Source organism: Trachurus trachurus, assembly GCF_905171665.1.
Source record: "Trachurus trachurus genome assembly, chromosome: 1".
Classification (NCBI taxonomy): Eukaryota; Metazoa; Chordata; class Actinopteri; order Carangiformes; family Carangidae; genus Trachurus; species Trachurus trachurus.
Genome location: NC_139891.1, coordinates 8,018,188 through 8,306,545, shown reverse-complemented (window position 1 = coordinate 8,306,545; position 288,358 = coordinate 8,018,188). Strand labels below are relative to the sequence as shown.

General features: G+C 43.3%; 9 protein-coding genes across 18 annotated transcripts; 5 read left to right on the top strand and 4 right to left on the bottom strand.

The window, feature by feature from the left end:
* Nucleotides 1-11,152: 11,152 nt before the first annotated feature.
* Nucleotides 11,153-24,021, top strand: lrpap1 (low density lipoprotein receptor-related protein associated protein 1). The gene is made up of 8 exons (XM_083978640.1): nt 11,153-11,422; nt 12,599-12,743; nt 15,874-16,004; nt 17,367-17,487; nt 19,932-20,087; nt 20,937-21,019; nt 22,036-22,212; nt 23,795-24,021. The coding sequence occupies exons 1-8, from the start codon at nt 11,261-11,263 to the stop codon at nt 23,861-23,863; spliced, it is 1,044 nt and encodes a 347-aa protein (XP_083834766.1). The 5' UTR covers nt 11,153-11,260; the 3' UTR covers nt 23,864-24,021.
* Nucleotides 24,022-25,711: 1,690 nt separating this feature from the next.
* On the bottom strand, nt 25,712-61,652 carry LOC310991023 (uncharacterized protein). Of its 2 annotated transcripts, none has more exons than XM_083978592.1 (13): nt 61,552-61,652; nt 61,390-61,435; nt 60,395-60,483; nt 58,974-59,124; nt 55,965-56,165; nt 49,007-49,126; nt 44,184-44,294; nt 42,668-43,608; nt 31,298-31,369; nt 29,683-29,731; nt 28,840-28,992; nt 27,389-27,586; nt 25,712-25,953 (listed from the first exon to the last, which is right to left on the bottom strand). In XM_083978592.1, exons 1-13 carry the CDS (start codon nt 61,603-61,605, stop codon nt 25,817-25,819), a joined length of 2,322 nt encoding a protein of 773 aa, XP_083834718.1. In that variant the 5' UTR covers nt 61,606-61,652; the 3' UTR covers nt 25,712-25,816. The 2 variants fall into 2 exon arrangements, with proteins under 2 accessions (XP_083834718.1, XP_083834717.1); XM_083978591.1 differs by having other exon boundaries at nt 25,797-25,953; nt 27,362-27,586.
* A 6,205-nt stretch (nt 61,653-67,857) lies between these two features.
* On the bottom strand, nt 67,858-122,343 carry rgs12b (regulator of G protein signaling 12b). 5 transcript variants are annotated; one of them, XM_083973665.1, is made up of 19 exons: nt 122,212-122,343; nt 119,664-121,002; nt 119,070-119,309; nt 117,382-118,422; nt 112,323-112,442; nt 88,750-88,771; nt 80,535-80,704; nt 78,122-78,214; nt 77,829-77,972; nt 75,382-75,564; nt 74,869-75,019; nt 74,526-74,620; nt 74,154-74,366; nt 72,958-73,031; nt 72,730-72,856; nt 71,936-72,032; nt 71,747-71,817; nt 70,100-70,271; nt 67,858-69,720 (listed from the first exon to the last, which is right to left on the bottom strand). In XM_083973665.1, exons 2-19 carry the CDS (start codon nt 120,741-120,743, stop codon nt 69,110-69,112), a joined length of 4,704 nt encoding a protein of 1,567 aa, XP_083829791.1. In that variant the 5' UTR covers nt 120,744-121,002; nt 122,212-122,343; the 3' UTR covers nt 67,858-69,109. The 5 variants fall into 5 exon arrangements, with proteins under 5 accessions (XP_083829791.1, XP_083829792.1, XP_083829793.1 ...); XM_083973666.1 differs by having other exon boundaries at nt 71,747-71,814; XM_083973667.1 differs by having other exon boundaries at nt 70,100-70,148; nt 71,747-71,814.
* A 2,269-nt stretch (nt 122,344-124,612) lies between these two features.
* htt (huntingtin) lies at nt 124,613-168,083 on the bottom strand. Of its 4 annotated transcripts, none has more exons than XM_083997275.1 (66): nt 167,731-168,083; nt 165,217-165,300; nt 164,680-164,800; nt 164,430-164,489; nt 164,211-164,290; nt 163,922-164,060; nt 163,030-163,171; nt 162,715-162,893; nt 162,419-162,623; nt 161,491-161,568; nt 160,963-161,372; nt 157,903-158,029; nt 157,701-157,816; nt 156,857-156,968; nt 156,051-156,188; nt 153,577-153,735; nt 153,386-153,483; nt 153,156-153,295; nt 152,885-152,948; nt 152,655-152,755; nt 151,227-151,373; nt 150,752-150,872; nt 150,507-150,652; nt 150,171-150,355; nt 149,656-149,879; nt 149,384-149,510; nt 148,964-149,088; nt 148,760-148,870; nt 148,497-148,574; nt 147,170-147,393; nt 146,851-146,929; nt 146,535-146,696; nt 146,392-146,447; nt 145,689-145,837; nt 145,439-145,575; nt 145,233-145,349; nt 143,158-143,280; nt 142,773-143,032; nt 142,526-142,668; nt 141,318-141,546; nt 140,979-141,120; nt 140,648-140,827; nt 140,319-140,495; nt 140,079-140,155; nt 139,669-139,804; nt 139,245-139,367; nt 138,951-139,158; nt 137,858-138,003; nt 137,490-137,667; nt 137,295-137,393; nt 136,996-137,180; nt 136,765-136,891; nt 136,545-136,648; nt 134,884-135,038; nt 134,657-134,796; nt 134,459-134,544; nt 133,798-133,928; nt 133,556-133,688; nt 132,340-132,495; nt 132,028-132,218; nt 130,988-131,102; nt 130,677-130,890; nt 128,499-128,718; nt 128,115-128,277; nt 127,376-127,536; nt 124,613-126,895 (listed from the first exon to the last, which is right to left on the bottom strand). In XM_083997275.1, exons 1-66 carry the CDS (start codon nt 167,826-167,828, stop codon nt 126,682-126,684), a joined length of 9,555 nt encoding a protein of 3,184 aa, XP_083853401.1. In that variant the 5' UTR covers nt 167,829-168,083; the 3' UTR covers nt 124,613-126,681. The 4 variants fall into 4 exon arrangements, with proteins under 4 accessions (XP_083853401.1, XP_083853403.1, XP_083853402.1 ...); XM_083997277.1 differs by having other exon boundaries at nt 128,499-128,607; XM_083997276.1 differs by having other exon boundaries at nt 134,459-134,541.
* Nucleotides 168,084-170,607: 2,524 nt separating this feature from the next.
* Nucleotides 170,608-219,801, bottom strand: grk4 (G protein-coupled receptor kinase 4). The gene is made up of 16 exons (XM_083978652.1): nt 219,490-219,801; nt 204,310-204,405; nt 195,756-195,868; nt 194,560-194,637; nt 193,081-193,181; nt 186,836-186,928; nt 186,214-186,277; nt 185,185-185,325; nt 180,830-181,020; nt 179,340-179,377; nt 178,504-178,593; nt 178,067-178,275; nt 175,618-175,755; nt 174,703-174,840; nt 174,320-174,451; nt 170,608-172,834 (listed from the first exon to the last, which is right to left on the bottom strand). Exons 1-16 carry the CDS (start codon nt 219,539-219,541, stop codon nt 172,778-172,780), a joined length of 1,731 nt encoding a protein of 576 aa, XP_083834778.1. The 5' UTR covers nt 219,542-219,801; the 3' UTR covers nt 170,608-172,777.
* A 3,985-nt stretch (nt 219,802-223,786) lies between these two features.
* Nucleotides 223,787-238,894, top strand: LOC310991040 (target of Myb1 membrane trafficking protein). 2 transcript variants are annotated; one of them, XM_083978610.1, is made up of 15 exons: nt 223,787-223,965; nt 230,289-230,373; nt 230,864-230,942; nt 231,101-231,250; nt 231,804-231,938; nt 232,036-232,194; nt 233,867-233,983; nt 235,355-235,488; nt 235,601-235,643; nt 235,791-235,923; nt 236,949-237,015; nt 237,831-237,906; nt 238,021-238,080; nt 238,186-238,225; nt 238,350-238,894. In XM_083978610.1, exons 1-15 carry the CDS (start codon nt 223,893-223,895, stop codon nt 238,493-238,495), a joined length of 1,497 nt encoding a protein of 498 aa, XP_083834736.1. In that variant the 5' UTR covers nt 223,787-223,892; the 3' UTR covers nt 238,496-238,894. The 2 variants fall into 2 exon arrangements, with proteins under 2 accessions (XP_083834736.1, XP_083834735.1); XM_083978609.1 differs by having other exon boundaries at nt 235,788-235,923.
* Nucleotides 238,895-240,509: 1,615 nt separating this feature from the next.
* On the top strand, nt 240,510-241,289 carry LOC310993669 (noggin-2-like; the record flags this gene model as incomplete). The annotated part of the gene is made up of 1 exon (XM_083982095.1): nt 240,510-241,289. The coding sequence occupies one exon, from the start codon at nt 240,510-240,512 to the stop codon at nt 241,287-241,289; it is 780 nt and encodes a 259-aa protein (XP_083838221.1).
* Nucleotides 241,290-241,807: 518 nt separating this feature from the next.
* get3 (guided entry of tail-anchored proteins factor 3, ATPase) lies at nt 241,808-248,811 on the top strand. Its single transcript, XM_083979767.1, has 7 exons — nt 241,808-242,165; nt 244,518-244,665; nt 245,231-245,379; nt 246,266-246,416; nt 246,593-246,700; nt 246,908-247,105; nt 247,253-248,811. Exons 1-7 carry the CDS (start codon nt 242,023-242,025, stop codon nt 247,379-247,381), a joined length of 1,026 nt encoding a protein of 341 aa, XP_083835893.1. The 5' UTR covers nt 241,808-242,022; the 3' UTR covers nt 247,382-248,811.
* Nucleotides 248,812-250,252: 1,441 nt separating this feature from the next.
* On the top strand, nt 250,253-256,985 carry LOC310987147 (bestrophin-2a-like; the record flags this gene model as incomplete). The annotated part of the gene is made up of 9 exons (XM_083973328.1): nt 250,253-250,404; nt 250,508-250,602; nt 251,068-251,301; nt 252,066-252,220; nt 252,340-252,417; nt 254,418-254,570; nt 254,658-254,738; nt 254,972-255,126; nt 256,202-256,985. The coding sequence occupies 9 exons, from the start codon at nt 250,253-250,255 to the stop codon at nt 256,983-256,985; spliced, it is 1,887 nt and encodes a 628-aa protein (XP_083829454.1).
* Between the last annotated feature and the right edge of the window lie 31,373 nt (nt 256,986-288,358).

Here is a 288,358-nt window from a genome sequence, read left to right as displayed (position 1 = left end):
AAACCAATCATTTCCTGTTGCTGTCTCTATGTATTGAAAGCATTGAATGTAGGAGCTCTATTTTGAAGCAGTGAAAGGATGTATTTTGCCAAAAGCTATAAACACTGTATACACATAAATGGTGTTGAAAGAAGGTGTTCAGGTGTTTGTTATTCCAAGACATTTTGGAACTTACAGTAAGTAGGTACCACTGGTGTCCACCATGACTGAACTCTTTAACTTAAAAACTATGGTTCTAGCGGTTTCACACAGAAGTCAACACAAGCAGCGGGTTCTGCGAGGTAACAAGAGAAACCAGATTTTCTCTGCTGCGTCTGTGAAGCCAGCCCCGGGCTTCAGCTGGCCTTTGAGAAATAGATTTCCGTGGATGAAGATGCTCTTTTGGAGGAACGGTCACGCTGTGTTTGTCTGATCCTGCTTCCTTTGTTGTGTCAGCGCTGAATACAGCCCTTTACCCACAGTGGTCAAGACATTTGGCTCCGGTCGGTTCTCGGCCTTTCTACACAAGTACACACACACATACACACAACCCAAAGGCCAGTATTCTCCCTCTGACTTTAAAACTCACACAGGACACAAAAGCTAAATGCTCAAAAAAAAAACCCTGTCTTACTCAGTTTGTACAATTTTACCCTTAAAGGTATCCCAGGCACAGGAATGTTTGAATGCCTCAACTTGCAATTTTCTTCTTGAGGCATTTTATGAAAAATTGTTTGATGCATGAGTGAACTGAAGTCTCTATGGACACATGGACGACGAACACTGGAAACATCTACTTTGACATTAACCTGTCAACACAGCATACAAATCACTGTCAACAGTAAAATCCAGTCTGACAGCTGTTGTTACTCATTTATTTTGTAATCTCAGTGAATTCCAATCATATATCACACAGTTTTCCAGTGTTTTCTTTCTAGTTTTGATATATATATGAGCAGTGATTTTTGCGATTTACATGGCAGGACAGTGAGACCAGTGACAGTTGTTTGAGTTATCTGATAAAGACATAGCAGATTTCAAGTTCACACTCTGAGAAACCGAATCCTCTGAGGTTGTTACAGAAGTCCAGACAGCTTGATTTAAGGCTCAGTTTCTGAGTACTGAGCCTTAAAGTAGGCTGTGGAGGGAGCACGTTGACATTTAACAGTACTAATAAAGAACTGGGACCTGCTTTGTAATAAAAGAAAAAGACATGGAAATTTCATTTTATACAATATGGGACCTTTAAAATTATGAGGTCTCAGTCAAATAGCTGTATAATAACCTTCATCAATATTTGAAGACATTCTTTACATCTTTGCTTCTTTTCTGCCGTGCTTGGTAAAAATCTGCTTTAGTGCATTGGAAAATTAAATCAGGCAATCAAGAATCATAGAGTAAAAGATCATGTCAGAGAATAAAATATAGATATTTTTCTTTCACCCACTCTCAAAATTACAGGCTTAAGAGTCCGACTTCAGAGTACTGGCTATTTACCCACCCCTTTTGTCTTTTCTCCCCATTCCTCTGTCATCTGTCTCCTCCCAGCTGATCTATATTGTCCTTTCCTCTCCTCTGTGTACACAAAGCAATACCTCCAGGGAATAAATCTGTAAGTGAAGGTTTGCTTTGAAAATTAAAGTCTCTTATTGAATCAAATGAAGCATGGACTCAGGGAGGGAGGAAAGAAAAGGTCAACAGACTGAGAACATTTAATGAATATTGAATTCCCCACTACCACCTCACCCTTTCTTTCACACGAGCACACATACACCTGTGAGACAGGAAATATATCAATCAGAAGAATTTCTTATGTGTTTCTGTAGAAATACACAAAAGCAATAATGATATCAAATGATGTACTTGAGAGCCTGCAAATCCTAAAAGTGAAATATTTACTTACTCCAACTGTCTTTTCCAACTGAAAGTGGAGACCATAAAGAGAGTAATTGCTGTTTTTATTTTCTGCTCAGGGCTGCAATCCCTCTGAGCTGAATGCAAATCTGCAAGTGATTTTGTTTATGTCCATTCCAAGAAAATAATTTTTCCAGGCCGTGACCAGACTCTGAGATAGATGTGACAGACCAGGAGGGTTATGAACCTGCTTTGATATTATTTTGTCTCACATCTTAACACTGTTTAATTATTTTTTTTATGGTAGCAGTGTATCAGTGTTTCGCTCATAGGGACAAAACCATAGGTAGCCTAATTATAGTATCTCTCACCTCTGCAGTGCGTTTTAAACACATTTTGGTTGAATCTGTGTAGTCTTGAGCTTTGTGTTTATGAAGTCTTATTTCACTACCTACCTTGTGTCCCTACCTGCTCTTCACCTACGTTTCCTCTCTTGTGATTTGATTATTTTGTGTACTAAAATCTCTTTCCCCGCCTCTTGTCCCAGAGTTTTGTCTTTCCTGCCTGAACTACAGTTTTTCACCAGTTCCTTCTTTTGTACCAACTCTTATATTGTCTGTGTTATCCAGGTACTTTTGAGCCTTGACAATTGTTTCTTTTATCAGGCCGGCCTTTTCTATTTGTTGCTTGCTTTCACTGCTCTCATCACTTTGTTTCCTGGTGCAACAAATAGCTGTCTCTAGTAAAAACCTCTAAAAACACTACTTGTGCTATACACAGCACCAGATAGTGACTACCTGATGAATGCAGTGGAACATTTAGCAGCTAAATAGCCAGACATTTCCCTCAGGATGTGGTGGAGACTAAAGCAGAGCTAAAAAAAAAAAAAAAACACAAAAAAAAGTGAAAATGAAATGTGGCTCAGACTAGTGTCTGCAGGATGTGTTTTCTAAACTGTTCACTTTAAGGGGTAAAACATAACGTTTGTGTGCTCAGTGCTCTGCTGCCAGTTACCCCAAAAATCTATTATTGCACGTAAAATTAATTAACCACTGATTTGCTATATGAATGGGCCTGATGGGTTGTTTCCTATTTGATCTTTTTTAAATCAAAACTGAGCAGATTGAAAGACACAATATGACAAAAGTTTTGTGTGTGTGTGTGTGATCAAATTTTTATTTTCATTTTCATTAGGTCAAAAATATATTAGGGGATACAATATGGATTCTCAGAGAAAGACAATTAGCCCAGTACATAAGAACATAGTGAGAGTATTGTTGATAATAATAATTATGATGCAAATATGACAAAAGTTTTGTTTTAAGCACATACATTTTCCAATCTCAGCACCACTGTGACTTCCTTTGCTTTCTATCCTCAAGAAAAACATTGAGTATCTCTGAGGCCAGTGGCTCCATTTAACTCTGTTTAATGGCTACTCACCTTTTCGAGGGTAACCAGACTTTCTATGTCCTCATAAAATGTAGTAATGAAATTATCATAGAGTCCATAAATGTCAATGAGTGGTCTGTTCACTTTGAAGACAGTCAGTGTACAAAATATTACAAAACTTCGACCACATTAGCCTCAAGAGGGAGAGGAAGACTAGACGCAGGCTACGTTGACATTTAAATAGCCCAATGAAACATAAGGCAGGTTGACCCTTTAGATGCCAGCCATCCATGTCCATTTCACTTCAAATATTTTACCTATTTACCTTGATGAAAACGCTATGACCTTTACTAAATGATATTTATCCACTGTTCAAGTTGTCCTTGCTTAAATCTCCCTCTTCAACAGCAACCTCTGACTGCTAAGTTTTCACAAACAACTGATGTGTTACAGTCATGAAATCCATTCATGAGAAAATAATTGTCACATTATCTCTGGCCACATAGATTTGATTGTGGTGAGTAAATGCCAGCAAATCTTAATTTGTGATACTATAAACCTTCCTTCCATTTTTTTTACTTCTCCCATTTCTATGATTCGTTTCACATTTATTTTTAATGAATCCATAATTGTATTGCATATAGTGTGTAGCACTCACAGACACTGGTAACAGAAATATGTAGAAATGAAGTACTGAAAAAAAACAACATCTGGTGTTCCAGACAAAGGATATCAATGACAGAAAGATATTGTTTATATAGCAAATAAGCACAAGGTGCATTTATCTCCAGCCTGCATGCACGCTGCACCCTCCAGGTTTATTGCAAACAAGGGCCAGTATAACAGCTTAAGCACAGTTTAGGGAGTTGGGGGCAGCTCTCTCTTATTAATTAATTCTAATTAAATAGAAGCAAGATGTCCTTTATGCACAGATAATGGACTCCAGGGTTTTAAAGGACCCCAGTGCAGTGGTACCTTTAAGTTAAAGCAGAAGTGAGTGATCCGGTCGTTTTCGCTAATGCTGCGTTCCAGGCAGGCTTTTGAAATCGTAAATTACAGCTTCAAGTCACAACTTACGACTTTGTAGCGTTCCAGGCAACCCACTCGTGTTTTTCCGACCTGTTTTACCGGCGAAAGTCACTATAACGGCCACTCGTAACTTCCGACCGGTGAACTCGTACCAGATCGAACTGGTACCACTTCACGGTCGGAAAAATACGAGTTTCCTTGAACGCACCATAACAGTCCTCGTCGCTACGTCACCACATTCACGGCGTTCCTTGGCTGCACACACAGCCCTGCATGCCGTTCTCTCTCCTCATTGGATAAAAACTGTAGGATACGATAAATGTTTTCTCTTCGGCTCAGAGCAGAGCAGAGGGACTGAGAGACCCGTGTTTCAGTCCAAACACTCTATGTAAGTGATTGCTGTCGGAAGATATAACTATTTAAGACTTATATTAACACAAATATATCACTCACTTCTGCTTTAAATAACAACCAGTTACACCATCTGTGAGTGCCTGAACATATGCAGCCATATGTTATTTATTTTTTTTGGAATAAGTTTTATTTTAACTTTCTAGTCTTTGCCTTTACAGGACAGGTCTATTATCACAGCCCGGGGGTAGATTTTGATTACTGCACTAAAAAGGAAATGGAACCAATGAGCCTCTGGATGGTAGGAAAAACTTTCTTTTAAGAAGTTACAGTTCCCAGTAATTTAACCTGTAAGCAGTCTAAAGATTTAACTAAAAGACAGAAGTTGCAGCCAAATCTGTTAGAGTGCTTTAAAGTACAGCTACAGTTAATGTGGCCCTGATCGATTCTATTCACCTCCAGTGAAGCTGACTATACAGTACAGGTTACACTGCTGGCAACACAGTACATGGTATTAAACAGGCTACTGGGTGTACATCAACCATGTCTGTTTCTTAAAAATGCAATGCATTGACTTTTCATGCCAAAAGTTTTAAAATGGAGATCTCTAGCTGAAAGGGAGTCAGGGTCACCAACTTTAAAGAACAGGACCACTTCCATTGTTACATAAAAAGGTTTGGAGTTATAACATTAACATGCCATGGTTCATAATGAATTGATATATGCCACTAATTTGACTAATATCATGTAAGATATTTTAATTGCTGAGGTTTGTCAATATCATCAAGATGATGTTACTTGTCTCTTGGATAATATTTAATGAAATAACTCAATTTCACATTGGCATGTCAGGCTGGAAAACACATCAAAGTCCCCACTGCTGAAAGACTGAAAAAAGATTTATAATGCTCAAAATGAGGACAAGTGAACCTGCACACTGTGGGGATCAAGAAAAACTCCAGGCTGCAGGTAACCAAAAATAGATGCTCCTTTATTCTACAGCCATGCTCTAAAATTAGCACACACATATTAATTACTGGATATTTCTTTATGCAGCTCTTGCATACATTTGTTATGCTTTTATGCATCAACATAAACATACAGAATTGTTAGGAAGTTCATTATATTGGCAAAAAAAGGCTCTGAACAGAAGATGCACAGCTAATGGCAAACTATTTGATAAATTCAGGCAAAAGAGGGTCGAAGAGAAGGTGACGAATGAAACACTGACAAATGTGATAAACAAAAGTTAAAGTTGGACAAATAATTGTGCCCCGAAATATATAGTGTTATATCATTTTCTTGGCACTGACACTCCATCAAATCAGTAGCAGCTCTGTCTCCTACTGAGCCACACTGATGAAGCAGGGGTTGTCAGACCTGGGTCCGTCCTATACCTGGATATCTGGCACATTTGGACAGAATGTAGCAATGAAGAGACTAGCTGCAGCAAATTTCCCTCACTCTCTCTCTCTCTCTCTCTCTCTCTCTCTCTCTCTCTCTCTCTCTCTCTCTCTCTCTCTCTCTCTCTCTCTCTCTCTCTCTCTCTCTCTCTCTCTCCCCCTTTCATTCTCTTGAGATGTCTGGTATATCTTCCTCATCTTTATCAAAGGCCAGGTTGGACTAGTACAGACAGAATTGGATGAAAGAGGCAGGGCAGAGGCTTGGGAAATTATACAACAAATCTACCTCAACAGTGTTTCTAATCATTCTAAGTGACAGCAGGTCCAACACACTCTCTGAACTCTGCCAGACATCAGATGTGTATCACACTTTGGAAACAGACAACATCCAGCCATTCATTTACTTTATTATTTGCCTTGCTTAAGCTCTGTTTCTTTTGCATCTATCTTTCTCAGTCTATAGTCTGGTCCCATATTAAACCAAAATATTCAGTATATTAATTTTCTTTCTGAAAAATGAAGTGAATATGATGCTCTTGTGGTAACTCAGTTCAGAGTGACAATTAAAATACATATTAACAAGGACCTGTGAAAATAAATTCTCTTCTTTTTCTTCATCAGCTGACATGGTTGATGCATGAGCAGTCATTAAATATGCATTCAAATTTTTCAAAAACATTTTCTGCACCACCACGGTGCTCCTGCAAAATGTAGGCAGTCTGCTATTTTTTTATAACCTGCTGAAAGTATTCCCAGCTCTGCTGAAATACCATGAAGTGGCTGTTACAGGATTTTGAAAACAGTGAAACTTCTGTTAGACAGGATCTAATTCAAGCCCAGACGTTAAGTTAATGTGATGTCTGCTCCTGTTCTTCCCCTGCAGTTAAATTAGCACAAGTAATAAGATGATCGAAGCCTGTTTATTGCAATCACTTGGTCATAATGACTGTGTTTGTTCATGGTCAGTGATTGAATGTAAGCTTTATTTCATTACCACTCTACCTAACACAACCTGCTGAGAAAGCACCTGCTCTCTCAATCTATTTCTTTCTTTCTCCCTTTGTTTTTTTTTTCACTTTCCTGCTCTCTCGCTCACTCTGTCTCTCTCCTGCGTCTCACTGCTCTCACACTCCACTGCTGCCGGTTTCTCTCTATCCACCTAATGGAAGTCAAAGGGAGACAAAATGATCCTGTCATCAAACATGGTTTATATAACAGACGCGGTGCTGTGGGCTGTTTGCTGTGCCTTAGCCTCCCTCTGGCCTAATATCCCTCTGTCTGTCTTGACTTCCCACTCCAGAGACTCGCTGGCAGACACGTATTTGTGCAGGCTCACACACCCAGCAAACCAACGGCCACACATGAGCACTGCGATCTATGAAGCCACAATAATATGTCCTGTATTCCAGAGTAGCACAATAAGTTTAATAAAGTATTACACATCTGTATATTTTGTGTGTTTTCTGACTGGAACTTCATAGAAAATTATGATTTTATAACACTTATTATGATCAATCAACTGATTACATGGACAAAAGATCCATATTTAAATGTCACTCTGCATTATTTTATTTATATGAATATTAATTGTACACAATGATCCTTTGCAGCAAAACAAAGCCTAATAATGACACTGTTTTTTAATCAGTGTATCAAGGAATGATTAATATATTTTATTTATTTACTCATCAGGTAACTCACTCAGACATCTCCATCCCCACAATAGCACGCATGTGTGCATGGATCCTGCAGTCGTGCCAGAAGCTGAGATACAGTAGATGCGATGAGACACAGAGAACATCTCAGAACTTTTTTGCCAAGGTGGTGCTGACCTTTGCAGTGCAGCTCCGTCAACAGCAGAGCTCTTGTGGACATTTTTGCTTGTTAAAGAACAAACCTGTTGTGTGCAGGTGCAGTAACTAAAGAAGAAACACAACAAACACAGGGAGAAAAAGAGGAGTTAAGAGCCGGAAACGAGCAGGAGTCTTTTCCAGTAAGTGCAGCAGTTAGGGCTGATTCTGAGTTAATTGGGAAATGACGAAAACAGTTATCAGAGCATGTCTTCAAAATTCTCAAATTTAGAAGATGTTACACTGGGGTGACCACAGATGATAGGACTCAACAGTAGGACACAAGCCGTCTTCCCAGAGACAACCAACTTCTCTCAGATCAGATGTAAACTCAGCAAAAATCGCATCAAGAAGTCAAAGTCAAACACAAGGGGCCTAAATATACTAGGAAGGGGAAGACAAAGAGGCACAGGTGGGTGAAACCGATAAGGGCGGGGCAGACAGTTACTGTAGCAGCAGGAGACACAGTGGCAGGAAGCAAAAGATCTGAAATGAGAGGACATGTGAGATAACACAGGCAATTTACTTTTCAGCAGTGGTTGAATGATGTACTCAGACTTTGCACCCAAACAAATAGTTTCTGTTAAATGTAAGAGACCTGCATTTGAAATGTTATTCCAGAAAGAGTACACAGATTTTATCATCTAAAAATTCTTAAAGTACTGAAACTGTGCAGAACTTCCCCATTTCAGAGTGTTGGATTCATGTGGTGAAGAGACATGATTCACATACTGATCTACTTGGAGATCAATCAAATTATCAAATTCTTTATATTAAAGTGATATTTTGTATTGCAACCACAGTAATTAGTCACTAACTCAAGAAATAGATGTAGTGGATAATAAGTACAATCTTTGCATCTGAAGTACAGTGAATTAGCAGGAAATGGCTTAAGAGCATTACTTGAGTAAATATTACTTGTATTTATTTACCATCTACTTGTTTTGCGAAAGTTAAATTAGTGCTAAAATTTTGGACAAAATAAGAGCTCTTTTCTGTTATTTATTAGATAGATAGATAGATAGATAGATAGATAGATAGATAGATAGATAGATAGATAGATAGATAGATAGATAGATAGATAGATAGATAGATAGATAGATAGATAGATAGATAGATAGATAGATAGATAGATAGATAGATAGCCAATTATGTATTGCATAACAAAGACATTTGGACTAGCTTCTTGAGTGAATCACCCTCGAGATCAACTTGTGTATATTTGTTAAGTCGCCAATGTCTGAGCTCAGTGATCCCTGAGGAAGCATCAGTGAGGCAAGCAGCCAGACATCTACATCTCTTCTCAGCCCCTTTGAACAATGTGTCCCCCCTTCCTCCAAGGACATCCTGTGGCCAGTTGATAAGCACCGGATCTCCACAAGCCTCGAATCTGGATGAGTGAACAAATTCATCTTTGTCAGGAAGGTCACTTTTCGTGTATAAGCGAAAACAAGTAATACAGATATGTTAAAGTTGTTTGACTGTCGAAAATGTGCCCTATGTTTGACAATACTCAAAATAAAATCTGTTAATCTGTCAATATTGGATTTACAGTGTAGACCAATAAGTGAGAAAGATTATGCAGCTAAGTCATCTTGTTAAATCCTTTATTTCTGTGACAAATAACTGCAACAACTTTGTAGCTGTTCCACTGTGTCTCTAAATGTCAGACAAACAAAATGTCTTTTATCAGATGATTAAACTGACTTCTGCCTTGAAGAGACTGCTTGCTTTGTGACATGTTTTAAAGTCAGATCTTTTTTTCAATAATAGTTCTCATTAGATTTATATTTGCCAGGTAAGCGATGAAGGATTTCTGTGACAAATTAAGATTTGAAACTATGAAAAATTGTTGTGATGTGGTTCTGTCTTTTGTTCAGCTGTTGTGAGCTGCATGGCTCCCACCAACAAGCCCATCATTCATTCACTCCCTTTCTGTCTCTCACTTCAATTCCCTGCAATTCACTTTCACTTGAATGAGATTTATTGACTTATTACAGTTCTAAAACAATATTATGAAAGTGAGGGAGCACAAACTAATGTCTTTCTGTCTGAAGGTCCTTCTCTCTTCCTGTTCCCCTCTCTTTCTCCCAGTTTAATATAGTTTAACTGAATTCAGTCCAGTGATTGTGCTGTATTGGCATGAATGCTGTATAAACATTTTTTTTCAAGGCGACCACTTCAGCTGATCAATAATAAAAAGCTTGCTCCTATTCTGTCTCCCACTAAACCCAATTAGCTTGGCTGCAATGAATATGTGATGGATAATATAAATCGTTAATTCAAAATGCCATGTGTGTGTGTATGTACTATGTGAGTCTGTGTGCTCATTTGTTGCACTTCCATGGATTACACGGATAACTATCATAATATCTGCACAGTCGACCAAAAAGGCTTGTGATGTGTGTGGGTGTCTACATGTACATTGCATCTCCTTTGTTTTAACTCCTCCTTGGTCATGTAATGGACTAAGACTAAGAGCCACACATTACAAACAAATAACATGTAGGCTAAATGTCTAGCAGCAACATGAAAACCTTGAATATCCAATTTAAACATAGTCTGATAAGGCTGAGAGCCTGAGAGGAGGAATTTGCATAAATCTGTTCTGTGATTACCAATACTTAATTTTAGTGTATATTTCATTTAAAATCAAACAAATTGCATGATAAGGAATAAACAAATAGAGGCTGGCAATAGTTTGAATCTTCTATCAAAAATATGAAACCTACAAAGCCTTAAACAGTATTTGGTTTTCATTGCATATTTGAGGTATATTGATAATAAATAGGCTATTTATTTTCCTAAAGGGAAAAATATTCATTTTGAAAGACATGCTGAAAAATAAATCAAGTAGCCTATTTTATAAACAAATTAGATAACCATCGTTTTCTTCTTTTCTCTGAGAATATAAGCTAGTCTGATATCGTATCAAAGATATTGATCGTATTAAAACCCCATATGTGTTCCCCTGCAGCCACACAGCCCATCCCGGTGTGGATGTATCCAAGGTTGTATCGGACTGTCAGAATAGATCCATGCGTACCGTACGTGAGGATGTGAGCAGCATCCAGTCACGTAAACGCGTGGAGCGTTTCTATTTGTTCAGAGCTTTTGGAGCACCCGTTGCCAGGTAACGACGCAGAACTGCATTCCAAGAATTGTAGTTCAAAGAAGACAAGCCCTGTTTGCGCTACTATCAAAAGGGTTAGGACAGACAACTACATATCCCATAATGCAATTCTTACGGAAGTGCCCGCCCCTTTAGAGCACATGACTTGTGGTGCTCCGGTGAGCCACAATAACATACAGCCTCCACAGTGTTCTCAAGCTAGTTTTGTCGCCTAACCAGTGTTTTTTTCGTCTCCGTTGTGTCGTGGGTTGTGTAGCGTTGTTCCTACAATGAAACTGCTGTGTGTAGCCGTCGCTCTGTGCCTCGGTGTGGTTGCCAGAGCTGGGAAATACTCCCGGGATGTGAACGAGCCCAAAGCGGGCGGCAGTGATGGACAGACGGTGGAGTTTAGGATAGCCAAGCTGAACCAGGTGTGGGAGAAGGCTACGCGGGTACGTACACACGGAGGTAGTCTGCAACGGCGGCTACTGTAACAACTGCTAATAGGCTAGTAACTGCTAAGTAACGACTGTCGGTAATCAATGGAGCCAACCAAATACACCCTCTCTATGCACAGTTCATTGACAGCTATCAACCTGCATCATGAAGCATGGTACTACTACTGTAGTTAATTGGGAATACATAATAATCTATGGCTGAAGGCCTTTGAGGAGGTCACCCAGATGGTCCAGCAGGACATCTCTCTGGTGGAGATGTGTCCACTATTAGGGTGAAACTAGAGTTACAATAGGCTGCTTGACAGATGTATCTTCAGCTGTGTAAAGAAATGTTAAATGAGACAAAGGTTGCATAACTCCTCTCCAGTATACCAGAATGAATTCTTTACTCACATTGTTTTCATATATCCTGGGGTTTATTGATGGCTCAGTCTCATCTGCCCACACTGACTTGGGGCCAGATTACAGTCAATCCCTAATTTAGATGTTTGGTAGCAGTGGTAATCAGCCACCACAGATGAATAGTTCTTAAACAAGTAAAAACACCTCTCCAGTTCCTACCATACGTAATGAAAAGTGTCTTGCACAAGCCTCCAAACTTGTCCAAACTTTCACTTTTCCACCACTTAGCTGACTTGCTCTCATCCATATGGCAGAGGTCATTCATTGAGAAGAATATTATTTCATTGTTTTTGTCAATTTCCTAAAAGAACATGTATGAATTTTCCCCAAGATGTCAACAGCACTTTTAACTCATCCGTCTTAAAGTTAAGAACCATCATTGTTTCAGTTCATTTTCTGTGGTTGACCATGACAAATCCAGTTGGTTAGAAAAAACCCCAATGAGATTAGATGAGAGAAGTAACGCTGACATGAAAGTTGAGAAGCGATGCTGGGTTGAGTATTAACAGTTTCCTAACTTGAAGCAAAACAAGTCAGGATTTCCTCCTGTGATACCAAAGTAGGAAAAACTGTGTCTTATACTCCTGATCAAGGTCCTACCAGTCATTTGCAACTGTCACAGTGTTTTTGCTGTGTCAGTGTTTCAGCTTCCCTTTATAATCCGTTGTTTCATCACTCCTTATCCTGCTGTGTCCTCATACTTTCCCTCTCTGCTGGTCTTACTGGTCTTACATTGTCTTACATTGTCTCTTGTTCCGGTTCTGACAGATGCAGCTGTCCCCTGTTCGGCAGGCTGAGCTGCACAGTGACCTGAAGATCCAGGAAAAAGACGAGATGCAGTGGAAAAAGTTGAAGGCAGAGGGTCTGGATGAAAATGGGGAGAGAGAGGCCCAGCTCCGACGTAACTTCAATGGTGAGACAGTCTCTCCTCAGCAATGTCTTGTGTCCTCTCTTGGATCTAAACTCACTATGGAGTCAGTTTGTATACATACATATATACATACATAAACTCTCCCAAGCAGCCAGTTGATTCCCAGAAGAAATCTCTCATCCCTGTCAAGGTTGGACTGCTGCTAAAGTCAGAATCTCCATTTGAAATGAAGACTGCAGCTGATTCCGTATTCATGCAGTTTAATTATGTGTAGTGTGAGCAGAATTATTCCTCCGATTTTAAAGAGAGTCTCCTATTCACAGACATGTGGAGCGTGACGTGAATATTGCATTTCTGATGCTAAATGGCATACACTGAACACAGATACACACCTGATCTGTGAAGGATGTATCGACAAATGAGATGCAGCTCCTGTCCCTGGAGTTTCCTCAGATGGAGAAAGGTCAGGAACAGGCACACTGAGACAATCAAATCTTTAATCAAATCATGATTAGGCCTCCTACACCCTGGAGCTGCTGGTGTACAAGGGTCTGTCTGAAGGGATCTTCACCTCAGCAGCTGCAGACAAACACTTTGTATTCTGCCACCAACGGCCCATGGAAGCAGCAGTCCACCCCCCCCCTGGACTCCTCTTTTTCTTAACTCCCCAGTGGTGGAGTGACCTTCCAGCTCCTGGATGGATGGATGGATGGATGGATGGATGGATGGATGGATGGATGGATGGATGGATGGATGGATGGATAATAAGAACAAGAATAAATAAGAAAATATATTAAAAAATATATATATCTTTGCACACATACCCATACATACACGCACTCACGTGCAGAAGAGTCACTTCCTGCTCCTCTGTAGGCTAAATATAAATCAAATCCCCTTCTGTCCTCTGTGCCACGCCTTTCTGCCTGAGTTACTCTAATTGGGTTGAAAAATCAGTCGTCTGTCTCCTTTTTTTTATTTCTTCATGTATCTCTCAGTCTGAGGTGAGACAAATCCTGACACCTTCTTTGTTGTAAATTGGTTGTTCTGGGAGTGCGAGCTTATTTTACAGTCGGCGCTCATTGTAGATGAAAAGGGTCAAGAGTCTCAGTCGAAACCATAAAATGTGTATTGTGCAAGCCCGGTGCTGCCTCAACTTCTTCCAGCCTGTTTATGAGGATTTTTTAACTAGGCCCTTGCATGTGGACCCACTCCTAATGAAGTATCAGTAGTTAATCAGTGACAGTGATTGGTTACTACGGTGTTGAGATGATGCTGAATCAGCTCCTGCAGTAACGTTTACTGGAGCAGAATAATGAGGGCAGATCCTCTTCAGAGCAACGTCCAAAGTGTTAGGACAGCACCGGACTGATGAGGCTGTATATTGTGCTGCTCAATATTTTTTTGCACACAGCTGACAAACAGCGAACAGATTAGTTCCAGAAATGTGAAATACAGGGTCACTTTATCAGTTATCTGTCCCAGAAAATGTATTCCAGACAGTTTTTGGATCCATTTCTTTTTAATCTTCGGGCTTCTTTTGTTTTTGTAAGTGCCGGCACACTGCCAGGTTCTGAGTTATGGAAAGTGTTCTGTTAGGGGACTGAGTGGAAGTGTGAATAAGCATTTTCTTTTTCCTCTCTTGCTCTCACCTTTAAATATCAAGTTTTGGATGACAGAAAACCGCATGACAAAGAGCACATCTATCACCTACTGTGTTCCACTTATGTCACTTAGTTTGTTTTAAGGAGCTCTTGTCTGCATCCTCAAATCTAAACTTGTTTTTTTTTTTTTTTTTGGCCTGCTTGGCTTATTTTCAGCTGCCGATTCATAAGAGATGTATAGGGATGTATTTTCTGTTCTCTTTAACCTGTTTGGCCCACTGGAGCCTGCACAGCGTAGCGGATACCTGTATGAAAAAGCTCATAAAATGCTGTGGGGGTATTTTTTTCCTAATGTTTCTAAAGCAAGACGCCCTGACCGCACTAAAACAACACTTCAAGTACATTTTGTCAAAACAGTATATGTTCCAAGGGGCCAAATAGAGAGTCCGCCTGGTACTTTCCTCACTGAAACCTTTATAAAATCTATATGCTCTGTGATATTCTTGTCTACTTTGATACAGTTAAAGGGATAGTTCAACATTTTGGCAAATTGGTCCATTTACATAATCCCTATAATTTTAGGAGTAGGTTTGTTACCTTTAATTGTAGGTGTAAGCTGTTTTTAGAACGGCAGAGCAGAGCTGTGAGCTGCTCAGAGCTACTAATGGTATTTCTTGGTTTCCCTCATCAAACTCATCAAATACACAATCCAACAACTCCAAAATGCTCTCATGGACAAGTTGTGACCTGCACATTCACCACACTATGAGATAGTAACATTACAAGACACATCAGCGGTTTTGCATGAATTTACCTCGAAAACAACTCCGTCTTGTAACGTTCCGTTATTATCTCATAGTGTGGTGAATGTGTGAATGTGCAGGTCACAACTTGTCCATCAGAGCGTTTTGGAGTTGTTGGATTGTGTATTTGATGAGTTTGATGAGGGAAACCAAGAAATCCCATTAGCCTCCGTAGCGTAGCTCTGAGCAGCTCGCAGCTCTGCTCTGCCGTTCTAAAAACAATTAAAGGTAAGGAACCTGCTACTGCTTAGACTATGGGGATTATGGCAATGGGCCAATTTGCCAAAATGTTGAACTATCCCTTTAAGGAGTTGCTGATGCATTCAGGGGCATCTCTATACAGAGTCATTGCTATCATGGTGTTTTCCACTGTGTAAAGGAGAGGATAATAACAGTTTGCTCAGACAGAGGAACAGTCACAATGTTACTGACACTGGAGTTATATTCTCTAAAGGTCATCACTGAGACCAAGATTATGCATATTAACCTGATAATTGTTGAGCTATTCTTCGTTTATTTCAGGGTAGGTCTGTCTATGAACCTCACCTCCAAAAACCCTCCTGCTTAACAGTTTTTTAAAGATGTGGTGACTCACTGAGTTGCTGTCAGTGGTTGTTGTTCGCCTCTGGGTTATTTTTGATGTGAAAGTTTTGTTCAATTGATGAATATGTATGTCACTTTAGATGTGTATGTATGTTCCTCCTTACTCACTCATGTCAGCATCGTTTATGGCAGTGATAGCTAAACGTCTGCTCTGTTACACAGTGATCCTGGCCAAGTATGGGATGGATGGGAAAAGGGACACACGGCCACTGGAGAGCAACTCTCTGAAGGACCACGACACCAAAGAGGGAGACTTGTTTGAAGATCCCAGGCTGGACAAACTTTGGAACAAGGTGCGTTTGAATTTGTGTGCAAAGGAGGGAGGAAGAAGATTAATAGAAAGTATTTTGGGAATGATTTCATGCCCTCTTTTTCACAGTTTAGTGAGACACACTGTTGCTGGAGGAAAATCTGCCATAACAGCCACAAACCTTAAATGGGCCAAATCCAGTTCAGTTCAAATAAAAAAACATAGGCTCTAAGTTGATTCAAAGGGTTAAAAGCGGTCGTCCTCTGTGTCAGAATGCAGCTGTAACATGCAGCAGAGAAACATATTATCTCTTGTTTTTCAGCACAGCCAATTATTTTCCAAAGCGTGCGCATTGGTAACTATGAGAGAAGTTTTATTCCACCTCCATTATAATTACCCACATTGCACCTAGAGCAGAAAAGTGACAAGTGTTCTGTGATATTTTTTGGATGGCTAGGAAAATTTCATATTTGCAAGTTCCATGTGCCAGTCCAAAGGGCTCCATTCAAACCTTCCAGATGGAGCTGAAGTGTTGTGTTGTGTTTGGTGTCTTTTTTGCTGTTTTATTCAGGGGGGAAAAAACGGTTGTTATGACAGGTATATAATTCAAAGAGGAGGTATTTAATCTCTTGCTTTTTCACAGGAGAGTTTTGGGCTGTACATCCATAAATCAATCGCAGTGCCATCTCACAGTAGTTATGTGTTGCTGTGCTGCTGGCACAGTGTTTCAGACAGGATTGGATTCTATTTGTAATAAGTCAATCACCGACACAGACTCCTGACCCATCTGAGGGGCTGAGAGGGTCTGGGTAACCAACAGGACAAAGCCTGAAATATTTGATGTCATATGATGAGAAGTTTGAATAAATCTGTGGTTTGAAACTCTTTTGACAAATCTAGGCGATGAACAGCAACTCTGGATTTACCAGGTTGTGAGAGAGACTCTCCTGTGCAAGAGACATGGTGACACATGACGAGGTTATACAACATGTCCCAAAGAGGCTCCGACCTTCTGAGGCTGTGCTGTGTCCTTTAATCTGACCTCCGCCAGAGTGGAACACTGACAGCACAGTGTGGAGCTGCCTGTGTTGCACCTTATTCTCTTGACAATACACCCTTAAAATAAGATGTGCCACTTACTTGATGATGCTGTCACTTTCCATTTCATCATGTCAACAGTGCACCTGAACACAGCTCATTTTCAGACCAACCTGCCCATGGGCACACAGAGAAGTCCAAGTGTGTTTGTTATTTAAACAATGTGGGCACCCAAAGGGAAAATAAAATTTAGTTTTTAGTCAAACCTATTTCACACCACTGTCCTTGTCCAGACCTAGATAATACCTCTCACTCTGCTGCTTTGGACACTAACTCCTTCTGTCTCCCATGACTCCACCTCCACCAGGCCCAGAGCTCAGGGAAGTTCTCCAACGAGGAGTTGCTGAGCCTTAAGAGGGAGTTCCAGCACCACAAAGACAAGATCCAGGAGTACACCATCCTCATGGACACCGTCAGCAGGACTGAGGGTGAGCTGCATGAATCACTCCCTCTGCTCCCATGCCAGGCTGATGTGTCACGCCACCTCTGCTTAGTTCACGTTGGTATTTTCTGAAGCCAAGTTTACTTTAAGCCCTGTTGTCCTCTTTGGGGTTTTGTCTCAGTTGTATGAAATTTCTAACGGCAATGTGAGGAGGAGGAAAATGACTAGGGGTTTAACAGTGGCTAAGCAACTCTTACATTCTGAAACGTACTCCATTTTGAAATCACAGTTGGATATGTTTTTTGATACAGTGAAAAGAAAAAATGTGTGTAATTGTAAATCTGTACATGTATAACCTCGTGGCTGTAATATCAAATTGCATGATTTGCAGTTTCTTGAACACAAGAAATGCACACAAAGGCACATATTTCTTAAAAAAAAAAAAAAAGAACTGGGGCGGTGCGTGGTTCAGTGGTTAAAGCGGCCGCCCCATGTTGAGGCTACAGTCCTCAGCGCAGGCGTCCCCGGTTCAGATCCCACGTCGGGCAGACCTTTCCTGCGTGTCATTCCCCCTCTCTCTGCCTCCCCCTCTCTCACTATCTCACTATGTACTATCAAATTAAAGGCAAAAAAGCCAAAAAAATATACTTAAAAAAAACAAAAAAAAACGGAATAAAGATCAAATAGGAGACAGTGCTGTGGCTGCTGCTGCAAATCCAGTCTGAAGAGAAGCATTACACTCTACTCACGTAACACACCTGCTCCTGTGAGAGGGAAGGATGATAATTACACACATTACAGTCCCAAAATGTGAGCGCAGCAGGAACACGAGAGCAGAATAAGTCACTGGGCCACAGAGGTGAAGATATCACATGGCTTATACACACTCTCTCTCTCACACACACACACACACCCACCCACCCACACACACACACAGTGAAGAGAACAGTCACGGCCACTTGCTACCAGATATTTCAACATTTTGGCAAATTCGCCTATTGCCATAATCCCTATAGTTTTAGTAGTTCGTTCACTACCTTTAATTGTCGGTGCAAGCTGTTTTTAGAACGACGGGGCAGAGACGTGAGCTCTGCATGTGCGCGGTGTTTCTGGGCTTTCCCTCATCAAACTCATAAAATACACAATCCAACAACTCCAAAACGCTCTGGTGGATGAGGGAAACATAGAAATACCATTAGCCTCCATTGCGTTAGCTGAGCAGCTCACATCTCTGCCCCGCCGATCTCAAAACAGCTTGCACCGACAATTAAAGGTAATGAACCTACTCCTAAAACTATAGGGATTATGTCAATAGACGTATTTACAGTACCACAATGTTGAAATATCCCTTTAAGTTAGGTTTGCCTGTATGAAAAGAACCTAAGTGAGCTCTGTGAGCAGACTATTATTACTGTAAACCAGTGATGCTCAAACCTTTTCATATAAAGAACCTTGAAAGTGACACTAATTAAACAGTGGTCCCCATCTGATAAGACTTTTACATAGATGTTTCATTACAGAAAGAGTTTGAAACCCATTCATTGTGTCACTGTTAAACAGCATTTGTATAGAAATGACTCAGCTGTTTTTGCCTCTATCTGCTTTTGTTTACTGTCATAGTTATGGTTCTTTGAGCAGAATAATTTGTCATTTACATAGACAAAATTTGTACCACAATTATATTTTCTAGCCACCGGGGGAGCTTCCAAAACAAACAAATGTAAATTTATGTTCAGTCTAATGGTTATGTATGTATAAAGGGTGCAGATATCACACCGCAGGTTGCCACCCACTGATCAGCACTTGTCAAACCCCATCAGAGCTGTGAGTTTTGAGCCGAGCCGACTGCCACGTCTCTCCAGGACCCGACTGACACTCTGCAGCTGTTTCGTGCCAGAACTCTTCCGTTAGCGCTGCACACCGCTGTGTTGCTTGCCGCACAAAGCCCGAGGTGTTTTTCTGCCTGTCTGATGCATTTAAACATTGAGCCAATCACATGTTGTCTGGAGGGGAGTTTTCATGCATCTCCGCAGCACCACCACCACCACCACCTCCACCCCCTTCCTTTCAGAGTTCCCAAGTCTTTTCTTTTTTTTTCTCCCTTTTATCCAAATGTCAGCCGTCATCATTGAATTAGTGAGTCACTGTCTGCTTGGCCCTTGTTCAGTATTTAGCCCTCTCACCTTTTCCAGGGGTGAGACAGACAGGAGTCTCACAAGGCTTCACGAGCTGCTTAAAGCTCTTATGAAAGAATACATGGAGAAAAAGTCATCCCTGTGGAATGTAAAATGTACAGATTACTTTACAGCTGCTGCTAAACTCTATATTTAAAACGCTTCTCTTTCTCTCTTGTATTGCTTGACGTTCCTCTGCTCTTCTCGCTCCTCTTCATCCACCCACTCAACCCCGCTGGCTCTTGACTCCGTACCTGACTTGTCACCCTCCTCTGCTCCCCTTTTCTCCCCTTCTCCCCCACCTCCGTCTCAACAGAAATCCACAAGAACGTGATCTCCCCCTTGGACGGCGACACCAAGGAGCACGTGCTGCACCAGAAACACACGGAGCTGAAGGTGAAAATGAGAGACCTCAACCAGGGCTTCGAGCGCCTCCGTAAGCTCAGCCACGAGGGCTTCACTGAAGACAGCGGTGAGGGAGACACAACACACACACACACGGCTCGCTCGTGTGTTTCTGCATCTCATTCTCACTCTGCGTTTATCGCATCAGCTTAATGACTGGGATTGGTATTCATAATAACAGACTGTGCCGGATCACAGCATGTTTTGTGCTCTTAGTTTCAAATCGAGTTCCTAGAACGAAAGATGAGAAAAGGACTTATTTTAAGAGGAGTTATTTAAAGCTGCACTCTTCCAGCTTGTCCTTGCGCCGTGTAACTCTTGAGAAGTCGTCATCACTGTTGTTATGATTCAAATTTCCCTGCAGTTTCTGCTCTCTCATCTCTTGTTGCTGCGCTGCCGTCGGTCGAGTTGCGCTGCAGGTTCGGGAGCCGTGCGAGGTCTCAGCGGTGCAGGTTTCAGAGGGAGTTTGTCAAGAGTTTAGACGAAGATGCTCTTAGTGGTGATTCATCCTGACTCCCATACTCGTTCTCCACTCATTCCCCCTGCGGGTTGTTTCTCACTCAACCACGTCTTACAAAGTTACTAAACGCTCCAAATCTCCTTGTGTTTGCTTCGTCTGGTTTCGTAATCCGTGCAGTTTTGCGGTACATATGTAGTGGCAGCAACTCAGGCTGAGATGTGAATACAAGCAGTTTTTTTCCCTCTCTATCATACTGTGTGTGTATATACTAAATGACTGCACAACCGTGGTGGCTCGCTGTTGTGAAATCTATCTTATAAAACGGCCGCTGCGCTGTGGCTGCTCCTCTTCAAAGCCCCCCTTCCTCTAGAGAGTACGGGTATTGGTGAGGCTCCAAACTGTCTCCTCGGACTGTTTATCTCTTCATCTTTCCCTCTTTCTGTTCTTCCTCTGTAGAGTTTCGGGAACCCCGTGTGATTGAACTGTGGGAGGCTGCCAAGAGAGCAAACCTCAGTGAAGACGAGCTGGACTCTCTCAAGGTAACTCTTAAATCTCTTACGACAGCTCCCTGGACACCTCTGCTCTCAGCTGTTTGTAGATAACGGCTTTTTATTTTATCAGAGCACTGCAACTTTGCTGCAACTTTCTAATCAAGTGTCCTTTTGGTAACAGTATTACCTTTTGCAGTGTACTTTTTTTTTTTTTTTTTTTTTTTATTGTGCGATACCAGTGACAAACATTAAAGGTGTTCAGAAATGGCCGTTTGTCCTGTTTGTCGCGCCTCCTTCCACAAGTTTCCACGAGTTGCCGCACAAGTTTACCCGAGTAAGGAAATCTAATTTGATTGGTCGTTATCAAGCGGGCAGGATATTCAATGTTTGGGGCGAGACCGAGCTCGGTGTGTGTACTGTATGTGTATGTGTGTGCGGCTTGCTACGTTATAGCTTGCTTAGCTAGCGAGGCTAAGTGATGGACCGCAGGGATCCGGAGGAGGAGAGTGGAGTAGGGACGGAGGAGAGTTTGTGTCGGCGGTGGTGGACTAGTCTCCTCGTTTTTCTCAGACGTTTGATTGACAGATGACTGATCCAATATTATTGGCTGATGAATCATGAGCAACGTGACGCATAATTTGTGCGCCTGCATTATCCAATGCGGAAAAAAAACTACCCCACTTTCACCCCGGATTTTTATATATTAGGTGACTTTTGTAGTGTACCTGGTAGCTAAGTGCATGGTGAATCATTAAGCACAGACAGGATTGTATTTTATGCATGACACATTTCAAATGTACAGGAATTTTACCCTCCTATCTCTGCTCCCGTCACCCTTTGTCCCTGGAGCAGACGAATGCAGCGAACAACTCAATTTAGATTTTAAATTTTTGAACACATCCGGCTCTGAGATCACATACATCACAGGGAAACGCTCAGCTCCTATTTTCTCTGTGACATTTCCGCTCCAGTCACCTTTTGAGATGCCTATCAGCTCCCCTGCGCCGCTGCCATGTAATTGTAAGCGAACTGAACCCATGCCCTCTTTCCCTTCAAATATTTAGGAGGAGCTGCGTCACTTTGAGACCAAGGTGGAGAAGCACACCCATTACCAGGAGCAGCTGGAGCTGTCCCACCAGAAGCTGCAACACGTGGAGTCTCTGGGAGACAAAGAGCACATCAAAAGGAACCAGGAGAAGTACAACACCCTCGCCGAGAAGACGAGGGAGATGAGCTACAAGGTAAGGAAGGATGACAACGGCGTCTGTTAGCTCCCAACTCCTCACTCTGCCAGTGAACGCCACACAGCTGTAGTGTAAAGGCTCACTCCCTGCCAGCTGTCCACACTAATATGGCTGCAAAATGGGGACAGAATGAAAACCGCTACGGTGCTGGAAAAAAAACACAGTTCCAAAGAAATAGGGGACAAAGGTTAACAACAGCTCATATTGTTCCTCTGGAGTGACACTACAACATGAGGAAAGATGAAGAGCTCTGGAAGGAAAGCTTTGTTCAAACCTCATACCAAGAAAAGCTGTTTTTACCCTGCTGTAAAACACTGTAGTAAAGTTTACAGGTATCTACAGAAACAAATGAAATATGTGTGTGTTCATATTAGTACTTAAGCAAAATTTGGGCTGTAGCCGGTGAAGAGTCCACATTTGTTTTCAAAGCTGGAATTTCAAATATGCCCTACAGTACATTGCCAGTGGTGCATTGACTATTCTCCTCAAAAAAAGTTTGAAAAGGTTATTCAGTCAATCATTTCTCCCCTTTAAAGGAGACATATTCTGCCCCTCTTCCACAAATTAAAATAGTTCCCAGGTGTCTTAAAGACATGTCTGTGACATGCTTTGGTCAAAATACCCCAAAGATCAAACATCACAGCTCTTCTCATCCTCTCAAAACAGCCCTGTTCAGAGCAGCTGGTTTCAGTGCCTGTCCCTTTAAATGCAAATGAACCACTGCTTCCCAGGTGGGGTGGTATTATGCAAATTCGAAAACTAGTTACATCATTGCTAGACAACAGCTCATAAAAACACGTGGATTTCAACCTAGGGAGCCTGAACATTACAGATTTTTTTGTCAATTCTCACATTTTGGGGGCTGAAAGGCAAGACAAACACCCAAATATATGTTAAAGTGAAAAGTGAAATTTCCATAATATGTCCCCTTTAATAATGCCAATTGGTGTTGTATTTTATATTGTTGGAAAGCCCGATTAGTCGCCTTTACTGTACAACAAGGTACAACTTGTAAGGATTGTGCATTGGTGGAATGATCAACACAGCTAAAGGTGTGGGAACCCCCCCAAAAATGTGCCAAAATCTCCTGTAATATTCCCTTGTTGGTGTTCAGCTGATTTTCCTGTAGTATCACTGTATTTCTAGAGTGTGCTAATATTTCAGCTTTTTTATGTGACCAGTAGTCAGTGCAGAATAAATATCAGCACTATCAGTCATTTTTATATCAAGACTTACAAACAGCTTTATTAGTTCAGCATAGTATTCTGTGAACTTGTGTTTTACTGCATGTCAGACTGACATCAAATCAACGAGCATTACAAAAAAACGTTCTACAATGCCAGGGATGAAATGCCAGTTGCAGTATTGCTTACAGTAGCACAGGTTTCACTTGTTGCCAGTCAGAATTTATTCTTTTGATACTTGGTGTCTCACTGTCGAGTGTGTTTCACACATTTAACTGTAACATTCAAATTCTTCTGCCGAGGTAGAACGAGTTTGGTTATTGTAAGCTCTTATATTTAGACATAAAGAGACAAAGAAGGGCAAAAGTGTTGACACTTCTTTGTCTTGATTTCAGATGAAGAAACACATGCAGGATTTGTCCAACAAGATCTCTCGTCAAGGACTCGAGCACAACGAGCTGTGAGAGGTTCGGCCTCGCCGTCGTCTCGTCAGTGAAGGTTGAATGAACTGAAATAATTCCTTCTCCACACACGCATCATACGCTGCATCACCGTCCATTCCTGTAAAAAGAATCAGTCCCTTTCCATTGAACCTTTTTCTACTTTTCTAGTTGCTGATTGTCCAAATTGCTGTGTGAATGCACTGTAGGTTGTTTGTACAGATTTTTTTTATATATAAATCAGATGGACTTACTGAGAGAATGACCTGCTCAGATTATTAGGTACAGATCAAAAAGTAATGAATAGTTTACATACTCGTCTGGTACTCTGTAGCTCCATTTATTCGTACAGCTAATGACAGACCAGTGTGGGAGAAATGTCTGGTTATGGTTCAAAAACTGGAAGCGTATAGCTTCACTCCAACAATGCCAAATTCTGTGGAGGTGGTTGTTGACGGATGGACAGCAGCAGCTGACTCAGCCATAACCAGATGATGAAGCTCAGCTGAAGACTGATGGTGGTTTGGATCATGGAGCGCCGCCAACCAACTGCACACTGTACTTCATCTCGTCAGAATATTGGCTCGTTGGCATTCAGACCATTTGTCCACAGCCCTCTGTCGTTAGCGGTGAGAAAAATAAAGGCTACGTCACACGGGCTGTTACTACTGTAGAGACTCAAACCTCAGTCTGCTCAAGTATTATAATGTTACCACTTTAGTGCGATCGATATAAAATGAACAACGTTTTGCAGATTCGGGTAAGAAGCACTGAAACCATGAAACCTGAAAATGTAACAGCAATCTTTATTATTCAGTGAGATACAAATGCCAAGAACGTACAAACAGTGGTATTTTAAAAATATAGTTTCATATCATTCACGTTGTCCTGGCGTAAATAAAAGCAGTGACTATTTACACATCCTGTAGACAAAAGCAGTCTGTCCCTGTGGAGACATCAGCAGGCTGTTCTGGGAGTTCCTCACGTTCTGTCTTAATCCTCGTCTCCTCCTCAGACAGCGATGGGGAACTGCCACCATAAAAACAGATTACCGTCAAATATTGGACGATTTGTCCTGATATCAAGAGGGAGGTGAGACATTGGAACACACTGCGCTTTTCCATTCATCAATTCTTGCCCTCTCACGGACCAGAAGCAAGAGACATTGATTGCTGTGATGAATAATGTTAGTGTCTAGCTGATTACTCAGTCATGTCCTGCTTGGGCCACATGGGCCTAGATTAATGTAATTTGCACCCGAGATATATCTCTAAGCTGCTTATTTCAGTCGAATGCTTTTAAGCTCTTATGTGGAATGATTGCCAAGCAAGCTGGGACTCTTAGCAGTTGATTGTAAGGTGACAGTGCGATGAGAAGAGCTTTATCTCATTATGTGATCATACTATGAACCATACCTGTGATAAATAATAGTAATTTAAACAATGGGAGTTGAAATCTCAGAGGTAACAACAAACAGAGCCATACCCAAACAGTCTGAAGAGACAGCTGCTGTTTATCTGTCTCTCATCTGTAAAAATCAGTCATTTTGGTGCAGTTCCTTCATATTTCAGGACATTTAATACCAATATTCAATAGAATCTGAAGAGGCACATAGAAAAAAAGTTCCTCCATCAACAGTTGGCTTTGCGTACTGAAGTGCCATGCAACAAAAACAACAACATTTCTAGAGTAAAAGCGCAACACTATATCTAAGTATATGCAAAATTACAACATAGAAACAAAATATCCATAAACATCCATGATGGCAGCTGCATAAGAGACTTCCTAGACATTTTCTGTTTTCTTCTTCTCAGTGGAATGGATTGTTGGCGGGAATTTCTGTACACTGACACAACTGTGTGTGTTTGTGTGTTTTTAAGTGTGATGATCAACTGCATTTGAGCATTTTAGCTTATTCAGAGAGATGGAGAGAGTGAGAACTATCCTACAGTGTCATCGGTGTTGAGTGTTGCAGAGTCAGGTCGGAGGCTCTCGCCGCCTGTTCTCCAGCTGACTCAGTCTGTCCTCCCTGCCCTCAACGTGCTCCGCCCCCACTCTGTGAGCCGTTTCCATGGCACTGATGTCGAGGTGGGCGTACCTGACGGAGCCCTCTTCTGGTTTAAGGAATCAGTGGGAAAGGGGGAAGAAGAGGGAGAACGTTAATGTTTCTAGAGTTTGAAACATTTACTTTAAGTTGTCACATACAGGAAACATGCTGTGTAAAGAAATGTTCAGTGTCTTTGACCCTTTAGTAACTCAACCTTACACCATTTTCGAAAGGATTACTCTAAGTGAGGGCTGTTGATTTATCTGTAAAGCGTCTCATTTTGTCTGTGATTTAAAAACCCATGAAATTACTTTTACCTTTTAATTTGCCAATTCAAGCCTGATAATTTGAATACATTTAAACAGTTTGTAATTACTTTGTGTCACTGTATAATTGCTTCATTTTCACCATGCAGAAATATGTGATTATGCCCCATAAATTAGGCTCTCGAGTAGCAATAAAAAAAAAAATCATGTGTGTTTGTCATGAATAAATTGTCTGTACTGGAACCTAGCTGCTGCAAAAACACATTTTTATCTTTTTTTTTATTTTTAAGTTGATAGAGACAGATGCAGGTAAGAATAAATACACCCTGCCAGTAAGCAGCAAGTGCAGAACAGATGCAGACAGATGCTGTTTAAAGGGATATTTCAACATTTTGGCAAATTCACCTATTGCCATAATCACTATAGTTTTAGCAGTAGGTTCATTACCTTTAATTGTTGGCGCAAGCTGTTTTTAGATCGGCAGGGCAGAGACGTGAGCTGCTCAGCTAACACAATGGAGAATCATGGTATTTCATCAAACTAAATACACAATCCAACAACTCCAAAACACTCTCGTGGACAAGTTGTGACCTGCACATTCGCCATAATTATGTAACATTACGACACATGAAGCAAAGTATTTACCTCGAAAACAACTCCCTTTTGTAACGTTCCATTATTTTTTCATAGCGTGGTGAATGTGCAGGTCACAATTTGTCCACAAGAGCGTTTTGTAGTTGTTGGATTGTGTATTTGATGAGTTTGATGAGGGAAACCAAGAAATACCGCATGCCATGCAGAGCTCACATCTGCCCTGCGGATGTAAAAACAGCTTGCATTAAAGGTAATGAACCTACCCCTATGATTGTAGGGATTATGGCAGTTGGCGAATTTGCCAATATGTTGAATTATCCCTTTAAGCAAATTAGACATACCTTGCTGGCAAAGCATCAGAAAACATTCTTTTAACTTTGAGGTGTCTCTGTTTAATAACTTCCATTAGTGTGCAGTGTCTCCTTACTTCTACCACACATAGAGATGCTGATAATCATTAAATCTGCTGATAATGCATTAAGCCTATGTGTGGTAGAAAGATGGGATGAGAACGCTGACATTAAGCAGTTATCAGAGAGGTCACAGATGGAAGAAAGTGCCAGGAAAAAGACAGACAGAGATCCAAGATGGCCGTTTACGGCTTGGTGTTCTTACTGAGTCTGCAGAGTTGCAAAGTGTTACCTCTGACAGCACTGTGTGGACTGGAGGCCGGGGCTGAGCCAGGCTCCTGCAGGTCCAGCTCCGTGTACAGGAGCTCCTTGTTGGTTTTAGCCAGCAGGGGGCTAATGGGGATGTTGACATAATTAATAGTGCTGTCACTGTGGAGCCCAGCGTCCAGGAACACAGACAGAGAGGCGTCATGTGGAGACTGGATCGCACCTGAGGGGAAAAACCAAAAGCAGAGGCATTAAAGAGGTTGCACAGAGCAATGAAGTGTCAATATGTCATCAGAAAGTCACCCCTGATCACAGTTTCTCACAGATACTCAACCACACCTGAAAATCTAAATGTTTTCAGATCATACACAAGCCAATCAAAGTTAAAAACAGTACTGGTGTATATAGACAATATACTCACATACAGGTATAGCATTTTACATTATACATATTATGTATATGTAAAATGCAAAAGTTTGGGCACCCCTAGTCAAATGTCCGTTAATGTGAACAGTTCAGCAAGTGATCTCCATAAGGCTGATAAGCATAAAGTTACTCTTTTTCAATAGTTTAAGCAATATCAGTGTATTAATTTTGTTTTCTACAATTTTAGAGTGAAAAAGGGAACCAAAGCAGCAGCCTGCAAAAGAATGAGAAACCCAGAAGACTTGAGCTCTCAGATAACTTTGTCAGACAAGATATTTACTATTTACACACTGTGATATAGTTTCCAAAGGGGGGGGGGGGGGGGCTACTAGGTATTAACTATGCAGGGTGGCCAAACCTTTGCTGTGGGCCCTTTTCCTTTTCTGTCATTTTAAAAATGTAAAAGATGAAAATAAAAATTATAATTAAATGTTTAAAATGTAAAGGGAATGTGTCATCTGCAACTTTTGGAGATCATTTCATCTTCCACCTGCTGAACTGTTCACATTAACAGAAAATTTGACCAGGGGTGCCCAAACCATTGCCTGCCAATGCCTATGCATATGTACAGCAGTTCTGCTCTCTGGTTACCACACAGTGCTGTCATCCCTCACTGTCTTTTCATCAACAAAAACACATGGTCTCAAACTGTTGGTCTGAAATGACAATTCCTCCTCTTGTTCCTCCCCCTCTTCCATTTCTCAGATTTTCTTTCCTCCATTGTTTCTTTCAAACTTCAGCCTTCATCAACCTGGTGTCATCACATTAGCAGTAGTTAACAGTTGCAACTGCGTCAAACTTCTGCAATGTGTTCATCACCATTATGCACCACTAGCACAAGTGTATCAGAGCTCAGTGTGTTTCAGTGCAATTTTGTTTAAACTAAATTAGTTCTGTGAAATGAAAACTGTTTTAGTCAGAGTGATTTACACATTCAAGTTCAGACAATAGATTTCAATGTTTTAGCAATTTAGAATAACTGTAAAAAGAAAAAAACACCTGTAAACCATTGGTAATAATTGATCAGAAGTGAATTATTAATCATCTTACCAGCGGCTGACGCTGGCCTGTACATGCTGAGTGTGGTGGGTGGAGGAGGAGGGGCAGATGGAGGCCGAGAGGGCAACGACTTCTTCAGACCTGCCAGCTTGTTGCCACCGTCCACACAGTCCTCGTGTTCCTCCCTCACGCTCAGAGGAGAATCTGAGAAGCACAGGAGGTTCAGACACGTTTCAAACTCACAGTCGCACAGCAAAAGACCAGCAATGGCTTGACTTCAGAGTAGTGACTCAACAATGTGTGAACACTGCAAAGCAAGAAAGTTCTTCATTATAAATTGCACTTCAGTTAAAAAAACAAAACAATATGTAAATATTCAGAGCAAGGAGGAGTGAGGTTAGAGGCTTTGTTCCAGTCTCGAGCTTTCAGCTTTTCTTAAAACCCGTCATCAGGAAACCACAGCGACGGTTACATCACAGAAAGCCGACAGTGGGTTTAAGTAAAAGACCGTTGAAAAACCAAGAAAACTGGAGACTAGAACAAAGCCTGAGACATTTAGTTCTCCTGGTTCATTATTAGCTAAATGTAAATTTTGAATCTCAGAAATAAATGACTCATCATGAAGCATAATGGCCCTTGTCAGTGTTTGACGTTATCTGACAGTTACTCATACATAAACACGTACGCAGCACAGATCCAACTGTCTTTTATGTCGTCTGACGGTTTCATCTTTAACACTGCATCATTTTATTAAATTCTACTGTTAAATTACCTACAGCTGCCAAATAAATGCAGCGGATGCTATAAAGTGGCATGAAGGGGAAATGTTCAGGTACTCGGGTATGTCACAGTTTGACTAATCATATAAGCACAACGTTGCATTAACAAACACACCTTGTGTATCAGCAGAAGGTGAAAGGCCGGCTGGTGGTGAGTTGACAACCTAGGGAAGTGAAGCACAGCTACATTATTTCAAAGATTTTATATTGAAACACTTAAAAATTTACTAAAATTATGTAGGTGTTTTATTCCAAAACCTGCAATGTAGCTGACATGGCAACACTTCATATTTTAAAGGGATAGTTCCACATTTTGGCAAATTGGCCCATTGCCATAATTCCTATAGTTTTAGCAGTAGGTTCATTACCTTTAATTGTCGGTGCAAGCTATTTTTAGAACGGCGGAGCAGAGCTGTGAGCTGCTCAGAGCTACGCTACGGAGACTAATTAAGCGTAGCGTTAGTTCTGGCAGGCCATGACGTCAAGCTCTTAATCAGCACAGCATAGCTGTCGTCACAGGTGCAGATCAGCTGATGGCTCAGCTGACTCTCTGTGGCTGCTTCCTATTGGGGAACTGCATTCAGAGCACGCTATTTAAACTGCTCTAGCCCGACGTCACCTCCCTTGCTGCTGCTGCTTCCTCTGCCGGCTTTTTTGCAACCCACCTCCACCCCAGCTCCTCCTGTCATTGTATTCATGTTGGTTGCTCTGCTCTGTCTGGGTTTTCTTTGCTGCTGCACTCCCTGCTTATGCCGTTCATGATGGCTCGTGAAGGGCAGGGAGGTGCTCTTCCTGCCTCAGGCTTTCCACGCAAGCACGTGGAAGAGCAGTGGGTCCCAGAACAGTACCATACCGCCAAATTAAACTTGTGCAAGTAAATAAATATTATTTTGACATAGTGGTCCTGACAGAATTGGAATTTCTTGGTTTCCCTCATCAAACTCATCAAATACACAATCCAACAACTCCAAAATGCTCTCATGGACAAGTTGTGACCTGCACATTCACCGCACTATGAGATAGTAACGTTACAAGACGCATCAGCGGTTTTGCATGAATTTACCTCGAAAACAACTCTGTCTTGTAACGTTCCATTATTATCTCATAGCGTGGTGAATGTGCAGGTCACAACTTGTCCACCAGAGCGTTTTGGAGTTGTTGGATTGTGTATTTGATGAGTTTGATGAGGGAAATCAAGAAATCCCATTAGCCTCCGTAGCGTCGCTCTGAGCAGCTCGCGGCTCTGCTCCGCCATTCTAAAAATAGCTTGCACCGACAATTAAAGGTAACGAACCTATTCCTAAAACTACAGGGATTATGGCAATGGGCACATTTGCCAAAATGTGGAACTATCCCTTTAACACATGCCTGATGTGCACAACATGGCATCAATTTTGCATGGACAGTCTTAATTCAATTTGATTATACAGCATGTATCCCCATACTGCACATAGGTCAGGTGTATTAGATCTGCATCTTGGAATGTGGGTTGCCATGAATAAGTAGCATTTGGAGGGTTTGGAAGTTGTGATTTAGTTGGTGAATGGACTGTTTATTGCATCTTTAATGCGTCTTGTACAGGACTCTTTTACTTTTAGTTTTAAACAGTGTGTTTGTACATCAATTGATCTATTTCTTATGAGTTCAGGATTTCATTTGCAGGAGGAAGAGTGTGCTCTGTCTCCTCTCTGGTGTCTCCTGGTCGTAAAACAGGCTGATAAAAATCTCACCTGAGTGAAGCATCTGTTCCTCGCTGACCGCCACTGCTCTGGTGTGATGTAGTTGTCTGAACCATGATTGCGCTTGGGTGGGGAGACAGGAGAGGTTATTGTCGAGGTAGGGTTAATTGGTTTTCACTGCAACATTCAGGGATTATTACAGGTTAAGAGTGAAAACAGCAACTTTTCAGACTGGTGGAAGAGGAAGAAATCCGGAGCAGCGGTGGGCAGAGAGGTCTCATAAGAGAAAGAAAGGGCAGTGGGCGAGGGCATGAGAGAGAGAAAACAGGGTGATGAAGAGCCGAGAGGACAGAGCTGGCGTCTTAAGAGGTGGCAGACAGGAGACAAAGGGGCGGCCGGCTCAGACATGACAAATCTCTGATGTGTCCCAGTTTTACATTTTCTCCTGCCCACAGCAGCTATTACCACGACAGGAACATTATCCGTCACACTGTCTTTTCCAGTGGACATAATACAACGTGTGATATCGGACGGTGTCTCATTATCCAACGTGAAAGGTACGTCTCCTTTGCCACATTGAACTGCTGACACTTCACAGCTGAGGAATGATGAATAAAGGAATCTCATTTGTGCTACATACCACAGGATTCTCCCCTCGCAGGGTTTCTGTGGGTTTCATCACTACTCGTTAACTTTCTCTGTCCCCTTTTGCTCTCCCTCTTGCCAGCACACACATATAATGAGTTCGCACATGCGCACACACACACGCACACACTCCTACACAAGCTGTCAGAAATCACAAGACATGCTGCTCCCTCTCCAGCTCTGATGATACTCTCCTCGCTACAAGGGGGAAGCACTTTTCACAACCCATCAGAAAATTAATTAGACACAATGTGGAGCAGTCTCCTCTGAGAGCTTTTCAGACCAAATTATCAAAGGGAAAACAACACCGGCTCCAGACAGGTTTCTGATGGAAACCCACAACTGCTTTATTTTTTTTTTACAATTGCTGTTTTCCTATATTTGTGGTTAAGGGCACTCAGCGGGGGGCTCTGTCACCTCACACTCAGAAAAACCTGGCCTTGATTCAATGTGTTTGTTTGAATCTTATCTCGCTGTGTCTCCACGCCCTCTGGGTTTCAAACCAAAGACGTCCAAAGTCAGTTGGACCAGAGACTAAACTGGTCTGACTGTGGAGGCATGCTGTGATTGCAGGAGGGCGGCCAACGCAGTAGGGGACAGTTGCAACAAATCCAAAACATACTGCAGTGGCTTGCGCTGCACAGGCTCAGTTACTTTCATGATGCTCTCATGTCTCATACAGAGCTACACAACACAACAGACCACAACAGTATGTTTCAACATCTTTTGTTCTTCTATCTGATCAGATGCACTCAGGGTTCCATACTTTTTCCAGAACCTAATTTCCAGATTTCTTGGTAAAAAAAAAAAAAATTCAAATAATTTGTGACATTTGAGTAATTACTGTAAATCATGTAATATATTGTGTAATTTAATTTGATTTTATTAATTTATTTTCATTATTCAGAATTTGTATGACATTAAGTCATCAAATTGTAGCTAGGTACAATATAGCGCATACAAAATAATAAACCCAAATTACTTAAAGGGGAATTGCCGTTTTTTACAATCTGGACCTTATTTCTAGCATAAAATACGATCATTTACTCACCCAGATAACTTTGGTGTCATTACAAGTCATTGCGACAAAATTAGCTCCTAACCCTAACCCAAGAGCCGCATATCCATATAATGTAAGTCTGTAGGGCACCAGAATGCAGCCTCTAAATAACACATTATCTGCCGTGAAACTCGTTCTTTTCACCAATATTTTGTTATGATACGCTAGTGCTATTCCCCTCTGAGTCCGGGGTTAATTGTTATCAACATCCGGGGTCTGTAGGTTGACCTACTGACCTCTGACCTGGATGATGTCATCTCTGAGCGCGGCGCGGCGTGGCTTTTTTACCTGAAAGTTGCTACTGCTAATACTATGGTTCGTTTCTGCGTATTTCCGAATTGTCAGAACAAAATGAGCAGCTGGACGAGGTTCAGTTTCCACAGGCTTCCTCTCCACAACCTGGACTCACTAAAACTAAAATGAACCTGAATGCCGAAGCGGAATGATTATTATCAGAATGAGCCGGGCAGCGCTCAGAGATGACAGAGGGGAATAGCACTAGCGTATCATAACGAAATATTGGTGAAATGAACGAGTTTCACGGCAGATAATGTGTTATTTAGAGGCTGCATTCCGCTGCCCTGTAGACTCACATTATACGGATATACACGGCTCTTGGCTGGATCTAATTTAATCGGAACGACTTGTAATGACACCAAAGTTTCTGGGTGAGTAAATGATCGTATTTTATGCTAGAAATAAGGTCCAGATTGTAAAAAACGGCAATTCCCCTTAAGATAAGACCAAACCCAGGTAAGTATTAAGATAAATATGTTTCCATACAATAATAATTCCATACTTTCCATACTTGTGTAGGAACCCTGTGCACTACACATCAAAACACATATTACATAAATTAATATCACTACGATATTGTGAAAGCATTTTCCCAAAATATTATGCTTACTCTGACAAAGATGATTTGTAAAATTTAATCTATCTATGTTTAGAAAATGAGCAGATTGGTTAAGTTTTAATATATAAAAGTTTAGTCTCTGTGTAATTGAGTAAATTGCAAAAAAAAAAGCCTGTGTTGTAGCCCTCTGCAGTCTGCCCAGCACTGTTGTACAGTGTGGGCTTAAAAAGTAAAACAAATGTTAAGAAAATATTTTTCTCATGAAACTATTATGGTGTACTTGTAATGATGTACAATGCTGATGATCGCTGGTTTGAATCACAGTCTGTTTTATAGAGAAATTATAACATTGCTGCTGTTCTGCCCCTGTGCTGAGCCCTGCTCAGCATTTTGCAGTGTTATCATCCTTTACACGAGCCTTTAAGGCATCGACTACTGTAAATCACAATTACAAAGCTAGCCACCCAAGTGACTCATTAGGCTGAATAGCAAGTAGCAGTGTGTGTATGTGTGTGCGTGTGTGAAAAGGGCAGATAATTGCTGCTTGAACTACTGGTGCATCAGTAGCAAACACTGCAGAATTGTACAAAGAGGGCAAAAGTTAAAATGACTTCAAAGGGCAAACAGAAGAAAAGTGCATTAGAAAAGTATGACTTTAAACACACCACGCAAATGTAGTACAATTTACACTCAGGCCCACAGACCACCAAGGTAAACCCACATCTCTGGCATTAGCGACAAAAAACAAACAAGCTTCACTGAACCAACATTTGCAGAGCGATTATGTTCCTGTCATTGTGTTTATACTAAGACACTGAGCTGCAGCAGGTTCTCTTTCAACATTCGTTTCGGTATCTCACTATGGGACACGCCCCCTGCGCTTGTCCCCAGAAGCAATTTTCCACTACGCCAGTCCTGACTGGCAGAGAGACGTGACGTCACCTCCCTGGGAGGGTCTTCCTCCTCCCTATAAGACCGTGGCGTCACGTCGGTACTTCAGTCTAAAACCTCTTCTCGCTCCTGGAAGCACCTCTCAGACGGCAGGTTCAGCTAACATTAGCACACTGGCCAAAGAGCGAGCTAGCACCTCGGTCGCCGGCCGCTAACGCATTAGCTCCCTGCTCTAGCTGAAAAGCTACGAGAGCCAGCTAGTCTGTCCCTAACAGTAGCTGTTTTCCTGTACGAAGCGAAGCTAGTCTGTACCCAAACAGTGGCCACCTAACTTAGCTAGTCTGTTCCCAAACAGTAGCCCCACGCTAGTCTGTTCCCAACCAGTAGCCCAAGCTAGTCTGTTCCCAACCAGTAGCCGCTCGCCTTTTAAGAGCTGAAAAAACCCCGTTTCCTCACCATGGACGGGTCCGTACCGGCAGCCAAGCCCTGCGCGTGCGGAAAGAAGATCTCCGGGGCGGATACCCACTCCACCTGCTCGGCGTGCCTCGGGCTGAAACATGCTCAGGATGCCATGGCAACCCCGGTGTCGTGTGAGCACTGCGCGCGGTTCTCAAACAAAACCCGCCGCCGCAGGCTGACACGGCTGGCCAGCTTGTCAGCGACCGACCCTATGATGGGGGTATCCAACCCCCCACCACAGGAGTCGGAGGCGGGGCCCTCCGGGGGAAACACCATCCCCACGGACGCAGATTGGGCGGATCAGCTCGACGCCATGGCCCCGCTGATAGACGGCGCCCCAGGTGAAGACCTGTTCGCAGAACAGGAGGACATCTTGGACGTCGTGTTTAATTCCGACTCTGGGGACGAGTCCATCAGCCTCGGCTCTGACGAGGACGACTCGGACCTGGACGACTCCTTCACTCCCTCGTCGGCTGCAAAGTCGACCACCGGGGAGCAGGCAAGTGGCGGCTCCCCAAACCCGCCCGCCGGCACCGACCTGCACGATGTCTGCAAGAGAGCGGCTGCAAAGCTGGGCATTGAGTGGCCAGAAGCCCCCGCCGAGACCTCCACGTCCCGGTACGAGGGTAGACGGCTCCCCAAGGCCAAACCCTCCACCAGACAGCTCCTGCCGGTGTTCCCGGAGTGCCTGGAGGAAGCGACCCGAACGTGGAGCAATCCACTGACGGCCAAGAACGCCGCACAGGGAGGCTCAGCGCTGGACTGGGCGGGCATGGAGGAGAAAGGCTTCTCCCACCTTCCCCCGGTTGAACCCCTCCTGGCGTCGCACCTCCACCCCGGCCAGAAGCCCACCATGACGGCGGCGGGCCCCGCCCTGCCGTCCAAGGCGGAATGCTTCCAGTCCTCCCTGACTGAAAAAGGCTACAAGTCCGTAGCCATGTCTGTGAGGGCTCTCAACGCGTCATCGCTCCTGCTGGCCTACCAAGCCGACTTGCAAGATGAGATGACAACCTCACCCTCCGCTGCTGTGTGGGAAGAAGTTTGCGTGGTGACTGACCTCTGCTTACGCCTACACAGGTGCGCTGTCCAGGCCTCCGGCAGAGCCATGGCCCTGATGGTCGCACAGGAGAGAGCTAGGTGGCTCAATCTTTCCAGCCTGTCCCAGAAGGAAAAAGCCCACCTCCTCGACGTCCCGGTGGACCCGAGAGGCCTCTTTGGACCAGCTGTAGCCACCATGCAAAGAAAGTGTGAGGAGAAGAAGAAGGAGGGTGAAGCACTCAAACTCTGTCTACCCAGAAAGATGCCACCTCCTCCCCCAGCAGCTCCGCGGCAGACGTTCGCCCAGGTTGCAGCCCGGCCGGGTTACCGCATCCCGAGACGTCAGCCCCAAGCTCAGGCGGCCGCCCAGAGCAAACCACCGGAGCTGAAAGGCGCATGGGCCAAGAAGCCGTTCGCCGCAAATGTGACGCAGGGGAGCCAGCCGGCCCCAGGAGTCACTCACGGGGGAAAGAAGAAGCGACGCGCCACCTAGGACGCTGTCCACGGAGGGGGATGCCGGGTCCAGCCAGACGCCCGTCTCCCCCCCCTTGAAGATGTTTCTGTTCCGGCCCAGTTCAGAGAGGCCGTGTTCCGGGTCCCTGAAGAGACACGCAGCAGCCGCCCCGGCACTCGTGGTCCACAGCCGCCCGAAGAGGAGGAAGGTCCGTCCTGCAGAGAGCCTTGCAGAGAGCCATGCAGAGACTTTGTGTTACACAAGCACACACCAGTGCAGAAAAACACACACACCCCCCTCATTGTTATTAATAAAGTTGTTATCAACTGTGCATCCAGGTCCAGAACCAAGGGCGCAGTCAAACTTATTAATGAAAACAAAAATAAAACAGAAACATATCATGGCTGTAAAGCCTCACATAACGCCACGAGGGGGAGCCATAACCCCACTCGTGACGCAGCGGGCCAGTCTCCCTGCTGTGCAGCAGCAGCACAGACTGAGCATCGCAGCGGCACCACCCGCTGTGCGGCCCAGCACGGCGGCGAGACCACCGTTAGGTCCGCTGTCGGAGCGAGCCCAGCAGTGGCGTGCATGCGTGACATCGGACTGGGTGCTGAAAACCGTAACCAGAGGTTACAGGCTCCAGTTCGCGTCCACTCCGCCCAGGTTCAACAAAGTTTTGCAATCACAGGCGCTAGGGGACAAAGCTCGCATATTGCAGGAGGAAATCAACTCCCTGCTAAACAAAGGAGCTGTCCAGATAGTACCTTCAGAAGAGAGACAGAGCGGTTTCTATTCAAGGTATTTTCTGGTCCCCAAGAAAGACGGGGGTCTGCGGCCCATATTAGACCTGCGCGCCCTGAACAGATACATGAGACAGTACAAGTTCAGAATGTTAACGCACACGGCTCTGATACGATTTGTGCGTCCAGGCGATTGGTTCATATCCATAGACCTGAAGGACGCATACTTTCACATCCCTATTTACCCCCCGCACAGAAAATACCTCCGATTTGCTTTTCAAGGCATAACGTACGAGTATTTGGTGCTCCCATTCGGCCTTTCATTAAGTCCGAGGGTGTTTGTAAAATGTACCGAGGCAGCCATCGCACCTCTGAGAGAGGTGGGAATGCGCTTGGCAATGTACATAGACGACTGGCTTCTCGCAGCTCAGTCCCCACACCAAACCCAGGCTCACGCCACACTGCTCATGTCACATCTGGCCGCTTTGGGTTTCACGGTGAACCGGGAAAAGAGCGTTCTGATCCCGACTCAGAACATCAAATTCATCGGTCTATCTCTGGACTCGGTCGCGTTCAGAGCACGTCTGTCAGCGGAGAGAGTGGAGGCCTTTCAGGCCTGTCTGGCACTTTTTCGCAGGGGGACGAAGTTAAAGTTCAGAGTGTGTCTCAGGCTGTTGGGTCTTATGGCATCGGCCCTGGCGGTCATTCCGCTCGGTCGCCTGCACATGAGACCTTTTCAGCGGTGGGTGGCATCACTGAAGCTGAACCCGTCGCGCCACAGACACCGTCAGGTTTCAATCTCCGTGGCGTGCGTCATGGCGCTGCGCCCTTGGAGACGCACAACTTCTCTGACCACAGGGGTTACCATGGGAACCATCCTGGCCAGAAAAGTTATTACTACGGATGCTTCTCGTTCAGGCTGGGGAGCCACTTACGAGGGCAGGATAGTAAATGGCACGTGGAACTCACAAATGCAGTTACTTCACATAAACTGCCTGGAGCTTCAGGCTGTGTATCTGGCTTTGAAACACTTTCTGCCTCTTCTCAGAGGACAGCATGTTCTGGTCAGGACCGACAACACCACAGTTATAGCATATATCAACAGACAGGGCGGGCTGCGCTCGCGCCGTCTGCACATGCTGGCACACAGACTGATAACGTGGAGCTACTCCCACCTGTTATCGCTGAGGGCCACTCATGTGCCGGGCATACTGAACCTGGGAGCAGACCTACTCTCCAGGGGCGACCCTCGCTACAAGGATTGGAAACTCCACAGCGAGGTGATTGCCCAGGTTTGGAAGAGATACGGCAAGGCGAGAGTGGATCTCTTTGCATCAGAGGAGAACGCTCAGTGCCCCCTGTTCTACTCCCTCACCGGCCAGAGCGCTCCGATGGGGCTGGATGCTTTGGCGCACGAGTGGCCCCGTGTCCTCCTGTACGCTTTTCCCCCGTTAGAGCTGATCACTCCTACTCTCGCCAGAGTGCGAGAGAGGAATCTGTCTCTAATCTTGATAGCCCCCCGCTGGCAAGGGAAGAACTGGCTAGCGGAGATATTTCAACTCCTGTGCGGTCAGCCGTGGCGTTTGCCACTGCGCAGAGACCTCTTGACGCAGGCGCGCGGGGAGATTTTTCATCCTTATCCGGAGCGCATGGCTCTATGGGCCTGGCCCGTGAAAGGCTGAATTTGTCCACCGCTGGGCTCCCGCAGAGCGTCATCGCCACTATTCAGGGGGCAAGGGCTCCTTCTACGCGCGCCGCATATGATGGCAAATGGAGCGCGTTTGAAGAGTGGTGCGTAAAAGCGGGGATTTTGGCTTTTCAGAGCCCCGTGCCGGTTATCCTGACGTTCCTACAGGAGCTGTTGGATAGGGGCTTGGCTTTCTCTACAGTCAAGGTGTATTTAGCCGCCATATCGGCATGTCACATTGGCTTTGGAGACAAAACAGCGGGTCAGCACCCCCTGGTTTGTCAGTTCATGAAAGGCGCACGGCGCCTTCGACCTGTGTCCAAGAACTTGGCCGCTCCGTGGGATCTGTCCATGGTTCTGGATGTGTTGTCGGGCCCGCCTTTTGAGCCGCTGCTTCAGGTGGAGCTCAGAGAGCTCTCCCTTAAGACGGCTCTGTTACTCGCGTTGGCCTCGGCCAAGCGCGTGAGTGACATCCATGCATTATCGGTGAACCCGGCTTGTATGCAGTTTTTAGCAGGGGATTCTAAGGTTCTACTGAAGCCTAACCCTGCGTTTGTGCCGAAGGTTTTTAACCCGGCAATACCATATCGCCCTATTGAGCTGACGGCGTTCTATCCTCCTCCTTTTTCATCGCAGGAGCATGGGCGCATGAATACGCTCTGCCCGGTGCGCGCGTTGCGCGCCTATGTGGACAGAACAGCTGGATTCAGGAAATCAGAACAGTTGTTTGTGTCATGGGCTGCACCAACCTTGGGGAAGCCTCTCACGAAGCAGAGGTTGTCACGCTGGATTGTGGAGGCTATTGCCTTGGCCTATGAGAGTAAGGGTCTAGGGCCCCCCTCAGGGCTGCGCGCTCATTCCACTCGTGGGATGGCTGCGTCATGGGCATTGTTTCAGGGCGTTTCTATGGAGGAGGTGTGTGCGGCTGCCAGCTGGACTACGCCTCATACCTTCTCCAGATTTTACAGATTGGATGTTACTGTACCCACGATGGCTCACACTGTGCTGCAAGTGGGTTCAGCGACGGATGGAGGGCTGTCTATGTGATTTATGTCACGTTAATATCTGGTCCTCGAGATATGCTTGTCTGAGGCAATACGGGAGTCTCTATATCCCATAGTGAGATACCGAAACGAATGTTGAAAGAGAACTTTAGGTTAAGAAATTAACCCCCGTTCTCTGAAACATGAGTGAGGTATCTCACCAGATCACCCTCCTTGCCTGGAGCGAGGAAGAGGTGTTTTTTGCTCAGACTGAAGTACCGACGTGACGCCACGGTCTTATAGGGAGGAGGAAGACCCTCCCAGGGAGGTGACGTCACGTCTCTCTGCCAGTCAGGACTGGCGTAGTGGAAAATTGCTTCTGGGGACAAGCGCAGGGGGCGTGTCCCATAGTGAGATACCTCACTCATGTTTCAGAGAACGGGGGTTAATTTCTTAACCTAAAGTTCTCAGCTGCTCAGTGTACATCCATCCCCTGTTTCTATCTATGTTCTGCCTCCTTTGAACGTGGACCTTGTGACTACTGTGAAGAGCATGTGAAGTGCTGCCTGAGTGCTCTATTCAGTATCATTTCTTTTAATCAAACATTTTCCTTGATAAAAGTCAAATGGTGTAAAACTAACAAAGTCCTCCTCAAGGATCAGTTCTGGGACTTCTGCTCTTTGCCATAAACACCACCTCCCTCGGCCCAAGTATCTGCTCACATGTCCTCTCATGTCACTGCTATGCAGACACACCTCGCTAGCTATCGTTTCTCACCAGATGACCCCACTGTCTGTGAGTGAGTGTGGGTGTGGGTGTGAGTGGATCTCTCTGATATGTCCACATGTATAAAGGAACGCCACCTTCAGCTCAACCTCTAAGACTGAACTCCCTGTCAGCCCAGTCAGTCAGTCTTCATTGCTTTATCTCTGACCCCAACAAAGGTCAAAGGAACCTGGGTGTCATGTTTAATGACCAGCTCTCCTCCGACGACAACAGTGCATCTGTCTCTCCATCGTGCTGCTTTGTTCTTTACTGCATAGAAACTTAAAGGGATAGTTCAAAATTTTGGCAAATTGACCCATTGCCATAATCCCTATAGTTTTAGGAGTAGGTTCGTTACCTTTAATTGCTGGTGCAAGCTATTTTTAGAGTGGCGGAGCAGAGCCGCGAGCTGCTCAGAGCTACGCTACGGAGACTCTCATCGAACTCATCGTGCATCAGCGGTTTTGCATGAATTTACCTCAAAAACAACTCCGTCTCGTAACGTTCCGTTATTATCTCATAGTGTGATGAATATGCAGGTCACAATTTATCTACAAGAACGTTTTGGAAGTGTTGGATTGTGTATTTGATGAGTTTGATGAGGGAAACCAAGAAATCCCATTAGCCGTAGCGTAGCTCTGAGCAGCTCGTGGTTCTGCTCCGCCGTTCTAAAAATAGCTTGCACCGACAATTAAAGGTAACGAACCCACTCCTAAAACTTCAGGGATTGTGGCAATGGGCCAATTTGCCAAAATGTCAAGCTCAGTCCAGGCTGTTCTGGTCTGTGCTTTGCTACCTTGTCCTATCAGAGCTGGAGCCCCACTCCTCCAAGAGCAAACCCTTTCCTAAACCCCTACATGCCTAACCTGCACTTAAATGCACTTTTGGTACACTTCTTGTACAGTCTCCTTGCTTTTGTCGTCCTCAGTTACACTAAAATTCCGACTGCGCTGACATTTCACTGAAGTCCTTCATTTGTGACTCACTCATCAGACAAATGTAAATGTAAATGTCTGACTGTGGTTTCTTGACTCTAATTCAGCAAAGCGTCTGTGACAGCAGGCTCTAACTCAGTAACATCAGCGATATCACTTGTAGCAGCTCCGGCTCTTTTTCTCATCCTTCATAACCAAACCACAGCTCCACCAAGGAGTTCGTCCTTGTTATGAGCACAAGGGATCGTTACATAAAATCCCCCTTTTTATTAGTACAAGAATGAAAAAAATACGACCGTGGGCTTAATAGATTCCAACAGACGCATTAAAGAGAGATTAGCATCCGTGGGAGCAAACCCAAGAGTTTGAATAAGTGATTAGCATAATCATCTGCAAACATTTTGTTTCATTTCATTATTCAATGCAAATGTTGGTATGAAAACAAAACTCCTAGAGAACTTGAAGATTTCTCTATAGTGTTGAGCTTCGATGACATATTCATTAATCACTGTTTATATTTTCTTGGATTTTACTGTAATATAATGTAATTAACCAAGTATCCTCAGGGCAATTAGACTGCAGAATTATAAATACTAGAAGAAGATTTTCTCTGCTCCTTTTAATAGAGGCCAAGGGAAATACACTACTCACAAAAAGTTAGGGATATTTGACAAGAATATCCCTATAAAAAGTTCATGCTACAGTGATATTCTATCATTAAGTAGAAGGGTGCAATGGTCATGTCTTTATCTCAAACAAAAGCTAACAACAGTGTTGGCTGTAGCACAACAAAAATCTCAATGTCTCAGTAACTTGATCAACATTCAACTCCACCGGAAGAGCAAACCTGGCTTACTTTTTTGACGTTCGGAAAAAGGTGGATATGGTGTGAGTAGTGCCGGTACCTGTGTTTCCTCACAAACCAGGCCTTCAGGTACCATCAGGGGTCTAGGCGTGGACCTCCCCTCGCTGTCCACAGAGGGCGCCCTCTCACTGCCCCAGGAATGCGCCCGCTGCATCATGGCCTGGCGCTGAGGCCGGGGCAGCGTGGGGCTGCTCCCTCCGTCCACGCTGCTCCTGCTGACTCGGCCCGGCTCGGGGGGAGCTCCCTGGGCCGATGTTCTCCTAAAAGACAGGCTCTGGAGGAGACTTCTGGGGGTGTCGTACCACAGTCTGAGCAGGCTGGGCATCTGGTACTCCTCACTGTGCCCGTGATGAGATGCACTAGAGCTCGACCTGGAGGCACACGAGCCAGAGGAGGCAGCAGAAGTGTACTCTGGGGTAGGTGTGGATGGAAAAGGAGAAGGAGAAGCAGGAGGAGGAGGAGAGGAGGGGGGGAGAGCAGAGGGAGGTGAAGAAGGAGGAGGAGGAGGAGGAGGAGAGGAGGGGGGGAGAGCAGAGGGAGGTGAAGAAGGAGGAGGAGCAGGCAGGCTAGCCACAGAGCCAAACTCTTCTCCTCCTCCCTGGCTGGCCGTGTCCAGACTTCCCGTACACGAGGAGCAGCTCCCGGAGTAAGACGACTGGCTGCCTGCTGCTATCCCGATCCCGCTGTCTAAGGAGCTCTGCCGCCCGCTGTCGTGGAGACCGCGGTGATGGGGCTGGGCGGAGGAGGGTCGGGGCCCGGGGCCTCCCATCACGGCAGCGTAGAGCCGGTCATCCGAGCTGGTCAGGGCCTTCAGCGTGGAGGAGCTGGACGCCGTCTCGTTGGAGAGGTGCGGCCTCGCTAGTGGCTCCATCCTAAACGTAAGTCTGCTTCCGTAGCTCGTGTCCGATTGGCTGGAGGAAGAGCTGGAGATGCTGCTGCGGTCGTCCCCAGCAACGGACGTGCTGCAGCTGTAAGTGGAGGCTAAAGAAGAAAGAAACAGAGCTTCAAACATTTTAAATTTATTCATCCTTTAACACCAACCAGAAAGTTCAACTGTCATTTCAGAACGTTTAATTTATTATGAATAAATCATGTTTTTAATTTGGCTCTGGGTACAAAACTCCATGTCGACTGTTCTCATTTCAGGTCGCCCACAGGTGTTTCTATAAAGTGAGGACTGAAATGAAGTTTTACTTTCCCTCACTGAGCTTTAGAGTTAATCAGCTAACAGTGAATCATGACCCTCTGACTACACTGAGTTTCACACCTCTGAATAATATATTCACATAATTGAAAATAAGTGACAAAAACTTGCCCTGAATGTCTTCATAAACACAGACCAGTGATTAAGCCTTTACGCGGACAGAATGTCCACAAGCCCGAGCATACAGATGAGCGTAATGATGAGTCAGAAATTCATGATTTCTAGCAAAGTGCTGAGGGGCCCTGAGATAAAGCGTTCCCTGGCTCAGATACATTACAGAGTGCTCATGAGCTGCTTGCTCATACATACTCAGTCATGTGTACCCAGAGGTGAGGTGTACAGAATCATCTACCTGTGCTGCTCGCCAGGCTGCAGTGAGACAACATGCTCAGCCTTTTCTCCAGCTCTGACGCCTCTTGACTGATTCGTTCCTCTGCTGACGCGGGGTCAGCGCTGGGATCCGCTGTGTACACACATGACACACAGTACAGAGACATTACACAAACAGTAGAAATGATCTTCCTTGAGTTGTTACACTGTAGGCAGAGTTTAATACTAAAAGCTCTGAAGGTTAACATACTGTTACTGTTTAATATCAACATTTCACACCACACTGTCCCCTGGACATGTGTTTAATACATGATTCATATGCTGAAGATGTAATAAGTTTAAGCATGCAGTAGCAAATACCAAAATCCCCATTTGAGATATAATACATTGTTTTTCCTGGGGGCTGTTTAACACAGCTGTTGAATTCTGTGGAAGTTGTTTATAAAATCGGAAAATATTAAATCTCTGAAATGGGGGAATTATGGGAACTGGATTGCACTTAAATAGCACGTTTCCAGTCTCCTCTCAGCATTTCACTATACTTTCCACATTTACCCACTCACACATGAACGGGATGCCTTAACCCCTGATCTATTGATTACTGTAGAAGGCAGTCAAAGAAAAGCAGGCCATCCCATCATCAATAATATACACTCGCATACAAACTTTAAAGTTATTAACTAAATGTCCCTGATGAAAGACGCGGCATAAAAAAATATTGCACTACAATCAACTGAAATGGTCTTTAAAATTTGAATGAATCCCCTGCAGATATGGTGAAAAGCACACATACTTTGGTATACTACAATGTAATTTAGAAATACACATCTCACAAAACCAAGCCAGGAAACTGTGTCTGTGTTCAAACATCAAAGCAGAAGATTTAACAGTGCTACTATATGCATCATCTGTCTGACATATGTGTTTCCAACTGGCAGAGCAGCTTGTAAATTTAACATCTCCCAAAGGAGGTTATAGGCGCCTGCACTATCTGTTGAAACATCAATTTACTGCAAAATCCTGCCAATTACACACTTAATGCCTGCTATATATACATGCTGTAGAGGCGGTTGAGTGTAGGAGGTCTGACGGTTTGCATTTGCCGGTGTGCACACACTGCAGTGGGTCAGGGTGTTTGTGTGTATAGGTGTCAACAACCTAACCCTTGGATCACTGCCTCTGGACTGCAGCAGCTAATGCTAATGTGCAGATGCCAAGTTTCTTCACTACGCTATGTGAAGTGTCAGGTAACATTTGCTAACGTTGCTAGTCTGCACTAATTATAGGTGCTTCACAGCACAGAATGTCGCGGGGTTACAGTGGGCCCCAGAGCGGGCTGACATGAGTTGGCTCACAGTGGAATCAACTCTGATCATTTTTTAACCCATATGCTGCTTTTTTTTCCCCACCAACTCTCCTCACCCACACAACTGTTTGGCCATGTTGTTCTCTGTCTAATTCAGCACAATGGCCCCTTTACATATTAATGCTGCAACATACAAGACATAAACCATACATTGGTATGTTGTTTTTGTTATATTTTAACATATATTCAACCATTGCATTGTATGAACAAATACAAAGCATTTTTATACAAGATCGCTATAGGTTGATAGTAAATACTAATGCCATTAAAGGGATAGTTAAACATTTTGGCAAATTGGCCCATATTGCCATAATCCCTATAGTCTTAGCAGTAGGTTGGTTACCTTTAATTGTTGGTGCAAACTATTTTTATAACGGCGGAGCAGAGCTGCGAGCTGCTCAGAGCTACACTACAGAGGCTAATGGAGTTTCCCTCATCAAACTCATCAAATACACAATCCAACAACTCCAAAACGCTCTGGTGGACAAGTTGTGACCTGCACATTCACCACACTATGAGATAATAAACGGAACGTTACGAGACAGAGTTGTTTTTTAGGTAAGTTCATGCAAAAACGCTGCTGTACGCTCCCGTCAGGGGGAGTTTTTCGGCAAGCAGTCTCTGCATTTGCCTCGAAAACAACTCTGTCTCGTAACGTTCCGTTATTATCTCATGTGTGGTGAATGTGCAGGTCACAACTTGTCAACGAGAGCATTTTGGAGTTGTTGGATTGTGTATTTGATGAGTTTGACGAGAGAAACCAAGAAATCCCATGAGCCTCCGTAGTGTAGTTTTGAGCAGCTCGCGGCTCTGCTCCGCCGTTCAGCTTGCACTGACAATTAAAGGTAACAAACCTACTCCTAAAGCCTGGTTTATGCTTCTGCGACCCCTACGCAGACCCTACGCCGTAGCCTGACGCGCACCTCCAAAAAATCCTGACTACGACGCAAACCGCAAGGACTGTGATTGGTCCGCTCAGAACGTCAGTGTGGTAAATTCACCCGTTCAGCCTCGACTGGTCGGACGGACCACCTCTGCAAACGTCTTCTTCGTTGCCTGCGGCCTGCGCTTCAACATCTGGAATAAAAGCGTTTGTTTTTCAGTTGCCATTGTTTACTGTGACCGGAAGCAACGCGTTCCCTCGACGCAGAACTTCGAATGCTCAACGACGGCGTCGGGTCTACGCCGTACAGTAGCTACGCCGTCGACGCGACGCAGAAGCATAAACTACGCTTACGACTATAGGGATTATGGCAATAGGCCAATTTGCCAAAATGTTAAATTATCCCTTTAAAGTAGAACCTATAGCTGTGTGGTGGAGTAAAAAGCACAATTATGTTTTTTGTACATGTAGCAGGAAAAAGGAAAAACTTCAGTGCTCAGGTACGCTTGTGGACTTTTTGACTTTTTGACCTTACCAAACCTGTTGTGTTTGTCTCGTGCATTCGCACAAGGACGCAAGCACAGACACACATGCCTCTTAATGGTTTTACATGCAACAGCACAGAGCACAATGGAGGAGAAGAGCACTTGCACAAAACAGAAAAACAACTTTTCAAAATGTGAAAAATATTGGATTTCAGATGTTTTATATGGAAGGAAATGTATTGAGTATGTTTGTTGGACATCAAGGAAACACACAATGTGTTTCAGTGAAATATACAGAACATAAAAGAGAAAACCTCACAGTGCACCTGTGGAGTTTTTGACCACCTGAAATGGCACTGTGGAGCTTTTTATTTCTGATTGGGTGCCCATTTTGTTTGCAGATGTACAAGGATGCATGCTGGTGACACAACATACATTCCCGCCAACGGTATGGCTGTAATGTACTATGAAATACAGCAACATGTCAGGGAAGTAACACTTTACTTGACACCTATCTCTATAATAATAATAATTAGGACTGACCCAAAAAAATCGAAGCTTCGAAGCTTCGTTCGTTGCCATGGAAAATCGATCTTTAAGTCCATGACCAGCCGTCGAAGCTTCGATTAAAATTAATTTTATGTCCAGGAAGCTTCGATTATCAAAATATGATAATCGGGTCAGCCCTAATGCAGTTACAGTATAGCACTGTAGTTTTAAACACTCAAAAGTGTTTATAATGATAGTTATACACCTTTATAAGCCAATTATATCATATTATAACTATATTTATAATGCATTATCGATGTGGGCAATGTCAGCGAGTTACTAACAGTTATTACCTATTATAATACATGACCATATAAGTCATGATAAAATGCTTTATAGTGTGTTATGATTATTGTTATAAAGCATTATGATCATTTATGAGTGTTTATAACTATAGTTATAAAGTGCTATAACTGCATTATAACTCATTATAAGTATGTATAATGTGTTATAGAGATAGGTGTCAAGTAAAGTGTTACCAAAAAAGGTTCAAATAAGTCAATGTTGCCAGAGCATTTAGCACTTTTCTACAATCTACACAAGGTGCACGAGTGTGAAAGTTAATGTGACTTTGGAAAACTCCACAGGTCACCTTGAGGTTAAGGGCTTGAGTTCTACTGCACAACTACACACTCGCTGTTTAGATACACGCAGCGAGCCCACACAGTGTGTTTAAGAAGACAGGCATTTGAGATGAGTTTCTGGAGTCCCTCTGCACCAGAGAACTCCCTGAGAAGCAATAAATAAATAATGTTATAGACATTTGACTTGACAGGAAAGTCAAAATCTAATGGAGGGGAAAACTAGGCGCAGGTCAAAATAGTCAGATGCTGTTATATTCAAGAGATAACAGACTATGAGAAAGTGTGAGGTGTAACTCAACACTGGCAGTAAGTGATGCTGAAACGTCTCTCTCCTATAGTCAGCTGTTGAAGTATTAAAACATATACAAGCTGGAGGAAGGTGTAGGTTTCCCTCCATGTTGGCATCCACCTTTATGTTTAGCAGTTTCACTTAAGTGCATATGTCAAAACCCAAAAACAGACCCTGAGGCATGTGAGTGTGCACAGTATGAGCACATTCCCCCAGCAGAGAGTGTTTATCTCCATGTCTCCTCAAAGGTATCATAGAGTTGTCACATCCTCTGCATGTGTCGTGTTCAACTCTTTCTGACTGTCATGAACCCGTCTGTCTCCACATTCATGGTCTCAGAAATGCCTGTGAAATTAGCAGTGTGTTACAACGGCACACAAGTCACACACAAAGGCGTGACCCCTAAATCCACGTGGTGACCCTCAGGGTTTTAAGCATGTGCTGTTTCCGTTAGCATGACACCGGCACAAATGCTAAACATGCACACTAAACAGGCAGTAAACCTTTCTCTTGGAAGTCACAGAGCCGCATACCAACACGGCTGATCACTTCAGATCACAACAATGGATGTCCTTCGCAAATACTACGGTGGATACATCCCAGGTAGAATACCACAATTTCTGAATACATTGCACTTTGATTCTTTCGTGCACTCATGATTCTGTTTGAAGTTTTGTGAGTGTGTTCACCTGGCAGGGAAGGTCGCAGGCCATGTGGGGCCCTGCTGGGGTTGATGCCCCTGACGATGCAGTCGAACAGATAACTGATCTGCTCTCCTTCTGAACAGGACAAGAAGAAAACACCAGCCCCTGGGAGAAAAGATGGGGAAGAAGCAAACAGCAAATGTCATCAGATATAAAGTAGCAAAATTTAAAAAATGGTAAGTCGCGTGGCAAAATAAAATGTGTAATATTGAGTAAAAACTACATTTTGAGGAAGGCCAAACAATATTGGGCGAGGTTGAGAAGGCTGCTGTAGAGCCACGGCTGTTCTTTGAGCCAGCCACAACCTTTTCTTCTAAAGGTTACATAAAAGGTCTATCAATTCATCCGCCTCTCTCCTATCAAGCCTACACAAAGGTGGGAGTCTGCAAAAACATGAGACAAGCTAACAAAAAAAGAAAGAAAGAAACATCAAAAGATAGTGGAGATACTGCAACGACAGCCCTTACTCAGTTCAAAACAAAAAAAAATCATCTTTGTTCGCACAACATTGCACTACTAAACTTAACATTTTACTTAGTCTACTCTATTTTATTAAGTGTCCATCAACTACATTTAAAGTGGAGCATTATTTAGCTCCCCAAGCTGAAAAACTGTTCTTTTTATGGCCTGATTCATCACTGCACATTAAATCTAATTGAGGCCTATTAGCCCCATTAGCCTTCATATATTTTATAGTATTTTTTTGAGTCGGTGGAAAAGCTTGGACTACTTATTGACTCATCAGCCCAGTCAGTTTCACATTGAGCAAAGTATGAAAATAACAGATAATAATCGCCATTAGCTGAAAACCAGGAGTTCATACAGTGAATATTTTACACCAACGGTATAAAACATGACTGAAAGAAGACGACTGGCCTGAACCGAAAAGACTTAAGAGACTTTTGAGACGGAGACAAAGACATGGACAGAGTAACAGTGGTTTCCAGTCTCTGAACTCAGCTCAGTCACACATTTCCAGGGATTGGATAAAATAATAGAGATGCTTTACAAAGTGTTGTCTTTCACAGTAGCACTTCAATAAAGATGATTTTCTATGAATGCACATCTCATAGCCTGAGGTGATTACTCGACTGTGGCCTGAATGATCTGCTTATTTCCCATTTTCTTCACATTTAGCTGTGTGGATATTTCTATGGATTTCACACCAGAGAGTGTAATGGGGTCTTATATTTTATCCTCACCATTTACATCACTACACTGATGGTAAGCAGCCTCTCACTTCAGCCTCCAAATGACCATTGGTTCATTACATTGACTGTATAACTCCCTAATGTATCCTACACTTTGCACAGAGATGCTTATGTTCAATTTGCTTCTAACAGATTGAACGTAGAAACATTTGTACACAGAGAAGTGAAATGAGAACTGCAGCTCGTTCTGCTCTTTCCTTTTTATCTGGTGTGAAGAAAAAACATTACCAGAGGCCTTGAGAGGCTTTTTCCTTCAATTTTGGAACATTTTTAGCCTTTATGGGGCAATGTCATCATTCCAGCATTATAAAAATAATGCGAGGATCTGTTGGGATGAAATAAGCTGCATTTCTCAATTTTCTGTAATTTTCTCAGAAGGCATTTTTTGGCAGTCATACCTGCATTTATTTTTGATTTGTTATGAACACCAAGGGGCCTGGTGGAACTGGACCTCATTTATTCCTCACAGATATGGAGGGTTCAGCTGCGTGTCTTAAAGGAGACAGATCCTATTTTCTTATTGTACTGTCAAAGTAGCGATGAATTGTATTAATTAAATACACCGCAAAAACAAATCTTACCAAGAATTATATTTAGATTATATATATACTGTATATATATTATTATATTTCTAGTCAAAACAAATCTCATTATACTTAAAAATAAGAAAAAGTAACTTGTTTTTAGACACTTTTTACTTATTTCAAACATGTTTTCACTTGAAATAGTGGAAAAATCTGATAGTGGAGCAAGTTTTTCTTCCTTATTACAAGCACAAAAAACTTGGCAGATTTTCCTACTTATTTCATGTGAAAATATGTTTGAAACAAGTGAAAATGATCTAAAAAAAAAACAAAAAACAAGTTAATTTGTAGGTGATGATTATTATTTTAAGTGGAAAGCCATTAGTTTTGACTAGAAATTAGACATTTTGACAAGAAAAAAGACAAATATTCTTGGAAAGATTTTGAGTTTTTGCAGTGTATGGAGAAGAAGCAGCTTTTCTGTCGGATTACACCGCGAAAACAAAACGTCCGACAGTTGGGGACTGACATTCATCCAACTGGTTCACACAGGCAATCTGTAATAGATCGAAGGCAGCTGGATCTTGATCTTCAAGATGTTACACCCCGTAACCAAGACGATTCAATGCTGTGTGTCTGACAACAGGTGGAGAGTCAGAGACACTTTAACCTCTGTGTGTTATTCACACCTAAATGTCACACCAAAGTTGCTGAGTTTGTCTTTTACTTTACACTTGTAGAGACTCAGGGATCAGGACCAATAAAACGCTGCACGACATAATGTGTGGTAGTGTCACAGAAAACACAAAGAACAAACAACCCCACACGTGCAGTGGCATACTATTGCACTACGACATGAAATGTGTGACTGTGTATGTCTTTATGTCCACTGTGGGATATGGAAAGATCGCTGACATAGTCTGTCAGCTTAAAATTGTTTTTATCTAGATCACAAGCTCTGACAGCCATCCAAACCCCACAGAGGATCATCTATTACTGTGTCTGCATGTACACCCTGAGATGTGTGTGTGTGTGTGTGTGCGTTGCTGCAGGGTTGCCATGAACACGTGAGGATGATAAGCAAGAAAATAAATATCTGTCCAGCTAAGACACAGGCTCTGCTCCAAACATCATCCATTACAGAACATGGTGACCTCATTATCAGATCTCACGGAGCACTGATATGACTTTATACTGATTCACTGCTGTGAAGTGTGTGTGTGTGTGTGTGTGTGTGTGTGTGTGTGTGTGTGTGTGTGTGTGTGTGTGTGTGTGTGTGTGTGTGTGTGTGTGTGTGTGTGTGTGTGTGTGTGTGTGTGTGTGTGTGTGTGTGTGTGTGTGTGACGCTACAACCAACAGCACCCGCTCCAACACACATCCATGTATCCTCCAGCTCAACTGATCACTGCCTGGTAGAAGGGTCTGCACAGCAGGACGACCCACCACCGTCCCAGAGGACCAACTGGTTGTCTGTTAGGGAATGTGTGTGAGTGTGTGTGTCCATGGCGGTTAAAAGGCTTGTTGTGTCACTGTGGTGAACATCCTCAACTCTGCAGCTAGAAACTGTATCGTCTGAGGCGCAGCTGCAGCAGACAGCACTGCGGCAGTCAAGGGTAAAATATTTTTATACAGCAGCATTAGATGACCGAGAGGCCCACTTACCGATCTGCTCCTGCAAAAAGGCCTCGAGGGAAATTATGGAGCTGAGAGGGTAAAAGAGTTACTTTATAAAACATTGGTTCAAAGCACTTCTTCTGTAATTATTCTGCACCGTGCATTTACACATCTCAGCTTTAACGGTGGTCATGGCCGGGCCGTCCGTTGTACACATGCTCTGCCACTTTCCTTCTTTTCAAGTATGTAAAACATGAGTGTAATTAAAGAATGTGTCTTTGCAGGGGTTTGTCATGTAGAAGCACATCAGTATGTGGGTTTCTATGTATTCTCATCTTTTTGCATTAATCATCTCGGCCCTCTCAGCTTCAAGACGCCAGCAGCAGCTTCATTAGGAGACATGCAGATTTGTGATCACATATCGAAAAATATATGATTGAGTTGAACTGATTAGATGATTTTAAATGAAATTAAAGAAATAAAAAAAACAATCAGAAACATGTTTTATAATTGATTAATCATTTCATAGGTTCATTGTCACAGTAATCCAAATATCTCTAGGTTTTGGACATCTGCTCCTTGTTGCAGCCCCTTAATATAATCAGGATTTAAAGTATTGTATAAATTAGCATCTATTAGCTTTGTGTGCAGTTTAGCTGATTTATCTGCAGGTGGTTAATAGAAAAGTTGTACTGCATTATTTAACACAGGTAGGCACTGACCACAACAGGAATGAATCAGCAGCACCTCTCTGGGCACAACAGGCGTGTGGACTGGTGATGGCTGGAAAAGCACCAGAGGATCTAATGACATGAATAACAAGCCTGTTGAGTTTAGTTAGGTGGGACAGCGAGTCCAGATGCATAATACAGGAGCCTTCCTGCCGGGTCTGTGAGAAAAGTCACATTTTAAATAGACTGGCATGACGAGAAGCAGTCAAACTGTGGAGAGGTAAAAGCCTGAATAATTTTGACTCTGGAAATGTTTTGGTTGTTGGTTTTCTCTGACAGTTTCTGTAAACAGTGGGACAGACGGCTGGTGATTGAGAAAACAGGGTGCATTGTGTTTGTGATAAAGAAAAAATAAAATCAGAGAGAGTGTGTGTGACTGGGAGTGTACTTTTTGGTGTAATGGATGAAATGTGACTTTAAGTAGAGAAATTGGTTTGTAAATGCCAAATAGAAAATCTGCCCTGAGTGAAACCAGACAACACTGTGATGTGTCACCAAATACAAATAAACAAGTAAAATGTAAACTAACACCCTGTTTTACCTCACACTCATGCCAGGAATGTCACTTGCCGATTGGACTCTCACATCACACTCTGTTTCTGCAGCCATGCCAAGATGGCCTCTCTCTGCTGCCCCTGTGACTGCTGGGTAATAATATGCAGATGAGGTGAGGGAGAAGTCTGTGATTGGCTGTACAGGCAACAGCAATTTTATGATTGGTGTGTGAGCATGTCAGGGAAGGCAGGTATTTATAGATGTGGCTCATGAGAAGCCTGAAATCAGAGCCTCTGGACCTCATGGTTATTCCTGTAGGGGCCATGAGTCTGTTTGCACACACACACACACACACACACGGAGGTAAATGTACCATAATTGCATATGGCAACTCAAAAACACCAACTTCAAAACAAAAAACCTCTGTGAATAGAGTTTGCACTATGTAGCAGAACTGACAAAAAGCGTATTGGCCTTTCACATACATACAATCATGAAAACAGCAGCTGTTTGCACGTTAGTCATTAAATCCGACATAATGTAAATTACAACAGTGTCCCATTCAACATTTTTTTTGCTGCCAATGTCTCTATGTCTCTGTTTAACACTTTACAATAAGGGTCCCTTAATTAACGTTAGTTAGTACATTATAAAGCGTTAATGAACTGTTTACAGATATATACAATCATTATTATGTATTACTGTACTTAGGATTAGGAAACACATGAATTAATGTAGCCTATTAGGAAGCAGTTAATTAATGTTTACTACTCAAAGTTAGTTAATAAATTTAAAAGTTGAATAATGTAATGAGTTATCATTATGTATGCATTACTCAGCATTAATTAACACATAAGTTCGTGCTTAATAATGTACTAACTAACGTTAATTAAGGGACCCATTGTAAAGTGTTACCCTGTGTCTCTGTGTCACACACACCTCCCCACCCTAAAACACTCACTCCTCTCATTCCTCACATTCATGTCCACATCAGCTGGACATTCAGAGGATACCTCAACCCTGGCAGCCAGACACACACACACACACACACACACACACACACACACACACACACACACACACACACACACACACACACACACACACACACACAGCATTATTTGGTAGGCAGGCGTACTGTACAGTGTGGTTGGTTCATACATAGAAAGTCATTTCTATCACGGATAGAGTTACTCTATAAACACCTGCAATACATCACTGATTTTCATATGAGCTACAGTGACTGTGCAGCATGGACAATGTTATCGGTCTCACATATGTCCATGACAAAAATTAAATTAAAGGGAATTTTTTTTTTGCATGAATTTACCTCGAAAACAACTCTGTCTCGTAACGTTCTGTTATTATCTCATAGTGTGGTGAATGTGCAGGTCACAACTTAATAATAATAATAATAATTCATTTAATTTATATAGCGCTTTTCAATAACCCAAAGACGCTTACAAGGACACCAGTTTTTTTTTGGAGTTGTTGGATTGTGTATTTGATGAGTTTGATGGGGGAAACCAAGAAATCCCATCGGCCTCCGTAGCGTAGCTCTGAGTAGCTCGCGGCTCTGCTCCGCCGTTCTAAAAACAGCTTGCACCGACAATTAAAGGTAACAAACTGGCCCATTATGGCAATGGGCCAATTTGCCAATATGTTGAACTATTCCTTTAATGTTTTTCTTTTACCAATGTCCTGTCCTTAATGGCTTTAAAATCACTTCATAAATACACAGCATTTATATACAACTTGTAGCCTAATCATGTGGCAGGAAACAGTCTCCATTTAGTCACCTGCAGCATTTCATCAGATCACATCTTGAACCATGATTCTCGAAAATCATATGATATGATCAAAGACAGAACAACAACAACTAGACCTGCTGCTCACTACACTGAACCTACACCTACACTTAAACTTCAGCTCTGACTCCAATTTATATGGGAAAACGGGCATCTAATATCTGGACATTGACCAAGTGAGAAAATATTTTTCCCCACTCTGAAACCAGTATATTCCTCTGTCAGACATCAGTAATCTTTACTTGCAAAATGCACACAACAGTATTTACACATGTGAAGAGAGCAACAGTGTTAGCCGTGACAGATTTCTTCCTGTTTGTTGAACACTGAGAACATTTAAAGTGGTGCTTTTATTCTGAAGGACTCACATCACTGAAGTCCCCGGTTTCTCTGATCTTGCATCATTTTCAAGCGCAAAACAACAACACAACACAGTCAGGAATGTGAGCGTAGCTCATCAACTATAGCCGCTTTTCGACTGGTAATGCTAAATCGATGTTGTTTATGGCCGCAGGCTGTTTGTGTAACTTCACAGGGCAAAAAGTCCATCAGTTACTTACAGTATCCACAGCGAGTCCCCCCCTCAAACACGAAGCCATTTGGCACAGCACCATATCGACGCAACGCCGACAACTTCCAGTGGCCAATGACGACAGGGGGGAGACCTCTAGTGAGGACCAACAGGTTGTTGCACAGGTGGAGAGACGCGGGGCCACTTTCCAGCTTGGTGCCCGGTTCCACATTGACACTGAACCTATGAACTGAAGCACATAGAGACAGACAGATGAGAATAGGATAGATAGATAGATAGATAGATAGATAGATAGATAGATAGATAGATAGATAGATAGATAGATAGATAGATAGATAGATAGATAGATAGATAGATAGATAGATAGATAGATAGATAGATAGATAGATAGATAGATAGATAGATAGATAGATAGATAGATAGATAGATAGATAGTTTCATATACTTCACCAGAATGGCTTCAAGAAAATTGAAGATTAATTTATCATAAAACACATTCATCACACAACAGATGAGGTGCAACACACACACACACACACATGGCTGCAGAATGTAAATGATGGCTGTGATAATGATGATTAAGCAGTTCTTTAAGCTCTGCTGGCTGCACTTTGTCATCACTCAGTTTGTGCAGATGGTCGTTACTCAGTGCCAGGTCTGCCTCACTCTCTCACAGTCACACACACTGTACAGTGTCATATATGGTGTAAGTCAGTGTCTACACAGTATGTAAGATGTAAGATGTAGTGACATTATAGTTAAGATGCATGACATGATGTGATTATCATGAAGTGCAGGGAGAAAATATGAAAAAATATAGTAAGAAATTCAAGTCATAGAATAATGAGAAAACCAACTCTTGCAGGCAGGAAATGGGTGCTTTGAAAAACGTTAAGAGAAAATGCAGAATATGCTATCTGTAATTGGCATGAAACTGTTTTTTACATTTGGGGTGAAGAGGCCATGCAGCAGTGCTGTAGCCAAACCAGAGGAATGAAGACTTTTGTTTGGTAAATAAAGCTGCAGTGATCAGCAAGAGGAAAGAACTGTCTGAATGACTGATTCTCATTTAGCTAACAGTGATAGAGCAATCATTTAAAACAATTTTCTGCTTCAGAAACCGTAACTATAAAACTTGTGGTTCAATACTTAACAGTGGGTGGCTTTTTACATATAAAATAAATATAACTGAATATACTGTAGGTATTCCGTGTGGAGTGGAATGGACCAAAAAGAACAAAGCTATTGTTATTAAATGTTCTCCAACATCAGCTCTCCATAGAAAACTTCATAACTAAGTGTAGCTCATTATTTCTGGGCTGAGATAAAACTGTGAGAGATTCACACAGTGACAAAGGGATGGAATATTTGTGGATACTGTGATTAAGGGATGGAGCCACCAAACTGTCCTGCAGGTGACACTTTGAGAGCAAGAGGAAGAATTACTTGTTTTGAAATATGAGTTCTGACAGTACTGGGTCTGCCCACAGTAACTCACAGCCCGGGTGTGAAGTGCAGTTAGAAATCAGTCAGGGCTTATTTAAATATGTTATTAAAATTCATGAAGGCTGAAAGGGCATTTATCAATAAGACTGATAAAAGAAATCAGAACAGGTAAAAAGTTATTTTACAAGTTTCAGTTTTTAACTGCTGCAAACCTCTAACTGAAGAGTAATAGCCACATTTTTAACAATACAATTCTTAACTGAAACAGTAGGTAAAAGAGCACTTAATTAATTTATAACTGATTGCACACCAGAAAATGTGCAATCATAAATTAATCTATAAGAATATGATAGGCTAGATAATTCAAACTAAAAATGGGTTTCATTAAAGCAGCAATGAGTGCATCATCTAAAAAATACATGAATGTAATCATAAATAAATAAATACTAGAATTTTAAAATCTATTTGAAAATGCTGTTTAAAAAGAGACATAAATAAGTCTTCCCCGTGACATTTTGGGTCTTGTGTTGGTAAATCAATGTAAATTAGGCACAGGACGTAAGAGAGCCTCATAGCTTCTAATTGTAGGAGCGACTCCACAATTCAACAATATAAAGTGGGATTGAGTTTCTGCTGGCACACGTGGGTCTTACCCACCCCTCTCTCCCCTTTGCCTCAGAGAACCACTTTTCACTGAAAAGAAGTGTGTGAAGTCGAGACAGCAGAGAGATGAAAGACAGATTGTATCCGTGTGTGTAATTCCCCCTGTCATTCCTCTGATCCTCACCAGCATATGACCTCCACTGGCTTCTCCTCAACCTTTACCAGTGATTGTGGGCTGAGCTTCACTGCTGCACATCCTCACCCAAATCCAGCCAATCAGAGGGCAGGGTCATTTATGTGGTGATCTTGTTCGGTATTTAACTGTCAGCCAATGAAGAACTGACAAAATTATGGTTTGAATGCACATAGCAGGCCAAGTAATCATATTTTATACTATAATAACAACAACAAGGAGCAGGGCGCTGATTTGCTGACTCACAGTCAGTCAGTCAAACTGGCCTGCAGCAGCTGCTGTGATCCGTGTCCCTCAGACTCATCCTCTGCTTTCACTTTAATTCAGAACCAATGAACTGTACTGTATGATACTAAGAGTCCAATCACAGTCTGTTTCCTATTCACACTTACAACTGCTCAGTGGTGTAAACAAACTTGATAAGGCCGGGTTGGAATTGAAAAGCTCTAATTACAGACCAGCCTAAATAAGGGGACCGGTGTTGCTGAAGCTTCTGTTGAAGATCAAGTCATATTTGATGAAAAGACTTGATTAGACAATATTTCAAATATTCAATCTGATTCAACCAATGACATGGTTCCCCACCAACACATTTCTGTTGACACTGCAAAGAACTGATTGAATTAAATTCACTTAAATTAAAATTCCAATTTCAAAAGCTAATTTTTGATGTGTCATATCCAGCTGCAGCTTCATCAACCAGCTCTCCCCTTCAGATTATTACCCCTTTATAGATCACATCCTTGAGCAGCTGCTGGGCTTTGCCACATCCACACATAGGATCAAACCACTGACCTTCTCCCAGGCTGTAGCGGACACGGGCATCCCAGGCCAGCAGAGCCTCTCGGCTGTTGAAGCCAAGGACCAGCATGTGCGCGAGGCAGAGTATGGTGAGGGTGTAGGATACGCCATCATACCCTGGACCTGGCTCTACACCACAGATGCCCTGAGGGTGCAGGGGAAAAATTCATTAAAAAAACTGACTCAAAAGAGCTCCTTCTCTACTGATTGAGGTCACATGGATTTCAGCAAATTAAATTCCGATATCAGGTGTGAATACTTTTGCAGCCACCGGAAGTGGCAAACTGAAAATGAAACACAACAGTATCTCAAATATCACAGAGTGAGCTGTCTGTCCAATGACAGCTGGACTCGTGGATGTTTCAGCAGGTCCTGCGACTGGTGTCTTTGGTCTGATGCACTTTATGGACATTAGATCAGTTGATACTTACTAATAATTTATCCTTGTTGATAATTTTCACTTTATGAGCCCTTTAATCCTCTGCCAGTATAGGATTCATGTGCAGAACCATCACATCACTGAAAGTGCTGGTTTTGACTTTTTTTTTTCCTCCACAATATCTTTGAGTTTAAAGCAGCATAGCAAAAAGAAATAGTCTTTGGCATTCATGCCATACAAGCATATAACAACATGCTTCTCATGTTATTTAAACAGATGATACTGTGTATGCCAATTAATGTCCTATCGAATGATACAATGTAAAACTATGGGTGTCTGAAAAAAAACAGAAAAGAAATAAGGACAATAAAATTAAAAAATAATAAAAATAAAAGATATTAATAATCACAATCTTGGAAACTGCTATATCCACAGCAATTATAATTGATTCGATTGTCTATTATAAGTCTAAGTCCTTGTCATATTCAATGAAGGGCCTCCATATACTGTACATTCAAATATGTGCTGTTTAGCCTTCAGTATGTAAGTAACTTTGTGTTTGTTTGTTTTGCATCTATCTGTACATGGGTTGACTATTGAAAATGTAACAAATTGAAGCAGAAAACTAGTGTCTATGAAGCATGTATATCCGACGCACACAGGAGATTGTATCCATGTATGGCATTTATGCAATTGCGTCTTTTGGCTCTTTGTCAGTTTCAATTGTTTTGTTTTTCTCACTACTGTTTTTTTTTTTTTTTTTTTGAAAACTCCATAAAAAACAATTTGAAATCAATGAAAGTGCTGGTTTCAAAAACCTAATTTATACTGTGGCAACTTGCCACTCATCCCAATATGACCCAGCTGAGTTCATTGTCCATACGGTATTTACATCATCTGGTCAAGCCCAGGTGCTGGGGCCATCAGTCTCATGACAGCAGCAGAAAGCCTGAGGTGTAGTACAGTATATGATGCAACACAACCACAGAGCTATAAACGAAAAAAAACCTGCCACCCATGCAGCAGCTGAACGCACCTCCAGTGTCACATTGAGCCTCTCCTTGTGGCCGCTGCTCCTCTCCTTCCCCTTCTTCCTCTCCTTATACACCAGCAGAGACAGACAGTCTGAGAGAGACAACAGGACACACAGGCACAGAGCGGGGAACTTTATATATTAAAAAAAAACTGACAGGCTTAAAACTCCATTTTATGATTAATAGCAGAATGTGAAACAACATCAGTGTCACTTTGTTTTCTGTAATCCTTCTGTGTGCCAGCCTGTGTTTATGGCACAGCTGTCATAACACATCCTAAAACAATGAACTGATCCACTAGCACAGCTGATGATGAAAGTGAAGCCACAAATATACTCCACACACACACACACACACACACACACACACACACACACACACACACACACACACACACACACACACACACAGCCAGAGAGAGAGAGAGAGTAAGCCTACATTATTCCCACCACTCTTGCCAGTTTCTACAAAGGCATTACAGTTCCATATACATAATGTATGGTTGTATTGTGATTTCATCTTTAGTGAAACTCCAGTGAGACTTTAACACATGCAGCTTTGATATTCTGCCCAACTTGCAAAGAGGAACCTCTGTTGTGACTCTGGCAGTGTCACATTTTATGTCTATGTCTTTCAGGCTTTCAAATAATTAACTTCAAATCCAAACGGCACTTAAACCCCCTCAGGAGTTGATATCCGGACTCTTAATTTGAAGGATCCTGGCAGGACTCGGGTTTTGGCTGCGCAACGTTAAGGTGATTTTGGTCATTTATATGAAACCAACGATCAGCTGATGTATTGCGTAAATGTGGCGCGCGGCCAAGGCATTGGCGCGCGGCCAGCAGTCTAATTGACAAATTGTGATTAGTTAAACAGCAGAAAATTGGATGGGATTAATGCTGAACGGTGCTGGTCTCTGGAAAATGCGTTAAAAACCCCGGACAGCGAATATAAAGAGCAGGACATAAAAATAGAAGCCACGGCGCACATAGCCTACCTGCGACCGGAGAGGGCTTCCGAATCACGACCCACCGAGTCTTCCACTGTGGAGGAGTGAAGCAAAGAGTCAATAAGTCACCGCGTGGATCCCTGCGCTCGTGCCGGGCAGCGTGGACACGTTTACATGGCCAGAAATGTGAAGAAAATAGTTGGAACTGACCTTTTTTCCATCTCTGAACTTGACTTGTCCCTCCGCGACAACTGTATCCGTCATCTTCTGTCATGGTTCCGAGCAGCTGTGTGTGTGTGTGTGTGTGTGTGTGTGTGTGTGTGTGTGTGTGTGTGTGTGTGTGTGTGTGTGTGTGTGTGTGTGTGTGTGTGTGTGTGTGTGTGTGTGTGTGTGTGTGTGTCGCCTCCCCCAGCCCGCAACGAAAGAGAGAGAGAGAGGGGTCACTTTTCAAAATAGCCTTCACAGCGCAGGCCCCGCCGGCAGACTGCTCTCTCTCTCCCCGGCCATCAGACCACCGGAGCGGGCAGAGGCTCCGTCCTCCTCCTCCCCCCCTGCGGAGCGAGTTAGTACAGTTGTCATCCCGTGTCAAGTGCTTATTGTTTACAATGGAGCTAATTCGATTAAAAGCGCATAACTCGCGCACCTTTCACTTAACTGGTGAGTCTGGCACTCGGCCGGGTGTTAGACAGGGATTCAGGTTGCCTTAATGCTTAATCAGCGGAGCCTCGGTGCTGTCTGTGGAAAGCCAGTTAATCTGGAAACGCTGTCTGAGCAGTAATCCCAGGTTCAGATGCCAAATGAGCAAATTAACCTCAGATCCACAACAATAACATTAATGATAATAGGCTACATGATTGCTATCAAATAAACTATTTTATTTCTATTAATGTTTATGTAGGCTACTTGTCCATTGAACAGGCCTACAAACCCTGAGGGCAGAGGAGGGATGTAGGGGTTTACACTGGTGCTGGTGCATTGTGGTCTCACAGCAACAGGGTCCAGTGAAATACAGACTAAATCCTCCTGATGGTTTCCTTGACCTGTGGTTTCAGTGCAGTGGGGCTGGTATTTACTTCCACAGCCTCCACAAATCCAGAGGCAAGGACCGGCTATTCATGGAAGTGCAGGTGAATTTCATTAACCAGATGATTAGATTTAGCGCCAGGGAAAAAACAACAAAGCTTAATGTTGTTAAAAACAGTTCTTGCATCACCATTGTCCCAAAACAGATTAGTTTTATGTTGTTTTATATTTATATTTCTTCTTATTTATTATTTTGGGGGTAATAAATCTTAATTATACTCCATTACAAATACTGCTTTCTTTTTAATCTGCTATTTATGATCTGTCCTATGCATTTCTTTGCTGTTGTCTACTGCTGCAACCCTGTATATTTCCCCACTGTGGGGCCAATAAATGATTATCTTATCTTATCTTATCTTATCTTATCTCTTTCATCATTTGACTCAACTTCATGGAAGTGAAATACTAATTATCTGTAGTGTAAGGGTGTGTCACAGATGTGTGTTTATGTAGAGAACCAGATTTGCATCACATGATGTCCTGCATGATTAGCCTACTGTAAGTAGTGTAGGATGACACTGACAGGTATGACACCTGTGATGCTGGTTCATGCAAACTGTTGTGAATACTGTTTTTAGAGGACAAGAATTCAAAAATACTTTATGATGGAATACATGAGCTGCTACAAGCTTTTGTCTTGGAAAACCACTGTTCATTAAATGGATAGACATGGACTTGATAATATGTTTGTTTAGGTTTGTTTGTTGTGTTCTCTGAGGTGTCTCACTCACCAACCACAAGTTACACATGAGCAGTTTTTCCAAATCCTTTGTGATCACCTGCATTTTGTACATCAATCAAAAGTCATGCTTTGTAACACAGTAGTGGGAGGAGGAGCTACTCAGACCATGTACCTAAGCAACGGAAGCAGAACTACTATTTATTCCAACATAAGTTTATTTACTAAATAAAAATGATAATCAGCACAATATACTCTCCATACTCATTATCCCTAGGTCAGGTCAATACTGTATTCCTATTATATGATCATTAATTTGTAAATTGAGGTATTGCACTGCAGTTGGTTGAGCCACTCTGTAGAAAACAGTGCTTTATTTTAGTTTTTATTTAAAAATGCATCACCAGGAAACAAATGTCAGATACAGTCTAGAGTAGGTAGAGTAAAAAGTATGTCTGAAACTGAAACATAGATGATTAGAAGTGTGAAGTAAGTGCAGTAGAGTGAGGTAGTAGGTAATTGTACTAAGAATGAACTTGTAGTGTGAAATTGGGACACAGCATCTGATTAATCTCAGCCTGCAGTCTTCAAATAGCAGTCCTCAGTGGGGAGTCTGGGAGCAGCTGCACTGTTGTCAACACAGAGCCATTTACCTCGGCTTTAAAACCTCCACAGTGTTTCAGCTGCTGCACAGAGAGAGAGCAGCAGAAAAGCACGTCGTCAGGCCGGACCCTCTGTGAGTCAGCTCAACGCCCTGCTCCTCAGACAAACGTCGCCTTCAAATTGCTGCGGTCTGCGTGACCTTTGCCCTCACTCTGCTCCAACTGTCTCTTGGCTTTGACCATAGACGGCAAGTCTGAAGTCTGGTACACCGTCGACCTCATCCTGCCGCCACGGTAACGCAGTTCCATGGCCACGCCTTCCCACTTCCTGTCCAGCTCTGTGCCCTGGGCCCCCCGCAGGTCTCTGGACCCTCTGCGGGTTTGCCTGGTGTCTTCTGCGTCAGAGCTGGTTCCGATTTTATCCAAATCCAGAAAACGTTTTGTGGTGGTGTGGTTGGAGCGGGATGAGGGTGACTTGGACTTGCGCCGTGAGCGAACAGGCCGTGGAGGAGGAGGAGGAGGAGGAGGAGGAGGTGATAGAGAGGGAGTGATGGGGTTGGACGATGTTCTGCTGGGTGTTTTAAAACCTCCCCCTCCTCTTTCCCTCCCTCTCCATCTGTCTCTGTCTTTACCTGAGGAAGAAGAGGTCACTTTAAAAAGAGACAAATGGAGAAGACAGAAAAAAAGGAACACCACTCAGCAGCACTGCAAACAGTCGACATGCAGGGAAGACTCACTGATAACACAATATACAGAGAGGGAATGTTCTGCAGTGAGAGGCAGAAACAACATCTTCACTCCTGGTTATGTTTAAGTGTGTGAAGAGGAGAGTGGGAAATTCATCAGAATATTTACATTCTGTCAGATTCAGTAAAATGTCACACCCTGACAGCCAAGACCACCATGCAGCCAATTGTTCCAACAGCACACACAGAGAGAGAGAGAGAGAGAGAGAGAGAGAGAGAGAGAGAGAGAGATTGGATGCAGCAGGAACTAAGTGGATGTGACAGATATTCCCATGGTTCTTTCCCGTGACATCATGGGAAAGAAGGTTAGGTAGTGCTCAAATGTGTGTGTGTGTGTGTGTGTGTGTGTGTGTGTGTGTGTGTGTGTGTGTGTGTGTGTGTGTGTGTGTGTGTGTGTGTGTGTGTGTGTGTGTGTGTGTGTGTGTGTGTGTGTGTGTGTGTGTGTGTGTGGAAAGAGATTCCTGCCTTCATCTCGATACAGACTGCTGCCATCTACTGGCTCAGAGGGAAAGAGACGTCAGTGATTGGTGTGGTGATTAGCTCTCCTTCCTAAATGACCTCAAACAATCACATCAACACCATTATGTTTTTTTTTTCTAATCATTAAAATCAAGTCAAGATATGACTTTAGTGCCTGCAAATCTAATGGCATTTCCATCAGCTGCACCTATTATTGTGTATTAACCAACAAGTAAGCACAGTAGCACCCCTAAACTAATGTTAGCTCAGAGTACCTTATGCCTTAGTAGCTACAACCTCTGCTGTTGAGACTGTGATTGTTGAAACGACAACAACGCACAATACAAAGGTGTGTGTGTGTAGTGCCAGGATGCATACTGCAGTGTGTCCAGACCACTGAGCTGCTGAGTGCTGGAGACTAATCCAACTGAACTATTGTTTTTCTGAGCTTCATGAGCGTTATAAAGAAACAGAGTGGCAACCACAGTGGAACGATCACATTTGGGGGCATTAGAAACTGTTGTTGTTTTGTTTTTTTAACTCCACAGCCCTCTCTTTTTGTCACCTGCATTACCCACAATGCACCTCAGCCGTGATTATTTGCAGGGTGTGTTGCTGGTGTCTCCTCAAGCCTCTTTAGTCTCACACAGAGCCTGGGAGTGGGGGACAGAGGAGTGGTCAAATCACTTCTGTCCAACTCCACACCCCCGGAGTTTGTTCGGACCAGCTACCTCATCAGCATACAGACACAGAAATGAAGAAATAAATGAAAACAGGAATAGTATTTTCCATTTTCAGAATGAATTTCATTTGGATTTGTTTGCCAGTTAATTATTTATTTATTCATCCATTCATGTACACTAGCGTCATTTTTGGGCCAACAAAACAGACTAATGAGGATAATCAGAGTTGCCTCGTTAAGGCCTTCCACTCCCTTGATTCATCTACACAGGTGTTTTCACTTATTTCCTGATTTTTGTGCATGAAAATGTCCAGTGACTAAAGGACTTGTGGTTAGTCCTCAACTGAAATAGAGCAATGCTCTCTCCCTGTCAACCTCGGTGCACCGTGTCTTTACTTCCTCTTCTCACCAGCAGATGGAGCCATCTGAGATGACAAGCATTAGACGGAAGCAGCAGGAGGGAATTATTATGTTGGCCTGAAGAAGAGGGCAACGCTCCCAACAAGAGCTGGTGAACTGAAACACAGAGAAGTGTAGTCGTGGAGCAGCCTCTGTGAGCAGTGTTGTCCTGTACAGTTACAGCAGACAGGAGACAACCCAGTGGATCCTGGACAGACTGGATTAATGTGAAAAAATCTTAGCACTTGTTTTCAATTGTCATTATCAGCAGGATTTTACAAGATTATGTTGAACCAAATAAATAAAGATCCTGATCTAATTCATTTACAGGAGAAATCCTAATTACAGATCTGTTTTTTGGCCCATCACAGTCAAAGTGGAAATTTGGGGAATTTTTGTGGTGTCTGTGAATGTAAGAGAGAAGGATACTTTACATTTCTCTGACTGTTTTTGCACAGATTTACTTGTGTCTCATTATATAGAGCAGTTAAAAAAAAATCTGTTTCTGTTCTTGTCACATGTCGGTCCTGGAGGACACACAAGATAACCATGTGATGTAAAAGACACACATACAGTATACACACACGCATGTAGTCGCACTGTGTTTGACTATAAACCTCAGCATGTATGAGCGAGTTTGTGTGTGTGCGTGCGTATGCACATATATGTGTGTGTGGATGTGGACCAAACAGAACCTAGTTTTGTTCGTGGGCTACCAAAGAACCCAGCATGACAAAGCTTGCCTAATAAGGCATTGAGCAGAGGGGAACCCATGCATAGCTAATAGCCCAGTCCCCCAAAAAGCCTTTATGCCCCGAAACAAAAGCCCTGTCCTGCAGACAAACACACACACACACACAAACACACACAGAGAAGAGGCAATAGAGAGAGGAGAGGAATATCAAGTAAGACAAATAGGAGAGTGGTTGTACAGATGGAATGAGGTGGGCAAAGGTCAAAAACAAGAGAAAAAGTAAAGTGAAGAACCAAACACAACTCTTAGCTGCTGCTGAAAAAGCATTTCAAGCTGGGTGGTCAAATAAAGAATAAAAAAAACTGGGTCTAATAAGATGAATTAATATCAATAATATCTAGGGTAGTTCCTCCCAGTGATGAAGTGATTAGTTGATTAAAGCAGCAACAGTACACAATAGATAGATGTCTCTCAGTGTTATTCATTACATTATTATTTTCTCATTACTGAGAGTCACTAACGGCTCATTTCAACAGATAAATATTCCAATCTACTGCATGATGAAGAAAATGATAACCAACTGCTCAAATATTTACTAATCCTGGAGGCCAGAGATGAAATAAACATAAGAACCAGACAGCTTCCAGTGATATTTGGTTCATCTGACATTTGCAGTTATGATCTACGTCTGGTTGAAGAAAAATAAGTCTAATTTGTGAAAAAGGACCTTAGATTTCATGCAGCATATTTAAGTCTTAGAGTCTTTTAGGACATTTCTCCAGATTGATGAGTTTTGTTTTGTTTTCGTTTTTTTTAGTAAAGACTGGCAAATTAGTTTTTCTAAAATCAGATGCTTAATGATGTGTAACAAATGTAATGGTAAGGGGCTCGGTGATGGTGTTTTGTTTCACATGAAGAATCAAGCTGTGAGCATGTAGATAAACACTCTATCCTTCAACTCCTGCTGAACAAATGTGGACAGATCTGACATTCATACTCCTAACAGATGTATAAAGTGAGGAGAAGACAACATATTGGGAAATACTGAGAGTCTAAGAAGAGAAAGGAGGCCGCTCACATGAGGCTCTACAGAGCAAGTTCAACCTCTAAAACATTTATTTGATCTATTTACAGACAGTACAGTCAACTGAACAGAGGAGAATTTATTTCTATTGTGACACAACAGCATGGCTGCATTGCAATTTAACCATGACTACAGCAATACAGTGGTTTCACAAAGGATACTATGTACAAATTAATACTTAATAGTAAAAATGAAAAGGACGTGGGATAAATTAATATTTTGTTGAGGATATAGTAACAGTAAAACCTTTAAAAAGTGAAACGGTTTGACTTGTTAGTCCAAGTTTTCCAGCTTAAATCCTACAGAAGAGATGGAGCTAAAATCACTGTGGAGAGAGGAAAAAGAAACACATGCTGCTGTGTGATGTAGCCAAGAAAAAAAAAAAAAGGAGATGAAAAACAGAAAACTGCTCATGTAGAGTCGCTGCAGAAGGTTCTGGATGGAACGCTGTAGTCTTTTAGGTTTTCATGGGTGACACGAGAAATGCCTGAGGTGAGCGAGTGCGGTGGAGACACAGAGAGTACTGTCTCTGAGACGACGCTTTAACAGCTGAGCAAAATGAGTACGTCCACGGTGCCGGAGAATAATATGTTTGTGTTTATGGGGCTCAGGGCCCGCCGCATCGGTACGGAAGGTGAAAGGTTAGATCTTAAGAATGTGTAGAGATGTGTAAAGTCTTGATTGTAGTCGGTTAAAGTGCATTGTTAAGATTCTGTACACTGGGGAGAGGGGGAGGAGGGGAGGACGGGAAGGGAGGGAGGGAGCGGGGAGCCGGAGGAGGGAATTTGGCACTGGTCACCAGCAATTCATCCTGAGCCCGTCCTTGAGCTCACGTCTCCAAAGAAAAATCAGCACAGCAAGTCCACTCCAAAGTTCACACAGATACAAATCACACAGGAAAATCACAAGGCAGGTTGTGTCCAAACTTAATGCATCCATTTTTCCTCTCTTAATGTGCCCCATCTGTTTTATCTTAAGGCTGCTGTTGACTTACAGTAGACGCTGGCCTGAAAGTAGTGCATACATCACTATATAAACTCACTGACTCACTCCATGGTTTAACTACAGGGACATTCATCTCTATTGTATGTATTGTACTTTTTACATTAGTTGCTTGTATATTTACACTGAAAATCTGCATTGAAATGTTTCTGTCAATAGCAGTAGATTGTAGAAAGTGATGCAGATTGATAGAGGTTCTAGCAGTGAGGTGAAGGAGGGACGGGAGGAGATCTGGATGCATTCTGGGGCCGACCAAAGAAGTGGCTTATAGGAGGAGCTTCAAACCGACTGTGGTGGGTCAGTTTGAGCTCGGCGAAAGTTCAGAAGTTTTCAAGAGTTCACACGGGGGAAGTACCTGAGCTAGGCCGACCGTCCTGTGCTTGTTGTTGGGGTCGGGGTCGGGGTTTGCATGGCAGGGCTGAGGGAGTGACGTAGTTGAGGCTGGGGCTGTTGATGTCCCCCTCTCCCACTAGAGTCAGATCAGACAGGGTGTCCTCCTCCAGCATCTGGACCGATTCTCCCCTGCCAGAGTCAAGGAGGAGGCCGCGCTGGGCGCCCTGGGACGGGTGGATGGGGGAGATGGTGCCAGGAAATGGAGGGGGTGGTCTGGCCTTCCTCCCCCCTCCACTCTCAGTGCCCAGTGCAGAGTCCAAGCTCTGGGACTGATGGCTCACATTGAGCAAGTGGTTGCCACCTCCTCCTCCTCCCCTGTCGTTGCCGTTCGCCTTATTGCCCCGGCGACCGCTGCTAGGGAAGCTGCCGTTGTTGGGGTTACGGGAATTAGGGGTGGAGCAACTGGGCTCAGGGTCATAGGGAGGAGGCACAGCTTGGTTGGTTGCCGCGGGCGACAGGCGCAGAAAATCCGGGAGCTGCAGGTCGCTTTTGTTTAGCAGGCCTCGCTGGTCGTCTGCTCGGTTGCTCTGAGCTTTGGATATGAGGTCGAAGAACTCTGCGGGCACAACGCACGCACACACAAGAGAGAGTGCATACCCACATGCACATGGTTGTGCATGTGCAAAACACACACACACGCACACACAAACACAAATGAATAATCGCCCAAAACAACATCTTGAAGAAATGTACAACACATTGTCCGTAATTCAGAAAACATGCAGCAGAGGGTTTGTATTAATCAGTTAGACAAGTCAAAGCTACATTCAAGTGTGAGCAGAGGAGACTGTGCTACATGTAGCTAGCTAGCTTTGAAAGCATTTGGTGCTGCTTCTGCAATACTGCAGACAGGCAAAAGGGTTAGTGTGATCACAGCAACACAGCTACAGAAACTAGAGAGAGAGAGAGAGAGAGAGAGGTTGTTCAGTCTTTACCTTCAGCTTCGTCTATATTAATCTTTTTCTGCTTTCTTTTCTCCGGAGCCTTATGGAGAGAGACAGAGTGGTTGGGTAAGGCTTGGCCTCTTGTGTCAGGGCTGTGCACAGCCTTGCCATTTTCCCCATGGGGATGGGCTGAACCGGCTTTCCCTGACGGCCTGTCCTCCCCCTGGGTGCCACAAGGAGAGCGGAGCGGGGCATAAGAGCCCTGATGAGTCATGGTGGTGCAAGTATGGGCACAAGTAATGACAACAGATGGCGACTAGTGCTACTGGTGGTTAGGATGGGGACAAATACAAATTCTAAAATACGAATAATTTGATGGGGGGGAGGGGACACTGTTTTTGAGAGGGACAATTAAATTAAATGGTATGAAAATAATAACAAAAGTGAAATATTAAAGGGATCGTTCAACATTTTGCCCCATTGCCACAATCCCTATAGTTTTAGGAGTAGGTTTGTTACCTTTAATTGTCAGTGCAAGCTATTTTTAGAATGGCGGACCAGAGCCGCGAGCTGAGGTATTAACGAACGTTATGAGACGGAGTTGTTTTCGAGGCAAATGCAGAGACTGCTTGCTGAAAAACTGCCCCCGACAGAAACATGCATCAACGGTTTTGCATAAATTTGCCTCGAAAACGACTCCGTAGCTCCTCATAGCGTGGTGAATGTGCAGGTCACAACTTGTCCACCAGAGCGTTTTGGAGTTGTTGGATTGTGTATTTGATGAGTTTCATGAGGGAAACCAAGAAATCCCATTAGCCTCCGTAGCGTAATTCTGAGCAGCTCGTGGCTCTGCTCCGCCGTTCTAAAAACAGCTTGCACTGACAATTTAAGGTAACGAACCTACTCTTAAAGCTATAGGGATTTTATGGCAATGGGCTAATTTGGCAAAATGTTGAACTACCCCTTTAACTAATTCTAACAAAGCTATCTATTTGATCAGCTCTAACTAAAAGACAGGTGGCGTGTTTCATTCAGACAACCACAAAAATCTATGCGCCGTGTGCACAAAGCATCACCAACATGAAGGCTAACAGCACGCACAACAACACCAGAGGGACCTACTATCTACTGCTAAAAGCCACTACTGTCCCTGAGGTGGGATTCATCTAGAATCAACCAAGAAACCAGTAAATGACCAATTCAGATCGGTCATTAATCAGGAAAATCCCAGAGAGGAAGAAAATCTCAACACTAATCCAAAGTGCCACCTCCCCAGAGGGGGCTCTGAGGAGCTATAAGCCCCAGAAAATGCTCTGCAAGGCCGGGTGAGAACCACCTGGCTTGTTATGGAAGAAAGAGACCCAGGAAACCAGAGAGCAAAGTTGATGATGCATTCAGCCACAGACAAACCACACTAACGGGACACGAGGAACCCTGAGAATGTGACGAGAGTCTCTGCCCCACGGCAACAGTGCACATAACAACAGTCACACACAGCCCCCAACACTGCCAGAGACACACATTGTACATCTGCGCACATCTGGGACACGTTGCAAACAGACATGGGTGATTGAGGACGGCAAAGAGAGACACTTAGTAGCGTGACATCGTCAACCAGGAAGTAGAGACATTTTGTGGGTTACGGAACATTCCAGAGCAAGAAGAAAATGGAAATAAAAAAGTTAGAGGAGGTCTTACTGTTGCCGATGGGTTTCTGCTGGTAGAGGCCGGTACGTGGCTCTTAGAGGGAGCTACTTTCTGTTTGTCTGCTGGATCAAAGGCAGGATTTAAAGATTCTGATGCAAGGGTGATAGGTGAGACAGCAATGCAAATACAGTTTCTATGTGCTATATGTCATCTTCTAGAGAAACTGCATGTGTTTCTCACCTTTGTCAGGAGTGTTTTCTGCTATATCTAACACCACCCGCAGCCCGTCCAGGTTGGAGATAGGAAGACCCAGATCTAAAGGCTCTGACTCTCCGCTCTGCATCACACACACACACACACGATATAAGCTTAAAGGGATAGTTAAACATTTTGGCAAACTGGCCCATTGCCATAATCCCTATAGTTTTAGGAGTAGGTTTGTTACCTTTAATTGTCGGTGCAAGCTATTTTTAGAACGGTGGAGCAGAGGCGCAGGCTGCTCAGAGCTATGCTAGAGGCTAATGGGATTTCTTGGTTTCCCTCATCAAACTTATCAAATACACAATCCAATGACTCCAAAACGCTCTGGTGGACAAGTTGTGACCTGCACATTCACCACGCTATGAGATAATAACAGAACGTTACGAGACAGAGTTGTTTTCGAGGATAGTCTCTGCATTTGCCTAGAAAACAACTCCGTATCATAACGTTCCGTTATTATCTCAAAGCGTGGTGAATGTGCAGGTCACAACTTGTCCATGAGAGCGTTTTGGAGTCGTTGGTTGGATTGTGTATTTGATGAGTTTGATGAGGGAAACCAAGAAATTCCATGAGCCTCCGTAGCGTAGCTCTGAGCAGCTCACGACTCCGCCGATCCAAAAACCGACAATTAAAGGTAACAAACCTACTCCTAAACTATATATACAGGGATTATGGCAATGGGCCAATTTGCCAAAATGTTAAACTATCCCTTTAAGGTCATTACAGACAGTGGTCAGTCTATCTACAGACAGACAGCAGGTTTAGGGACTTACAATGCGTGCCACCAAGTCAGCGAGGTGGAGGCCGTATTTGGCCACCACAGGCCTGAGCACTTCAGTCACTGGCTTGGTGGGTTTGGCTTTCAGGCCCACAGACCGGTTGATAGGGACTAAATCAAGTCTAAAGAAGAGAAGAAGAAAAATTAAGTTTTCTTCCACTAAAAGTGTATGGTGATTTTATCTCTCTCTCTACATATATTAGAATACAGTAAGTTCCTGTACCTGAAGAGAGTGCGTTTTTCTAGTCGGAGGTCCCGAGAGCACAACGTCATACAGTCTTGGTCCAAAACAAGTGGCTGAAACAGAAACAGAACAAACTGATCATGAAACAAGATGACTACCTGTAAGTGTCCTTTTCCTCTGAGTTAAATGGAACAGGAGAAGATGAAATAAATGAATCACTGATAACTCGTTCTCTCAGACCCCTGGACTGATGAAATGTGTCTGATGGTTGCTGTAATAATCATTTATTAAAGCCACATTAATCATTTATACCGATACTATTTATAAGCATGATGTTGATACAGATGCTGGTTTTCAACTTGATTCATTGTCCATGTAAAAAAAATTTTTTTTATATAGCATTTTCTTAAACAGATTTACAGTAAGTAAAATGAAATGGTAAGAGAAAAGAAAACTTGAAATTCTTGTGCGTATCATGAAAGTGTAGGACATAAAAAAAACAACATCACAATCAGCACTGAGTAAAAGGTTCGGTCAGCAAGAGAACATGTAGAGATAATAATGGGGCTGAAACTAAAAGATAAAGCGTAGCGATAAAAACACCAATAAACACATTTCCAAAGGCTGAGACCAAGAAACTAATTTAAAGAGACATAAAAGCAGACAGTGAGTTACAGTGTCTGATCGGATCTGGATGGGAGAGAGTTTCAGAGAACTGGGCCTCTAACAGCAAACTGTCACCCTTTATCACAGGCCTAGACCTCTGGGTGACCAGCAGACCTGCATCCACACATCTCAGGTGTCCTTTGGGCACATAACCGTATTGATAAGTCCAGAGCTGTTTCAGGCTTTAAAAGACAGTAATATACAGGTGCATCTGAATAAATTAGAACACAACTGTCAGGTCAGCAGTCTTCTCCATAATAGAGTAGCTCCTGAACCAGACTAAGAGACCATTTAAAGGCTCAGGAAACATTTGCAGGTGTTTGGAGTTCATTAGCTGATTAGAGTGAGACATCATTAGGTTTTTGATTTACTGAATTTTGAGTTTTCATTAAATGTAAGCAATAATCATTACAATTAAAAGAAATAAAGACATGAAATAGTCCAGTCTGTGTGTAATGAATCTATATAATATATGGGTTTCACTACTTGAATTTCTACTGAAATAAACTAACTTTTACTTGATATTCTAATTTATTGAGATGCACTTGTATTATCATAATTTGGAATACCTTCTCCCCTCCAACCAGGAAGAGGTCTATAGCTGCCAGGTTGATGCAGAGCTTCTCACAGAGGCCCAGCAGCAGGTCCCTGATAGACACTCCGGCTCTTAGTGGCACAGGGCAACATGAGCCGTCCGGCAGGCTTATGTTACACTGCCTCATGGGGGCACTGCCCACTCCACGCTCTGTTGACACTGATACTGCCCCACGGGAAACATCACCCTGGATGAACACAACAGAGACAGATCCAGAGAGAGGAGGGTTACCAACAATACAACAGTTTGTGGCAAAGGAAGCAGAGCAGAATGAAAACAAAAGAGGGTGGTGATAATAATATAACACTACCGTGCCCATAACTGTACTGTATATAGAGTGTCTGACCTCATTCCTTCCCGACCCTGACGTCCCAAGCTCCAGACTGGCTCCTGATGACAGTGAACCCTGGGATTCCCGGCGACCATTACTACCAGAGAAATCTGAAAGACGATATACTCATCAGTGGTGTGTGGGAGAAAGACAACCAGGGAATTCATTCCATGTCTCTTCATCAAATACCAACTGCAGGGCTAACCCTTCAGTTTGATGCTGAACAATTTTTTTTTAAATATTCCTTGTTTACGTTGGATTCCAGAATAGTTTCCAGGAGAGCTCTGAAGGAAAATCACTTAAAGCAGAATCACTTTTCTGTGATCTGTGTCTAGAAGAAACAGGAAAAGCTACTGACTGTAGTTGAAGTCGGCCAGCTCTCGCTTCTTGGGTCCTTTGCCAAAGCTCCTGTTGCGGGACCATGAGAAGAACATGCCTTTCCTCCGGTCTCCTGAGTCATCCCTGCTGTCCTCGTTCAAAGACCGACCAGATTTACTCTTTTTGTCCTCCTATAGCACACAACCAAAATGAATTAGGGTACAGACAATTATACAAACCTGTTTAAGGGCACACACACACACACACACACACACACACACACACACACACACACACACACACACACACACACACACACACACACACACACACACACACACACACACACACACACACACACACACACACACACACACACACACACACACACACACACACACACACACACACACACACACACACACACACACACACACACACACACACACACACACACACACACACACACACACACACACACACATTTGCACACTGACAATCCAAAAAATGAATTTCCTAAAAAACTGTTCAATATCACGTGTGCCATGTTAACCTTCTTGGGCGTGGACAGGTTGGAGCGGTCGGAGCCGGTGGTGCTGTGTTTGGAGGTGGGGCTGCTGGGGATGTGGTAGGGGTCTGGCAGGGGCCGGCCCTCCACCTCCGCCAGCATGCACTCCTGGTACAGCAGAGACTTGAGGAACCGTGTGTAGCTGTCAAACTTCATCAGGTTGAAGATCTAAAGGGGTGAAAGAGAGGGAAAAGGAATGATCAGAGGGCAACAGAGAATGTAAGAAGGAATGCACACAGGAACCAAAAAAAAGAGAGGGATGAATGGGGAAACAGAAAAAAACAAAGTGATTGAGACTGGTAGAGGGGAGGCAAATATAACCACTGGTAAAAGGATTAAAGAAAGGAAGGGCAAACAACAAATTAAAAAAGTAGGGAGTTCAAAAAGATCGAAGAAAAGAGCAGATGGATAGACGAATAAAAGAAGAAAAACTAAAAGAGAAAACTAAAAAGCAACAGGGGGGGAACTAAAAATAGTGAAGATCAAAAATACTTTTACAGATCTAAAATCACACTAGCAGCTCCTTCAAGCTGTTTGTATTCTTGGGCGTCTACTGGTGATTACATCACTATGTCAAAAAAAAAAAAAAAAAAAAGAATCTATGTATTGTGTTGCAGAGATGGTGAGCATAGTAACCAGCTGGTCCTGGCCCATCCTGTGTCATGATGATACCAGTTTGTACCTGAAGAGGCGATAGCGAGTCACTGCAGCATCCAGTCTGTCCTCAGTCCAACATGGGAGGATGAAGAAGTAGTTATTGTGAGTGTGAGTAGGTTATGAACCTGTGTTACATCTTTCCTACAGCCCTGCTGCTGACGCCGCCGCTCCAGCTGCCCTCACTCTCTCTCTCACGCTCCTCCACCTCTCATGGCTCTACTCCTCTCTACTCCTGACACCACTACGTCCTCCACATGTCCCTGACTGGGCAGATTTACTGTGGTGGAGAAAACCTTTTCATTGTTTGGGTTAAAGGGATAGTTCAACATTTTGGCAAATTAGCCTATTGCCATAATCCCTATAGTTTTAGGAGTAGGTTTGTTGCCTTTAATTGTCGGTGCAAGCTATTTTTAGAAGGGCGGAGCAGAGCCGTGAGCTGCTCAGAGCTACACTACGGAGGCTAATGGGATTTCTTGGTTTCCTTCATCAAACTCATCAAATACACAATCCAACAACTCCAAAACGCTCTCGTGGACAAGTTGTGACCTGCACATTCACCACGCTATGAGATAATAACGGAACGTTACGAGACAGAGTTGTTTTAGAGGTACATTCATGCAAATTCAGACAACGGCGGGAATGCGCATCAGTGGTTTTGCATGAATTTACCTCTAAAACAACTCTGTCTCGTAACGTTCCGTTATTATCTCATAGCGTGGTGAATGTGCAGGTCACAATTTGTCCACCAGAGCGTTTTGGAGTTGTTGGATTGTGTATTTGATGAGTTTGATGAGGGAAACCAAGAAATCCCATTAGCCTCTGTAGTGTAGCTCTGAGCAGCTCGCGGCTCTGCTACGCTATTCCAAAAATAGCTTGCACAGACAATTAAAGGTAACAAACCTATTCCTAAAACTACAAGGATTATAGCAATGGGCCAATTTGCCAAAATGTTTAACTGTCCCTTTAAGTGTGTTTTTAATGTTTGCTGTGGGAATTCAATAGGTCTTACATTAATCCCCAGGGTGGCGCTACAGGACAAAGACATAGTGTCATGAAAACTAAATGTGTTTGTCCTCTGGTGAGCATGACTGTGCTTCATTGAACCACAATCTGTCTTTTAGAAATTGGTATTTCTGGTGTGAAAGTGACATGGTGTGTATAGGCTGTATGTGTATGAACATGTTAGTCTCACTCAGAATCGTAAGTTAATGTAGCCACAAGGTCTTCACAAGTTTATTTTTAGAAAAGCTAATCTCAGGCTTTGATGTGTGTGTGTGTGTGTGTGTGTGTGCATGTCATTGAGAAGATGTGTGTGAATGTTTGATGTGTAAAAATATAGAGGTTGATGGTGAGGATATCGTTCTAGCCTTGTGACTCTTATCAGAGTTTGAACATCTGAGCTCAGCTGCTGAGATCAATAGAGCTTTTCAGAGACCTTCCTCCTCCCTCTCCCTCCTCAACACACACACACACACACACACACATATAAGAAGCCATTCACATCTATTAAGCTAGATAGAGGGCCATGATGAATGTTATTTTGTATGAGCCGTGCTCTAATACTAGCACATTTTCAATAAGAGTCTGTTTTGATTCAGTTTATGAGTAATAATAAAATGCTCCTTCGGGGAACGCCTGGCTTCACTTCCTGCTCACGAGGAAGGTCAGAGGTCAGCGTCATCAAAGTACAGAAGCTTCCTGTTTGTCTGAAGTGGTTTGTGGTTCCCTTGAGTTCGGGGTTGGAGTGTGTGTGTGTGTTATTAGTGCGGTGCTACCTGCAGTTGCTGCTCCTTGAACATGTCGGGTCGGGGCGCGGTGAGGATGTCGTCGGCCAGTTGAGCCTGACTGTCGATGTTGACCGGCGTCGTAGCTTTACTGGACAGGAAGCTGTTGAAGATCTCCCTGGCACGCTGAGAGAGCTGGAGGTGGGAAGTTCAGGGATGTGGAGGGTGGAGGAGAGACAAGGATGAAGAGAGACGATTAATACATTAAAAGATCCGCTCTTTGTTGCTTGTTCAGTGTAAATGGATATGTGCTGTGACGAGACAATGGCCTCCATGACTGTTACCTGCTTCTTGTCATTCTCAGGAACGTGGCTGAAGTACTCACACGCCTGCCAAAACAGGATGTTCTCCTCACTGAACTCTTTCTTTAGAAACTCCTGTAGCACAAGAATCACATGTGGATCGAATGAGGCAAAGACAAACTAACATGGACGTGTGGTCAGAAGACAGAGGTGTCTACAAGATCACAAGTTGGTCAGCTGATTAGATCTCTTCAATGTCAGTTGTTAATTGACACCTGCTTACCACCCTGGAATTTTTAAATTTTAAATTTTTACATGAAAGCAGATTTGGTAACACTTTATAATAAGTACACACTATTAAACATTAGTTAAGCATTAAATACTGAATTCATCATTTATAACACATGAAGACTCATTAGTATGTAGTTTATAAACACAGTTATAAATGTTTTACTCATTGTTGATGAGCACTACCTATTTGTAAACTACATACTAATGAGTAATTCATGTGTTATAAATGAATAATTCAGTATTTATTAATGCTTAACTAATAACTAATGCTTAATAGTGTGTACTTAGTATAAATTGTTACCGCAGATAGCTGCTACCTACGGAAGCCGAGAACGGCCACGTCCATAATATTTTTTTTATTATCGTTTTCTCGTGATAACGACTTATTATTTCGTTATCTCGAGATAACAAAGTCCGTTTTCTCGTGATAACGACTTATTATTTCGTTATCTCGAGATAACAAAGTCCGTTTTCTCGTGATAACGAATTAATTTATTTCGTTATCTCGAGATAACAAAGACCGTTTTCTCGTGATAACGAAATAATCATAGAATGTGTCGTTGACATGGTTGCCTAGCAACATGTTTCCCCGGTGCAATCGCTTCTGCTTACGGGGAAGTAGCAGCTGGTTAGCCGCTGTATGTTCGTAGCAGGAGGCTACTAAAGCGAGTCTGTTGGAAACACTACACATCTACAGATCTAACGTAACAGAAGAGATGTTTTCGTGGGATAATTGCTCAGAACCATGTGTAGAACTCAAATCAGTGAGCTGATTAATGTGATCACATCATCCTGACTTCAGCCTTCAAGAGCTGCCACTAACGTTAGTCTGCTCTGAGGAGCTGTCAACAATGAAGTACCGGTAAGTTACACTTTAACGTTAGTTTGTTTACTGAGCTGGGTTTATTTAAGGGGCTACAGGTTAGCATAAACACATGAGAGTTGACTAACTTACGTTATGGCAGCTTCAGCTAAGGTAATGTTAGCTAGTTGCTGCTCAGATAAAGCTCATGAACACTGCTGTCTTGCCAAATTAACATTAGCCTACATGTCGGTGGTCGCAGGCAACAGGTGTCTGATGGTTCGAGATAAGGTTGTGATTTCTGACAGCAGCAGCCAGTAGCTAACGTTAGCTTAGCTGAAACAGGATAGATGGGACCACCGGCCGGTAGCCCCTTAAATAAACCCAGCACAGTGACGTTATTCAAACTAACGTTAAGTGTAACTTACTGGTAAGTTATTGTTGACAGCTGGTGTGGACAATAACCACACCAGTGAGTAGAGTAGACTGAAGCAGAGCGATAGATATCGCTCTGGACTGAAGTTAACTGCCCCGAGCTGAACAGTAGCCTCCTGTTGCTAGGCAACCATGTCAACGACACATTCTATGATTATTTCGTTATCACGAGAAAACGGTCTTTGTTATCTCGAGATAACGAAATAAATTAATTCGTTATCACGAGAAAACGGACTTTGTTATCTCGAGATAACGAAATAATAAGTCGTTATCACGAGAAAACGGTAATAAAAAAAATGTATACGGACCTGGCCGTTCTCGGCTTCCGTAGCTACCTGAGATATGACATACTAAAAACCAGAGTTGGGCACATTACTTTCAAAAATTAATTAGTTATAGTTACTAGTTACTTTCCCCAAAAAGTAACTGAGCTAGTAGCTGAGTTACTTCATTATAAAAGTAACTAATTACCAGGAAAAGTAACTATTGTGTTACTTTTTTTTTTTTAATAAAATGCTCAAATATGTCAAAATTACTTGGATTCGTCCCTCTAACCCACTAACCATAACCATAACCATAACCTCCCGTTTTTGATTACACGTTACTAAAAAAAGTAGCGACGTTACTAATGACGCTATTTTATAACGCTGTTATTCCCATCACTGCTAAAAACAGATTAAAACAAATGAATCAAATAACAACTGGTCAGCCTAACATGGTGAACAAATTGATAAAACCACATTGAACAATGTAATTCAGCTTTGAACTCGTCTGTAACTTGTCTGTCTCTTCTATTCAGAAAATACTGGATACTGGATGAATTTCTGTTCTGTCATCCGACAGTCTGAGATGCATCATGCAGCCGACACAAACTCTCTAATACTTTTGATATTGCTGTTTGATACAGTCCAGCACCAGTCATCGTACCGAGAAGTAGCGGACTCCCACGGGATCCTGCAGCAGTCTCTCGAAGCAGACAGCCCAGCTGGCCACTCTCCTCTCAGTGTGGCGCCGGTGGCTCTGGACGCTGGGCAGGCTGGCATTACTGTTCAGGCTGTTGTCGCTGCTGCAGCCCTGCAGCTCCACACTGTTCAGTTCTGTCCACACACACACACAGAGACACACACACACAAACAGTCAGTGACCTCAGTGGGGCTGGGAGTCTTAAAGTGTCTGAATTAGAATTTTTTTAACAATTGAAGCCTCTGATTATTGATTTTTGTTACTTTTTTCTTTACTTGCACATCCAAAAGAGCAGAATCATTGGATGGCTCACATTTGTTAAAATCTGGATAATGTTGGCTTCAATCCAGACAATTCAAATTGTTTTTCCAATATCATTCGTGTCTGTGTCTCTGCTTCCTCGCTGTGTGCTGCACCTCAGGGCAGCTCTATCAGCGCCAGGCCAACGATAAGACCAGAGCAGCAGCCAGACCAGTGACATGTCCTCCACCCACACTCGCTCCTTCTTAATAGTTTGGTATATGAGGCTGTCTCCTTCTCTTACCACAATAATTCAGGGCTGGGCTACAAGATACAACTCTGTACATCACAATATAGTAAATATATATAAGAGAGAAAGAAATAATCTCACTGTTAGGCATTTTATCAGAGAACATTCAGTACTACAACAATAGTGAGAGCATCATTACACAACTGCATAGAAAGTCATCAAAGAACACTGCTGAGAAATAGTACTCCTGCTATCATTTATCAGAGTAACAGAAGTGTCCAAAGCAGCTACAAGTGCAAACAAACTAGGGCTGGGCAAGTGTGGCAAAAATCAAAATCCAGATTAATTAATTAATTTTACATCAATTACGATTAATGAACCGATCAGTGACATGAAAGAGAGCAAATTATAAACAAAAAAGGACCCGTCAGCTTGTGTGCGTCTTGTGCATCTGCGCCAAATCTGAAGCAGCGGTGGCAATAATTAGCCAGTACAACCAGTGGTGTGTTTTTCAGGGGATGGTGCATTAGTAGGGAGAGAATTAAAGTGGGAAAAAGCAAGTTAATCAACACGGGCAGGATTACGCCGGTTAGAGGCTCTAAATGTCTCTTTTGATTTTTTTTTTTTCGATGAATTGCCCAGGGGCCTGTTGTTCGAAACCTAGATAAGGGATTAAGCCGGGATATGTTGGTTATCCTGGCTGAATTTAGCCTCAAGTCGGTTGTTTGAAAGCTGGATACCTTTATCCTGGTCAAGTTACTATGGTGATTTATTCTCTGCAGCTAGCCTGCTCCAGACCAGGCTAACAGCCAGGCTAAGTTGATTCTGTTGTCTTTATCTGTGAAGTCAGCAGTCACTCTGATCAGAAATCAATGTTTTATACAGTTATTCCATGTTCTTATGTACATATTGGCCTGATTTCTAAACAAACTAAATACATTTACAATAATCAAAAAACATGAAACATTTACAATATTAGCTTATTTTTCTTTTCTTTTTTTCATAATTAGGCCTATTCATGTGCTTCTCACACTGAATCTTTGCATCTGCCAGCGCTGCCTGCTTCTTCAAATGCAGGGCATAAAGATGTCTGACAGTTTGTGAAATCTGTAAAACACATTAGCACAGAATTGTGCACACTGTTCTTCAGTCAATACTCACTATTTTATTATCTGTGACCCATCTATGATATTTTCTATGACCACTAGTATTACATGGCTTCTCATAAAAAGCAATGGAGCAAAAATAGCAATAGATTTATTTTTATAAAATATGTTACAAAATACAGTATATTGACCTAAATATTGGTTGAGGGAAGAAAACAAGAATACAATTGTTTGAGCAGGCACCTTCCAAATAATTTATACACCTCATTTGAACATTGTTATTGGCAATTTATTGAAGCATCAGACTGCATAATGTTCTTATATTTAATTAATTTTCACCTGTTGCACTTTTGGCCACTTGTATTTGTGCTGTATGAACTTTAGATAATAAGAGATTTGTGCAATGTATCAACTTCCACTGCTCATCATTACGGCAAAGTGCACAGCTGTTAATTTGTGAAAGGAACTTAAATTGTGATTATAATTTTGGATTAGGCTACTTCCACATTCAATCAGTCCACAGTTGTCCGCTCTCTCTGAGCTTTACGACAGCGGTGGTGCTTTTTTTTCTTTTTTTCTAAGAGGTGTGTCACCTTACGTCAAGATCCGCTGTTGATTGGAGGAAAGCAGCCACACCTGTCCTCTCATCAGTGAATCTGTGATCAATGTCTGTGGTCTACTGACAAGAGAATAAGTTACACCTGGCTTGACAAAGCTGCTCCTCCTCAGCCTGGCTCGGCCTTCGAACAACCAATTAAGCCAGGATGAACTTGGGAGACTTTGTCCAACCTGGCTTTTCCACTTATCCTGGATATCTTTATTCTACTTTCGAACAACAGGTCCCAGCCCTAGAATAAACTATTTGTTAAGCTCTTGAATAGTGCAGTCAGTGCATGGCTGCTCAAGTCCAGGCCCCGTTTCCCACCTCCTATGTTTATGTTCCTAAAGTGCTACAGACTTAAAGATAGAGAGGCACACAGAGGAGATATGAGAATCACCAGAATAAAGCAGCTTCAGGCCCGATGAACTAGTGGGCTGCTAAGTTGAGATAAAACAAATACAAGAACAGCCAGAGGGAAGGCATCACCGGTCAGGTGCCTGGGACGACGCAAGTCCTGTAAATAGACTGAAAGAACAGGATCCTGCCCCCAGCTAAAGTCCTGAATGATTTCAAACCCGGAAACTTTGCTATTGATGGATAATTCCAGTGTGATTTCTGTTTAATGTTATCACTGAGAGTTTTCACACTGACGATATCTTTCAGCATTTTATTTCCCGTAAGTGCTCACCTCATTCACCCTCATTGAGTTTCTAACAGCATAGTAAACAACCTCTGAGACCCCTACTTTAGTCACACACCACCTTAATGAAGCACAGAGAAAAGCCAATAATACAAAATCATGGCATCACCAGGCTATGAACAACTGAACATCGTTCCATAGTTTTGTGTTGTCATGTCGCTGTTTTTGCTGATTTACACAAATCAACCACAGAGTTGTGTTCATCCAAACCAAGGAAGCTGAATACTGACAGATAATGAGATTTAAACCAAGTGAGAATGTGATTTTGACTGTAATTTAAAGCAGTACTAAAGAACTTTCAGTTTTGGTTGAGTTTGGCGGCGCCTGTGGACCAAAGCGGTAGTGTTTTGCCTGAAGGAAGACTCCATTTCCCATGAACACTAGCGTGAAGCCCTGTAAATATCCTGCATTAAAATTAACAGAAGACATCAAAACTAAGTTTCTGTTTCCAGTGGATCATTTCAAAGTGAAAACACAAACATAATCCATTGCTAAAGTGCCGTTTTGCCTGTTCCCTCCTTGTTGTGACTCGCAAAAGTGAAAGTGAAAGTAAAGTGAGAGCCGGGTTCCTACCATGCTCCTCAAAGCTGCTTAGTGCCAGAGAAAGAGATACAGACCCCCTCAGACCACGACAGAGGTGTCATTCAACTTGTTGTAAGTCGATGTATCATCACAAAAGTTATGAAAATATTTTATGAAGGTTGAAAAGTTACTTAGTGCTGGTTTAACAGTAAAAATGACAATGACATCCCACATGAACACAACATGCTGTATTGAGGACAGCTGCAATTATTTCACACGAGAGATGGTTTAAAGTTGATGGATAACGGACAAGAGGTGATGTCACTTCAGTGAACCAATCACAACACAGCAATATCTGGCACTTTAAAAATGTTCTTTTCCAGGCTGTCATGTGATACATCACAGCATACAGTGTAATGTTGTGTGCCTGTCAGTCTGTGACTGGGAAATGCAGACTTGTGTTACACCACAGGCGTACAACAAACTGTCTGAATGCAGCTTTTCACACGTGAAAAATCATAACAGGGGATATTTATCATTCCAAATGTTTAATCTCCTGCTTATTTTGACATGGAATGAAATATATCAGGCTGCTGCGCCTTGATAAGAACGTGTTCTTAGCTAACTTGCCTGGTTAAATAAAGGTTGATGATGACGATACCCTTATTAAACAGTGGTTGAAAACAACCCAGACCTGCTCTCATGGGTAACCTCTTCGTCTTTTCTACTTTGTGTATGGACTTTTAACTGTGATGTGAAGTGGGGTTTATTTTTTGTAAGATTTCTACATGTTTTATCTAATTGTCATGATGTAATGTCTGTATGTTTTTTTTAATGATACCTGCCTTAGGACAACGTATGAAATTTAGCAACTGTGCTAACTCCGGCATATTTATATTGATGCTTCTCGCTGATATGTTGATTCATGTGCATTGTCCTAATCAAATAAATAAATAAATAAAATACAAAAATTGAACCAAGTTTTCACTAAATAACTGAGTGCATCCTGACATGTAGATTTCACGACAGATACATTTCACAGTGAAAATCCAACTGAGCTCTGAGTGCACTCATTCAGATTCCATAACAGCATACAACAACCATAAAAATATTCTGAGAAGGAATGAATTATAAAACAAACTTTCCTATTATAGAAATTATTCCACAGACAACATTACTACTTTTGCATTGTTTTTAAAAGGCACAATTCAGTTCACTCTGATAAGAATACGAAGAATTACTTGATTACAGTGCAGCAAACCCTTAAAGACTAAACTTAAGATAACCGGATATTCAATAAAGAAGGTTTATTGCTCCTCCTCTGCTAAACTCTGCATTTCCTCTAGTTTAAAGCTTAAAGCTCCAGCTGTCACCTCACCTGGGTAGAGCTGGTAGGAGCCTGTGTGATGCCAGCGAGGCAGGTAGCGAATCCTGAGGGGGATCCAAGCCCCTCCATCCATACTCTCCCTACCAGGGCCCCTCACAACCTCAAGCACACCAGGTTGAACACACAGTCCAAGATAGGGCGTGTACACACACACATACTGTACACACACACTCACACTCACACACACTCAGGTGACGGCATCACAGGAGGAGAGGAGAGAAGGAGGGAAATGAGGAAGAAAAGATGAAGGGGACTGAAGGAGAGAATGAGAGAGAAGGGCCGATGGGGGTGAGCAACCAGCTGACAACCTGAGAGACCACACACACACACACACACACACACACACACACACCTCTATGAGCTCCCAGGCAGGTAAGTGATACAAGCACAAGCAGGGATGATAAATAATTCAGAGTCGAGGGCGGAGGTAGCTCACAGCACACTATCACACACACACACACACACACACACACACACACACACACACACACACACACACACACACACACACACACACACACACACACACACACACACACACACACACACACACACACACACACACACACACACACACACACACACACACACACACACACACACACACACACACACTACAGTATTGATGAGAAGCTTGTTAAAGAAAGGCCAATACTGAGGCTAATGAGGCCTGCAGCCCCCATACAGCTGCACACACTCACATGAGGACAGGAGCGATGAAGAGGGGAGTCTCTCAAAGAGCAGATCAGACTGAAATAATCCATACTGTACTAACTGTATCCAGCAGTCACATAGTCTCTGTCCTAACATCACCTCTATCTTCAGAAAATGTACATTCAAATTCAAAATAAGGCAAATGTATTTTACAGGTATTAATTCTTTTACTATCATTCACCCATCTTTACTTCAAATAAATGTTTTATTTTGAGTCAAAAGCTTTAGTCAAACCCTTGAATTAGTTCCAGTAACAAAGGGAAGCATTATGAGCTGGGACTAGAATTATATTCTTTTAACTTGTTTTATCTATCTATCTATCTATTGGGAAGTAGAATTCTGATGTGGGCAGAAGTTGTGAGTTTGTTAGAACCCACATCTCAAGTCTTCATAAAAGTGGATATTTATTTAGTTCTATTCAGTTTTCTCAGTCTTTTTGTCAGCTGATCAGTCCCATTAAAGCCTATGGACCTCATCATAGCTCATTCATTATAGAGTCCGGTGTTGCTCAGGAGTCATATAGTATACAATGACCACCCAGAGCTTAGCTTCTCACAGAATAATTAATAGCCTCTACAATGGCACTGTGTTGGTTGTTTTGAATGGATTTGGATCACCTTGTGTCTGAACAGTGTCTTAAAAATAAATGTACCTAATAGCCTAACTATATATAACTATAATATAAATGAGACTTCATCAATCCTGTTCACTTCTTTCACTCCACTTCTCAAATGTAGAGTATATCTTTCTTTCTTGTTGAGTTTGACTTTTGTGTCTCATTTCGAGGTCTCGCGGAAATGTTCGATCAGCTGCGTGGGAGTCCTTCACTAACAAAGATAACATTCATCATTTAGCCTGAACTCAAGTTAATGAGTGCCTCGACAAGCTGTGTGCAGGACGAATGAGCTGACTTCCTCTCATCCAAAGTTTTCTTAGCGTTAACTTGCTGTTATCTCAGAACGATGTCACAAAAAAAACAGGTCGATACAATCTATTAGAAACACATGATGTGTTTTTGCCAGGTTAAAACCAAAGCTCAGCTCGCAAACAGCTAAGACTGACACATCAAGTGAGTTGCTTTCAGTGCGTCGTTGCTGTAACACTCACAATTTGAACGGGAGGAACCATCACGTAATGTGCTCATTACTATGCCGACATGTTCCCTGCTTAACGTGCACATAACTGTGGAGGAAGAGCCAGCTTCCCACTTCAGTCAATCACACTCTCTCCCCCACAGACATGTGGTGTGATCATAAACACTTCTGCATTAGAGCAGCCAGTCAGTAAGCTTGTCTACCATGGGCCCTACGCCTTTTGTCTTGTTTCTCACCTCCTCCTCCTCCTCCTCCTCTCATCTCACATCCCCAGTAAATTGTCTTTCATGTGTATCTGTGAGGCGTTAAAGCCCCACTAGGAGCCTCCTTCTGTGACTGTTGCTGCATGCTAAGTACACAAACAACTCAGCAGTCTCCCTCAGATAACAACAACACAACACACAACTGCAGAACAAACAATCTATCGATCCATTTACAAAACAGTGAATGGCTGGACAACCCCCTCCTCCCTCCTCCCTCCTCCCTCCCCCTACACACCTCTCTCTCTTACGGCCTCCAAACATTTTGGTGATGACAATCTGTCCAATCCACTTCCTGCTGGGATTTGAAGCCAGGTGTGTGGAAGTGTGAAAGCACACAGGACTTCTCTTGAACGTCAATTACTTCTATCTTTTTTTTTTGTGTTGTGAGTTTTTTTTTCTGCACAATAAAAGTTCAGACAAGCGGGGCGGTGTTTAGCTCAGTTGGTAGAGCCCCATGTGTTGAAGCTACAGTCCACACTGCAGGCGGCCCTGGTTCGAATCCCGCATCGAGTGGCCCTTTCCTGCATGTCATTCCCCCCTCTCTGTCACTCTCTCGACTGTGCTTTCAATAGGCTTTATGCACAGCTCCACTACTTCCTGAACTTCAACCAGCTCCTTTATTTCCTGTCTTACATTATTGGACAAACTGATTAATCCAGGTGTGTCTGACCATTGTTGTGAGGTCAGACACACCTGGATTAATCAGTTTGTCCAATAATCTAAGACAGGAAATAAAGGAGCTGGTTGAAGTTCAGGAAGTAGTGGAGCTGTGCATAAAGCCCATTAAAGGCGAAAAAGCCCAAAAAATATACAAAAAAACAAAAACAAAAGTTCAGACAAGCGTTGTAGAAAAAAAACAAAAAACGAATCTCTGCATCACAAACATCAGCCCTCCCCATGTGCGCTTGCCAGTCACTGCAAGTCCTCGTGTGCAGCTACATTGTTGACAAATTTTGGGACTATCTTTAGTCAGCAGCAGCAGCAGCAGCAGCAGCAGCAGCAGAGGTGGGGCAGGATCTGAACCTGTCAGACCAGACCGGCTGCTTTTGATGAGAATCTAGTGAAAGCCACTAGAAAATCATGAGGAGTCCACTATGAGCTCAGCCACGGTCCAACAGCTCTCAAGTGGACAAGCAACAGTATTTACACTTACGATGAAGTACATAAAGTTGATCACACAGACTACAGGAGTGAGGTGGATGGAGACTGTCTGACTCTATGTGAACATGAAGGAGACAGATCACACAGATTCTGAAGAGTGAGGATGTCAGATGGTGGAAAGAGAAGTTGTTATCTACTCACCTCCATCGGAGACTGCAGCAGACTGTAAAAAAGCACAGAGAGACATGGATTAGGATCTTCACTCATCACCCTGATGACATTCATTCACACAGGCTCAGACAGTGCACGAGGGGCAGGCAGGCCAGCAGCTGTCCGGGCATGCACTCTGAGACACACACACACACAGACCGAGCAGACTGAGTGTGTTTCTCACAACGCCTGGCCCATAATCACACACACACAGAGACACACACACACACTTTCACATGGTGACACAGTAATACCCCTTTCCCACTGGCCAAAAAACCCGTTTAAACCCGCTAACAATCGGCTTTTGGTGGCAGTGGGAAAGGCGCAATGAGCCGCGTCGACCCGCGTCAACGCGGGTCAAACGACTCGGCAAGCGACGCGGGTTAAAATCGCCTTTAATCGGCTCGGCTCCGAACGGCTTGCAGTGGGAACGCCAGACCCGCGTCAACCCGCTAATTTACGTGATGACACTGAACGTTACGTGACGCTACGTCATCGCGCCGGTCGCGTCTCATATCACGTACCAAAACAAAGCTCTGCTCCGCTCTGCCCCTAACCCGAGACTGGGATCAAAACATCAGAGAACACTGACCAAAAACGATAGAAAAAAAGAAAAGAAAAGAAGCGACAGTTTGTTTAACTGACGTGTTGTGCCGCGGACGTCCGTCATCCGGCCGCAGCAGACTCTCTGTCCTCCGCGGTCCTGGTGCTCCAGGTCAGCCAGCCAGAGAGTCTGCCTCGGCGGACGGACACTCCGTGGCGGGCGGCTGTGGCATGACTGTGTGTGTCTCTTGCACCGCGGATGAGAGCGGGGCGACTGGTTTATGCTCTGTCTGATCACTCAGCGGGGGGTCAGACTCGGCTCATTTTGGTCAATGGGAAAGGGGCCAAATGCCGATTGTTAGCGGGTCGACCCGCGTTTAAAAAACCCGCGTCGACCCGCTAATTTTAGTGGGAAAACGGCTTAAGTTTAGTGCCCACACTCATTGTCTTGTGTGTGGGTGGAATAATCTGTGAACTGGCTGCACTCGCTCTGCAAGAAAACCACCTCCGAGGGGTGGGGTTTACTGTGTGTGTGTGTGTGTGTGTGTGTGTAGGGGGTGTGTGTGTGTGTGTGTGAGGTGGTGAAAATAGGAACCACCTCCCCCCGATATCACAGTAACGTGTGATGTCTGCTTGCATATCTCTCACAATCACTCATTATAGATAGTTAATCAATTTAAACTCACTCACTGTTTATTTCTACCAAAAGCAGCTTTGGATTCAGACCACAGTCCCCTGACACACACACACACACACACACACACAAAAGAACACATGCAGCACATACAATGCACTGATTTTGATCCCAGACGTGCTGAGCTGGGATGAGATCACTCAGCACAGACATCACTAATGTAGCGAACTCTGGAGCAGAGTTGAAACGCTCTGTGACTCAGACAGGGTGAAAGGAGAAGAGAGAGAGAGAGAGAGAGAGAGAGAGAGAGAGAGAGAGAGAGAGAGAGAGAGAGAGAGAGAGAGAGAGAGAGAGAGAGAGAGAGATTATTTTTCTTAAGTTTTATTCCATATATACTTTTGAAGTTTATTGCTGTTTTGTTTCAGTGAGTCTTTAGGCTTTGGCAACATAGTCTTTGTGACATTCATGCCAATAAAGCTAATTTGAATTGAATTGAAAGAGGGAGAGAGTGAGAGAGAGGGAGGGAGGGAGAGAGAGATGAGGCGGAGGGGGGGCGACAATTAAAGACTGAGCAGTTCACCACAGACAAGATGGAAGACAGAAGGAGGCAGAGACAAGTAAACAGCGTCAGAAAGACTGAGCTACATTGTTGATGTGTCAGAGACTTTTGACACTGATGATCAGACAGCTGATCCTGATGACTGGCTCTGTGTTCATTCATATGACAACAGTAATGCTGCTTCTGACGGTACAGCTCTACAGCACTCTGAGAAAAAGAACTATTAATGATCTCATCGTTAGTCAACACACACTTGAGAGTCTCCTGGGTGACTTGTGGTTCATAGGATAATATCGCAGTCACCAGAGAAAAATGTTTCATCTTCTTTTCTGAGAAATCGAGAAGCATCTTCCTCATTTTTGACATTAACCAGCGGTGATGCAGTTGCCACAAGTCTCACTGACCTTTACCATGTAGAAAGAGTCTGAGCGTATTTTGACGTCTTTGTCTTTACAACACTTCAACAAAAATGACATGCTGCCCACACCCTGTGTTCAGCCTCATAGTGAAAGCTTACTAATAGACAGGGAAGTGCTACTGGACTGAGTAAATCCCCTCAGTACACATGGGGAACCAGTAAACAGTCAGACTCCGGTCAAAGACCTTATACTTGAGAATGTACATGAACTTCAATGGCTCAGTTACTACCAGAGATTTCAATAGTGAGAACATTTTTATTTGTTTTACCCCTTTATTTTATTTTACCACTGTGCATTGGAGTATCCTTCATACGTTCTTTAATGTAGATAACAATATGATTAATGTAAGTTTTTGTCTTTTTCATGTTGTGATTGTAAATATATGTTTAAATGTACTGGTTTTACTGTAAATGTGGACTCCAAGAAGACTAGTGGTGGTCTAGAGCACAGCTAATGGGGATCCTAACAAATAAAACAAATAAAACAAGAAAAACGCTATAAGAAAGTAAAACAGAGAAAGGGAACGACAGACAGACAGATTTGTGCTGGAACAGACGGACATGACCCATAACAGGGTTGAAAACATGTGAACACGGACTCACACAGAGTGGTCTTTGTACTCAACAACAATGACATGACTAAAGCTGAAACAAGCACTAAATTAGAAACTGACGCCTCTTATCTTCACCTCAGGTCAGCAACAAAATAAAAAAACAAAACGAGATAAACATGAACAGTTTACAACAACCAGCTCTTATTTCTTACAGTGACTTTGTTCCTTGGTGCTCAACTAAGTCATGATGGTGTTATTGTCCACCATTAGCTCTGCTTTCGGGGTCAAACACAACCGTGTACAGACCCTGTGACATTCTGACTGAGCATCTGCTTAAGCTGACCCCCTCGGAGCAGTGCATGTCCTGGTCTGACCTATGTGCGTATTGACCATTTCCTCTGTAGAGCCAGACAGCCGGGGCACATATGGCACAGCCAGTTTAATCACCGGGATTAGCCCTTTTAGACCGTCCTGAGGAGAGAGGAGGCTGGCACCGACGTGTGAACAGAAATCTGATGTGACTTTACAGCAGTTGATTGTGGTCAAACCACCACGGAGGACATGAGGCAAGAAAACCTCACCAGTGGAAACCGGTTACCCGATCCTTAGCCGCTTCAAATCCCACTCATTTCTCATCTCACAGTCTCAGCAGCGTGTATTCTGTCTCTGATGCATGTCTGTGTGTAACAATGTGCTGTGTATTCTGTTTGGGTGTAAGCTGATGCATATGGCCAACATCTGTTTGAGACGTGTCTTTTGAATGTGCATTCTTTTGCATACATGTGTGTGTGTGTGTGTGTGTGTGTGTGTGTGTGTGTGTGTGTGTGTGTGTGTGTGTGGTGTGTGTGTGTTCATCCCCCATCTCCATTCAACTAAAATGTGATCACTTCCAGGCATACTCGGTGGTGGAGTGGCTTGGCCCCTGGTTGAGGCCCCAAGTCCCCTCTCTTCTCTTTTCCTCCTTTAACTTCCCTCTAACCTATTTTCAAAATCCCCCACTTTTGTTTGTTCTTTTCCTCCTCTCTCCCATTCCAGCCTTCCCTCATTCTCTTCTCCCCTCCCTCCTTCAGTCATTCCAGAAGTGATTCCCCCCCCTCCTCTCCTCTCCTGGCAGATCCTGGTCATTCCTGACAGCCCACAGGGGATGATTGGGGTTTTCCAGACTTTCCCTTCATCCCTCTCTCCAACCATGTATCCACAGAGAGAAACATGCAGCTGGAAAATCTTACAGGCTGGATGATATAGAATCATAATACCAACTCTATATCTCCCTCAGTGTGTCACAAAGGAGTCCTGATTCATAGGCCCCGTGTGCTACTTTTAGCCTCCACCGCTTTCAAACTTCCTAAGCCCACTACTCTCAGTATTATTGGCTGCAGAGATGTACCACTGTGTCATGACCTCAATATTGTCTGCGGTTAGTCCTCTGATGCTGATTGGTCACAGAGCTTTTATGCTCCCATTATACAGTAAATGCAGAGATAGAGATCAGCAGAAAAAAAGTGACATAGCAGCACATGACTGATGGTAATGATTATGGTTTCCACATCTGAGGAGGACTTGTTTTTTCTCAAAGAGAGAGAGAAAAAATTCTTAGCAAGACCTCAGAATGTGTGTGTTGTTACGGATGTTGTGTCACACTGCTGGTGATGGTTTCTTCTTCTCAGTTAACATTTTAACACCTTCATTTTATCGTCTGACGCCCCCAGACAGACAACCAGTTGTGATGCTGTGTCGCCACCGTTGCCAGGAGAAATGTTCTATTACAATTCAGTCCATAGGTCTGCTGGATTTCTAAAGGATGATGAGGGGAGAAACAAAACACCAAACAACCACCTAAGAATCAGCACCCTCAAAAAATTATCATGTTGGAATAGCAGTTTATTCAACTGTTCGTAACTACTGAATGATGATGATGATGATCTCACAAGCAGAATCAGACATCTGACTTTCTATCACACTAACACTAAAATACTGTATACTAAAATCAAAAAGGACAACATGGATGTTTTTGAGCTTTAAAGCAGAAGTAAGCGGAATGTTTGTGTTAATATAAGTCTTAAATAGTTATATCTTCCGACAGCAATCACTTCGTTTGGTCCGAAACACAGGTCTGTCAGTCACTCTGCTCTGCTGTCAGCCGAGGAGAAAACTTTCCTTGTATCCTACAACCTTTATCCAATGAGGAGAGAGAACGGCATAAAGGGGCGGTCCTCTCTGTGTGTGCAGCCAAGAGATGCGCGTGAATGTGGTGACCTAGGGACGAGGGCGGGGACTGCGAACTCCATCGGCTGACAAGAAGTTAGCCAAAACGACCGGATCACTTACTTCTGCTTTAAAGGGCCTATTTGTAAAAAAAAATCTCTGCCACCAAACATGTTGTTTTTTTTGTCAACTCCCTGTTTAGGAGACAAAATGTTACAATATAGTGCAGCACAATGTCTTGCAGGGCAGTTTGGAGGCTACAGAGCATTGCGATCCAAAGATGTGCCATTGGCTAGCTGGTTAGCATGCTAAAGAAAAATACCTGTTGCTTCCCGGCACTGGAGACAGCTACCGGCAGTAAAGGGATGAAGTTTGGTGTTTGTATGTTCAGCATAAAAGATATATAGCAATTAGGGATGTCACAATTACTTGTTTACTTGTAATACCGCAATTAATTGTGGTATTAAATGCCATAATTAATTGATTGTAAAGATTCCTAAATACCGTCACTTTACAAAAGAAGATTATGTCTGAACCGTATCGGCAGATATACACCAAAGCAAGGGTAAATGCACAGATACTTCTCCTGGGAGATTAATAATCGGTCATATTTTAATAGATACTTAAAATATTTTGTGTAAATAATTAGTAATGTATATTTGAACTGTATTTGATTTTACACTTTAACAGTGTTGTGAAATTAATTAATGCATAATAATCGTGATAATCGTAATACCGTGATTATTTCTCTGACAATAATCGTACCAAGAAAATCTATAGTGACATCCCTAATAGCAATAACAATTGTTTATCAAGTGGGGGTGTTAGTTTTACGTCAGCAGACCAAGTGGCAAGGTTGAAAAATGAAACCTGAGTGACACAGCTGCAGTTCCTCAAATGGCCACATGGAGTCTAACTCCAAAAGCGAACCAATTCCCATAGACTCCCATGTGAAAATGTCCAAATTTACAGCAGAAATAAACATGTTTACAGTTCATTTCCTCCTTCATTACAACTATACTGAGGGTGGCTTTTTATATAAGTCACTCGTTGACGACTGAGCAGCTAATATATAAAGTGACAATCCTTTTCATAACAGGGCCAATAACCTAATTTTAAACCTAAGTCAGTGTGAAAATGCTGCCATATCTTAAATTAAATCTTCACAATTCACAAACATGAATGAAAGTCTGTGTACGACGTCATAAGATTATTCAGTGTTCTGAGAAGTGCTGTGGTCAGAACAGGGGAACAGTGGAAGTGTTGTGGATATTTATACGATGAGCGCACATCACTCTGACACCCACTTTAACAAAAGATAAGGCTGCTGAATCACATGTCTGCACGACATTCACCGGCAACAGACAGGGTCTGAATCAAACATCATTTCCAGTCTATCTAGGTAGGTATGTGTGGCGTGTCAGGGTCCACACACCCTCAAGATGTAATTGATAGTTTCAGAGAGGAGAGGCTGTTGTGACTTTGTTGATCAACAGTGGGATTGTGTGTGTGTGTGATTAAAAAACCTGATTTTTTTTTGTCTGCAGGTCACAACTTGTACATTCATGTCCATCCTCCTCCTCTCAGCTCTGAACATAAACTGCCATCTTGTAGCCGCATACCTGGCCTGTTTATCCTGGGTTTGTGTTTGTGTGAGGGAATGTTTGGTCGCTGTGTGTACAGGCCCGAGTGCTTTATTAGCTGTGACCACTGGGCGAGGGGTGGTTTACATCATATGTTATGAAGCCTAAACGTCAGGTTCACACTGTGGCTAAACACAGACCACAATTTACAGCCCTTCATTTCCATTGTTATCATAATGTTAATACTTTAAGCAATAAAAGTCTTCTTGAGCAATCTCAGATTTTTGTGAAATGTTCCCTGTGTGTGGAGGTGTATGTGTGTGTGCCAATAGATGGACGGTGATTCCTGGAAAATGACACTCTGTTTTATGGGATGAGACACAGAGCAGCTAGTCGCACTTAACACGGCGAATAAAAGTGTCTACCTGTGGGAGAGACTGTCCAGGATAACATATGCACTCGCACACAAAGACAACACTGTTTGTACCACAGGAACCTATTCCTGGCTGCATCGCCGAAGCTCTAACTGCCACCTTTGGTAAGGAATAAGGATCCACTCTTATGTGTGTGTGTGTCTGTGTGTGTGTGAGAGAGATGACTGAAGAGGCTGCAGCATGGGAGACGACCCAACACATCCCAAACGCCTGTTAAACACTGGCATGACTGCAGGAGACCACGCCTGTAACTGAACAAATGACACACACATGCTGTCCTTAAAAGGTGACTAAGAATTCACAACACAGATTTCCCAACTGCACACATTCAAACACACATACACACACACACATACACTTCCAAAACTAAGAAGGAAGCTGTTTCAGTGTGTGCGTGCCTGTGTGTTTACTTTTGAATATGAGGTGAATAGTGGCTGCCATTGAGAGGACCAGTCACCCTGCCAGGACTGGCAACCATGTAACCGCTGGGCTTTACCCCGGCTTAACTCTGAGGGGGAGAGGATGAGGTGAACAAGCTGATTAGGTTCTAATCATCCACCAGTCAAATGAGGCTGTGGAGGTGTGAGGATGCTTTTCATTTCAACACCTGAGATGAGGTCACACAGACCATAAATTTGATTTCTTCATGAAAACATACTGTATAGAAGATTTTTTTTTAAAGGGATAGTTCAACATTTTGGCAAATTGGCCCATTGCCATAATCGCTATAGTCATAGCACTAGGTTCGTTACCTTTATTTGTCGGTGCAAGCTATTTTTAGAACCGCAGAGCTGCTCAGAGCTACGCTACGGAGGCTAATGGGATTTCTTGGTTTCCCTCATCAAACTCATCAAATACACAATCCAACAACTCCAAAACTCTCTGGTGGACAAGTTGTGACCTGCACATTCACCACGCTATGAGATCATAACAGAACGTTACGAGAGTTGTTTTCAAGTTAAATTCGTGCGAAACCGCTGATGTGCGTTCCCGTCAGGGACAGTTTTTCAGCAAGTAGTCTCTGTATTTGCCTCGAAAACAACTCTGTCTCGTAATGTTCCGTTATTATCTCATAGCGTGGTGAATGTGCAGGTCACAACTTGTCCACCAGAGCGTTTTGGAGTTGTTGGATTGTGTATTTGATGAGTTTGATGAGGGAAACCAAGAAATCCCATTAGCCTCCGTAGCGTAGCTCTGAGCAGCTCGTGGCTCTGCTCCGCCGTTCTAAAAATAGCTTGCACCGACAGTTAAAGGTAACAAACCTACTGCTATGACTATAGCGATTATGGCAATGGGCCAATTTGCCAAAATGTTGAAGTATCTCTTTAAGAGAAAAAATTTAAAAGACATGACCAACTAAATCAATGAATAAATAAACATGCAGCAATAAGCAAACTCAGAGTCAATAGACCCTATGTGTGCACCATCTCAGCATCCCCACCAAACATTTCAAAACACCTTTTATTCCAAAAAGTGCAATCCTCTGTGACCGTCTCTGGAATTCTGGGAGAAAAAAAAAAAAAGCCCTGAATCCCTGTGATGAACTCAGGGAATCAATATCCACTGTCTATGAAAGGAAGGAATGCAGATAATGTTTGCTTCCCTTACAATAAAGCCACACAGGAGATGTGACTCAGAGGCTGAGCGGCTGATAAATGTCTCTTTTACTTGGCTCGCGGCCTTAAATGCACCACCACCACACACACACACACACACACACACACACACACACACAGACAGACAGAGGAGGGAACAAGGTGTAAACACCATACAATCTGATCAAATGCCCCTATCTGCACACCCACGCACCCACACACACTCTCACAGCTGCCACTTGTCACGCCAAATTAAGGCAATGAGAGCTCACTTAGTTCATCTTTCCACTGTATTTCACATGTGTGTTCATCTCACTTCTCTTCATGACACATACAGGACAAGGCTTCAGGATGAGATGTAACAGGCCCCATGACTCGCAGTGAAAAGGAAATAAAAAAAAAACTATTTGTCTTTGCCTCCATTTGTCTCAATCTCTGACCCTGTCTCTTTCTCTCTCTCTCTCTCTCTCTCTCTCTCTCTCTCTCTCTCTCTCTCTCTCTCTCTCTCTCTCTCTCTCTCTCTCTCTCTCTTTATTCTCCTGCTCTGGCCCCAAACACATCTGGCTTTGAGAGGAAGAGAAACAGCCCGCAGCCATCCCACACTCATGTTAGTATTTCTCTCTTTCTCTCTGACCATACCTTTATACACACTTCCACAGCCGGCAGCCACCACCACATCCCTTCTTTCTTAAAAGGAACCAGACAGGGGCGACATCTCCAACTCAACTTCTGTCCCGTTTGCTCCCAGATCTCCATCTGCTACCTCTCCTATTTCACCCTCATTCATTTATTCCCATTTGTCCATCTCCTCACACCCCCCCATCCCCTTGTTTCCCCTCTCAGTACAGTCTGAGGGTGATGGATTCCCCTTATTCTCCCTGCCTGCTTCGCTGTAGGTAACAGTCCTCTCTTCCCTCCATCCGTCCCTTCCCGTCTTTCTCATTTGCAGTGATCAGAACAAACAATGGTAGAAACTGTGGTTTTCACTGACTGACAGCCGTGCTCTCCCCCCCCTCTCTCTTTCCTGTTCCACGGCTCTCAAACTGTATATAAGGTCAGGTTTTCAACATTAAATCCTGCCTAACAGGAGAAGTGCTGCTGAATTTCTGTTGCAACTGCTAAGTTTTTCCGCTATAGTGAGACTTTGGCAGGATTACAGCCAGACTTTGGTTTGTTATTAAAGAACTACTTGGGTCTATAAATCAGTCAGTGTGTGAATGTTTTGAATCCAGATGTAAATGAGCAAGTCCCTCAAAGGGGGCGAGTTAGACTCTTAACACTAACACTAAAATACTGTATACTAAAATCAAAAAGGACAACATGGATGTTTTTGAGCTTTAAAGGGCCTATTTGTAAATAAATAAAAAAATCTCTGCCACCAAACATGTTATTTTATTGTCAACTCCCTGTTGTAAGAAGACAAAATGTTATAATATAGTGCAGCACAATGTCTTGCAGGGCAGAGGCTACAGACCATTACTATCTAAAAGTGACAAAGATGTGCCATTGGCTAGCTGGTTAGCATGCTAAAGAATAAATACCTGTTGCTTCCCGGCACTGGAGACAGCTACCGGCAGTAAAGGGATGAAGTTTGGTGTTTGCATGTTCAGCATAAAAGATGTGTAACAAAGTCCCTCAAAGGGGGCGAGTTAGACTCTTAGGTTGTGCACTTTCTGCATCAACACCCCTTCTAGAGCATTACAAGTGCATGTGTGTGTGTGTCTGTGAGTGTGAGTGTGTGTACTACTCACTGTATTGAAGTTCCAGACCCGCTTGAAGGAGAGCCTCTTCCTCAGGCTCATCCTGCTCCCCTCTCACAGAGGAGGAAACCCACTGACTGCTTAATCTACATATGTGGACCACACAAACACATACAAATACACACACACACACTTGCGCGCTGACAAAGCTTCTTCAGAGGGAATCTAGGGAAGGAAATTCATCCAGACAGCTGACTCGGATGGAGCCATGCCTCAGCATGCCCGTGTCACACACACAAAAACACACACCTTAGAATAAGCTTCAGGTCTCTGCTAAAGTAGCGAGAAGTAAAATCTGACTCCCCCCTCACACACACACACACGCACACACACACACACTCCTCCACACACTGAGCTGACAGAACTGACTAGGAAGTTCCATTCTCTTGCGGACGCACACACGCCAACACACACACACACACACACTCACTCCGTTTCCATAGAGACACGCCCCCATCGGGGAGCAGTTACAGAGACGGGGAGGGGACAAAGGTCAGCCTGCCAATCGCGCTGCAGCGACGGCCCCTCACCTCTCCGCCCCCGCTGCGGCCCCTCCCCCTTTCAAATCACGGTCGGGCAGGTTCTAGATCCGATTCATCCGCTGTCAGATGTTTTCTAAGGATTAAAAGAAGTTAATTGTTTTCATTGCTTCATCTGCTGTAATTAGAGAGAGGAGGAGTATTAGTATTAGTCTATTTTTTTTTCTTGGAGATGTTCTCTCTCCAATTCTTATTTTTATTAATGTAGCACTTTGAGATTGTTTACTCAATATAAAGTGCATTACAAATAAAATTCATTATGAGGAGGAGGAGGAGACGAGAGAGGAAGACGGAAATATTCTCCTGAAAACTCCACAGGTTTGTTTAAACGGTCAACAGGAGCAAAGAAAGGCACTTTAAAGGACAGAGCAGCCTGCCTCAGCTCACACACACTCTTTCTCTCTCACACACACACACACAAACAAAGGCTGCAATTGAATTTGTGCATATGGCCTTGAGCCTACACCTAGCTCCCCCTAATTTCCTGTTTTGGAAAATAAGAGTAAAGAGTTTCTGTTACACCTTCCCTCATACCTCCACAGTGTCTTTTTTTTTTTTTTTTTTTTTTTTTTACATCTGTCTTGTGATGAGGTTAGAAAACTCAAAGGGAAACATGTACAGTAAATAGGTGAGTGTCACACTGTCACAGTTTGGTTCGGTGTGTGAGTAACCTGCGCTGAAGCTCAGGCTGAAAAACATCTCTGTCAGAGCAGAGGAAGAGAGAGGCGGCAGGGATAAGAGGGATATGACAAAGTTTAAGTTTGGCTAAATCCACATCCTGACGAGGAGAGGGAGAGGGAGAGACAGAAAGAGAAGAGAACTAAAAGAGAGGAGAAGAAGGTTTCTCATGTTGCACTGCTCTATTTAGCTTAATTCCTGTAGTCTAGCCAAGCAGCTCTGTTTCCTTTGTGTGTGTGTGTTGGATCATGGTCTTTTCTGGGGCAGTTCAACATAAGAGGGAAACATTCTCTTCTGCGGATATCAGATGACAGTGAGACAACAGGGCTACACATGCAGATCCGATTCCACACACACATGCAGAGCACATGTTAAAAAGCCGTGCAGCACCGACTGTTTTTCATGCCTCTGCAATAAATTAGCATTAGAGTTGTAGCAGCATTGAAAGTGAACCACACTGTTACTTCTTACACATTTGTCACGGTTGCCTATAACAACAGGTACAATATAGTTCATCAGCATTGTGTATCACCGCTGTCTTATTTCTGAAGTTTGTCTATGTATGTAGACTCTGACATCCTAAAACATGCACTCACAAACAATACAACACTATTTCATGATGTGATACATTTTCTGTAAATTGAATTATCTGTACATAAAATAACCAATCAGGGGCGGGTCTGCTTTCAGCTAATTCAGTTGGTTCAGTACCTGGGAAACGCAGGGGCTTCGCTCCATTAACGCAAACTTCCCTGTTAATCCAGTGTTGCAAAGAGACAATCCTGCTCTGTGATTATTATGGACAAGTCAAGGCGTGGCAGTTTTGAAATAACCAGTAACTGAGGTAATAAATCAACTTCAGTGAGCGTATATGGGAGGAGGGGAGGAGTGGGGTGTACAGGAGTATTCAACAGGTGGATCTCCATAGTTTTTAGTTTTCATCAGCTCACTTCCAGGGTCAAAAGGATTTTTTTTGACACCTCCTGTTTCTCTTTTTGTCTGCCATGCACAGGAGTCAAACTAAACTCAACACTGCCCTCTGCTGTTGTTGTCTGCCTTTGTTGTGAGTGAGCGCCTTCACCTCAGGGCCGAAGAAAACCACAGACCGTCACCAGCAACACCTACACATGGGAAGTCAATGGCAAAATAACAGAGACCGTATATAATACAACTCATGCATATACACTGCCTGTCCCAAAAAAAAAGTCACACTCTAACATTTTGTTGGACCGCCTTTAGCTTTGATTACGGCATGTATTCGCTGTGGCATCGTTTCAATAAGCTTCTGCGATGTCACATCATTTATTTCCGTCCAGAGTTGCATGAATTTTTCAAAGATTCTCAATGGGGTCAAAGGTCCAGTGTGTATAATGAGGGGAAAATAGTGTAATCTACCAAATGAACGTGAAACTCTTGAAACGTGCTCTCTGGTTGGCTGGATTTTGCATTCCGTACAAACATGGAGGGGCAAGATGGCGACACTCTCTAAGCAAGACCCTTGCTATATGTGAAAGAACAATTATAAGGCTATGAAAACCAAACGGATTTATAGCGATTATACACTTATACAGATATATTCATTGGTAGTATATTCAGATTTTGACAGTAAACCTTAACAAATATTACACACTGGACCTTTAAGGTCTGGACTCTGTGGTCACATTTCTTCCTTGAAGGTTCCCCACTTTCCTTCCAGTTTTTAATAATGCGTTGGACAGTTCTTAAGCCAGTTTTAGTCTCAGTAATCTCCTTAGATGTTTTATTTACTTGGTGCCAATAATTTGACCCTTCTGAAACAGATGAACATCTTCTCCCCGACCACAGGATCTGTCTTACATGGTTGTTTAAGAAATGAGACTGCATCAGTTAGGGTTAGATACATTGAAACATAGCTGAAACATACAGTAATTACCCAATGGGATGCTCTTACCTATTAGCTTAGTTAAATCCAAGTTGTGACTTTTTTTTGGGATGGGCAGTGTCTATCTGCTCTCTGTAAGCTCTCATGTTTCCTTGAAAACTCGCTTATGAAACCAGTGTGTGTTTGTGTGTGTGTACTAAAAGCTGCTACTTGTTATTCACCTTCATGTGACCCTGGTGTACTGCTGCCTCTCTACAATGTGAGAAAGAGTCACTTCTGGCTGAATGCTCGGCGTCTCACTCACTAACACTAAAAAAAATAAGTAGAAAGGAGATGTTGAAAAATAATGATGACTCATGACAATCACAGGAAAGCTGCACTAGTAAAGAGGAACAGTAATCACAGGCGGACCACCACTCGCACACACACACACACACACAACACTCGGCAGGATATTTGCTTAACCCTTATGTGGTGTTCGGGTCAAATTGACCCGTTTCAAATTTTTACTAAAAGAAAAAATGTACAAGGATACGACTTTTCGTCCTGAAAATCCATGGCCTTGGCTTATTTTATGTGAAGAACGTGTGAAAGAAAAAAAAAATATTGACATGATATGCTACAATACCCCTACGCATTTATGTCCTTCATAGGATGTTCGGGTCAATTTGACCCGGATGAAATACATTGACTGACAAACAGGCAGACACACACACACACACACACACTTACATGGACGCAGACACACACACACACACACACACACACACACACACACACACACACACACACACACACACACACACACACACACACACACACACACACACACACACACACACACACACACACACACACACATATACAAACACACACACGCACACATAAACACACACACACACTTACATGGACACAGACACACACAAACACACACACACACACTTACATGGACACACACACATGCACAGAGACACACACACACTTACATGGACACAGACACACACAAACACACACTTACATGGACACAAACACACACGCACGCACACACAGAGACACACACACACTTACATGGACACAGACACACAAACACACACACGCAAGCACACACAGAGACACACACACACACATACATGGACACAGACACACACAAACACGCACACACAAACACGCACACACACACACACACAGAGACACACACACACTTACATGGACACACACACACACACTTACATGGACACAGACACACAAACACGCACACACAGATACACACAAACTTACATGGACATAGACACACACAGACACAGACACACAAACATGCATACACAGACACACACATGGACACAGACACGCACAGACATAGAGACACACACACACTTACATGGACACAGACACACACACGCACAGACACACACACACTTATATGGACACAGACACACACACACTTACAGACACAGACACACAAACACGCACACACAGAGACACACACATGGACACGCACAGACACAGAGACACACACAAACACCCCAAGGCTTTACTATAGTGGATTTTTTACATACATTATAACTTTATCACAAAAAACGAATGACACTTCCATTGTTAAATGTGATCTAGCAGAGATTAATTGCAAACATGATTCATGTATGTTATCTATATTGTTTGGAACTGAGATAAAGAAAATATATGTTGGAGTTTTTTTATGTAAATATTTAGTTCTATATTTCTTTTAAAACCAACAATAATGTTCCGGGTCAATTTGACCCGAACAGTTCCAAAGGGTCCAAAATGTGAACATAACACAAGGGTTAACAGCTATACTACCAAGTCCGGCCTCAAAGCGGTAAGTGTCGTTCTCCGATTGTGGTCGCACTGCGAGTCCGTTTAGTGTGCCGGTACTCCGCGACCGGCCGATCACATGAAAGCGTGGGGGACTGAGCTGATGTGGTGAGCTGCAGCCATCTGCTGCTGGATGCTGATAAAAAAAAAAGAAGCGCTTGTTGTTTATTTGAAAGCGAAGCCGCGTCTGCTGTGACTCCTGGGCCTCCTGAGGTGTTTCATGTACAGGAGCCGCGTTGATCCTGTCTCATCATCTGATTTTCCTTCCCCAACACACTCTGCTCCCAGGGGATATCACGAGGAACACAGACACACACACACACACACACACACACACAGACACAGACACAGACACACAAACACGCACACAGGAAGAAATGTGTGTGCAGGTTCTTATCTCTGGAGTCTGATTGTGTGCTTATTCACTTTTTTTCCCCCCTAATATGAATGAGTTTTTTTATGCCTCTCTGTTTGAGTGTGCGCGTGTGTGTCTGTGTGTGTCTGTGTGTGTGTGTGTGCTAGGTCAGAGGGCTCACAAGCCTTTTCTCACTGCTATGTTTAGTGAAATAATGTTCTGTGCTGCTCCTGCCCCCCCTCACTCATTCACCTCACTCTAACACAACTATTGACTTGTTAAGTTACATGAATACAACATTGTTAACACAACAGACTGACCGCTCATGAATTACTGACACTATGTACAGACATTTCCCTCAGAAACGACAAAATAAAAATAAAAAGACAGTTTCACACAGTTGAGCTGATGCAGTCGACTGAAGCAAAGAATCAACAGGTTTCTGTCGAAGCCGACGGAACCAAAAAAGAAACAGCCTGATGATTGGCTCGCACAGGTCACATGATCTGTCATTCCACAGCCTCACTGCTGAACTTTCACTGCATTCAATTCTTCTAAACCAAAATCAATACACCGTGGATGATTATTATGAATTGCCAGGTTGAGAGGAGCAACAGAAGAAGAGAGCAGGAGAAGCTATAGAAGCTTTGATCAGGCTGTAAAATGCCTCCGTCTGCAATAAGAGTTTGATAAAGGTTTAAAAATTCAAGCTGGCAAAGACAAATGATCATATCTGCTCCGGCAACACAGGTCAAAACCGTTCCTCATTATGTAACGCAGCCCGGCACGCTTGTGTATGACAGAAGCAAAGGGAGTCATCTGTAGGATCAAATACAGTCTCCATCAAATACAGGGAGAGCAAAAACACACACCGGTTCCCACACACACACATGTGCACACACACACACTTGGCTGCTTTACTCACTGGATCAGCGGTTGTTTCAGAATCCACGCTCAAACTTTGCTGCTCCATGAAGAAAGAGACAAGAAAATCCTCAGCACTGCATGTGAGAGCTCCCCTCAGTCCACATTGTCACCAGCTGTTGAATGTGTGAGTGTGTGTACGTGCGTGTGTAAGTGTATGTGTGTGTGTGTGTGTATGTGTATGTGCACGCGCAAGAGAGACCAAGCAGCAAAGCTTGATGGCTTTCAAATGTCCAAACCACTACAGAATGTCGCTGTCGCTAGATTCCCCTTCCCTCTCTCTCTCTCTCTTTCTCTCATCCCCCTCCTCCTCCTCCTCCCTCTCTATCATCTCCCTCGCCCAGCCTCTCTGCTCCCCCGTCCTCCTCTCTCTCTCTCTCTCTCTCTCTCTGCTTTTCCACCCACCCTCGAATAATTTCTATTCCACCCACACTGCTGTGGGCTGAGAGACGCGCGCACAGACGCACTGAATGCGGAGGCACGGCTGCAGAGGGAGACCCCTCTGCCATTAAGGAACACACACCCACCCACCCACACACAACATTGGTGCGGTTGAATGTGTTCACCCCAAGCAACTCCTCTGTCATCTGCTTAGTATGCCCCACGCATGTCCGGGGGGGGGCAGAGAGTAAACTGACATTCATGACGGGCAGGGAGCGGGGAGTCGCGGGGTCGGGGCAAAAACAGGGAGAAATCAATGCCATGAGTGTAAAGCAATTATCTGTTGTGGCAGATGGAGAAAAGACACAAAGTGGATCTGAGTGGACGAGTGAGAGAAGCTTCAGCTGACAGCAGCACAGATGATCAGAGCAGAGCTGAGAAGCAGCTGCATTCCTCGACATGCCTTGACACACAGTGGAGGTGCTCACCCTGACACCGAATATTTTAGGTCGAAAATAATGAATTTGAAGATTTTCTTTTTAATCGCTCCTGTTTTGCAGTAGTTCTGTCTGTCCTCGCATCGGCAGAAAGCGATGAATGGGAGCGGACAGATCTTAGGCTCTTTAGGCTGTTTACATCCCACAAAACAACATTTCTTTTCCACAGACAACGTCAGATGGCCATTCAAACATACACTAGGGGTTTGTTTACTTCACGAAAGCGGACACATGTTTGTAAACGGAGCTGTAATACACAGTCTCGCAAAATCTTGCATAAGAGTCAAGTTGACGCGCTTACAATAGTTTGTTTACAACCAGGGCGAGCCCCGCCCCCTTGAAAAAACGGGAAATCAATCAGCCTATCGCGGTCTGAGTGGACTTGTTGGTCTGACAGAGACAAAACAGTTGGAGCCCTCCACCCGAAGCGCCCAGTAAGAAGCTGGAGACGGGGCGACTAAAAGGCGCTGTTCTCCCTTAAATACTAGCGTTCACCCTCAAAAACCGATCACATCAATGCAATGCAGGCTTCGGGGGCACGGAATTGTGCATGCGCATGTCTTTCAGAATAAAATCGAAGCCGAAGGTCTATATGATGCTAATGCCCCCCCCCCCCCCCAAGACATAAAAGCTAGTGGAAACACTGTACACCCAGGGATTTGTTTGTTTACTTCAAGCAAGCGGACATGTTTGTAAATGGAGCTGTAATACAAAGTCTCGCGGGAACTTGCGAAGTCTTGCGTGAGAGTCAAGTTGGCAGCTAACTATGTTTACAGGTCGTCTGAAGCTCCCATTTGTTTTATCAACAAAGGAAAATCAACTCAAAACCACAACGTCTTCGTAGCAGTTAGAGTAAGTCTGGATAATGTTTATTCTGCCTGTAGACATACTGAGCGCGTCAACTTGACTCTTGCGCAAGACTTCGCAAGACTTTGTATTACAGCTCCGTTTACAAACATGTCCGCTTGCTTGAAGTAAAACAAACCCCTGGTGTATGTTTGAATAGCCATCTGACATTGTCTGTGGAAAAAAAAATGTGGTTTTGTCAACAGCCTAAAGAGCCTAAGATCGATCTGCTCCCATTTATAGCTATCGTGGCGATGCGGGGACAGACAGAACTACTGCAAAACAGGAGCAATTAAAAAGAAAATCTTCAGATTCTTCTTTTAGACCTAAAATATTAGGAAACTAAAGCCCCAGGTTGAATTTGCCCGGAATTGTCCTTTAACACAGAGCATATTCCAGACCGGAAACAACTGCATTCACAGTTGAGCTACAAGAACACAAAGACTTTCACAACACAGCACTTTCAGGTCCTTGCCATGTGTTTTAGCCGGGAGAACTGAGCCGCTGTGGACAAAGGTCATTCATGACTTACTCCAGTCCAGGGTTACCATGGCGTGGACCCAAAGCCACCAGTTTATTTCCACTTGTTTCCAACACTGGTGTGAAAAGCACGTCTGACAGGGATATACTGGAGGGGAGACTATATTTCAGTGTTCCTTCATGTGAGGATCAGTTTCATGGTTGCAGCCAGTTAAACTCAGTGGATTGTCTCATGTGGCTCTGGAGGAGCTTTCAGAACCCCGATGGTGTGAGCAGGACAGAGAAGCAGCATCACAACACGGGAATGGAGGAGAAGTCCTTGGAGGTAAGAAATAGATAGATCATTTTCCTTTACTGTCAGTTGGACTGAAATTCTTTTTTGCATCCCTGGGTTGTTCATTTAACAACAAAATAATGAACATAACGTGTAGGACAGATAATCAAAAACAACAAAGGCCCATTCACAAGGACAAATACAACATATAGGCGAACATATACCACCTCCTACTTCTCTTTCATACAACCTCATACAAGTTTTACAGATTCATGACCCTGGATTCCTACTGCGATTAATTTAATGGTTCAGCAGTAAGACGGACTGATATACAAAAAAATCTTTGAATTTATTTTGTTTGAAAGAAGGAACTCTAGCACCTGTTTGAGGGCTAAAGTTGATATTCTCTATTCAGTAAATGTGAAGAGTCAGAGGAAACATTTCTGGACAACCTGATCATACTCTTATTATGGGCTCCCTGTGACCAATGTCATGCCTGATGAACAAAAAAGTTGTCGGTACAAGCTGTTTTTAGAACAGTGGAGCAGAGCCGTGAGCTGCTCAGAGCTACGCTACGGAGGCTCATGGGATTCCGCTCTGGTGGACAAGTGACCTGTACATTCACCAAGCTATGAGATAATAACGGAACATTATGAGACAGAGTTGTTTTAGAGGCAAATGCAGAGACTGTTGCCCCCGATGGGAATGCGCATCAGCGGCTTTGCATGAATTTACCTCAAAAACAACTCCATAGCGTAGCTCTGAGCAGCTCGCGGCTCTGCTCCGCCATTCTAAAAATAGCTTGCACCGACAATTAAAGGTAATGAACCTACCCCTAAAACTATAGGGATTATGGCAATGGGCCAATTTGCTAAAATGTTGAACTATCCCTTTAACATCTGTTACCCAATTACCAGTCTAGAAGAAAGTTCAGCATCAAACCTTTTCTCTTCTATTCCTATCACTTCTTCCATTGAAGTTTCCATACCTGTTCCGCTATATGTTTCTATATGTTTGTCTCAATATGTTGACCCTGTGATAGACTGGCAACCTGTCCAAGGTGTACCCCACCCTCCCCCTATGTCAGCTGGGATTGACTGCAGCCCCCCCCCCCCATGCAGCAGTTGTCTGTTGTCTGAACTGTAACTGACAAATAAGTGCAAATAAGTGCACTCCACTCCACTCCACTAACTCCTCCATAATGTAATCAGCCCATAACCATTTCTGTTTGGTTGGAAAATTAGAAAAGGGTAGCTGGGACAGAGGAAGCTCATATTAAGTTGTTTGTAGACTAAATCTACCCCCTCCCCCCAAAAATTGAATAGATGAATTATAGTCATGATTCCTAGAATAGTTCATATGATCTCCCCCCTCCCTCCACAAAAGGCCTTAGAACTGGGCCACAACCAGGATCCACTGTTTCCTGATCATCAAGCAGCTGATTTGACAGTCAGATCACACACAGATCTTTTTGAAAGTGTTTGTCCCACCAACATTTGAGCTCAACTGGACAGAAATGATATCCCGGCTAACGGAGGAAACAGAAGCCGTCAGCCTGTTTCCTGCCTTATTTGTTCTTATATTTGTGCGTTCAACCTCTCACTGACTGTTTGTGCCTGTTTTCATTTGTCGGTCTTGTTGGTCACACAGGTGGGACACACACACACACAATCACCTCGCTGTCCTGATCTCAACCTTCAAGGACCACTTTTGAATGGTGTGTGTGTGTACGTGTTAGCATCCTTTGAAATGGTTCATTCAGTTAGCATCATGTGAGCCTGTTTCTTTTCTTTTTTTTTTTTTTTATCTTGTTGACGGTGGTCTCTAAAATAGCTTCCTGTGGTTTGAAACATTAGCACATGTATTTTTTGAACAGTCTCTCTCAGACTGCAGGTTCATACATCACTGGGAAGTGACACGGCAGACAGACAGTTCATCACACACACAGACAGACACACAGCTGGAGCTGCAAATGTGTATAGCCTGACTTCCTTCCCTTTACTGCTGTCATAAGACATTTTCAGTTTTTTTTGTTTTGTTTGTTTGTTTGTGTAGCTATGCAAGTGAGTGTGTATGTGTGTGTATGAGCGAGAGAGAGTGTGTGTATTGTGTAATGGTTAAGTGCTACAATCAGACCCATCACAAGATAAGCAGCAAGTCCTGGCAGACATTCTCACATACATACAGACATAAACAGCACAGCCAACAAGATGGCTGAGGGGTGTGTGTGTGTGTGTGTGTGTGTGTGTGTGTGTGTGTGTGTGTGTGTGTGTGTGTGTGTGTGTGTGTGTGTGTGTGTGTGTGTGTGTAATTATAGTGCAATCAGGGTTGCGCGCACTGACTTGGAGCTGCAATGTGTTTGTGTATGTGCATCCTTGGCTCTTCATGTGTGTGTGTGTGTGTGTGTGTGTCATGTGTGCGCCTATACTGTATGTGCTTTTGTGTCGGAGCCTCACTAACGAGGGGAATGTCAGCTTATTGCTCATCAGACCTCATTAGAAGTGCAAGTTAACACTTCCAACCACCATCTCACACACACATATACACACACACACCAATGTCTCTGTTCTCCCCCCTCCCTCCCCCCCTCACAACACAAAGCCCTCTCTGTTTGTCGACATTACCACATCAGCAAGAGAAAAAGGTCTAACGAGCGGAAGAAAAAGGTGGAATAGAGGGGGAGGGAGGCGGAGGGCTGACGAGGAAGAAAGAGGAGAGGGACCATGGGATAGTGTCGGTCCGGCAGTGGGACAAAGAGGACATCTACCCCATGGATGGTATTTGTGAAATTTAAATGCCCGCAGAAATGCAACTGCAGATAGAATGTGTTGTGATCCAGATACACAGACATGGCAGCTTGGCCCAGTGTCCAGACATCTCAGATCCACTTTTTAGTAACTCCCCCCCCCCCCCCCCCCCCCCTCCCTCCCTCTCTCTCCTCATTCTTCCTGTTGCTGTCTGCTGTGCTGCCCAATAAAGGAAAAATGCCAAAAATGTATATTAGAGGAACCTCACTGCAGAAGCGACAATGCGGGATCAGCTTATCTGCTCCCCCGGTCGCCACTAAACGGCGGAAACATTTAGCTTTCGTGTGATCTCTATCTTTAGACCAAAACTAATGTTATGAATCGTGCTCACAGACAGCAGGACTCTGTTTTTGTCTCGCCAACCTTTACACAAACACAAACACACACTTCCTAGTATTACTATATTCACAGCTGGTCATCAACATAATGCTTCCCCTTGCCTCTTACACACTTGCTCAACCCTGGGCCTAAAACTGAGTCTTAACCATCAGATATCCTCACCATCCTTACTTGTCCTCACACTGTGAGGTTCTATATATAATTCAAACACACACACTTGATGAGAATAACACTCAGACAGAAATGTTTTTGTTGTTAGGTAGCAGTTTTATCACTGACTTCAAGGTAAAAAGAGCAGCTGGCAAAAATAGACCCTGGACTTGGAATGTCAAGTGATTAATAATTAATTAAGATTAATATAACCTTGTGCAAACCTGGGGGCTCTGGGGCATTTAAATCAGCAAACATGACAGCAGCCCCTTGTATCTTTCCCGTCTAGAGTACTAGAGCAGCTGCTAGAGACTTTCTTATTTTAAAATGTTGTAAAGCAGCACTAAATAGGCATATTGTTAGGGAAATCCCATGGCTCTCAACTGACTGGATAACACTCATTTCTCGCAGCTAAATGAGGAGAGAAAGCATCATTTCTGCAAAAGTGAAGCCACGCTGCTGCAGCTCTGAAAATGTCTTTTGGCTCTTTCTATAAGAACTCTGTGTCCACGGCTGTGTGTATGTTGCCACGGTGATGAGAGAGGAGGGCTTGACATGTCATGTGAGGATGTATGATGCTCATGAGCTGCTATTATTAGAGATGGATGGTGCACGTGTGGCTCAAATGTGATAAAAACACAACGGTCAGACAGAGCCTGAGCACTGCAATGACAAACAACATTTGTTAGAGCAGTGGTTCTCAAACTTTTTTACATCAAGGACCCCTAAATTGACCCAAATTAGATCACGGACCCCCACTGGACAAAATTTTGAAGCACACACCAGAAATACACAAATATTTGTTCTGAGATTGACATTGCTTTTTTAGTCAATGTCTATTCAACTTACAGTACCGCCAATGGCATGAATTTTTGGAAATATTAAAAAAAAAAAAGGGGGACAATTTCTCCAAAAATGTTAAAACATTTCTAGAAAAAAGTGGTAAAAATTCTCAGACAAAAAGAAGTTTAAAAAAAAAAAATTCTAGAAAAAAGTGATAAAATTTCTCAAAAACAAAAGTGGTATTTTTTTTTTTAAGTAAAAGAGCAAATTCTACAAAAAGTGGTAAAAAGTTATTTTAAAAAATAATCTAAAAAAAAGGTTAAAAAAAATTCTAGAAAAGTGGAATAAAAATTCTACACAAACAAACAAAAAAATTTAATAAATAATAATTTCTCCCAAAAAAAAGAAAAAGTTTAAAAATTCTAGAAAAAACTGGTCAAATTTCAGGAAAGAGTTGGGGAACCCCCTTCAACCCTCTCAAGGACCCCTAGAATATTTACAGTATAAACTGTGTGTGTGCATACAGTCCTACCTCCAAGTCGTCCAGGGAGCGTGCCAGGCTGAGCCGTTTGGAGCGTCCAAAGGAGCGTCTGGCTGAGGAGCGCTGTTGCAGAGGTGGGAACCCCATGGTCAGACCACGGAACCGACCGCCCTGAGAGCACAGAGACACATCGGTTCAATCCACACACTATAATGAAGCACAGTGCAGTGTATACAGTATACAGCCACAGGTGACAGTGGTGTCAAATCAGAGAAGCAAGCTGGCAGTGAGGTCGCAGGTCCAATCCAGGTTAAACAAAGTCACTTCCATCAGTCTTATTGCATTTTAAATCAGTCAATATTAGCTCCTGGCAGTTATCCTCAGGTCAGACGGTGTCTTTGTTACATATTCTGTCCACTGAAACAAAATTGGATAAGACAGCAAAGACAGACAGGAGACATGGGGATAGAGAGTAGCGACTGCTCTGCTCTTGAGTCACCCTGATGGGTTTATTATATTTTAACTGTCAAATGTCCCCTCCTGTAGACATCCAGATAACAGTTCCTAAAACAATCAAGTCCTTTTTTTTATTATTAAATATACTTTTAAATATACTTGTCTCTTTATGTGTTTATGCAAAAACAAACATATTGTTGCAAAAATTTCAACACTGGACATTAAAAAACATGCACAGCTAAGATGTAATCAAAGACCACCTACGTTATCTAACATACTAGTATTCGGTGTCATTTTTTGTTATAAGTACAAGGCATGTTTACAGTGTTGTTTACACTGCTGCTGGACTGTGGACTGTGTTAAATAACAACCATGGCAACCAGCAAGTCTTGAGTCTTCTCCTGATAATACCACTGTAGGGGATTCATAGGGATCTGGACAGGTTTTACATCAAAGGAGAACAAAACACGATCGAACAGGTGTCGATCAAACAGCCTGTTCACAAACAGCATTCCACCATTTCTTACACCCACATGACCAGGTTCTTGCATGTGTGTATCTGTGTGTGTTTGTGTGTGTGCAACAGGCCCTGTTCCTGTAGAAAAATATGAGTATATGTCAGTCAGACACAACAAGCCTATCCAGAGAGATGTTCAGCTCCGCCTTTAGCTTCCCTGTTCCACATGCGTGTGTGTTTACCAACGGGTCCTTTTTTCCACTCAAATGTTAAATTCCTCATGTCAGACACAGGCATGTACAGTCCTGTGATTTTGCCTGCGGTACCAGGTGGTACTTTAGCTCACCCCGAAGCCACGATAGCACAGACACACACTGACACACAGTGAGGGGACGGACATCATAACAACACTACTACGTGTAAAAGCAGCATGTTGACTGCATCATGGTTCAGGTTCTGATTTTATTGTGTCAACTTCTATTTGATACTTGGAGAAACAAAAACACATACAGTCCATTCAGAAAGTATTCAGGCTTCTTCATTTTTGCTAAAAAATAAATATATATATATGTATCAAGGCCTCAATGCTCCATAATGATGAAGTGAAAAGACAATTTTACAAATTTCAGCAAATTTATTAAAAATGACAAACTGACATGAGTATCCAGACACTTTGCTTTAACACTTTTCTTGATTATCTTTGGGATGTTTTACACCAAGACTTGAGCCCACCTGTACTGAAGGGCCATCTCTCTATTTTAGGCCCCTGTCTAAGTTTTTTGGCATGTGACTGCAACATAACACAATATGGAAAAACTGAAGGGGTCTGAAAACTTTCTGAATGGACTGTACATATGTTTTCAAGACTACTGCAGTGAGAACCAAGTAACTGGAATGAAATGAAAGCGGGCCAGCTGCTCTGTGATGCCATAAACTGTTGACCAAAATGGGCAGGAGCAAATTAGACACTGGGTCATCAGGATTTATTGTCCATCAAACAGTGATGTAACCACACTAAGTAGAGCAGTAAACCAAAGAGGATAGTTGTGCGTTTTCCCTCATAAATCTACAGTTAGCCTTGAAGCAACTGTTGTTCTCCCATCTTTGGAGAGCAGGAGAGAATACTCTCCTTCTGTGTCCCCTCTAACTAATGCCATTTGGCTAAATCTCCTTACACTGTAGCAGAGAGCATATATGGACCCCGGTTGATTAATGAGTAATTAATCAATGCTGACAGGTCCCAGAGGCCAAGTTGTGGTGCATGTTGAATCTAACTGGCTGATTAAGAGCAGGTCTTGTTCACGTTTCATCAGGAGATGACCGGTGGTGTTGCCTGGATACTAAGTCAACTCTACATCTGTGTATGTGTGTGTGTGAGAGAGAGAGAGAGAGAACACAGATTTCAACAGTCCACTACATACATGGATAGAAACATTCATGCATGTAATCAACTGCCTCTGTTTGACCTGATCAGTTCAAGTCTCATTGACGATGTTATTGACACTTGAGGTAAACAAAGAGGTTTTTACAACAGGATGAGATCTGGATTAAAAAAGAAACTAGAGAATGCATTTCCTGAAGGAAATACGGGTGAATGCTGAAAGCTGGAAGCTGAAGGAGCTGAATTAATTGTTGAAACAATGCTGAATTAAGTTAAGAAACTGCTGAAGAAATCTTGACAAGGTGAAACAATAAGAGTAAAAGTAAAACATGTAAGAAGGAGGCTGTATGAAATGGTTGGAAATTACTTGAATTGTTGAAGATTAGTATGAAGAAATTGAAAAACTGAAGACTACTCAAATATATTTAAAACTGACAGCTTGAAAACATTGTTGAACCATTACTACATGGATAGAAACATTCATGCATGTAATCGACTGTCTCTGTTTGACCTGGTCAGTTCAAAACAAGTCTCATTGATGATGTTATTGACACTTGAGAAATGATCAGATGTGGATGTGACTCAGTGGAGCTGGGTTTGTTTTGGGTGTGGCGTTTTCAGAGGAACGTCTGAAAGACCACATTTTAGAGGGAAACTGACTCACAACTCTTATCTGTGCTGTTGATCCTGTCGCTTTCTCACACACACACACACACACACACACACACACACACACACACACACACACACACACACACACACACACACACACACACACACACACACACACACACACACACACACACACACACTTTCACTATCATCAACTCATTGACATAATGCGTTATCCTGAACACTAACAGAAACCATTCCTATGGCTAAAAAAAAACAGTGTTTGTCTGTGGGGTTATTTATTCAGGTTCAAATCCCACACCGGAATATAAAAGCTAGCCCAAACAAACACACGCACGCACGCACGCACGCACGCACGCACGCACACACACACACACACAATCAAAGTCTCAGAAAAAAAGGAACCCTTCCTGTTTATATCAACACAGCTGTCAACATAAAACCAAGGGCACACATATACAAAAAACACTTGTTTCTTATAAACAGTAGCTGCTCCAACAAGGACTGAACAGATACTTCAAACTGAGTCAGAGTCAAAACATCTGATAGAACATATTATCTTTTTGATATAACATGAAGAATCATGATGATAAACCTGTCACATCCATCACCATTCAGCTGCCTGCTTCTTCATCAGCCTGTTTCTGAGGTTTGTTCTAATATGAAGTTTCCTGATCATTTCTGGCCCATGAATAAACCATGGTCATATCATGTTCCCAGATGAACGTAAGGGACGTAAAACTGATGTAAAGAGAAGGGTTAAAGAGGTTTAAATGATGAAACATTGCCACCATGTGGCACTAACAGGAAATTTGGGATAACTCCTCAAGACACTGCATGGAAATAGTGTCTATGTAATTCTACAGTGAGAAAAACTAACAAAGCAAAGCTACAGCTACATTTGTCACAGCAGAATCAGCATTTTATCTTGACTCCCAGTAATCATGTCTTACCATGACATTCTCCAAAGCCCTGCGTCTCCAGTCTGAGGACATTGTTCAGAGAGGTTAACATCCACCTTCCTGCCACTGTCACTCTCTATCCTGCCCCTGGCCTCGCACACACTTCCTCTGATTGTCCCTTGGGGGTCCCTGGGACCCTGTCCACTGGGAGTTTTCCTGGGGGAAGCACCTAGCCCTCCTTCAGTGTCAAAGAAAACAAGAGTCCATCCACCAGCACCTTTGTAATATGCAAATGTAGGCAGTAATGTAAGCAGACGGACGCAGCGGATTCTGTATGAGCGTCTGACCAGGCTGGTTCTAGAGCAGTGAGTGCAGATGGAATCCAGTCGGGCTGGATGTATCTCTGTCTACCTGTCCCTTTCTTTTGTCTGTAAACAATTACAGCCAGAATGGCCTAAAGATCACTGTTGCAGGAAGTATGTCCTCACAAAATAATGCAGCCAATTGATCTGTTCATCTTAATGTCATTTAATGTCATACATTACTAATGTAACCATTTCAATCTCCACAACATTCATATGTGATTGCAAAACAGACTTAATTCAACAAAAAACACATATTAAGGCATGTCCAAACTCAACACATTAACAATACCATGATACCATTACTGTTACCTCAGACTCATAATGCTAAGAAACAGGTGGTTTTCAGGTGAAGGCAGATGTCGAGCTAATGCATAATACATGATCTGATACTGGAGGAGTGGGGATAAATAACTTATCAATCCACTTGTGTTAAGTCTGGAGCGGGAGCCAACTGGGTGTTCGCATTATTCAACACAGCACAGGGAAGTTGGCAGAGGTGAATGTTGTTCATTATACATTTTTATGAAACCACTGAAAGTTAGAGAGGGAAACCTAATTCAAGTACTGAATGGGCCTTGGGAAAGAGAGGGTGGAGAGAAGTGGGATGAGCACTGACGGATTTATAGCCTCAATAAACTGTGGTTCTTGGACACACTCTAGCCAGGGGAAATTTCCACAGCAGGGGTGTGTGATGAGAGAATCTACCTGCTGCCCGGCCTTCTCATCTCACGGTCAGTTTTGACACAACTCTTCCAAAAGCCCCACACAACCCACAGACACAGTGTAACACATCAGTGAATGCTCCATTATGGAAAGTCTGAGGACAGAGCGGGTACAGAATCCTAAAAATAAAGTGAAGCTGATCATCAAATCAAGGCTAGCACTAATTAAAATACTTCCATAGCTTGGTCTTTACCTTTTTCTCTCCCTCCTTTGCATTCCCTCGTTTCTTCTCTCTTTCCCCCCTCTCTGCTCCACTTCGCTCCCTGTCTCCTGCACCGAACAGCTTCTTGGCCCACTCGTCTTTGTGAGCGGCCAGCCGGTGGGTGTGGGTGCTGGGATGTGACTGAGGAGGAGGAGGAGGAGGAGGAGGAGGAGGGGGAGGCTGGCTCCCTCCAGGTGGTGGCAGGTGGTCTCCGGGGGCCAGCGGGGCCCGATAGCGGTCGGCCGGGATCTTATTCATGGGTGGGGGCAGGGTGCTGCAGTTGGCTGACGACCACCCGTCGGTGGATTCGGCGTAGGACTCCTGGTCGCTGCTCAGGCCCTGGAGGTGGCTGTGGTGGTGCTGCTGTCGCCAGTCTCTCAGCACATGGACTGGGAGCCACCGCTGCGGCTCCACCCCTGCTGCTGCTGCTGCTGCTGCTCCTCCTCCGGCCCCCCTCTTCTCTCCTCCTCCCCCCACGGCTCCTCCCCGCTTCCCCGGCGAGTAGTGGTGAGGGTGGACTCCTCGCGAGTGCCTGCCGGGGACGTCGGGGTGAGCCAAGGGGAGAGGGTGAGGGAGGTCGGCCAGGTGCGGGTCGTGACGGTAGTGGCCGTTTCTCAGAGCCGGCGGAGGAGGGGGAGGGGGCGGGAGAGAGGCGGCGGCGGCTCCGAGGGTGGGGCTCCACGCCTGCTGGGAGGAGGGCGGGCTGTCCCAGTGGCGCGGCCCCGAGATGTGGTTGTGATTGGGCGGACCTCCCAGGTCCACCAGGAGCACTCTGTTGCTCTTCTCCTCTGGTAAGAAGTTGCCGATCCCGCTGTCGCTGTTGCTGCTGGTGCTGTGGTTCTGTTGGGCGTCGTTGTCCGGATCGTGGAAGGCCCGGGCCCGAACCCCCTCGATGTTGTCCCCCATGTCCCGGTAAAGGACGGAAACAAACTGGAGGAGAGGCTGAGAGCTGGGAGGGAACTCCAGGCAGCCTCCTGTGTCTGGGTCAGGTGTGCACTCAAAGCCGAACCTCATGGCCACACCGAGATGAACCTGTGGAAACAGCAGCCAGGAGTCAGTGGGTTGAGATCTGCTGATGTGTCACTATTTCTTCTTTATGCTCCATGAAAACATATTTGATGATGTGATTTGCCAAACTGTTTCTATGTTTGTTTTGTTGTTGTTTTTCAATTGTGTACTTTATGTGGACCTACTGTGCTGCTCTCTTGGCCAGGATCCCTTTGCAAAAGAGATTCTGAATCTCAATTGGATTATTCCTGGTTAAAGGGATAGTTCAACATTTTGGCAAATCGGCCCATTGCCATAATCCCTATAGTTTTAGGAGTAGGTTTGTTACCTTTAATTGTCGGTGCAAGCTGTTTTTAGAACGGTGGAGCAGAGAGGCGAGCTGCTCAGAGCTACGCTACGGAGGCTAATGGGATTTCTTGGTTTCCCTCATCAAACTCATCAAATACACAATCCAACACTCCAATGAATGTACAAGAATACCCACGGACCATCTTTTTGTCCACGATTAGTTTTTTCATCTTTAAGAGCAGTTTAATGTTCCCTGCACCCATTGCATTTATTTTAAGTGTAAAATCCCGGGTCAATATTAACAAACAGTGGGAAATCAACCACCTATATAATAATAATAATAATAATAATAATAACGATTATATCCCTGTGTCTCTCCACACCTGGTGGTGACAGAGGTCTGGGTCCACAATGAACACGTGACAGGAAGTCCTTAAACCGCCCTCGTCATCTCGCCCGTAGTTGAAGTGGCGGTCGTCATGGTCGTCTGTGGCCTGCATTGTGACCAGTCCAAAGAATCTCCGGTCGTCAGGACAACAGGCACTGAAGGCTAGTTTCTCTGCAGGGTAGGTGGCCAGGACCTGACCTCTGTCGCTGCACAGACGCACACTGTCATGCATAACCTGGTGAGATATGATTAACGCTTGTTACTACACAATACCAGGGACAATAATAAGGCAATGGAGAATACTGAATTCTTCATTATAACACATGAATACTCATTAGTATGTAGTTTATAAATACAGTTAGTGCTTATCAATGATGAGTAAAACATTTTTAACTGTGTTTATAAATTGCATACTAATGTGAGTATTCATGTGTTATAAATGATGAATTCAGTATTTAATGCTTAATAGTGTGTACTTATTATAAAGTGTTACATATACTATATTATAGTCTCATATTATAGTTCAGTATTGTTGTATTAGTGGATTAAAAAACATAGATCTGATGGGTAATAAAACATTTGGTTCCACCTTCATAAGGACCAGTGAATGGATCTTTTGCTCAGCCCTGAGGCGTCTCATGCTGCCTCTGATGGCCTGCAGACTGTCAGTCTCCAAACTTGTCCCAGTGGAGGCCAGCTCGATGGAGCCCAGATAGCCAACAATCATCCCCACATTGAGGATGCCTTCACCGGACTCCAGGCCCAAGTCGCCTCCATCGCCTACGTCCACGTCCACGTCCACGTCCTGCTCCTCGTGGGGGTGAAGGTGGAGGTGACGGAAGTCTGAGTCCAGGAAGACCGAGTCGTCGTTCAGAACTTGGACCATCTCCTCCTCGGAGAGCAGGTTGGGATTGCTCTGGGAACGGGAAGGGTTCCGATACGGAGGGAATTCAGGATCAGACAGCGGCCGGGGCTTGGATGATGAGCTAACCACGGGCCTCTCCTTGTCCGAGCTGCTGGAGGAGTGGCTGGAGTTCTCAAAGATCATGTTAAATATCCCTCCAGACTGCAGCTCTGCCACCACCTTCTCTGCCCTGTTGATGCCCTGCTGCTTAGTATCCAGTTTGGGTTTATACCACCCCCCACGAGCCCCACAGCCCGACCTGCTGTTATTGTTGTTGTTAACCCCGTTGTCGTAGAAACCGTCCAACTCATCATCACTGGAGCACGAGTCCAAGTAAGAAGCCGCCATCACGTTGCTGCTGTGATGGCGGCCTCCGGCGGTGCGTTGGTGGTGATGGTGTCTCCTGTGACGTTCTGCCTCGGCGATAACTAGTTTCAAAACGCCAGTGCAGCGGCCAATCAGCTTGACCACGTCCTCGTGTGACGCCTTGGACACGTTGATGTCATTGACAGAGAGGATGTAGTCTCCTGAACGTAAGCCCACGTAGTCGGCAGGGCTCCCTTTCAGGATGCAGCTGAGGACGCATGGGCTTTGTCCTGACAGCGTAAAGCCATACCCTGTCCTCCCCCTCGCCACCTCCACAGCACGGATACGGCCCGGCTGCATGGAGGAGGAGGAGGAGGAGGCCGGGGGAGGCTGAAGCAAGTTCAGTCCACTTCCACCGCACGGACGTCTCTTGGATGATGTATCTGCTTGCCTGAACATTGTACCAGGGAACTTTCTTTTGTCGATTGATTAGTTTCAATTAGTCATTATACGTCCCTAGGCTCTGCTCGAGCAGGAACGTAGGGTACATCCAGTGTCCGTCTTCTTGTCAAACAGCTCTGCTGTCAGGCTGCTATGAAAAAATGAGTAGCAGTACTAAATGCAGCAGGGGAGTGAGAGTTTGTCCTCAGTTCTGGCACGGTCTCGCTAGCCCTCCCATCCTGGTGTCACTCCTTCTTCCAGTTCACAGGCAAGTTACCTGCAGTAAAACACAACACAAGTCAAACATGAGGGGCTACCGCTCCTTAACATGCTCTTGTTGTCTCTACCAGAGTGTTATAGGGTTAGGGTTAGGGTTGGGGTTAACTATTCTATCATATTTCTATTCCATATATAGATCACACCTGAGTGGTGACATAAAACAAGCCCTCATGTTTATAAAATCACCCACAGTGTTCAAGCAGTTACTGTACTATTGTGTGTATTGCTAATCAAGGGACTCTCCACACAGACAGAGCCACACCTGAGCAAGGAGGAGTTAGTGCAGCTCTGTCCAATGAGATATGCTTTCTATGTACAGGCGTTTTCATACCTGAGGGGCAGGTAAAATGAGACGGACCCAGCCTACTTACAGTAGCACCGTGACACAGGTGAGTTCAGCTTCTGACTTGTAAACATGCATATATGCATATCTCTTGTGTTTTCTGTCTGTGTTGAACCAGTCTTTGTTCTAACAGAGCCGCTGAGAGAACCTGAGGAGAACTTCACCGTTAGCTGAGATTAGCTGACGCGTTACCGTTAGCTTAGTTAGCTCTGCATGCTAGCAAAGTTAGCGCTAGTTGGGTTAAGTTCGCCGGTGGAGGAAATAAGCGGCCGTGTTTCTGTCACCCTCCGTGGACTCATGCATGCTTTCTACTGTCAATTCACGAGAGTTAGGGAAACTTTTTTTTTTCCTTGCCGTGACTTGCCGTTCAAAAGCTCATCCACCCTTGCTGAAACAATAGCCCCGCCCCACGTTTTCCACATCTTTGGAATGTCGGTCTGTAACTATGACAACGGCGGTGTACACAGACTTTCATAACCCGTCATTGGTTTGCGGAGCTGTCACTCAGCGGCGGCAACAGTTGTGCAGACAAATTGACAAAAGTTAGATTGAGAAATCACAAATAAAAGTAGCAACAGTTGCCGATTCCACAGGTGTCAAAAGTTAACGGAACTGTGAAGGCCCGGCCGCCTGAGCCCGCTTATCTAGTAAAAACTAGTTTTATTGTCAGAAGAGAACATGTAGCTAGAGAAGGGTCTGATAGCAGCGTGCAGCGGGAAACGACACAAAACGACAACATCTGGCTAAAACAGTTGTAAAGCAGGGACAGCAAAGTAAAAAAGGTGGATGCAGGTTTTTTTTTTATGTGCCAGGAAGATGTTCGGTCCGGCGGATTCATTTAGCAGATGATTTAAAATGACTTACGTATCGGTGTCCGACGGTGATGCTGCTGGGGTAGTTTCCATAGTTCTGTAGCTAGGGTCAGCTAGGTAAACTCAGGGACGATGGGTAAACAAAAGGAAAGGCTGCACCATCTGGCGAAGTAGCCATAAGAGGAGGAGGAGGAGGCGGAGGAGGAGGGGGGGCGAGGGGGGAGGGAACAGTGGAGGGGGTGTACAAAGAGGGAGACCTCAAACAGATGACAGATAAGTTGTACAGTCTTCAATTAGGGTCCAAATATCGATTTTCCCAGTGGCAGAGAGGTCCCTGAACTACACCACAGCTACAGCACAGACCTGTCCCTGGCACGAGGCAGCAGCAGGGCGCAGAGCCACAGACACAGACAACTGTTGCTCCACAGCCAAGTAAAGTAAACAGACCTGCAGTAAGCAGTAAAACAAGAAAGAAGATCATCTATGTACACTGGCATGCAAAAGTTTGGGCACCCCTGGTCAAAATTTCTGTTAATTCGAACAGTTCAGCAAGTGGAAAATAAAACTATCTCCAAAACGTATAAAGTTATGACACATTCCCTTTACATTTTAAACTATACAGTATATCTTGTCTGATACCTTGGTCAAAGTTATCTGAGCTATCTCCTGGGTTTCCCATTCTTTTTAAGGCTGCTGCTTTGTTTCCCTTTTTCACTCTAAAACTGTAGTAAACAAAAATAATACACTGATACTGCTTAAAATATTGCAAAAGAGTACTTTATTTCTTTTGGAGATCATTCTGTTCACATGAACAGACATTTTATCCAGGGGTGTCTTTTGCATGCCACTTATGCATAGTTGAGGTTAGGCTACATGTGTATGCTTAATTTTCTTCTGTCGAACACATTGCACCTGTTGATTTTTTTTTTTGTAACCTTAGTTTCAGGTGGTGGCTAATGGAAAGATCTTATTAAAAAAAAAAAAAAAGTTTCTCATATTACTTTGTTTTGTAAATGAGAAAATGCTGTTGAGTAAGTCACAGATGGGGTGATTAAGCCTGATAAGTTATTAAGCATAAGAAGTGGTTTCTGTGTACAGTTAATACCTGTGCCATCCTGATTTTACCTCTTTACCTCATGAACCATATGGCAGCTGCTTAGTAATCCTGTTAATACCTTTTAATCATGAACTACCCATCTTAATGGGAGCTGTAAAACAAGGAGCTATGTATGTTTTCATAGTGTGTGGTCCATAAAAGAAAATTGCAGACAAGCTGAGAAGGAAATTGTACTAAATGTGATAATTTGGACATGTTAAACATCAGTTAGCGTTACAGTTAATGGTCTCATACCTGGATGCAACTATAATGCATGACAACAGACCTTTAAACGCTCTGTGGTTTCTCCCATGCAGCTCAGCTTGACCATTTGCTGCCTGTCTGCTTAATTTGAGCTGGCTGGCCACAGCTTGTTCTTTCTGGCAGACAGGAAGATAAAGCCGAGCGTGGCAGAACATTTTAATGGTCGTGGCCTCACCGGTTGATTGTGTTAGAGACACACAGTGAATCCTCAGTGTGCCAGGCAGTCGTGTTTGTAATATCATTATCTGCAAACGCATGAAACGTCCTCCACTGGTTTGTCATCACAGCTGCCAAGGAAGGAAGGAAATCATATAATTAAATCACAAAGCACAACATAAGTTTAACATCTTTAAATAATTTATTCATTTTGACAACAGACCATATGCAGTGATTAATCTCCTTAAAATATTAAAATTGACTGAAATACACACTCTCTTTATACAGGCAATCGTTAAAAAAAACAAAAAACAAAGGATGTGGAGGATCCAGACTGAAACAGCAACATGAATCCTCAGTCTGTGCTTCTTCCATTATCATCTCCGGAGAATTATTGGACTTCAGGCGTCACCAAACTATTTTTCATAGAAAGGGGAAGAGGTATTCTTTTAAAGGCATTTCTAATTCACAGGGCAGTGGAGATAACGGGACACAGAGAAGATTTGAATATGGCCATTCTCAGCTTTTTCATTCGACCAGAAACAGCGACCACACTGTCCTGTGAGTCCTTGCATTCTTCAAGTGGAAGAAAAATAAAGTCTTAAAGGGAAGCATGTTAAATCAGTCAAACATGACCTTTGTCCAGGATCTCCACGCCCATCTCCCAAAACCACAAAAGATTTCTGGGTAATCGCATTACCCCCCGCAGGGATCATCACTCAGTCATTTGCCCTTCTTATGCCAGGGGGAAATACTAAAAGACAAGCAGAAGAGAATGTTGTTTATCCCATTAAATAATTTCCTTACACATAAGTGGTGTAGGGCAGACAAAGGTTCTCCTCCATCATCCTCACAGTACAAATCTAAAATTACTTTAGAGGCTGTTGATCTTCTGAGAAAAACACAACTCTTTAATCTGCTTCAGAGAGGCCTCACATTGGAATTTCAATAACAGCTGCAAAGGACAAGTCATTTATTGTGTGAATACATTTGAACATGATCAAAGGAAACCAGTCACGTTGCCTTTAAGGGTTGGAAAGTGGTCACAATTTAGCATACAAATCGCTGTGATGTTTACCTTTATGTACTGGAGGATTTGCATATCAAGAAAGCATCTAACATCAACATGAGACTTCAAGTTTTTTAAGTGCTAGGTGTATTTAATATTCTGCACAAAGACAATGAATGATGAAATATTTACCAATCTTTAACTGAGACAAAACAATATTTAAAGCTCAACAAAAACAGAAAAAAAACAACAACCTCCCACCGTCACTTCGCTACACTTCCTTCGTCTGTTGATTTGTCAAAGCTGCTGTTGGTCGCTAAGGTTTACACGGCTCCCTTTGGATTCTGTTGCATCTCTTCCACACAACAGTCATGGCAACCGTAACCCACGGAGATACAGTATTAAGGATTATGCAAGAAAATGCTAAGCATGCTTTCAAGCTTTCAGTGTACAGGACATACATATAGTCAGTCTTTCTAAGGCAAGTGTATGTACAGAGTCACAACGGCCGGCACACTCCCAGGCAACTCAAGGTCAGGTCTTCAGCTCTCGTAGCGTTCTGCTCATTCAAAGATATTTTTTTTTCCATTTTCTGATCATGTACATGTGCGTGTTAAGACAGACAGAAAAGAAAATGGCATCACATTATTTGTCTATTTAAGATCTCTCATCTTTACACAGCTCTTATTTTGTCATGCACCATGGCTTCCATATTACTTTACAATTTGTTTTTTTTGTACAAGATACAAAGGTAACTCCATTTAAACAGGACTGTAAATTACTTCCAGTCTATTACAACAATAGTCACATCTTACATCCTGAGAATTGGAAAACTTTTTTTTTTCATTTTTTTTTTTTTAACATGAAATCAATAGGTGGAATCATTCAGGTGCACTGGGGAGAAAACAGGATTTGACTGTATTCAAAACAGGAAACGGACTAGACAGATAAGCAATATCATAAAATCATAAGGGGAAATGGATCTCCCCCCCTGCTACTGGTTAAAAAAATAGATGACATCACTACAATTTTGGTATTTTTGTCTTTCAGGGGTGGATTTATGGGCCCGTACACTGTTAAAAACTATGTATCAAACGGAAACGCAGCAGAAAATGAGATTAGTTTTCGATGGACTGCTCTGTGTGTACCCGTCTGCTTCTGTGTGCTCTCACTGCAGATGCAGGAATTCTAACAACTTGTTAAAATGGGTGAAGACAAGTTGCCCTTTCTGTTGTGCAACACCCACCTGCTGCTTGTCACCATCAAAGACTTGACTATGCTCTCAGTGATCATCCTCACACAGCATTTAACTACTGTGTCAGAATGACCACCAGTAACAGAATAGAAAAGGTCTTGACAACATAATGCAGGCATGTCTGACCCCTCTATATGTCAGTGTCCTAACCAGACCTCAAACACTAACAAAACGCACTGAAAAATAGATGCAATTTTAAATATAGTAAATATTTTCTATTTTTTTTAATCTATTACTTTACTGACATCACAATACTCAAGCAAGTCCTCACAGGAAAATTAACAAATTCAATTTTGTGTTTGATTAATCTTATCTTAATATTTTTTGTTGTGAAATCAAGGTGCTGGGTAGGAGGAGGTGTTCAAGGTGCTGCCACTTGTCTGGAGGAACAATCTGTGGGAGGAGCGGTGGGTCTACCAGCGTCCCGTTCAGAGACTAATGTGTGGGTCACATGATGTACACCCCAAAACTGACATGGATTCAGTTCTCCCTCGGTTTGCTTTTTACCCTCCTTCCATTGAAATCTTAGTGACTTCAGTAGTTTTTATGTCAGATCAGTGAGAAGGAGACAAAAAGGTGGGGGAAGTTTTACCCCAAACCACCTCAGCTCAGAGGAGAGGTATACACGGAGACCTAATTTCACGCCCTACCACATTTCTTGCCCTAATCCACTTTCCTCCCCATGCCTCACTCCCCCGGGCCCCTCTCTCTGTGCCTCCATGTCCATCTCAGTCTGCTGCCTTCAGAGAGACGTATCCTGGTGGATTGACTGCAAACAGCCCAGCAGCTGGTAATACGGGCTGCCTGGAGAGGCCACGGTCTCAAAGACAGACTGGAAAGCCCTGCGGTCCAGCTCCTCGTCAATCTGGTGTCGGTAGAAGTCCATGGCCACCAGGCAGAACAGGTTGACGTCCACCACTTCACTGGAGCCCATCCGGCTGATCACGTGTGGCAGTCTGATCGAGACGGGGGGGGGGTTAAGGACGACAGGCCACAGCTTTTGGTGAAAATAATTTTGTCATGCATTCAAATCTCTATGCTACTAAATACGACAGTCACTCAGGGGTTGCATAGACTAGTCGACTTTACTGCTCCCAATGATGTTTTCAGCATGACATCCACTAGTCGCTGATCACATTTTCTTCCCTAATTGTTTAATGGACAGTAGGCTACAGTATTTTCTTTTGCACGTGTATACGTTACCAAAAGAAAATACTGATTTACAGCTTGTTGTTTATACATTCAGATTGTTGCAAAGCATTTCCCTCCTGTGATTTTATTTATGACCGGAAAAATATGAATGACGTCATCAGTGACTAGTCGACGTCAACTAGACTTTCATGACATTAGAGTCGACTTTAAATAATCTTAAATCATGCCACCCCTACAGTCACTGTCCCGCTTATGAGAGCCGTCGTTATGTGATGTAAGGATACAAGGCTGAGATCCACTGGGAAGTGGAAGCAGAGACAAAGAAGCAGGAGAGGCTCCACATGGCCATGGCCACTGGTGTCCGCTGAGTGAAGTTGGACAGGGACAGAAGCACCCAGTCTCGCACCATAGACGACTGACCTGTGGCGTGGAGTGTCTGGAAAACCTGGGGAGAAGCAGGGGAGGTGGGGGGAAGTTAACAATCGATGTGTTTTTATTGGTCTGGCAATAAGACACTGCAGTGCACTCATTCCCTGATACAGTCACTGGCTGCCTGTGGTCTTTCTTTTTTAATTTTCAAGTCCATGTTGTGGAACTTGTCCAATTTCTGCTAAGTTGCCATGCAGAGACAGATTTCCTGTACATAGCTCTCTACAGTTACAAACATTAGTACAACTAATGATAGCCGTCGTGTCACATGCCTGGGCAGCAAATAGAACCACAAGTCTTTGCCCCAGCTTTATGTTGTCTTGACAACCCTTTGTCTGCCTGGACAATAAGAGAGGAGGCTTGTGTAGTCAAAACAAAACTAACTTTACTGACACTGGACTTCATTGAAATTCTCTGATGCTCCTTGCAAGAACCAGACCACCAGTGAGACTAACACAACCACAAGGCAGCGTTTCTGCGGTTAAAGAAAATTACAAATAAATCAAGAACAACCAGATCCAATCTGGACTTGTGGACCTAACGTGCAAAATAATCCCTACATGTCTGTTATCGTTAGATCATTTTGTTGCTGACCTTATAGACAACGGTTGCCATGAATTGTGGGTAGGGCTGTTGGTTCGACAGGAACTCTCCGATGACCTTGTTCATGACGTCCTGTGGTGGGAAGAAGTCGTCCAGAAACTGGGGCAGGATCCTGGACACCACCCGGGCCTCGCTGGGTAAACCCTTCCTGATCCTGCCCACAGGAAACCCCAGGAGGACAGATGATGACGGGAAACAGAGCGTTCAATAAGCTTTTAAAGATTTAGCTACATACTGTACATACTTTACAAACCGATAGGTCAAATAATTAAAGGTGAAAGAAGACGGCTGTGAAATAGGAGTATCACATGTGTGGTTTGGCATCTGTCAGTTACAAATATGTGTAATTGATGTTCAAGTGGGTGTGTACAGTACCTGTCAAAGAGCACAGAGACCCTCTCCATGGCAACAATGATGGACTCGCTGTCCGGGGCCTGTGGGTCAGAATGGGCGGGGCGGCTGGCGGGGCTGGCTTTCTCCTTGCCTGAGGAGAAACCAACATGACCCACCGTGACGCCCGCCGCCTCCGCTACGGCACAGCCAGAGTCAACCTGACCTCTAACCCCTGTCGCGTCTGAACCCGACGCAAGCACCGCTGAGAGGACGAGAGGGGGGGTTGGAACCGGTTGAACCAGTGGGGGAGAGGTTAGAGGTGAAGTACGGACACTGATATCACAGAATTCAGATCAGAATTTAGTTGACCTCAAAGTGAGGTGATTTTTCAGGGAAGCTACGTTCAGTCATTCTTATTCTCATTGGTTTTATTAATGAACTGGTGCTTAAAGCATTAGAGTGATTTCCAATGCCACGTTTCCTGAGTACATTACTGTATATACTAGATTAACCACTCCTGTGACCGGAATGTACTGCTGTACAGCACATAAACAGAGGTGGTATGCAGAAAGTTACAAGTCGATCTGCATTGGCCAGGGCCCTGGGTTTACTCAAAGAATTTGCTGGCTAGCTCTCTGCAACAACAACGGTGTTATTTAGCCTGTCACATAAGGAGAACGACATGCCAAGAGTTAGTAGGGGCCGACGTAGGGGTTAGAGGTCGGGTAGATCAGAGGTATATGTATAATACATGCAGGAAGCAAGCAGGTTTTTTTTTTTTTAATGCCATCATAGATGCTATAAGACAGTTGGAGGTCCAATATGCTACAAAGAGATAATGATGTTAATCACTACCATCAGTCTGGGTGTTATCAGGATCATTGGCAGATGGTGGAAAGAGAGCAGATACATAAACATGACAAAAATGCTGCAGGTACAATGAGAACAAACTCTCACTTTAAAGCATATGTTTTCATTTCTACTAGCCGTGCACCTGTTATATTGTTTAATCTGATTCATTTGTGAGGGGTGCATTTTTGTCTTTACTGTAAAGGACATTTGGAGACAGACAGGAAAGGTGCGGGGAGAAAGAGGGGACAACATAAAGCAAGAAGCCACAGGTCCAACACATGGTGACTGCAGTTGGGATAAAGCTGATGTGGTAGGGGCTCTATGTGGTGAGCCCAAGGGGGGGAAAGATTAATTATTCCTTCAATTAACAGACGTATCATTGGTCTCACTTATTCATAGAAAATATAAATAACTGAAACTTTTCACATTTCAAGTGAAAGAACTAAATTTACTAAACCGACTGTCAAAAAAGGTTTGGTTTGGGCTCTTGTATGTACTTTCAGATGTAAAACAACGCAATGGAGGCATATGGTAATCGCCTTTCCCTCATCAAACTCATCAAGTACATAATCCAACAACTCCAAAACACTCTCTGGTGGACAAGTTGTGACCTGCACATTCACCACGCTATGAGATAACGTAACATTACGAGACATAGTTGTTTTTGAGGCAAATGCATCCCAGACACGGCTGCTGGGTGGAGTGACTTGAAAACGCAAGTATTTGCTTCATGTGTCGTAATGTTAGATAATTACACGATTATCTCATAGTATAGTGAATGTGCAGGTCACAAATTGTCCACGAGAGCGTTTTGGAGTTGTTGGATTGTGTATTTGATGAGGGACAGGCGAAAGTACCGTGCGCCTTTGTTGCGTTAGCTGAGCAGCTTGCGTCTCAATCTAAAAATAGCTTGCACCGACAATTAAAAGGAAAATTAACCTACCTCTATGACTATAGGGATTATGGCAATGGGCAAATTTGCCAAAATGTTGAACTATCGCTTTAACACTCATATCAAGCCACATTACTACGAAGCTTGTGCATACAAACAAAAATCTTTAGGGGTCTACTGCGTTTTACATGCCAGTAGGAAGGAAGGGGTCTGGGATAAAAGCACAGGGAAGATATAATGCACAACCTAAGTGGGACAGTTAAACTTGCAGTGGAGAAGGAGAACACATGCTGAAGTTGTCTACAAGAGCCCGTGCAGGTGAGTTAGCCAGCTAGCTCGATGCCAGGGTGAGAGTGTGCAGCAGACTGAGAAAAGTCACACCAGCAGTAATGAAAAGCACCAGTCCTACTACAGTACTGTACCTTCTAGTGGTTTAGCCAGCAACGTAGGGTGAGTCATGTTAGCGCCGTGCTTACCGGTGTACATGCAGGTGAGCATGAGGCCCAGCGCAGCCATGGCTCGGTGCGGCGACGGCATGTTGACCCGGTCCACGCTGAGTTTGACCAGCGCCTCTCCGTCCACACGCGACAGCTGCTCCGACAGCAGGAGTCGCTCCAAACCGCGCAGCACGCAGTGGTAGATGACCGAGGGGGTGGAGTCCTCGCTGGCAGACACCATCACACCGCACAACTGGAAGACAGAGACAGAGGAGGGCAGACAGTTTGTTTTAATCACATCCATTTCATTCTACAAGGTAGGATGTGAAACAGTGCATTTTTAATCTTACCTGTATAACACCAGCCATAAACTCAGCTCCTACATCCAGAGGGTAGTTCTCCATCATGTAGAAGGCCACTGCACACATCACCAACACGTGCTGCTGGTTATGCAGGTTCACACAGCTGTAGAACAGACAGGAAAGAGTCAGTGGGTTAGAGTTAAGATTTGACAGCACTCTTAGTGATTGCACTTTCTTTTAATATGAAGCACACAGCAGTACAGATAAGCGGATTCATTTCAGATAACAGCCGTCCTGAACACTGATATGTGGGTGTGTCTCCCTTTTAAACAGAACCAGCTGGTCCAGATTCAGTCATTACGATAGAAAATACATTCATATAAATCATTCAAAAACTGATATATTCGATAATGCATCATAATAGTTGACATAACTAGGTAAAAGGTGAACCATCATGAATCCATAGCAGAAAAAAGATCCGATATAATAGAAGCTCTTACGCACAGTAACAAGACAATAGACTCTAAGCTTGAATATAATAAATAGAAAAGACAATTATAGCATCACATCAATTGTCAGAATACAGGCCAAAATACATCAAAAGGTCCAAATGGAACTGAAAAAAAAATCTTAATTAGAACAAGCTCTGGATCGAAATATATTAGAAATCCCTTCACATCAAGACCAGAAGCCTCCAATCTCAATCCAACTAGAGAATAAAAACAACACAATCCTACATGTTGTTGTAGTCGACCTGAGCATCATCAGAGACTTTGAGTGAGCAGCCTAATCTACCTATTGTCTTAGAGTTAAGATTTAACAGGAATAAAAAAATTAAAAAATAAGGGCAGTGGGTATTTAAAAATGTGAAGGGCAGCACCTAGTGGCTAAGAGTCACACAGCAGTCTTGCGTCCTTAATCTCATTAAGCTGGATAAAACTAATTAAGTCAAAGATCCACTTACAGGGCAGGGAGGGGTCACACACTGACATTAAACATATTGGCTTCACCATCCACAGAGCCCATTAGATGATGAAATGAGGTCAGCGCGTGTGTTTGAGATGAGCGCTAATGAGAGCAACACTCACTGAGCGATGGCCCTGAGGTTTGACAGGAGGTACTCGCAGACGGTGGGGATGAGCTGTTTGGCCGTGTCGTCCAGCAGGTCACATTCCAACACATACAGAACTCCGTGGAGCGCCCCCATGCGGCTTGGCAGGTGGGTGCTCCGCAGGGTCGTCTCCAGCAGGCGACACACAGGCTCGGCTATCGCTTTGTCCTGGAAATATACATGGAGGCACATTACACTTCACATGTAGGAGATCAGACTTGCAAGTCACAAGCACACGTCCCTCTGCCACGTCATGTCATGTCTACGGCGCACACACAGCCCTGCTCACCATGCCCAGCACAGCAGCAGCCTTGCAGATGGCAGGCACCAGGTATTGATTGAGGATCTCGTCCTCCGGTGGGTGGAGCTTCTGCAGCTCCATCAGGGTGGAGAACATCATGTCAAACTGGTTCCTCTCCGTGAACAGGTCTGACACCGCCAGCAGCTACAGGGGATGGAAAAAAAAGGGGCCAAAATTCAAAATACTAAGTATGTTGCACTCCAAACAGTACTGACATTTTTTTTCTGACACGTTTTAATCAGATATGTGAATATTAACGGCTAGCATACTGTTAATGTTCCCAATATAAATGAAATTAAAGACTATTGAATGAAAAGAGCAGCAGATTAGGTTTGGCCCTTGCGGATCTATTGCTTGGTCATGACCGTACAGTAGCTGTTGCAGTGTATTATGGGATTTGTAGTGCAAGCGTTATAGCGGCGGGCCATTAATAATAGAAAATAGAATTTTTCTCACAGGCCACATCATTCGCATCGAGGGCCTTGTGTTTGACGTGTTGGGCAGAAGGTGGAGATGTTAAGAGAAGTGACCTCTACTGGGTTCACATGAAATATTCCGGGCGCCTCAAAATATGTAAAAAACAGCATGCACATCCTAGTTGCCCAATGTTGGGTGGCTGCTGGACCAAAAAATGTGACATAGGTAAAGAAAAGTCTGCAACACCAAAGGAGCTTCAAGGCAATAAATTAACAAAGCTACATGACATTTCGAGCACCACCGGCTCTTCCTCAGATGTTAGATAAGAGAATGAATGTCCGATGACATGACCACGTGATCTCACACAATAGTTGTGCATTTACGTATGCAATCAGTAGAAAAAGTAAAAAAAATATATTGAACATGATTGTAAACCCATATATACATACATCTAATAAGATCTTATGTTCCCATATAGGGATTCAGGCTGTACAGGCCGTCATGTCACATAGAAAACCCATTAGCCGAGTAGCTTCCCATTAGGGTTTTGGTGTTTTCACAGAATTCACACAAGATTCAAACCAATTTTTTGATGAATTATTTCAGACACACGCCTGTGACACTGGGTCAGCAGCTGTACAAAGAGGAATACATATGAAGAGGCTGGATTCTTTGATGAGGAAAATTTGGACCTCGAGGTGTGAAATCTTTAGAGCCTCTTAATGATTCAGTGAGAGCAGTGTTTACTGTTGTGAACAAAAGATAATGACTGCGTGTGATAACTCACCGACCGCACAACTTCACTTATGAGGATGGTTGGAGTCCTCCTGTTGCTCGGGGAGCCAGGGATGAGCCACTGGCTGTAGAGCTCCAGGAGGAACTGAGAGCATGAATGAATGTCCACACCTGCACGGTGCTTCCTGAAAGCACAGAGGGCAAAGGACGGTCGCTGCGTGCACACTTGTTTTTCCAGTGCACTTGCACTGGAGACAGAAATATATACACAAAGAAGTCTAATATTTATCTGACCTGGAGTTTATAGGAGATGTCGGTGGGGAGGTGGGTGCTGGAGTGTCTGTCTCATCATCCTCATCCTCACCCCATTCTTCCTCCCTCAGGGGAGTTATGTTATTACCCAACCACACCGAGTGGATGGAGACCTGAAGAGAGATGCCGAGTAAAATTCAGTGGCCAACATTAAATGTGTATTTTACAGGGATAGTTCAACATTTTGGCAAATTGGCCCATTGCCATTATCCCTATAGTTTTAGGAGTAGGTTCGTTACCTTTAATTGTTGGTGCAAGCTATTTTTAGAACGGCGGAGCAGAGCCGTGAGCTGCTCAGAGCTACGCTACGGAGGCTAATTGAATTTCTTGGTTTCCCTCATCAAACTCATCAAATACACAATCCAAAAACTCCAAAACGCTCTCGTGGACATGAGAGAGTTTTGGAGTTGTTGGATTGTGCATTTGATGAGTTTCATGAGGGAAAAGAAATAAATCCCATTAGCCTCCATAGCATAGCTCTGAGCAGCTTGCGGCTCTGCTCCGCCGTTCTAAAATCAGCTTGCACCGACAATTAAAGGTAACGATCCTACTCCTAAAACTATAGGGATTATGGCAATGGGCCAAAATGTTGAACTATCCCTTTAACAACTAAATCCAACATATTGCACCTTGTGCTTCTTACCTGTCCCAGTTTGTAATCCATGTTACCGATCTCCCTCTCTGTGTTGATCTGAAGCAGCAGCTTCTCATGACTGATCAGCGTACCTGCTGAAACAATGTTGAACAAGATATTTATTCAGTTTTAACAAACTCTGTTCTGTACCTGGTGTGACAGCAGGAGCTGGGGTCAAGGAGTATGTGACTGTGTGCCGTCTGTTACCTGCAGAGGCTGCCGATAGTGAGGGCACAGGGTCCCAGGCATGATATGGGTGGTGTGTGTGGACGTTGTCCCTCTTCGATACAAGCGCCTGAATCTCTCTCTCCACCTCACCCCTGATCACTGCAAGTTTCCTACCAAACCTGGCCACACACACACACAAAGAAAATCTAAACACTGCCATATGCTCATATTCTGCTGCACACAACAGACAATGGTTGCATAGCTACCGTGTTTCCAAGGCTTTGAGGCTCTTGTTGCGGGGCTGCTGTTCCAGACAGCTGACTGCAGGGTTTCCTGCAGCGGGCAGGGTCATGGCACTCAGCACCAGGCTGGTGATGGCCTGAACTGCCAACACATTCAACTGGGTACGCTCCAAATCCTCCTGGACATAAAAAGGGAATAATTTAGATTGCTAGGAAAGACATGTTAAGAGTAGGGACAGAGATCAAGAACTGGTTCCTGCAAAGAACCTGCTGTTTGGATCATTTTAACCCTTTGAGATCAGTTTCTTTAATCAATACCAACATGTTTTCTGTTTCTCACTGACCTATCCGGGAGGAGCAACTCCTGGCCTGACAGCTTTGCTTACTTTTAGGACTGTGTTCTGTGACTCTGCCTGCTAAAAGTAGCAGTGAAATACAGTTACAGCCCATGTAGCTGTATTTTACACTATTGATTAAAAATTGAATTTAAAATGTTGATCATCTTGGCATACAGAGCAATAAGGATGCATATCTCATTAGATAATGAGAACCGAGCCAGCCCAGCCATAGTAAAAAGAGTATCAGTTTCAATGGGCCAGGTGCAGGTAATAAAATATAGCTGCAGCCACAGCCTATGTTTACTTTGTATAGCCAAGTCTAACTGCATAATATCACAAAGTCTAGATTACCAGACAGCCTCAAATTCTGAATTTTCATTTCCTACATTCAAGTCTCTTATTAACAGTCAAAGATTCTGTGGAAAATAAATATTGTTTTCATTCATACCTTATTCTGCTTTGTATACATCTACTAAGAATAAAGCAAACTATGTGCAAAAACCTGTGTAGCACTATGTTTTCAAACCAACACAAATTTGATCAGGACAGTCGATAATGCCACTGGTACCTCAGCAATTCTCATCCAATCATCAATATTCATCCCTAGGCAGGAAACACGATGATAGAATCATTTCCCACAGTTTAGCAGCTTCTCTCCAGTGTTGTGATGGAGCATGTGAGTGAAGCTGATGCATTTTCGCACTTGTTTTCTAAGTGACCAATTACAAGAGTGCAAAGGTAGGAGAGATGGGTTCCAGTACGAGTCTGTTCTGCTCCTTTCTTCTTCACTGGGCATAGTTGAGTATTTTAGTCCATACAATTAGTGTGGAGGTATTGATTACTATTTGAGCATATCCTTGTAGTTGCTTACTGACATGTACAGGTCTGTATATTTGCCTTTTGTGACATGTTTGCTACTTCATGAATTCTGCATATTTATGGTGTTAAGTTAGATTTGTGATGATATTGATATTTGTAATTATTGAGCCCTTGATATGTATTTGTGAGATCTCTTGATTTGCTATGATCTCTCTCCAGTTGTTATATGTTGGCTTATTGGCTTTGCCAGCCCATGGCCAGCTGCTGCCCATACCACTGATCACAGCAGTGGCCTATAAAAACCAGCGGATGGGTCAAAGCTACAAGCCTGATGAAGCCAACAGGGTGAAACACGTTGCTTTACTTTAACAATAAATCAGTGTAAATGACCACATTGTGTGCGGTGGAACTCCTTCTTTTCCTCTTGTGTGTGTGTGTGTGTGTGTGTGTGTGTGTGTGTGTGTGTGTGTGTGTGTGTGTGTGTGTGTGTGTGTGTGTGTGTGTGTGTGTGTGTGTGTGTGTGTGTACCTCCTGCTGCGTCTCCTCCTCCTGGTCCATTGTGATGGGTTGGGTGACCAGCACCCCCAGCAGAGTGGCCCAGGTCTCCTCAAACTGTGTCCTGCTACTCCAGCCTAAACAAGGTGACCACAGCACATGAAGATTCAAACATTTCAAAATGTCACGATTCATACAGTAAAGATGAGATGCAACCCTGTACATGTACACTAAGGAAACAGTGTTCCTGTACCCAGTGTGTTGATGCGGTAGAGAAACTCTCTGAAGACATCCTTTTCCTGCAGGAAGTCCACGGGGATCTCAGGTAGTGTTGTGCCAAACTCTCCTCCTGGCTGAGGGGACCAGCCCAGTTTCCAGACCTACACACACACACACACACACACACACACAAAAACAGCAGTTAAACATAGAAGTGCAGAGACTATTTCTGATACAAGAGTACATTTGTATATCACACACTGACCAGTGGAGGCACGCGGGTGTAGCTGTTGACCAGAGGCAGTCGGGACAGGCTGATGATAATGTTGCGCAACGTTGGTGTGAGAAAAGCCGGGAATACAGCGTTTCTATGGTGACCCAGGGCAAGGATGCTCTGCAGGCCTTCCACCAGCTCTGCCATTATCTCACATGCTTTCCACTCACACATGTCTGCAACACAACATGATATTGTATGTAAGCTGCTCACAACACAGGTTAAGAAAAAAACAGCATGAAACAAGCCAGTAGTGTTTTTTTTTTTCCTTCTACTAAGTGAATTCTCACGGTTGGCATGTGCGTCCACTTCGTCCCCTTCAGCATCTCTTTCTGCCTTTGTCTTTCTCTTCTCAGGGTGCAGCAGCCGGTCTCCAGGACTCACAGCCACTGGGGAAAGCCGATGCAGAAGGTTTAATCACCACCGTGTGTGCACATTCCCTACGATTTAGTGAAATTCAAAACATTCTCTGCCGTCTCTGTTACCTGCGACGATGATGAGGTGCAGGCAGTAGATGAGGGAGCAGGTGCGTGTGGAGTACTCGGCGGTGGAGAGCTTGTTCCACACACACGGCTGCTGCAGGGCCAGACACAGGCAGGATAGAGCCCACTGCAGGTCCACGCTGAGGGGCAAACGATTCTGGAGCAAACGCCACACCACCACCTGGGGGAGGACGCACGTGGTTAGAAGGAGACCATGGTGAGGGAGGCGAAGACAGCTGATGCAAAGAATTCATACACAGTGGTATAACTAGTTTGGTACCATTTCTATTCTAAACCACAGAAGAACTAGATCTCTCAGTCAGAGAACTCTGCGGGGTGGTCAACCACGTGTTTATTATGTGGTGCTTTACCTCAGCGGCAGTGCAGGTGAAGGTGGTGATGAGGTGTTCCTTGTCAGAGGGAATGTGTAGTGACGAGGGCAGCTGGCTCACACTCAGCAGGTACTGGGACAGAGCTCTGCACAGAGACAGAACCCTGGGGTAGAAACTTGGCTCATCTGAAACAGAGAGTGGAAAGTCTCATAAGAGGCCAAACAACATCCGGCATCTCCTGAACACAAAAGTCTCCCTGAACCTATATCACTCCATGATTTACCCCTTTATAAGTGACTGCAACATTGCTTGGGCTAGTACTCACCGAACTAAACTGCAACCAGTTCTTAGGTTGCAAAAACGAGCAGTGTGAATCATTGCTCTTTCTCCACCAAGAACCCATACTTTACCTTTGTTTCATATTTGGTATCCTTGATATTTATCAGATTACCGTAATTACCTCCAGATTGCTCAGTTTGTATATGGTTCTTTAAACAAAACACTTCCTTCCTTGTTTCACAATTTATTTTCTGCAAACGAACTATTTCATAATTTTTCAACCCGTAAAGCATATCAGCTTCGGTCAAGAACCGTTTCATCCCAATTTAAGATTTCCTACAGAGGTTCCAAGATATGGCATTCACTTCCTCCTCACTTTATTAAACTCTAAATCAGCAAGTCTGTGAAACGTATGTTGTGTAATCAAGAACTGAATGTTTTGTTTTAACTTTCATTAACACCTTGATGTGTGTATGTGCCTGATCTGTGTGTTCAACTGTGTTTTATTCCTGAGGTTGTGTATAACTGTGTTTTATTCCTGAGGTTGTGTATTCGATGTGTGTGCCTTGTATAATACAGTAGCTTGCATTCTTATCCATGCTTTGCAATTGTTTCAGGAGGTTCTCTTGACAAGCCCCTCGAGGGTTTTTTCGGACCTCCTAGCATGTCCGCTGTGTATAATGTCTTTTTGTTGTTGTTTTTTTTTCTATTTTGTTTTACTTTATTTTATGGATATTGTAATTGACTATGCGCTAAATAAAATCAAAATCAAATGAAACAAAAAACATCAGAAACAGAAAGAAAAACTACAAAACGCTCCATCCACCAATCTGTTTGAGAATCTCTCTCTCACCATACACATCAGCCAGTTGGTCCCAGTAGGGCTGAGGCTGAGAGGGAGGCAGGAAGGACTGGTGCGGGGCAGGAAGTGACCCTGTGACCCCCGATAGTTGCTCTAGGGTCACCTGCAAGGCCGTCTCCAACAAGAGCGACCCCTGACCCCGTGCTAACCGCTGCAAACCCATACTCAGACACGGACACAGGAGGCTCAGGTTGAAATCCTAGGAAAAGACAATGGAATATTAGAATCCATAGACATCATTACGTTTGCGTGTTTTGCTGCTGTATAATGAAGAACTGTCATCACCTTGCAGCTCATGATACTGAAGAGATCAGCAGGAGGTAGTTTGGTAAGCAGTTCTGTCGTCTCCAGCAGGGAAACGTCTCCACGAAGACAACACTGAGACTTCACCAGAGCCACATACCACTCCTAGAATCCAAATGAACACATTAACATTTCGTCATTTGAATTGAGGAAAATTTTTCCTCAAAAAAGGTTTGTGACAGAGATTTTTTTAAGTTTAGTTTAATAAAATAATCATCCACAAGATCCACCAGATTTAGCTATATGCTAATTTCCAGAAACCTGAGGCATGAAATGATGCAAATGGACAGAGGACAGCACAGACACTATACTGATATACAATTACCACATTTAAAACGACCAGATTGTTACGGTGCAGGGGGGGGGGACAGCACACAAGCACAATAAACACACCAGCCTCCCTCACCTTATCTGCAATGACCAATTCAGGAGCAGGGGCCGGGTCCCCATCCAAGGGGTGTGACGTCACAGGAGGGGTGGGGCTGCTGGTGTCGGCGACAGTGGCTCTGAACCTGTCCAGCAGGGAGTAGAACCTCTGATGCCTGTGGAAGAGAACAGCTTTTTGGTTTCTCTCCAGTTGGACAAAGATGAAACGGTGGAGAGATTTTGGAATACAAGCAGGTAATGAGTGAATTCTCTGGATAACTGAGAAAAGAAAACCAAAAGATACAGCCATGTGCTTGGTTGTGAGTAACTGGTGAGCAATTAAGAGCATACCTCCCTCCTCATCAAAGCAGTTCAATTGGGTCTATTCATGGCTGAAACTACAAGCAACAGTTTAACCCTTAAAATGTCCCTATGACACAAGAGTATTACCTCTGAGCCAGCCCACTGGTCTGGAGGTATTCCTGGATCCTGTCCAGCTCCTCCACAGGCAGCTGAGCTATACTGTTCTGGAAGGTGTAAAGATAATTTTAATGAGTAAAAAACAAAAACAACAAAAAACATTTTAATACAAAGCTGTTCCCAAGTGAGAAATAACACGTTTCTCCAAAAGCCACAGAGGAAAAAAGAGAAGTTTGCCCACAGCTTGTACTCATGAGAGTATTGTTGTACCTGTAGTGTCTCAGCCAGCAGCATTTCCACCCTGCGACACGCTAGTGTGTCCACCATGCGAGCCAGAACCCTGAAAGGTGTATTGAGCAGCTTGTCCACATACAGCATCAGCAGGGATCCAGACTGACTCAGATGGATGCCCTCCAAACACTGCAGAATCTTCTTCAACATGGTCGGCTGCATGGGGGAGGAGGAAGACAAAATGAGGCCGAGCATGCAGAAACAAGGGCAGAAAGTAGGACAGGAGGAAAAAAAGTATTTAACAAACTATTTGAAAAAAAAAAAAAGACTACTGGGGCAATTAACAGATAAATAAGGTGTCATCTCACAGAAGTGAGGTTGGCACAGCGGGACTGGATGGCCTGGATGAAGAGGCCACTGGCAGCTGAGTTGCGGTGCACGGCGCTGATGAAGTCCTGCACTGGAGGCTCATGGGAAAGGTTGATGAGATCACGCACATGGTTGACGATCAGCCAGGTCAGATGCTCGGAGTCGTGGAGGTTCTGACACTATAAAATTAATAACACATTTACAAAATTGGTGTTAAATAGTGTTTCAGTGCTGTAGGGAGGATGCTTGTTGTCCTGCATGTCAGGGCTGACTTCACACTCTGAACAATGTGAATACTTCAAGATGTATTCTGTCATTTCTGAGTCTCACCACATAGTCACAGAAGAGGATCAGGGCTCCTCTGCGTACAATCTCTCTGTTGACCATGGCTAACTGGGACTCGGGCTTCTCCTCTTCACCTTCCCCCGAGGAGTGAGGGCTCAGCAGCTTTGTGGATGAGAGGCTGTGTCCCCTAACAGAGGATAAAGAGACAAGAACAGAGGCAGGATTGATAGACAGAAGATACAGTGTCATATTCACAGGAATATCCCAGAAGGCACCTGGGACCTATAACCTCTGTTCATTTAAGTGTATTCTTTGAGAGCTGACTGTCTCATGTGTCCCCTTAGTTGTAATTAAACTAATCTCCCTGGCACACCGCGGCCTCACCTGGGCGTCTGGTGAACCTCGGCCCACCAGGAGTAGTTGGTGTAGTCGATGATGAGGAGGACCTGGCACCAGAGGAGCACCAGGGAGGGGTGGGTGGTGATGAGGCTCTGCACCATGCTGTTCAGGCCTTCCAGTGGGTAGAAGAGGCTGGCCTCGGCACCGGTCTGCCCAGTGCCGCCCTCACCTTTCAAGAGACGGCTGGCTGCTCCTGTGATCCTGCGAAACATCCCTGAAAGACGAAGTAAAAAGGGAAAGCATTTCCATGTTGTTGTCCGAACGACACTGTATTTATTTGTAAAGCTGAGCGTATGCTGCATTTTAAAATCACACTTAGAATTACGGGCACAGTTAACTAGTTGAGTACTGTCAATGGTGTGGCGGTGGTTGTTGTGTAGCACACCTGTAGGAGTAGCTGTGCTTCTCCACTGCCAATGTCATGACCTTTGCTGCATGTATTTTGCTGTGCTGTGTATTTTCTTTCTCTTTTCATGATTTTAATTTATTTTTATTACATTATTATTATTATTATTATTATTATTATTATTATTATTATTATTATTATTAGAGTTGGCCTATGGGGTTTGGTCTGGGAGGGGGGTGGGTTTGGGTTTGAAGTTCTATTGCTGTTATTGATGCTGTGAACTGTATATGAAAAATGTTAAAGCAGAAGTAAGTGATATATTTGTGTTTATGTAAGTGATTGCTGTCGGAAGATAGAACTATTTAAGACTTATATTGAGTGTTTGGTCTGAAACACGGGTCTGTCAGTCCCTCTGCTCTGAGTCGAGGAGAAAACATTTATCGTATCCTACAGTTTTTATCCAATGAGGAGAGAGAACGGCATGCAGGGCTGTGTGTGCAGCCAAGGGACGCCGTGAATGTGGCGACGTAGGGGCGAGGACTGTTATGGTGCGTTCAAGGAAACTGGTATTTTTCCGACCGTGAAGTCGTACCAGTTCGATCTGGTACGACTTCACGGTCGGAAGTTACGAGTGGCCGTTATAGTGACTTTCACCGGTAAAACAGGTCGGAAAAACACGAGTGGGTTGCCTGGAACGCTACAAAGTCGTAAGTTGTGACTTGAAGCTGTAATTTACGATTTCAAAAGCCTGCCTGGAACGCAGCATTAGCGAAAACGACCGGACCACTTACTTCTGCTTTAATAAATAAATTGTTTAAAAAAGAAAAAAAGAAATATGAGCGCTTACCACTTTTGAAGACGTGTATAAGACACATGAGCAGTGTACCCAGCTGCTGGCAATAGAAGGTGTGTTGTTGCTCAGTAATGTCCACTTTGACTTCTCTGGAGGAAATATCATCCAGCAGCACTCCTACCAGCTGGAGGAGGAACCTGGAGGGAGGGGGAATGAGACATCAAGTGAGAAATGAATTGAGAATGTTTTACTCCTACAATCTTATTTAAAGAAGAAGAAAAATAAAACACAACACACCAACCTGGCAAACGTTTCCTCAGGTGGGGCTTTTTGTGCCTCACCATTAGTTTCCTGGTTACTGAGTGCGTCAGCAGCAGACGGGTCATTTGGGGAGGGACTCTGCTGATGGAGGCGGCGGATTGTGTGGCAGGAGAGGAGGTGTGGGGAGAGTGACAGCTCATGGACTCGGGACAGGACAATGTCCTCGGTCGACTGGGAGACGAGCACCCTGAGAACGGCGAGGATACCCGACACCCACAGCTGGACGGTGGCGACCGATGCCTGGAGGAGCACAGGGTTCATTTCCACTGAGATACATCACAATCACTTTACAAAGACAAGGTGTTGAGGTTGGACAGAGGAGGAGAAAAATGAGCTCAGGTCTTTGTGTGTGTGTCCAGTCTCACCATGGTGGCTGGGATGGTGAACATACTCTTGAGCAGCATGTCTACAGGCCGAAGAGAAGAGGGTGCTACAGTCTCAAAGAGAGTGTTCAACACTCCCAACGCCTCTGGAGAGTCCAGATGCATCTGTGAGGACACAAACACACAAATGTTTAGGTTGCAAAACCATTTAATTCCATCATTTATACACCAAAAGTATTTTTTTATGCCACAACCTCCTATAGGACAATAGCTGTGTTTACATGTAGTGTTTGCCTCAATCTGATTAAATTAATCTTCAATCTGTATACATGAACGCTAAATAAAGCGATCCACATTCAATCCATGTATACATGGCCCTAGCTGAAGCCGATTATATACTACTACTGTGAGACTGACAGCTGGTGAGTGCTTTGGGAGGGGGGCGGGGCTTACAGCAGCAGCCGCTGCTCGTTGAAGACAACAGTGATACATGCTTTCACGTCCGAGTCTCCAAACCAGAGACGTCTTTAACAACACCGGGAAAAGTCGTTAGATTTTTTTTTTTTATTATATTTTTTCATTTTCAACCGCAGGACAGGAACTCAGATCACCAAATCTCATGTAATACAGCACTTCATATCACAGTCATTCGATCCCAAATGGGCCTGGATCCCTCACAAAACAACAAAAAAAACCACAACAACCAGTCATATACCCTCCAAACACACAGACAAGGGTTAGTCGTTAGATTTGACGCTAGTCACTTTGCACAACAACAAAAAAAGTCGCCAGATTTAGCAAGAAAGTCGCCAAGTTGGCAACACTGCTTTGACTTTCCTATTTCCTATTTCCCGTAAACGTCAATACGTGACTCCTACGTACTAGGGCCTGTAGGGCTGTAAACTCCTAGTCGACTGGTCGATTTATTGGTCGATACGTTCTGGCTCGACCAAAATTCTGATTGGTCGATTTGCCGTGTTAATTTCATCAGGAGGACCGGGGCCTTTATTTACAAAATTGCCCAGGAGACTCGGCCTTTATTGGGGCAGGCTTTTATCTGAGGGGGACTTTTATTTCTAAATCCCTCCTCATCGTTCAGTAGCTCATCTTCATCTTCCTCACGTGTTGTTCTCTTTGCTGCATTGTCGGACCTGGGTCTCACAGCCCGGACGCACTGCCCGCGGGAGCGCAGCGCGCCTCCTCGCAGGTGCTTGGCTGGTCGCACAGAGAGCTGCTTCTCCTGCTCTCTGCGCGCCGGTCAAACACGACTCCACACACACAGCTCTGTGTATGGATGTGTGTGTGTGTCTTGTATGCAGACGCAACTGAAAAATATTTATATACGGACAAGCAACAACTTAATTAATCATCATTTAATTATGAAAATTGACCGGATTCTCTCGCCTTTTCTGTGCCCGACTTCCTGTCTGGTACGATCTGGTCTATCCAGCTTTACAACAGCTTCACTCCCGTCAGTCTTCAAAGAAAGTCCACACAAGTTGAAAGAGTTTCTGATCATATCCTCGTCAGTGTGTTTTTTGCCCCCTCAGTTTTTTTTTTTGTTTTTTTTTTTGGACTAGTTTTTTGACCCCCGATTAGTCGATTTTTAGTCGAAACTTCAGGGTTTCAGTCGACCAACAATTTCTTTGGTTGATTACAGCCCTAAGGGCCTGTATGCGCAGACTGAAGAATCCACTCTACCGTTTATATGCAGCATCAAGCTGATTATCAATCAGCGTAGACTACCTCTTTTAATCCGATCGGAAATTTAGTTAATTTGACCAAGGTGTTTACATGAGACATTTTGAATCTGATTGACCTATTAATCTGATTATAAACAGGATTTTTGCACCCATGTAAACACAGCTAGTGATTGTGCGAGTGCGAGTGATCTGTTTATCTATTTTCAGAGCCAGAGCCAGAGCTGATAAATATCTATATCTACTACAGAGTCATTTGATCTGCGAGTGAACACGGATTCTACCCTTTTCCAATGTGGACAAAGACTGACATTAGGTTGTTTGACAGTGGAACAGTTGAAAAGGGGCTTCACATGTATACATGGCGGCGATCAATAAGTTCCAACATCTTTATTAAAACTACATCACTGCTCCTACCTGCTGCTTGCCAATCATGGGAAGTATGACGTCAGCGATTTGTCTCGACAGTCTCTTCCACTTGTCCTCGTTCTCTTTGTGACACTGCTGCAGTACGAGGATGAACATCTCCAACACCTACAGACACACGTCAAGGGCACATGTGAGACGCATGGCTGGAGAAGTATGCAAACGCTAGTCTGCAACGTCCTCGTGTGTCTGCATACCTGATGATACTGCACCAGTCTGAGCAACATGGAGACCACCACTTCTTTCTGCGTATCCAGCTCTTTGCCTGCGTCTGCTTTGTTTGAACCCCTCAAGACAAACAGGTCGTGGACTATCGGCTGCAAGGCTGGGATGGCTGTCGAGGGAAACAGATGTAAGCGTTGAACAAAACAGTAAGGAGCTCAATAAAACATGCTTAGTACAAGAAAGATCATTCTCTGCGGCTCATATTGCATGTGTTCCTCTCACCATGTGTGACAGCTTTCCTGCCACTCGCCATGATGCCGTCACACAGCTGGATGATCTTGGGAATGCTGATTATCTGCTTCGAGTGGTAGCGCTCATAAGACAGCAGGACCAGGAAGAAGAAGATGTTTGGAATGATGGCTTCCGAGTCCCTGTCAAAAACGTAAAATCAAGTATTATTTCAGTTTACAGGATGGATTTGTAATTTAGAGCCCACATACAGTAAAGAAGAGGCAATATATAACCCAGTGGTTCCCAACCTTCTTTGGCTCGTGACCCCATTTTAGACATTTTCACAAATTTCTGGTGACCGATCATGTCCAGTCACATGATCTGTCCATTAATCAAGATGTGCCAGCTCAGATATTTTTATATGCTGCATTTTATTTGAACACTTTATATTCAAGAAAGTGAAAGTATAGAATACACTTGTTTAAGATTGTGTGGTGTTTTTAAATCATAATTTTTGAAAAGAATTGTTATTTAAACAAATATTTTTATCAGTAAGTAAAAAGAAATTTATCATCATCATCAATTACTAGACATTTCAAGTGACCACATTTGAATTCCAGGCGACCCCACATGGAGTCTCGAACCCAAGGTTGAAAAACACTGCTACTACTGATGTAACCAGCAAAGAGTTTAGTCTCTGGAACTGCTATGAGACTACATTGATGTTTTACAGGATTTGGTGGTGCAGACTCACCTGAACTGTCCCACTTCAATGTACTCAAACTGCTTCAGGACGAAGCCTATGAACACCTGAAACACAAGGTTTTTCCTGAATGAGCCAAACTCGACAACAAGTCAACAATTAATCCATGCAAAACCATTACAAGTGTGTCAAACCTGGTCTGAGTCCAGCAGGCAGTAGTTGACTCTGAGCTGCACCAGCTGGGCCAGCAGGTCCAGGACTTGTCTCTGCAGGGCCACAGAGGTGCTGGTTGTGTACTGCTTCAATGCTTTGATCACCAGTGGTTCAAACAGTCGAATGTGGTTGTGAATTGCATTCTGGGATTAAAGAGGACAAAAAGGTTGTGAATTGTCTTTCAGAGCAGCAGCACCTCACTCAGGAAACAGTCAGCCTCTAGATCTACGACACTTGTACAGCTGCTAGGAGGCAAAAACATCAGATTGGTAAATATGCAGGACCATCTAAGTATACCTTGTCTCCTCTGTGACGTGTTGCATTTGCAATGTTGGACCTCAGCTGATTGGACGCTTTTTGCATGACATCAAACCATCTAATAAAAAAAAAAAAGTGGAGAAGAAAGTTCAGCAACGCTGTACATACTCTATGCAAAATAAAGTGTCAAGTGTCATGGTCTGTCCTTGTGTCCTTTTTTTTTTTTTTTTTAAATTGGTGATGTTAAGTGATAGACAAGGTGACATACGGGACAAATACGTTACAACACATGGACTAAACATACGAACAGTCGACATAGTCTGTTCTTATGTCTTAATGAAATATTGCAACAACTCACCCGGAGGTGTCCTGCTCCTGTTCGGCCTGCACCATGTTGCGGAGACTAGCGTCAGCAAGAGCCTGGGTGAAGTGTGTGTACGGCGCCATGAAGCAGTAGTGGTAGAGGCCCGGCCGCAGGCTGGACGAGCCCAGACGCAGAGCCTTGCCCTGGGAACGGCTGGGTCCGCTCAGGATGCCTTCATACTGGGAGGCCAGGTTGGTGCCAAACAAGGTCTTCAACAGCTGAAGAAGGTCAAGTCTTACATCAGAGAGAAACTCCATAACCAACACAACTGTCCTGGGATTTTACACAGTCAAAGAAATCCCTTCTACTTCTGTTTCAGGCACAGTATATAATAATTATAAGAATACAGAGAGTACATAATCTAGTCTTCAATGCTGAGCCAAACTTCCTCACCAATCTATTTGTTGTGTCTAAAAGTGCAGGCAGGATGCCTTCCAGCTAGTGTGTTATGCACTGTGTGCCTGGGCGATAATAATATATACTGATGAAAAAAAACAGGTTGATAAAAAATTAGATGTTTCACTCCCGCCCCCCTCTCTCTTTATTTCTAAATCCCTCCATTTATTTTTACACAGCACCAAGCTCATCGTTCAGTAGCTCATCATCTTCCTCACGTGCTGTTCTCCTCCCTGCACTGTTGGACCTGGGTCTCTACCTCTGTTGCGCCGTAGCGCTTCACTCTCATTCAAGTCAGAGCATTTTCACAGTGTGCACTGCGGTTCGTCTCCGGTCATGACCGGGCTCTCGACTGTTTTCTGGTTTTTTTTATTATTATTTGAGGAAATACGGTATTTATTTATTTTCAGCAAGAGATTATTTAAATATTTATTTATCAGATTTTCTGGTGTCAGGTCACTTTATCCATTTACTGAAGTAAGTCAGGTCAGTTAAGTTGACTTCTTTTTACTGAAAGTTGTAAAAAAGAAAAAAGGTGGTTGAAGTAAGACTTAAATTTGAATTCAGTGTTTGTGTGTTCTTTATTAAAAGTAGGTCATTAAGCAATAACATAAAACGATAATAATCAATAATAACAATAATTATCGATATCGATCAATATGATTTATTTTTTATCGATATGCTTATTTTCGACATTGATATTATTCCCTATATCGCCCAGCCCTACTCTACATAAATGAATGTATGGAACCATCGCACAGGGAAACCAACGCCTTTACAGGCCCTGTCGGCAGGAACCAACCTCACTCTGTGTGGAGTCGCACTAGTTGCAGCACACTGCTCAGTGCTGGAACCATAAAGACTGCCACACACAAATCTGACACACAAAAATACACATTTAGAGACAAAATTATTATTCACTGACCTGTTGAACACATACTGTAGCCATGGTCGGTTCTCGGGAGAAGCAGGACTTGAGGTAGCCCAAAATTTCCTCCACACACTGTCAGAAAATAAAACCAGTTATCGTCTACTGATTCCACTTAGCAGTAGTGTAGAGTGATTGTTGCAGAGTGATTGTTGTTTTTTGGGGGGTTATTGAACCCATTGATGGATTGGAAGCAAACACCCATTGCTTTTACTATTAAACATTGTGATTTTGGAAAACACCGATTACAACATCTTTACCTTGCTGATGTCATGCAGTGTGGCCAGCTCCAGCAGCTGAGACAGAACATCCAAAGTGGCTCGTAGGAAACTTCCAAACTTCTCCTGGGTACTGTGGAGGTCCAGTGTCACCTGGGAATCAACAACCAACAGCGATGTTCAGGTCACAGAAAAAGCCCAGGCATGTTGGGGTTTGTGGCTTAAAAACAGACAAAACTTTCTAACCTTGTAGTTGGCATGCGTAGCTTTGAGGACATCGTAGAGCTTGAGGTAGGGTGGCAGGTGGTAGAAGTTGCCCAGGGTTGTGGATTTGTTTAAAGCCGTCGACCCTGTGCCGTCTGCTGGCCTGCCTGCATGGTGGAAAAATCCATAACGACCAATCAAAACAAACCTTGCATCTACGACACTTTTTGAATCAGTCAATTCGTCAAAGAGATTTGCAGGGCTGTCTACTGAATGCATCACAAGCAGCAGATTGTCATTTTTTACTGAAACTGTTTAACATCATCTCTCTGTGCAACTGTTTGAGGGAGAAGTTGTCAGACATTGTTGGATTGTTACAACCCCACTTATAAGTGACATAACAGACCTATTTAATTAAGACAAGAGTTGCCTCATTAAACATTTCCTGACAGCGTTGCGTACCTGTGTTGACCTCATTGCTTTTCTTTGGGCTCATAGGGGCAGCACTGGGCTCAGCAGCCTCCTTCTCCTTGCCTTTCCTGCGGATGGGACTGAGGGACGGGGTGTTGCTCAGGGAGGGGAGGGTGGCCTAAAAAGTGCAGAACAGTAGAGAAAACAAATTATATAACTGCCTGCGTGCAGATATATCGTATAAATACCACTAAATGTGGCTTGGAAATACTTGGTTTGACTATGGGCCAATCAAAGAAAATCAATCACTTCATGAGACTTACCTTAACTGCTGGTCCTGGGGGTGTGTCGTCCAGTACGTGGGCACAGATGTTGAGGACCTTCAGCAGGTGGGAGAAGAGCTGCTCCAGCATGGCCACCAGGGAGCGCTCCGACAGCGCCGCCCAGGGTTCCTCCATCTTGTTTGGGCCGCTGCTGGTGCTGGTGCTCCCGCTGCTGCCCTCCTCCTCTCCAGACCATGGGTTGCGCATGCATTTTGGTGCCACGGCTGCAAATATGAATGACAGTTGACAAGTGACTGTTGTGCACTTTGCATTTGCATTTTTACTTTAGCATTAGGTAATGTCTTGTCTTGTGTATTGTATTTTATTCTGTCACCGTGGGACAGTGAGGAACAGCTTTTTCGATTTATCTGTATGTCTGGTACATGTGGTGGAACTGACTATAAAAATCTTGAATCTTGCATTCTCTATATTCTCCAAACAGAATGTTTGAACAACATGGGGATATTTTTCTGCATTTTCAAACGGCTTTCAATTTCAGTGCATTTTTTACCCACCAGCAAGCAGATTGCCAGAAAGCAAAAGTGCATCCTGATGTGCAGAAAGATCCAGTGGAAACCAAGCGGAGGAGAGGAGGGAGAGGACCATGTTGGCCATTCCCACAGTCAGAGTTCTCCGCTCTGTGTCTGGTGCAGAAGAGGAGGTGGCTGTGGATCCTGAAGCGCTACTGGGCTGGGACAGGCTGGCCGAAGAAAGGACAGTGAGGCGACAGTCAGATATGCATACAGTAGCAGAAGTGAAATGTGGAGAAAGTATGTGTTGTGTGGCATGTCACGCGAGAAGAACAGCAGCAACAAGAATGAACTGATGAGGCAGAGAGAGGGGACACAAACCTGAGGGTCCTGCACCTGCTGCGGTTCAGACTTGAGCGGGAAGAAAAGCTGCTGCTGGAGCTGATGTAGCCGCAGTGCCAACCTGTGCTCCAGGTGCAAACTGGAAAGTTGGCAGCCAGGAGGCAAAGGGCCTCACAGCAGCCAAACTACAGAGAGAAATACAAGAATAGTATTTAAACATTATGAAAATACAAAAACAAAAATACTTTTTATACGGCAGGCAAAAAATAAAAAAGGAAGCTTACAGTTAGAGCTTTGGAGGTAGAGGAGGTGAAGGCGTGGGAGACGGCGGTGACAACTCTGGACAAATTGTTCTCCATTGTGACGTCACACACAGTGTTGGACATGTTGTACCCTCTGTATGTCCTGGTGGGGAACAGAGATCAGTTTTTTTGGGATGGATACCAAACCTTTTATTAAAAATAGGAATACATTTTTAAAGACCAGAGGATCAATAGACTGATATCAGTTCTGCTCTCAGAAAAATCAATACATTTCCAATTAATTAATTAATGCTCTATGAAAACCTGATGAGTAGAGTTTAAGTCCCAGATGGATGAGCAGCATCGGTAAAGTATTGGCATCATTTAATCTCAACAATACTCATCCCTACAACTACACACTGTAGACACCATGAAACAAGATAAGACGATTTCTCAAGAGGCAACTAAAAGCCTATGGGATGCAACACCAAATAAATCATTTTATATATGTGTAAACCTTGTGATTGTGGTAACGGTGAACTGGGAGGGTGGCTGTGCCTCGTGCATAAGCAGCTGCAGGTAGACTGAACTCTGGTCCCGGGCGATGGCCACTACCGGGTCCACCTGGCCCTGGTCACAGTCATAGAACAACCTGGGAACGAGTCTGGTGAAGGGACAGAGGAGACGGGAGGAAAGGATTAGTAGAGATTGAGAAGGAGCATGTAAGAAAACAAGAGCAATCCTATCACAGCAAAATTAACTGAAATCAAAGAGGGACTTGTCTGCAGTCAAGTATTCGTTGGGGATGAAAATTTTGAATGTTTTTTATGACCGATAACCGATGCTCGTTAACTGATTATTAACCATTAACCGATTGAAATGCTTGTGGGGGTCATCACTGACGGCTTTTTTTGCCGTTACAAAATACACACACGCACTGCAACAGCTGATCAGTGTCAGATCCACTGAGCTCTGTCTCAGATGGAGGTTAAATCGTCCAATGTTGAACTGTTTTGATACAAAGTGCAGCCAAACACCAGGCTGAAGAGAGAGGAAAAGCAAAGCTGAACCAGCTGGAGACTGCAGCAACGTCTTTTTTCCTTTTTTTTTTTTAAGCAGCGCCATTGTTAAAGGTGATGCACATCTATGTCCCTGTAAGCTATATTTATTGTCTGACCTTCCCTCATGGGGACTGCGTTGCATAACTGGAACATACTGCAAGTCCTCCTGTGTAACTTTTTACTGCAAAATATGACTGAAGCCAAGTGGAAGTCTGCACGTGTCGACACGCCCCAATGAGTTGACAACATAAGCTAATAAAGAAAAATTAAAGCTTCATTTGGTAACAATTATTCAGTCATATTTGCTGTAACTGTCACTATATTCTGATAGTCGGACATTAAATGGGTAATTTAGGACAAAGTGTAATCGTATTTGCTGAAATCCACCGCAACCCAAGGCAGAGGGTCATAAAGGTAACTGATAGTGTATTGTCTTGAAATTTCCGACCAAGTCGCGGACTACACTTTCACTTTCGTCAACTTACCAACTGTAGCTTTAACCAATAGTATTAAATCGATCAAAGTTTTTGTTATCGGTTAAACGGTTAATCATACTAGATGTCTATTAATCTTCCTCACCAATTTATTTGTCATGACCAAAATTGCAGGCAGGATGCCATCCAGCTAGTGTGTTACGCATTGTATATGTGTGTCCCTACAAAAATGAATGTATGGCACCATCGCACAGGGAAACCAACGCTTTTACAGGCCCTGTCGGTAGATACCAGCCTCACTCTGTGTGGAGTCGCACCAGTGGCAGCACACTGCTCAGTGCTGGAACCATAAAGACTGCCACACACAAATCTGACACACAAAAATACACATTTAGAGACAAAATTATTCACTGACGTACGTTATGTGATAAGATAGTAAAGATGGTGTACCTGCTGACTGCAGAGGCAGCCACGTGCCGCACTCTTGGATCATCGTCTCCCAACAGCTGGATGACCACATCGTTCAGGATCCTGTCCTGCAGCCGCAGTCGCTATACAAAGACGAATATGGACAAACGCAGGCAAGTGAAGCAGCAAAAGATACATCCTGCATGTGTGTCCTTAAACAGTGACATTTGCATTTTGCTGAGAATACAAAGAAGCTGGACTGTAGAGTTTACCCCAGTAAAGTGATGAGCTCCTTTGTGCAAACTCTCCGTTTTCCTTTCCAGGAAATGAAGTAATCTAAAACAGAGGATGAGTGAATTATTAAAAAGGCTGTCACAGGTTATACATTACAATGGTGAGTTTCTGACAAAGTTTATTCATGCTTTATTCTTCTAAAACTTAAGGCGTTAAGGATGGTGAACATGCTCAGTCCATTTACAACAGCAAGATGATTCAGTGAGTGACTGTGGAAGAGGAAAAAAAAAAGGTAGCAATGTCTCCTACCGAAAGTCCATCTCAGCCAGCGTCTCCAAGAGCTCGGTGCGAACGAGCCAATAGGACAAGTCCTTCAGAGCCAGCAGGTCTATCACCAACTGCAAGCCCAGCTCACTCAGGGTGCTGCTGCACAGCGTCATGATGCAGTGCTGCAACACAGCCAGGCAACAGAACGGTTAGACTCAAAACCAACACACAGAGCACTAGTGATAAACTGACTGAAACTGACTCTCCCTTACCCTCACTGCAGAACAAGCCATCTTGCAGGTGACAGAGGATTCGTCTTTGAGAGTTCTCTGGAGAAAAGGTACCAAGTCCACCAGGGACAGAGGGTTACCTGGGCAGGACAGACGAGGGAGAGGAACACTGTCAAATACAAACCTGACAACTACAGCTGTGCAACACACACACACACTCCCCCCATACAAACCTGTTGCACTCTGCACACCGGCCAGCCAGGTGTGTATGTTGAAACGTGTTTTGGTGAGTGCAGCCTGCAAGATGGCTCCACAGAGGATGGCTGTGGCCCCCCGGATCTGAGGGTCCCCATGCTCAATGAGGCCCAGCACATCACTGATATACTGCTGCTCTGCAAGGGCACAGAGGAAGGAAAGGAGTGTGTGAGGGAGGGGGGCAAAGACAGAACTAAATACAGTTGTCAGTTATACATCATCATCAGCCCAATAATTATTACAATAAAAACTGCAGCAGCTGTCAAAAACACTTACAGGGATAGTTCAACAATTTTGCAAATTGGCCCATTACCATAATCCCTATAGTCATAGCAGTTCCACTTTTTTATCAGTTTAAAAATATCTCCGTTTATGAGGGTGAAATCACCGTGTTCGTGTGGTTGAGAGGCCCAATTGGACAGAAAAATGCGTTTAGGAATATATCGTATTTGCGTAGTCCAGGCCTTAATTCACTGGGGCATTGAAAATGCTCTTCAGTGTAAACTGAATGCAGTATTTAGCTCATGCAGACGGTCTCCAAATCTTTAGCACCGACGGCTCAAAGTTTAGTCTCCATGTAATGGCATCCTGGAAAGTTCTTATTTTGTCCTCTCATGGTGCACAGTTGTCAGCCTGTAATAAAAGCTGCTGACTTGATGGCCAAAGGGAACTTCACCAGTGACAGAGATGGTTCCCAGTCGGTGCAGCCGGAGGAGACCAACTGTCCTGCCTCGCTCCAAAGAGTTTGAATGTGGTGACATGGAGACATTCTGCAGCGCCAACAACAGGCAAACTATTTCTAGCATGTGTTGTTTAAAGCCTAGTGTAATGACCCATTCCCTTACCAAAACAAAACAAAAAAAAGGAATCATGGCAGCTGATCACTGGTGGCTTGATGACGCCTGCACAAATTAAGTGAGTGTCCAAACGAAGTTTCCCATGGTAACCAAGATTTCTTTCTTTCTCTCTATGTCATTGAACTAAACAAAACCCCAATCTTCCGCAAACAAAAATATCCATATCCAATATAAACCAATACATACACTTCAGCACGGCACAGAACGGTCAAGCTGTATTACACGTTGCACCACCACCGATTGTGTATGACCTCACTCCCTCTCAGGAAGCTCACCCAAATAAAACACTAAATATACAGGAATGCTCTTACACTTATACACCACAACAAACCAGAGGTGTGTCTCTACACATGAAGGTGAGTGAGCCTCATGTCAGTGAGTCAGCTTATAGTCCAACTACACAGGTGTTTTCACTTGTTGCCTGATTAGCATTTAGGACTGGGTGCAAACTGCACTAATCAACATCACCTGCTGCTAGTCCAAAGGCACCACCTGTTTCCTATTTGGCTCCGCCCATTTTTACCCTGAACAAAGGTCTGCAGTGGGTCTGCAGAGTTTCTTAACACTGAAGCTGTTTCGTGTTTTTTTTCTCATTAGTTTTTAACAGAACCAAATCAGGGCAGACTCAGTGAGATTCAACAAAATTTGGAGACTCAATACTGTGATGAATATTGCTACATTAACTCTGTCCCTAAAGCTGGGGACACACTACACGGTTTTCACAGTCAAATCAAATCAAACTTTATTTATAAAGCACTCTTCATACATTAAAAACGTAGCACCAAGTGCTTTACATGTTTTAAAATGTTACCGATTAGAAAAGACTTGGAGTACACACTAACCGACTGGCTTTAGCAGATTTTTATGTCGACTGGGGAGTGGGGATCACATATTTAACGACAGGGCCAGATGAGATCACAGACTAAACGATTTGTCAAACCAACTGAAGCCAACTGAACGCATCAGACTTTAGCAGGAGTGACAGTCTGAGGAGTGTAGATGTGTAGTGATTTCCACAGATGCACTTAGTTGAGTTAACAACAACAACATACAGCGGCTGACAACCTGCTAACTGCATGTTAGCGGAATTGATTCCACCCATGAATGCTGTTGCTAGGCAACCATGTCAACACATTCTACAAAGCGTAAACAAACATGGATGACATACGGTTTCGCTGCTGGTGTGAGAAAAAGAACGAAACAGGTCTGGATTACGGTGTGGAGGAGTCGACGTTCATTTGTCCTACCTCCTCTTTTTCATTGGCTGTGGGCGACGCAGTTGGGTCGGTAACCAGTACACACTACCCAACTGCGTCCAGAGTAGGTTAACACAATTCAAGCCTGTTTGAATTGCTGCGGTTAAAGTCTGGTGGCGCCTGCTCGCCTCACACACTTGTCGATTTCAGTCTGTACTCCGTCACACACCAACAGATTTCTGGGCCAACTCGCCAGGCCGACTGTACCCAACTAGTGCCGACTGGTGCAGACTGGACCCGACTGTGAATTGTGGGCAGAATCAAGCCCCATCTTTAGGCACACTTAGGCTGCCCATGCATCATCTACATACGACTGTGCTTATCTTTTGTGGCCCCTACCGTCTGCTGGGATGCCGTCCAGCGGCTCCAGGTAGAGAGAATTGAAGAAAGCATCAGGGTGTAGTGCTGCTGCCGCCCCAACGCAGCTGACCGCCAGGGCCTTCACGCTGACTCGCACCTCCTTGTCAGGGATCAGACCTTCAGGAACAGAGACAAGAAATCAGTGGTTGCCCTTCAGAGCTCAACTAAGTCAGAGCTGGGCAGGAAACTGAACAAGCACCAAAACAAACATTAAGAGCTTCTTATGAGTTTAATCCTGCTCACAACTGGTAATTTGGCTGATCAATGTGTGTGTTCATGGACTGTCAGTGTCCCCTTGAAAAATTAAACTTCATGTTCCGACCGACATTAGTCTGTGTTCACTAAAAGTGAAGATGGCAATACTGACTCTTACTGAATTTCCCTTCAGGGATGAATATACTTTTATTATTATTATTTTATTCTATCCATTCTCTCTAAACCTGAGCAGCTCATGTGAGAACGTTGTGGCTTCACTTGAAGATGAAGCCAAACCAAAAGGTGAAATGCGAACCCTCCTAATTTCAGCAACCAGAGGTAACATCACATCATATCACTCAACATGAGGAGAGAGACCGGTGCACCAAAGAAGCTGCTCCTTTTTCCTACATATTCAAATTTTGAGTTTTCTTAATACTTACAATACAAATAACTTTGCAATTATAATTCTGGATAAGTGAACATTTTTGAACAAAAACATTCAACAAACTCAAACAAAACTGATTTCATTATCCTCATCTTTCAAAATCTGTTTGGACATATTTTATGCAGTTGTTGTGATGACTCACCATTCTTCTGTCCTGTCAGCAGGAAGGAAGCAGCGAGGAGCCGTACACAGTGGACCAGTGGCTCCTTCCCCTGGTCCGTATAATGTCCAATGGGACCTTTTATCCGTGACGGCTAAAACACAAGCAGGAGGAACGTAATCAAATGTGGGAACATTTCTGTTTTGGCTTTTGTTACCTTAAAGGGATAGTTCATCATTTTGGCTTTTGTTACCTTAAAGGGATAGTTCATCATTTTGGCAAATTGGCCCGTTGCCATAATCCCTATAGTCGTAGCAGTAGGTTTGTTACCTTTAATTGTTGGGGCAAGCTATTTTTAGAACGGAGCAGAGCCGCAAGCTGCTCAGAGCTACACTACGGAGGCTAATGGGATTTCTTGGTTTCCCCCATCAAACTCATCAAATACACAATCCAACAACTCCAAAACTGAGTTGTTTCCGAGGCAAATGCAGAGACTGCTTGCCAAAAAACTGCCCCCGATGGGAACGTGCATCAGCGGTTTTGCATGAATTTACCTCGAAAACAACTCTGTCTCATGACGTTCTGTTATTATCCCATAGCGTGGTGAATGTGCAGGTCGCAACTTGTCCACGAGAACGTTCTGGAGTTGTTGGATTGTGTATTTGATGAGTTTGATGAGGGAAAATTAGCCTCCGTAGCGTAGCTCAGAGTATCTCGCGGCTCTGCTGCGCCGTTCTAAAAACAGCTTGCACCGACACTTAAAGGTAACAAACCTACTCCTAAAACTATAGGGATTATGGCAATGGGCCAATTTGCCAAAATGTTGAACTATCCCTTTAACTTCTGCTGTGAAACACAGGCACAGATTTAATTTAGGTGTCATCACCTTGTTGTCAGGTTCGGGTTCTGCAGGTTCGTCCTTTGGTATGAAGCGATCCACGCTGCTGTCTGAACCCTGCCGGTTGTGACCTCGGCCCTCGAACAGATGAGGCTTGCTCAGAGCTGCATACAAAACACACACACATTAAGCATGACGGAGGCATCAGTGAGCAGAGCCTGCACTTGAGTACTAATGCACACAAACATACCCAGCGCCGACTGCAGGAATGGTTCTGGTGGTTCTTCCTGGGAGGGCGGTGCTGCTCCTTCATCTTCTTCATCCTGTAGTGTTCCGATCTGCATCCCAGAGTATTGGCTCTCGCTGCCATCCAGCACCTTATGCACATGGACACACACAAATTACATATCTCCAGAGGGGAAATAAACTCAGCTTTGCAAATACAACAAACGTAATGATCTGTTTAAAATGCAACCGCATGCATAGGAGACCTAAAGAGTTTCGAGTGACCGAGTTAGATTTGCTGGGTTGAAGACAAAGACACACACAACAAAAAAGCTCAAACTGGAAGTTAAACAACAGTCCCTCTATTAAAACTCTTCTGGATCATGCTTGGGTCTGACACGGTTTACAGCAAATCAACTGCATACAGGAAAAAAAAGCAAAGGCTCGAGAACTCTTCATTGCTGTCGCCACAATCCACCAGAGGAAGAGCAAGCTTTTGATCCAAACTATTTAACATTATTAGACTTTTTGAAATTAATTTCCCCATGATAGGCACCTATCGTTTTTACTTTTTATTTTCAGATACACCACTTGAAGTTCACATTTGCAGGGAACTAGTCAGGCAACGAGGCTTCCTCTGAGGAGGAGGATTCCATGAGCTACTTGAAATGTTATCGTTTCTCTGTCCAGGTTTGGCTTCCGCTGGAACAAAAGCCCGTCATAGCCTCTCAAAAAGGAATTAGGAAAACAACTAAGGAACGGACGGCACTTCATGCTTGTAGTTTTGAACTTCATGGCAAGCCGGTACACATGGGTTATCGGGGTTGCTTGTTTTTTTACAAAGGTCGTTCAAAGGCATCTCATTTTTGGAAACTGGAAACAAGGAAAACAAGGGGCTCAATGTATTGTCAGTGACAGTACAGAGTGGGGAGGTAGCCATGAGCAGGAAAGGATTCTGGTGCACGGGGTTGAGACGAACAAGCGGGCGAGAGGAGAGAGAGAGAGAGAACGAAGAAGCCAAAAGTTTCCAGACAAGCAAGCCCCTCCCACTTGGTTTTCACAGCGTCCAATCGGCTGACCTTGTCACTAGAGCTAGAGGAGGAGGTGGCATAGAAGGAGGAAGAGGAGGAGAAAGAAGAAGAAGACGACGAAGAGGAGGCAGTGTAGACAGAAGAGTCACTGTCTGTGGCGTCGGGACCCTCGGTGGAAGTTGGCGAGGGTGGGGAAGGCTCAATCACCCGCGGCAATGGAGTGCGCGACTGCGGCGGAGTGAGGAGAGGATAAAGGTGAGGGGGGGGCAAGATCATAGAGGTAGAATTGTTAGAATGGACACAACAAAATGTCTCCAGTCACAAGTTAACATGACCTGTCCCCCAGAAACTCAGCTGGTTCAATATAGGGTGTGTTCAGCACATGTGACAATTTTGTAAAATAATCCTATAATCTTGTACTCTTGTAATTTTTATCGTCATTATGTCAATGTCCATCAATATGTACTGTCCCCATTTAAAAAAAATAAAATAAATCTGAAATCTCCAGAACAGGCGGTTGTCTATGTTTAAAGGGATAGTTAAACATTTTGGCAAATTGTCCCATTGCCATAATCCCTATAGTTTTAGGAGTAGGTTCATTACCTTTAATTGTCGGTGTAAGCTATCTTTAAATCGGTGGAGCAGAGCCACGAGCTGCTCAGAGCTACGCTACGGAGGCTAATGGGATTTCTTGGTTTCCCTCATCAAACTCATTAAATACACAATCCAACAACTCCAAAACACTCTGGTGGACAAGTTGTGCCCTGGCCTGCACATTCCATTAGCCTCCGTAGCGTAGCTCTGAGCAGCTCGTGGCTCTGCTCCACCGATTTAAAAATAGCTTGCACCGACAATTAAAGGTAATGAGCCTACTCTTAAACTATAGGGATTATGGCAATGGGACAATTTGCCAAAATGTTGAACTATCCCTTTAAAGGCAGAATATACGTTTTCGCATTTCCACGTTAGACCTATTGGCCAACTGCAAACACATTAGCCTGTTCACAGTATCCAACAACCTCTAATAGTAGCAGTGCTTTGGCTTTCTGGAAATTAAGAACATGTCTGCATCAGCAGAATTGAGGGCATTTCTAACATAATCTAATATCAGACTTCTGAGGAAAACAAGCAGTGATGCTAAATCACAGATCAAAGATTTGGTTCAGAGACTTGCTTGAGCCCAGTCAGTCATTCAGGTACATGGGGAAAAACTGAGCTCTCTCTCTCTATTCTATTTTATTTTATATATCTTTATTAGGGCTGCAGCAAGTAGCGGGGGGCGGGTGTATCCGAGTAGGTGAAATGGTACTCGGATGCCGCCCAAGCCGAGCGAGTACTCGAATACTCGGATATCGGCTACAGCCCTAATCTTTATGAATTTTTTAAATGAAATAACAACTACTGCAGCAAACTTACATAAAAAATGAGACATTAATGCGTGGTTATTGCTTTCTACCATGAACTTATGAAAAGCTGAACCTTCTGGGCCAGCCGTCCCCTAATACCATGATCTGAACACCAGTTAAAATCTGTCTGTGGATCTTTAACATGCTGTGTGTGGATGAAAGCCTTAAAATAACAGAAAGACTCTTATAAGCTGCTACAAATATCTGCCAAAGGGCATTTTCCATGGATCAACTCAAACTTATCCAAATATTTGTTTTTGCTACAATTACTGTTATTTTTTCCTTAATGTATGAAATAAAAAGTCACAGTACATTAAAATGTATATAAAAGGTTCATTTAGTGAGTGTTTGCTGCAGGTGTTTACATAGAACTGTTGTTGTGACGAACAGAAAATCTTTATTTTTTTGTCCATTCTACAAATCCTAATTCTATGAAGTGTACTGTATTGCAGCATCATTCATAAACTGGGTGCTTAGTCATGACGTACTCTGGGCCCAAAGGTGATTATAGCATTAAATGTATTTAAGTCTTTGGTATCTAGGGAGGAGTGGCAGACTCTATGTCCCACACATACATACACAGAAGCAAAAAGCTGTGTCCTGAAAGTAATCACATCTCATCACTTGCATACATACAGTCTCACTGACCAGTTCGGCTACGTCTGAGGGCGTGACAGCCGAGTCCGGCCCCTCTGTGGTCGTCTGGGAGGAGTCGCTTGGTGGGAGGGAGCGATCGTTGGTGCCTAGCAGGGCGCCGGCCTCTCCTAAGGGCCCTCCCTCCGGCGTGGCGTTTTCTGGCGTGGTGTAGTCGGCCGTCTCTGGAGTGATGTTGGCCCCGCCGCTGGAGCTCCGACTCAGCATTTCCTCCTCGTTGTCGTTGGGCGACTCCGGGGTGTCCGACGCGGAGGTCCCGCCTCCGCCGCCGCTGCCGCCGCCCTGCTCCGAGGAGGCGCTGAGGTCCACCGAGTCGCCGGGCTGCAGGGTGTGCTGGGAGGAGCGCGGCTGCTCGGTGATGATGTCGACCTGGGCTGTGGAGGAGCCGTCTGCCACGACTGACGCTGAAGGCAAAAACACACAATGGCCCTTTTTTTCTTCCTCTTGAGGTTACAGCGCTGCCCGCTGGTCTCACTGTGGATTACTGTCAGATTGCCAGCTTTGATAAACTTGACATCTCACCTGCGAAGGCACCAGCGGTCACCTCTGTCCTCTCAGGGTCGTCCTCCAACGCATCCTCCTCTCCAGACAGAATTTTACCTAAAAAGACAGAAAAAAAGATTAACCGCTATGAACAACAACATAGAAGGGAAAAAAAGCTGGGTATGGGTAATTTACTTTGAACTAAATGGATTAAAATAATGACCAGCTACTGCTTCATTTATTTCTATTGCAAAATGTACATTAAAACTCTATATATGTGTACATGTGGTGGAGATGGCATACATATGATTGTTTACTTGTACTTGCACTCTCCAATTGATTTCTAATTTATTTTCTATGACTGTTTTTACTGTAACTATGTATACCTGTTGTGAAGCACATTGAGTCTGCCTTGTGCATGAAATGCGCTTTATAAATAAAGTTGAATTTATTTTAATTGAATATATTATCTATTGTAAATCAAGGGACAGATCAGCAGTCTTCAGTGATACAGTCTGAGGTAATTGTTCTTCAACCTCCGAACGAGGGTGGAGGAGAGCAGTGGAGATAAGTAGACTAGTCACCTCTCTGTTTCCTGAGGAGGAGTGGACTGCAGGAAGACCCTCCCCCCGCTGCAAATGGCAGGAAAACAGGAAGCAGAAACAGGAGGTTGAGGAAGAGAAAAGCAGCAAAAGCTCAGAAGGAGGCTCATAGGAGACAGAGAAAAATTGTTACAGGCGACAGGGAACCAGTTAGCGAGCAAAGAAAAAAGGCCACAGAAGAAGACTAGAGGAGAGCACCAGCACAGTTCGGTCGACTGACGTCCTGGCAGAGTCAGTATGGGTTAATGAATTAATCGTTTCCTGAAGCAAATACATCCACATCCCAACTGCCTGGTATCTAGAGCATGTATGTTACTGAATGACCCACAGAGGAAAGAAAAGAAAGTACATGGTCCTGAATTTACCGATGAGCTCGAGGATACTTCCGGAGCGTGCGCGGCTCTCGGCGTCCTGGCGAAACACGGTGCCGTGTGGAATGCTGCCGGCGGTGATGAGCATGTGCAGCAGCTCTGGAGGCGGAGTCCTGAACACCTGCTGCAGGAGCTCCAGAGCAGCTGTGACCACGTTGTGATCCCAGTGCTGTGTGTAGTGTAGCGTGAGCTCGTACACCTTCAAACACACACACACACGGAAAAGTGAGCAAAAAGACAAAATGATAAAAATAGTAAAAACAACACGATGTGACCTTCTTTCTCCTCACCTGCAGCAGCTGCTCAGGTGTTGGCTGCACGTCAGCCTCCTTCCTCATGACTCCAAAGCTTCCCTTGAGGCTGGTGGTGTTGACGTGCTGCTGCAGGAGAGGCATCAGGTAGCGAAGGGTTAACAGCACCCCTAGGATCAGGTGGCTGGGGTGCTCCTCGTCCACTGGAACCAACAGTCCTGGAAAACAACAACAGGTCAGGGTGCATCTGTTTTTGTCCAGTCTGAGTATCTGTCACTGAACACAGCTGGCTGAAGGGAAAGGCTGAGAAGCAAGAAGGGGTGTGTGTCCGGAGTGTGTGTGAGAGCGTCCTACCCAGGAGCACGTTAAGGAGCCAGGTGTAGAAGTAGCTGGTGCGTCTCGAGTGTTGGCACACACTGACGGCCGAACTCGCTGCTGTCCGTCTGATGGTCGGGGAGCTGGACTTCAAGTTGGCCACCAATGATTTGAGCAGTACCTGGGACACGGGTGGGTAGAGCAGCATTAAAAGACTGGTTGAGGATGAACAGATATCTCTATATTCTCCTGTAGATGCTCCACTTTAACAACAACAGGGTGGTGTGTTCTAGCCTGTATTTTGTCTTTTGACAGATATTTTATTGCTTTTGTTTAATGTGTGTTTCAACATCCTGATATCCTATATAAATGTAAAATGTGACATCACTCCAAAAAGAAAGAGAAACTTATCTGACAGTCTAAAAATCACCTTTTTAGGCTTTAGGTGTAATTTCTTAAATAAAAAAATGATTCAAATAAAACATGTCCACCCACTAGCTTTGGTGTAAAAAGGTTTTAGTAGAGAGAAAAATCTCCACAGCAGTTTCTGCCTTGTTTTAACTGACACATAAAAAACCCATATGAGGGACTGGAAACATCAGCTTCCTGCAGATAAAATCTGAGGTGAAATATAGTTATTTAAAAACATTGTGGGGTGTCATTTAGCTCAGTTGGTAGAGCAGGTGCCCCATATGCAGAGGCTACAGTCCTCGCTGCAGCCAGTACTGTATCGAATCCCAACTCAGGTGGCCCTTTGGTGCATGTCATTCCCCCTCTCTCTGCCTCACATTTCCTGTCTCTCTCTCGACTATACTATCAATTAAAAAAAAGGCGAAAAAGCCCAAAAACATACTTGAAAAAAAGAAAACAACTGTTGTCTGCGCCCTGTTTCATATTTCCACACCACACCGTTTCTCCTCTATGTGGATACCTTGATCTCGCCATCATTGGCAAAGTGTCCCAAAGCCCCCATCATTTTGGGCATCGCTGCGGCCAGAGTCTCTTGCACTGACTCCTCCTGCCGTTTGGTGATCCTGGTGAGGCATGGCAACAGGTTGACCAGGTATGGTCTGCAAAACAAGATAAACAAACAAAGATGTGTAAAAGGCATTTACAGCTGGGTTAAAGAGTAGTGTTCCACCACAGAGGGATCCCCTTGTAAGCCTTGGTTGTCGTTGACTGACAGTTAAAAGCCATTTCCTGTGCATTTGTGTTAGTACCTGCATTTCTGTGGTCGGATGAGGTGAGCAAGCTCGGCAAATCTCCACAAAGCTGCCCTCAGACTCCGAGAGGCACCGTTCTACAGAGGCACACCAACACATCACGTCTTAAAGGAATGACACATGTAGCACCTCACATGAACCAAACCAGGGTGGCAAGTCAGTGAGAATAATGCTACTACATGTAAAATAGCTCATTACACAGACACATATAATCACCTTTTTAATTTCTTTGTAAAGCTCCAGCTGCAGTCGAGGCAGGTTCGAGTCCATCAGCGCCTGAAAATGAATTTCAAAAATTAGCATTCTGCATAACATGGATGATTCGACAATAAAAAAACAGAAATATCAGCGGATGTAAATTTTGATAAATATATTATCACTTTTAAATTGATCACATCAATTTATGCAAAACAGATCAGACTGTCGTGTCGGGAGCCTGACTCAAAGTTTATACGTCGCTGCTTACTTTGATGATTTTGTTCAGGCACTCATCGGCTACCATGCGGACGTCTGATTCGCTGTCATCACTGCAGAGTAGGAACATCTCCATGGCGATGCCCAGCAGTTTCTGAAACTCTGGAGACGTTCTGTTCACGAGAGCAAGGAGAACAAGAGTCAGACTGCACTTTCCACCGACACTGTTTGTGTCTTAACACTGTTCTCAAATGTTCATGGACCAAACACTCAGTTAACCAGACTTAATATGATGGGATGTTATAATGGAGAATTATATGATGATTTTGGTCATGACCAGTTCTGAACTGGAGATGAGCATCCCTGCTGTGAGTGATGTAGCTGCAGTACCTAAAAACAGATATTAATGGATATCAACTTTATTCTTGCTAATAATACCTAACAAAGTGAAGCAACCAATGATCAGAACATGCACTCTGGCAAGAACACAGAGACAAGACAAGGTAGCATCTTCTACCTCAGAAAAAAAATATCTAAGAGCACCTCCATATGTAATTAATGATATTTCAGTTTGATTAGCATGGCCTACCTCAGAGACTGAGCCACAATGTTTTCACATATCGTCAGGCAGTGGGTCACTCTGTCCTTCTTTGTGGTAGCCTGTTCCTTTTTCCTGTGAAAGAAGAAATGAGGGAGGGGTGAGGAGAAGGGACAGGAAGCAAGAGGTATTAAAGAAGAGACAGATGCAGAGACCGAAGAAGACAGAACGGAGAGAACAATTCAGAGTCTGAGTCAGTGCCTTTGTGGAAGTCTAGTGGTGGAAATCCCTCTATCTATATTGAATATCTAGCTAATAGCCAAACAACACGATGAACCGAGTGCTGCTGCTCACTTCTCTATGTTACTTACACTAAAGAGATGCATGAGGGCACTACAGCATTCACCCAAAACCGAGCTAAATGCTTCAGTGTTCAGAATGAGAACCGTCCATCTCACATGCTTTACCGTTTCACAACACTTTAAAGTGGACATTTATAAAACACTACTTCCAGCCATAAAGCCTATATTACAGTGAAATGACAGCAGCAGCATAAAGCCATTCACTACAGTTAAATAAAACTGTTTTTTGGTCATGAAGTACACACAGAAAGACACAAAGCGTCAGAACTCATGGTTATGGCACAGCTAAATAAAACTGAAAATGATCTAAGTCCGAAGCTGCTCCCTTCTCATACCGAGTTAATATAATTTGTGATGTTATCAGAAGTCACATAATTGATCGAGAATAGTGACCTCTTTGTCCAACCCCCAAAAACCTACAGCCATCATACATACCGTATACAACAATCAAAGCTGTTGACATGACCTGTTAGACATGAGCCAGGCATGCTGCTCACTGTGCCGATCACATGTGATGATAACTCGGTGCTTGCCAAATAAAAATTGTGTTTGACTTGATCAGGACCTGCTGCTCTGTCACACTGACAAAGGAATGATAATCTTCTGAGGGCCGGGCTGCTGCAGCTTTGGCACCACAGCTGCTTTCCACTGACAGCAGAAGCTCAATGCGTGATGGGATAGACCTGGCTTCCCCCTAAGCTACCTCCTTACTGGCTTGCCAAATTTAAACACGGTGAGTTTTAAAGATGTAACATGATTCTGGAAAATACTGTGCACTGTTACGCAGAAAATAGGTTGATGCCACAGCCTTCTTGATTTATAATAATTGACTTGTATTGTTTATTCTAATTTATTTATTTTTATTTATCTTCTTTTCTCTTTCTTTTTTTTTATTGTCTCTAAATGTAAAGCACTTTGAGTTACATGGCCAGGTATGAAAAGCGTTATACAAATAAAAGTTATTCATATTATAGCATGGTCCTACAACAATGATGAATGTCTATCTACTGTCCATTACCTCAATATATCTGTTATAATAATCAAAAAGCAACATCACAGACAGTGTAAGAATAAAAAATAAGAATAAGAATAACTGTATTAATCCCCAAAGGGAAATTAATTTGTCTGTCAGCTCATCTACCATTTGCAGAAGATTTAAAAAGCCTGATGACTGTAGCTATGAAGGATCTTCTATATCTGTGCCCTGCATCGAAGAGAGAGGAGCCGTCCACTACTGCTGTTTTTTTTCATTATTATTATCCATCAAGCTGTTATGAAGTGGATAATCTGAGTTGTTCAGAATGGCCTCCACCATCTTCAGTGTGCATCTCTCTACCACCTTCCTCAGTGTGTCCAGCCAGCAGTATCTCCAATCACAGAGCCAGCTTTCTTAACTACTTTGCCCATTCTGTATGACTGGGCTCTGGGCTGGTAGATAACAGATGACCCTATGAGTGCACCAAACCAAAAGCACTTCAGTGCTATGGACCATTAGGACAATTTTCTAGTTTTACCTATAAGATCAAATCCTTTGAACAAGACTGAGCAGATCTGGACATACGTGTGAGAGTGTTACAGGCATTTCTTAGGGTGTCCTCCTTGATGGAAAGGCTGTGTTGAGAAAGGGCTTAACCAAAACAACGTGTACAGCACTCTGCACGGATCAGGATGGGGAAAATGACGTCAGTCGTTGTTTGATCATTATGACCACAATATGGCAATTAATGTACCTCGTCAAAAACAGTGTTACCATATCTGACCTTCCGTGTGATCGACTACCATACGCAGCGTTAACGTGGCTGATCAAAGGGAATGCGTGAGCTGAGATCGACTAATCAAGCAGACACTGAACTGTTTGGTCCTGACCCCTTGTTGCAGGTGTGTGGGCATCAATTGACGGACGTCCTCTGTGTCGGCTATCGTTCAGCTAGTCTGACTCTACAAACCTGCCCAGCTAACACTCAGTCACCCTGAATACCAAGGGGGAGAGGTCTCACCAAGCATAACTGCAACGTCTGGCAAGAAACTGGTCTAAATAGCAGAGAAGATTAAATAACAGCTTAAACTCTGGCAGCTTGTGTGTTAGCCTGAGCTAGCCACAAGCTAACTATTATAAACCGTGCTTACCGTTAGCCAGCGAGCTAAGCTACCTGACCAGCCCAGCGCTACGGTCCGCTATGCAACAAGACCAAAATACACTTACTGCCTCTGGACCAGCTCCTCGGCGGTCGGTGGTCCCTGTTGCTGCTGGAATGACTTCAGAGACTCGAAGGCCTTCATCAGTTTCTCCATGGTGGCCATTTTAGCAATCAACAGTAAGCAAGCTAGCCTGGCTGGCTAATATTTACTATGTCAGCTAACCAGCTAGCACAGTGGGGACAACATAAAGTGGGTGCGTAGAGCGACGAGAGTGCTAACACTGCTCGCGACAACTACCACCGGCTCTCCGTTGACTCGTCGCGCAGGGAGCCTCTTATTCTTCCTCGGTGTTACTCCCGAATGAACAAAACATTGGTTGATTACAAGCCATCTTTGTCGCAGCGTTGCGTTCCCCCGACAAATCACACCGGGAAGTGGAGTAGGTGACAGCTTGACAGAGAGGAGAGAGGGTGCAGCCTCGGCAGCCAATCAGACCGCGCGTTTGCGTTGAGTGGCGTGGGAGCGGACCAATGACTGACTGTGACTTTTTTTCCCCTTTGTTGTTATTGTTGCCATCACGGGACCGCTGAAATCCAGCTTGTGAAAAAAAAAAAAACATGGGAAAAACAGATTGGTGCAACACTATCAGTCCCGTTGCCTAGTAATTAGTTATAGTTAGCCTACTAGTTACTTCACCCCAGAATTAAGTTAGTTAGTAACTGAATTATTACAAGTAACTAGGCTAATTAACAGGAAAAGGAACTATCGCGTTACTTTTTTTTATTTTATAAAATGCTCAAATATGTGTAATGACTTGGACTCGCCCCCCTAACCCAGAGCGATATATATAACATTATATTATTATATATTATATATTATATAAATATCTATCGCTCTGCCCTAACCATAACCCTAACCTCCCCTTTATCTGTAGGCTAACTAACCAACGCACTAGAATACAAGAATAGGCCTACTTCTTGAGTCATATACGGCGAGTAACGGCACATTTTATTGCGATAACGGTGTTATCACGGGGGAAACAGTAACGTTAGCCTAACCTTTTTTGATATATTCGTTGCTGAAAAAAGTAACGACGTAACGCCGTTATTCCCATCATCACTGGTGGCAGTGGTTGTTATAACGGTGCCAGGGGAGGTGAGTGGAAAGTGTGAAGGGAGGCGACTAAAGAGAAACTAAAACGTATTGGATTCTAAGTTATTTGTCTCTCACATGTATAAATGGTAAAGCTCATCATAACCCCCACTTGACTCAGTGGGAGTGGCAGTGAATGAATGGAAAAAAGATGATAGTCCAATACTCCAATCGAAGAAATGGGGTTGTATTCAATTATTCCCAGTGTAATGTGCGACTGATGCAGTAGTGGGAGCTTTAATAAAGGCCCACCTGCAGCAAATACCCTCTGATGCCACCAGTTCTGTTACTTATTGTGGCTCAGACACAACATAGGCCTAGGTCATTTTTAGACCTCCATTTAGGCTACAAGAAATGAAATCAGACACAAATAAACAGACACAAGTTTTATACAAATGGCAGTGTATTATTTCATAATTACAAATGTCAGATATGGTACAACAACCAGTGATACAACTTGTACAAGAATTGACAATGACTGCAGTGGTTGAGCGACATGACTGTACAGATACAAAAAAAGAAAGAAAAAGGGGAAACAAAAGAAAGAAAGAAAAATCAAGAAGTCCCAGGCCCATATTGAATACCAAATAATGCATTTGCCATTCCTCCTTCCTTGTGAATATCACTTAACTGCCATATATGGACAGAAGAGTGTGAAACACTGGAGGCCCCTCCAGACTTGTGTCACGGTAATCCCCAAACTAGACTTAAGTGACATCACTTTTAAACGTTGCTGGTGAGCCTCATCCAATTTTTTTTTTTTTTCGGTGGGGGTCTGGTGGGGTAGGTAGCTGACTCACCATCATCGCCTTGGAGGAAGGCAGAAGAGAAGGAATGCTTGTTATGTATTCAAACCGGGCCAACTCAGCTGGTCACCTATAGCCATTTATAAAGTTGTCCTCAGATACCAGTGAGATATGTTGGCACTAGAAGGTCATCATTTACATATATAAGGAACCTGAAGTATTACAAACCAATACATGCTTGAGTAATAAAACATATGTATTTTTTAAACAGGCATTAAAATGCACTTAGTGCGGACATTCAAAACTGTTGAGCTGTTTAAATTTCCTTTATGTGAAGGAATTTGTCTCAGGACGGATGGAAGGAAATATATGTTGAAAAAAGATGGGATGTCAGAAATTAACATGGTAAATTGGCACACATAATAAAAGGCCGTCAGTCTTTCTTCAGTAAATTCTTCGTCTAACAAAACAAATTTGATTCACTTAAATGTTGCTTTTGGTATCATTGGCAAAAAAGTTAAAGACACTTCCTATATAATCATTGTCAAATCACACCATAGTGCAATGGAACTGAATAAAACATCTTCACTGCTATATGGATGGTACGAGAGTAAAGTTACTCCGAACAATGACAGAGGCATGGGTAGCAAACGGTTTCGTCTCCCTGTGTGAGTGAATGAATGTGTGGTTCGAGCTTAGTTACATGTTAGAAATACATCATTTACAAGGTTTTTGAGGCTAAAGAGCTAAAAGGCTAAAATCTACATTGGCAAGAGAAATCAGCTTCAAAATGTGCCTGAGAGCAACAAAAACAAACAAAACAAACAAAAAAAAAACAAGAACAAAGACACTCGGAAAAAACATAAGCCAGCGACTGCTAGATGCACACGCTCAATTCCTGATTCTGATGATGGAGTGTGCAACAGGGGATAAAACTTTAGAAAAATCTGATGGGGAACTACATGCGTACCATTTTAACTGTATCCGGTCTTGTATATTACAATACAATAAAGTGACAATCAAGCCCCTACACAATTTGGAACTATTGTATTGATAAAATACAGACATCGCTTTTTTTTTTTCTTTTTTTTTTTGAGGGAAAAAATCCTTGAAGCAAAGTCAATTCTTACTGCACTAGGGCATAGCTAATTTACTTCAATGCATTAGACTGAACAAAAGCTGCTTTAGCATACAGTGTAATATACACGCACAAAGCCAACACGTCCAGATTGGATATTCACAGCATTAAAACAGGTGGTGGTGGGGAGTAAACAGCAACTGCCTCAAAAGCAAAATTCAAAAGCAACATGGCTTCAAACGCCTCTGAAATGCCGATGAGAACAAACAAGATAGTGAACACAATGAATCCTGTTTACAACATGTTTGGGGAAATATACATTAAATGTATTTGTTCACGGTTGGTTAACTGGAAAAGGAAACACGTTCTATGATAAAACATTGATGCATCTGTGGTTCTGCGAGTGGTCAAGTGTTCCTGTACACAGACAATGGCGCCTCTTCAGGCCGAGCTGAAACATTGTTCCTCCCAGTCTACACACACACACACACACACGTCATATCTGTGAGAGAACAACATCATACAGGATTTCAATGGAATAGTTAAAAAGGTGGATGCTATTACACTAACACATTTTTTTTTATCTTCATCACAAGCACAGCTGAAGCCTGATCTAACCGGAGGTCTACTAGCAGGGTAAGTGGCCGACAGGCATCGTGCTATCTATGATCAACAGGCACAGAGGCCGAAGCAGGCTGTGTCTTGACTCAGTGCAGAGGCTAATAGCTGCTGACAGCCAAATCAATACAAGTTAGTTTGATGCAACAGCAATTTGTTATCTAGATGAAGCCATTGTGAGCGGCAGGTCAGATCTCTGATACTGTGTCATCGTCATCCTCATGCTCATCATCAACATCAACAACAACAACAACAACAATCAGTCTCTATGTTCCAAGTCACTCTCCAGTCAACCAGTTGTGGGCTTTCTGCTGTACTAAAAAAAAAAAAAAAAAAAAAAAAAAGGAGGGGGGGGGGGGGGGGGGGGGGGTTGCAAATTACTAAGAAATTTCAACATGGAGGAATTCTGCTCTGCACATCAAACAGGTTCATTATAGGGCAAAGCAAGGTAGAACAATAAAAGCAGAAAACGTGAATGAGGAAAGATAAATCACAAAAAAAGTCTTCTGCCTGAGTGAATAATGTAACAGACATTTATTGAACAGCTGTGCTCCCAAAGGGAACACAGATCTGGCATCTAAAAGTAATGTTCTGAGGCTTTTGAAGCTCTTGAAAGATATTTCCAGAGGTCCAGGAATGATATTTATCAAGATTTGCGTCCCTAAAAAACGGCCTACATAATATTTCCTTTGTATTTTTAAGGATACATAATGGTGCACACACCGACTACAATGGTCCTCAGAGATAAATCCATGCCATCTCTGCTAGAATCGAACAGACACAGGCACCTACAAGACAAGTTTACTACACACGCCATCTACTCCACTGCTACCTGCCTGGACGTGGACCGAGGGAGGGACATGGATTATCAACAACTCTGACTTTCCCGACTTAAAATAAAAAGAGGCAGGTGGAGAGCTAGGAAACATTGGAAGGTTTAAGCAGCATGGCATCAACACAGCAATGTCAGACTGGATTCATCAGGATCTACGGCTGTCATTCAGATCTACCTGAGCCTCCATGGGGACAGGTTAGTTCAGAACTGGGTGGATCTGATGTGCTAACAACACGTCACATTGGCCAAATCAATGACAAACATACAGCACATATAAAAACAAAAATGCCTTATGCTACATTGAGAAAAATAAAAAGACTACTGGTACTGTGCTTCTTAAAAAAAAAAAAAAAAAAGAACTCCCCCAATACACATTATCCATACTCATTCCAAAAGGTATAAAGGAAATAAAAATGTAATGTATGCATTCAAGTGGTACTTTTATGGCTTATTGTACAATACAACCTTTAGTGAAAATATACATCTAGACATAAATTCAAGTACAAATGTACAAAATCTTTAAACTCATACTTTTTTCTTTAATTATAATACACTTTTAATACAGCTCATAAATACAGGTCAACATTCACTGAGTTCCTAAGATTTCCGCTCGGTTGGAGTTTGTGGTGAAGTTCAGCGGCGAAGGGGAGGATGGCGGGGGCTGTGGGGTGGAGGGAGTGGTTTAAAGTCGCGAGGGCTCTTCGGTCTCGTCGTCACTGTAACCGCTCTTAAAACAGACCTGGGAGGAACCAAAAGTGAGGATAAAAATCAATGAGATAAGAGACTTCCACCACTCTAATGTCTCACCCCTTTGTCCCGCACACAGACACGAAGCCGGGGAGCAGCAGCAGCAGCAGCAGCAGCAGCGGAAGCAAGGACGTCGGTTCAGTACCCAACACAAAGTTAAACTGGCAGCTGCACCTCCCAAACAAGTGCAACAGTGAGGTAAAACAAGCGGCCATACTGGAAGTTATGTGTAGTTTATTTGTGAGAGACCTGATGATACCTCTCAGGGTGCATGTACCGTTACACCACCTGAGAGGCATAGCACATCTGTAAAGCACTCACTGATGCTTGAAGCCTCACAGCTCATCTGGATTTTGGCAGCAACATTTTGTGTCGAGTATGCAAAGGGATTAAACAACAAAATTTCAGAGGAGAGAATGAAACGAGGGAGGCCTTATTCTAACCAACATACAGTGCCTTGCAAAATTATCCATACCTCTTGAACTTTTCAACATTTTCTCACGTTACAACCATAAACTTAAATGTATTTTATTGGGATTCTATGTGATAGACCAACACAAAGTAGTGCATAATTGTGAAGTTGAAGGAAAATTATACATGGTCTTTAAGATTTTTTACAAATTAAATTCTGAAAAGTGTGTAATGCATAAGTATTCAGCCCCCCGAGTCAACACTTTGTTGAACCATGCACCCTTCACTGCAATTACAGCTGCAAGTCTTTTGGGGTTTGTCTCTACCAACTTTGCAATCTTTGCTCATTCTTCTTTGCAGAAGAGCGTCTGTGAACAGCAGTTTTCAAGTCCTGCCACAGATTCTCAACAGGCTTTGGGTTTGGACTTTGACTGGGCTGTTCTAACACATGGATATGCTTTGGTGTAAACCAGTCCATTGTAGCTGTGGCTGTGTGTTTAGGGTAGCTGTCCTGCTGGAAGGAGAACCTCCGTCCCAGTCTCAAGTCTTTTTCTGCCTCTAATCCTCCAGGATTGTCCTGTATTTATCTCCATCCATCTTCACATCAACCTTGAAGAAAAGCTTCCCCCACAGCATGATGCTGCCACCACCATGTTTCAAGTTGAGGATGGTGCGGTCAGGTTCATGTGCAGTGTACACATAGCGTTTTGCATGGAGGCCAAAAAGTTCAATTTTGGTCTCTGATTTGTAAAAAATCTTGACACCATGTATCATTTTCCTTCCACTTCACAATCATGCGCTACTTTGTGTTGGTCTGTCACATAAAATCCCAATAAAATACATTAAGTTTGTGGTTGTAATGTGACCAAATGTGGAGAATACAAGAGGTATGAATACTTTTGTAAGGCACTGTAAATCATTTAACTTCGATAGGAGTTTAGTAGTAACCTTTTCATATGTTGAGTTTGGACAAGGCCTGGAAGAAAAAAAAAGGGAGGAAAGAAAGAAGACAGGAAGTACCTTAGCCCCCACCCCCTCGAACAGTGGCTGGAGCACTAGCACTTGCCTCTCTTCTGAACAGGCGGTAGAAGAAGCCTCTCTTTGGTGGAGGGTTAGGCCGGTTCACGTCCAGGTCAGAGCACAGCGTCCCGTCTGTCTCGTAGACATTGATTTCTTTAAAGCACTCCATCTCTATCATCTGCAGGGAAGCAGGAGAAGTTATTAAACCTCATGAGTTTCACTTTTCAACCCAGTCATACACAAATATATAATGTAAACCCTGGAAGATTTATATTCAAAAAGCTTGACACATTCATAGGCGACTGCATATTCTCATAAATAACCATTAGCATCAATTCATCCTTCCACATTGCTCTTATGATGCAGGTATTCCTGTGTGCTGTGGGACTGAACAATGACATCATCTCAGCGGGGCTCAGAGCGCAGTACCTCGTTCTGCCACGGGATGGAGACACTGCCTGTGACAAACTTGTGGTAGAAGTCGTCATCCGTGGGGTCAAGGTTCACGCCTTTGACGGTGGAGAACTGCTCGATGTCCAGGACGTCTTTACAGTACACGGCCCGCGGCTGAGGGGAGGACCAGACGGAGGGACAGAAGAGACAGCAAGAGTCAGAACGGCTGTGAGATGTTTCTGTTCTACTGATGAGAAGGAGAAACACTGGACCTGGACTACTTGAATGATAAATATGAATCTAAAATCAAGATGTTTGACTAACATGGAAATCTTTACATGCCAGAGTTGTTGCTGTGTTGAGCTCAGCGGGGCCCTACTGACCTCAATAACCCAGAATAGAAACACAGATAACACTATCTACTTTCAAGTATTGATTTAACCCGGTGGGTCAGTCACACAGTCACACTCCACCAGTCGGTCTATTTATGACACTGAAAATGATTCTCTCTATGAACGCCTCGGCCGTTCATAGCAAAGGGCCGCGAGTTGCGGAACAATGTCAAAGCTCACAGTGATTCAGGTAAATTAGTGCACATGTACGACGCTCCATGGTCTCACACATACACATGCGAGTTCCCTCGTACGGCCAGCGACATACTGCTCGTCGTTAAAAAGCTCCACTGGAGGCTTGAATTCCTTTAAGAGCAACTGGTCTGTTTTATCAGGATTTCCCAAGACAAAACAGAAATCACACGCCTGCTTCTCACTGCCCCGACCCCCGCCTTTGGCTTCCATGATAACCAGGCTCATACTGGAAGTGTTTGTTTACTTGTGACAATGGTATTTCCTGTATGCTGATTTGCAGCGTGCCGAGGTCCCAGGCTGAGATGTGTGTGTGCGTTGTGAGTTTTTTGGGTTTTTTTACGTGTGTGCAGCGTTATGTTCTTACATCGGGGCTGAACGGAGGGTCCAGCATGTTGGCCTCCAGCCGTTTGAAGTTGATGCTTCTGAAGATGGGGTGCTGCTTGACCTCTATGGCCCCGCGTCCCAGACAACCGAGGCGCTCCTTGGGGTCCTTGGCCAGGAGCTGATGCGCAGCAGGAGGAAGAGGAGGGAGAGGAGAGTTAAACACAGTGAAGATGTGTGTGTCGGCCCAAAGGGATCTAGCAGATCCATTCCATTTCTTACAATTAAGAACATAAGACACATAGTTCAACATTTTGGCAAATTGGCCCATTGCCATAATCCCTATAGTTTTAGGAGTAGGTTTGTTACCTGTCGGTGCAAGCTATTTTTAGAACGGCGGAGCAGAACCATGAGCTGTTCAGAGCTACACTACGGAGGCTAATGGGATTTCTTGGTTTCCCTCATCAAACTCATCTACACAATCCAACAACTCCAAAACACTCTTGTGGACAAATTGTGATCTGCACATTCACCACGCTATGAGATAATAACGGAACGTTACGAGATGGAGTTGTTTTCGAGGCAAATACAGAGACTGCTTGCTGAAAAACTGTCCCTGACGGGAATGCGCATCAGCGGTTTTGCATGAATTTACCTCAAACAACTCCGTCTCATAACGTTCCGTTATTATCTCAAAGCGTGGTGAATGTGCAGGTCACAACTTGTCCACCAGAGCGTTTTGGAGTTGGATTGTGTATTTGATGAGTTTGATGAGGGAAACCAAGAAATCCCATTAGCCTCCGTAGCGTAGCTCTGAGCAGCTCACGGCTCTGCTCTGCTGTTCTAAAAATAGCTTGCACCGACAATTGAAGGTAAGGAACCTACTCCTTAAACTATAGGGATTATGGCAATGGGCCAATTTGCCAAAATGTTAAAACTATCCCTTTAAGCCCATTTCTCCATCAATAAATCACACACACACAGAGAATGGGATGTTCTGGTGATGTTGGATAAATCCTGACAGTTCTAATCTCTTCAGGTCAGTGTATACATAACACATCCAGAGTCTGCATTTAATCCTCTTTGCTTTATGTATCTGACCCCTCGTAATCTAATTCACATCCATACACTCAGAGGTAATGCAACACCATCACGGGTGGAATTAGAGCGTCTCTATGAGAGCGTTACCACGACACCACCTGCAGCCCAGCAGACACCTCACAGACCTCTGCTTCTCTTGTCCCAGCACAACTCTCGCCCTACTCCATACACCACAGTCAAAGCAGACTCTCACTCTCGCTTTCTGCTCAACAACTTGGATAACTTGTCTATTTTGGGCTGTGGTTATAGCCATCCCTGTAGCATGACAGACCCCCCCCCCCCCCTAAACATTCTCTCTTCTCCCGTATTATCTTTCTCTCATTTCTTGCAAAAATCCTGTTTCTTCTCCTTGCAACACCCCCCCCACCCCCCTCTCTCTTCTTCCACTCCTCGTCCCCATGGGGAGCCTTTGAATCTGCTGAACCTTGGGTCAGAATGTTCCACCACGTCACACAAATAAACGTCCTATCCCCTCCCGGCTCAGAGGCTGAGCAGCTCAGTGGCTCCCTCTTGGAGCACAGAGCGGTGACACTGTGGAGAGCAGAGGGGCTGAGCTGTAATAAACATACGAATTGAAATAGGTCCCATCAGAGAATTTTAACCTCTTTTTGGGACATTATTTTGGTTTTACAGAAAATACAGGTTCACCAAAACTTTGTTTGCGGTATTAACATCAACTACTCGGGACCAAAAAGCAAAATTAGCAACTAGCCAGTGACCATGGCGGAACTACACATGGTGGACACTGTTGTGTGTCAGCTGAGTGGGCAAAATATCTTGTCCCACTGCCCTCAGGCCAAAAAACCCTTCATACAAATTAGTAGCCTATTTAAAAATAAAAACAGCTTCCCTGGTAGATAGATTCCCTAGTTTTTCCTGCAACACTGCAGAGCCAAAGACAAAACTTGGCATTGTGATGATAGAGAAAAATGTATAGAATGATTGTTTTGGACTGCCCCACCCTGTCCACGCACTACTCACAACCCTGACCAGGATTAAGTGGGTGTAGAAAAAAAACCGGACGAATGAGTCCTGAAGTATTCAGGTCTTCAATGACCCGATAACAACCACAGACTTGAAAACAGCTCTTGTACAGAATAACGTTACTAATTCCAAAAAATCACAGATTTGAGAGCCTGTTTCAAAACACTCTAAAGATGTTTGTGTTGAAGGTCTGTTTCTGATGTCCCTGTGCCTGGAGACATGGACATGGAGTTCCACACATTCACAGCTGGATCTTTTTTTTTCTCCCTAACTCCTACAATCTCCGTGCCCTCATTTGACACTCGTCCCACAGAACGTTTGAACATGCTCTCCTCCCTTTGTCCTTTTCTTCCCCTACCCATATCTTAATCCCACCATCATCCCTGGCTCCATCTTTTTGCTCTGACCTGTCTGCAGATGTCCTTTGCCTCCTCGGAGAACTTATCGGAGTACTCCTCCTGGTCCTCGCGCACTCGTCTGTCCACCTCCTCCCGCTTGACGCGCTCCTTGCGCTTGCGGAAGGGCGACTGGCCCTGGATCATCTCGAAGATCAGGCAGCCCAGCCCCCACCAGTCCGGACTGAAGGTGTAGCTCTCGTTCTGGATCACCTCCGGTGCTGAGGTAACGGGGAAGAAAATAAAGAGCGTCAATAGCAAATTTAAGACTAAGAGAAAGCGAGATAAGCAGAGGAATGGTGGAGGTGGACTGAGGGGAATGACGACATTTTTGACTGACAAAGGCAGTATCAGTGGAGTGTTAAGGAGGAGTGTTGAGTGAAAACTGTGCTTGTAATTAAGAGTTGGAGCTTGCTTGATCTCATTTTAGCAGGGTTTTATTTTCTTACCCATGTATCCAACAGTTCCCACTCTCCCTCGTATCGTCTCTCCTTCAGGGATTTGAACAGCAAGACCGAGGTCTGAAATTCGGATGTGTCCTAAACAAGAACCACAATAATTATCCAGCTGAGGTGGTAATGAATGTACATATTTTAAAAATAATGTACACTTCATCTACTGTACAGAGGAGGACATTTAAAGGGATAGTTCAACATTTTGGCAAATTCACCCATTGCCATAATCCCTATAGTCATAGGAGTTGGTTCATTCCCTTTAATTATCTGTGCATGTTGTCTTGAGATCCGCGGGGCAGAGACGTGAGCTGCTCAGCGAACACAATGGAGGTGAATGGTACAGGTCCCCTGTCCCTCATCAAACTCATCAAATACACAATCCAACAACTCCAAAACACTCACGTGGACAAGTTGTGACCTGCACATTCACCACCTACCCCTGTGACTATAGGGATCATGGCAATAGGCGATTTTGACAAAATGTTGAACTATCCCTTTAATTTTCTTGACATTCAAAATTACGAAACAAAAGTCAATGTCACACTAAAATGATTTGCCAATGATAGAAGTTATTAATAAAGACAGGAAGAGGTGTATGAGATATAGTGGGGAAATTCCCCTGTTTCCAGATAAGTTCATGTTAGAGAGAATAGATGACGGCTGTATGATTCAGAGGAGGGAGGAAACTGTTCCTTTTGTTTTGGACATTGTGAGCTACGAGTTACAACAAATGAACAGTGCGAAACACATAATATTCTCCAGCTAAGAGGGGTGCCCACAACCTGGCCGACTCTGGTGCTGAACAATAACAGATATGAATCGGGACGTACCACGGTCGTCCAGGAGGATGTTTTCAGGTTTCAAATCCCTGCCAAAAGAAAACACACACACAAAAAAAACAGAAGACATTAGGGAGCCATACCTCTGATCCTGCGCTCGGTTAAAAATAGAACTTATATTTGAGAAGAAGCATACAACAATAAAATACTGAATAAATATTTGTATTCTTTATTAACTTGTCATGTTGTTGACATTTCATTGTCTTTTATTGCCCGTGTGCTCTCTGCTCTTGAGCTTCTGCAGTCTTCTGTGGGGATTAATAGAGGGCTTATCTGCACGCATTTGTTGTATTTATTATAATGTGTTGTATTGTACTAAGGTAACAGGCTATATTTCTTTCTCTTTTTTTCCAGTTGTGTTGCAGCAGAACCTTCACACTGAGGATTGTTGGTTCGTGATGTTGTCGTCATTCATCGCGGCCTTTTTTCAAACGAGCCTAGTTTTATCTAACTTTTTGAAAAGTGCAAGATGCCGAACAGATGTTGGTGACTGTATTACAATATCTGAGGCTCCTAACTAAGACTGTGAGGTTTCCTGCAACACGTGCAGAGATCAAGGAACACTGTGTTTATATGACCTCGTGGGCCATGTGTATATGGGGGCAGGTGTCTTCTGAGAACATCAGTGTTTATGTTAGCATTACTTTGAGGCTCCACTGAACCTGACAGGTGCATTACACCTCAGTGGAATCGGTACCATTAATCCACTGACACTTCATCATCCAGGACTTTGTATTTGCACGACTGCAAACACTCTCTGAGAGATCTGGTCATACAGTCAGTTTAGGGTTTGTTTGGCATTGGTGGGCTTTGTGTGGTTTAAAGGGTTATTCCACGCATTCACTACTATACTTCCAATGGAGATATCCTAACTTTTAGTCCTTATTACGGGCCAGGTAAAACCTCAGATCCTACACTTCCTTACACCCTGCTCTGGATACCATCTTTTATTGAAGAGGAGCTTCTGTGCATGTACAAATTATAACAGAGTCTATAGGCAAAGATTTCTGCACCCCGAGGCGGAACTTTCGACAACGTTGAACATGTTTAATCTACATTTCTATTCTATTCTATTCTATTTCGCTCATCCAAAAACATTTACTTTTAAAAGTATTTTTATTTTATTTTTTAAAGTCATATTGAAGGTACTGGGTTAGTGGTGGGGCGGCACCCTAGCGCCCCCCAGCCACCACTGCTCGGAAGTGTGTGAAACTGGTGGAGTTCCCCTTTAAATAGCAGATATTTAGATTCTCCTGTACAAAAACTAGCCCTCATGATGAGGGTCTGGGACCTTAAATCTCACAACAGTAGTCCTCAGAGACAAAGATTCTCAAAATACCCTTGGAAATTTTCCTAAAGCCCCCGTGATCAGCGCTGTTTTTAGACAGTAAACAAAGCCCACCAACAACATTTTCTAATCTTCTTAACAGAAAGACCATAGTGGAAAAAATAAATTGCATCAGACGCCCATGTGGTCTAACCTGTAGACTATCCTCTCACGGTGCAGGTCCTCAAGGCCACAGCAGATCTCAGCAGCGTAGAAGATGGCCCTTTGCTCATCGAAGCCCGAGTTGCCCATGTTGTAGATATGAAACTTTAAGTCACCGCCATTCATTATGGTCAACACCAGGCACAGCGCATCCTTGGTCTCATAGGCATATGCTAGACTAACCTGGAGAGGGAGGAACATTTGGGGGAAGCGGTAACAAGGGAGTGCCAGGAAGCAGTGGAGAAGAAAGAAGTTGTTGTAGAGGAGGGAGTAAAGAGAGGAAGCAGGGGAGGAGGAGGAGGAGGAGGAAGAGGGAAGAATGGTGGTAAGAGACGGGGTGGCTAGGAGGACGATTGTTTCATTTCATTTCAAGAGCACAAACAAAAAGTAACAAGACATAACATCACAGATACAGAAACTTCCTATTTACTCCTCACTCTGGTGCCTCATGTCCGTCCCTGCTAATCCCACCATCCATCTTTCTTTTCTCCCTTCATTCCCACCAGCCCCCCCCCCCCCCCCCCTCCACCCATGGGTCAGTGACATGCAGGGTATACAGTGTGTGTACATGTGTTGCTGTGTACAAGCAGGATGTTGCCGCCATCAGGAGGAATCCCATCTGTTACAGAGTATGCAGACAGAGAGGGACCACAGGAGGAGATGGGAAAAGTTCTTTTGGACCGAGTGAGTAACACAGAGGCGTGTGTGTGTGTGTGTGTCTGTGTCTCTGTGTGTGTGTACTCATTTACAGCTCTGACTCTAACCATCACAGACACATACCTAACCCCGGCCCTATCCTGACTTGAACCTGAACCCTAAACCAAGTCTAATCACGTCACACAGCCCTCTGAAGATTGAATGAGTCTTTTCTTTAGAAAAGGTACAAAACATGAGTACGAGTAAACTGGAAAATGCTTCGACTCTCAAAGGAGGTGAATCAGGACATCATGACATCATAACATCTGCGATGCCCCGACCACAGTTCAATCTTCTCGATAATGGAGCAGAGAGTTATGAACCCCGGTCCTGTTCACATGATTGATCAGATATCTGATTTTAAAACAGTCTGTGTTATTATATAATCAGACAGTTGCTTATTTTTGGCAGAGTGTTTGAATGATAACATCGTAATATATAGTAGTGTTTCCATTTTTTAACAGTGTCGTCATAATGTCACCAGTTTTTTTTTTTTTTTTTTAAAGCCATTTCTGCATCAGCGGCTGCTCTACCTCACCTGCTGGAGCCGGCAGAGCAGGATGCCCCTAGTGTCTCACACACACACACACACACACACATGTATACGGTACACACCCACACACTGAATATAAAGACAGCTTATTGGTTAAAACCAAACAGGAGGCTAACAGTATATCTTGACTAATGGTATGCACCGATCAAAAAAGGTAGAAGAATAGAAAGAGAGAGAAAGAGAGAGAAATGAGGGGTTTGAGAGAGCACTTGACTCTTCTCCTCGCTACTGCTGTTTGGTCAGTGTTGCTAAGCAACAGAGCTGCTCTCGTAGGTAGAGAGGCACATGAAGAGTCATCAGTTCTGCCTGCAGCATAGAGAACGAACACACACACACACACACGGGCCAATCCCAGGTGACATGAGCTGCAAGTCTGAGGTTCTGCAACAAGCCCACTACAGCCTCTGTGTGTGTGTGTGTGTGTGTGTGTGTGTGTGTGTGTGTGTGTGTGTGTGTGTGTGTGTGTGTGTGTGTGTGTGTGTGTGTGCATGCCCATACACATGTTTCTTCCATTACTCACTCATAACAAGGACTCACAGCGTAGCTCACTCTGCATCAGAAACTGAGTAATCCGACATACAGCGCAAGACAAACACAGCACACATTAGCTTCAAATGGAGAGCATGCAGAGGCTCGGGGGCTCTGCTACAGTCCAGGTTACTGTACTGCAGATCAATATCACTGTTCTGTCCAGTTTTAATAGTCACACCCACACCGTGCGCTAGGCTACAGTGTGTACAAATACTCAAGAGTACACGCCGCACACAGACCCACACATCAGAAAGCGTCCCTCCAGCCAACATGTTCCAAGAATGTTAATACCAAGACGTGCTGTAATTTTCTTGTCTCTGGAACAATCATTTTTTAAGAGAGCGGCGACAGCGAGCCAACACAAAGTTTTCTTTTCCTGCCCGAGCACCTGAGATGTTTTTATGCATACAAGTTGGACGAAATGGAAAGAGAAGCTCACATCACTAGTTTTCCAACTGCCCTCGAGTCCTGAGGTTCGCACGCGTAAGTTAAGGGGGATGAAAATTCAAACATTTCCATTTTAACAGAGAAGAAGTGATGAGAGGAGAAGAGAAGGGGGAAAAAGAGATACATCACAAAGACTCTTCGGCGAAGGGTCAAAGAGGTGAAGGTGGTTCAGACTGTAAAATGTGACATAAATGGCAGCTCCTGCTATATTTTTGTCAACAAGGCTGTGTATTTAATAGATGACTGATGATCATCACTGATATCTCCCTCTGAGGTCATGAACTGTTCCTGTACTGTATCATCTTACATGTTAATGGGCTGTCAGCTGTGAATTCCAGCCCTTCAGTGTTTTTGGTGCAGCATGGAAGAAATGAAAAGCTAGGTGACTCCCTAAAAAAAAAAAAAAAATGTTCGAGCTCGTCGTTACAGCACCGGCCAAAAACCACCGCTTACTCACTACTATGGCTCAATTTATAGAAATTCCCCATAGGAAAATCAGCCAAGAGCAATGCCACCATTAAGAGCCTGAGGCACTGGCGGTACAGTGGCAGGGCAATATTTTTTTTTTTTTGGCTGGCACACATGCTCAGAGCAGGACACTGTACTACCTTCTTCTGCATTTACCTGCTCTAGGAAGAAATATTATCAGCCTGAAACTTTAATAATTTTTTAAAAAAAGGAGCATTAACATGGAGGAAACCAGACACACAGCCGTGCTTCCAGACCTCTACCTGCAATTTGTGCTTTCCAAAAAAAAAAATCATCAATCATCAATGCTAATGACTTTTCTTCCAGTTATGTAGTTTGCAATGCTTTTGGTGTTTCTGAGAATTGTCTTTCGAATGGAACAGTTCCTCAAATTGCTCAACTGTGACGTGAAGATTTGACAGATGTGGTTGTGTGTGACTCTATTATGAGAAATGTTATACTATATATGACACATGTAAAGAGTGATGTTGCCAGTTATGCCAGGGATATACAGTAGTAGCCTATCACATAGCATATACATGCTCTGTAATATATAACAATACAAGTTTATGGGGGTGCTCGCTGGTTGAGTAGTTAAGAGCACGTCCCATGTCGGCAATGCCCAATGCAGTGATTGCCCCCCCCCCCCAACACACACACACACACACACACACACACACACACACACACACACACACACACACACACACACACACACACACACACTTTCCTGTATCTCTCCACTATCCTATCCATTAAAGGCAATTGACTGTTGATGTTATCAAACTTTGCCAGATCATTACAACAACATCCACTGATTAGTTTTAATGCATATGTACAGTAAATAGACTATAGAAGGGGCTGGGAGTAGCCAGAGAGAACCCACCCACCCCCAAACACACACACAAACAGGTAGAATTTACTCAGCCCTACACAAGCAGGTCTATACAGTATGTGTAGATGTTTTGTCTTATCTAATTTCTAAATCATTTAAACTGGCCAGTCCTCCCATTCTGTGAAAGTTGTTTCTAGAATATCAACATATACTGACAAGGTTAGGTCTAAAAAATAAGTATGTCTACATAAATACATTTCAAATCTTGATATGTAATTTTATATATGGCACCTTTAAAACGGACACAAACATGGAGACTATCAGTCTGTATATGCGAGTTTCAGACACCTCAGTATCAGTAATGGCAGGGTAGCAAAACACATTTCAACCAGATTCAACACTGCATTCACAGATGATTCACAGCTGACAGTATGCTCCAAATAAAATTCAATTTGGCATGTTTGCAAAGAAGCACTTTTTGGGAGAAAATAAAAGATAAGCTTTGGCTTGTTGCAGTAATTACAAGAATGTGACCTCCACCCTTTTATCCCATTGTGCCTCTTTCCTCCTGAGACTAACAGGCTTCTGCACCTGGTGTGGACGTCATTAAACCAACACGACATCTGTCAAAGCAATTGTCTTTAAGAGCAAATCAGCAGCTTTTGCAAACACACCGTTTTCAATTTCACTTGCAGGATCCTGGAGCGGTAACAAACAACACACTCGAATATGCACAAACAGTCACACACACAAACACAGACACAGAAAACAAGTACAATTCTGATGAAAAGTTGAATAAGAAAAAAGTAGTACTTACTACAAAACTACTGTTAACTTTTTCTAAAATGCGTTTTTCGTTTAGTGCCATTGCTTCACCTTTTCTTTTCTTCACTCGTTTCTTTTCCAGCTTTTTACAGGCGTACATCTTACCGGTGGCACGTACTTGGCAGGCACAAACCTGGAAAACAAGCAATGGGGAAACATTATCACACACTTACACACGAAAGCACCCTTTAAAAGTCTAACTAATGGAAGTTAATATGTCACACAGCGGATCACTCCACCCAGCATCAGCGGAGTGGAGACATGAACATGGCTATATTAAAGGGATAGTTCAGCATTTTTGCCATAATCCCTATAGTTTTAGCAGTAGGTTCGTTACCTTTATTTGTCAGTGCAAGTTAATTTTAGAATGGCGGAGCAGAGCCACAAGCTGCTTAGAGCTACGCTACGGAGGCTCATGGGATTTCTTGGTTTCCCTCATCAAACTCATCAAATACACAATCCAACAACTCCAAAACGCTCTGGTGGACAAGTTGTGACCTGCACATTCACCACGCTATGAGATAATAACGGAACGTTACGAGACAGAGTTGTCTTCGAGGTAAATTCATGCAAAACCGTTGATGCACGTTCCCGTCGGAGGCAGTTTTCGGCAAGCAGTCTCTTTTCGGCACGACACCGGCTCTGGATTTGCTTCGAAAACAACTTCGTCTTGTAACGTTGTTGGATTGTGTATTTGATGAGTTTGATGAGGGAAACCAAGAAATTCCATTAGCCTCCGTAGCGTAGCTCTGAGCAGCTCACTTCTCTGCTCCGCCGATCTAAAAATCGCTTGCACCGACAATTAAAGGTAACGAACCTACTCCTAAAACTATAGGGATTATGGCAAAAATGTTGAACTATCCCTTTAACCCTGCATTTAATACGAGTTGTGGCAACATATATATTCAACATCAACATTTGATTTGTGTGAAGGAACCTCATGTTGGTTCATAAACTAAAACAACCTGGGTAAATCCTCACTATTATTCCAACTTTATGTCTTGACTGCAACGACACTCACCTCGCCAAATCCACCTTTTCCTAGTACTCTATAATGTCTGAAGGTATTTTTGGTTACTGGTTGCCTGCAGCGAAGGATAGAGGAATGAGAGAGAGAGAGGGAGAGAGATAAAGAGGGAGACAAAAATAAGGAGACGTAAAATAACTGATTGGTTATGTCATTCTCACAGACCACATGACGCTGCAGACAGACTAATGCTCTAATATATTATTAATCCACCCTGATGGCTGCTGTTTCCACCCAGCCATTATGCAAAGCATCATCAATTATTTACCAGTCACACAGAAACACTGATTGGAGGCGCCACCTTTGTGTTTTGGTGCAAACACTGCTCCTGCTCTATGGTCCAATACAGTTTATACTGGTATGTTTATGTTTGAAAGTACTTCTACTATCACTTTGTCAATATACAATTACTGTTGGAATATAATAAATACTAATTGACGTTTGGACATGTGCTGGAAGTTTAAATGAGACAGAGTGCAAGAAGAGCAATAGGGGATAATAACGTGAGCAGTGAACATTCAATGTGTTTAAGATCACAGGTGTCATTGTTATGTAAGAAAGAGGAATTGCTCGCATGTTGGCTTTAACAAGGGTGTAATCTGCACCGACGACCCACCTCTCCAACCATTTCCACTGCAGGAAGCGAGAGAAGTACATGGACTCCTGGTATAAGGAAAATGGAGTTCCACTCAGATAATCACGAACTATTCTGCAGGAAGGGAGGGAGAGAGAGAGAGGAGAGCATTGAACATTTTAAGAACAAGCTAATAGGGATGTTGCAACCTGAGAAACATACTGGGGGAAAAAAACAATTGTGTGAGATATCTTCCAGACAGACAGACAGACAGCTGCGTTCTCCAGAGAACACCTTCTAACCCTCGCAACCACTTCAAAAACACATCCTCTTTATCAGACTACTCCCTTAATCACGTGTGCGCGTGCATATTTGTATACATACTGTGTGTCTGTGTGTGTATTTTCAGGCGTCGCTGGTTGTGTTACGGTTCAAAGCCGCTCTCAGTGGAAAGAGGGAAAACAAAAAGTCGGTGTCGATACGCCACTGTGAAAAATGAAAAAATGCCTTTGAACAGAGACATTCCACTCAATCCAACCAGGAAACGGGATTTGGAGAGACAGAGGAGCGGGCGGGGGGGGGGGGGCTGGCTTTTAGGTTGAGTAGAACATCTAATCTTACCATACTTGTTAAGTGAATGTGGGTGTGAGTCTGTCTGAATCTATCTGACTTCTGTTACACACACAGACAATAGCAATCAAAGTAAAACAAAAAAAAAGCCTTCATCTTGTAGCATTCCTGCTCCTGGAGCCGAGACAACACCGGAGCAGAGCTCTTTGAGGAGAGCAGGGGGTCATGAAAGGTCACATGTGTCAACCATCACTCCACTGAGTGTTGTTAAAACATGACTCTCTGACACGACCCCGTCGGCCTCTCATCTCAGGCTCCTTTCTAACTACCACTTCTTGACCGCAGATGTTGTTTGACTCGGACACCGTGTCCATTTAAACACTGTTGAACCAGACACACACACACAAGCTAAACTGTAATGAGACACACCTACAACAGCTACACTGTAGGGTTTGTAGGGTTTATACAGTGGCATGGAAGAGTTTGGGCACCCCTGGTCAAAATGTCTGGCCTACAGTAAGTGGAAGATGAAATGATCTCTAAAAGGCATAACATTAAACATGAAACACTCTTTTGCAATATTCTAAGCAATATCAGTGTATTATTTTTGTTTTCTACAGTTTTAGAGTGAAAAGGGGAAACAAAGCAGCACCCTGCAAAAGAATGGGAAACCCCAGAGACTTGAGCTCTCAGATAACTTTGACCAAGGTATCAGACAAGATATTTACTATTTACATGTTGTGATAGTTTCCAAAGAGGGGCTACTAGGTACTAACTATGCAGGGTGGTCAAACTTTTGCTGTGGGATCTTTTCATTTTCTGTCATTTTGAAAATGTAAAAGATGAAAAGAAAAAAAAAATTATATATTATAATATATTATAGTTTAAAATGTAAAGGGAATGTGTCATCTGTAACGTTATGCCTTTTGGAGATCATTTCATCTTCCACTTGCTGAACTGGTCACATGAACAGAAATTTTGATAGTTTCCAAAGAGGGGCTACTAGGTATTAACTATGCAGGGTGCCCAAACTTTTGCCTGTGTAAATTATTCTTATCATCATTATTATTGTTTCTGTGGTGCCTTAAATATCTACTGTCTACAGATGAAAATATTCAAGCTGCAAAGGAAGAGAAGCCAGAACAGATCAGACGAAGTCGACAATTTCTACATTTCATTTCATCTATTAAATCAAAGTTGGAGCTTCTGACCACTTCGTAGTGTTTTACAACCGGGCCTCCTGGTTTTGTTTGTTCTGTGCCAGGGTGATTTGCCATCGGTTTCATACCACTCTGTTGATTGGCAGTTGGTGTGGTGGCACGCAAACAAAGACCAAAGAGGAAGAAGCCTGTTGCCAGGAAAACATGGCTGTAAACAATGCAGGATTTACATATTTTTCAAATGTTGCATAAGGAAACCAATTCAGGATGTTTGTTAGAGCCCCAGGACACATACAGCAGCGTGATCTGAATGTAAACAGAACTTTTGTTTGTCTGCAACAAAACTCCTCAGGACTCTCATCAAAGTGTACAGTTCAGTGGATCTACATGTTGGTCAATGTTCACATTTGAGGGACAAAATGTCAAGTTTATTGCATGTTCTCTGACAAATACAAATGACAACAAGAAACAAAAAAGCCTTTGATGCAGTTAGTTCAGTAATTAATATAAAACAGTACTTTAACAATAGAAGCCAATGATTCAGCCACATAGATCACAAATCTAACAGAGGCATCTGAAGAGGCAACGTGCCATATTATGATCCCAAACAATGTGGTTACAAAACAGAACAGAGCAAAACAGAGAAAACTGCACCGGTGCAGTTTTTCCTCCACCACCGACCGAGCAGTGTGATCACAGTCTCTTCTGCCTTCGGCCTGCAGCACATGACTAGAAAACCAAAAGCTACAAACCAAAAGCTCCCTCCTCTAATACCCCAACGCTGAAAGAGATGCTCATATTTGGCCAGGAGATTTTCCTTGACCATATTACTTCATCACTAAGGAGGATGAGGAAAGCTGCCTGTGGTTACCAACAGCACTGGGGTGGCTGTTCTTGGCAAAAAGGCCCGAGAGTAGAGAGTTTCCACCAGGGGAGCACCCTCTGCTGTGTAAAAGAAAACTGAATTATGTCATCATGGGACTCGGTTGCCTCGGCACATGAGCCGAGCATCCACCACCGTCTCTGCTGCTGACAAGACCAGGGTTCTTCACAGAGGCAGAACCGTGTTCTGAGAAGTTTATACTAAAATCATCTCAATCAAAGCAATCAGTTTAAAAAAACATTCAATTTAAATAGTTTAAAATACAGACAACTGTTTCCCTCACTCTCTGTACACTGTATATCTGTCAGATCACTCTCTTATCCGTGTTGACTTATCAGGTCAGTGAACGCTGCCCAGTCTTACGAGACAAAACTGAGCCCGGTCGCTTAAGGAGGGGGGGCATCAGAGGGGTTTCACACCGGCAGGGCTCCGTGTCGGTTCCAGTTCCCGAACCCAATTTTGAACCGGCCGGTGCGTTCAGACTGAAAGAAATAACAGGTTCAGAACCTGAAAAGTGGGTGTGTCTTATTCTAGGCTGTGAAGATGAGCAGGAAGGAGCAGGAAGGAGCAGGAAGGAGCAGGAGAAGGCAGCGACTGACTGAAAAAATATTTGTCGTGGTCTGCTGAGGAAACTAAAATGTTTGGTGGTGATTTGGGCATTGACAGAATTTCAAGAAAAGCTAGAAAGCAGAACAAGAAAGAACAAGTTGTATGAATTTCCCTTCAGGCCTCAATAAAGTAAAGTCATTCTTATCTTTGAACTTGTTAAAAAGATGGCCAAGGCTGGGTTCACTCCAACACCAGACCACATAATTACTAAACTGAAGAAAGATTACAGAGACGGCAACAACACAAAAATATACCCACTGTTGTGTTTACACAGAGTAGCCTACCATTATGCCAACTTTGGTTCCACTTAAACTGGTGTGAACGCTGCTGGTTCACCAGAAAGCACCGAGGTTCTGAGACTAGAACCAGAACCAGAACTATGTCTGTCTGAAAGCACCTTGGAACAAAGCCACAATATGGCTTTTATTACACAAAAGGGAGTGGGAGAGGACAAGAAAGGTGGGAGGAGGATCAGCAGAGATAGCTCTGTTAAGATGCACACATGCACTCTCTGCGGCCGGCCACACTCTACTCTAGGGATGACATAACCCTATGTTCCACTGCAGCAGAAGAAAACCCATGAGTGAGCTAATACGTCTCTGCTAGTGGGTGCGTGGCTCTGCCAAAAGTCACGTTACCACGTGTAGCACCACGCTTTCCTACAGGCTTTCTCCCTGGGAAAAAAAAACAAGTGACTAAACCCTGACATATCGGAATAAAGAAATCGAAGAAAATCTGAATTCCACCACGGAATATAAATAATAATGATAGTGGAAGGAGTGATGACAGAACTTGAACAGGAATCCCATTCAAAACAAAAAACAAAAAAAACATGGGAGCTGTTGCTGCGAGGCGTTCAACAAACACGTGTCTGTGTTGTTCTGTGTTTGTACACTCTGCTGCCCCCCCCACCCCCAACTCTCCTTAACACGCTCTTTCCACTTCTCCTCACTTTTCCAAATTTCTCCTTTTTTTTCGCCCTCCTTTGATCGCTTCTCCGTGGGTTTTCCCCAAGTCAGCCCTCTCCTGTCATATCGCTCCGCTGCTGCTGCTCTTTTGTTTTTGTTCGTCCGGTCAACAACAGGTTTGAATGCGGTGGTGGTGGTGGTGGTGGTGGTGGCGGCGGCGTGTTTCTGCACCGCTGCGCCTGGAGCAAATCGTCTCAACAAACAGGAAAATCAGGATGTGTTAACAAACCACAGATAACCTGAACAAAACACCACAGTCACGACGATCCACCTGGTCTGTAAATCTTTGTGAGAATCACACTGGAAAGGAACTCATCACGGTTTCAAAGAAGTTTTTGGCCACAGCACATCGTCACAGCTTAAGCAAGTCTCCTGAAGCATATGGGTTATTGATTTAATAAATCCAGCTCTGGAGCAGCTCTCTGCGTGTGTTTTACCAAAACATGAGTGCGGGCTGAGAACATAACTGAATGTTTTCCCATCCACAATTCCCACTTCTCCTGAGCTCCTTCTGGCAGATTCCGGGATTCCCCAGAGGGAAGCGCGAGTGAATCAGGGGCTGGTTGCAGCGTTTCCAATCCAAATCCATCCGCCTGTGTGGCTAAAAGCTGACACTTTGCAGATCTGCAGCTCCTGCCAGGACTAAGGAAACCTGGGCCAGTTGACTTGACGACGGGTGGATCGTACTGGACTGTACATCCTATGAACTGATGCAATATATCTATGTCATGCAGATTTTCTTCTCTGTTTCATAGTAATGTTTCCCCTGACAATTCAACATCATAAAATAAAATGTGAGGCATGGCAGTTTGCTGTGTGTGTACCAGAGGTGTGAGGCACAGTTTGCCTCAAGATGCACGCTCCTTCTCCAGATCATCATTCAGTTAAATCTGAATGACACACATATTTGTAGTTTCGGCGTGACTTCACCTCCTCTCACACATCCATCCAGCCGCAAATTAACAAAAATCTGTTTAGAAAATAAGCACAAAATGTTCCTTGTTCTTACACATCATTATTAGTTCTGCCCCAGGTTCTACAGGTGCTGTTTGACAGAAGCAAACATGGCTTTTGCTCGCATCACAGTTCTCCACCCACGGACCTAAACTCCCTTTAATAATCTGCAAATAAGCAAAACAGCTGATGACGTCCGGCCATCATTTTCGGGGACCGACCAATCATCATTCATCGCGCAGTGCCGTTCAGTCATTAACCGCTCGTAATGTAATCAGCCTACAACAGCGCATCAGAGGTGAGCAATACAGGAAACAGACAACATGACACTGTCTGTAAAACCCAAATGCATACAGATGAAGTCATGGACAACAGCAGAGCACTCAGAGTGACAGAGTTAAATTATTTGGTTAATAAAAAATTACATCGAGTTGTGTGAGTGTGTGAGTGTGTGTGTATCTGTGCAATGAGAAGTACATTTGGGGGTAATAATCCCCAGTCTGTTTGCTTCTCCTGGCTCTCAGAGCAGGAAGCAGAAACACCTGCAGGTCTGTGTGTGTGTGTGTGTGTGTGTGTGTGTGTGTGTGTGTGTGTGTGTGTGTGTGTGTGTGTGTGTGTGTGTGTGTGTGTGTGTGTGTGTGTGTGTGTGTGTGTGTGTGTGTGTGTGTGTGTGTGTGTGTAAGAATCTGTGTGTTTGTGTGTGTGTTTGTATACGGGGAACACTGAGGTGACTGTTGTTTTCATGCCAGCCATCCGGATGCTCTCTCTGCCCACTGCTCTTTTTCATTCGCCTTCACTGTGCGTGTGTTTTTGCAAGTCTATGTGTGTGTGTGTGTGTGTGTGTGTGTGTGTGTGTGTGTGTGTGTGTGTGTGTGTGTTATTGCACTCCAGGTGCCAGCTGCCTCATCATCACCAGTGACAGGGTGCACTCGTCCACAGAGTCCACAAACACACTCCTGGCTCCTGAAGGAACAGGATTCTGTTGGTTGCTGCACTTTGACGGGCAGACTCCATCAGAGAGGAAAACAAAAACACTAAAAACCCAACAAGACCCTCATTAACCGCTCCAACGTCGGACAGTTGACGCAGGTGAGTCGGCGCTGTGGAGGAGAGGAGGCTGTGTGGGGGGAGGAGGAGGCTTACTTGGTGCAGTCATTGAAGAGCTCCTTACACGGACTCTGCTCCAGCCTCTCCCGGCACCCAGCGACTACATCCTGGGGTACGTCCGGCAGATGGGCTGCCGACTTCAGAGACAGACACAGACAGACACAGAGGAACAGAAACAAAGTGAGATGTTGGTGTAACGTCAGTCTCATGACATCAACACTGTGGACCCAGCTGACATCTTCTGGTCTGCCTTTAACAAACCTGGTTTATTTGCTCTGATTCACTGCAGTGCAATGTTTTGTCCCAGGAACACAATCGGACAATGTTTTTACTTCTATTTAATAACTGAAAATGCTTGTAACTGATGACTAAAATAGTCATTTATCCCATCAGTGGGTTACCTATCTAGGGGAAATGAATGATTCCTCTTCTTGAAGAACGCCTTTGGGGTCCCCTGTCTTCACCATGACAACCACCAATTTAGTTTAGTGAGAAGTTGTACAAAAAATATATATAACTCTATATGTGGTTAGGGTGAAACTGAAATGTATGGGAGAAGATTATACATTTAAAGGGATAGTTCAACATTTTGGCAAATTCGCCCATTGCCATAATCCCTATTGTCAATAATTAATAGTTTATGTCGGTGCAAGCTGTTTTGAGATCGGCAGGGCAGAAACGTAAGCTGCTAACGAAACAGTACTTTCGCATTTCCCTCAAAACTCATCAAATATAGAATCCAACAACTCCGCAAACGCTCTTGTGGACAAGTTGTGACCTGCACATTCGCCATGCTATGAAATAATAACGTAAACGTACTGTATATATGAAGCAAATACTCTGAACTACTTGCGTTTTTGAAGTCGCTCCGCCCAGCAGCCGTGTCTGGAATGTAGTTCCGGCTTGTCAATGTGCAGGTCACAACTTGTCCACGAGAGTGTTTTGCGGAGTTGTTGGATTGTGTATTTGATGAGTTTGATGAGGGACAGGCGAAAGTACCGTGCGCCTCCATTGTGTTAGCTGAGCAGCTTGCTGCTCTGCCCCGCCGATCGAAAAACAGCTTGCACCGACAATTAAAGGTAATGCACCTACTGCTAAGACTATAGGGATTATGGCAATAGACAAATTTGCCAAAATATTGAACTATCGCTTTAAAAGCTAAACCACACAATTTTAATAAACCGTTTCCTGTTTTTGTGATATTTCCTGTATTCTAGCCATGCATTATAATTTTTATGAAAAAATGTAATCCAGATGAGCTTGGACCAGCTATGCTCATTAACCAACACAGAAAACCAGGACAGAGGTGTAAAACCAGCCAGATACTGTTACAGAAAGGGCCAGGTAAATGCCAGTAAAACACAAGCTGCAGATGCTAAGGTTGCAATCGTAGACTTTTGAATTCATACAGGATGCTAGGATTTGAGCCAACGTTTTCTTAAACTACTACTAAAATAGTAGTAGTTTCTCCAGAACAGCCAGTTTTGCAGTGACTCGAGTGTGAGTGCATCTTACCCCATTATTAAAGTATGTGTCTAAAACATTCAGTCCACAGTCCCTCCTCTTCTCGTCAGGGGCTAGCTGGTACATGGCCTGTCAGAGGAGAACAAAAAGTGTGAGTGGCCACACCAGTAGAGGAAGCCATGCTCATTCAGCCATCTTTAATATCTCTCCAAATAAGGTCAGAGAGACAGGCAGCAGAAGGCAAGAGGAGAGAGGAAGGGTGAGACAAGGGAGGAAGAGCTGGAGGGAAGGATGGGGGGTGGTTACTAAGAGACAAGAAGGGGAAAAAATTGGAAACACGAGTGGGAGAGTGGGACCTCAGACGAATGGAGATCCTCGAGATGACAAAATCATCTCGTCTTAGTGAAAGCAGCAAACTGGCAACCGTGTTTGCCTTCGCGCTTTGCTCGTTACATCTGTCGCCCTACCAGGATGACGCCTCGGATTTCACCCGATCGCACCATCACAGATTGTGTTTTTGGTCAAATATGGCTGTAGGCAGAGAGATGGTCTGGACTTTGACTGTTTCCAGTCGTATGTTTTGTTTGAAAACATGCTCGGCGGAGAGGAATGGGGACCGAGCCGTGGCTGCTGCTGCACATCACAGCCAAAGGCATCAAGTTCTCAGTGGGACTTAAACGGCGGGTTAGCTGGGCGCTGGAAACGTTTCGTTCCTCGCAGTTTTGTCACCTTGTGTCGGTACGTGCGACTCCCCGTTGCACGTACATACACTCCTGTCTGCCTACCTTGAAAAAGACTAATGTAGGTTCTTATTAAATAAGCATGATTCCCCCCCTGTTTTCCTTTCTCGCATACCTCCAGGGGCCTAGACACAAGCTCGGGCCTGTGTTTGCCTGCTCACCCAGGAGACCTGCCTCTGACGTGGGCTTGACCTCATGGAGGAGTGCATGGAGGAAGGGGAGGGGTCTGCTCTCTGACAGCCTGTCTAGGTTGCTAATCACCCCCCCCACCACCACCATACACACACACACCAACCCCACCCACCCGTCACTTTGTGCTACTGCCAAGAGCAGGCAGAGGACCAAGCCCTGACTTTTCCTCTGCTATTCCTCGCCGCGCTGCAGGGGCTGAATCAGGTCAGTCCCGGGGGAGAAAAACGGGGACAGACGAGTAGAAAAAAGGATGTCTGAAAGAATGAATGTTATAGGAAATCACAGAATAAGCCGAGCAGTTGCTAATAGTCTTACCACAGCATCCATAAACTCAATGCAGCGCTTCAGCTCTGGCCTGGTGTCACAGTACTGACGGAATAACAGCCGACCAATGGGCTGCTTCTCACACAAGCTGGTGTAGTCCCTCTCTAAAAAGCAAAAAAAAAAAAGAAAGAGGGGGGGGGGGCAGACAGATAGATAGAGAAACATTATTACACCAGAAAAATGCACCATAACAAGAGCTGACTCAGGATCTGAGGCCCACAAGTTAAGAATTAGTCTTAAAATTTATAGTGGAAAATAACGATCAAACGAATTTCACTGCATAAATGGATCTTTATTTTTCTGACTCTTTCAGGAATCTCTGCACAGCTCTCATCACTAAAGGCCTCCAAAAAATATGCCAGTGAAACAAATTCAGAAGGCGAAATGAATCTGACATGACTGCAATTACTCATAACTCACTGATATGCAACCAGAGGATCATCTCAAGTAGATTTTGCTTCATGTTAGTAAAACTGGGAGCTACTGCTTTGCAGTGGAGTGATAGAGGATATCTTGGTTTGGTTCTTGGGAAATTGTACTATTATACTGTTATTTTATCAACAAACCCATGGACACCTCTTAGTCTCATGTCCTGTTTCATGTTTGCAGTCATGTGTAATTTAAATTATCTGCATTTGTAAAAGGAAGCTTCCTGAGTCAGAGAGGTACAAAAGATATTCCCATCACAATTATTACCGTAATTGTGTTGTTTTAAAAGCAACTGTTTTGTTTGTTTGAAAGCTAAAACATGAACCTATAGGTCTCCATACAAGCTAAACCGATGCTTATTACTGAAGTGGATAGTAAACTTGTTTGACTAGTCATTGAACAAAAGAAACACAAGACTTTTCTTCAGCATTTAGAAAGACAAAGTTAGTTTTCAATGGTAAATTAAGTTGAGCGTTAATAAAATAAATGTTTCATCTGTACAAAAAAAAGGTCAGGGATGACAAAGCTCCCAGACACCAAACCCATTGTCCAACAAACCAAACAGAAGTGAAACAGCGGCTCGACAAAACAGGACATACAACTTTAAATCTCATATCCTTATCAATCAGCCCATCACATAAAACAATGAAACATAGTATATTATAAAGTAGAGAAACTAATGCATCTTTTTTCCACACCTCCGTGGAAAGCCATTTCATGCTTACGCTACAATATTCTACACAAGATGAAAGACACTGTTTACATAACTTGATGTTATACAAACAAAGGCTGTTAAACAAGGAATGGAAAATGTACTTTCCTAGTTAGTATATAACAACAATATGTGACATGTATTAGCCTTTGCACCCAGTGAAAGCTCCTGGGAGAGAGAATCTTTGAATACAAACAAAACAAATGTTAGGAGGGACTGTGGAGAAGTTTGTTATTATAACCTCTCCATCTATAGAAACCTCAAAAACCAAGCTATACATTGTTTTTAAAGGATTCTTTCTTACACTGTAAGCAAAACACAACATTGTATGTCCATGTTTTCTGTATGTGTGTTTGCATGTTTTCTGCGTGTGTGTCTGTGCAGCTGGCCCCAGCTTATTAGGACTAATGGTGTCCATTTGAGTCACATTTCCTCTGGTACCAAATGAGGAAGAAGACCAAGGACATTTTCCATCACCGGCTGACAGTAAGAACACACACACACACACGGTACTCACGAACATACATACAAGATAAACATACAAACAAAAATAGGCCACACACATTCACACAGTACAACTGCGTACTTGTGAATAGAAGAAGGGAGGGGAAGGGGGGGGGGGGGGGGGGGGTGAAAACGTCCGAGTGGTGACAGCTACAGGACAACCTCCAACAGTAAATCAGATCTCCCAGCTGCACTGTTTATTACCCAGCATTCCCCTCTGCTCCTCATTCACACATACAGTATACAGTATACGACGGCAAAACATAAGTTATCAGTTTGTTGGCAAACATGGGAGCGTAGGTATATGAGATTTTTACAGCCTCCCTCTCCGCTGTGTGGCTGCCTCTCAGAAAGCCTCGCTCCGACTGCAGCGTCTTTTGATCACCAACTTATTGGAGTCCTGCTTTGGTGTTTCCCTATCGGCTGTGTTCAGCTGCAAACTGGAGCTGGGAAAGCCCCCCTCCCCCTCCCCCCCCACCGCTACACACGCACAAATGCAATTTTAGGTAATTTGGAGAGAAGAAGAAAAAAAAAAGATGTTTAGACTGTTGGACTGTTTGATTGGTGTAGCCAGGTGAGGACAATGCTGTTTGAGGTGTGTATAATTCATTATCAGCTCAACAATGGCCCCAGAGAGTGGATTTCTCTAAACGTCCGCGTCAACAAACGTGTCGACTTCCCTCAAAGTCACATGTCCCGACAATCACAGGAGAGGTTATCGACGCCTCGCCCAATAAAAGGAGCTGCATGTTAATCCACGTGACTGGTGTTTATGAGCTGGTTTGTTTGAAACTGGGCAGTGTGAACCTAAACAAAGCAAATTCAGCAAAGTCAACTTTTCCACTCTGGTTTGAAAGGAAATTAACTTAGAAAGCGCTCTCTGCTCTGCTTTTTTATTTTAAATCATACACAGACATCTTTTTTTTAGTTTGAATTTTTGCATGGGCATTTTACATAATTCATTAAATATGTTGATTTGTGACTATTCTGATACTTATAATGCTATATTGTATTGAATGTCTATTTAACTAATTTTAAGGATTTCTTGTTTTCATGATCATCTCATGTGTTACTAGTTTGTGTATTTTCTAACCACTCCCATGTGGACCCCTCAAAAAAACTATATGAGAAGGCAAGGGGGGGGGCAAGGCAAGGCAATCTTGGAAGCACCTGAATGTAACTGTTCAAATCATTGAATCGCTCGAAACGTTGTCTCTTTTTATATATATATATATATATATATATATATATATATATATATATATATATATATATATATATATATATATATATATATATATATATATATATATATATATATATAATATGTAGCCCTTGAATAAATATATTTTCTATTTCGGGAGAAGACGGTGTTGCGAGTCCTCTTTTTTTGTCGGACCCAGCACCTACTGCACTTTGGATGTGTGTGAGCTTTTTTCTTTTTTACCCCAATTTTACTTTAAGGATAATTACCGTTTTTTTACAATCTGGACCTTATTTCTAGCATAAAATACGATCATTTACTCACCCAGATAACTTTGGTGTCATTACAAGTCGTTCCGACGAAATTAGATCCAGCCGAGAGCCGCGTATATCCGTATAATGCGAGTCTACAGGGCAGTAGAATGCAGCCTCTAAATAACACATTATCTACCGTGAAACTCGTTCTTTTCACCAATATTTTGTTATGATACGCTAGTGCTATTCCCCTCTGAGTCCGGGGTTAGCCGTTACCAACATCCGGGGTCTGTAGGTTGACCTACTAACCTCTGACCTGGATGATGTCATCTCTGAATGCAGCAGCGTGGTGCGGCTAGTTGCTACTGCTAATACTATGGTTTGTTTCTGCATGTTTCCGACTTGTCAGAACAAAATGAGCAGCTGGATGAAGTTCAGCTTCCACAGGCTTCCTCTCCGCAACCTGGACTTACTAAAGCTCCGGCTAGTTGCGCTAAAAATGGACCTGAATGCCGAAGAAGAATGATTATTACCAGAATGAGCCGGGCAGCGGTCGGAGATGATATCATCAGGTCAGAGGTTAGTAGGTCAACCTACAGACCCCGGATGTTGATAACAGTTAACCCCGGACTACAACAACACAACAAAATATTGGTGAATGAAAGAGTTTCGCGGCAGATAATGTGTTATTTAGAGGCTGCATTGCGTGGCCCGTGTACTCGCATTATACGGATATACGCGGCTCTCGGCTGGAGCTAATTTCGTCAGAAGGACTCGTAATGACACCAAAGTTATCTGGGTGAGTAAATGATCGTATTTTATGCTAGAAATAAGGTCCAGATTGTAAAAAATGGTAATTATCCTTTAACTCCCATTGTACGTGATTACATAAAGACTGTCAACGCTCTAGTTTACATGAGGCCTCTTGGTTTCAGCTTCTTGCCCACAAACAGGTTTGGTGGTTTCCATCCAGTACTATAGAGTCCCCTGTCACTCCAGCGGTTGTTAGGCCCCGCCCTCTGCTGTGTGACGGTGAAACTGGTCACTGTTTGATGTGACAAACACCAATTAGCATCCATCTGCTACACCAGGTATCCTTACAGCATCACATTGTGATGTAAAGAGATAAACAACCACTCTCTCTCTCTCACACTCACACCTGTGGGCAGGTTGGAGTCACCAGTTCACCCAGTGCGCATGTCTTTGGACTGACTGGACTACTGAACTTACACTGCAGGCATCTGGTGTTAGCCGATACACAAGTTCAGGTATCAGGAAGGAGAAGAAAAATGGTATCAGATGAGAATTCACACGTCATGTCTGTATAAGACTATATGCATCATATCTTGCACACTTTCCTTTTATCTTGCCTGTGTCTTGAACAAGGTTTTCCAAATGCTCTTTTTTATGGTGTTTTTCAGGTGAGAACGTTTCTGTAGCCTGGCTCTGGATAAGTGAGTGGGAGCATGTACTCGTGTATGAGTGTGCGTGTGTGTCCGAGCTGATTCCAGGCTCCAAGTCATTTGAATATGAGAACGTAGGCCAGCATTCCACCAATGAAAACTTTCCTCTTTGTGTAAGAGAATCCTCTCTCCCCAGGCCTAAGGAAAAACAACTGTGAAAGAAAGAGGGGGGGGGGGGGTATAAGACAGCAAGGTGTCAAAGAAAGATGGGACTGGAAATGAGAGGACTGACTAGAGTAGACTAGCACCTGTCCGCGCCGGTGAAGTCAGCTGAAATTACAACTTCATTAAAAGCCTAATTTAGGTGAGTTAGTGACGACAGGGAACGATTGGCTGAATTTGCACAAATGTGAGCGTGTGCGATGGCTGCATGTGTGTGTGCGTGCGTGTGTGCACACTTTCGGGGGCAGAGAGACCTGAGCATTGGCCAACACTCCCCACCACCGCTGCTGCTGCTGCTGCTGCTGCTGCTGCTGCTGCTACGCAACAAAGCATCATTAAGCCTCCATCCAAAACCACCTCTGGTTTCAGGAGCGTGTGGAACGAGCTAACTTCGGCGACAGTATAGGTGCACATGCGAGCTGTAACTATGGGATGGATACCAGGATAAAGAGTGGAGGGGGAGACAGAAGGAGAGGAAGAGGAGATGGAGAGTGGTCTTGTGCTGGCAGACTAAGTGGCTGCAGCCCACATAATGTAATCTGGGCTTCCTAGAAGTACTGCACACTTGTCAAGGCTAAGGTCAAATGCCTGACATTATCAAGACACAACAAAGACACAGCTATCAGTTGCTATACTGTAAGGTTCTATCAGCTGTGCCTGCACCGCGGGCGTGCGTGCGCGTCTCCTGGGCGTGTGTGTGTGCGTGCGTGCACATGCCCGCATGTCCGTGTGTTTAAGTACTCGAAGGGGATTATTTTGATCCCGCGCTCGGTGTGATAGGGAAATTACGCAATGGTGTCTATGTAATAGTGACGTATGTAACCCTCAACAGCTGCTGCACACACACACACACACACACACACACACGGGGAGGCACATATAGCTTATTTTTTTTAAATCCTCTGCAAAAGTTATAATCCAACCTGCAATTAATATGTGACATATCCGACAAGTATGACGCTTCCTCACACTCAGCTGACGTTTTACATTGTTTGGAGCAGGTGATAGAGGTACATTCAAGTTTATGATAATTATATCCATAGGTGATGATATATGATATGAAGACACATATACATGCAAACAAACAACAAAATACAACAGAATAATCAGAAAATGTAATAACATAATATGTTTTGCTTTGTTTTTTTGTTTTTGTTCCCTATTTTGTTTGGTAGTTGTTTTTTTTATGTTATAAAATCTTAAAAGGGACATTGTGTAACTTTTTATCTATTCACGAAAATTCGATTATTTCGTTCAAAAGTCTGTTTTTCATTAATCAGTAATCCCCCCATCAACAAACTGAAGTGTTCCTTTCAGCTCTGAATTAGCCGTTCATATCATTCATATCTCCATGGAGCGGGTAAGCTCGGTGCTGGCTGCCATGTGGTGTCGCCATGTTTTTACGTTCAGTGGCAGCGTGACGGTAGGAAACCACGGAAACTCAGCGGAGACACCGGAGCTGTCGGCTCAGGTCGAGGTGGCATCTGTGAAAAGTCACCGCGGTAACGCAGTGAGGAGGAATGGAGCATTACACTGATGCTGCATTCACGTGCAGTCGGACAGATGGCCGTCGGTAACGTGTAATTTTAGTCACAGAAGTCGAGAGAAAGCCGGTAAAACGTGGGTCAGGTAAATAATACGACATCGCAAATAAACAAATATTGTTTTGCCTCATGCTGACGGACCACTTGTTTACATATAGGCTTGTTTATGCCGTTACGTTCAGCGGCTGTCGTCCGTCTTCCCAATTTCACGTGCAGCATGAAAAATACGATTGAGTTGCTTGCGATATACAACCGCAACGCTAGATGGGAGTAATTCCTACACAATGTACCTTTAAAAAATGTAAAAAATAAAATTAAAATAAAAAAAGAAGACACATACATGGATCAAAACTGATGCTGCGTAAGCAATATCACCACAGGGTTTCCGCTACATGTAATTGATCATGGCGCACCGCCACGGCAAAATAAAAGCCGCCACACCTTCAGAATGATGATTTTTTTTTTTTTTTTTTATGTTAAAACAATGTAAAGCAGGTTTTCCACTAGAGGTTGCACAGACTAGTCCCCTGCTCCACAATGACGTTTTGAGCTTGACGTCGACTAGTCGCTGATCATGTAACAGTAGGCTACAAGAGTAGCGGCTTGAAACAACAGCTGAGTGCGCTGAATGAAAAAAATACGAGCGCAGTCAAGCTGGATAGAACGAGCGCGTACCAGACAGGAAGTCGGGCACAGAAAAGGCGAGAGAATCCGGTCAAATTTCAAAATAAAATAAATGATGATTAAGTTTGCTGTCCGTCTATAAATATTTGTCAGTTGCGTCTGCACACAGACACACATCCATAGGCTACATACAGCGCTAGAGACAGACCTGTGTGTGTGGAAAACCGAGTAGCTACAGACAGGTCGATGTTTGACCGGCGCGGAGAGAGAGAGCAGGAGAAACTGCCGCTTCCGCGGGCAGTGTGTCCGGGCTGCCGGCAATTAAAAAAAACAACAAAAAAAACTCCGCTCATATCGACAGCTTTACATCGCGCACAACAACAACAGCAGCAACCAACCAGGAAAAACAAAAACTGTGAGTGAAACTGTGACTGAGCAGGACTGTGATGGTGACGAGGCCTGTGTGTCGTTTTCCTCCCTAATTGTTTAATGAACAGTAGCTACAGTATTTTCTTTTGCACCTGTAGGCTATATGTTACAAAAAAACAAACTGATTTACAGCTTGTTGTTTATAAAGCTGCTGTTCTGTGGACTAATTTCTGTGCATGAGCTGTCAGTCAGTAAAACAGATTGTTGCAGAGCATTTCCCTCCTCCTGGGATTTTAGTTATGATGGGAAAAATATGAATGATGTCATCAGCGACTAGTCGACGATCCGGTCGATCAGCCCACCCTCGCCGCCACTCTTTAAAAAAATCCTGGCGGAAACACTGCACCATTAGTAGTATGTGCATCTATATCCCTTCACCTCAGACTCTCACACACACACCACTCTTCCTACTCCTGCCATTTCTCTACCCCTCTCCTGTCCTTAAGAGACCCCCCCCCCATCCCTCCATTGTAAAAGCCTCTGTCTTTGTTTCTTTTTCTCAGTCACTCTCTCCATACCTCTCCTGTTCTGCCACTCTTATGTTGCTCTGAAGTGGTGGAAAGAGGGAGGGAGAGAGAGATACAGATAGTGGGAGAGGGGGGGCATGAAGATAGAAAACGAGAGGGAGGGGGAGTATGTGGGGGAGGGTAGCACTGCAATCTCTGGCAGAGATGGCTGTGACGCACTATTACACACACGCACACGCACACACACACACACACACACATACACACACACAGGGTGCCGTGGCATTCAGAGAAGCGGAGTGTGTGGAGGAGATGAGGAGATAACAGAGCAGCTTGTCTGGTCCCGCCCCCTCTACCTTCAAGTCAAACCTGGATGTGGACGGGGAACAGGAAGGAAGCCAGACTGAAGACGTTGTGATTTGGTATGTGAGAAGACAGTTAGGAAGACACACACACACACACACATACACACTAGGTTAAAAGAGACTAAGATTAAGAAACGGCTTTCAAACGGATTCCCTGAGTCAGATACACACACACACACACACATATACATACACACAGTGTTTCCTGTCCCCTGCCTGTAACTGCGGGTGGGGACGGGTAGAAACAGGAAGGAAGTCCAATCTGAACTTCCTCCTGCAGTCAGACACACCCCAACGACACAGCATGGCATGTTATCTTTCTGCCTCACGCCCCGACATGCACGCCGCCGCCGCCGCCTCCCCCACTTCCCCCCGACCGGCTCCTTACCGATGGTGCGACGGAGCTCCTCACACTGGCTGATGTGCGGGAGTTTCAGCATCTCCTTCCATTTCTTGCTGCGACCGTTCCTCTTCCCTCCTCCACCTGAGAGAGACACACATCAGATTTACATCAGAACATGAAGCCACTGATTTAGTTCAGAACTGCACTTGGGCTTCAAAAACCACATCCATCTCAGTGGCTATTCCAACACCAGAACAAGAAGACCCCCAGCCAAGTGTGTGTGTGTGTGTGTGTGTGAGCATGTGTGTGTGTGTGTGTGCATGTGTGTGAGCGTGAGCATAAGCATGTTGACCTTGCAGTAACCACAGGCAGGGACAGCTGGTTCATCCCGCCAGTCGCCTCTATGCATCATGACAGAGCATGTGGTGAAGAATGTTGACAGCCTCAAAGATCATTGGACACACACACACACACAGAGTGGGCTCTTTTCCCCGAAGCTCAGTCAAACATTAGCCAAACATAACTTTATGGGTTATCTCCTACACACTCACAAACATACACACACACTGATGCGAGGGCAGTCCTCCTGGCAGATCAGATGACCCTGATGTGAGGGGGGTGAACGACCTCTAGGCCCAACCGGGCTCTTCAGAGGACCGAGTGGGGGGGGGGGCACTCTGTATTTTACTTAAGTGCACATTCCAACAGCAGCGAGTGTGAGTGAGTGAGTTTGGAGACGTGGTCTCATCAGGGGTGAAGTGAGGTATTTAATCCCTGAGGCAGACGGAGTACTGAAGCTGAAGGAATCAGTTCTCTGACGAGCAGCGCCTTTGATTTGCTAACTAGCACTTTTACACACACACACAGTAGACACAGAAAAGAAGAACTGATGTACTATCTGGGGTCATGTGTGTGTGTGAAAGCAATAAGGAACCAACACAATGACCATCGGTGATTGCAAATGAAAGGTTTTTGTGGTTTTAGTTGTATTGATAAAACAGGACTGTATTTCAGATTCAGATTCAGATATTTTATTCATGTACTTCAGAAAGAAAAATATGTTACACATGAACAGTTGCAACAGATGTACATGAAAAGTAACAAAAAAGTGCTTATAAATAGGGGACCCAATAATCCTTTGGCCCAATAAGTTCAACTGTCATTTCAGCTTTAAAAAGCTATAAAAAGGACAGGAATTTGACATTGTTTACTAAATGATTAACCTGAAAGATTTATTATTTATTCAATAAAAGACTAGGTCAAGACGACCTCGTATGTGGCCGAGTCGCAGCGTCGTCTGACAAACACACCACATACATGAAGGACACAGAGGGAGCTGTGTTTACTTCTAGACTATCACAGAGAGAGACAGGCTAGGACAGGCCCCTGTCTTCATTTCAGCCATGGTGATGGGAATACTGGACATGGGGGAGAGGGAGAACATGCTGACCGATATGGGATAAAGGGATAGTTCAACACTTTGGCAAATTGGCCCATTGTCGGTGCGAGCTATTTTAAGAACAGCAGAGCAGAGCCACGAGCTGCTCAGAGCTACGCTAGGGAGGGTAATGGGATTTCTTGGTTTACCTCATCAAACTCCATGGACAAGTTGTGACCTGCACATTCACCACACTATGAGATAATAACGTAACGTTATGGGACAGAGACACAAATGCAGAGACAGCTTGCCGAAAAACTGCTCCCGACGGGAACGCACATCAGCGTTTTGCATGAATTTACCTCGAAAACAAGTCTGTCTTGTAACGTTCTGTTATTAGGGCCACGGGGCAAGCGCACCGGGCACTGGCCCGCTATGAAATAGCTGCAGGGACCAGTGCCCGGGGCAAAGCTGTGGCCCTCTCATAATGTCACAGAGGAAATTGTCTAGTTATCTCTGCAGGTCACAACTTGTCCACCAGAGCATTTTGGAGTTGTTGGATTGTGTATGAGTTTGATGAGGGAAACCAAGAAATCCCATTAGCATCTGTAGCATAGCTCTGAGCAGATCGCAGCTCTGCCCCGCCGTTCTAAAAATTGCTTGCAAGGTAACGAACCTACTCCTAAGTATAGGAATTATGGCAATGGGCCAATTTGCCAAAAATTTTGAACTATCCCTTTAATCAGCAGTAATGGAGCCGAGGCTCAGTGTACACAGAAATAAGATCAGAAACAAAAAGGTGAATGAAATTAAAGTGTTTCCCTGCAGTTCCGACCCAGCCGGAAAACAGAATGGCTCAGGAAAAAGTGGTCATTCAGTCAGTCAGTAACATTCACTGTCATAGGGCCGGTCCTGCTCATACCATCCAGCCAAAAAAAATCTGGTGTGGAGCATCCCAATAGGTGCCTCTATCCTGAGTGCAATAGTAGTAGTGTCTGTTCGTTCCATGTTAAATCCCTCTGTCTGCCCTCAGTGTCTACACTCTAAAAAAAATCACCAATCTGTACACTTTCTTAGAATGTATTTGGTATTTTCAATCATAAATTAAAGGTGAATTGCATTATTATTACTAAACTCTTTATTTGTGTACAAAAAAAAAACTCTCACAGAAACGCATAAATCCACCACAGATGAGTTCACATTGAAGAACAGTGTGAAAAACACATAATCTGAGGCTGTGTATTGTTTGATTGTTTGAAAATCAGAGACAGAACAAAATGCACACACACACAAAAAAAGCACCACTACAGCTTTGGCCCCAGATGACCCAGCATCACCGTCAGCCCGTTTAAAGCTGTTTTACGTAACCCAAGTCCTCTCCTTCACTGCTGACGAAACCCACTGCTGTTATTTCTCAAAGGAGACACAGAGTGCTGATCGGCGCCGTCGACGGACGGAGTATTCGTCTTTTACAACCACCTGAAAAACTAGACGGTTCACTAGACGGGGTCATTCTGTTACTCGAGTGTCTGCCCTAAAAACTGAAACAAAAACCAAGTGGAAAATTTAAACATGTTTTCTACATAACTGCCATGATTTAAGAGACCAAGGTGAATTTTAGATTGGCTTTATTATGAATAACCTATAATTATTAATCACTGATTGGCTAGAACTCACAGGCTTCCGGTCTTGTGCTTCAGGCCCAAAGCCTGTGAGTGCTAGCCAGCATCTTTGCGCGAGCTCAACAAGTCTCTGCAAGTGTAACTAAACTCTCTCAGGCTCAACAAGCCGATCACAGATAAACTCAGCTGTCAGGTTTATTCATAACTGTTTTCAACCTTAAAGGTAGAGTCTGAAGGTTTGTTCGTTGCAGTTTGTAAACAAAACATTCAGATGGGCCTCTCCTCTCAGGCTCAACTGTGCAGCCTCCTGCCCCTGACAGCAGCAGCAGCAGCAGTTGTCAGGGCTGCAAAGAAAAGGAAATACAGTCCGAATGAAGTGCTGAAGCGGCGGCCAATATTCGTCCGTCACCGACAACTGAAGCCTCGAGTGTTATGCTGCAACGAGTGGGAGGGCCGTTGTTGTGAGCTGAGAAGCGATTGCTAGCCGCCAATGCTAGCGGAAGTTAGCATTAAGATAGCGGGTGTTGGCATGGTGGATAGCATCCGACACTTGCACTTGCTAGCATCCAGGACAGCTAGCAGCCCTCCTACTCTGCTGCACAAAGCATCACCTGAGCTCTGTCTTTGGCTGGAGAGAAAACACAGACTCTCCACCCAGACGCCCATGCACAACAAAACAAAAGACCAAAACACAGGCGGGGGTAGGGGGCTCTGCAGACACAGTCGGCACCACACAGGACTAGAAGCCCAAAGGTGATGATTAAGATGGATTTTATTTGTATAAGTAGGCCTATAGCATTTATTTTTTTAGCAAAAAAAACCCCAGACTCAACCTCTAAGCCTTAAAAAAAAGGCCCGCAGTGTGAAGCCAATCAAATGTGTGAGTTTCACAGCCATGCCATGCCAATGCGCTGTGCCTAACTTTTGTCATAACGCCATCAGCCATATTAATGCTTGTAGGAGCCAAAATATGTTTTTGCTTTTGTTGTATTGTATTGGCTCCACCCATTAGGTTATTGTGTTAATAGAGGGCTATTTTTCCTCTTTTCTTTTACCTGTTCTTGGTGACAGGAGTGTGGACAAGTTAGTAGAGTGCTGGTATTTTTTGTTGACTGTCGTTGTCATCATTGTTTTTTTCTATCTTTATTGAATCACACCACTTTTTGAGATCCCTTTTTTGCAATAGCTGCCTGTTGGTCTTTTTGATTTTTGTTTCAATAAACGCACTTAAACTGAACATGGACTTCGTTATGGATTTGCGTGGACGCGTCATGAAGATGAGTTCACTAACTCCCTCAATCAGCAGCATTATGTTTTAAAGATATAGTCAATATACTGCTAATAAAGCTTCAAACTTGAAAGAAAAGTACCAACTCTAAGCAGGCTTTCGATGCCAAGACTTTTAAATGGTATGATTCAAGTGAGAGAGGCACGCACACACACATGTGGTTTCAGAGTCAGCTGATTCACACACATCGCCGCTCTTCCCATGAATTGTGTGTTTTCAAAGACAGAGTAAACAGACCTGCCTGATGAGCTTCAGTCGACCATATAGACTGTGGCAGTTTGAGGGGGCAAGGGGGGAAATCCTCTGCCCCCTCCCCTGTGAGTTCACAAGACACCAGCTGGCCCGGCAGTGACATGCGACAGCTTCAACGCAAACACACACTGTAGGTCAACCACCTGCAAAACACGACCCCGCACACTGTACGTACAGTGCGCACGCTGGAACATCCTCATCCCTTTCCTACTGGAACATGTCGTGTTTTTTTTTTTCCTATAAATACTTGCCCCTCGTGCGTTGTGCAGGTGAACAAAACCCACCAGAATGTGAACAGGAGGAAACACACACACACACACACGTGAAAAAAAGGAGGCTCATTTCAACTGTGTCACACCTCACAGGAGCAACATGAGCAGCTACATGTTGATGCCGTGTTGACACTGCTCATACGATCCCACTGGTCTAACGCCATCAACGTTGACAGGCATGTTGACAAACCTGTTGTTGGGCTGCAGGGCATGTACATGTATACACACACACACACACACACACACACACACACATAAACACACACAAAAAAATGTTCCCTCTTCAGAAAAGGAAAGAAAAGAGGAGCAAAGATAAACGTTGGATTTAAATGTTGAATCACACACACACCATGTGATGAGAGCCAGTTGCACCTGGCTGGTCATTTTTGCAGTGGAACTCTTCTCACACAGTTGAGCCAAAAACAGAGAATGACTGATGAACACAGTCAAACCAGCTCAACAGAGAGGAACAAACCGTCAGAGATAAACCTCTTCCTTGTCGGGACCTGATATTATGAAAAGGAAATTTAAGTATAAGCACCAGCAAAGGGAAAGTACGTGTGTTGAAAAGATATGAGGAAATGTTACCTAAACCTGAGGTTAGATGGAGAGAAAAAAGAGAGGAGGAAAGAAAAAGAGGAGGAAGATACTGACAAAAAAAGAAGAAGAACAAAGATTTTAATAGCAAGCTGTGGAAGAGCTCGTCTGCCTGTGTGTGTGTGTATATAATGTGTGTGCGCGCGTGCATACGCCTGTCAGTGCCGGCTGGGCCACCCCACCCTGTTTAATGTCACTCTGACGTCAAAGCCATGTGTGCCGGCCCTTAATGCAGACAGGATGGAGCGAGTATTTATTTTACTTTGGTTCTCCCCTCCGAGCGGACGGGGCCCTCCATAAACACCGACTTCAGAGCAGTTTCGCTCATTCATGGCCCGGCCGCAGCCAACGCTGAGATCATCGTGCGGGATCTCTGGAGTGGACTGGGGGTCTGCGCATGAGCGGTGGCCACGACGACGACGAGGAGATTCAATAAGTTGGAACATGTTGAAGACAGACTGGATGTCAAAAAACATGCAGAAGTGCCGTCCGGACTACGAGGATGCACATTCCTTTCCTTAAAAGATTTATGGACAGCGGGGTCATCCTGGTCACGCAGCTCAGTCAGATGTGAAACATGTTACCAACATCATGACTCACGGCATCTGTTGCCTCACATCATCCCCTTCTCCATTTCCCTACTCTTCCTGTCACTTGCTACTGTCAACTATCTGACAAAAGGCAAACACCACACACACAAAAAAAAGACCATAAAGACTGACGGACAGCTTCGTCCACAGACGGACGACCCCTACGTTGCTCGCAGCTCCTTTTAAACAGCTTCATGGAAGCAAAATCTTCCCCCGTTGTCCATCAATCAAGCCTTCATTTTATAAAAGGCGACACACGATGCCAAGAAGCATCAGTGACAACCTGATGGAGGATTGGTGTCAGAGCTTCACTTCTCTTTAATCTGATTCCTGCACTATTTTAAAGTAGGCGGGTCTGGTCTACACCATCAGCCGTGATATTTTCATTTTATTTCATTTGTTCATTCCAATCCTGGGATTGGAAAGGAGCAGGATGAAGAGAACTTATAACACCTGCTCCTTTCTTAAAACAAAAAAAGATGAAAAGCCACTGTAATGAACTGGTTCAGAGCCAAGCCAACAATATAGGCTACAAATCAAAAATCAATAACTATTCCTTTTTGTTACATGTTTTTAAACAATTTCCCTATTCTTTTTGCTTATACATCCTCTTCAACTGGAAAATATTTGTACATTTTTCTTTCAACTGTTGAGGAATTCCATGTTTTGACACGCCACAGAAATACACATTTGTTTTAACTTAGTCTTTGCATTTTGGTGCTTGGTGGTTGTCATCCTGTGAAACCGATACATATAATTTCTGCAAATGTGCAGGTAAAAGTCCACTTTTTGTTCTGTGCACAACCAACAGCGTATTTACTGTGTGTGCCAGTTGCATTTTGTTGTTTTCTCCATTTCCCATGTGTAAGAAACAAGAGCAGCACAGAGAGAGACAGAGAGTATTTTTACACAGCCTTTGTTCCTATGTATCCGTCTGGGTTGAGCTACAACCGCATTAATGGATGTACATTCATGAGGCTCCTCTGCCCCCCCCTCCCCTTTGATTGGCTGCACTTTTCACATGCTCTTAATGCTCCTGCAGGACAAACACAGTCTGACGCCATCCTAAAATATGCTGCTCTGCCTTCCCTCCCTCTTTCGTCTCAAGTGGAAGAAGGGAGTCAGACTGGAGGTCACATACAGTAGACAGTGGAGGTATCATCTCCCCCCCCCCCCCCCCCCCCAACACACACACACACGTCTCAATATATCAGAGTTCATGCAGCTTCCACCAAGTCACTTCATAGTAATACATTTTTAATGTCAGTTCAAACAGAGTTCACGGCTCTTTTCTCCATTCAGAAGGTAAAATAAATATTCTGTCTTTTTTAGCTAGATTCAGGTTATATCATATCACAGCTGATAAGTCACAAGAAATAGCAGTAGTAATACAGATATATCTTACATGTTATTATTACAAAAACGTGTCCACCAGAGAGCACTGGCATAAGTACATTAGTATTTTTGACTGCAACAAGTAAATGGGGTCACGTTAGACTATTTTTAGTGCAGTTTCTATTGTTTACATATTTTATACCAAATGAAACATTAGATATGAAACATTCCGTCTTCCAGTTATTTATAAAAGAAAACTAAGTTTGGTCATGGGTATGTTACAGGAAACTATGTATTAGGGTAATTACCAAAATAAATCAACAAGATTGTTTCAGTAAGTTGTCTTTAAATTCCTGTAGAACTGATATTTGGACAAACAATTAAGTCGTTCCACAGAAAATAGATTAGTAGCGATCTTAAATTAAAATCATTGTTTCAGCCTCTTTAACCACAGTGGCTCCAATAAGATGTTTTAAATTGTGATGGACTGCTTTCACATCTTAGTGCCACTGTGCCAGTGCCAATATGAAGGACTAGAATTAATAATTAATTAATAAAAAAAAATAAAAAAAAAAAAACACTTGGAAAGAGAAACAGCATCACTGGCAACTTCTTTTTTACTGTGATTCCCAGCTTCTTCAGATGTGATGCGAGAACACGGAGCAGTGCAGCGTCTTCGCAACCCTGTCTTTATTTTGCATCGCCATATGGGAGAAGCTGCTGAACACATGTCACACGCTGACACACGGAAAAAATACAGCCAGCGCGTGTGACGACGACGACGACGACAGGCCTACCGTGGCAGGCAGGCAGTCAGGATTTACTGTACATCATTGCACAATATGCCTGGGGATGTTCAGCTACACACTTAGACGGAGCGAGCGGACGGTTTGATTCCTAGAGGGCTGAAAGCAGAGGTCAAAGGTCAGGGTCAGGTCCATGCTTCTTCCCCTGGCCGTGAAAACGGTAAAAAGCCGCATGTTCATCTCAGTAACTACATTTTGGCACTGGCAGTAGTTTTTCCGACATTCAAAACACTGATAACTCTGTTTACTAAGATATTTTTGGCCGGGGTAATCGTACCCTGAATATTTGGTACCAGCCCATGCCTCGCCTGATTTGACCCCCCACCCCCACCCCTTGCCGTGGCGATATAGGTGGAGGATCGGACTGGACGGCTTTGCGGTACTCTCCCAAAAACATCACTTAAATGGTAGGAAATGAGAGAGGGTCACGCATAGTTTAGGTCCATTGTAATACAAGCATGCACACGCACATGGAGCACAATGGAGCCCGGCCATGATAAATGAATGGCCGGTTGCTTTCCCAGTCCCCCCACTCCCCCCACCCATACAGTGTGTGATTGGCTGGAGTAGCCCCTGATAAGGAAAACATTAGCTGCGAGTATCTGTGTTGCCTATTCAAAGCAAAGGCCCAGTGTTTGCCTAAGGTAATCCGTCTGTATACTCGCACTGAAAGACACACATCAGCTGAGAGAGAGGGGAAGAAGAGAAACATGTGAATATCAGGCAGCGCCGCTCTCCTCTAATCCTCACCTCTCTCACATGCTCCCCCCTTCCCTTTTTTTTCCATCCTCTCCCGACTTCAGCTCCTTGCTCCCCTCCCCCATATAAACAGTTTTCTCCTCTTGTTATGCCTTCGTTAATTTTTTATGGCTGTGACTCTCCCCCCTTTCTCTCTCTCTCTCTCTCTCTGTCTTTCTCTCTTCCGTACAGCCCTGAGAGAAAAGGCCCCGAATCACGTGTGAAAAATGCGAAACAACATTACAACATCAGAGTAAATTCCTGGACACGACAACAACAAATGAGAAACGGTGAAGGGAGAAGTGGGGGGGGGGGTGCGGCGTTTCACATGAGCGGCGGGGACATGCACACAGCATGCTGCTCATTCCAGCTGCACGCCGTCGTGTTTTGCAAGACCTTTCCTTCCTCTGCCCCCCCCCCCCCCCCCCCCCCCCCGGCTCTGTGCGTTCGAGATATTCCATTAAATCTCGCCGAGACGTGCTTGAAAACTGACCCTTGTTTTCACAGCGTCTTACAGGAGGGGTGAGGGGTGGGGGGGGGCAGCAGGGAACATGGTGAGACTAAACTTGAGCGGGGTGCACGAGAGTTGAGGCCTGCAATAGCACAAGCTGAAAGGGTAATCATCTATATGTTATCAAGGGCCGTGTCTCTCTCAGATGAAGGGCCCACTGGTCAATTTCACGGCCGCACTGAAAGAACAGGAACACTGCACACACACACACAAAAAAAACCGCAGCCCTTGAGTGTGGAACACATCGCACATAATACGCCTTGAAGATTATCTTTGATAAGACACCTTCCAGCCATATTTGAAGGTAGGACCGACAAGGCCAGACGCCAAGAAGACAACGTTTTCCAGAGGTGAACTGATGAAACGTGAGCGACCCTTGACCTCCGCTGCACTTGCTGCTCGACCACGACTCCGCGCGGCCTCTAAAAAGTGGAGAAGAAACTAAATCTTTATTTGAACCATAAGTACACTCAATCGTACGCGCTGTTAAAATCAGGCTGACAGCTGGCTTCTCATAGGAAGAACGCCCATTTAACATTTAATAAGGCAGCTGGAACAACGTCCCTATGATGTTCACAAAGTGCCTCAAAAAGTGCCTCTTTATGGTCGGTCGGCTTGCCAAGAAATTGCGCTAATGAACATCCCAGTAGCCACCCGGGCTAAGCGTCGGTCGGCGCTAGTGCCCGTGCAGCGGAGGCGCGCGCGGCATAATACGCAACACTCTGAGTCTCATACTCCGCACAGCCCATTTGTGGGTGTCATAACTGTAAAACGAGTCCCACATCAAGAGACAGTCACAAAGCAACGTGTTTTATGAGGCTCAGCTGGAGGAAACACCCCAGAGTGATGACAACAAGTGTTAGCCCAGCTACGGCCACAAAACTAATAAAGCTACGCTGGCTAACGTCACAGGAAAAGCCTCACAAGTGGTCTGAGAGGACCTGCTGGCCTACAATTTGAAGCCTGCTAGAGAGAGGGGGGGGGGGTGGTGGGGGCTGACAGCACAGAGAGATTAGTGACAACAACGTTAGAGAGACACATCCACTTAAATCTGTAATGTTATTCTGCGAGAGAAGAATCAAAGCTTCCAACTTGTGAGGCTGATATGAGTCAGGGATAAGGAGGATTAAAGTTCTTGTGTTTGTCAGAGGAATCTGAGCACCGGACTGTCCACATTCCTTCTTATTTTATGAAGGCAGTAGGAATGATGACTGAAACACAGCAGAAAAAAACAAGATCTGGTGAAATCAGACTCCAGGGAAGAGACAAGAAAAGTAGTGAAACCCCCTTCGCGTCCGCCCTCCTCTTAACAGTTGGACCTGAAAATAAAGTATGTGTGGCATTGCAATATCTGGCCTACATATGTGCATTTCCCTGGTGTTTGTGTTGAACAATAACACAGCTGCACCGTTTGATCCTGTGTCTCTCGGCCCATTCGGACAATTTCACTGCTTTTTCGGTGAAGGCATTCACTCCTTAACAACTCGGACTACTACGGTACTACGGCGCTAGAGAGACCAAACTCATCGACAGCCTGCACATCACATCAGTAAAGAAAAACCTGTTGATCGTTTATCTGATCAAAATGATCATTTTTATTGTAGCCTTTTAAAAAAATTGTAATCATCTCAACACCTGCTATATCAATGACTCACAGCCTAATGCAACAACTAAACAAGGTAAATGTACTGTAGTCAACGTCTAACTGAAACAAACTGCAAATACACTGATACCAACTGATCCGACAGCGTGGATGTGTTCTGTTTAATGAAATCCCCTACACCCACATCTTCCTCTCCTGCCTTAATGGTGCAGCACATCACCCAAAACAAACCTGTGTGCCGATGCCTCAGTAGTTTAAACGATCCCCCCTCACAGACGCTCCACTGTCCCATTGAAAAATACCAGCTTTTTAACTTTTTATTCCAAATGTACCGCATTAATTAATGAGGGCCATCATGTGTCAGGCCTGACTAGAAAGATAAATAACTTATAAACAGACCTCCGATATCCACGAATGACAGGGGCCTTGACTTTGATTTCATTTAAGAATTTTTGAATTTCACTATGTTTTTTTATTTGTTTACAGCATCAGCGGGGGGATTGGGATTAGCATCCGTTAACTTTTCGAGGTCTGCGAGGGGGAAAATATGTCTCGTAAAAAAAAATTCCAGCGGCAACTCGGCACAGTGTGCTTCTCACTGAGATACAGTACAATTGGATGTTGAGCTACAAGAAACACATTGTTTGTATCAACAGTTGTTTCCCCTTTTTTTTATATAAACCATATTTTCATATGGAAGTGAGATCATATATGTATCCACGTACACACACATGTTGGTTATTAAAGAGCTCTGACAGATAAATGTAATAGAGGCAGGATATTTCAGAGCTGAGAAGTGAACATAATTCTTCCTCACAGACTTCACACCACCATCTGCTCCGCTGTGATAGGGTGCTCTGCCAACTCAGGTGCTGCACAGTACTGTAAACAGTGAAGTCTGCAGGACAAACTATGATAACACTGTTTCTAAATTATCTCAAGTGCTTTTAACTGCATTCAGCACTGCGACTTTTCTGTGAATATCAGCCAATATACGCCATATATATCATTTGCGGGTAAATATTGAACATGGGCACTTAACAGCATGAAAAGGGGGTTTAGACTCACAATGCAATTACTGATGAGATACTCCCGATGTTATACTGAATGAGACGTGAGGAAGCAAACTGCTATGTTGAAAATAACTCTTGCCTGAGCTTTTATATGCGCATAAACTGTGGGCTGCATGTCTGCCAAGAGATATCCTCTCGCTATTCTCACACTCACCATTTCAACATTTTTCTAATATGTTCCCAAGGGGAGCAGCAATAACTTCCTTCGACGTCACAATTGCACCTCATGCGACCATCTCCTTGAGCTTGAAAAAGCAGGAGGAAACATCTAAAAGAACATATACTGCAAAAACTCAAGTCAAAATGTCATTTCTAGTCAAACAAATCTTATTATGCTTAAAACAGGACTCATCACATTAAAAAAGTAGCTTGTTTTTAGACACCTTTTACTTCTTTCAAGCATATTTTCATTTGAAATAAGTAGAAAAATCTGATAGTGGAGCAAGTTTTTCTTCCATATTACAAGCACAGAATACTTTCACTGGCTGATTTTTCTACCTATTTCAAGTGAAGATTTGTTTGAAACAAGTGAGAATTATCTAAAAACAAGTTAATCTTTAGGTGATGAATCTTATTTTAAGTGAAAAGAGATTAGTTTTGACTAAGAATGAGACATTTCGACAAAAAATAAGAAATAGATTTTGAGTTTTTGCAGTGTAAATGTAGTGGTTTTCCTCTTCTACGTTGTGTACCATATGTATGCATGAAATTTACAGTAGGCATGGGTGGGGAGTGTTTGGGAGTATAGTGTCATCTCTAACCACTTCCCTTGACGTGTCATTTCAACTGTGGCGGACCGGGCACACCCTGTCATAACACTTCTCACTGGCCACCCAGTTTCACATCAACAGGTACGTATAACTGACTCACGAGTCAAGTTTTTGAGCATCTTGTAAGCAGACTCAACTGTTTTCTAGTCACTAAAGGGTGTGTGAGCCTACATCAAACGGTCCAATGTTAATCCGGAGATGCAGAAAGCTGCACGTCTGACATTAAAACGTACAGTCCTTGGTGCACAAAGCCTTCTTCCTAAGCGCTAAGCCGGGAAACTGTCCATCACTTCCCCTGTTTGCAGCGAGGTCAGAGAGTTACAGAACGACTGATTTTATGTCTTGCTCAAGGACACATCGGCGGGGGCAAACTCTTGCTGACTCAGCGAGTTGGACCCAGCTTCGTTCAACCTTCTGCGGCGGGCATAAGGTTTGATGCCGTGTAGCATGAGGGTAAGTGGAGAGAAACTCTGCTGACCTTAAAAATGCACAGGAGCCGCCTTCTCCATGGTTTTGTGGAATTAAAAGTGGGGTCCGTTCCACAGCTGGTGACACACCGCCAGCACTCACTGTCACCGACACATACTTGCACCGACACTGACATACACCGAGAGTTGAATTAAAATCCCCAAAATCTGGGAGCCATTGCCTGTTTTAATGTGTATGATAATTAAGATAGCAAATGATGTAGCAGGGAGAGAAAAACAACTCTGGCTGTGTACAGTAGACATGTATGATGGAGATGGTCAGCCATGGCCGGCCTGTCTCTCACTGTGCATATGCTGAAAATGAATCAAATGATTGCAACACATCTTGTGAAAGGGAACCTGATTTATCAACCGGCGTCTCTGCACAAATCTCATCCTGGAAGCCAAAGTCTATCGTTGCCGTTCGGAGCCACATATTAAAAAGGAGATACCAGGCTCCTTCCACTTTCTGGGCGGTTCATACGGTTAGATTTATCACTGGTGAAGGCCCTCCGGTGCTCCCGGTGATACAGAAACAGACAATGGGCACTGACAGGTATTGAGCCTGCGGATCCGATCAGTGTACAATAACCTCACGGGGGTAACACTCTTGACAATGCCCAGTACCATTTAATGATGATGCCTCGTATAAGGAGCAGCTGCTGCTTTGAAATGGATTCACTGCTGCTGTGAATAATCCATTTTCACAGCAGTGTTGGCGTTTAGTCTTGAACCGAAACGCAGACTGGATATAAGGCAAAAACCATGAGCATGGGAAGGCCTCTGCACAGGCACACTGAACCGAGACCCCCACACCACCACCACCATCCCCAGACTTTGCTGTCGAATAATACAGTACAATCCTCCTCTGGGACCACAGATCCTACTGCTTGGTGACCAGTCCGGCCAGAGGAGGGAAAAAAACACACACACACACACGAGTGGAAATCGTTGAGCTATACTGACACCTTTCCCCTCTCCTGGCTGCTGATACAGTGTTGCACACCCACCTTGCGCCCACTCACTGGCTACAAAGTATCGCCTCTCTCTGCTCTGCCATCTCCTGGAAAACAGATGGATATTGGCCTCTTTCCCACTGAGCAGACAGTGTTGCACACCCGGAGCTGGGCCGCCGGGGTACACGGAGGGCCATCCATCCCTCCCTCCCTCCACAATCCCTCTGAATCTTAACGCCAATAACTAAAACATTACCACCACAACCACCACCCACCACCCCCTCCATCCATGCAGCTCCCCAGTCAGCATCCACAACGCGATGCAGTGGCTTATTCCTGCGTCAGATTACACCACACGTCCACTCCAGCTCCCTAATTAGGCTTTAAACACACACAAACCTACAGTGACAGTTAAGAAGAGGCTGTACTCTGAGCCACACTGCGCAGCTAGATTTCGCTGTACACTCCACACCATGTCGTAGCAATACCGTTAAAGACACGTTATCCCATCGTAAAATTGTAAATATGCACAATACCACTGGTGCTGGTGAGATTTTTTTTTTTTTTTTTTTTTCCATTTTCTTTTCTTTCTTTTTTTTTGCTCGACCACCTCTAATGCAACGCTGCCGTCTAAGCGCGATGCTGCAAACACTCCCTGCCTGCGCTGCTCATCTCCAGCAGCCTCCCCGGGCCTTCTGTTAACCTGCCCCGGTGAATATGTGTGGTGGTGCTGGTAGTGTTGTTGTGTTGTTGTTGTTGTTGTTGAGTGTACAAGCAGCTCGTTTCTATGGAATAAGGAATATATACGGCGTTTGAGCCGGAGACAAAGCGCTGCGGTGCTGTGGGAGACAAGAGAAAGCATAAATCCCAAGGAGGACTGCCGACAGACAGCCCAGGCTCGTCCATGACCGTGTCGTTGAGGTGGGTGAGGAAAAATAACATTTCTTTTTTTTTTTTCTTGACTTACCTTCTCTCGCCTTCAGGAGAACCGTGTTGGCCACGATATTTTCAATCTCCATTGTCAGAATGTGAATCCCGAGCAGTCGCGATACATTTCACTCAGCGGAAAAAGACGGTTTTTTTTTCTGATCAAACGTGCCGACGACGGTGAGGCTGCTGCACGCGCACGGGGCGAACGCGGCACTGGCGCATAGTAGGTCTTTAATAGTGGTCGTCGTTCCTGTCCATTGCAAGATGTGTTTTTTTCCTTTATCAAAGCCTATACCTACGGAGCTGTGTGATTACGACGGGGCTCGTTAGCATTCACAGCCTGCCTCCCTTCCCTCTCTGCCTGCCTTCCTTCCTGCTTCGGCTCCCTCCTCCTCCTCCTCCTCCTCCGCCTCCTCTTCCTCCTCCTCCGCCTCCTCCTCCTTCTCCTCCTCGCCCCTCCTCTGCACAACGAAACCAGCGAGAGTAGGAGGGATCAATTTACAACCAGTGCAACCGCACACACACACATTCACACAAGTGTATTTCCACATACATCACATTTCCTGGCTATTTCCATGGTTATGCCATTTGTTGTTCGACAAAAACGTGATTATGGGTTGGGTTTTTTTGGTGTGTTTTTTTTTTTTTCTTTCAGGTTTTCCACAATATTGTCTTCAAGCACACATGTTAGAGTGAGAAACACCCAGAAATATATAATAGAGATATTTCCATTGAATCCACTTCAAAATGCTTTTTATTCAAATGTGAATGAACACACTAGTAAGGAGACATTTCCCCTAAATGGTTTTCTGCCATAGCCTACAGCTGTTCCGTGTGCTGTATTGCCAGGAAACATGAATGCCACTGGCCTCAGAGGCCTGATACAGACCTCTTATTGTGTGAACAATGGTGTGAGGGTTTTTAAGTTGCTGCATAATGCCGGGTGGTGCAGCCTGGAGAAAAGAGATAACACACTGGTTTTCTCCTCAGAAGGGCCACAGTGTGACCCAGCATTTCTACACCGGGTCTTCGTTCTACAGTAATGACACCAGAAGGCTTCCAGTGGGGTTGGGTGTCTTCAGAAGGAGAGCTGGCACACCCGTTCACATGCTGTGAAGGTTTTAGCCTAACATTTCATTCAATGTGAGAAATATTAAGTATTTTCACTTTGCATTCCACTGCCATGATCATAAAAATGTTTAAAAAAAAAAAAAGAGGCCAAAATGTGAACTGTAAAACTAGATTTCACCCTCACATGGTGAAGTTGCTGGATCAATCAACGTCATGTTATGTTGCTGCACCATTGGACATGAGCTTAAAGCAGGAGGAGGAAACACAACTTTTTCACACTGTTTTTATTAACATGCGTGACGTGTGTGTACAGATGTGAAAACAATAGGTGGTGGGTGTTTTTGTCTTCACACCATTGTTTACACCATTAATGTCTCTTAGACAAACAGGATACTGGTTTCAGAGGAGACACAACCAAGATGTCCACAATAACAATTAGTGATTATTATATAAAAATGGCAAAGAGACCCCCTGATCTGGGGACAGCTATACAAGTGAGAGCCATAGAACAACATCTGAGGCTTGTCTCTGAGGAAGAATCATGTGTTACTAAGGTTCTTACTTCATATTGTAACATACACTCACAGTGTAGTGTAACTTCTCAGTTAGGATCAAGTCTGTGGAGATTCCCAGAGAAAGAGATGACCTGTAAATCACACACTATTGTCTGTGTCCCCAAGCATGTACAGTAGTATGTTCAGTTGTCAATGCAGGGTTTGCATGTCTGAAACAAGTCACAATCATCGTCCATCACATTTACATTCAATGCTGCCACCTAGTGGTGATGACGCATACACACATAAGCAGTTACACAGCAGACACAGGCCACAAGAGTTGAAATAAGTTATATTTTTATGCAAAATGCCCCAATTGTAATTGTTTCAGTTTCTCAAATTTTAGTATTTGTCGCCCTATCTTGTAATTATTTTTCTTCTGGATAATAATGGAAATCACAGAAATTGCAGCTGTTGCTCCATGTCATCCCCATCTGCCATCTGTCCTCAGGTAGAGGTAGAAAAATATCCAAATAACAAAACCTCTGTTTCCTAATATGGCCACTATATTCCGGTGGGGGGGGGGGGGGGGGTTCAGATTTTGCCCCTTGACATGTAAGAAACACAGAGTCAAGATGTTCCTAAACGAGTACTATAGGATACTGTATGTGATAGCATTAGAGAAAATGATATAAAATGAGTGAGAAACAACCATATGAAATCATTAAGAGTAAAATCAACTGATGTTTCAGCAGGTGAGGACGAGGACCCCCCTGTTATAATGCATGTTTCACTAAAGACACAAGGTGGTGCTGCTTTCATTTAAGTGTCTAAGCCAGAACCTCACACAAGTCAGTTTTTGAACGCACACTTGCAGGTGGATATAATAAAAATGTACCACATGCAGGTTTATAAATGTATCTTCACTGAGACTAAGATTATTAGCTATCTGTAATTTATTGTTGTTGTATTGCAAAGTACATTTCTCTTGGCCAGCTCTACACATCATACAGTTACATCTGGTGGCTTATGAAAGTGTCATTGCCTCACATTTCCAAGGAACAGTCACTGTTTTTTTTTGTCATATATTGACACATATATGAGACTATTAGCCTGTCTTTACAGTTCAATAAGAGCCATTGATGGTATTGATATTCATGGTAGCCTACAGAGAGTATAGTTTTATCCTACTGTTTACTGTGACAATAGTCACTGACCACTCTCTTCATTCTGCTTTATGATTACCCAATATTCTACAGTAAATCTAGTAATTATACCAGTATTATACCACTACAACTTGACATTATTCTGACTTTACTTGTTTGTTATTATTGGTAATGTCTTTACATTACTAAATAATTACCACATTATAAATGGTCCACTAGACTGTCATTTCTTTATTATTGCGCTCTACATTTCATCATTAATTATTACATAATAAACTTAAATTTAAAGAGTAACAAAGTTTTTGGGCTACAATTTCTACAAATTAACTACAGTAAATAGCTATCCTTTATATCATTCCGACCTCATCTTCTCCATGTACAGTCATTTTTTCACAAGTCATCTGGTGGTGGGAGCCTCACTCCACAATGATGAAGAAAAAAAAACTCTGACTGGTCACGTCACACAGACAGTCCACCCTAAATCTTAAAATAAGTGACTCAAAGGTCATGCTCACCTGGATGTGAACTCTCTTTCCATCACAAGGAATTAGGCCTACATTTTGAGGAAACGAATCATTTTGTTTGGGTTAAACTGTGTAAATAGGTATAGGCTACTGTAGATGAGAGTATGACATGGTGACAAGAACAACCAGGTTTGTTTAAGGTTTCTTTGAAATCTAAACTTTCAGGGTGTGATAGCAGGCCACTCTTTCATTTCCACTTTTGCAGACGGTCTACTTGCTAAAATTACTTGCCCGACCTCCCTTGGTACAGTTCCTCTAACCAATACAGGCTGAGGTAGGGGTGGGGTCAGGGGGTCCTATATTCTAGCAGAGAGTGAAAAAGTGAAGGAACGATGATGCTCTGATTTGAAACAGGATGAATGGTTACAGTCAGAGGAGGAATGAGATGTTATAGGCTGCTGTAGGCTACATGAGGTTGCCTTCTTCTCTTCTCACCTCCATTCAGTCTGAAGTCTTCAGTTTAAGGCTAAGCTAAAAGTTACACATTTTCAATATGAGTCATCATGAAACACTTCCGTTGTGTTGTGACTTTTTGCATGTTTTTCACAGTTCTCCTAGGCTATTTTTTTATTTTTATTTTTGTGTTGAGCTCTCAGGGCCACTGTAACTACAGTGGATATTAGTAGCTATTATCCTGGAGGGGCTGTGCTGCATAGGCTAAGCATAACTTTCAGCTAACTTTGACTGTAAAAAATAAACCTGAGAACTTTTTTTTTTTTTTTTTTTTTTTTAACTCTTTATACTTTTCAAAGGTAAAACAAAAAACAAATAGCCAACAAAACACTGAACAATTTTACGAATTCTTGGTCCAGTTTAAATAGGCCCATAGGCAACAAAACAGTCTCACTCATTGGCCAAATAAGCATGTCATTTTCGCCATCGTTTTTCACCCAGATCTTTTTAAACCTGAGAACTTTTGAAGGGTTAATGTTTCATTGATTGGGAGCAATAAAATGTGTGGATTTGAGTGCTGGTAACTAAGGTAAACTGTTCAGATGTGAGTGAGCCGCGGCTGTACGCCTGACTGTTGATGTCTGTTTCCTGGCTCTGAGTGTGTTTTCACGTGACCGCTCACAGAGCCTATGTGCGCCTCTGGAGCAGCGGTAGACTCTGAAAGCAAAAGGAAACAGCTCAATAATTTGCTAAATCACCTTAAAACAGAGTGGACGCCTGAAACCTCCGAGGATGTTTTCACTCGGGGAGAAAATGGAGTTTCTCATAGGAAACCCCTTTTCAACGCCGGTCGGTCAGAGAATCGGTAAGTCGCTGTTTCTTTTTGAAACTAGCTTTGAAGTGAGTTGTGCACTGGTGGATTAATATGACTTCATTAGTTCAACTTAAGTTATTAATTACACTTTTCGCAATTTTATGACCACGCGACAGTGGATGTAAAGCAACGCAGTCGCGCTTTTAATTTTGTCATTCAAGGTCTGAAAAGTTACATATTTAGCATCGAATTTGACAAAAACATGAGAAGAAAATTTCAGTGGCAGTGACGCGGCAGAGGGCGGGACTCAGCCTCCGCATCCTCTCATGTGATTGGTCGCTGCGACTTAGGCGACAACCGATGTAGCCAGTTACAGAGCCACTTGATGTTTCCGCTCACTTCCTCAATGATGTGCACAGCCTCACACTTACTGCCTAAAATGTTACTGGTCCTCTCCAACAAGAAGGCCTATTTGTCGGGTCACACCAGCTTTAAAGCTGGAGAATGAGCTCATGATGGCAGCAGGGGACTTCCCTCAGTGAGAACACTGAAGAAATGATAAAGCCCACACATCTTCCAAGAGGTAGCCTAGATGAGGCAAGTAGTAGGAGCCCCAGGAGGGGTTCACGTGCACCCCCCTTATTTTTTTTTCTAGTCTGGATTTTTTGCATCCTTGGAACCTCTAAAATAGAGATTTGGGTGATCCCCGGAACAAAACCTGTCCAAAATGTGTTTTTTGCTATGTTTTAGTACCCCTATGATACCTGTGGAATTGTTGCCAGGAATGCCAGTCAGACTGTCTTTCAAAGACTGTAGCACGCTCAAATTTCGAGCGAGCCCAAAGATAGAGATATCAATGTATTCGGGAGAACCTCAGGTTTCCAGTGTGACCAAGTTTGTTAAGCTACCTTGTCAGAAAGTGAGCTAAAAACCTAATGATTTAAAGTCAGATGAAAATTTTGTGAGGGAAAAACAGCCATCTACATGTTTTCAAATGGTCCCTTGACCTGTCACCTAGACGTATGTGAATGGAAATGGGTTATATGGGTACCTACAGGCCTCCCCTATCAAGACATACCTAATTTGTGTGAATCTAATGCAGTTTTGGGGGAGAACCATGCAGTAATTTGCATGCAGTAGCCTACAAATATGTCATTTCCGCCTATATACAAAATGGTGTATTTGACTATTTCTGCACACTGGGGGTTCATAAACAGTCACAAAATTGCATGAATTGGGTATGACTGGATAGCTGAGATGCTTGTGCATCCAATCAGCCTATTCAATTGTGATTTTAGTCCATTAAGTAGTGTATTGGCACAAATGGTGCTTATTGCTTGTCTTGAGCAATAAAGCCGATAAGAACAAGTTGAAGGATTACATGTTAAACAACAACCCCAGGCAAGTGTGGGAAGGCCTAAAACACATATTATCAGGGCAACATGGCTGGGTCTGTAAGGTCATTTTAACAGAGGAGCTAAACCACTTCTTTACCCGCTTTGAGAGACCCAAAGCATTCCAGCCTCCCACACACCGCTGCCCATAGTTTTCCTCTGCCCATAGTTTCCTCTGAGCATATCCACGCACACTCTCCCTCAAAGAACATCAGGTTCACAAGTGTGTGAATCAGAAGACAGCTGCTGATCCTGATGGAGTTCCTGGCAAAGTATTTTAAGTGTGTGCTGATCAGCTGTCTACTGTATTTACAAAAATATTCAACCTCTCACTGACATAAACCACTGTCCCTCACTGCCTGAAATCAGCCACCATAATCCCTGTTCCCAAATCCACCACCATCAGCGGCCTCATTGACTTCAGACCCATCACCCTAACACCCGTGGTCACTAAGTGCTTTGAGAGGCTGGTCCTAAGGCACATCAAGGACTGCTTCCCATCAGTTTGCCTACAAGACAAGCAGGTCCACCGAGGATGCTACCTGGAACATCCTTGGACTTCTGTTACAAATACGAATACAAATTACTTTACAAATTAATTTGTCTGTGATCGACCATTCGCAGAAGAGTCTTCTGACAATTTGCAGAAGAGAAGACTCTTTGTAGCTACCTTCAGCCTGATGGCTTTCTTCGTCCTGCAGTGAAGACAGAGGAGCCGTCCACCACCACTGCTTTCCTGGTCCATCAAGTTGTCATGAAGAGGATGATCCAAGTTATTCAGAATGGCCTCCTCCATCTTCAGTGTGCATCTCTCCACCACATCCCCCAGTGAGTCCACCAGGGAAACGTCATTGAGGTCAGTGCCTCAGGATGTTTGGCCTGTATCCTAGCAACGACTGCATGGAAAACTTTGCATTGAACTTGAGCAGCAGCCGTTGGTGGGATGTACACAATTGTTATGATTTTGAAACAATCTACTTTCTGAGTCCAATATCTCCGGCTCATCACTCTTGATGGGCAGGGAGTTGACATTTCCCTTGATAATTGACGGCAGAAAGGATCCAGTTCATCTCCACTTCCAGGCCTTTAACCTTTACTCCACTAGCATGGCAACCACGAAAGCACATCTTCATCTCAGCTGGAATAGGGTGGCATCCTCCACACTTACTCAATTTTCAGGGAAAGTTAGGATGCTTTTCGACTACAGCTCGGCATTCAATACCATCATACCAGACAAGCTGGTCACACTAAACCTCCCTCCTACCACCTGTGCTTGGATTAAGAATTTTCTTTCTAACCATCCACAGTCTGTTAAAGTTGGTGACAAGAGCTCTTCCATCCTGACTTTTGGAGGCACAAGACTGACCCCCCCCTCCTGACCTTGCGGAAAGGGTTTCCACCTTTAAGTTTGTAGGGATCCATATCTCAGAGGATCTATCGTGGTCAGCTGACATAACTGCCCTCGTCCAGAAAGCCCAGCAACGTCTCCCCCTCCGAGGGTCTTGAGATGGAACAAACTGCAGGAAGACCTTCTCATCTCAATTGAGAGTTTGCTGGTGTATGCCATGTCATCTGTATGGTATGCTGGCTGCACTGTGACTGACAGGAAGAGACTGCAGAGAGTGATAAGGTCTGCAGAAGAAGTGATCAGCTGTCCACCTCCCTCCCTGGACTATATTGCTAGCTCTGTTGCCTCTCCAGAGCTACAGCAATTCTCAGTGATCACTTCCATCCAAACCATCACCTGTTCAGCATGCTGCCCTCTGGGAGCAGGTACAGGTCCATCAGGTCCAGGACAAATCATGAACAGTTCCTTCCCCTGAACAGTCATTACTCTAAACACACAGTAACTTAACACAATAATATCCTCAAGAGCTCATGTATGAAATGCAATAACTAATGGTATAGGAGGAAGAAAAATTGCAAACATAAACTACTGTAGGAACCAGGGACATGTCCCATACATAATTCCTCTTGCAGAGGAAGCTTGATTTTAGTATTCCTCTTTATCATCAAAAGTCTCTGCTTCAATGGTCTCATCTTGTTGTTCTTCCTCTTCTTCGCTATCTGCCTCCTGTGTGAATATGTCAACCAGAGATGGAGGCATTATCGGTCCAGCAGTCCAAGGTAGCTGCCCGCTTGTAACCTGCAACTCTATGGTTGCAGCGATCAATGTGGGTGGAGAGACAGCACTGTGGTGGATAGCGACAGCATTGTGACGGTGGGAGGTGTCTAAGGTCCACTTCAGACTTAGCTGAGAGGGACTCATCCTCTCTGACCATCTTGTGTATCATCTTCACATGCACTGCATTAACTTTCTTTTGGAGTGGCAGGTTACAAACAGGCAGCTATGCCCATCTCTGAGCAGCCTAAATGACCTACATCTGGTAAATAATATTATATTGTTAACTGTGTTTGCCTTTTATGTATAACAAGAACATATATTACGAAATGATTTTCACCAGGGATGAGAGAAGAATGAAGATGGAGTACTGTGGAGTACTATGGAGTACTGTGGAGTAGTGTGGACTGCTAGACCCATAATGCCTCCATCTCTGGTTGACATACTCACACAGGAGGCAGATAGTGAAGAAGAGGAAGAAGAGCAAGATGAGACCATTGAAGCAAAACTTTATGATGATGAAGAGAACTACTAAAATCAAGCTTCCTCTAGAGGAATTCTATAGGGGACATGTCCCTGGTTCCTACAGTAGTTAATGTTTGCAATATTTCTTGCTCCTATGACCATAAGTTATTGCATTTCATACATAGTTACTAAATGGCTACATTTGGTGAAATTACTGTTTAGCACACGTGAATAAATCCTCCAATGTTCATTTCAAAGAGTGATTGAATTATTGCTCATGATAAGCAATAAGCACCATTTGTGCCAATACACTACTTTATGGACTAAAATCACAATTGAATAGGCTGATTGGATGCACAAGCATCTCAGCTATCCAGTCATACCCAATTCATGCAATTTTGTGACTGTTTATGAACCCCCAGTGTGCAGAAATAGTCAAATACACCATTTTGTATATAGGCGGAAATGACATATTTGTAGGCTACTGCATGCAAATGACTGCATGGTTCTCCCCCAAAACTGCATTAGATTCACACAAATTAGGTATTTCTTGATAGGGGAGGCCTGTAGGTACCTATATAACCCACTTCCATTCACATACATCTAGGTGACAGGTCAAGGGACCATTTGAAACCATGTAGATGGCTGTTTTTCCCTCACAAAATTTTCATCTGACTTTAAATCATTAGGTTTTTAGCTCACTTTCTGACAAGGTAGCTTAACAAACTTGGTCACACTGGAAACCTGAGGTTCTCCCGAATACATTGATATCTCTATCTTTGGGCTCGCTCGAAATTTGAGCGTGCTACAGTCTTTGAAAGACAGTCTGACTGGCATTCCTGGCAACAATTCCACAGGTATCATAGGGGTACTAAAACATAGCAAAAAACACATTTTGGACAGGTTTTGTTCCGGGGATCACCCAAATCTCTATTTTAGAGGTTCCAAGGATGCAAAAAATCCAGACTAGAAAAAAAAATAAGGGGGGTGCACGTGAACCCCTCCTGGGGCTCCTACTAAAGCTGCTGATGCGGGGAAAGATGTGTAATCAGGGCTGACATGAGCTGTGTGAGAAAATGTTACACACCCATCTCCGAGCCTTCCTTCCTCTTATCTCAGCCACTCACTTTCTCACACAGAAATGTCAGGGAGGCTTCAGCTAGGCCTACTTCTGGGGCGAAGGAGAACAGAAGCAGCTGACAGTCACATGAAGTGGAGGGAGCTGGAGAAGGAGGGAGAGGGGAGGGGAGGATGGGGAGGGAGGGAGGGAGGGAGTAGATGGGAATTGAGAAAGGCCGTGGTGAAGATTGAGAGAAGTGTGTGTGTGTGTGTGTGTGTGTGTGTGTGGGTGGGGGGGTGTTGGTGGAAAGGAATGAAGGAGATTTAGAGACTTATGAGGAGCCTGTGAGGCATAGAGCGCAAAGAAAGAAAGGCTTTGATTGCAAAACAGTTCAGAAGGGGGAAAAAACTGCTTTATTTGAAGTAGCCATAGCTTTTGCTTCAATTAGAGTGAGAGTCCAGCATTGGTTTAATAGTTTAAATATGCACCAACCTTTGCAATTTGCTTGATAAATGAAGTTATAAACTGAGGTCCCTGTGGGGCAGGCGTTATGGGAAGCATGAGGTTCAGCATTTTTATAGCCTGACCTGTCAGGATATTGTGTTGTCTTGATTTTTGATGATTTTTACAACTTCTGTTTTGTTTTTTTTAATGCATCTGTAGCAAGTCCCTGAACATGAAAAATGGAACGGGCCAAAAGCTATAATTCATTTTTCTGGTGGGAATGGCCGACAGACAGAGTTTGCTGGTGGACGTACTTGGAGTTTAGTAGCTTTAGTGGCCATGTATTTCCTTCTGGAGTTGGTGGAGACCAAAAAAGGAAGTAAAGGGAGAGGGATTATCAGAGTAACATTCATCCCATAGAGAGAAACACAGCTCCACAAAAATGTTAATGTTGATGTCAGATGTATGAGTCACACTTTACATACAAGTTGTTTATGTTCTGAAAAAGAGACAAGTGTTGGTTTATACTGCCCCCAAATGGCTAAAACAATCATTCATACCAGATTTACCTCAGATTATTGCCTATTTTGTAAGAAATATTTAATTGTTATTATAAATAACTAACAGTTCAAACCATGCTGTTGATGTCAACCTATACAGATATCACACAACATGACAAACCTATTTCTGTCTAAATGGACACATTTCTCCTAGAATTATCTCAGCATTCAATAGTATTGAATGTATAAACTATAAATGACCTGTATGACTTCCTCCTATCACACAGATATCCTGATACTGGAAGAAGATCCTCTGGTTATTGTGACACCTGTCTGTTCCTATCATCAGTGTTACTCTAATTTCATTTGATTCTTTCTCTTGTTGACAGAACAAGCGACCAGCGGCTCGCTGCAGTCGGAGGATTGGGGGCTCAACATCGAGATATGTGACATCATCAACGAGACAGATGAGGGGTAGGGATGATCTTTTGTTCCACTCATTTTATTTCTCGTCTCTTCAACGGAGCATGAAAACCAGTAGCCACTGGAACAGTCAGACTTTTTAATAAATTCTTTTGACCTGCAGCACAATTTCATCACGTGTCCCATATGGTGCTTACTGCCCAACTCCTCATGTTTTATTTCTGTTTTACATTTTACTATCGCTTCCTTTATGGTTTGCTTCTTCCTTTTTTGCGCGGCCATACAGATGGTTTTCATTGGATTACTTAATTATGTTTGAGTCCAATTTCACATTATCACTTTTGCTGTCACTCTGCAAGTCTGAAACACTGTGTTCAGACTTGTGTATGTATAAAGCTGTAATAAGATATTTAAATATGCTTTTATTTTCCAAGTAGTGCCTCTATATTTAGCTCATTTAACATGGAGCACATGATCGAAACTAAAAAGACAAACAGGCTAACTTCATCTGATGTTAAGTTTCTCGTTCTCCTCCTGCCAGGCCCAGAGACGCAGTCAAAGCCATAAAGAAGAGGATCGTGGGAAACAGGAACATCAGAGAGATCATGTTGGCCCTCACTGTGAGTTACCGTCTGTGGCTCACTGCCTGTCAAAGCTCTGTTCACGAGATGAGGATCGCATTGAGGCTTTATTGTGGAGCATCTTGAATTGCATGTTTTTTAAACTGAATTTGAGCTGGATGTGAATAACTTGGGCTGCGTGCCTGCATCACACACAGGTTCTTGAGGCTTGTGTGAAGAACTGTGGCCATCGCTTCCATGTTCTGGTGACGTCGCAGGAGTTTGTCGAAGGGGTTCTGGTTCGTGCCATTTTGCCCAAATACAACCCACCCACCACCCTTCATGACAGGGTGCTCAGCCTGATACAGGTGTGTGGATGCACCCACAGACGACAGAATGATCAAGGCTGTACTACATCACCAGATATAATGGTTATTTACATAAGAAGTTAATCTGCTCATGTCTGAATTGTTGCATATCAATTGTTTCAGCAGTAGTCAGGACACAGTTTTAATCTCTGGGAGTTGTATTATACTTTCTGTATTTTTCACAGTGTCTTCAACTATATCATGAGAACGTTCAGTGTGGTGTTGAAATTCCACACCTTTTAAAGTTGACCTAAGTTCAACTCTATTGTGTCTACAGATATATCCAACATAACAGTGTTATCTTTAGCGTTCCTTGTCATTTAAATGGATTCATGCATTCCTGTGCTGGTCGGTCAAAAGCAGTTTTGTGTAATCTCAGAACAGCAGGAACGATAACATTAGATAGGGTCAGGCCGGTAAATGCTGTGGATTGTTTCTTTCTGTTCTCTCTCCATGATGCTTTTTCTTGTCTTCTTGTTCTTTTCACATGTAATCTGTGTTTTGGACTGTGCGCTCTCTCTGTCTCATCGTATCTTCTCTCTGCCGTCTCCAGTCGTGGGCCGACGCGTTTCGTAGCTCTCCGTCCCTGGCAGGAGTCGTGTACGTATACGACGACCTGAGGAGGAGGGGCCTGGAGTTCCCCATGACAGACCTGGACGCTCTGTCCCCGATCCACACGCCAAACAGAGTGAGACTTTGGACTGAATTGTACCACGCGCCAAATCAAAACATGTACATGTAACCTACTGTATATCTCACTGTAACCTTCTGCCTTCATCTCCCAGAGTATCCCAGAAAACGGCGCTATTGAGACACCTGCCGTCACTCCTCCCACACATCAGCCACAACCTCAAGCTCCTCAAGCTCCTCCAGCAGCCCCCACTCAGAATCCTTCACCTCCAGTCCAGCCCAGTGAGGGACCAGTGGCGCTCTCTGCAGAGCAGGTATCACAGACTAACTAACACCTGTCAGCCAACAACCCGCGAAGACAGTTATATGTGGGATTGGTATGAGCTTATTTGTGGACAAATACTCCTTGGACCCTTGTACAGATTTTATTTTCATTCAGTGTAACAGAATGAAATTTTGTTGCAATTTGCTCAGACAGAATTAAAGGGATAGTTCAACATTTTGGCAAGCTGGCCCCTTGCCATAATCCCTATAGTTTTAGGAGTAGGTTCGTTACCTTTAATTGTCAGTGCAAGCTATTTTTAGAACAGCAGAGCAGAGCCGCGAGCTGCTCAGAGCTATGCTACAGAGGCTAATGGGATTTCTTGGTTTCCCTCATCAAACTGATCAAAGACACAATCCAACAACTCCAAAAAGTTGTGACCTGCAGATTCACCACGCAATAATAACGCACAATAATAACGAAGCGTTATGAGAGGGAGTTGTTTTAGAGGTAAATGCAGAGACTGCTTGCTGAAAAACTGTCCCTGAAGGCAACGTGCATCAGTGGTTTTGCATGTATTTACCTCTAAAACAACTCTGTCTCGTAACGTTTTGTTATTACCTCATAGCGTGGTGAATGTGCAGGTCACAACTTGTCCATGAGAGCGTTTTGGAGGGTTTAACTGCACCTTAAATCAAGTGTAGTGTTTAAATCATTGTGTAAAATGTCAGCCACTCGAAAACCTTAGACTTAAAGGGATAGTTCACCCTAGAATGATATTTTGCTCATTATCTACTCACCCTCATGTTGACTAAGGGCTGGAAGAATTTTCAGAGTCCACCGTCCCTTCTCTGAGTTACAGGGGGTCTTGGCGTAGCAGTGCATTTCAATGCAACGGTTGCAAAGGGACACCAGAGCTCTTCGTAAAAAAACACACACAAAAAAACATCCAAATACCTCCATGATGCTCGTATGTAATGTCCGTCTTGTGCTGAAGCCCCAAATTGCGTAATTGTCCCGAAAAAAATTAAATAAGTCTATATTTTAAGCTTGTTTGTAGCGGAACCTTCTCGAAGCTCCTCTTCCTGGTCCGTCCAAATCTCGCGTGATTTGCGCCGGCGTCAGTGCGGTTACTGCGAATCACGCGAGATTTGGACGGACCAGGAAGAGGAGCTTCGAGAAGCTTCTGCTACAAACAAGCTTAAAATATAGACTTATTTAATTTTTTTCGGGACAATTACGCAATTTAGGGCTTCAGCACAAGACGGACATTACATACGAGCATCATGGAGGTATTTGGATGTTTTTTTGTGTGTGTTTTTTTACGAAGAGCTCTGGTGTCCCTTTGCAACCGTTGCATTGAAATGCACTGCTACGCCAAGACCCCCTGTAACTCAGAGAAGCCACGGATAACCCCGAAAATTCTTCCAGCCCTTAGTCAACATGAGGGTGAGTAGATAATGAGCGAAATATCATTCTAGGGTGAACTATCCCTTTAACTCAATGAACCGTTCAATGAAATGATTACCTGTTTTTGTATGATAAAATAATTGATACACATTGAATTTTTAATGCTGTCATGTTCAAAGTTGAATAAATTCTTCTCTTTGACATGACTTTTTCTTGCTAAGCTCACATAACACCAATCGATCACTGTGAGTTTAGCCATTATCTACAAAGTAACTACAAAATGGATCTAATTGCGTGACTATTTTTTGTTGCAGGAACAGAAACTGCGTGGTGAGCTGGCGCTGGTGAAGGGAAACCTCACAGTGATGTCAGAAATGCTGAATGAACTGGCACCTGGTCAGACCTCTCCGGATGATACAGAGCTGCTACAGGTGTGCATGTGTCACAGTTGTCTCTACAGAGTCAGAGTCTGCCGTGTCTGTTGTTTGTGGGTGTTGATTATCAGTGATGAAATCTGGCGTGCACCAAAAAAGTAAACGACATCTAATGCAAAACTCAAGTATAGCCTGTTGGTGTTTTTTAGATATGTGTTATCCAGAGAGAACTGTACCTCAATATTTCTTCTACCCGGTAGTAACCAGTCCACAAGTGATAGACATGATCATTACACTAGGAATGCCAGACTCCTATCCCAGAAACAAACCTCCTCAAACACACAGTTATTTACCGTTCTACAACATCTTGGAACGCTTTGCTACTTCTGCTGCTACTCAAGGAACATCTGATGCCGTTGACCATGTGATAGAACAATACAGTTACTATTTTGTGCCGTTCTTTTTCTATTCTTTTACATTATATGAATATATTGGTGCTCTGACACCAGTACAGTTAAAGGGATAGTTCAACATTTTGGCTAATTGGGCCGTTGCCATAATCCCTATAGTTTTAGGAGTAGGTTTGTTACCTTTATTTGTCGGTGCAAGCTGTGTTTAGAACGGCGGAGCAGAGCTGTGAGCTGCTCAGAGCTACGCTACAGAGGCTCATGGGATTTCTTGGTTTCCCTCATGAAACTCATCAAATACACAATCCAACAACTCCAAAACGCACTGGTGGACAAGTTGTGACCTGCACATTCACCACGATATGAGGTAATAACGGAACGTTACGAGACAGAGTTGTTTTCAAGGTAAATACAGAGACTGCTTGCCGAAAAACTGCTCCCAACGGGAACGCGCATCAGTGGTTTTGCATGAATTCAAGTCTTGTAACGTTCTGTTATTATCTCATAGCCTGGTGAATGTGCAGGTCACAACTTGTCCACCAGTGCGTTTCGGAGTTGTTGGATTGTGTATTTGATGAGTTTCATGAGGGAAACCAAGAAATCACATTAGCCTCCGTAGCATAGCTCTGAGCAGCTCGCGTCTCTGCTCCGCCATTCTAAAAATAGCTTGCACCGACAATTAAAGGTAACGAACCTACTGCTATGACTATAGGGATTATGGCAATGGGCCAATTTGTCAAAATGTTGATCTATCCCTTAAGAATTGTAATGTATAATATATGCTTGCTAACCAGCAGCTTTTTCTTTCTTTCTTTGCAACAGTTCTTCTTTCTTTGTAACTTCTGTGCAATCTTGTTATGTTAAAAATGTTTGTTTTCCATTTTTATGTGCTGGACCCCAGGAAGATTAGTTGTCGGCAAGGCATCAACTAATGGGGATCCATGTTAAACTATAAACAATAAACAATCTGATCACTAGTGTGAGAAGATTTCTGATGATTTTCCCTCCTCTGGCCGAGCAGCAGCTGTACTCGGTGTGTAAGAAGATGCAGACGCGGGTGGTGGAGCTCATCCCTCAGCTGCTGGACGAAGGATTTGTCGAAGAGCTGCTCGTGGTCAACGATGACCTCAACAACGCCTTCATTCGCTATGAGCGGTATGCTGCAGTTTAGCTTTGCTTCAGTTTGTTTGTACGAGACTGTTTGGATTAAGACTGCAGCTGTATCCTGTTAAATTCCATCTCGGTTGTGTTGCGCTTGTGTTTTTAGATTCGACAGACTGAACAAGTCCCAGATGACAAACACTCAGCAGGTGAGAAAGATCAGGTCTCTCTGTTGAGTTTGAAATCATAAATGCAGCGCCACATTCCTCAAAAAGGTGTGAGGTTTTTGTCATTGTCATTGTAAAGCTGTGAGAGTCCACTCACGCAGCAGCTATGTGCTGTCCTCCTCTCAGCAGAGCTCCACCACCAGCCCAAACCTCATCGACCTCAGCCCTGAGCCCCCCGCTCCCGGCCAACCTGCTGTCATCACAACAACCAGCCAGCCAGCAGTCAGCACCTGGGCCAGTCAAAAGCAGACAGCCAACCACAGTGAGTGAACTCTGTACATACGTGATCTCTTTTTGCAACACCAAAGCTGCATATGTGCGATATCTTGTGGCTGAGAATAGGTGTATTTCTGCTACATAACAGGACGTGGTGGCAGCAGGACACCACCTACAACAGTTTGTGTGTGCGTGTGTCTGTCATTTAGGTCATGCCAGTTTTTGTTTGTGTAACACCATATCACAACAGAAGTTATCTTGAAGCACTTCAGATCTGGAGAGTATCAACTACAGAGTCAGACATCCAAAGAATTCAATTCAAAAAGGCATAAAAACACAACCACGGGCAGACAAACTGAACACATTCACACATGAAATATGGCATTGCGGCAAAAAAAAGAACTGTAGAATTATTATAATGAGAATGATATTACTGTGCAAATAAGAAAATACACGTGCACATTATGATTTTTTTTTAAAGCTGTATAAGAAGGCCATCTTAGTGCACAAAACGTTACATTTATACTGTTATTCTGCATACCTGACTTATAAGGGATATAACCCTAAATAAATAAATAACAGTGAGTTGAATTTGAAAGTCACTGTGCCTACAACAGAGGTGCTCAGTGCATGACTCGACTGGGTGCAGTGGGTGTGTGTGTTGGGAGGACTGGGATGGTTGGGAGTTGAGCAGCTGAACGACCTTGGGGCCCAGGGTTGCCCTTCATGTCTGTGTCCTCCAGACATCAGGGCAAAAATATTTTTGAGAGCCTTACTGTAGCGGGAACTACCACTGAGGTGGTTTTGAGAACTTTGGCACAAGATGTGTCTGTGGACTGATCAGCATCAGCAGCGGACAGCATCACAACAGTGCAATGCACACTCAGGAAACTTTACAGGTGGGTGGTTTAGATCAAAATAAAGGCTGAGTCTGGTGTGATCCCATGACAACATAGTCTCCTGTAAAAACAAAAACAAAACAAAAAACATGCATTACACCATAACATGCTCAAATGTGGTGAAAATGGTTCATTAACTTGTGTTTTCATGAATTAACCCTTTGCCTTCCAGAAGAGGAGGAGGAGTTTGACATGTTTGCCCAGACCAGAGGCAGCTCCCTGGCTGATCAGAGGAAAAGGTGAGTGTTGATGACTGGTGACAGACACATGTCATGTCATGGTACATGCTCTCTGTACATAGCTACATCTGATTTACATTATAGAGATTTGTGACTATATGTTGAATATAAATGGGTCAGTGACAAATAAGGGTTGGCAAGATAAGCAATGCAGATATATCTTTAATAATTGTTTTAAAAGAATCAGATTTGTTAAAATGCACATTTTGTTTCATTTTGGTTTTATGTCATTTGACATGACATTTGAACCATTATTAACAAAAGTAAGACTACAATGTCAAATGGTGTAACCACAAAAGAATAATACATTTTGAATATTTGATCCACCTACAGTGGATTTAAGTGTACTTATAAAAAATGAACTTTCTTCTGAAACCATTAAATTTAATTTTTTTTTTTTTTCCTATTTTTTATATTTAATGTTTAATGCATTTTGACAAGACTGAGCAAGACCTAAAACACAGTTTTTTCCCTAAATAATATGACAAATTATGTCAAATTTGTCAAGAAACATAGTGTTGTTGTTGTAGAGTTGTGTTCCAACAGTGAATCACATTTATTCCACATTTGAATCCAAGTTTATTTTCCTGTACTGTATATAGTCAGATTTTTCAGAAAAATACTGGTTACACCACTTGGCATTGAGTTCCATCATGTCATTGACCCAAATATTGTGAATATGTGATATCATTTGTAATTTTAATGTAGTTCATAGTAATACAGTCTACTGTACATGGTCCATGGTTTGATTCTCAACAGGACACACATACCTACATTGCATCATAACAATATATCCCTGATGTGTGTGTGTCCAGTGTCAGATACGAGGACCCGGGAGCTGTTGAGGGGCTCGCCGGCGCTCTGGACACAAGGTTGCAGGTCACAGGATCAGTGAGTGTAGCCTACCACTGAAACACACACGTGGATTTGACCAGAACCTCTTCTGTTTGTATAGAATGCTACAACGCAATCATCTTATTCATCTCTGTTTACTTTTCCTCTTAGATGCCACCGGCGAAAAACTCTGTGCAGAATGACATCGACAAATGGTTATCCTGTGATACGGTAAGACTGAAAAAAAAAGTTTGTGTGTTGGAAGGAAGAATGTGTGTATGATAAAAGTATGATATGATCAGCAGCCTTTGTGTTCTCTTGTGTTTGGAAATACAGGAAGAGCAGCCTTCGGTGTGTGAGGGAGTTTCCAGTGAAGGTATGTTGTTGTAACTTGAGCAACCCATTGCTACTGAGTGTAAATATTAGATCTTAAACTTAAACTTTATTATATTTGTATACATATTTGTGTCGTTATGTCTACACACACAAACACACCTAAGAATTCGACAAGTTTCTGGAAGATCGGGCAAAGGAAGCGGACCACAGCAGTCAGGGGATTCGCAGCGTGGGGACCTCCACCTCCAGACCGCCGCCAAAGTCTACCCAGCAACAGGACAGGTCACATGACCAACTCTTTTCACTCTGAGTGGGAACCCACTGGAGGAATGGTTGGATGTCAAGGTCAAGAAACTTGTACTGAAATGTACAGTGCCTACAGTCAGAGACATGCTGTGCCAAGTCAGGTTTGCTCTGAAAGAACACACACACACACACACACACACACACACACACACACATACACACACGCACACACTCGCTAAACCTGACACTACAGAACTGCTGCCCTATCAACTCAGTGCATCGTCTCTTAGTTCATTCTGCTGTTTGTATCTTTATGTAAGTATAAACAACTTTATGTGGATGTATTTATGAATTGTATTATTATAATGTTGAAATGTAAACAGAAACAAGTGTTTACAGTGAAGTAAAATGTTGAATATATTTGATATTACACCATCATGTGCCTTTGACCGAGACGGCTGATTTTGTGTAGATGAGAATAAACGGGGCTTTGTCCTGCAAACATGTCTCTGTTTTGTCGATGTCTAAAGTTTACAAGAAGTGAGTTCATCACCCCTCCGTTTATTGTCTAAGAGACCTAAGTGCAGTCTTTGTGTGGGAGAGCTGTTGTTTTTGAAGATCTTGTGTCACAGCGAAGCCAAAACAAGGTCAAATTTATACACTACCAGTCAAAAGTTTGGACACAGCTTCTGTTTTTCTTTATTTTTGTTACTTTCTACATTGTAGATTTGTTTTATTTGTTAGGATCCCCATTAGCTGCGCTCTAGAGCACCGCTAGTCTTCCTGGGGTCCACATTTAAAACCAGTAGACAAGTCAACAAAAACTTACATTCTGCACAATCGGATTGTCATCTACATCAAAGAGCAGAAGATACTCCAATGCACAGTGGTTATAAAATAAAATAAAAATAAAAGGGTAAAACAAATGAAAATGACAACAACAATAAAACCTACGACCCTACACAAAGATTCATACTGGAGACATCAAAACCATGAAGTAACACACGGAATTATGTTGTAAACACAAAAATGTAAATTAAAACCAAAGTGTTATCTGACCTAAACCCTGTTGAGGTAGTTTGGGGATGAGTTGGACCACAGAGTGAAGGCAAAACCTCTGGGAACTCCTTCAGGACTGTTGGAAAACCGTTCCAGGTGACGACCTCATGAAGCTGATGACAGAATCAAAAGTGTGTAAAAAGCTGTCATCAAAGCAAAAGGTGGCTACTTTGAAAAATCAAGTATATAAAACATAATCTGACTGCTTTGTATAACACTTTTGTGTTTACAACATAATTCCATGTTCTTTCATTATTTTGATGTCTTCAGTTTGGATCTACAATGTAGAAAACATTGAATGAGAAGGTTGTGTCCAAACTTTTGACTGGTAGCTAGTGTAATTTTTTTGGTTGGTGCTCATTGTGAAGTACATAGAACTGCTTTCTCATGACTCTGTGACTTAACTTGAAATGAACCCACAGTGTCAGTTGTTTTTTTTTTTTTGTTTTTTTTAAAGTATATTTTTTTGGGCATTTATGCCTTTATGGATAGTACAGTTGAGACAGACAGGAAACGGGGAGGCAGAGAGAGGGGGGATGACATGCAGTAAATGGCGCCCGACGCGGGATACGAACCAGGGCCGACTGCAGCGAGGACTGTGCCTCTATACATAGGGCGCCCGCTCTAACCACTACGCCACGCGACGCCCCACAGTGTCAGTTGTTTTTGCTCGGGGCACGAAAGCAGAAACATCAGAGCCTTGAATGAGAGGTGGGAGCTCAGGTGTGCTCTGGTCATACTCCATAATATGTCTGCTGTTTTAGTGAGAAGGCATCACTATGTTATTGTTTAAGCTCAAGGATGTCTGGCGTTGGGTACATAGAGTCCCCGGTGAAGTCAAGGGAGAAACTACAACTGAGCAGGGTGAAAAGCAGGAGACCAGAGGAACAGGTTTTCACTCCTCCGTGTCACCATCCAGACAGAAGACCATGTTTAGACTGTCCAGTTGTGTCTGTCTCTGTTGGATCTCCGTGTCCTTGTTTCTGTATGGACGTGAAGCTTTCCCTTCGAACGTATCGATGCACCATCAGCTTCAAAATGTGACGGTCGTTCAAGACGAGGAGGACGCAGGCTGGGACTCACCATTTCTTCAGCTGAAGGCCAGTCTACCATCCTTCTCGCAGCCAATCCGTCCATACACTCTGCTGACAAACACCGAAGACTACCACTACCTGCCCAAGCCCAGACATCGTCGGCCCTCTCGTCTTCTGCGTCTCCTGGGATCCTCCTTTGACCCGTTCTGGATGTCCATAGAGCAGCCGCCCGAGACCTCTAGGGGTCACAGCAAAGCTCGATCTTTCTTGGACGATGGAGACACACTGCCCATCAAATTGCTTAGTTCTCCTCAAGAGCTCAGAGAGGCAGCCGCAGACCATCGTCAGAAGCTGGAGAAGGAAGCTGCAGGTCTGGACTTGGGTTCACTGCCCTCAGATGTGGCCAGTTCAGTTCGATCTTGGCTTGTGAGCTTTGCCACATGCAAATTATACTACCAGTGGATGGATCTGGGCCCGGCTTTCTGGCCTCGTTGGTTACGACACACTGACTGCGAAAGATCAGACGAAGTGCCAAGCTGCTCCTTTCCAAGTGGGATGGAGTGTGTGAGAGCTCAGACAGCACACATAAACATTCTGGCTTGGCACTGCATGGAAATCAGAGATGGAGGCGATGGATTCAGAAAAATAAAGGGTGAGCGGGACGGTGGCAGCACTGAAGCGGGGACAGGGGAAGCAATGAAAAGGTGTTTATGGAGGCAAGTGCCATATCCTGTGGTCACAGCATGCACATGCTCATGTAAATGAATGGAACTCAGATTTGCAGTCCTTAGCCCTACTGTAGGCTATAGGCTCCTCTTTTATTCTGTGTCTATTCTCAAACTTTCTGATGTATGTGTTTGTCTATAGCAGTCATTTCAGTACACGTTAGACCTTTCAACTCTTTTTTTCCCTTTTTTTTCGAAATTGTGTGATATTAACCTTATTAATATTTGTGAGAATAAGTGTTTCAATGTGTCTAAAATCACCTCTCCCATATTAAGATGTTGAAGAAATTCGAATTATGACAAATTAATAAAGATGCTGTTTTCCTTTATGTTTTCCTCATAATCATTAATATTAGATGGATGTCTTCTAAAAAAGACTAATAAATACAAATAAAAATAAATTCTTTGACAAAACAGTGGGGTTGTTTATTCATGTATTTGCTCTATTGGTTTTATTAGAAACAAATGTGAAATAACTAAAAGAGTGAACAAACATTCGACCCATTACTGCCATCTGGACTTTATACTTGACCCTGTCACCCACAGCGGCCCGACCTGTAGGCTACTGGTACAGGTAGATGTTCATAGATACTGACACTAGCTTCGTCGAGATACAACTTATGTTAGACTCTTTTGTTGTTGTTGTCGTCGTCGTCGTTGTTGTTCAATTTCAGGCATAGTCAAGTACAAATTCCCCAAATTCCGAGGTTCCCTGAAGGCAGCACCGTGGGCCCATCCCACCTGAGCTGTACGTTTCAGTGTACACAGACAAGATGGCAGCTTCATTGGAAGACGAATTTGAAGATGCGCCTGATGTGGAGCCCTTAGAGCCGACTCTGAAGAACATTATCGAGCAGAAATCCTTGAAGTGGATATTTGTCGGCGGGAAGGGTGGTGTTGGTAAAACCACATGTAGGTGAGTGGAAGGAAAACGCTTGTTTGGATCCTGGTCTGGACTCACGCCGCTAGCTAACACAGCTGCTGCAGATTAGCCGTCTGTGGAAGTTGACGTGGATCACCGTCAGTAAACCGGTCAAATGTGTTGTTTCTCCGCCGTAACAGTCGTATAATATGCGCTGGCTCATTATTTTCTAACTTAATACAGTCAAGAAAAACAATGAACATTGAAATAACATGTTAAATCAGTACGGCTAAGCTAACTGTCTGTGCCGGCTGGTTTGGTGCCTTATAGCAGTGTCACAGGCTAACACTAGCCGGCTGACACATGGAGCCAACTCGCTCTCCGGCGGGTGACAACCTCCGCGCCGGTGGATATTGACAGTCCGCTCGTCCTCACATCCATTTCCACCTTTTTTAGGGGGAGATAGTTTATCTTGCGTTGAGTAACTTTGTATTAGCTTGTATCTAAGCTAAGCTAACGGTCAGCTGCTAGGCTACCCACTGCCCAGGGTAACGTTAACGTTAACGTTAAAGGCCCTTTCACACCGCGGACGTAACGAATAAACGACACGAAATTGCGAAATATTCGCGGCCAAATATTTCGCATCAAAACCATACACACCGGCGGCGACGCGAATATGCGACAGATGCGACGATTAGATTCCAAAGTTTCGCTTTGCGACGGGTGGTTCTTCGCCTCCACGTCAAGGCTTCAATCTGTTAATTATCCCTCATGTATTCGCTATGCCACTGTCTTGTTACCAACTTCACTCAACACAGCAGCTCACTGTCTGATCACTGATCAATATCTGATATGAACACACTATTGCTATTTCTCCTCCTCCTCTCCTCTTTCCACTTACCCCCCCCCCCTCCTCCTCTTCCTCTCCTCCTCCTCCTCTCTTCTCCTCCTCTTCCTCTCTCCTCCGAGACACAGGTTATTTATTGTTTACATTAGCGGCCAAGCACGTGTCCATGCGCCCGCATGTCCGTGTGTGTGTGTGTGTGTGTGTGTGTCTGTGTGCGTGTGTGTGTGTGTGTGTACGTGCCCAGAGAGACGGCAGGTGGAGGGGCTGACTGGCAGAGATCAGAGCAAAGACGGTGAAGAACTTATTTTTCCTGTGAGAGACTGTGGCGGCCCGAGACTGTGCGGCCACCGTCTGTTATGGGAAACAGCTGTGTGTGTTCTGACGTGGGGGCTGTGACGTACCTCCTTTTCACGCCACATGATTGGTTGATGCGTTTATTCGCCGGGCGAAAGCTCAGAAAAATCGACCGCACGACGAAAAAAAATTATGTCGCATTTTCGCCGCGACACATTCGCGGTCGGTGTGAAAGGACCCGTGATGAAAACCAGGGTTCGAAAAAAAATATTGATGCGCGAATTATTCGCGCGAAAAATACGTCTCCGGTGTGAAAGGGCCTTAAAGAGTAACGTTACATCAGCTAACTGTGTTACGGTTAGCTGTTAATGTTCAAGCAACTGAATGTGCCGCAGTGTCACTGGGGATCAAAGGCAGTCACATAATGTCCATTTAATAATAATAATAATAATAATAGTAGTAATAATAATAATAATAATAATAATAATAATAAACTGTATTTGTTTAGCACCTTTCAAAACACAGTTACAAAGTGCTTTACAGAACAAGTTAAAATAACACAGTTAACAAAAACATTACAAAAACACAAAAGCAAAGATCTGATCTGCTTTACAGAGTGAGATAAAACAGCCAAGATAAGAGCATAAAGCCATAAACAACAAGGAAAAATTTGTCCTGAAAACAAGGATCATAATAACAATAGAACAAATAGAATAAATGAAAAAAAAAATCAGATGGCAAACAACAGAGTTACTGTAAAAAAGGACATGATTTAAAGGAGGGCAGGGAGGGAGTTAATAGGAAATGCTTAATCCTTTAGAGACTAGGCGGGCTGTGGGAGCAGATAGAAGGTCATATCATACCTGAGGAGCGCAGGCAGTGGCTGGGCTCATAGGGTACAAGTAACTCTGTGATATTTTCATACCACATTTCAATAACTATGAGAAGTATTGCTTAAGATCGTTGAAAACATTGTGGATATGATGCTCTCACTGTTATAAGAGTCCATTCAGTCTAACTAGAACTATTAACACGTGTGTGACCTGGTTTGCAAAATTACTGCAGCTTTAGAGACCAGGAGAAGAGAGTATTCACAGTACGTTGAGTAACAATATTACAAAGCAGGGTTTCAGTAGGATGCTAATGCATGTTTTTAAATATGAGCAAGCCATCAAGCTCTCAGTGGAAGTGTTGATGACACCTTGTGAAAACGCTTACACCACTGCTCTACAACCGCCTGTCTCTCCTTTGTGTCCTCCGTCCAGCTGTAGTCTGGCTGTCCAGCTGGCTGCGGTCAGGGAGAGCGTCCTCATCATCTCCACAGATCCTGCCCATAACATCTCTGATGCTTTTGACCAGAAGTTCTCTAAGGTGCCTACGAAGGTCAAGGGCTATGACAACCTCTTTGCAATGGTAAGTCATTGAAGATACATAGATTTAAATCATTGTCATAAAATTATAGGTTTTCCCAATGAATCTATTTTCTAGGAGACATTTTGTCGTGTCATTGCAGATGTTGCTAATGTCATTCACGATTGCTCTTCTCTGCTCACGCGACTCAGTAAACCGTGACAGTTTGTGACGGTGAACGTTCACAATACCAGGACCATGAAGCTGAAGCTGCTAAATGGAACTAATCACTAACTTTGTTAGTTTGATTATTTTCCTACTGGGACATACCAAGAAGTCTCTTTATATTCATATTTAACGTTTTCAGGATTTCAAAAGTTTCTTAAAATTAACATGACAAGTGTAAAACCACCGCCACATCTGTTAACAAAGAGTTTTATTGATGCTGTTTTTATAAAGTTAAATTTAGTGCATGAGATCACTGTCTCCTCAGTGTCATGAGGGTGGTCAGTCCCACATCTGCGTCTCAGAAGCACAAACCCTCATTGTCTAACAGAGACACCAGAGGGCCTAAAAATGTTTGCAATTTACTGTAACCGTGTTTTATAATGTGTGTGTGTGTGTGTAGGAGATTGACCCGAGCCTGGGTGTGGCAGAGCTGCCTGATGAGTTCTTTGAGGAGGACAACATGCTCAGCATGGGCAAGAAGATGATGCAGGAGGCCATGAGTGCCTTCCCCGGCATCGACGAGGCTATGAGCTACGCAGAGGTGATGAGGTAAAGACAGGCTGCTCAGTACAAAGCCAAGCACAAGCAACTCTGATCCACAACATTCAGAGCCCGTCCACATGGATACGGGTTTCAGTGAATCTGCATACGTTTTTATCGTTTCGGCTTCCGTATCGGGGGGTGAAACGGGTCCCAGAGTGAGAAAATCTGAAAAAGCCACCCCAGCGTTTTCGTGTAGACACCCAAAACAGATCTTTTGTATCGTATCCACCACCACTCTAACCTGTAACCTGAGCCACACCACTAGATGTTACAGTCTATTAGGGCTGTAGCTGATACCCGAGTACTTGCTCGGCTCGGGCGGCATCCGAGTGCCATTTCACTACTCAGATATCCCCCTTCCTGAAGGGAATTAATCGGTTGGTCGCTCAGTCGGCCGTCCTGCTTGGTCTTCAGGTCTTGAGAAACACCGTGTCACACAGCCACCCGCGGCGAGAGTGAGAGTGTGATGGTCCGTCGGTCAACGCAGACAGAGCATCTCAGTCTCACTGTTTGTGCCGCAGCAGGACTTCATGTTATGTGGTCTAACATGACACATCTCTTCGACTCACACCATAAAGGCTAAATTAAAAACATTAAGGCTATGGCTGCCCGGTGTGAAATTGTTGTTGTGCGCCCCCTTCTGGTTAATAATTGTACCATTTTTTGAAAATACACTGACAGATAGAAAAACGGCAAGCACCAATCCATCCACCAACGATGCCACACGATGCCGTGTTTATGGAAAACTTTTTCAGAGAGAACATTGAAAAACTTCATTTTGGATGAGGCTCCATTTCCGTGTGGTAATGACCTAAGTTTCCACTGTGCTAGGACACATTTCATCACTATAAGTTTGACTAACTCAGTACTGTTGTCTGCTGTGGTGCCTCAGGTTAGTGAAAGGAATGAACTTCTCAGTGGTGGTCTTTGACACTGCCCCCACTGGCCACACACTGCGACTGCTGAACTTCCCCACCATTGTGGAGCGTGGACTCGGCCGCCTCATGCAGATCAAGAACCAGATCAGCCCATTCATCTCCCAGGTGAGACTGGACAAGCAGATCCGATAAGTCTAATAGGTTTTCTGGTCAGGGTGTCTAAATACTTCCTATTTTTCATGTAAAGTAGAATTTCCTGAAACCAGTCCATCAGATATCCTGCATGTTTGAATCATCTACATGTTGTTCAGCTTCTCTTTCTGTGTCTGTCATTGTTGTAGATGTGTAACATGCTCGGCCTGGGTGACATGAACGCAGATCAACTTGCCTCTAAGCTCGAAGAGACCCTGCCCGTCATCCGCTCAGTCAGTGAGCAGTTCAAGGACCCTGTAAGTCCCACAGATGTATAACGCTGCAGTTCTAACAGAATCACATACCGTCTCTTTAAGATGAGAAGTGTTAGTGCTGTTGGTTTTATGGTATTTCCATTCCAATATTGAAACTTTCTTCCACAATTTAAGCATTTAGAGCAACTCAACGCTTGAATAAGTGTTTTTTAAAAGCTTTCTGTCTCTGTTGTTTCTCACATCCCTCAGGAACAGACCACCTTCATCTGTGTGTGTATTGCGGAGTTCCTCTCCCTGTATGAGACAGAGCGGCTGATCCAGGAGCTGGCCAAGTGCCGCATTGACACACACAACATCATCGTCAACCAGCTGGTTTTCCCTGACTCAGAGAGGCCGTGTAAAATGTGTGAAGCTCGCCATAAAATTCAGTCCAAGTATTTAGATCAGGTACGAGTCGCTTTGTTTTTACAGGTTTTAAAACACGGCTGCTTTACTGAAACCAGCGTTTCAAATTATATTATCTTAAAATATTTGCTTTGAAATGACACATGTTATCGTCCTCATCCTTCCTTATTCACGCCCCCTTCCCCACAGATGGAGGACCTGTATGAAGATTTCCACATAGTCAAGTTACCGCTGCTGCCCCATGAAGTTCGAGGCGCCGACAAGGTCAACACGTTCTCGAAGCAACTTCTGGAACCCTACAAACCCCCAAACAAGTGATTCATCTCCCTGCAGGACTCCCCTCCTGCCCCCTCTACAGACCACACCTCTATCTACAGTTGAACTCTCCTCCTCTGAGAACCCCCGCCCACCGCCCACCCCCACCCTCACCCCAACCCCCCCGCCAGCCTCAAACCCCCACAGCAACAGCCTCAAGATGATCCGCTCAGCCCGTCATCACAGCAGAGCACTTCTACGGCAAGACATGCCATTGACGAAGGGGAGCTGATGAACACACACATACACACACCCAGATACACGCACACATTCCGCTATATTAGAGATGAGACAGTGCAGGATTGTGCTGCCTCATCCTCACTTCACCCTCTCTTTGTCTTCATATCCTCCGTGTGGCAGTCGTACTATTCCCCCACTAAAAGCATTTAACCGTGTCTCAACAAAACAACTCCTCCTCCATCATACAAAGGTCCCAGCTTCGGTTGTGAAAATACAAAAGTGTTTCCGGTGACGGTGCTGTGTAAATCCATAATTCAGATGGTTGGTGTTTATGCCTTGTTTATCTTGTGTGGTTTGGTGGCTACGTCTCTTCTCCACTTTGACTTTTTTGACTAAAATGTCAATCAAACTCATCTCTCACACATCGGGAAATTTCCATCCAAATTTTTTTTTCTTACAGATTCAGGGTGTGACGGCAGGGCAGTGATTAATAAAAAAAAACACTATCAAAGAATATGGCCTGTGGATTTTAGTAGTTTTGGTTCTTGACCAAGACCATCCGTGTTATTGCAATAAATAAAACCGAAGCAGTCAAAAGTGTGTGTTTTACCATTTGTCAAATCCTCTGACATCTCTTCTCCATGCGATTATGGCGTAAATGCAGTTACCCAATGTCAATGAGATTTTGAATCAAATCAAATTAGGAGCTGTATATCTTCTACGGCTATGTTATTGTTCGAAGTGGACAGTCTTACATATGTTAAGCCTCTGCGGTTGCTTCAGGTGGTACAGTACATGGCTGGAGTCGGCACCAGTTTTTAGAAGACAAGGAAAAACTATGAGATTCTTGATGTTTTAGTGTCTGGAAGTGAAAAGATCAACCATCATCACAGCTGAACTCCCAGTACAAGTTCCCACTCCCACTAATGCTCCATATGTGTCCACCGCGTTTACTGAGAACTACAGCATATGGGAGTTGAAAGATATGAGTTAGTAGGCTCATTTAGTGCATTATGATTAAAACTATATTGAATGTTGCTTGATTGATCAAATGTTGAACAAATGAATGGAGAAAAAAAGCATCCTTGACCTGGTCGTTGAAGACTAAGCTCTGATTGGCTGGCCTGATGCTTTCCTCCCTACAGCAGATAGATGAATATGACAGATGAATAGATCCCCAAGCAAAAGCATAGTCCCTCCTCTCTGTTACTGAATGCTTTGGAGTCAAAAAGAAGCTGTTTTCTATCAAATTTCTTTAAATTATGTTGCAATTGTTAATTAAAACAAACTTGCCTCAGATCAGAGTCTGCTGTGGTCATTTCTGTAATCCATTTGAGATTGATGAAAGTAATTATCTTGCCTACAGATTACCTGACAGAGCATGGAACATTACTTAAAGGGATAGTTCAAAGCTTTGGCAAATTTTGGAGTTGTTGGATTGTGTATTTGATGAGGGAAAAATTCCATTAGCCTCCGCAGCGTAGCTCTGAGCAGCTCGCGGCTCGGCTCCGCTGTTATAAAAATAGCTAGCACCGACAATTAAAGGTAACGAACTATGACTATAGGGATTATGGCAATAGGCCAATTTGCCAAAATGTTGAACTATCCCTTTAATTCTAAGAAAAACAGATCAGACGAAACAAATGAGCACTTTATTATTTACTTTTTTATATAAAATAAAAAAAATTCTAGGAAAAACTAAGCCTGAATAAAAACCAGCAAACACCAGTTGTGGATGCACTTTAAATAGGCTACCACACCAGAAATAAATTCAGTCTGTTCTATCCAAGTATTTCCTCTGTTAAAAAATGTCCTAGTGGGAAACTGTATTTGGAACAAGTGGGATTATCTCTCCCCACTGGGATTTTTTTTTTGTATCTTTTATGAAAAGAAATAGTGAGTTTGAGAAGGAGGAGACACAGTGACATAAAACGCTTTTATTGTGAGGTAACCTGTTTGTGATCGAAGCCGCAACAAGTAGGTAATTACAGACTTGCAACCGGGTGAAAATGGTTGTTGTTTTCATATCACTTAACACGAAACTTTACCATGGTCCACTTGCTCCTGTTTCATAATGCCCTGCTGTACTGTACGGTCCTGTGCGCTCCTTGTGCCCCGGCGCTGCGGCCTGTCGCTTGCGGTCCATCACCGAGCCGCGCTTTCCCGGTCGGGGGCCGCGCTAACGAGCTCCTCCTCCTCATTTTGGGGGATTTACCCCGGGGCGCGCTGACCACTGGACGCACCGAGGAAGCTCCGAGGATTACTGCCATGCCGCCGACCCAGCCCCGAGTTGACCGTGCTGACGCCAGGGGATATCAGGGTTATGAGCTCTTTAGAGAAAAAAAACACATACACACACCAGTGGCAAACGCAGAGAGCTGCATACTATAGTACTGCTAAGTGAAAATATGAATTCACTTCTCCAGTGGTGCCAATTACGCACAGGGATGCGCTGAGGAACCGGCACGTCCTTACAGAAAAAAACAGCCACTGAAGGTAAGGAGGAGCCTTTTAACAAGATGGGACACATGGAGATATTTGAATCATTGTTATGCAGCAGACAGACTGACCAGCTCTCCACGGCCTCTGACCCGCCACAAGCTGTTGTTCAACATCAACAGGTGTGACACAGGTGATGCTTTCTGTCCCACAGCTCTTTCATCCTATAGGACCCCGCAGCTCCAGCCGGCACCAATGACTGTCACCTACACGGCCAGAGTTGCAAACGCCAGATTCTGCGGCTTCTCCAAGCTGCTTCTGGTGTGGAAAGGCAGCATCTACAAGGTGCTGTACAAAGAGTTCTTGGCTTTCTTCGCCATGTACACGGCCATCAGCATCACGTACAGGTGAGACAGGAGTTCTGTGGAGAACTGGCTGCTGAGGAACAAGCAACGTTTTCACTCGGAAATCATTTTTTTCTTCTTTTTTCCCCCCCTTTTGACATTATAGATTTTTCCTCTATGACGACCAGAAGAGGTATTTTGAGAAACTGGCAATTTATTGCAACCACTATGCCAGTCTCATCCCTATGTCCTTTGTGCTGGGTAAGCTTTAATGACAATGTATGACAATGTAAGGTAGATTCTTATGTCAAGAACCTTCATAGACAGGACTTTATTGCTCTGGAGTTATGTAAGTGATTTTAATGTTTCAATTTACTGATTAGAATATTAACTACTGTTGACTATTGACAGCAGAATATAGTGGACAACATTGTTCCATTTTCACAGTGTTAAATCTCAAGGCATTTATTTTTCAGCACGCTGTACTTCATCTTTTTACATAAATATGTATTTTAATTGTATTTTATATTTCCATGCATGTACATCAGCTGAAAATTTGCCATAGCTTACATGGGAAGTCAAGATATCCTGACAATACTACTGACATACAGATTATGTAACGAATCAGGATTTTTTGTTTTGTTTTGCTAGGATGACCTCATTGATGCCTGAGGTTAACCCCAACAACCACCACATCTACATCTCCACTGTGTTTGTCCTCCACAGGTTTCTACGTCACCTTGGTGGTGAACCGGTGGTGGAGCCAGTACACCAGCATCCCTCTCCCTGACAGGCTCATGTGCGTCCTGTCCGGGGGCCTCCAGGGGACCGACGAGCGGGGCCGCCTGCTGAGACGCACCATGATGCGCTACGCCAGCCTGTCGGCCCTGCTCATCCTCCGCTCCGTCAGCACGGCCGTCTTCAAGCGTTTCCCCACAATGGACCATGTGGTGGAGGCTGGTGAGTAGGCAGCACCTGCAACATCCATTGCGATTTAGCAGTGAGTCTGATAGGATCTCATACAGCAGAGTGAAACTAACATCAGTTTAATAGTGATGAATCTTTTCCTCTTGTTTTGTTCTCTCTTATCACAATTTATCTCTTATTTAACTTTTACTTTTTTTGGCTGCTGTGTCTTTCTTGTCTTGTTTTTTGCTTTATGTTTGTCACTTGTATTGCACCATAAAAAAAACAACTCTAAAAATAAACAATCAGTCATTACAATCTACTTATATCTGACCAACTAGTTGACGTTTTCAAGCTACATTCAAGAAATGACAAGAAGTGTTACACATGCAGTGATTCACACGTCAAATGCGCGTCATGAGTGTGTGCCGTTTTCCTCTTCTGTACATTCTCTCCAGCAGAGAGCACAGGAGAAATCACAAGGACAGGCACATCCTGAAATTCACAAGTGATAAAGAAAGTTAATCACTTATGACACTGGTGGAGCAATCCTCTACTCAGCGGGTGGAGTTTTCAGTGGGATGGAGCTGTTTTCTATCTGATATAGCTACGGTGTCATTTCCAGACACGCAGACACAGTTCTCATTGCATATATAATGACTTATTAGGAAATCTGACTCAAAAAAAAGTTCAAACAGCCAAAGTAAAATCATACAGAGAGCTGATGTCTCATCTGGTCTTCCTCTGTCCTTGAGCTAAGGTCACTTGAGGGATTAATGAGTGTGTGAAGTTTAAGTTTGTGTCTGCCGTCTGTGCAGGATTCATGACAAGAGAGGAAAGAAAGAAGTTCGAGGGTCTCCACTCTCCTTATAACAAATACTGGATCCCTTGTGTCTGGTTCACCAACCTGGCTGCTGTGGCCCGCTGTGAGGGCAGGATCAAAGATGATCACACACTCAAATTGCTGCTGGAGGTGCACCATTACACATACATACACATACACATACACATACACATACACATACACATACACACTAGCCCACTGACTGAGATTCAGATGTTCTGATTGCGTCTCTTTCTGTGCATCAACAGGAGCTGAACGGCTTCAGAGGGAGGTGCAGCATGTTGTTTCATTATGACATGATCAGTGTTCCCCTGGTTTACACTCAGGTAGGTGCAATGCCACTCAGGATGTTGGATGACTTTTTAGTTGTTGACACGCAGACAACACTTTTCCTGTTGAGGTTTCACATTTTACCTGGAATTTTGGCAAGTTTATTATTTTTTTTACAGTTAAAATTACAAATCAATGAAGTTGCAGGTGACAGAAGAGACTGTGTTGGCCGTGATGTAAATTATATTGAACTGTTAATCAGCTTTCTTTGAATTTATGAAGATGACTCTCACAGTTTCAAGTTGTTCAAGTTCAAGTTCACTTTTATTTATATAGCACTATTAAGGAGACCTGTAACGGTCATCCAAAGTGCTTCAGAGAGCAGAGACAAAAACAAAAAGAATGCATGTACAAGAAACAAGAAACACATGCATATCATCACACATACACACACAAATGCATGTAGATACATTATGTGCATACAGTGCGCACACATACACATACGTGCATGGTAACAGTAGTCACAAAACAACAGTGCAAGATTATGTTTAAAAAGAAAATGCACATCTGCATTTTTACAAAACTAGAGGTCCATGTAGATCCGAAGGCCAATGAGAAAACAGTTGCTCAATGTTCAGGGGAGGTGAAAAGTAAATGTTTATATTATATGGGCGGTGGTTAAGAATTATTGTGATCTGGCTGCTATGGCTTTAATAAACACTACAGTTCCCAAGAAGTGTAGTGTTACCTTAGTCTAATTAAAAGCCTGTAGCTCTTTCATGCTTGAGTGTTCATATTGGTCTGTCATCATGTAGTCATGCTGAACAGCTAAAATAGGCAGTGACTTAAATGACTGAATGACTAAGTTGTCATCTTTAGGTTGAAGGATACAAATTTAGTCCAACCAGTGATTGATTTGAGCAGCTCACTGTCTGTTAGGAGCAGGTTGAAGCTCAGCATTAAACATGTCAAAATGATCTTGAAGAAAAATGAAGGATGGTTGAGTTCTTTTAGCTGCTTCAGTGTCAGGGTCCTGGTGTTGGGTCAGTGGGCCACTGCTGATGTTACTTGTAAGATTTTTTTACTTTTTTCCTGCAACAACCAGTGAACCTGTGTGCTGTACAAAATACCATTTGATGTTGCTTACTGCAGTGTTTCCCTTCTAAAGGTTTTACAAATAGTTTACTATCTTTGACTTCTGTCAACAAACACATTCTGACTCATCTTAGCAGAGGAAACACCTTAATGATGTTATTAATTACATTAAAGGGATAGTTCAACATTTTGGAAAACTGGCCCATTGCCATAATCCCTATAGTTTTAGGAGTAGGTTCGTTACCTTTAATTGTTAGTGCAAGCTATTTTTAGATCGGTGGAGCAGAGCTGCGAGCTTCTCAGAGCTACACTACAGAGCCTCAAGGAATTTCTTGGTTTCCCTCATCAAACTCATCAATTACACAATCCAACAATACCAAAATGCTCTGGTGGACAAGTTGTGACCTGCACATTCACCACGCTATGAGATAATAACTGAACGTTACGAGACAGTCCTAGTTGTTTTCTAGGTAAATGCAGTTTTTCGGCAAGCAGTCTCTGCATTTACCTAAAAAACAACTCTGTCTCATAAAGGGCCAATGGGCCAATTTGCCAAAAATGTTGAACTATCCCTTTAACAAGGAGCTAAATAGAATGCAGTTTAGTTAAGATTATTACCTATAAGTCAACATATTATATGAATACATTTCATATATGAAATATATGTACATACACTTAATGCTTACATATATAGCATATTAATATTATGTCTAACCCATACAAATATGTATTTATATGTAGGCCCTTGGTATGCTTATATTCTAGACACATTTTACTCTATAGACCACATTCCCAGAATGTAAAGATAAACATGTTTAATATGAAAAAAGAAGTTATCAAAACATACATAAATCTTTATAGGTATGATGTTTTAATAAACTATAACAAATATGGTTGCAGGAAATGTTAGAATCACAAGGCAAGTGTAAGGTGTGTTCATTTACCTTCATCTGTCCCTCAGGTGGTGACGTTGGCCGTGTACAGTTTCTTCCTGGTGTGTCTAATTGGTCGTCAGTTCCTGGACCCCAGCCAAGGTTATCCAGGTCACGACCTCGACCTCTACGTGCCCATCTTCACCCTGCTACAGTTCTTCTTTTATGCAGGGTGGCTCAAGGTCCGCTAAAAGGGTCACACACTATTTTGTTCACTTTTAACATAATTTCCATAATCAGCTTGATCAATTTTATTTTCTGTCCTGAAGGTGGCGGAGCAGCTGATCAACCCCTTTGGAGAAGATGATGACGACTTTGAGACTAACTGGCTGATTGACAGAAATTTCCAGGTTTCTTAATGCTGCCACCCCTCTGCTTCTAAAGAGGACTATTTATATACATGCCTACAAGGCCATTTTATTAAAAACTGCTTCATCAGTATCAGGCTGCTATTATAAGAACAGCAAAACAACTAAAAACAGGTTGCAACCAAAGACCACACAGTCACAAGTGTCATGTTTCTGTTAAGTTATTTATTTTCTCTTTCATTTCTTACACTTCATCTTTCCCTCTCACTCTGCAGGTGTCCATGATGGCCGTGGATGAGATGTACGGAGATCTGCCGATGATGGAGAGAGACCGCTACTGGGATGACTCGAACCCGCGGCCGCCCTATACGGCTGCCACTCTCTTTGTCCTCCGCAAACCGTCCTTCCAGGGGTCCACGTTTGACATGGCGTGAGTTTTAGGGTTTTACTTTTCCGTTGTATGTGTGACTGGGTGAATGTGTCACTTTCAGTTTGAGTGGCCCTGCTGGGGTGGGAAAATCTGGCTGGTGAAAATGAAAGTGTTTTGCACTCATTCAAAAAAAAATGGTGTGAAATAGTTACAACTGAGAAACAGAAAATAAGATCTTCTGATCAATGACAGAAAACACCAAACACGACAGCTGAGTGTTTGGTACTTTTAGGAAAACTAAAGGTGAATTACCATCACTTCCTAACTTTCCATGTTTTGCATTTTCTATGCTATAAAACAGTTTTCTTGTCTGTATACAACATCTATTGCACGTCTGCCCGTCCTGGGTGAGGGATCCCTCCTCTGTCGCTCACCCTGAGGTTTCTCCAATTTTTCCCTGTTAACTCATTGAGTGCCAGCCCTTTTATAAAATGGTCAGTGGTGCCATATGCCAGCGTTTCGGGGCATTTTGAGGAATATTTCAAGACCCAGAGAATATTTTGTACAATGACTCTGAAAACACCAAATAGCTCAAAGGAAAGAGGAGACTCTCTATTTAACTAGGGAAAAACCATTTGTTTGTACCTTGTTCAATTCTTGATTTATCTTAAGTTGAATAGAGCCTGGTTGCACCAAAAAGACAAATGCATTTTTGTGAAAGAGACTCTCTCAAGAAAAACAGTGATTTATCCGTTTTAATTTTGGCTTCAAAACATGTAAGACATCTGAAAATTTCATTTCACATGTTTTTTCATTGTAGCCTACAAAAAAAAAAAACCTAAAATACAACAAGTAGGAGTCCTACTCTGCAGAGTGATGCCTGCTCTCCTACTTCCCCTGCAGTTGCTGCCCCCTCACCCTCTCCTCTCCCGTGTATGTACGTCATTGGCACTCAAGCGGTGGATTTTGATTGACGTACATACTGTATACGTCATTGGCACTCAATGAGTTAAAAGGGTTTCTGGGAGTTTTTCCTCAGTGGATGTGAGGGTCTAAGGTTCTGTTGTTGTTGTTATGATGCCATGTAAAAGCCCTTTGAGACAAACTGTTTGTAAAAACGGGCTTTTCCTCACAGGATCCCTAAGGAGGAGATGCACTTCCAGCCTCTGGAGGACATTGCTGAGAACTTAGAGGAGTCAGGCAGCCGTCACCCCAACATGGCCCTTTTCAACCGCCTGCTTAATGCGGCGCCATCCCCCACTGGCTTCATGGGAGGGGCTCTTCGCCGCACCTCAGCCCAGCTCCAGAGGCTACGCCACTCTCCCAGCATCGACCAATGCACCAGCGACGACGATGACGACGAGAGCGGCAAGATAGGCAAAGGGGGCTCTCTGCCGTCGGGGCTGGGCCAGGAAACCCAGAGCACCGTGTGCAGCTTCAGGGAGGAGAAGAGCACCAGAACACCTCTGCTGGAGGTAGAGTTTGGGGCAGAGCAGGAGAGGCGATGGGGGCACCCCGCTGTCACTGAGAAGACGGGGGTGGGCGGAGTGGAGGGGAAGAGTGATGGAGAGTGGCAGATAAGGGAGGAAGAGGGGAATGCGGAAATGGCAAGCTGGGAGATCCAGGCTCCGGTGTCGCTGCTTCCTCCACCTCCCTCCCACTCCTCCAGAGAGACACCCACTCGCCCAGCCTCCATCATCGCCTCCCATCACCCCTCTGCCTTCTTGTTTCACCCAGCCACCCACTCCAGTCTGGAGCACTGCAGCTCCCAGCCAGCCATCAACCACAACAGAGTTGTCCCGGCCGTTCCCAAACCCTCCTTCGACGGAAGCAAAATGTCCTTCCTCACGGTGCCGTCCTACAGCGAGCCGCAGCGTTTCCGCAGCGTGAGCATGGGCTCGGAGCTCACTGGATCTTAGGTTCCCATGAATTTTTGACTGTTTGAAACTGTAATGCTCGATTCACTGCACGTTTTCATGAGTGTAATTAGTCATAGCTATGGAAGTTTGCTTCTACTTTTACTTTGAGTCTACAGTGCCCTTGGGTCATACAACAACCAGTTTTTTGGAAATAACATCAGAGGTACAGAAACCTACAGCTCACCATATTTCCAAAGTAGTGACCTACCCCACCCCACCACACCACACCACACCCCATTGACAATGTGTGAAACTCAACACTGAACTGTGCTCAACCTCAACGCATCATCTGGGAGGTGGGAGGAAAGTCTGGTGTTGGAAGGAGGAGTTGAGAAGTGTAAAGAAGGACATTGGAAGATCATGACTCTGTGTAAACAATAATATCTGTTTAATCTCTTCACATTTATACATCAACATATTTGTGTTTAGCTAGGCTAAGAGTTTATCACAGGGTTAGCCTAGTTCAGCACAGCAGATGTTCATAAGAAGAAAGATTAACTGACAGTTTGTCACCAGTGTATCTAAAAAAAACAAAGTGAAAATCTACAAGTCTATGAACTTCACCATCAGACAGGGCTTTGGAGGAGCCAGGTAAATAAGCTAGCTGCTCATTAAAGTCATTTATTTTTCACTTTTACATTTGTTGAAAACCGAAAGCACAGCATAATCTGAAAGCATTAAGTTTCTGCCGCCGGGCACCTTTGACTGGACAGGATGGATGTTTCCACGGACTTTCAGCCTTTGTGCTGAGCTAAGCTATGTCGACGCTGCTCGTGTACGATGTTGAAAGTGTAAGAAAGGATTGTGTAATTGAAATTACCTGCACATTTTGCTGTAGAATATAGATTTGTTTTTACTCCTGAAGTCTTTGCCTGTATTTCAGCACTAGCCAAACAGAAATTGGTGACAAGACAAAATGAGGGACCATTTCCTCTGTTGTCTTAATTCACATTTGATTTAAAACAAACAAAAAACTGTAAATGGCATGATTTCTAATGCTTTATCTTGTGTAAGTTAAAAAAAAAATCTAATTTAAACAAATGTTGAATGAAATAACTCTTTTGTTTTTAGTTTCAGTTTTATGAATGACATTAAAAGAATAGTTATTGTTTTTGCATTACTTCTGATAGAAATTATATTTTACCTGCAAATTAAATTTATATAAAACAAAATAAAATGAGGAATGGAGCTTCTTGTGATTATTTACAAGCACACATAAAGTTATATTACAGAACAGTCATCTATGACACTCACTATTTTGTTTTCACAGTAAGTCCCTAGTGTTGCTACAGTACCATGAATGACCAGGTGGGGGTGATAACAGCAAACCAAACAGACCGCATGATAGTCACATATTCTTCCACAGTGTTGCTCTCCATCCTGCCTGTGATTGGGCTGCACTGCTCTGTTCCTCCCTGGAGATGAAGCTGCGCTCCTACCTGGGCTGCAGCCGGGGGGAGAGCGCTCTGCTGGCCCGGGCGGACTGTCTCTGCTTGGCCAGGAAGGACTGTGCTGGTGCACGAGCTCCAGAGGCTTCACCCAGACTGTGCTGCTGCAGAGCAGAGGACTGCAAGAGGAACAAACCACTCTTATCCGTTAGTTGAGACACATAATACTTAAAATGAGGCACGTTAACAGCTGCTCCTACAGCAGATTCAAGCAATATCAGCTCTCTAAGCGAATAAACTACATATTAAACATACATTAAAATACAGCTAAAGGCAGTATAGATGACAGATAACAGACTGGGAAGGTGTAGACCAAACAATATAGAAATGTTCCGCATTAATCTTGCAGTGGGAAATTAGACGCATAGCTGTGTGTAAAGGGTTCAGGAGGTGTTGCGTGTATTTCAACACACACCTGTAGAATAATGGTGACATTTTACCATTATCAGATAAGGTCTCATCTATATATCTGTTCCATTACCGCATTTTTGAATGAATGGAAAACTGATTGACATCTGACTGACACCTACATACAGGGATACAGGGTTTTCTACGCTTGTGTCCTCACCATACGTTTCCAGGCTGTGAGGATCAGTTTCTCCTCTTGTTCCTGTCTAGACCTCGTAGACACCTGTGACATTTGAAAATCCATCAAGTTATTGCTGAACACAAATAACAAGGCACTCCAGGGTGCGGCCTGACTTGATGAACTCACCTCCGGGGCAGGTGTCGTCGTGGTACCAAACAGCCCGACATCCTTGCCAGCATCCATTATTCAAAAACGTATCAGCAGCACACACAAATCCAGCCAAAGAAATATGTGCGTGACTGACCCACTTGTGCACGGACAAGCCCCCCTGACCTGCCTCATCTGTCTGCAGCCCAGCGCTGCTCTTGGCTGTATTTTGCAGTGGAGGCACTGGTTTTGTTGTAGAGCGGACAGAACAATATCTCCATATTGTTGTGGAGGTGCTGCAGGCTTAAGTGCTCTAGCTCCTCGCCACAGTCAAAGATGTGATCCTGCTGACTCGGCCACATTCCCTGTTTGACAGTCAGTCATCGGGCTGAGGATTAGTAGGTGACCGCCATAACACAATACTCCTAGCTTGGTTGGCTTCATGTTAAAAAAAAAATTAGGAGCATCTCATGTTTGAAATGTCAGAAATACAGATTCATTCATGGTGCCAAGACGAGGATGGATCCATGAGTTAGAGTTCATGTTTGTCTGTTTAACTGAGTCATTACCAGTTTCATTGACCCAGAAATTCTGTAGTTCCCCTAATTATCACTTGACCAGCATCAAAGGCACGTAGTATCAGCACATCAGGCAACATCAAGCAACAGAGCAAAAGTGTGGCCACCTGAGGCTAGTTTTGTTCGATAGCTTTCAATTTCCTGTCTCCCAGAATCACTTTATACAAAGGTCAACAGATTCAGGTCTTTGCACTGGCTTCACGGGAAATGTGGTTCACGATTTTGTCATTAAGTGTGAAAACACAAGTGTGGGGGAGGATTTCATAGAACTGCGTGTGTATGTGTGTGTGTGTCCCTGCTTCTGTGGAACCAGGAGCACTGAGGTCAGCAGCAGGCTTACTGAAACAGTCTAATTTAAGACTCAAATCTGCTCCGCTCCTCACGAATAACGCGACCGCACTAACCACATGGTAATGTGTGTTTGCTAGTGTGTGTGAGTGTGTACACGTGTGTTTTGCACATATTACACATCAGAACGGCAGCATGCATGAACTCTGTGAGTGAAAAAGAAATGTGCTCCTGAAATGGAAAAAAAAGGTGAAGAAACAGAACAGAGATTAAAAAAAAAAGAGTGGTGAAGAAAAGAAAAAAAAAACTTTCACACAGGCTCCAAGTTCCTTGGAATCTGTCTAATCTGAAACCAGCAAATGTTTACCTTGATACGAAAGAGATGCAGATCACAAGGCCACAAAATGCGCAAAGAACCACAGATTCCTGTTAGTTAGCAGGGGCTGAACATCTGCTGCCTGTGAAAGCTTTCTCCGTCTTTTGCAGTCTCACCGGGCAGATTTTTGCTGCATCACAACCAGTTTCTTGTATCAGGACTGTCACATTAATAAAACTCAAGCTGATTTTGAATATGCTTATAGATAACTAAAGGAGAAGTCAATTTTTATAACACCTTTTCTCTGGATCTACTAGAATTGTACACAGAAAAATAACTCTTGGAGTGGAAAATGTGGAAACTGTAGGCCTACTTAAGTCTTGTGAGGTGAGGAAAGTCATTCAGGCATTAAACACACTGACTAAACTGACCCGTCTGCCTGGTTCTCCTCAGGTCTCTCTCCCTCTGTGTGTGCGTGCGTGTGTGGACTATAAGATGGCAAATTACAGACAGCAGACAGGCGGTTATGGTAATAATTGTTCACTTTGATTTTCTCATCCAGATAAATGTCTGACTAACCTGGCGAATGTTTGAAACCCGTCTGATCATCTGACTGTTTGTTTTTCCCTGCCCTGTCTGATGTTGCCTAAATCTCATCGTCTGACTGAACAAGTACAATGTTGTTATTGTGTAAGGACACAATGGCCCAAACTGTGAAAATATGATAAAGAAATATGAAATCTGAAATTACCATTAAATGGGTTGTCACTGTAGCAATAGAGAGCTGTGTTACACTTAAAGACAGGTTGAAAAATATGCCTACAAAATCACAATTTAAGAGCAATTAAGTACAAAAAAGAGCCAAAATGTTTTAAAGTTCCCATATTTTACACTTTTCTAATCTTATATTAGAAGCTTTGATAACCATAAGATGTATTTGTGGTTTGAAGTACCGAAGAATAATCTCAGTATATGGCTTTATATCTCTACTCTCTGTACTGAGTTATAACAAGTTGGTGAGTCACTCAGAGGGTGGTTGAATAAAAATGTAGCAGATTTCACATGACAATGAGAGACCAAATCCTGGCTGTGGGCGGTAACTGTTTTGTTGTGACATCACAAAGTTATATTCCTTGTTATAAGGTTCAGTTCCTGAAGACTGACTGTGTTTATTTCTCTGTGGACTGAACTCTTTGATACTTTCATAGAGTCCTGCTTTGAAGTCAAAAGAGACATGGACATCCCCCTCCATATAGATTGGGACCTTTAACCCTGATGTGTATGATGTGGCGTGGAGGAGTTGGCCACAGGAGAACACACACACACATGGTGACTGTACAAACACAGAATGAACAATGAAAATAAAAAAACAACAAAATGAAAAAAATGTAAATCCTTGTGAAATGCAATGTAAAAACATAAGAACAAAGACATAAGCTCATTCATAAACCCAATCATTAAGTTGACTGCAATAGTATTTGTATTGATCTGTTGATTTGTTGCCTTTGTTTGCAAGTGTTGCAATAATGGGATCTAATGTGCTTTTCCAACTGAGTAAACACACATGTGATTCCAGTCGGTGTTTATTGTACCATCTCTAGCCCTGTACTTTCACATTTGTTTTTGTCTGGTGTGTGTGTGTGTGTGTGTGTGTGCGCGCGGACACGTCTGTGTGCGTGTGGGTGTTTCAGGCACTCCCTGTCTTACACACCCTGCTTCTCGAAAAAGTACCGTGCATAAGGACCTGTCTGTCTAGTTCTCCCCAGCTCTGTGTGTGTGTGTGTGTGTGTGTGTGTGTGTGTGTGTGTGTGTGTGTGTGTGTGTGTGTGTGTGTGTGTGTGTGTGTGTGTATCTGTCTGTGTATCAGGCCTGTCTGTTACAGACCGGCCATTTCTCTTTGTGTCTCACATACAGTATCTTCTTGGCTGTCTACTGTACTAACTTTGTTTGAACAAGAGCACCTTATCAGTATGGTCTGACCCAGAATGAACCAGTTTTTTGTCAATCATCTGTCTGACAGTGTGATGTTATCGAGATATATGGCAGTACAAAGACCTATTCCTGGAGTGAGCATATTTCCTTTTTTTTTTCTTCTTCTTCTTCTTTATGTAAATTATCAGTTCAACATTTTGGGAAACATACTTCTCCGGAGAAGATAGATTCCACTTTCATGTCTCTGTGGTGAATGTGAAGCTAGAGCAGGCTGGGCGGTTAGCGAAGCTTATCTAAGCATAAAGACTTGCGTACTTCCTATTGAATATTAATTATTCTACATATTGCGTAGGCTGTTGCAGGGGCACTCATTCAGCAGACACCTATAGGTTTTATCACAAGGCTGGAAAAAATGACAGATATACAGTAGCTGCTTAGGTTGGAAATCTGTCCGTCAGTCTTCAGTCTAAGTGAATGTTTGTGTCCAATTTTAACATTTTCCCCTCGAGGATTTACTGAGATATTATGGTCAGAAGAATGGACTGTATGAACAGATGGACAGATGGATAACCTGAAAACATAAGGTCTCTGCTTCTGGCTGCCTTCATTGTGGAGGTATAAAAACAAGCGTCATTGTTACTGTGAGGTTGCCAGAGAACCAGCAGGCCCAACAAGAATGAGTCAAGCAGCCCATGAAACTACAAATTGTCACATGGAAGAAATATTGAGGTGTAACATACTAATTAGCAAATTTGAATTGCTAAAAGGTGGATTTTGTTTGGATATTTTCTTTTGACAGCGCCATGTTTCATCATTTCCTAAACTAAGCTGAAAAAAGCTAAGTTAAGTTGCAGTTTTGTATTGAACAGATTGATAAACATGTGTTGATCTTCCCATGTTACTCTTGTCAAGAAAGCAATTATTTCCCAAAATGCTGTGTTAGCACATGCTATTCTGTGGTTTTCTATGCGCAGTGACAATGATAGGCTTAACCACAGCAGTCTTACTTTCAAAACATAAGTACGATATGTAGCTTCGTCTAAAGACTGTTCTGTTCTTTTACTCTGCTGGCACCAGCTCACAGTTATATAATTCTGTACCAAGTTATATTTAACAACGACAATCTTCTCAGATGTGCTTCCAAAGAATGATTTCTAAAAAATCTAATTAAATGGGGCCATGGTCTAATGCAGATATATTTTTGGCAGGAGGTGATCTGGGGGTGGAGGTGAAGAGTCTTTGATATGAAAAGGCTTGAAACCCCCACATGCACACCGTGTTCAGAGCAGAGTCATTAGTTAGTTTGTTACAAAGTGAGTCCCCCAGTGCTGACATTGAGCATCACAGTGCAGGACACATGTCAGCTGCTGTCTATTTGACCGCCAGCCGCCACCTGCAGCAGCAGCAGCAGCCTCACAGCTTCCTCTGCCCGGCCACACCACTGTTTATGTCTGGGCTGCAGCCCTCAGCAGAGGCCAGCAGCTGCAAAACATGTTTTTCCTCAGAGGATCTGAAGGGCAGACGATGTCTCCACAGGCCGAAGTTAACATCCTCTAAAGGCTACCTGAAGATGTCATTATTTCTGAGGGTGTGGGTCAGCCATTTCTATATTAAAGAACCATTCATGTGTTTTTTTTGCCTTGGCTCTTTATCAAAATTGCCTATATTATCCTTGATTGGTGAGAAAATAATTTACTGATGGGACATTTAAACCCTTTGACTTCAAACATGAAGAGCCTTGCTTTTGCACGTTGTTTTTCAAGCCTTATTTTGTTTGGATGATTCAATGAAAACCTTGTTCTAAGACAGGAACCTTCTGGACTTACTATTCGTTCTGTAGATTGAATAAGTGGTGTTGTCTCACCAGTGCAGCTGTGTTTATGGTGTCTTATATCCATGTGAACTGAGCCCAAAATTTTAAAACAGAAAAATAGCCCTCACTACCTAAGCCAGAACAGTGTTTCTTATCTTTAAAAGTTGCATGTGAACTGAGAGATGAAGTTTGTACCAACAAACAGGGACAGTTTCCCAAATCGTCCCAGCTGGTCATGTGACTAGAATGAAATTTTCCCAGAAATGAAGCAAACTAAATGTTCACAGTGACACCATACTTTACTTCCTAATTTTGTTTGTTTGTTTGTCTGTAGCCTACCTGAAGGAGCAGTTCAACATTTCTGGGGAATTCAGATGGGAAAATATGTAGACTAACAGTCTTTTTATACTAAGCTAAAACAAAGCCTGTAATTTTTTTTCTCGTCTTTATCTAAATAAGTAGACTAGTTCATTTGTTTTCTTACCAGGACTTTGATGAGAATAGCAAAACCACTGTCACGTCTACTCTGTACAATAAAAAAGCAGCAAGAGGCAGTGCACTAGCTTAGCACAGAGACAGGGAGAAACAATTAGCCTGGCTCTGTCCAAAGGACAACGTTTTTCATTTTGCAAGGGACACGTGACACACTTTGTCTTGGTAGGAAGCAGTTACTTTCCAACAGAAGTTTATGGCCTCCGCTTATAAAGTTCATAGGTCACAATTAGACATGCAACTATCAGCTTCTTTCAGTTTGAGTAATAGCTAACACAGGCAGCTAATCTACCCCCCTAACCCAAAATGGGAAGCATTTTAACTTTCAATATTCTCTTTGTGAGTATTATGTTAATCCATCCATTTATTTAGGTTTTTTCTTAACATTTTCACACTAGCCTACATTAGCAAATAGCCATCAGTGATGCTAAGTGCCTATGATTTGGTCACGCAAACTACATGCAGAGAAATCCAGCAGCTGCAGGGTTGCACATCTGCACTGAGAACAGATGCACAGGGGAGGGGAGGGTAAGACATGGTGTGGGGTATAGGACAGCAAACAAGTGCACTTGAGGGCTGAGGGGTGACTAGTTAAGGGCCAACTCCTGACCTCTCCTCCTCCTCCTCCTCATCCCTTTATTCTTCCTCTCTCGCCTGCTCCCGCGTCACCCCTGGGCTCCCTGATGGATCCTGACAGTAACTGCTGTCCTCCGTCCCCTAACTCATCACCCCCACCCATCCACACCCTACCTCCTCCAACCCCCTCCCTCCTCTCTCCTTCAGTCTGCCCCCCTTGCTCTTGCCCGTTCAGCGCTCCCCGTGGTGACCTCGCTTTGGAAGCTGTCGTCTTGCGGCTTGGCCCTGAGCTTCTTAGGGGCAAAGTGTCTGGGCCTGGCTGTCAAAAGCACATCGGGGATGTGATCTGCCACCCATCCATGACTATTAATCTCTCGTGGTTTTTAAATGCTACAGGCAAATCACTGCATGTCTCTGAAAAACAAAATGGAGTTGTTGCATGTATCAATACTTGTCTCATGACTTGGCTGAAATGAAAGAGAAGGGAAATTTTTAAAGTCAGTTTGACACCTGTGTTCAGACAACGGTTGCACAATGTATCACAAGTCAAGTTATCACCACACGTCAGTCACTTGTTTTTTTTTTTTTTTAACTAGGGTGTGGCATTGACACACGCACACACACACACATACACACACGCTAACGTGTACACATGAATGTACTTGTTCCCACTTCCTGTTGCGTAATTTCATAAACTACTATATGAAGGCTGAACTTGTTGAACTGGATTAAAGATGGCAGGTAATCAGCCCAGAAGCCGGACATGGATGTGAAAGTGGGACAAACTCTACGCACACCCGAATCACTCACATACACACGCACACACACATACACTCATACGCTATGTTGACATGGGTCAGTAATGATGAAGTAAACTTTATAAAACAGCAGAGAAAGTGGAGGATGTCATCTTTCGGTGGGGACATGTATTATTCATGCTGTCAGCGGACACATTGGTGAAGTCACAGGAGTGTAAGTAATAGTGTGTGTCACATAAATCAACAGCAGTGATGACCTCATTTTACCGCATAACTCCCTCCGCCCACACACTCTTTAAGGAGCTCCTGATGCATGAGGATGCGTACACACACACACACCTTAGAGACATATATTTGTATGTTTGCATTCTTTTGTTTTGTTTTATAAATGAATAATTATGTTGGCACATACATATATGACATTAGCAGGGAGTGAACTTACACTTGACACTCACTAACCCCACAATTACACCAAAGCAATTTGCCTCTCTCTTTCTCCACACACACACACACACACACACACACACACACACACACACACACACACACACACACACACACACACACACACACACACACACACACACACACACACACACACACACACACACACACACTACTCTGAAGTAATCTGACTCTTAAGTACCAATGCAACCAGTCTTGACTTAGATAATAACATACTCCCCTTCTCCTTTTGAATTTGTCAAAGCACACTGAGCTGCATCTTGTGTACAAAATGTGCTATACCAATACATTCTGATAATAATAATAATAATAATAATAATAAATAATTATTATCTTTTGTCTCTTTTCAAGATTAGATGATTGATACAGCTCTTTTTTTCTGAATGGTAAATGCAAACCTGCTAGTGATACTCAGATCATAGTTAGCCTATAAGGCTATGTGGGTCAGAAAAAAAAGAAAATAAATATTTATTACTTTACAATTACATAAGCTTTTTTTTCAGGCATGAATTATGTTCGGACTGGTTCAATTCTTGTATCAATTCATTTAGTATGAGTTTGTGTTTGGGACATTTGGAACATTTTATTGTCAAACTGTGAAACTGGATATTGTGTAAATACCTGCTGCCAGTTGAATTTTATTTCATCAAAACAGACAACTTTTATTCCAATTTTTTTATTATTATTATTTAAAATCAACCTGTCAGTTCAATATGGAAGTGTAGCTAAGGAAGTAAAGCAGTAGAGGAGGTAATGTAAGGTTATGTGTCAAAGTCTCCTTGACCAAGATAATGAATGTTGCCCCTGATAGCTGTTCCATGAATGGATATGTGGCGACTGGCGAGTATTGCAAAGCATTTTGAGAGATCATGTGTAGTATGTACCCATCCATCCATTGGCTGGGCCGCTTATCTGAGCAGGGCCGCATGGAGCTGGAGCCAATCCCAGCTGACATAGGGCGAGGTGAGGTCATCCCCAGGTCACCAGTCCATCACAGGGTCACACCTAGAGATGAACAATGCACACACACTCATATTCACACGTACAGGCAGTTATACCAATCAACCCTAATGTGCATGTTTTTGGATTGTGGGAGGAAGCAGAGGAACCTGGAGAGAACCCACACTGGCACAGGGAGAACATGCACGCCCCACCCTGAAAGGCCCCAGGCCTGTGAATGTTACTGAGAGGTGACAGCGCCAATCACTGCACCACCAAGCCTCCATCACGTGTAGAATCCATCTGAAAAATGATTTGTGATTGCATGCAAGTATCTAAATTGTTGTGGAAAACAGGGGACATTATTTATGCAAATGCTGATTTGGAGGACAACAGCCACAGAACTACTAAAAAGTTCCAGTAACCTGTTAGCTTAGCTTAAAACCAGGCAACAAATGGGGGGAGGGTAGCATCTAGCGTAGCATGGAGCAGGCACTTATTGGACTATCTTGTTTTCTCTTTAAAGGGACAGTTCAACATTTTGGCAAATTGGCCCATTTTCAGCAAGCAGTCACTGTATTTACCTCTAAAACAGCTCTGTCTCGTAACGTTCTGTTACTATCTCATAGTGTGGTGAATGTGCAGGTCACAACTTGTCCACGACAGCGTTTTGGAGTTGTTGGATTGTGTATTTGATGAGTTTGATGAGGGAAACCAAGAAATCCCATTAGCCTCCGTGGTGTAGCTCAAAGAAGCTCGCGTCTCTGGTCCGCCGTTCTAAAAATAGCTTGCACCGACAATTAAAGGTAACAAACCTACTGCTATGACTATAGGGATTATGGCAATGGGCCAATTTGCCAAAATGTTGAACTATCCCTTTAAAGAAAAAAAATGAAATATGATTCTGAAATGTAGTTTGACTGAAATAGTCAGATAATTGTGATGGATTGAAATGTGAACTACAAACTATAAAATACCATAAAACGGAGATAGCAAAAGCTTAGCCAGCTTGAGTTACAATACACAATACAATATAGCTCAACACACACACACACACACACACACACACACACACACACACACACACACACACACACACACACACACACACACACACACACACACACACACACACACACACACACACACACACACACACACACACACACACACACACACTACATGCTGTGCTCAGCTGTTGTCTGGGAGCTCATGCAGGTGTTGTACCTGGCAGCAGAGCCACCACACCTGGCTGGAACTGCAGACAACCACACAACAGTAAACTCTCCTTTGCACACGCACACAGGGGCATGAGTGTACATGGCAAAACCCACACCCACACACAACCACACGGTTAGTACTCGTATAGCCACTGATCAGAAGATAACTGCGGCACAAGTCATTCCAACTGCAAAAACTCAGACACACACACACAAATGCACACACACACAAATGCACACACACACACACACACACACACACACACACACACACACACACACACACACACACACACACACACACACACACACACACACACACACACATACACACTGAAGCAGCAAGACGAACAGATGTTCTCATCCTGCAAAAAGAAATCTACTGTTGTGTGCTCTCTCCTGACCAAGAAAAAAAACAAGCTGAGAGCGTCATTTTCCCATGGACTCACAGCCACACACTAACAAAACTAATGTGGCAGCAAAATACAGACGTGTCTGGTCTGCCCTGCGGCGAAGGCCCTAAAATACACCCAGCAGCTTTTAAACACATTTCTTCTTTTCAGCTGCACAAAAATGTCTTATGATCACAAATATTTCTTCAGTGATTTACTTTCAGATCTTTCCAAATCTCCCCCCCACTTTTGAAGTAGACAGTGGGACAGGTTCTCTCCCGATTCCCTGCCTGAGGCCAACCTGAATCCAGGACGGGATGTCAATAATTTCCCAAGCCTTTATTTTCCGTCTCCATTCGTGGCGGTTCTTGTCTTGTCTTGCTGCCTGTTGTTTTGCTTCTCAGGAGCCTTGAGAGGTGATCTCATCTGTGTCTTTCTCCTCAGCCCCCGCTCCCAAGACAACATTGTATTTATCTGACCGAAATAGCCACCTCAGGCTGGAAAAACCCTAGTCAAGACAAACAGAAATAGGCCAAGAGTTTCCAAGGAAGCCAGTCTGGGCCGGAGGTGATGCTTTTGACTGACACAACAGAACAAAACTCTGCATTTACTGCTGTGAGGTGATGGTCAGAGGCACAAATTATTGAGCTGCTGAAAAACAACAGAGGTAACAGAAGTACAGGGTGTGGATGCACCGACAGGAGCGCCTTTAGAGTACAATACAAGAGAGAATAACAGAAGTATTTGAGCTTCCAAAAGGTAGAACTGAGGGCTGATGTATTTGTTGACAAATATTTCATGTGTGCTTTCAGGCATGTTAGATAGATTCACTGTTCTCAGCTTTTCTGATAACAAAGAAGAAATTGATCAAGACCAGTCATTTTTACTGTATTATAACAGCCCAAATGCTTAAATACAACACAGTCCGTGGCAGGAAGCTGAAAAAGATGGCAGGTGACACATGATTTGACATCATCATCAGTTTCAGCAGTAAGTGACTGTGAGTAAATATAAAGGGATGTGTTTCTGGAAAAATACAGCCTTCTTTTTTTTTTTTTTTTTTAAATGTCAGCATTTGTTTGATTCTGATATCCAAAAGAAGATATAGTTGTGTTTTACATGTCCTATTAGGTGTCTCTCTGAAGGTCTCTATGACCTTGACCTTTATCTGATGTGATGATTAATGAGTGATTTATGGCAGATTTTGTTAGTTTGAGAGAGCCAGACAAGCTCCGCTCTTTCCCTATGTTTTGAGTATTTACACTAAATAAAATAAGCAATGCTAAACTACACTAAGCTAACTGATGGCTGTGCTATACAGAATTGCATCTATGTAACATACCGACATGGGAGCTATTTTCATTTCCCTGAGGAAAGAAATTATCATATTTCCCAACACATCAAATTACTATGAAGCAAGGACGGAGTTCCACCGCACACAATGTGGTCATTTCAACACTGATTTATTGTGGATCTGTGAGATCTCTTGATTGGCCCTGATCTCTCTCCAGTCGTCATGTGTTGGCTTATTGGCTTTGCCAGCCCATGGCCAGCTGCTGCCCATCCCACTGATCACAGCAGTGGCTCATAAAAACCAACGGATGGGTCAAAGCTACAAGCCTGATGAAGCCCACATAGGGTGAAACACATTGCTTTACTTTTAACAATAAATCAGTGTTGAAATCATCACATTGTGTGCGGTGGAACTCCTTCCTTGCTTCATGGAGACCAATGTGAGGATCTAGTCTGTGCGGTGCAAGGCAATCGCCCCCACATCAAATTACTATTTCATATCATCCCGTTGTTGTGTCTTCAAATCTAAAGATGATCAGTTTGATTGATTCTAATATTAGCTGATGTTGTTTGGTAGTCGTGGTTAAGTCTCAGCAGACCACTCAGAAACCGCACGTTCAGTCTGAGCGCCTTTTACTAACTTTCTCCAGACACCAGTGATAATTTGGGCCAGCTGCCACCAAGCAGGGACACATGAACAAACAGACACACCACGATATTCACACAAGACAGACAAACATTAACACACAGTATGACCCTCCACTACTCTGCCAAAGCAAGGAGGAGGAGGAGGAGGAGGAGGGGGGAGGAAAAAAAACTGAAGAATTAAAAACACATTCCACTTCCCGTAAGGCCGGGAGAAGGAGCAGTGAGTCACAGCAGCAGTTTGAAACGGCTCCTTTTTAGTTTCAGACGTGTCGTGTTTGAACGTCTACACGTGGAGCTTTTAACCTCCGTGGGTCCTCTCAGTCCAGCGTTGTTGACGGTGCCCCCCCCCCCCCGCTATTTGTTTAAGCCAATGCTAAAACAACTCATTCACCGACTTTGAGACATGACAGCTCGTCTGCAAGTGATCGTCACTCTCTCAGTTCAACTGCAGGTCATAGAGACATTTTACGATTTGAGTTTTTATTAAACACAGTGACTTTTTTAAGTATTCTTAAGGTTTAAACATTTATTCACACATAAAACCACAGAATTACACACACTGTCACTTATGAGGCATTCCCATCATGGAAGCCACATGTTTGATCCCTGTCCAGCGTCTGGAATCGGCCGCCATCATGTTTCCTTCCCCCACAACGCTGCCAGGAAAAGATTTTTTATTGTAAAGTCAAACTGCAAAACATCATCATTGTGGGAATAAACCCTTCTTCTCTCTTTCTTTTCATCTTTCCATCTCCTCCCATCAGTCCAGACAGAGCCCCCCCACCCCCACCCTCCTCCCCAGAAAACAGACTCAACCCCCTAAAATGATGCTGGTTTTCCATTTGGTTCACAGGCAGCATCCTGAGTCACAGACAGGAGGTCCTGCTCCGATCACACACACGCTGACAGCTTAATTGACTCCACCGTGGAAGACTCCATAGTATCTGTTCTCCGTCGACTCCCCTGCTGGTGGGACTGAGTCACATGCTCCAGCTCAGGTGGACCAGCTATCAGTCGAATCTGTTCACACTCAACAGGCGGCCTGATTAATGACAGATCGCATGATTTAGACCAGCTGGCTCTGGGTCTGGGCTGTTGTTTTTTTTTTTTTCTTTTGTGGTTGTTAAGTCATCATTTCATCCTTCAGCCTTATCTATCTTCAGCCTTATCTATCTTCAGCCTTAAAGTCATGAGGGTATTACAACAAGTATTCACATTCACGTTTCACCTGGGATTGTGACCAATTTTGTTGTGCTTGCACAATGACAACAATAAAGTCTATCTATCTATCTATCTATCTACTGTATCTATCTATCTATCTATCTATCTATCTATCTATCTATCTATCTATCTATCTATCTATCTATCTATCTATCTATCTATCTATCTATCTATCTATCTATCTATCTATCTACTGGTATTTAGAATTTTATAAATCGAATATGGATGAATGGTATTATGTAAAATGCTCAGAAATATCATTAAACAGGTTGTTTTTAATGAGTACTTCCAAATTCAGAAAATATAGTAGCCTACCTTTGTCTGGGGACTGTTTCCAGCTGTGAACTGATGCACATCTTGGCCTCTTGTGAGTTTTACGTAATAGCTGCATGTTGGTCCGCTTTGAGTGTCTCATGGGATTTGGTGTCGATAAGAAAAATATACAACATAAACACAGTGTCCTCTAAAAGACGAGACAACAGAGCTTTATTGTAATAAAGAACATAATCTCGGACAGTTTGAAATAAAATAAAACAGATTTGGTCCTGATGCCGTCTTGAGTCATCAAAGGAGGGTATTCAGGTCTGGGCAGCTCCATGGGACAAATAAACACACACATGCACGCACACACAGATGTATGTATGCTAACATGCACACAGATATGTACACACTCTCCTCACTCTCTCTCTTTCTCAGACACACACACACATACACACAAACCCTTCTGCATTGCCCTGGCTGTGCACCCAGGGGGACAACAGCAGTGAGTCAGAGCGAGTCATACGCTACACACACACACACACACATCACAAACTCTCACAAAACACGCAAACACTTGCCCAAATGCTGAACTGTGGCAAACTTTATTGGCTGCAGCGTTCTGAGCTCCTGTAGATCGGAGCCGATCACATCGTAGAGGTGTTATATTAAGGTTGTGAGTTAAACAAACAGGAAACTGATGACTTTTCTCCTCGTGATCTGTTATCACATGTCATCACACATTTTATCTCTGACATGTTTTTTCCCCTTGTGTGTTTTAAGGTGAATCAAACACATGCAGCTGATGAGATGATAAGTGATATGAAAATATGAACACTGAGCTAAAGTTTATATTTATCAGTAATTAAAGATATTAGTTTTAAACGTCTTTGAAGGTGGATTATGGATTAGTATTTATATTTAGCTATTGTTGTCATGTCAAAATTAATCCAGATTAGATGATACAGCCTAAAACATGCCAGGCATGTTGTTGAAGATCTTGGAGCATATTGACTCTTTATTTATGTGTGGGGATAATTATAAGACCAGCAATAATGAGATCCATGTCATGTGTAAAATATTAGCTGGACAGCCTTTCACTCAACAGTCAGATACAAAAATATGATTAAAGTTTGACGCCAGAGCCTGGTTGTTGTATAAATGTAGGTTGTAGATGCCTCGGAGGGATGGAGGATTTTGGCTGAGTTTCCATCCAGCCCCCATCCTCATGTAGAACCATTAATCAGAGACAATATGAAGTCATCGCTCCCTTATGGGATTTTACTGCCAGTAAAAATAAACCGTGCATGCCTCTTAAGCAGACTTGCTAACACTGATATCACGAACTAACAAGCTTTGGCAGCCTGTGGTGCATTCTTCTTTTCTTGGTGAAAATTTGTTTTCAGAAAATAACTTCCTAATCAAATCAGCCAAAATTAGCAGAATTGATTATCTATGTTTACACTGTGGTTTTTGTGAGGCTTAAAGCTACTAAAATGGGACAATCGCTAAGAACAGGGATCAATCAGTGGGTTAAGAGGAAATGTTTAATCCCATAGGAGCTTCATATTTTCCATGAAAAGGAGGGAGTGGATTTTCCACAACAGAGGAGAGGAGAGGAGAGGAGAGGAGAAGAAGAAAAGAAAAGAAAAGAAAAGAAAAGAAAAGAAAAGAAAAGAAAAGAAAAGAAAAGAGGAATAGATGGGAGGACAGATGGATGTATGTTGTAACACCGAATGGGGAGGTGAAAGAAGGCGTTTAGCTGGCATGGTGTTTGAGAGCAAACGCATGCGTCACTGAAGCTATTCCAAGATGCACAACACACACACACACACACACACACACACACACACACACACACACACACACACACACACACACACACACACACACACACACACACACACACACACACACACACACACACACACACACACACACACACACACTTTTAATAGGTTTTGGCTGTTTCCTTGACAACAGTATAGTATTTTGGGGGATCAGAGGTGCAGTTATGGGGCAAATCAAAGGAAAAGCCTGAATACATGAGTTGGAGAAGACAACAGATGCAGATCCTGCTACACAAGTTCACCATGATAATTATAATATTCAATCAATGCTCTGTGTAGTGCGTAAGGATGATGAGTCTGATTCCGTATCATGACAGCATTGACGTGACTTTGAAGCTGTTGACGCAAGGGTGGAAAAGCTTCAGTCCCAAAGATGCTCAAGTGGCAAAAGGGAACAGAGCCTGAAGTGGCATCTGCATTTAGATCTATGGTGAAGACATCAAGAAACAAGATGACGCGATGCTTGTTAGTTAGTTTGATATGTAGGACACTTACCTGTATGTTCTTACTGGTGGGGTTTTATAAGGCAGCTCTTCCTCAGGTGAGAATGTCAACACGTGATCAGTCTGCGTCAGCAAGAACAGTCTGTCCAAAATTACACAGAGAGGGGTGTTATAGTAGGGTTTCAGTGCCTAACCCTCTCATTAGGTAGATAAATGCACATTTGAGAGCTCAGCGGTGCAAAAACCAGAGGCACTGGTCGACTGAGGTGATGTAGTGAGATGAATCATCCTTCACCATGTTCTCGACAAGTGGGCAAATGCATGTGTGGTGCACACCAAGAGTACAGAACAGGTGTGAATGCGTGACCTCTACAGTAAGTCTGTTTTCAGCGTGGGGGCATTTTGTTGGCATGGCTCAGTTCACTGCAAATCAATATAAAGTTGTTTTGAATGCAATATTTCTTAATAGGAGTTGTCTCTTACAGGATGGTTGACACCCACATCCATGAGGGTCACTCACTGAATGGTTTGATGGGTAAATATAAATAATGTAAAACATTTCATCAATAAATCACCACCAGGGCTTGGGATTTTAAACCGATGTGTTGGGCAGAGTTCATCAGTGATCCAGAGACTTGTAGTCCCGAAGCTGTTCTGGCAGCATGTGGTGGCCCAACACCTTTATTGATAAAGTGTTTTTTTCTTTTCTCTTGTCACATACAGTGGCATGCAAAAGCTTGGGCACCCCTGGTCAAAATTTCTTTCTTTTTTTAAAGTAACTTTTTTTGTCTTTTCATGCCTTTATTTGATAGGACAGTTGAGAGAGACAGGAAATGGGGAGGCAGAAAGAAGTGGGTGCTGCACGGAGCCCCGCTGTAACTCAGACTAGTTCAACTATGCCGGGTGGTCAAACATTTGCTGGGCCCTTTTCCTTTTCTGTTATTTTGAAAATGTAAAAGATTAGAATAAGATTAGAATAAAGACTATTAGTCTACTTGCCAGCCCATAGGGCCCCATTGTGAACCCGGAAATGTTGAGTACCCCAAAGTTTTATGTTAGAAATATATAGTATGGGTCCCCAGTATTCAGAAACTGCCGGATGCTAATTTATATATATTGGGCAATTAGCACAATTGACATAATTAGCATAAATTAGCATAGTTTCCTATATGGGCAATATTTCTGCAAAATTGACTTGGCTGATCTGGGCAATATTGGAGTGGTTTTAGGGGTTATTGATGATGCTGAATCCATTTCTGACATTTTCAAAATTCAAAATGGCTGTCTAAACCGAAGGGACCAGATTGAAATCCATCAAAATCGGCCCACTGGCGGTTAAGATCTGGTCACTTCCGGTTTAGACAGCCATTTTGAATTTTGAAAATGTCAGAAATGGATTCAGCATCATCAATAACCCCTAAAACCACACTAATATTGCCCAGATCAGCCAAGTCAATTTTGCAGAAATATTGCCCATATAGGAAACTATGCTAATTTATGCTAATTATGTCAATTGTGCTAATTGCCCAATATATATAAATTAGCATCCGGCAGTTTCTGAATACTGGGGACCCATACTATATATTTCTAACATAAAACTTTGGGGTACTCAACATTTCCGGGTACTCATTTTTGGCAAGTAGACTATATACATATATATATATATATATATATATATATATATATATATATATATATATATATATATATATATATATATATATATATATATATATATATATATATATATCCATTTATATCCATTTATATCCATATATATATACAGCATATTGTTTAAAATGTAAAGGGAATATTTCATCAACTTTATGCCTTTTGGAGATCATTTCATCTTCCACTTGCTTAAAGGGATAGTTCACCCAAAATTCAAATTTCACTCATTATCTACTCACCCTCATGTCAACTAATAGCTGTGAGAATTTTCAGAGTCCTCCGTTCCTTCTCTGAGTTACGGGGGGTCTGCGCAGCAGTATTTGTCCATATAATGGTTGTGAATGGACACCACGTTTCTTCGTCCAAAAAGACACACCAAAAAACATCCAAATACCTCCATACTGCTCGTCTGTAATGTCCCTCTTGTAATTGAAGCCCCGACATGAGAAATTGTTCCGAAAAAAATTAAATAAGTCTATATTTTAAGCTTGTTTGTAGCGGAAGCTCCCAGTGTCTCAGTTCACTGCTCTGCCTGTGTAAGTGCAAATCTCACGTGATTTGCACTGACCGGCGGAACAATTTCTCATGTCGGGGCTTCAATACAAGAGGGACATTACAGACGAGCAGTATGGAGGTATTTGGATGTTTTTTGGTGTGTCTTTTTGGACGAAGAAACGTGGTGTCCATTCACAACCATTATATGGACAAATACTGCTGCGCAGACCCCCCCGTAACTCAGAGAAGGAACGGAGGACTCTGAAAATTCTCACAGCTCTTAGTTGACATGAGGGTGAGTAGATAATGAGTGAAATTTGAATTTTGGGTGAACTATCCCTTTAACCTAATCACCTAAGCCTCAAATGTCCGCCTGGACCTTTTTTTTTCTTATTTAACTATAAAAGGCCCTGAAAATGTCCTGTGAGTAAGTGCTTTTGCCCATTTTTTCAGAACACTTTCAATGTTAGGCAGTTCTGTTATTCACTATATGTTAAAACAGTGTTTTAGCTGTTTTAACTGTTCACATTAACAGAAATGTTGCATGCTACTGTATGCGTATGTGTTTGATGTGTGCATGTGTGTACGTGCTCAACACAGCTTTTGAATGTCTGTTAGTCAAGCGAGATGTGGCCATAATTGCAAAACAATTCGTTTATACTGGTGAATTTGACAGTTCTGCGTCATTTACAGAAGGGACTCCTTCCCACAAACCATTCAAAATAAGTCATCACATATAAAGTTCCCTAAAAATGAGCTTCAAAGGCCCTCAAAGGCAAAGAGGTTTGAATTTGTTGTGCAACACAGTCACTAATATTTCAATGTGTCGAGCCTATTCTCGGCTCATCCAATTACTCAGAAATTCATTGACGTCATTTAGGGACAGAGACAATGAACAAATGACAAATCTGAATGGATTTGACAATATCGGGCGCACTTCCTTTACTGCTTGTTAGATTCGCTGATAAGAAAGAACTTCACACTTCTCTGCAATTTTTAACATGTTAATGACCCCACAGCATCTGCAGGAACCAATCACCAAGAGGAAGCTATTATCCCCCAAAATACACAGGGTGATCTAATTTATCATATTTAATTAAGGGCTGCACTCAGAGGAGGCCTCTGACAGAAGTAAACTTGGGTTCACACGTAAATGAAGTGACACTTGCAAACAAACACATTCTCAGTGCATCAGGTACACACACACACACACACACACACACACACACACACACACACACACACACACACACACACACACACACACACACACACACGCACACAATAGCCCCCACCTACACTACACATCACTACAGGAAATCAAGCATTTCCTGCTGCTTATGGTACAGGATGTGAGGTTAGTAACTCAGCGTGTTTCAGCGTATTATGAATGAGAGCCACTCTCACTGTGGACCACAGTCTCGCTCACAGCACTTCTGAAGTACTATATCAGTTGTCATTTTATTTCTAAGACACTGCTGCTCCCACGCATTTGATAACAGCCCCGCAATGGCACTAATGTTTACCTATGACCACAAATATGTAGATAGATATGTATCATTGTAAAATAAAAATGGTAAACAAGCTGTGAGAGCTGATTTTCAATTCTCTAATAGGCCGGGAGCCAGGTCCACCCCTCAGGATGTTTTTTGCTACCTTTTTTTCACTATTATTTCTTGTTATCCCATACATTGGGCCATCACAAATTGATAACCTCCACCCCCAGCAAGGATCCGTTTGGCCCCAGGGGCCAAAAAAAACCCTTTTTGGGAAAAGCTTCTGGCGAAATGATGTAATGGCATATATTAGGGTACTGCAACTGCATACATGGTCAGATAACTCTGAAATTTTGCATGGTGTATCCTGACACATAGGGGAAACTATCAGATTAATATTCTGGGGCTTACTGCCTTCCTATTTTCAAATATCACCCTCAGTTTATCCCAAAAGACAAAAAAATGTGTTTCCGCCTGACAAATTGTCATCAAATGTGATCATTTTAAAGCATTTATTATACATATCACTGCCTTAGATGGATATGAAAAACTTCCCACATTTGTAAGCCTCAATTTAAGACCAAGATGACCTTTCTATCTAGAAGATTACACCTGCTATGACCAAAGTCTTCCAGTGTCCTACCTCAAAATCAGAGAAAACGGAACTTTCAGCATTAGCATTCCAAATGGGATTAAGCATGATTTCTTGTACATAAACTGTATCTTAAAGCAGATATCAGTGGAATGTTTTTGTTAATATAAGTCCTAAATAGTCCTATTTTCCGTCAGCAATCACTTACATGAAGTATTTCAGCCTAAACACGAGTCTCTCCGTCACTCTGCTCTGCTGTAACCCGAGGAGAAAATTTTCCTTGTGGGATACAAGTGTTATCCAATGAGGAGAGAGAACGGCATGAAGGGCTGTGTGTGCAGCCAAGGGATGCGCGTGAATGTGGTGACGTAGCACGAGGACCAATTGATGCCTGACAAGGGCGGGGGCTGCTAACTCATGGTGCGTTCAAAGAAACTCGTACTTTGTGTTTTTCCTTCCTGTGAAGTCATACCAGTTCGATCTGGTACGAGTTCACGGGTCGGAAGTTACGAGTGGCCGTTATAGGGAACTTTCACAGACAACAGGATGGTAAAAACACGAGCTACGGGTTACCTGGAACGCTACCAAGTCGTAGTTGTGACTTGAAGCTGTAACTTACGGTTTCAAAAGCCTGCCTTGAACGCAGCATTAGCCGAAACGGCCGTGAAGCTGATATCTGCTTTAAACAAGATTGGAGGCTTTAGTTATAGGCTACTACTATACTATCTGAAGTTAATTACATGAAAAGTGAATAATGTTACACCCCCAGGTGGACCAGGGTATCAGGGTACAATATAAAAATAAATCCTAACCGATTTACACACACCAACACACTTACCAACCGACACACTTTAACCAACCAACTAGTCTATGGGCCAGACCAGATTTTGGTACCACTCAGAGTGGCAAAATCTAGTAACATTTTTTGAAAAGGTACATGTCCATAGATTATATTTTGGTATGATAACCCATCCTAAGTGGTAGCTTTATGACAGTTATCAGCTCATAAAGTTATCAACCCCCTGCAATAAATAGGCCTCTAAACGCAGGGGGCATATCTTGTTTTGTGCTCATTTTCAGACCTTTACTCATATGTTATGAGGGCATGTTTGGTAGAATTTTAAAGTGTACAATCCCAGCTTTCATTAAGACCTAGTTTTGGGCCTATCTATAAAAAATATAAAGGTCACATGGTCAAAGGTCAATCTATCTCAACAACTATTTTTCCACTATTTTCGCCTAAACTGTAGTCTTTTTTATAGCACTGTGAAATGTAGGAACAGCACTGACACAAATAACAAAAACTGAAATACTCACAGGACTGTAACAATTCAGGAAATGCATAATCTTCCCATAATTTCCTACTATGAGGGATGATTATGGGTCTTAAAGTGGAACACGGGCCCAGGCGAGAATTGTCAATAACTGCATTTAAGACAAACACGCTAAATGGATTGCAAGTGCAATTTTGACCGTTTGAGAGATGCAATCCTCGGTGCGCCCGGTTAGTAGATCAGCTTCAGCATGTGTTTGCATGTACAATCAAGTTTGCACGCACAAACACATTTTTATACACACAAACCTTAGTAGATCCGGCCCATAATCAGAAGTTAGTGCTTATACAGTAGTTCTGTACACTGAACATAGGAGTGGTTAAGAGCTTTTCACAGTGATTGACCACAAGTCATTGACCATTGGGGGGGCACACAGGGTGGCCAATCAGGTTTTAGGGGGGGGCAGGTGCCCCTCCATGCCACCATGGCAGACCCGCCCCTGGGTGAGTCAGGAGAAGTCTGGAAGTCTACAGGTCTTTGTATGTGGTTGAAGGGTCTGATGTTGCTGAGTCAAGGCCAAATTTACCCCCAGGGGACAGTAAAGTATATATCTACAGTATATAATAATAATTTTATTTGTAGAGCACCTTTCAAAACAAAGTTACAAGGTGCTTATATGCAGTATCTATCTAACTATCTATCTATCAACCAGGAGTTGTTGAAGGTCAACCAGTGTGATTGTGTTGGTCACTGTAGCATGTACAGCAACTCCCAAGCTGATCCCACAAGAGTTCAATTGGGTTGAGGTCTGGACCAGTCATACCTGTGACTGACACACACATGGCAGCACTTTGAGCTCAGTACAAGAGTGAATACCCACAGGAGGATATTGCAGGGGATTTTGGCATTTTTGGGGGGCGCTACCCACTCATCCTGACATCCCAACTCTTCTTAAAGAAATGAAAACCTCAACCTGCGTGCTTGATCCCATTCCATCTAGCTTCATTAATAACTGTCTCCTCATCATTGCTCCTCTCATCACTTCAATTATCAACACCTCCCTCACCTCGGGCTTTGTCCCTCCTTCAATGAAGCTGTTGTCACCCCCATCTTGAAGAAACCTGGCCTCAGTCCCAACATCAACGTCAATTTCAAACCTTCCATTTTTCTCTAAAATACTTGAACATGTCATTTATGCCCAATTGAAAGCCCATCTCAGCTAACAACCTATTTGAACCATTTCAATTTGGATTCCATAGACAACATACAGGCAGCTCTTAAATCACCAATGACATCCTCCTCGCCTCAGACTCCGACCACCTCACCATCCTCATCCTTCTCGACCTCACCGCAGCCTTCGACAGTCACTCCATCCTCCTCTCCTGTCTTTCCTCCACCCTAAACATCACTGGAACTGCACTCTCTTGAATTCAGTCATATCTGCTCCTCCACTGTCCCCCTGTCCCAAGGTGTCCCCCAGAGTTCAGGGCTTGGTCCCCTCCTCTTCATCCTGTACTTGCTAACATCATCCATCGTCAAGGTCTCCAGTTTCACTGTTGCGCCAATGACATTCAGCTTTACAAAATCCATCACTACTACCAGCCACACCACTCTCATCTCCTGCCTCAACAATATTAAATCATGGATGCAACACAACTTTCTGAAACTTAACTATGACAAATCAGATATTCTTCATTGATCCCAAATCTCTCACAAAATCTACGGACAACTTCACCCTTTCCCTTAACAACATCTCCCTAACTCCCTTCCTCTCACATCCCGTTGGAATTTCCTTTGACAGCACCCTCTCCTATGATCGTTACATCACCCAGATAGCCCAGACTGCCTTCTTTCACTTAAAAAACATTGCCTGATTTCGTCCCTCCCTTCGTCCTAACCCTCTCTGCTGCTGAAACCTTTATACGCCTTCGTCACCACCAGACTTGATTACTGCAACAGCATCTTTTATGGCCTCTCATCCAGAACCCTCAATAAACTCCAGAATTCTGCTGCCTACCTGCTCACTCATACTTGTCCCCATGACCACATCACCCCCATCCTCCAAAACCTTCACTGGCTTCCTGTTTCTTACCGTATACAGTTTAAAATCCTTCTTCTCACATTTAAAGCACTCCATAACCTGACTTCCTCCTACCTCACTGACCTCCTCGACCTGACCACCACCAAACATTCATACACATCACACGAGGCAAGGTGGATAAGATATCTAGGCTACGTCTACGACAGCCGCTGGGATGGGGCGGGATTCGAACCTCTGGTTTTTGGACGACCCACTCTACCTCCTTAGCCACTGTCATCCCAATATTAAATATAATTTAAAATATTAATATAAAATACAACACCAGCTGTATGTGAAATGATTGACTGAAATAACATTTTCAATTTTTTTTTGAGTTGTTTATATTTAGACATGCTAGTGTCAGAAACTTTGGTCTTGTTTTTGTACTGTGCGTACTGCGTAGCTATATGTTATTAATTGAAAACCCCAATAAAAAGAGGAGGCCGCAGACTATGAAGGAGAATGTGAGAGCCAAGAAAGAGTTATAGAGAGTTTCTATTCTATTCTGTTACATTGTAATAAGGCTTTTCTCAAGTTAACATGTTTCTAAATTATATTTGTGGTGCTGAAAAGATGAAACAGCAGCTGTAGGGTGGGCAGAGCATTCCATGCCAGTAACCACTGGTGGTAATTCTTTAAAATGGCTACCACAGTCATCAGAATTAAAATTTGCAGTGGCCCAATATCCACATTCATCAAACATATATTCAGCAATCAGATCACCAAATTTGATGCTTTTATCACAAAATGAACAATTGTCAAGCGATGTCGTCCCACTATAAGGTTAATTGAGCCACCTAGAAAGTATGAACAAAGTTAGCTAAGCAAATAAATGACATTATACTGTATCTGATGGAGGCAATCCCAATATGTATTGAAAACAGATATATGTCTAGAAAGGCTATTTATAACTAATTTATCAATTATTATTTAAAGAGCTAGGACGCTCAAACCTACAAAGCCACATATTTTGGACTGATGATGATGATGATTAGGGTAAAGATGTAAAGAGAGTGCATAAAAATGTGCAAACTGCAAACATGCACAAATCAGAGGATGGAGGAGGATGAATAAGTTACCTTAACTCTGGACTATAATCATGATGATGGTGATAATTAGGGCAAAGATATATAGAAAACTTAAAAACTCTTTGAGAAATACAGAGGAATAAGCAGTTATTGACAATTCTCGCCTGGGCCCGTGTTCCACTTTAAGACCCATAATCATCCCTCATAGTAGGAAATTATGGGAAGATTATGCATTTCCTGAATTGTTACAGTCCTGTGAGTATTTCAGTTTTTGTTATTTGTGTCAGTGCTGTTCCTACATTTCACAGTGCTATAAAAAAGACTACAGTTTAGGCGAAAATAGTGGAAAAATAGTTGAGATAGATTGACCTTTGACCATGTGACCTTTATATTTTTTATAGATAGGCCCAAAACTAGGTCTTAATGAAAGCTGGGATTGTACACTTTAAAATTCTACCAAACATGCCCTCATAACATACTGTATGAGTAAAGGTCTGAAAATGAGCACAAAACAAGATATGCCCCCTGCGTTTAGAGGCCTATTTATTGCAGGGGGTTGATAACTTTATGAGCTGATAACTGTCATAAAGCTACCACTTAGGATGGGTTATCATACCAAAATATCATCTATGGACATGTACCTTTTCAAAAAATGTTACTAGATTTTGCCACTCTGAGTGGTACCAAAATCTGGTCTGGCCCATAGACTAGTTGGTTGGTTAAAGTGTGTTGGTTGGTAAGTGTGTTGGTGTGTGTAAATCGGTTAGGATTTATTTTTATATTGTACCCTGATACCCTGGTCCACCTGGGGGTGTAACATTATTCACTTTTCATGTGATTAACTTCAGATGGTATAGTAGTAGCCTATAACTAAAGCCTCCAATCTTGTTTAAGATACAGTTTATGTACAAGAAATCATGCTTAATCCCATTTGGAATGCTAATGCTGAAAGTTCCGTTTTCTCTGATTTTGAGGTAGGACACTGGAAGACTTTGGTCATAGCAGGTGTAATCTTCTAGATAGAAAGGTCATCTTGGGCTTAAATTGAGGCTTACAAATGTGGGAAGTTTTTCATATCCATCTAAGGCAGTGATATGTATAATAAATGCTTTAAAATGATCACATTTGATGACAATTTGTCAGGCGGAAACACATTTTTTTGTCTTTTGGGATAAACTGAGGGTGATATTTGAAAATATGAAGGCAGTAAGCCCCAGAATATTATTCTGATAGTTTCCCCTATGTGTCAGGATACACCATGCAAAATTTCAGAGTTATCTGACCATGTATGCAGTTGCAGTACCCTAATATATGCCATTACATCATTTCGCCAGAAGCTTTTCCCAAAAAGGGGTTTTTTTGGCCCCTGGGGCCAAACGGATCCTTGCTGGGGGTGGAGGTTATCAACTTGTGATGGCCCAATGTATGGGATAACAAGAAATAATAGTGAAAAAAAGGTAGCAAAAAACATCCTGAGGGGTGGACCTGGCTCCCGGCCTATAAGTCACTAGTTAAAAACTGAAGCAGGCTCAGATAATTTAACAATTTCGAAATTCATGTGCGTGTGGGTTTGTGAGATAAAAATGTAAGTTGCTTTGGACAACAGTGCTGTGCATGCTAAATATGTGTAATGTAATAATCCAAACATTATCCATTTGGTATTGATAATGGCATCTATTAGGAACAGATCAAAGAGCGCTCCAATGGAAAACGCAATTGTTAGTCTAACTACTTCCAACCTAGCAAGACTTCCAAAGCTACTTATGAGTATATTTCTTGTTCTTTAATTGGTTTGGGAAGTTGTTCTTTTTATTTCTTGTTTTCTTTTTTTATTGCTAGCATTCAAGATGATGCTAGCACAAATAAAATGTGAAACTGCACTATAAGGTGAAGGCTAATGACCACTTCCCTTCAGCAGCTACGTGATCAGCAGTGCAAAGTCAGAGACTTTATGTCAGGGATCTGCAGAGGTGGTCTTATTTGGGAATATTTTACACACTTCCAAACAAAGCAGGAAGCTGGAAACAGACATCAAAATGGGTGATTGTTAGACATAAGAAGCTCACTCCTCTTTTATTTGCCTGAAAGCTAAAGTAAAATACTTTAAATTTCCACCTTATTTTCCATGATAGAACCAAGTGACATCTGCGTTTAGCAAGGGGTCGATTAGCCGAGTGTGTGCAGAACAACAGCGCCTGCATGTACGCACTTGTATGTGTATTTGCTTTGATCAAATGACTGCATGACAAGACGACTTTGTCTCATCGTTATGGTGCACGCACCTTTATGTTCCTGCATTGTAAACAAGGGTCAAGTGTTGCCCCAGGGCAGAATTTTAAATACACTGCTTGTGCCAAGCATGTCTGCATAAAAAAACACCCCAAGGTCAAACAACATGCTCAGCAAAGCACACATAATGCATGTACACAGGGGGAGAAATAGAGGCAAACGGGCAGATAGATGGACAGATAGAGAGGATGAGCTACAGTACAAGAAACAAAAGGAGATGTTTTCAGAGACTAACCCAAAGTCAGGCGTAGACCTTTTTACACATTTCCTGATGGTTACTATCATAGCCATCTGATTGAGTGATCAAATCCTCCACCTCATTTCTGGGCACCAGTAATACCAGACAGCTGGGAGGAAGAAAAAAAAAAACAAAAGTGCAGTTTAACCGTTTCACTGCCAGAGAGAATTGAGTTGGCTGTGGTTGTCTGACTAAAAGCCTTCTCTCGCAGTCTCTATATATTAGTGGTTTCACTCAAATGAGTACAGATGAAAGTGTCGGTAGGCCTCTCCCAGTCACGCCTGTCTCTACCACTACCTGACAGATCACTGTGGACTATAGGAGGACTCTTCAAGTAACTCACCAGTAATAGCTGGTGTGTTCAATCTGCACCTTTCTGAAATGAAACCAATTGTCCTGATAAAACTGCTAAATACTCAAGACAACCATGTGGTTGAACTGTTGTTGAAATGTTTAACAAAAAAAAAGAAGTGCTCACCACTTCTGGATTTCAGTGTGGGGGGGATATTTTTTTTGTAGAAGTTATGACTACAAATGACTTTGTGATTTCCCCCCTACTGCATGTCTCTTTCCCCTTTGCTCTCATGGGAATGTAAGGGAGAGTAAATGAGGGGTGGGACTAATTTTTCAGAAGTAGCACATATTTAAAAACAGATGTGAGTAGCCTAACGCAGAAGTGAATTGATCATTCAGCCTACAATTAAATGTTAATTAAAGGTGAGAAACTAACTTGTCTGCAACAAATGCATACTGTTTGTTAGATACTGAGGCACACAGTGATGGAAAGTGAGTGCACTAACTTAACGGTAAAACACAGGTCAATCAAATCAAGTCTAGCAGGTAAATAGTGGCTGTGCCATTATCAATTATTGTTAAAGCAGGCCAATGTTACATGATCAGGCCTTAAAATCCTGTGACCATAAAGGGACCAGTTTGGGGGAAAAAAACAAAAAAAAAACTGTAGTTTAAAGGGATAGTTCACCCTAGAATGATATTGATATCCGGTCTTCCGCTGCCAGCGCGCATGCGCAAGGTTCGCACTGAGACCGACTCGAGTCTCAGTCGGTCTCAGTATCAGTGCGAACCTTGCGCATGCGCGCTGGCAGCGGAAGACCGGACAACAAACACTAGGAGCTAATGCTACAAACATGCTTGGAATGTGGACTTATTTAATTTTTTTCGGGACAATAACGCAATTTGGGGCTTCAGCACAAGACGGACATTACATACGAGCATCATGGAGGTATTTGGATGTTTTTTTGTGTGTGTTTTTTTACGAAGAGCTCTGGTGTCCCTTTGCAACCGTTGCATTGAAATGCACTGCTACGCCAAGACCCCCTGTAACTCAGAGAAGGGACGGTGGACTCTGATAATTCTTCCAGCCCTTAGTCAACATGAGGGTGAGTAGATAATGAGCGAAATATCATTCTAGGGTGAACTATCCCTTTAACAATACCGCACATGGAGTCAGCAGAACAGAGTCCAAAATTAGCTAATAGCAGACCAAACAAAACTGTGCCAGCAAACCCCTGTGTTAACCTGACAAAAATAAATAAATGAATAAAAGATAAGAATTTACTTCTTTTTAAAAAAAAAAAATTCTTAAAAAGTATTTTTGTCATTTTAAACATTAAAGGACCTATTGATACATTTTGCTCTTGCTACATAGCCAATGTTAGCATCAACAGCTGTTTACTTGCAGGTCCAGAAGAAGCAACTCGTCCTCTGAACCTCTGGGACAGCCCTTGGAAGCATCCTCTGAAATAAAGTGCAGCCAAATCTCTATAACAGACACTGGCTGCACTTTGTCTCTATAACATCTTTTCTTCTATTGAAGCTAGCATGCTAACCAGCCAGTACCAACCCATCCCATCACTATCACTGTCCTGAAGTAGCAGCACAGCTCAGAAGGTGTTTTATAACCTCTTGAGTGTCAAACTGATGGTCCAAGCTCTTGTCACTTGACAAAGTGCTTTAAGATTTAAACAATCAGCTTGGTTATACTTCCATCAAGAGTCAATTAAAGGTTAAAGACCATGTTAAAGGTTGTTTGCTGTGTGATTTTTCAGAGTATCCCCACACAAGGGTGAACACTGCGGAATCTCCTGAAACCCTGAAAACATGCAAAAACCAAAAATGCCCCTAAGGTGAGTGTATTTGTGAATGTACACATATGTGTCATGTTACTGGGGGACTGAACGGGGGATGTGAAGGCACAGGTGACACAGATGAGTGTCATGTTTACAGCGAAGCTCTGTGGTTTCTTTGTTATCATGAAATAAATGCAATCTTGTGGGCTAAAAGGGCCCGCTAATGTGTGATTTGTAATTCGACATATCTTCAACACATCTTCCCCCATCGCCGTGTGCCAGTAATGATGCTAAATGTGCACTAGTCAAACATTACCGCCCATACAGGTTACTTGTACACATGTAGTGCGCTAAAAGGTCTGTAGGCTGGATGCAACGGTGACTAAGACATCAGGAAATTCTTTTTACATCACATGAAAGACTCACGCCTAATTATCACACACATGCACACGTATCAGTAACAGGATTTGAAAACAGCGCATACAGTAAATGATGGAGCAGATAGACAGTATCT

Bases quoted from the DNA above. Each gene is read 5' to 3' on its own strand.
- rgs12b (XM_083973665.1), bottom strand. From the start codon at position 120,743: ATGTTCAGGCAAGCAGATACATCATCCAAGAGACGTCCGTGCGGTGGA. The intron at 112,443-117,381 runs GTAAAGACCAAG...CTGTGCTCTCAG, and splicing joins CAAAGGAGGGAGAGAAAAAG to GGCGGTCGGTTCCGTGGTCT. The intron at 78,215-80,534 runs GTACGATGACTG...CTTGTGCTACAG, and splicing joins TGGGAGTCCGCTACTTCTCG to GAGTTTCTAAAGAAAGAGTT.
- get3 (XM_083979767.1), top strand. From the start codon at position 242,023: ATGGCAGCTTCATTGGAAGACGAATTTGAAGATGCGCCTGATGTGGAG. The intron at 244,666-245,230 runs GTAAGTCATTGA...GTGTGTGTGTAG, and splicing joins ATGACAACCTCTTTGCAATG to GAGATTGACCCGAGCCTGGG. The intron at 246,417-246,592 runs GTGAGACTGGAC...TCATTGTTGTAG, and splicing joins TCAGCCCATTCATCTCCCAG to ATGTGTAACATGCTCGGCCT.
- htt (XM_083997275.1), bottom strand. From the start codon at position 167,828: ATGGCCACCATGGAGAAACTGATGAAGGCCTTCGAGTCTCTGAAGTCA. The intron at 162,624-162,714 runs GTGAGGAGAAAG...GTGTGTTTGAAG, and splicing joins CACCTGAGCAGCTGCTGCAG to GTGTACGAGCTCACGCTACA. The intron at 126,896-127,375 runs GTATCCTTACAT...CGTCTCGATCAG, and splicing joins TCCCAGTGGATCTCAGCCTT to ACTGCCACACGTGATCAGCC.
- lrpap1 (XM_083978640.1), top strand. From the start codon at position 11,261: ATGAAACTGCTGTGTGTAGCCGTCGCTCTGTGCCTCGGTGTGGTTGCC. The intron at 17,488-19,931 runs GTGAGCTGCATG...CCGTCTCAACAG, and splicing joins CACCGTCAGCAGGACTGAGG to AAATCCACAAGAACGTGATC. The intron at 20,088-20,936 runs GTGAGGGAGACA...CTTCCTCTGTAG, and splicing joins GGGCTTCACTGAAGACAGCG to AGTTTCGGGAACCCCGTGTG.
- grk4 (XM_083978652.1), bottom strand. From the start codon at position 219,541: ATGGAGATTGAAAATATCGTGGCCAACACGGTTCTCCTGAAGGCGAGA. The intron at 193,182-194,559 runs GTAAGATGCACT...CTGTCTCTGAAG, and splicing joins ACACATACTTTAATAATGGG to TCGGCAGCCCATCTGCCGGA. The intron at 181,021-185,184 runs GTAAGTACTACT...CTCCCTCTCCAG, and splicing joins AAGTTAACAGTAGTTTTGTA to GTTAGTCTAGCATATGCCTA.
- LOC310991023 (XM_083978591.1), bottom strand. From the start codon at position 61,605: ATGACGGATACAGTTGTCGCGGAGGGACAAGTCAAGTTCAGAGATGGA. The intron at 49,127-55,964 runs GTAAGTAACTGA...CTTTTCTCCCAG, and splicing joins GGGGACTCGCTGTGGATACT to GGGCTGGTGTTTTCTTCTTG. The intron at 27,587-28,839 runs GTAAGATGATTA...TTTTCCCCTCAG, and splicing joins CAGGCCAGCGTCAGCCGCTG to GTGCGATCCAGTCTCCACAT.
- LOC310991040 (XM_083978609.1), top strand. From the start codon at position 223,893: ATGTTTTCACTCGGGGAGAAAATGGAGTTTCTCATAGGAAACCCCTTT. The intron at 235,924-236,948 runs GTGAGTGAACTC...TTTGCCTTCCAG, and splicing joins AAAGCAGACAGCCAACCACA to AAGAGGAGGAGGAGTTTGAC. The intron at 237,016-237,830 runs GTGAGTGTTGAT...GTGTGTGTCCAG, and splicing joins CTGGCTGATCAGAGGAAAAG to TGTCAGATACGAGGACCCGG.